Genomic DNA, 288358 nt, shown 5'->3' on the forward strand with positions numbered 1-288358 from the left:
GTTCCTGTTGAATTACAGCTGTAACACCACGGGGCTGGGCCCAACATCTGCTTTTGAGCTCTCTCTCTATATATAGCCGGCTGGCAGGGGTGTGGGGTGAACATGGCTTGCGCAGACCCTTGTGCATGTCATTTTGCAGCCTGAGTGCCTTGAAAAGGACAGAGACCTCCACCGATGGCCCAGGATTCACACATGGACCCTTGCAGAACCATAGGGTCTTGCTTCACAAGCCTGTTGGACTCAGACCCATCACCCCAACATTTATTATGAATATTATTATTCATAAATTATTTTTTTTTTCAAAAGGTTTTCTCCCCAGCATAAACGATTGACAAATTATGAAATATTAATTTTAATAATCATAAAAATATGATGTAAAAAATGTTTTTGCCCAGCATAACCGGCCAGAAAATTAAGAAATATAAATGTTTAATAATCATAACAATATGCGTATTAAAAATTAATATTTAATAATGTCCCATTTTTGATATAATTACAAATATATTTTCGATTTTTTTTTTTTTAATTATTTTTTTATTTTTTTAATTCTTACCTGTCTTATTATAAGTGTAGACACCCTGCCACCCTATACTCAAGACCCTCTTTAAAACAACCACCCCTGGTCAATGCCCAAAGCTTCAATCTTATGTATACCTTACCGCACCTGCCCGGTCGCGCTGATGCTGTTTAATCAGAGTTTCAACCCGGTCCTCAGGATTGGCTTGGACCTACAGCCAAAACACTGGTGTATATATATATACACCCTGCAAGCCACGCCCCACCCTTCAAAAACCCGCTCCACACTTCCGGTTCTTTGGGGGGCATCCGTAGGAAGTCCCCTTGGGCCCCAACCCTTGGGGGGACCTTCCCGATAACCCCCATGATATCACATCCAGTGGGACACCCCCGCTAAGGACCCAGGGCCTGTTAAACACACCTACATCACTTCCGGGACAGGATTTTGCCCAGACAGAACTTCCGGGGGAAACACGAGGGGGCCACGCCCCGGATATGACGTCATAGGGACCGGATATCCCGCCCTAAAGGCGCGTGGAAAGCTGTCAAGGCTTGTTTGATGAGGAAAGGTATCATTGTACACTACTGCTATTCATACTTAAGCATATACTGGCTGTTTCTGGGCATTTCAGCCTCTGACTGCTAACATGACAGCAGGGACTAGTAAGGGCTACACTTCTAAGGCTGCACACTGGCATGCTAAGCCAACACTGTCATTAATATATGGTTGATAACGAAATGGGTTTAAGACTGCATTGCTAAAGTTGAATTCATGTATGGTAGATGTGCAGTTGTAGATTGACTTGTCATGTCACATGATGCCAATCAGGCTAAACATCATGTGATGTCACTTCCTGTTGTGATCAGATGTGCGATGAGCTCCCATGGTGCTTTGCAGCAGAGGCTTTTCATAAATGAAAGGCTGTCATTTTCTTTTGCTCGATGCAAGTCTTTACTGCAGTAATAGGGGGGCAATGCGAAAACAAAAAAAAATCCTCAAAGCTATTTGGAGGAGTAAAATGATGCAATCGTATAAGGGTAGAGGTGTGGTAGGGGAAAGAGACCACCATGAGAGGTTGGAGGTGGTCTGGGGAGGCAGTTACAATTCCAACGTCTTGCAAGATGACTGCGGCTACAACGGAAGATGTGCTCAGAGAAGAAAATGTGTCACATGAACCAAAGAGTGATAGAGGGTAATGGGAGAGGACCTGGGGTGGGGGGGGGCAACTGAGAGGAGTGGAGGGGATCCCTGAAAGAGGAGGGGGGCACTTGGTGAGTTCCTGTGAGGACGGAGATGAGTTTATGATTGTAGAGCATCATCAGGGCAATCCTGCGGGCATGGGTAGTTCTCTGCCGTTATCAGGGGAATGTCGGAGGAATGCCGCAGGAATCAGAAAAGAGTGGGAAATAAATGTACTTTGACATCTGCATTGATCACATTTACTAGGCAGTGGGGTAATGGGTCTTTCTGCCTCTGGTCATTGCCAAAGGCCATGGCAAGCGGGCCCAAAGAAACCTACTGGTGCAACATGTAGAGTGGCCACAGCTAAAGGTCATGGCTAGTGGCCCCCAAAGAAACCTACTGGTGCAACATGTAGAGTGGCCACGGCCGAAGGTCATGGCTAGTGGCCCCCAAAGAAACCTACTGGTGCAACGTGTAGAGTGGCCACGGCCGAAGCTCATGGCTAGTGGGCTCCAAAGAAACCTACTGGTGCAACATGTAAAGTGGCCACAGCTAAAGGTCATGGCTAGTGGTTCCCAAAGAAACCTACTGGTGCAACATGTAGAGTGGCCACAGCTAAAGGTCATGGCTAGTGGTTCCCAAAGAAACCTACTGGTGCAACATGTAGAGTGGCCACAGCTAAAGGTCATGGCTAGTGGTTCCCAAAGAAACCTACTGGTGCAACATGTAAAGTGGCCACGGCCGAAGCTCATGGCTAGTGGGCTCCAAAGAAACCTACTGGTGCAACATGTAGAGTGGCCACGGCCAAAGGTCATGGCTGGTGGGCTCCAAAGAAACCTACTGGTGCAACATGTAGAGTGGCCACGGCCGAAGGTCATGGCTAGTGGCCCCCAAAGAAACCTACTGGTGCAACATGTAGAGTGGCCACGGCCGAAGGTCATGGCTAGTGGTTCCCAAAGAAACCATACATGACATCACTGTTGAGATCAGTAACTACATCATATACGTGGACCCCTTGGTCACTGTTCTTAGAGAGGCACAGCTCCACCTCACTGACAAGGACCGACTAGACCGAAACACGTGTCTGTGGTTGCTGTTGGTACTCTTGTTCAGAGGAGAATTGCTTAGCATTTCGGTGCTGGACTGCCCCATGGCAGGACAAAGACTGATCTGCAGGGATATTTCTCCTCTGTGAAAGGGACGGTGAGCTCAAGACTCGAGCGAGACTCTCCCAGGGGCCATCCACCCAAGAACAGGTCAATGGGCTGTGTTCATGCCGGTAGAGAGACTCCCAGAACCCCTCTTGTTTTATCATATATGACATTGCTGATTATAAGTAGAATATTTTGGGGGAGCTCTCTTGAGACATATTTTAGTTGAATACACTTAACAATAATAGCACCACGACATGGAACAATCCACGGCTACAGAAGTATTATGATATGATGACATGCGGCGCATTCACTTGTAAACTTATACAATTGAAAACAAAGATACGTACTATTGTACACACGGTTTAAATGTCATGTATTAGCATGCAATTACAATACAGTGCAAGGAAATGACCTGATTTAGGTAAATCTAGCGCAGGCATTCCCAACATAAGTACATGTAGTAGTAAAATCGACAGATAGAAGTAGAAAATAAATACTAAGTGATACGAAGATTGTCAGGTTTACATTTAAATGTACTTGTCTCCTTACAATAATAACTTTACATGAACACATTATTTACTAAATGACTTTTATTTAAAAAAAATACTAACATATAAAACAAAGTAACCCGTGTGCACTGCGACAGTATAGAATGTAAGAATTCAAATATTTGTAATATACTCAAAAATAATTACTTATACATACATAATTACATTGATGGAAAGGAAAAGAAGATAAATATTAATTAAAGACATAGAAATGATATCACTAATATTTGTAGTCATTTCTTTCGAAAATAAATTGATTTTTGATTCCACTATAACAGATTACCTTCCAAAGTACATGAATGATTAAATACTATTCTTCTTTGTAAGAATGTCTGTCATCAATTACATGTGTGTACCGTACACAGCAATTAAAGAAACCAGGGCAGAATAGAACGTACTGTGCATGTATGAAATATGTACATATATGTTATACAACAAAATAGAGTTGGCATCTTTCAAAATGTAATTAATCAAACCATTGATAAGTGTTGTCACTGGTGATGCCATCAGGGAAGTAATTAGTGATGTCATCATTGTGCTAGACGGTCTTGCTTGAAATGCACGTGCTCAATTTCACAGGTTTTGTTCCGTTACATCTGATCACCTTTATATTTTTACTGAATATACATGGGCTCACAGGACTCCACTACTGTGAGTCTGCCTAGATGTTGGAAACACGACTGAGCGTGAAGCAGTATTTCCCTGTACAAAACATGGCAATCTTATGACAAAGAATATTTATTGCTTAATAACTCAACTGTTCAAACAGAGAGTGGGGGGCCTGTAGAAGAGGTCACAGGCACTTTTATTTGGTTAATAACGCATACCTATCGTGCCATCTGTGCTGTTGAGGCAGTCTTTGTCCCGATGGAGAAGAGCGGTGACCCCATGCATAGAGGCAGACCTCAACTCGCAGGGACCATCCCTGGATGCTTTGATCTTGCAGGCCACCTGGTCCTCAGCCCGCTCAGTTCAATGGCCAATCCATGCCAAACATCGGTAGAAAGCGTTCATTGGGATGGGCGTTCAGTCCCATCCTTCGTGCAGAGCCATTGCCTGGACGCCACACAGTCAAGCGCGCTAAGGTGTTCAGAGTTGACATATGCACAGTCCAGGCCAGGGCCTGTGTTCTTGATCTGGATACTGCAGAGAGGGAGAGAGCAAACGCACATCAGTAAGTTATGTCCTTGCCTTAATATACAGATCGCGCATTTCCAAGTTCCAGAATAAGGAATCCAAGGTGCCATAGACAGTTGAGAAACCTGAGGGGGTTCTCCCAAGTAGACCACGGGAGTCCCTTATTCAGGTGGCCAGGGATGAGCAGGCGCTCTCAGATCCCAACCCTGGGGGTGGACGAGCGAGGGAGGATCAACTGGGTAGAGGAGCCCAGGGCTATGCTTGTGGAAATATCCAAGGTGAGACATAGCATTATGCCAAATTAAGGGGCGAGGAAGACAAGGTTCCTCAAGCTTTTATAGGTTGTGCCACCTCAACCTCCCTTCCCCCAAAGGATCTCCCTTATCCCAAGAACCTTCAGTATCTGATAGATACCTTAGGAGCCAAAACCCTGTTGCATTTAAAACCCACAACTCCCAGAATCCTTGCTCTACTGCTTCCCACTCAAATACTCCCCATCCTTCGTCTCCATGTCCTTCTGGTTATTCTTTTCCGAACACCCAGTCTACTAGGACAAAACACTACCATTCCCACAATCCTCCTAGTTTATTTCAAGATAGGAAACCCAGTCACTCCCCTCTGTCTCACAAACCTATCAGTTTCAGACTTCTAAGTTTATCAAACCCCCTGGTACAAACACTATAATTTCATATAACACCTCTTCTCCTGTCTGTCCTGCTAAATACTTGCACTCTAACCCCCTAATCCCCTTTTCTGACACGAACCACAACCGACAACAAACTGGTAATAAAAGAGTTTACCGGACATGTCCCAACACAAGGGTCAGGCAATTGAATTAAATCACACACCCGACGGCCCTTCCTTATCCCCACAGGGATAAAGGTGGAGCAAGAGAGCACCGTACGAGCAAGGCAGACCGCACAATGAGACAGCTATCCAGACCCAGCAGTTCAACAGGAGGAGAAAGGCGGCAAATATCGAAAATGCTGATATGGAGAGACACAACATTGCCCTTTTTGACAAAACCCTGCGAACCCTCCGCTGGGAGAAACTTAAGACCGAGGACAATAGCCCAAGTTTGCTGCAGCATATGTCAACGGTACACAAGCGTATCGACGCCGATAAGCCAGAGCGAGGGAGACTCCTGCTTCCATGCTACTGGCCTTGACTCGAGTAAAAAGGAAAGCCAAGCTGTTCATCACAGCCAGTGAGTCGAGGGGAGAGCCAATAAGAACCGGGCTGTGGGAAATGAAAGTCGCAAAGTGAGAAAAGTTCAAAGAACTGTAAAATTGTAAAGGGGAGACCAGCTGCAGATGGGGACCAGCACCACATGGGTGCTGGTCCAATTAACTCTGGTCGATCTCCATCTGAGTAAAACTACAGAAACCAGAAGGCCTATCGGAAAGCTGCCAAGATAGGTCAAAGTGGTCTTACAGGGGGTCAAGCGAAATCCCCATACAGTCTAAAGCCTTTCACCTACGAACTTTAAAGAAAGCAAGGGAGGTGAATCCCGCCATACAAAGAAAGCAAGGGAAGTGAATCCCGTGAACATTGAAAGTGAATGTGAAGTTGGCAAGTGTGAACCCGGCAGAGGGATGCTGACGAGAAGGGGGCAAAGTCTCAAGTCCCAAGAAACAATGTGTTGACAAGAGTGAACCCGGCCGAAGGAAGTCCACTAGAACTGTTTAAAAAGACATCAAGAGTTGTGAAGGAAGGAAAAGCCCTAGTGAACCCGGTGGATGGAGGCTAACAGTCGAGAGGGGTCCGAGCCCAAACGAGGGACATCCAGAGATGTAGCCATCACCCAAAGTCCATTAAGAGAAGTAACTGTTATTTGATTTGTGGAGTACAATTTATGAACTGTCAACGCCCGGAAGAGGGGGACCCAGGGGTGAAACAATCACCCGAGAAATACGTAGAACAGAACTTAGTGTTTGTTTATTGTTTTTCTGAATATACCCATCAGGCCCGCGGGAACAGGAAACCACAACCCCAAAGGCCTTTATATCGATAGGAACTGTTTTAGGATCCAAGCCTGGAAGAGGGAGATCAGAGAGGTGAAAACCAATCGCCCAACATCATAAGGAACAGGGGTCAGCGCACAGAAGAGGGGACCCAGGCGTTTAAAGTCCTCACACTAAGTAAAAGGGAGACAAACTTTCATTTTGTTTAAGGTACTTGTGTTTTGTTATTGAATACGTCAGGTCCTCATAAGCAAGAGACTTTCAAGAGAAACGAGACTTGGCCATTGACGGTCCTGATAGCTGCAAGTGGAACTGTTGTCTCATGCTGGGGAAGCTCGAGAGTGTACTGTGCTCCAAGATTCCACTTTACTCCGTGCTCAAAACGTGGGGGAGGGAGATCCAAGCTACCGCATCCTGATATTTTATTTGTGAACACTTCTTTCTTTTCTTGAAAACCCTCCCACATCCTTTTTGTATTAGCTGTGAGCTTTGGAAATAGGTTTCTTAGTATAGGCCCTTTTTATTTGACAAGACGCCTCTAGGACTGACTTATCATTTGTTGGTCATAGCTTGCTCCCATTTTAGATTTAGGTTTACATTAGGCGTTTTTCCAACCTTCCGATACAGTTTAATAAAGACCCTTGAACTGTAATCCCTTGTGTCTGTCTTTACTGTTGCCACCATGAGTTCCTTACACAGTATAATAGTACTGGTCCCTGCTACTATCTCTGATACTGCATTTTCTTTGGGTTTCTTTGAGGCGCATTGGATGCAATGAGACTGGCCTAACAGCTGACCACCCGTGCCAAGCGAAATCGCAGAACTGAGCTGTGGAATGCACAATGCCTCATGCTTCTGCCTGGGTTAATTCATGAGCCCCACTGAAGTACACAGCAACGACGCTGCTGGCTCAAATCCCAAGGCTGCCAGAGACTGCCTCGCAGATATGACCGTGCTTTTCACAACTGCAGGCATCCTTTCCCCCTGTTTGTTATCATACGTGCATTATATGTGCTGCTTTATGGATGGAGAATCGATTTGGCCACTTTGTTTGTATATAAGGATGAGCCAGGCCATCGAGCAGAATGCAGCCCTCCCATGCACTGGTGTGTTTCCTTTGCAACCCATTTCTCTCTACCTTTTGGGCTCCTGTGTATTATTTGTGTCCTAGTGCTGAGTGCCTGAGGTGTTGGGACGCACTGGTATCAGCAGCAGGACAAGCCTGCAACACATTGGTGCCGAAACCCGGGAGCTCCCCTTCCTGGCGTGCCTGACTGGGATTTACAAAAATACAATGGGTACAGTGTTTTCACTGGACCTGTTGCGTGCTGGACTGGGGGACTCTGCAGTCTTCAGGGACTTTAGCAATAATGCACAGACAGTGCCCCAGAGTTCTGCAGTGGTATAGTACATGGGGTTGGAAGGGCAACTACAGGACTGCAATCGGGTCAGAGCATTCTTAGGCACCTGTGATACAATCAGAGCACCTGTAGTGGAGAGAGTGTAGGGCCGACGCTGTACAGGGCACATGGTAGGAGGGTGAGGTTGGAAGCCTGAGTTAACCTGCAGTATCGCTGATACCAGTTCCAGATTAGTCAATATGGCAGATGCCGGTGCACTTACAAACAGCTGGCAGACCCGTCATATAAATTAAGGTTGAGGGCAGTGCTGGAGAGGTTGAGGAGCATGGTGGACAATTGGGATGTGACCCCCCCTAGTCAATACAAAAGAATATGGAGGTGGGGGTCACCCAGGAACAGCACTTACAAAGGGTACCACAGGGAAGGGATACTGGCGATCGTTGTGCACTACAAGCAAAGCACCAAGATTTCACGAAGGTGATGATGATAGAGAGGGATCAGAGCCCCTTGGATTTTGCAGCCATGCTTACACAAACCTTCATGAGGGTCACAATATGGCGGCTGTTGCCAGATGACATAATCAGGGTGGTGGAAGGGAAGGTGGGTGTGGAGGAAAAGTTAAGGTCCATCCAGGTGTGGGCATAAATTCTGAAAGCAGCTGATGACGCATGTTTGGCAGTGAGAAAAGCAGTGCCGGTGAAGGAGTGGGAGGAGGAAGAACACACAGAGGGGCAGGATTGTGAGGTGCTAGCACCAGAGCCGGTGCGGATTGGGGTGGGTGATGCAGAATGTTGTGGGGGTGGCTCTGTATTTCTGAGAAAGGGGAGGAAGAGAAAGAAGCAGCAGACATGGGCTGGCTGGGTACTGGGGAGGCAACTTTGAGGGGAGGGAGGACATGCTGGTAAAAAGGGGTGCAATGACAGATTTGGCAAATAGGGGCCTGCATGGTGAAAGAGGCAGGGTACAGATAGTCCCAATGGCTATGGTGACGGCCACTATTGGGAGTACCACACACATTCTGACACACAAACAGGGTACTGACAGTATGGCGGGAGACATACCGGGACAGAAGAGCAAGAAATAAACTTGATTTCGGAAGGATGGGTGACTGTGCACCTTAAACGGGACAGTGAACAAAATTCCGATGGAAGGGGTAGTGTCAGGCGAATTACATGAATGCATATCGGTGACTGTCAACACAACAGGACGTTTTTAGGGCATGTGCACCAGAGATGGATCTTAACAGGTCCACATACAAAGAAGGTTGTCAGTGGCTGCATGACTCTATAGTGTTTGGGGGAGGGGTGAGGGGGGAGAGCACAGTATGGTGAATTACAATTGGTGGGGTTGACTTCATCTGAGCGAGAGCGGCCCATGACACCTGACAATGACCTACAGCCACAGCTAATGGCATCCATAGAAGATACAGGGTGTCATGTGGTGGAGGGGCCACAGCTTGAAGTGATAAAGATTATCCCACAGAAGAGCAAGAATGGGGGGGTCAAAGGAAATGTGAGTGGCTCCTGGCATACCAGCAAGGGGAGGATGAACAAATAATGCAATATATCAATGCAGAGAAAGAGCAAGACAATGGACATCGGTGCCGGACAGAGATGACCTGGTGGCCCACTGGCAGGAGCACAGGGACATTTGTGTGCCTCATTGGAAAAAAAACTGAAAGAGGAGCCAAAGGAGGAGCAGTTCAAGCAGATGGATGTGAAAGGCAGACAGTGGAACTGGCTGTCGTTTGTTCTCCGTGGTCTACTGAGAGAGCGGTCCGCAACCAGGTATTCACCATGCAAGATGCTTTTTGGGAGAAATATGACAAGCACTGACAAGTTGTTGCTGACGCTGACTGTGGGTGCACCTAGGGACTGGGAGGTACTAGAGGCTGGCTATGGACTGGAAAGTAAGAGAAACATTGACTTTGACAGTGCACACAAACATCAGAGATGTGAGGAGAGAAGGAGAGTGTGGAGTCGAAGATGACCCTGAGGTTTTTAGCCTCACATGTGGGAGCAGGAAGAGGGCCAAGAGAGGCCGGCTAGAGAGTGGCAGGAAAGGAGGGAGCCTCAGGCTGCTGCCTGGGCTAGTTCATGAACCCCGTCTGAAGTACACAGCGATGACACTGCAGGCTCCCTTCCCCCTTTTCTCCGAAATTGACCCGTTTGTCATCATACTTGCATTATATGTGCTGTTTTATGGGTGGAGAATCGATTTAGCCACTCCGTTTGTTTACAAGGATGAGCCAGGCCTGTTAGGCAGAATCCTGTGCTGTTCCCATGGGGAACACTGCAAAAAGATTAAGACTACAGGAGTAAGCAGTAAACCCAATTGGTAGCAGTCTGTACCACCCAGATTTACCTGGTAGCTGTGGCTGAGCAGTCGGACTTCTCTCAAGAAGAGTAGGGCAGTATATAGAGTATACACAATAGGACTAAAAACACAGTAGAGCAAACAAACACTGACCAGAGCATTGTATAAAAAGTATATCATTATTTATTTAAAACACACTTTAGGCAATATACTAGCACCCTAAATCAAAAGCAAGTTAAAGCACAGTCAGGTAAAGTATACACACCTCCCTTAATAACTATTAGACAAGTCAGAATTAAAACACCACGATTTGTTAAACAGAGGTGAGCGCATAATCTGATGGCACTCCAATAGTTCAGTTAAAGGGAGAGAAAAAGGCAGAACATAGAAATAAAACAGGTCCCAACACTTAGGAGTTCTCAGCAAGGGAATAAAGGCAGTATAGACTGTAGAGCCAAAGTTCATAGGCCAGCCCACTTAAAAGGGAGCAAAGCGAAATGTGCCCAGTATCACACAGTTTAAAAATGCACTAAAAGTCTTTGCAGAATGTTCAAAAGAGGTTGGGGCGATTCAAGAGGGTAAAGTTAGGAGGTCTGGGGCCAACCCCGTTGGCAAGCCAAGGATTTAAGGGTCACCTTGGGCAAACCGAAGAAAGGGAGGCCAGGCAGGACACAGTACCTTAAACAGAGAGGAAGCTCCAGCGGTGGCAGTTGTTCCTGGCAGTGGTTGCAGTTTGTTGTTTCGACCAGGGGAAGAGATGATCTCGTCGAGGAGGAGACGTGGAGTAGTTGCACTGCACAGGGATGAAGCCAGCCACGGAGTTCGTCAATAAAAGGAGCGTTCCTTTTATTCGCGGTCAAAGTGGTGAAGCTTGGCTATCCGGCCGCCGGGGTGCTTGGCACGGGCGATTCGACCAAGAGACGTCTTTGGAAGGCAAAAAGGGCAAACTGGTTGGTCCCACTAGCTCAGAGGAAGAAGACTTGTCCAGCAGAAGATCTTCTCTTGTCGTTGGGAAAGTGGTGAGGTAGTTGCAGCATGGCTTCACCTGTGGTGTCGTCGTTGCAGATGGCTCAGCTTCTTCCCTCTTTGGATTCTTAGGTCCTGTGACGACTTCTGAAGTTCCAGTCCCAAAGGCACTGCTTTTATGCAGAAAAAACCCCATTCATCAGCCTAGCTGTCAATCACACACGCAAAGTGGTGAGCCGGGCGGCTCACCACTGGGCCAATCAGAGTAGAGTGAGACTTGGGTTGCTAAGGCAATGCAGTCCAGGGTGCCAATTCCCCTCCCCACACATCCTGTGGAACCCAGACAGAGTGGCACCATTTGAAGGGCTTCTGTGGAGAAGCCCGCCAAAATAGTTGAACAAAGGGCTTGACCTTGGTCAGAGTTACAGAGACGGACACAAATGCCATTTTAGAAAAGAGTTCTGCAAAAAGACCCAACCGGGGATTTAATATTAAATAAATAAACCAGCGGTATCTTTAACATTGGACCAAAAAGTGGTGCGTTTAAAATCAATAGGAAAATCCCATAGAGAATATTCTGGTGGAATATTTTGCGTGGTAACCACTGCCACCAGCCAGAAACTGGGCAAGGGGGGACTGGACAGTGCCCCCTTGAAAACAGACCTAGGGGCAATATAATTAACCACTTCCAGTACTTCCACAATATGATGGCGTGTACTGGTTCTGTTCACAATTTCGGACTAGTAAAGTCAATGGTGACTTTATATGCCCTGGGAGACAGTAGTCAGTCCCAGGGTATGGAGTCTATGTTTGGGGGTCACTATGACACCCTTGTGTTACTGCACTGAGGGTGCTGTGTAACACACACATAAAAAATAGATGATACCCTATGGAGTAAAAGACCCCATAGCCCAAAATCACACAAACAGTCAGTGACATACCTCAAATCATGCCTAAGAGTGGGAGGAAAAGAGTCTCACTCTTAGCAGGAGAAAAAAAACAAACCCCACAAATCCAGCAAAGCTGCTGGGGGACTCACTAGGTTTGGGAAATTAGCCTATACAGAGAATTCCCCCTAAAAAGGCTTGCGGGGATAACGGGTAGGCAGAGCAGAATACAGCCCTCCCACGCACTGGTGCGTTTGCATTATAGCCCATTTCTCTCTACCTTTGGGATCCTGTGTATTATTTGTGCCTGGTGTGCTTGAGGTGTTGGGGCGCACTGGTATGGTGGGGAGCAGAACGAGCCTGTAACGGTCCCTTACCAGCAGACGGGACTGGTGACAAAGCTAAAAGATGGACCACAAGCAGCTGCTCTATACAAACGCCAGTACCATAACTCGAGCATCGATTGCTAACATCATCCAACAGAGAATCTCATGGCAAAGAGACTAGTGGCTGGGAGGCATCCTTAAACTTTGAGGAAAACTGGAATAGAAGCGTTTGACTGCATATTTAACGATTGCTCATATCCTCCAGGGTCTTGCTCCTCTTTACATCGTTTCCTTGTGCTCCCTAATGTCTCACCTCCTGGCGATCATCAACACTCCCTCCGCAATAAGGCCAGGTGTGGAGGAACAATGTAGGATGTAACGAAGGTTTAACAGAAACTAGAATGAAATGAAATTGTAAATGAATACAAATCAGAATATGAAAGAAATCTGAACTAGGCTTTACATTCAACTCCCAAGCCTGGTGCTTTTAGAGAGACTGAATTCCATTGATGCCTGCCGTGAGAATGGGCTTCCAAACTTGGTTCACAGAAGAAAAGATTACATTCCTCTTCGTAATGTTTTTTCTGATAGATGTTCTTCCAACGATGCCTCATTTTTATATCTATCTCCCAGCGCAGCTGTGCTTCTTTTCTGCCACTAGGCGGTACGGCACGGCTCTGCCCGATGCCTCTACGAACCAGACTGACCATCGGGTCCTATATATATAATACATATAGAAGGACCACTCCAGAAATCTCTTAAAGACCACTCAACCAAAAGAAGCATTCTGTCCTGACTGAGAATCCAAGCAGTAATGCTTTTCAAACATGTATGTGCAGAGATGTCTGCGTAGCTGTCTGGCAAACGTCCAGAACGGGGACTATGTTGCAGAGCGGTGGTGGTGGCCAGTCCTCTGGTGAATGAGCGCCAAGACCATGGGGTGCATCCTTACCAGCGAGATCATAGCATTCTGAGATGCAAAGGATGATCCACCAGGACAGGGTCTGTTTGGCCAAAGCACTGCCAGGGTGGGCACCAGCATAGCCAACAAAAAGCTGCTCATCCTTCCTGGACTCCATCGTCCGAGAGATGTAGGAGCTGAAGGCATGCACCGGGTCCAGCCGATGGAATTGTTCCTACGACCTGGAAGGATGAGGCGGAATAACAAAGAACGGAAGTTAGATCTTTTGAGGGAGATGGAAATCAGAGACCACCTTCAGAAGAATGACTGCCGAATTTTCATCGTCACCTTCTCTTTGGAGAACACCAAATAGTGAGGTTTGGAGCTCACTTACCCATCTAGCGAAAGTGCAGCGACCAGGAAAACTAACTTACAGGTGTGTAATCTTAAAGAACAAGAATGAAGGGGATGATACAGCCAGAAGACGAAACTGGCCTAGAGGAAACTGCTTACACAATCCCTGCAAAAATTGCATGACCACAGGGATTGTCAAAAAATAAACCCTGCTCGGAGGTTCTCTTTAAAGCAATTGCCACGATGCCCATCTGCAGCCGGTTAAAGAAAGGAACAAGTTACTTACCTGTAACTGATGTCCTCCAGCATGAGCTGGGAATCCTCTGTAAAATAAAGCAGTTTCGCTTTAAGCTAAAAACTGCATTGCCGCTTGTATAGCCTATTGCTGTCCCTTTGGGCAACATTGCCCTAAACAATGACACTCGTACTCCTTAGCGCCACCCTTGGTGTTCATCTTCAGATTTGGTTGCGCACGTAAAGTGGCAGTCAGACCCGAGAAGAGCCGTAGAGGGGAAGGAGGGAGGGCTCACATGTGAATCCATGTAAGACCCATGCTGGAGAACAAGAGTTACATGTAAGTAACTTGTTCCTTCTCCGCATGGGGTCTTTTATGGATTCATAGGCTACGAATACGATTACACAGCAGTACATAAACACAACCACAGGAGGTGGCAAGGCTCAACTGGAGCAATAAGACTTAACCCTGGAACACACACCTCAAGAGAACAGGTTGAAAAGCACTGTTTGTCCGAAACAAGACTTGTCCCTGGAATCCCTGTCAACACTGTAGAATCTCGTGAAGGTGTGAGCAGACCTCCACGTAGCAGCCCTGCAGAAATCCAGCAGGGGAACAACAGGGAGGAATGCCATCGTAGGTGCGATTGCTCTGGTGGAATGGGCCCTCGGTCTGCCAGGCAACAGCCTGTTGACCAGCCGATGGCAATGCATGATGCAGGCGGAGCGCCAACTGGAGATGGACGCTTTAGATTGTAAATATGGAGGCTTGCAGGATAGAGCCTGTATTTCTCCAACACGCCTGACCAAGGTGATCACCACTCGGATGGTGGTCTTCCATGAGAGGAACTTCAAAGGTGACTGATGCACAGGCTCAAATGGAGCACCCATTAGTTTGAACAGGAGCATGTTCAACTCCCAAGCTGAAGCAGGAGCCTTCACTGGAGGGAATGTTCTGAAAAAGCCCTTGAGGAATTCCTGTACGAGCCTGTGAGACCACAGGGAGAGCTTGCCAGGAGCCCGGGTATACCAGGATATTGCAGTTAAGTGCACTTTGATGGAAGCATGAGCAAGGCCAGCCTTAGCCAGCGAGAGCAGGTCAGGCAGAAGTTGTGGTGCTGTAACATGCTGTGGAGAGATCTTCTGTGACTTGCACCACACTGTAAAGCGCTCCATTTGTGTTTGTAGCATGCGAGTGTAGACTGAGCCCTGGCCTTGGCTAGAATCTTCTTGCATTACAAAGACAATGAGAAATTCCCAAATGCTAAGGCTGCAGGAGCCAGGCCGACAGGCTTGGGGATGCTGGATCGTGGTCCAGGACTGCCCCTCCTTTTTATGGCTAACGGGTCCAGAAAAGCTTGATGGCCGGAACCACTGACATTTGAAGGTCCAGGTACCAGATTTGCCTGGGCCACGCACGTAGAAGCAGCGGGATTGGTGGGAATGCTTAAAGGAATAGGCCTCCCCATGGGAATGAGAAGGCCTCGCCCCAGAGGATCCTGCTACCAAAACCGCTGGTACTTGGCATTGGCTGCTGTCGCAAACAGGTCGATTTGAGGCTGGCCCCACTTGCTGAAGATCCGAGAGGCTTGAGCTTGCTGGAGCTCGCACTCGTGGCAGGACTCCAGTTCCCTGCTGAGAGAGTCTGCGATGGGGCTTTGAACGCCTGCCAGGTCAAACAGGACCAGAAACATCCGGTGAGCAATGGCACAGCACCATAAACTCTGTGACTCCAGAGAGTACGGACAACCTCCTCCTGCCCTGCTTCTTGATGTAATACATGGTGGTTTTGTTGTCCGTGAGGACCCTGACCACCTTTCCCAAGAGCTGAGGCTTGAAAGACTTGAGGGCCCAAAAAACTGCCTGTAGTTCCAGGACGTTGATATGCAACACCTCCTCAGGGAGCCATAGACCTCGGGCATATAGTTGGCCCGTGAGTGCGCCCCAACTTTCCAGTGAGGCATCGGTCGAAACCGTCTCCTGATGCGCAGGGACCCTGGAAGGAAGCTCCCTGCGAGATAAGACCACCAGTGCAAGGCTTGGCGGAAAGCTTGATTGAGGGGTATGCCAAAGCTCTGTGTTCGAGGCATGAAGCAGAGACCATCTATGGTCCAATTCTCGATTCTGTTGGGGAGTTTAGGGGTGTGCCTATTATCAGGTTTCAGGTTTATTATTATCCAAGAATTAACTGGATAGAAGTGGAAAGATGTTGCGAAGAGTTCAAGGGGTTTAATAGGCATGGGTGATAAGATGGAGCCCCGGGTGGGGTTGGAGAGGGAGTTGCAACACACAAGGGTAACATTATGGAGTTCAGAAGTCTATTTTACCCATCAAGGAGCCATTCTCAAGGTAGTTGGTGAGTCACTTACATGGAGTACCATCTATTTCCATGTGAACTCTTAATGTTTATATTGTTTGCACCCTGGCAGGGACTTGAGGGGGATTGGGGGGTGTAGGAAGGAGGGTGTCAGGCGGTTGCCCAGCCAATCAGGAAGCACAGAACTGGATTTTAACCTTCTGGGAAAGTCTCCATTGCAACCTTTTCAGAAAGAAGAGGCCAACATCTTTCCCACAGAGACAGCAGGCAGCTTAGCTTACGCTCCCCCGCATCCCGTTTGCCCACCCCACTGACCTGCAGCTTCCTTATCCCTCACTGGCGCTGGGAACACTCTGCGTTTCTCCAGTAACCCTGTCGCGGTAATGGCCACCATGAAAGGGGAGATGGGATTACGTGTAGTTCCCTTCTCTCTTGTCCATGGCAGCCATCGTGTTTTGTAGTTTTTTTCAAGTTGGAAAAGAAAACTATGATTAGCACCCCGATAAATATGCCGGGATATGAATCGCAATGAGCCCCTCTGGGGAGGTGCAGTACATAGTCAGATAAAGGTCTGGCGCTAATGTTAAGGTAATCACCCATTACCTGACCCGGTAATGCACCCACCTGTCTGGGTATATTGCTTATGTGTCTGATGGTTGACTGTATTGTAAGCAGTTGATCGCTCCGACAATTGGGTTTTTTGGTGTATTTTTCTCAAATGCATTCAGAATTTCCCCTTATGGTAATGAGACTTGTGTCCGTACTCTGCCGGTTCTCCTCACTGTGGAGACCAGTTGGGTCTGTAGTTTCTGAGTACCTCTGGCTCTCCACTCTGCGTTTTAGGAGGGGTGTTCTGGCGATACCTTTTAGCGATGCCGGGATACTGCCAGATGTTAGGGATGTGTTACACAGTTCGGTCAGTGGTTAACTCACTGTAGCTAGGGTTTCCTCTACGAGGGGAGCTGGGCATGGGTCTGACTGATACCACTAAGAAACCAAACACCTCAGCTGAACAATCGGCTCTGCAATATGCTGGTTGATTTATCCGACAGTTTCTGGTGATCACTTCTGACAATTTTATTATGAAGTTAGCTGGCCAGTTCCTCTGAGGGTTTAGGTTGATTACCAGTTTAATGTGGGGGGATTAGCACATTGTGCAATTTGAAAACTCTTCTTTGTGGATAAGAGATATGCTTTCGATAGTACAGTGTTCTTCTTACAATGGTGCTATGAATGTTGCGTGCCGCGTGTATTGAAGCGGCCGATCTCCTCAGGAGTGTTTTAGATGGCTGCCTTTCATGGCCTCCTATCATGGCCGCCTGTCATGGCCGCCTTTCATGGCTTCCTATCATGGCCGCCTGTCATGCCTGCCTATCATGGCCGCCTGTCATGGCCGCCTGTCATGGCCGCCTATCATGGCCGCCTGTCATGCCTGCCTATCATGGCCGCCTGTCATGGCCGCCTGTCATGGCCGCCTGTCATGGCCGCCTGTCATGCCTGCCTGTCATGGCCGCCTGTCATGGCTGCCTATCGTAGCCGCCTGTCCTTTCAGCGGAGGCCAGTTCATCAGTGAACCATTGGTTGTTCATATTGGTTTATACTTTTTCTTCTTTGGTGCAATAATTTCCAGTGCTGCCGATTTCCATGTTCAGTTTTTGTAGTAAGAGGGTGGGGTTGCTTACGTCATTATTGGCCTTCAGTGGTGTGAAATTTTGTTTGTTGACTTTGTTCATTTGGCAGATGAGAATATGTTCTTTTTGGTTGCCATTATGCGATGGTTGCGCATCTCTCAATCATTTAGTAGCAATTGGCGCAGGACAGATGCAGACAGACAGTGGTTCTCCCTCCCAAGTGCCAATATGGGTAGGAGGGCATTCCCTCGCTTTTGGGCACGCGTCCATCATTCACAGACATGATTCCACACAAGGCATTAATGGCAGTTCCCTTTGACAGAGTGGAATGGGAGCGTGCGCCAGATGTACTCATGCCACACAGGTTGCCCAGTGATTGCACCCTCTCCATTAAGGCTCAGTGCAACTTTGTGAATATTGCGCCCCATAACTTTACCTCAACTGTAGTGTCCTTAAAGGGCATCAGAGGTTTTTCTGGGAAATGAGAAAATCCTATTTGAACTTCTGGGAAAGAGGTTTTTTGTTTTGTTTTAAATGGGTTGGAAGGGTGGTGGGAATACTTCTCAGAAGAATCCACTTGTGGGGTACTGCAAAGCCCACGCCTCCAATGAAGCAATTCTGAAATGAACTCACTACTTCTGCACTTCATCAAAAAACCTGTCCACTAGAGGTCAATAGCTGGATGAGCCACAATCTACTGACATTTAATCTGAGTGAGAAATTCTCATGGGACCCAAGTTGGAGCTCTGAAACCCCTCTTTTTGGCCACAAGAACTCAGCGTCTGCCCCCTACTGGTGACCGGATCTTGGACAGGGAGCACTCACTGATCTGACATCACTCTCCTTACCCTGACAAGTTTTTGGCACTTGTGATCCTTAAATTTAATCTTCCTGTACTTAGACATAACCAAACCCTCTGCCCCCCCACAATCCCTGCAGTAGGTTTTGGTGCTTCGAGAATAGACTAGGCTATCAGTCTGCGCCTCAGACGTCCAGTGTACCTTGTCGCTCATCTATTAGAACTTTGAAATGTGTCCCCCTGTGTCATCGTGCTAACGAGGCACCTGCAATGACATTGCATGCACCCTTACATTGGCTCCCAGTAAATCTTCAAATTGATTTTAAATATCCTTATACTAAAACATTCCTGCTGCACATTTTCTGGCTGATAAATGAATCCATGATGTCCACACCAAATATCGGAGATCGCCTACTGTTATCTATTCAATAGGTGCGCTATACATGTACGAGATCATAGATGGTGAATGGGTGGCAGGTCCCTCAGGTTCCTAGACCGCAGAACTCTGACCCTCCGTTACAGTACATTCCACAATTTCTACACCTTATATCGAAACTAAGAGTTTGTACTTTGGTGTGTGTGTAGATTTCTGTGCAGGGCAGTCCCACCCATTTTCAGGCTTGTGTACCTATTGCCTAGAAGCTACTTGTGGCTTAGGGCACGCTGTAAAATTTGCTGCATAGCGTAACTGCAAGAGTTTAAACAAAGAAACTACTCTCTCTAAAATTCATCCAGCTTTTTCCAAAAATAGTGTGGAATTTTCCCAGGACATTTTTTCCAGTATTCACTCTAGAACATTCTACAAACATTATCGTCAATTGTGGACCCAGAATCAGATAGGGCTGTTGCTGGCAGATATGCTCCTCAATTCCTTCCCCTTCTCAAAAAGGGAGATACCCAATATTCCCCATCTTTCAGTTAGATTAGGGGTGTGAGGACCACAGGTCAAAGGTCAAGTACAACATATCGATTTCCAACATAGGCAACTTACATGTCAGATCTGAAAAGAGACCCGTCAGACCATCTCCACTCCCCTGCTTGCCGCCTAAGTCCAACCCAATAATCTTTTGTATCTTTGAAACGGGTGACGACCGCCTGCAAAAAAAAGAAAGAGAAGACGCAGTGAAAAGGATTGCATAAAAAAGAAAGTGTTCTTACATTTCCCCCTAGGACACAGAACATATGATCGGTTATGTTCAACAATCATGACAGCGGGGAGAATTATATTCAACGCTATTTAGAACACATCCGAAGGTGGCGAGTTACATGATCACTCGGATGCCAGGGGATTCTGCAACCCATTCAGAATCTTTCCGCCAAACAGGCAAATCCCTACCAGCCTCCAGGTCTGGCATCGGTGTGTGGGCTGTGAATGGTGCACCCAGAGAGTGGAGTCTGAAATCGAATCAGATTGGTGCCTCAGTCTCCACCGGGTGGACTGGAGGTACATGAGTCTCAGCCCAGCCACCTGCTCCCTGGACTATTCAGCTTTTGGTTTGCTTGGAGGATTTTCAGCAAGTCTTCACCCAGAGCACATCCTGGACATACCTTCGGACGGTAAGAGGACGGACCAGTGAAGCCTGCCCTCTGACACCAATTCCCTTGAATGGAACCCCCTCCAACATGGTCCGATCCAGCCCTAGATGACCAGGGACTAGAACATTCCAATGCGACAGAGAATATTCGACATGCACTCCAAATCTTTGATGGGCTTCAGTTTTAGAGTTACACACATAGATCACCATCAGACCTGGCTCCATGGCAAACTTCAATGAAGATGAGGACTATGTGTACACAAACTCAAGGCGTGCATTTATCTCGCATCATGGCATAGTATTAACCCTTACTTTACAAGGTTCCTGAGTTGCAATGAAAAGATGACCACTAAACTAACCTATTGCATTTGACACATAAGAGTGACACGGGCTCAGAAGGAAACTGCAACGATGACCATGTCATGCTGGTGGTGTGTGTGGCATGGCAGTCAAGCAGGTCATGTATGTGTATATGTGCAAGCCGAATAAGGCTTGAGAGCACACAAAACAAAGGAAGCAAAGGTTAAAAAAAGGCACATAGGCTGCACCCACCTATGCATCCTGGGTGTCTGCAAAAGACAGTAAGCTACCTTAAAACACTGGACTGCAAGGCGTTTGCCAGAAAGATTGGGTTTGCCCCAGCCCAGGGTCCCAGCTGACCAATCATGCCAGCAAATCGACCAGCCTGCGCAGAGCTGCCTGTCGCTAGCTGCCAACACGCCTTGCCAAAGCAAGACAACAGCGAGTTACACAACCCAGACGCTTAATTCCAGAAGTCCGGTCTCTGGCATCAAGAAAGGTAGTCACAGAGGAACACGCAAGAATACATGTTTAAATACACGCTTGTCACATCTGAATAATCCTCTTGGATCCGATGGAGCCACCACTCTGGTCTCCGTCAATGACTACAGAATCTCGGCTTCTCCATGCTGTAGGCGTGCACACTGCTTTCTGCTCATGGCTTCTGGCAAGCCTCGCAATCCATGCATTCCAGCTGAATGTTCCTTTGCCCGTCTGCACCCACTGGAGTGGAGAATCCAATACCACTCCTCCATAACCCATGATTGCCTTCTTGTATCATTTTGGTGATATATTGTCCTCATTCAAAAAAGCATTGGGTTCCTACAGGAAAGTTGTTTTTCCTCCAGGACCACTTTTGAAGCTACATCATCCTAAGAGTTTGTATTACAGCAAATAATTCCTAAACCGGTGTTCTGCCCAGGAGGACAAATAAAGGAGTAGGTGCCACTTACCGATGGCACCTACTCCTACCAATGTCTCTGCCACCATTTTTCTTGCATTTGTTGTAATTTCTGACTTTTTCTGAATGGAATCCCTTATGTAACATTATTTTGACTTAGGAGCCTCAGTCATTACTGTCCAACTGTCGTTCAAGACACATAGATCTTCTGCTGTCTGGGGCCAGCACAATCTTTGGCTTTGTCTTGTAGTTTTCACCTTTTAAATGTAACACAATGACCTTCTCTTAAGCCCGGCTTCTCACAAACAAAAGGTCTTGCTCCATACCTCCTGACCAACTTTCGGACTGTGTCGCTTCTTCCTCACTACTTTAAGGTGTTGTATTCAACTGTTATACTAACTTTGACATGCACAACCTTTGTGACCCCCTGCGAGCTGGCTTCCGCTCGTGCCACCCCCACTGAAACTGTCCACATGAATATCTCCAACTTTATTGCCACTGCTAAACATTCCAAGTGATCCACGATCCCAATCCTCATCGACTTATCTGCCGCCTTTCATACCATTCACCACTCTGATCTCCTGAATACTCTCTCTCTGCTTTGGAGTCGTGAACAAGCACTAGCCTGGATTAAGTCCTCCCTGGCACCTTGTCGTTTCTTTGTTTCCTGGAACAACAACAGCTTTCAAATCACTACTCTTACTGTTGGTGTTCTATGAGGCTGTCTTGGGTCCTCTCGGATGGAAGCTAGACACTACTGAAGGAGTGCTACACGCCGTGCATGGGCAGCACACGTACTGTGCGAGCGACTGTCAGTCTATCAACTCACACCCAGGGTGCCTTAGACTTGCCTCTGGACGTGATCATATCACATGGTTTAGAACTCTCTCCATTAAGGAACTACACATTTCCTGCCCTGAAGATGGATTCAACTGAATCCGAAACGCGTTGGCGCTCGATTACACCCAGGAGTGTTTAGGACAAAACGCACTATCATTACTTTTGAATGTGAATTATTGTGAATGTATATCATTGGATGTTACGCTACAACCCATCCACATTCTTGTATCTACATATACTGTATGTTAACTTGGAATCTAAATTACCATTTGTATTGTACATTTACATCAAAGGAAGTTTTCTTTGACATTATCAGTTATTTGCTATTTGTGAATGTTGAGTTCGACCCTTAAACCAACTGTATGTTTAGACTTGGGTTTGAACTGATTAATTATTTATTTTCATTTTTATTTTTTGTAATGCATTTTTTTTACATATACTTATAAAAACATGTTATGCTCCTGCAGTTTGAAGGTTCTTGGTGGTTCTTGAACTGACTTCACCAGGTGCACACCTTTCTTATTTAAATACATAGCCTATTCTAGTTATGAACATACACAAGTACTGAACTATCTCGCTCCTGAAGAGTTTTTTGTATACTATGGAGGGGGTGTCTCCCACGTTCTAGGAGATTCCGACTCACAATCTGTTATTCAAATTGTCAAGGGATTCTATCCCACTAAGAGTGCAATACAGGGCTATCGGTTGGCAACACCCGATGTATGTTTCTCTTCTTGGGTCCTCTCCTGTCCACACTGCACACCTCTGCTCTTGGGGCACTTATCTCCTCCATTAGGTACTTGTACTACCTCTTCACAGACAACACCAACATCGTTTCCCCCTTTCCCAGAACTCTCCACTGACCCATCTAACAGAATCTCTGACCGACTCTGCTATGAAATACTGGATGGCCTCACACTCCCTTATGTGAAACTCCTCCAAAACAGAAGTGCTTTTCTTTCCTGCCAAATCCTCTCTTCTCCTCCCCTGCCTATTGAGTTACCCCAGACACTCTTCCCTACTCCTCTACAGCTAGAAACATTGGTGTCATGTACGACCCTCCACACACGGTCTATACCATCATCTCCAAAACTGCAATGGAAGCTCGCCTCAACCTCCCAAATATCAGGAACATTCAGCACTTCCTTCCCTTGAAAACCACTAAACATCTCCTCACCACTCTTGTCTTCTCTAAACTAGACTGCTGTAGCAGTATCCTCTTTGGTCTTCCAAAATATGCATTCTGTCCCCATGACAAGATTAACTTTGCTACCAGGACTCTCTCTGAACTTCTTTGCTTCACCCCTACTTCTTCCTATCTCTAAAGGACAGGCTAACTATGCAAAACACATCCAATTTCAAATTTCTTCTACTAGTGCATAAACCCAACCACAGAAAGGTACTGCCATATCTATCCTCTTCCATCAACTCCTACAAACTCTTTTGCAGCCTTCGCTCTGCCTTCTCCACCACCCTTCTGGTACCTCGCCCACCCTCTGCTTCCCCTCGCTCCTGCTCTTTCGCTCGGCTTACTTGAAACTCCCCCAGCCCCCTGCAATTTGAAACCCAGTCTACATCGATGTATTCAAATGCCAATTGAAAGCCCACCTCCTCGTTGCGGAGATATACTCTGGACTCACCTCTCAGGTTTTACTACTGGCAGCTTCCTGCAGCCCTAACCAGACTCTCGCTCGTTTCCCCACCACACTAGCACTTAATAGTTCCAGGTACAAGCTCATGCTTAGCTGGCTAGACTGCCTACGTGTCAACACTTACTTGTCCTAAGTTTGTCCACCATATTGGTTCTGTTATCTGTCCAGCATACCTCTTCTCAAACCCGGTCATCACGCCACTCAAACTCTTCCCATTATAAGGAGGCTCAATGCCTCCAGTTAATCTTCTATATTACATTTTCTATGCTCCTTTGAACCAAAGGAGCTTGTTTCCCTGTATGTATGGAAATAAAATCTGTTGATATCGGTTTCATAGTTGTGGAAGTCACTAGTCACATATATCCTGAATACGGCCATTACAACATGGCTGACCAGCAACCACATACAGAGTTTCAACCTTAATCCTGCATCACAAGTTCAGACCTGAAGCATTTCCTGCGACCCACAAATGTTGTACTGAGCTCTCCCTAAAATAGGAGGCAGTGGAATCTGCTTTGGACTTCACCTGAAGCCAGTGTGTGCCCAAGTTAATGTCTCTCTGAATTTTATTTTGAAATTCTAAGATAATTTTTGCCAAAAGTCAGTATCCACTTCTCCCAAGTCATTCAGAAACCAATTACAGAACTGACATCAGGAAGAGTGACCAAGTGATGATTACGGCCGGGTAGCAAAGCCATAGTCTAGTTGTTGGGAAATGAGTAAGCAGTCTGGGAAATTTTTATACAGGCTGGTCGCAGCTGACTGAAAGTGGGAGAGAGGAAAGCCGCAGACGCAGAATCACCTTGAGAGCAGTAGGCTTGCAGAGGATTGAAGGCAGGGACACTGTGGCAGAAGTTGGAGAGGCAGACCCAAAGAAGGAATGGAGCAGCCAACCAGCGGGCTGTCCACAGCTAAAAGTGAGAAAGCTGTGGGAACTGCACATCCTGAAGACCGAGACCACAAAACTGCAGCGCTGGATGAAGCGCACGTGAAGGCAGTACAGCAAGGCGTAGAGGAAGGAAGAGGCTCTGCACACAGCCGGTAAGCCATGGGAAGAAAATTGGGTTGCCAGCAAATAAAGCTTTGTGTGCACCAGCAACCAAAACCAGAGCTAAACAAGCAAGTGGGTTAACGGATTGCTAAATAAAAGGAAACACTTCTGGAAAACTCCATGAGCAGGACATAGCAAAGTAATTAGAAAAGCAAGAGTGTTTATAAAGCAAGTTGCTAACGGGTTATTAAACCATAAAGTGTAAGAAAGGGTGTTTCAGATAGTAAAGTCTTGGGAAGCAAATATACCAGGTGAAGTTAAGTAATTGTGCAACAAAGTATTTAAATAATAAAGTCCTGGTAGGAGAGTATACCAGGTGAAGTTAAGTAATTATGCAACAAAGTATTTAAATAATACAGTCCTGGTAGGAGAGTATACCAGGTGAAGGTTAATGTTTAAGGAACAAAGCCCTGGTAGGAAGGTAGACTAGGTGAAGGGGAAATAATTGTGCACTGTGACCTTGCAGAAGTATGCCCAGGTGGACATAGATATTAAGACTATTTGTAGAGACCTGCAAGGAAAGGTCCTTGGTTTAATGAACGATTGGGAAACTATAATGAGAAGAGGGAAGTCCTTAGGAAAAAGACATATCCCTAAGAATTGGAATATATTAAAAGGAAGAGAAAGCTTAGGGAAGGGAGCCAATCCCCCAAAAGAAGTGAACATACCGAGGGGAGAGATAATCCCCTTGGTAGTTGATTAATCGTTTGTTGAACTGGTGAAAGTTGATCTAAGGAGCCTAGGGAAGAAAGCTAATCCTTGGGAAGAAGAGCGTTGTTCATGAGAAGAGCCTTTTTGTTAAATTGGAACTTGTGCTCAACTTGAACATTTGAGCGCTTGTTAAAGTCAGGAAACAATCCCCTTTGCACCATGAGAGTTTATTTAGAGTGCAAGGGCCAGAATATGATTACGGAAACAGGACAGATCTTTTGTTTGGACATCGAGACTGGACAGACTCAATAGTTTTGGTTTGAGGTAGGATAATCCCTCCTAGAATAGGGATAGTGAGGCATTTTCAAACCCTCATTATTTTAATACATTTTTTTAACCAAAGATATATCTCCTCTGTGTCCACGTCTCATTTCTGGCTCCTTACAGGCGGTAATCAAAATAAACACTATTATGATGATGCATGTTAGTATGTTATTCTGAGTGCTGTCACTGATAGCACAAAAACAGTCTTGAGGATAGTTCAAGGGTTTTTATTTTCATTTAAGAGTCCTAGGGCTGCCACTCTCTTCCCAGTCTGCCTACAAACCTCCTCCCAAACTCAGGTGTCCATAACGCCTGGTTAGTCCTACCAAATATCTACAATCTCTTCTACGTGAAATTTCGCTATAAGGTGGCTGCCTAGACTCCCTCAGGGACTTCCTAACTGTCTCTGCTTGAACAATAGGTTAGTGTTTGACTGGGGATTAGGTCAGCACCTTGCACTATCACATGTTTTAAGGCTAGATTAGTCATGCCCACTCACTTCACTACTCTTTCTACAGCTCCCCTTGACTCACTCCTAACAACTAGTATTTGCCCATCGAATGTTTTACTCTTTGCATCCACCCTTTGAGGTACCAACTCCCCAAATCTACCTCACTCCTCCTCCTACTACTATACTCCTCCCACTCCTACTACTACTATACTCCCCTGCTCCCACTACTACACTCCTCCCACTCAAGTCCTTTAAATTTACGACATCAAGTCCTTTATAATTTATTCATCAGTTTATCATTGTCGCTTCTCTTAAATTTACCCAGCATGCAAGCCTCTGGAGTCTGGGTGTCAAGTTCTATTCCCCCCCGAGTTGCCATCTGTACCACCTTCTTCCAGAACCCCTGCACTACTGGGCATCCCCAAAACATATGTATGAGTCCAGCGTTCTACTTATTACATCTCAGACAATTCTGTATGCCTGCCCCTTTAAATGTAGCAATGACTGGTGGCCTTAGATAGGCCGTCTGTGTAACATATAACTGTATCAATTGTAGTCTGGCATTCCTGGAGAACTTCTTATGATATCGCATAATTCCCTTCCATTCCCCCTCATCCATAGGCCTGCCCAGTTCTCCCTCCCCTTCTCCTTGCACTTCAAATCTGTTTGTGAGGCCCTTCCTATCAACACCTCATAGATCCTTGAGATGGTATGTCCACCTTCTGCCACCGTAATTAACATCTATATTTCTTTGCTCTGTTTGGTCTCCTCCGTACACTTCGGCGACCTTTCCTTCACTATCACCAATACGGCATTATGCAACAGGAACTGGTCTTTGTGTATCCCCGTGGCTTTCTGCAACTCCCCAAAGGACATCAACCCATCTTTGTTCCATAAGTCTCCAATTGTGGCTATCCCGGACCGCTCTTCTCACCATCGCCTTCCCCCCTGGCGTACCCACTAATATAGCTACAATGGGAGCCTGTGGTGATAGCGGGTCTTCCAATCCCATGTCTCTGCAGGCTCTCTTCCAAACCTCAATGCCCAGTTCCACAAGGTTGGGGCATTGTCCCAATTCTTTAGCAGGAATCCAAAGTAGATCCTGTAGGTACCTTTTTTTTAATTGCCGGCTGCAGGAGCTCTGTTTCTATTGCGGGATCATCATCAGCCATCCATTCCATCACATACTGTAGTTGGCTTGCCAAGAAGTACAGCTCGAAGTTTGGGATCCTCAAACCCCCCCTAAATCATACAGTCTCTGTAATATCGCCAGAGCTACTCTGTTTTCATACTCCCGTTTGGGGTTGTGATATATATTCACTCCCAGATACCTGAAGGAGTTCCTACTCCAAGGTAGGACTAGGACAGGAAGCTTTTCCTTGGTCGCATGGGCCATCACGGCTAGCGGGAATAGACATGACTTGCCCTTGTTTATTTTGATTCCTATCAATAAACTAGAATTATCCAACACCTCTAGGATGTATGGCAGATTCGTCTCCGGATCCCTGAGGTACAGCAGCATACCATCCACATACATGGATACCGCATGCTTGACCCCATCTATGTCTATGCCTACGTCTCGATATTCCTGCCGCAAGTATGCTGCTATCAGTTCCGCCGCTATGATATACAGCATTGGAGACAGTGGGCAGACCGTTCTTGTGCCTTTGTATAATTGCAATTTTCTGAGTATGTACTCCCAGTACGGACCCTAGCCATTGGCTCAGTATAGATCAATTGTACCCATCTTATATACTGGGTCCCAATTCCCATCCTCGCCATGGTGGTATATAACTAGTCCCAGTGAACTGAGTCGAATGCTTTAGTAGCGGCTAAGGACACCACTGCACAATCTGTTGTATATTGTTTAGAGTTATACATCACATGGTGTAACCGCCTAAGGTTCTCTGCAATGTCCCGCCCAGGTACATACCCAGTCTGATCAGGATTGATCAAAGCGTGTATCACCTTGCGGAGTCTGTTTGCTAAGATTGACGTAAGGATCTTGTTATCTTGGTTTAACAATGACAGCGGTCTATAGGAACCACAGTCGGTGCTTATTTTATTTGCTTTCAGCAGCTGGATTATCAGGGCCTCCCTCATACTCTCCGGCAGCATCTTATCAGTGTATGCCTCGTTGTTTACCTTAGCTAGTAACGGCGCTAGCGCCCCTACATGAGCTTTATAAAATGTGCTGGGGAGCCCATCTGTACCTGGGGCCTTCCCCGTAGCCAATTCTCTGGTGGTGGCGGCAACCTCTTCAGGGGTAATAACTGCCTCTGTCTGCTTGCTCTGCATCTAGACATCGTAGGGTAATAAGATCTAGGGTATCCTGTAGGCCCCTGTCTTCGTGCACCTGGGATCTGCGTATAATGCCCGATAATACTCTACGAACACCTCATTAATGCCGGCTTGTGTATTTACCTCCTCCTGTTTTCCATTTTGGATGGAGCATATAGGGGGACTAGCATCTCTATTCCTGTACAGCCAGGCTAGCATTCTCCCCGGCTTGTCACCCTGTGCATGGCTCTTTTCCAAGAATTTCACGTAGTTGAGCTTCCCCAGCCTCTCCCACTGTACCAGGCAAGTCTGCTTTAATTCAGTCACCTCCTACACATGATCCTCATCTGTTTTGGCTTTTCTCTCCAGCTCCGCCAGCTTCTCTTCCGTCCTCTGTTGCTCATTAGTGATGACTCTCTGCGCTCCCCCGGACTCAGCTATCATCTCTCCCCTGATAACCACCTTATACGCTTCCCACACTGTACCTACTTTTTGGACACTCCCCTCATTTATTGCAATATTTTTCTCTGTCTTTTTTTCTAATGTGTTCGGCGAATGCTCTGTCCTGCAGTGATTCGCTCCTTAACCTCCATGTAGTCATGGGTGGTCTTGGAGCAAACACCTGCCAGTTCGAGTTCACTATAAGGGGGCAGTGGTCCGACAGGACTCTTGCTAAATATTCCACTCCTAAGAATCTATTCACATGCTCCCCGCTGACAAACAGATAATCAATTCTCGTATACACTCTATGTGGGGGTGAGTAGCGAGAATAATCCGTGACCCCTCTGTGTTCCTCCCTCCACAGATCTAGCAGCTGGAAGTGCTGTAATAGAGAAGTCAACACTTTCGCAGGTGGGGACGGTCTTTTATGCTTATCGTCCGATCTGTCCACGGCAGGATCTAGGGTGCAATTAAAGTCCCTGCCCCATATCAGTTGCCCATCTCTATAGGGTGCCAAGCTGGTGTACAATGACATGAAGAACACTGTGGAATTGCGATTTGGTGCATAAGTGTTTACAATACATACCTCCCGGTTTTCCAACATGCCATGCAATATTACCATCCTACCCTCATTATCTGTCTTAGTGAATAGCACCCTAAACGGGATAGTCGGTGCCACCCAAATAAGGACACCTCTTGCATAGGTAGAGTACGTGGAACCTACCAGCACCCCTCCCCACGCCCTTGCCGGGGTCCCCTGTTTGGGGGCGTCCAGATGCGTTTCTTGCAACAGCGCTATCCCAACTCTGTTTCTCTTAATTTACGTGCCCACTCGTTTGCACTTTATGTAGTTATTTAACCCCCTGACATTTCACGTCATAATTCTGACCATGTTAGCCATTAGTTACCTTGACCAGGGAGGCAGCGAGGCCTCCAACCCACGGCCCGCATCAGTAAAAGTTTCATGCAGCATTTTTCTCTATGCACCAGGCTCTATACATCTACCTCCCTCACACCCTCCCAACCCCACTTCAAACCAAACTCAACAATAACCTGGCCAGCTTTGCAAGGCATGCTGGGACTACCCCGTTTCTGCTCCTTATGACCTGGTCCCATGACCAGTCGCTAGGTGCCCTGTGGGCGGGCTCTACACAGTAGCCCAAAAAACGACTTCTGAGGAGGGTAGTGGGCCGTGCTCCACGTTACCCCTACCGGGTGTCAGTGATCCACTTTTTCGCTCCTATTCTTTTAATACTCATCACATTGCTTCCATACTCCTCTCTGTTACCTATTACAATACAGCCCCAACAATTCCCACCTAGATGTCACCCCGCTCTGGGTCTACAGTTCGCTCGCAGCAGGCTCCACAGCAGTTCAGTTGGCTCGTCTAGATCTTCTGGCTATGCCCCATATCGTCCGCCACCTGGACACTGTCCATCCACTCCTGCGCCGCCATCGGCGTCTCGAAGAAAAGGTCCTTTCCATTGTATAACACTTTCAGTCTTGCCGGATAGATTAACATTTATTTCAGACCCGCCTTCCTAAGTCAGGCCTTTGCAGCTATAAACTGAGCGCTCTTCTTCTGGACCTGAAAGGTGTAGTCCGGGTATATTGATATGTTCGCGGATGACCTTCCCCGTCCAACTCTTAAGAGGCGTCTGATGTTGCATTTTCCAGAGCATTGTGGGGTATTTCCAGCCCCAGGATATAGATGAACTGCATCAGTTAGGCCCAGAAGTGCAGAAATATGTAACACTAACTCTTGGGTGGAAGACAAAAGCCCAGCGGTCGATCGGGCCAGAAGGTAGATGTTGTCAGACCCACTTCGACAAACCCCTTTGAAGCTTAGCAGAGGAAGGGGACAGAGCTTGGGCCGGGGACAGAGGTCTATGGGGGTCAAAGGGTGTCCACTGAGTAATCAAAAGTGCAACCCATGGAGCTGAACTTTCTAAAATACCCAAATTGAATTCTGTTTTGTGTAAGGTCTAGGGCCTGAAACCATTTTGACATGCAACAGAAGGACACATACTCCCAGGGGGCGGAGTTGTAGTCTCTCTGCTCAAAGAGAAAATGGAAAAACATGTTCAGGTAATTAGCCCTGGAAGAATGTAAAGAGGTTTTATTGAAAAATGTCAACAGAAGAGGAAACTGGTTCCATGTCATTTCATCATGGGATGGTTTTTTGCTGGCTTTTTTACCGCCGATTTTTTCACGAAAAAACTCATCAAATGTTTTTTTTTGTTTTTTTAGGGGAGGGATTCCACCCCCAATCCCCTTCAATTTTTTGTATATTGCCGAACACCCACACCCAATATGTATATTTTTGTAACCCCCCCAAAAAAATTAGATGAGTTTTTTCTGCAAAAAATTGCGGTAAAGAACCCAGCGAAGAAACATCCCGCAATGAAAGGACGTCGTACCGAGGAAACCAGGCCCGCTACAGGGCTTGGGAATCGAAGCTATTTTGTGTAGCTAATAGTATGCATATATAATTCAGAGGATACCATAGGTTTCTATGGGAAATCATGCTTCTCATAAGCTTGGGAACTGTGACAGATACAGAGGTAGCTCATACGTTTCTGAAAAGCACAGAAAGAGTGCGATCTGTTGATAGTACTCCCCTCTTGAAAACAGGATTAATAAGGTCAAATATGATTGCAACTCCCCAGAATAAATTACAGATAAGAGAGCCAGGTATCTGGGAGTTTATGCAATCAAATACCCGTCTGTACAATATCAGGGTCCTAACTTGAATCCTTCCTGTGGAAATGACACAAATCTGTCATTCGCGCAAGCAACCACCTGCCGACACCAAACCTAGTTCTTTGCGTCAGTATGAGGAGATAAAAGTAGAAATATACAGGTTTTGATCCTTATTCGCACATTGGAGAAGAGTACCACATTGAAGATTTTCTACTCCATATTTGAGGAGTTCAGCGCATCTAAAGTGCCATCTTAAGTGGCTGTTTGGCGAGGTGGTGAGGGGTGTGGGAGCCAGATATAACGTAAGGAGACCTAACAAAAACAAAAAGGAAAACATACATGTGCATTTAATCACCTTATGTGCTTTTGGGGGTGAATTTTACATACTGTTCTGTTTGCTCTTAAAGGGTCTCGCCGTCAGTTGCTCTTTCGAGACTTCTCTGAGTATTTCCTAACGCCACAGAGAGTTTCAGATTAGCACTGTTAGACCGCTTTTGTTTTTGTTTCCAGTGTGCTGCACTTGGCTGTGAATCTTGTTGAAACCGCATTATTGCGCACTCTTGCGTATGCGTTTGACCTACTTGGTAGGTCTTAAGCTCCTGCAATAGTTTAGCACAGCATTTTCTATCTTCTTTTATTTAGGTTGAGTGGGGCCACTTCACGCTTCCACACCTATTTCATTGCCTTTGTATAATTTTGCTAATATGGAAATTACTCTCAGGAGCGGGAAGCGTTTCCGCGACTGCTAATAGAGGCACAGGTACTCTGCACTCCACCAATAAGATGTCGTTAAGTGGCAAACGTTCGCTTCTTTCTGTATCTTTTCAGAACAGTGCCCCTTCTACATCTATTGAGATAGCTGATACTCTAGAACTGCTGCCGCAAGTAACTTCTGCAACAGCACTGGTACAGGAGGAGCGGGAGTCGCCAAAGTTAAATCTGCAGTTTTCCTTAAAAGATGCAAATGAATGTGATACACATACGTTGTCACCAGGAGCAAATTTAATAAAATCTGAGTTTGCTCAGGACATAGATCTGCAAGAGAGCGACTTTGTTCCGATTTGGGATACCTCAATGCTCGTGCATGTGGTGATGGCAGAATTGACCAGACGGGTAAGCCCCTCGCTTGATCCCTCTACCCCGTATCCAATTCAGGCATTTTGCGTGAACAAGTACATTTTCACAAAGCTGAGTCAACCACACATCCTTTTAAGTATGCATCACTGAATGTAATTCTTCCAGCTTGCTCGTTTGCGTCTTGCCGGATGTCTGCAAGTTCTCCGTCCATGGACCTAGAAGCATCTCATGATAGTCTGCATCCGGCCAGTCATGATTTCGATTCTTTTAAGAATCACCATGTTAATGATGTCTCGCCAATGGAGAATGCTACACACTCTACCCACTTTAAATGCACTAGCAGGCAACCTAGACCCCGGCACACTGGTCCAACAATATAATAAAATTATGCTGACCACACTCGACAAAATTGCCCCACTTAAACTTAGACCGAGTAAACCTAAATTCCATAGAAATTAGTGGTTTACCGCTCAGTTAAAGGACCTACATCTGCTAAAACGGAAATGTGAAACTACCTGGAGGCTACTCCCATCCAATGACAATAAATCTAAGCTAGCCAAAATTTCCTCGCAATACAAAAATGAAATTTGCCAGGCAAAACGAAACTCCTATAACGAACGCATTGCGAAAGCAAACTCTAGTAGGAAGGAACTATTCACCATTCTAAAAGAGCAAGAGTCCCCGATTCCCACACCTGACAGTTGCATCAAAAATAAGACATGGTGTTCAGAGATCCAACATGCACTATCCAACAAAATAACCACTCTCCAAAATAAAATTGCCCAAAAAAAAGACTAGCTGAATTTACCTCTACAATCAGATAATCCTACTTCTTCCAGCGTAACACCCATTGACTAGACTGCTAGATTCCACTTCTCCAAAGTATCTATATTAGAGGTAGAGTAAGTAATTTTATCACTCAAGCCATCCAATTGCAAAGGCGATCTCTGCCCTGCTCAGATTATAAAAGATGCGGCCAGAGATCTCGCACCATTCATTTCAAAACTGATTAATGCCTCCTTCGCATCTGGCACTATTCCATCTAATCTGAATGAATCCTGGGTACTCCCTCTCTTAAAGAAGCAATCTTTATACCCACTCATTCCTACTAACTACCGTCCCATCACGACGGTACCATTCTTACTCAAAATACTTGATAGGGTTGCATATACCCAGATCCAAAAATATTTAGAACTGCATAAACTCCTAGGAGTAAGACAATTTGGTTTTCACCCACTGCATGGGGCGAAAACAGCCCTCATCGACCTAATAAGACAGGTTGATGAGCTGAGACACAAAGGGAAAACTGCCCTCCTCCTACTGTTAGATCTCTCAGCTGCATTCGACTTAGTAGATCATAAGGTCCTGTGTAATCACCTGGACTCAGCAGCCCACTTTTCAGCAGATGGAGAGAATCTTTCCTGAGTGATAGAACTATGAGGGTTTACTCCCTATCGGCAGCGGTGGACCCTGCCCCTATCACGTGTGGAGTACCCCAGGGCTCTTGTGTCTTCCCCACTCTATGCAATATATTCACCAAGCATTTGTTCGATGATCTGGACCTTCTGGGTATCACCTACACTAACTATGCAGATGATACTCAGATTCTCCTCCCACTTTTGGGAGATTATGGCAAGGATGGAGCATTGGTGAATAGAGTGTATCTCGTCATCCGGGCATGGATGCCACCCACGGTCTATGCCTGAATGATGATAAAACAGAGCTTATCATCCTAGGCTCCCGCCATAACCTCACGAAATTAGGCCTTGAATACTCAGCATTCACCATTGATGGAACCACCATCAGGGTAGCCAAGGAGGTGAAAACCCTCGGTTTTCAACTTGACTCTACTATGTCCTTTGATAAACAGGTGAAATCTTTGGCCTCCACCACCTCCTACACCTGTAAGCATATCAGGGCAGGTAGACCCTTCCTCTCCAATGACAGTTGTGTAATCCTGGCCAGAGCATTAATACTCTCCAGGTTAGATTACTGTAATGCCCTCTACAGCGGTGCAAACAAGGTCACTATCCAGAGGTTACAAACACTCCAAAACAATGCCTTAAGAGCTGCGCTAGGCATGAATAAAAGAGAACATATCTCTGCAACTAGGCGCCAATACAAGTGGCTCTCCACCCACAACATAATTCTACTTAAAATGTTCTCCCTTACCCACAAAGCATTAAACAATGCTGGCCCTAGCTATCTGGCAGACAGACTACACAGAAAAACGTCCATCAGACCCACGAGAGCCAATAACACAAACTGCCTTATTGTTCCTAGATACCGACTCACCAAGATTGGCGGTAATAGCTTTCCAGTGAAAGCATCCAAACTATGGAACTCCCTGCCTCATCAGCTCAGAGTAGATTAACCATACTTACTTCTTAGATGTAATTACATCAACATGCTCAATTCTACTGACCACTAACATATCCCATTGCCCCTGCCTTACCTAGGATGCCTGAGACTAGACTTACATCACACTGCAGCTAAGACTTGCGCCCACCTACCCTCCTGCCCTAACTTGCTCTAACCTGTATATCTGTATATATGTCTTACTGTGAATATACCTGTAATTATATATACCTCACTGTAACCATACTTGTAACTATGTAAGCTTTGCATCTCCTGACTGCCGCGCCCTGTTACCTTTGGGTTTGGTGCGCATTAGAAATTAATAAACGAACAAACAAACAAACAAACAAAGAAACTGTCCTGTATCCTCTATTCTACAAGAAGAGGACACTCAACACTTATTGGAACAAGAGTTCCAAAATGTTCCTGTACTGACACAAATTCTCAATCTTTTAGATGGAGGTCACGAATACACTCACACAGCATTAAAAGAGATGAAAGAGATTGTTCTGATTAACACCGAAAAAATTATGCAAATTAGAAGGTTTCATCCTTGCCCAAGAAGCTTGCCACAAATTTCGCCTTGCATGCCTGGAAAGATCTTTTTTGCTGCTGCAGAAGGAGTTAGCTAAACAATCTCCCCAGGCTGCCGCCTCCTCCACTAGCAAACCTCAGATGATCTCCTACTAGTAAATGGAATTCCGACGACCTTTGCTCATGTTACTCATAACCTAAGCACCATGACAGAGATTTTACAGCTTTAGCAAAATTACAGCATGAGAGGTTTCTGCAGGTTGAACAAATTTTATTTAATGCAAATCTTGTTCCAAAATCTTGCTTTGCAGAATTACCTGCTATTGACGAAACTGTCCCTTATGAAAACTCTCCTGACAGTCCTTCCGCCATTACTGACATTTTGGATCAAGAACATGTAGATGACTTCTTAAGTGTGAATTTTGCTGCCAATGAAGAGTCATCACTAATCTCCTATCATGAGTCACGCAAGGCCAAAAAAAGCTCACCAAAAAGCAGTAAAAAGAAGACATCGGCCTAAAACCATTGATAAAGTGCCTGGTAAGGGTGCAAAGGGCAAACTCCCAGTACAAGCTGTAGCAGAGGTACAAATGCAGAATTTATGCATGGAAACATCTGGTAATCCTGTGCCTGAAGACCAAGCTCTTAACTTTAGTCAATTTAATGACGAGAGTAAGAAGGTTTTGCAAATTAAAGTTAAAGAAGAGCTTTCTCAACTGCTCCCTTTAATAATGCTAATACTGCTCTCCCTGCTCCACACACTAACACAATATGTCATAAGCCTTGCTCGGTAAGAGCTCAGCCTGCAAAGGCTTCAGAATTGGTATCTCCTTCACCGTGCCAAGTATCCACCTCCCTTACTGATAATTATGAAAGGGAGAGTCAAGTTGCTTTGTTCAAGCGTATATGAACACATACTTCCCTGTAATAGCCAACAAAAAAACTTCGATGATGACACAAACTGATGAATCATCTATTGTGAACATGGATCCTACTGTGGCAGGTCTGATGCACCCTCATGCTATTGCTCGTAACCAATCTGAACCCTCGGGCTCTCAATCTTCTGTTCTTCAAATTTCTGCTGCTCCTTCTCAAGTAACAATGGAACAGGAGATCAAACCGCTCTATATAGATCAACTACCTGTGTGTGAGCCTCCACGGGGCCTCGCTCTGAAGTTCCTCAAGCAGTGTCTCACTCTAAAACTGAGACTCCCTCTGGTGTCGAACCATCTCCATTTCCTCTGGGAATTTCCAATGCAATTCTTACCCCATTCTCTGATATTCCCAATGAGATGAAAACTATCCTTGGTTGGACTAGCGATCCGAATCTTAATGGTACTGCTCGCATACATTTTTCTTTTTTAATGAATGCCTTATTCAAAATTCCATCTCTACGTAACCTTGTTACCCATGATGTGGAATGGATCAGGCTCCCAAACCATAATAACAACCGGATGCTATGCAAATTTCAATCAATGATCATTGCAAAACTGCTTTGGGACCTCAAATCTGACTTCGCTCTTCTGTGTTTAGAAATGCAGGCCTTCTCCTCATTAGAGGAAGCATGGACATTTCTTGATTTCCTGCCCCCAATTAAAGATGAACCCCAGATGATTCATGACAATGTTTCTCTCAAAGGTGACAATAGTAACACTATAATGGTAAAATTGGCTTCCCTAAACACGGCTTTAAATGGTTTAACATGGCTTGAACCTTTAATAAAGGCAGCAGCTAACGCACAACCCGTAGCTTCCTCATAATTGAGTGATCTGCATATTTTTTCGTGGAACTGCTGCGGTTTAAAAAATCTTCGTAAATGGCTGTCTTCATATGCCTCTCAATATGTTCCTTCCTTTCCGCTTATTCAAGAAACTATGTGTTCAACTGACTTGCATTTTGACGGCTTCACTTCCAGTACACATCCGGCTTCGCAAATAGATGTAGGTAGGGCTGCAGGGGGTCTGGCAGTTCTACTTAACAACAATGTAAGATTCACAGTCAAACATCCCTATACCTCTGACTTGTATCTTATTATAGAATGGAGTCTTGATGTGCAGTACTGTAGTCATCTTCTACTTATGTCTCTCTACTGGAATCCTGCCTCTTGATCGATTAACCAGGCCATTCTCACTTTGAACTCTGTTCTTCTTGAGGCAACACTTTGTAGTCCCAATGCGGAAATTATAATTGGTGGCGACTTTAACGCCACACTTTATCCACCATCTTTACCAGCACATAAAAATAACATCATTACTGCTCATCATAAGCTCTCGCTTTTGCGTGGGCGCACTTGGAATCGTTTTCTGAAAGAATGGGACATTCATTTGGGGCTTCCCCAGTCCCCCTAAACTTTAGATACGTGGCAGAGAGGATCAGCAACGTCTACTATTGATGATATTGCGGCTTCAAGGAGTTTATCTGGGTTTCTACTGCCGATTGTCACTCACACCTCTCGGCTTGGTGACCATTTGTTAATATCTAGTTCTTTGAAAGTTGCGCATAAGGATTTTTCTGCATCTTCAGTCTTGTCTATCATTCAAGTGGATCGCCAAATGCTTTCCATCAATTGGAATGCAGTGACATGTAGAAGATTAATGTTTTTAGTTAATCGCGATTTATGGGCCCCTCCAAGCGATCATGCTGTTTCCAATTATTTGGGAAAAATATTGCAATGGAACATAAAAATTATAACATCTCATCTTAATGCTATTGCTCTTTCAGCTAGAGCTTCTTTGCCTTGCTCTGTATCCTCTCCTACTTTTTTTTCCCTATAGCTCGTCTTAAACAAATGAAAAATTACGAGCTCAGTACAGGTACTAGATTTAAATGCATACTGTCTTGCCAAAAAACAAATTATCACACATTATAAATCAGAGGTGAAAAGATTACACTTTCTAACATTAAGAACTCCTTGTAAATCTTCTATTTCTTCTCTCGACTCCTCTATTGATGGTCTTCCTTGGTTCACTTTTTTCAAGAACAAATACTCTCTTCCTTCATCATTCACTCCTTTTGATGCTTCTTCTGTACTTCACTATATTCCTGATCTGTGTCCTTGGTTTTATACAGACATTGGGCATCATTACACGATAGGCGGTAGAGGGATAACGGCGCCGGTAGAGCTGCCGGCCCCGTTATCCCTCTACCGCCTCATTACGAGGTCTGCTTGCGGGTCCCGCAAAGGACGTCTGGTAAAACCAGGCGTCCTTAGCGGGACCCGCTAGCAGACCGTCATGAACAGGCCCGTTGTTAGCATCCTCCCCATTCCCATTGAGTCCTATGGGGGCTCAATGGGAGTGCCGGGTCCGGGTTTCAGGAAAGGGAATTATCGGGCCCTCCAAGGTCGGAATGGCCCGGTAATTCCCTATTTCTGGAACCCAGACCCGGTATGGGGGTAGCCATGCCGCTAAAAGCAGCAGGGCTACCTCCATACTCGTAAGGAGGCTCCTTGTCCATGCAATTCATAAATTAAAACCGTCAAAATGCGCAGGACCAGATGGTCTCCCCCCTTGTGTAATTAAAGATGATTCACTGGGCAAAATCTTTTTGGAACTATTTAATTCCATCTTTAGTTCCAAAATCATTCCTACTTCGTGGCTTTCTATTATTATTCCACTACACAAAAAAGGTCCTTTAAACGACCCCAACAAATTTCGTCTGATCGCTTTAATTGATGTTGCCGCAAAAAATGTTGCCCTTTTAATCCTCAATGATGTGGAAGCCTTCATTACGGCTAATTCCATTCTTTGCAAAGCACAAGTGGGTTTCAGAAAATCTATGGGAACGCAACTGAATGCAAGCATTCTAGCTCACCTCATTTCATCTTCTCATCACTCTGCTAACGGTCCTGTGTTTATTGCTTCTTTAGATATTTTGTCAGCCTTTGAGAGTGTGTTGAGAGGTGTGCTTTGGCGGAAAATGTTTGACTATAAATTTCCGCCACATTTAGTAGCCCTCATTGTTCTTCTGCACCATAATACCAACTTTAAAGTGCGGATTACTCATGAAGGCCTGCTGACTGATCCAATTCCCACTGCGATCGGTGTCAAGCAAGGGTGCAACCTTGCTGCGGTAATGTTTAATTTGTACCTTGCTGACATCGATCGTATCTGGGACTCTTGAAAATCATTTGTGTCCCGCTTGGGTGCCTCAAATATTTCCTGGCTTGCTTACGCGGACGATGTCCTTCTTTTTGATCGCACTCAGTAGGGTCTTAAAAATAAACTAGAAAGTTTTCTTCTGTACTGCACCTAAAATAATCTGTCTGTCAATCCTTTAAAGACAAATATACTAATCGTGTCCTCTCGAAAAAAATTGCCACGTTTCAGATGGTCGATCAATCTAAAAGTAATTCATCTTGTACAAAATCTGACCTATTTGGGCTATAACCTGTCCAATAATACCCCTGTCATGAAATGGCAGGCCTCTCTTTCTGAAAATGTTTTGCCGTTAATGGGACAAATTAAAGTATGTTTTTTTTTAATATTGGTAATTTTCCTTGGTGCCACTAACTGAATTCTGCTGTAAGAAAGTAGAAGCAGTCATCCTTTATGGATTAGATGTATGCCTTGTGGAAACTGACATCTATCTAAATAAGCTCCAAGGTAAAATTTGGAAATACATGCTTGGACTGCCCAATTATCTTCCAAATGCTATAGTGGGGCATGAACTTGGGCTTAATTCTTTGGCCTCTCACTTTAACTGGAGATTGCTCACTAACTTTACTAAAATGTTATTTCCTCCTCCGAACTCCTTTTATGAGGATTATTCAAAAATATTGGCTTATTCTCTGCCTGTTTCAATTGCTCAATTTCAACAACGCATGTTAAAACTTTTAGAACAAATTAACATGTAGCCTGAGGGCCTCAAATGGCAGCCAGGCCTTGCAAAAAAAGGCACTTCTGGAACGATTGGGCTTCCACTTCTAATCTAATTTCCTCTTATGCCTCCTTTTCTGAATATGTGAAATGTAGACATATACAGTAGCCCCGTCTTTCATATCTGACCCTATTTCCTTGTAATAAGTCTTGTAACACATACATGAGGTTTCGCTTCAATTTATTTCACACAAAAATGCGGATTAAGCACTGGTATTCTAACGCGGAGTCTTTTAACGACACTACATATCGATTTTGTTGCTGCACTGACGCTATGGAAACCTTAAAACATCTCTTTCGTTTCTGCTCTATTTTTAGCAAATTAGATTGCATATATTAAAAGATTTTAAGAATGCAAACACGGCATCAGCCAGAACAATTATCTGGCTTAGATGCATGTGGGCAGGAATAATGCCATAATTCTAGCCACTGTCCGCTGTCTATGTCATATTGAATCAGAACTAGATGCAAGTAGGGCAGGAGTAATACCATAATTGTAGTAATTGCATGTGTTTATGTCATATTGAATTAGTACTATCTCAAAGTTTGATCTGAGGAATGTACTATTTGTGAATGTTTTTTCCTGTTTTTGTATGCTCACAATCTCCTTTTTTTAAATTTGTTAAGAATGTCTTATATTCTTTTGATTATGATTAACACTCTTCTGTTATTCATTTTTTCTATTTAAATAAAGTAGAAGAAAAGTTTACATTCTTTACAAGAAATTTTATTTGTTACGTGGTTTTAAATGTAATTTTGTTGTAAAGTTGTATTTTAGTTATGAAACTGCGAGAATGATTTGTAAGAATGTGTAAAGGTGCGTAAGCACTAAAAACAAATAAAAAAAATATTTCAGACGGGTGGAGTAAGAACTCCCAGAAATGGGACCTGGAGACCCGATGACCAATCATTGGGAAGATTCGAGGCCTTGAGCTGGACGAACAATAGATGTCCCATCAGACTAATTAGCCAATGAGCCAGTACACCTTGATTTAGATATTTTGGGGGCTTGAGGGGTGGCGAGGAGGTTTTATAACAGGATGCACAATTGAAAAGGTTCAGACAGAATGAGCAAACAAGAGGAACTAAAATCGGAGGAGAGGGGTGCGACTCAAATCTGGAGAGTAAAACAAGAGAAGGGCTGAGCCTGAAGTGTCATCCATCACAGACTAGGAGAGGCAGACAGGAAGGTTGATGCTGGAGTATCATCCATTACAGAGACTAGAAGAGGCAGACAGGAGGGTTGATGCTGGAGTATCATCCATTACAGAGACTAGAAGAGGCAGACAGGAGGGTTGATGCTGGAGTGTCATCCATTACAGAGACTAGGAGAGGTAGACAGGAGGGTTGATGCTGGAGTGTCATCCATTACAGAGACTAGGAGAGGCAGACAGGAGGGTTGATGCTGCAGTATCATCCATTACAGAGACCAGGAGAGGCAGACAGGAGGGTTGATGCTGCAGTATCATCCATTACAGAGACTAGAAGAGGCAGTCCAACCAGGTCCCTATGCTTCCCATGAGATGACTTCCTGATGCACCTGTGCAGAACGCAGAGAGATTCAAAGTGCGTACATTATTCCAACGAACACGCCATTGGTGGGGATCTATTGGCATTAATACCTCCCCCTATATAGACATTAATGGGGTGGGCACCCGGAAGTAGATGCCTGGCATTTCCTGATTCATTAACAATGTAATTAATTCCCACAGTGCCAAAGGGACATGCTTGTGATTTCAGGAACATTTGACATCCACAATATCTCTCCCAGTGCCGATAATGATATATGTGTTTAAAGTAATTTTGGATCACTTGTATCCCTTTTGCCAACCCCCAAAATCCACTAAAGGGGAGGGGTGCATTAAAAAAATAAAAACGAAATTCCAAAATGTTCACACCCCCCGAACCCTCCAATAAAGCAGAAGGGGTCCCAGTGGTAAACTGATTCCCTGGGTCTGTGCTGTGCAGAAAAGTGCAAGGATTGTGAAGTGAAGGGAAGATAGAAGATTTAAAAGAACACTCTCTTTAAAGGGTGAGCAAGGGATTCCAAATTGAATGAGAATGTTCTCACTGTATAGTGGCAAAGGAAAGGCCATCAGTATCTGCTGGGGGGAGTTTCTCCTTAAATGTTTGTTGTGCTAGGATATTACTAGAAAGGGAAAGTGCCACGGAGGTCAGAGTTAGTGCGCAGGTAGGTCCGCGATAAAGAGCACTGCACACGTCAATTTCTTTTGGTTCAACAGAAGGGCGTTACATTTTATACAAGTTAGGGCATAGGCCAAGTACACTAGTTAGCAAAATTGTCCAGTCACGTTTTAGGGCGGTGCATTAATTGATATGATATGGCATTTATAACACGCCTATACACAAGTGTTTCAAGGCGCGATGAGGCAAGGCGGGGGAACAGAGGGAAGACAGAGACAACGATCCTACTAGGCCAGGTGACATTGAGATTGCGCAAGTGCAGGGGAGGGGGGAAGGAGAAAAGTGCAGGGGGAGAGGGGAGGGGGCAGTGCAGTACATAGGATAGCAGTAAAATAAATAAAGACAATAAATAAAAGTGCGGCCAGCTGGTGGAATCTGCAAGGGTAAGTGCAGACATCCAGTGTCAAGTGCTAGTAGGGGCTGTAGGGATACAGAAATAGTCTCGGAGTGTAAGGGTTGCCACGGGGGCAGTTCAGGTGTTCAACTGGTGGGGAGGGGACCTGGTCCCGAGATCAGAGGGTAGCCAGGTAACCAGTGCAGTTTCAGATTAAGCTAGGAGATTCGCAGGAGAGAGGAGGAGAGAAAGAAGAACCAAAGAGGAAGGTCTTGAGGTGCTTCTGGAACCGGAGATGGTTCTCCTCAAGTTTCAGAGAGGCAGGGAGGCTGTTCCAAAGGGAGGCCCCAGCAGAAGAAAGAGATCTACCAACAACTTGCTGCTTGGAGAAGTGACTAACCCTGAGGGAGTTGGCGAAGAGCTCGAGAAGTGAGATATTTAGGAAGAGAGAGTTGAAGGTATTGAGGTCCCAGGCCCCAGAAGGCCGTGTGGACAATGCAGAGGGTTTTGAACTTTATCCTTGCTGCCACTGGGACCCAGTGCAGAGATTTCAGTCCAGCAGAGATACGATCCCTGGGCTTGAGGCCAAGGACAAGTCTTGCAGTCCTGTTTTGATTGAGTTGCATAGAGTAGAGGCAGGGAGATTTAGCAAGAGGCTTTTGCAGTAGTCCAGCCTAGAGAGAACAAGAACTCTGGAGACAGTGAGCTTCTGGGGGAAGGAGAGGAAAGGAAGAATACCTCTGAGGAGGTGTGACTTCTTAGAGACGTCAGAGATGTGAGGAGAGGAGGAAAGTGTGGAGTCGAAGATGACCCGGAGTTTTTTAGCCTCACAGGTGGGAGCAGGAAGAGGGCCAAGAGAGGCCAGGCAGAGAGTGACAGGAAAGGAGGGAGCAGGTGTGCCGATGAGGAGCATCTCGGTCTTACTGGCCTTAAGGCAGAGATCATTGATGGCACACCATTCCTGGATGGCTTAAAGACAGTCAGAGATGAGAGAAGAAGAGGTGGCTGAAGGGAGCCTGAAAATTAGCTGAGTGTCACCCGCATAGCACTGAAAGTTGGGGCAGAGAAGAGAAATGCGGTGGGCAAGAAATGCCAGGTATTGTTGAAAAGCCAGGGAGAGAGGTTAGACCCCTTGGGAACACCACAGGTAGAGATAGAGATAAAGGAGAGGAAGGACCCATGTTGGACCTGGGAGGGTCGATCGGAGAGGAAGGAGTTCAGCCAAGCCAGGGCCTGATCAGTGATACCCAGGTTATGATATGATGTGATCGTTTATTTATATAGCGCCTATACACAATGTGTTTCAAAGTGCTTCAAGGGAAGGGAGGGAACAAGGGAAAATACATCCACATTCTTACAGGCCATGAACAGTAAGGATGTGAAATTAACTATCGTACTCGGCCTAACGACAATTCAGATAGTGCAAGAGCTAAGACATAGATAAGGAAGGGAGGGGGAGAGTGGGAAGGAAATGGAAACAGACAGGCGACTACCGTACTAGGCCTGACGACATTTCTGGTAGAGCCGGAGAAAAACAAAAGGTGAGGGGGGCAGAAAGGGAGGGGAGGAACAAAACAAGCGACTATCATACTAGGCCTGACGACATTTCAGATAGTGCTGGAGGGATGGTGGGGAGGAAAAAAACAGTAATGGGAGGCTGGAGGAAACAGACGAGGTTGCTATCATATTAGGTCCAGGGACAATTCTGATAGAGTAAGTGCATAGAAGAAAGTAAGGGGAGGAGATAGGAAAAGGGAGAAGGGAAAGGAGGAGAGAAGAGAGAGTAAGCAGTCAAAAAGAGTGGAGAAGCAAGAGTGGAGAGCGAATACAATTGCAGAAGTCAGTAGTAACACATAATGTTGCAAGCCAGGATACAAGATGAAGATGGGAACAGCAAGATTCAGGGCCACCATGAGTACAAGATGCAAAGGAAGTCCAGCATGAGAGTTGAGAAAGAGTGACACACCGTGAATGAATGAAGTCCATAAAAGTCAAATCCAGCATTGGCCACAAGACAGTGATGGTGAAGGAAGGCACCAGGTGGGCGGGGCTTGCTAAGTGGTGAAAAAGAGCAACGGCAGGACGGTACCAGGTGGCCGGGGCTTAGGCAAGGTGACCTAGATCCACTTGCACCTGCTCCCCATCTGCAAAGGAAAAGAAGCTGGAGGGCTCCTTAAGTAGGGAAACAGAGCGGCAAGCAGGAAGGCACCAGGTGGGCATGGCTTGCTAAGTGGTGAAAAAGAGTGGGCAGCAGGAAGGCACCAGGTGGGCGGGGCTTGCTAAGTGGTGAAAAAGAGCAGCAAGCAGGACGGCACCAATTGGGCGGGGCTTGCTAAGTGGTGAAAAAGAGTGGCAGGCAGGAAGGCACCAGGTGGGCGGGGCTTAGGTCAGGTGACCTAGATCCACTTGCACCTGCTCCCCATCTGCAAAGGAAAAGAAGCTGGAGGGCTCCTTAAGTAGGGAAACAGAGCGGCAAGCAGGAAGGCACCAGGTGGGCGTGGCTTGCTAAGTGGTGAAAAAGAGCAGGAAGGCACCAGGTGGGCGGGGCTTGCTAAGTGGTGAAAAAGAGCGGGAAGCAGGAAGGCACCAGGTGGGCAGGGCTTGCTAAGTGGTGAAAAAGAGCGGCAAGCAAGAAGGCACCAGGTGGGCGGGGCTTGCTAAGTGGTGAAAAAGAGCGGCAGGCAGGAAGGCACCAGGTGGGCGGGGCTTGCTAAGAGGTGAAAAAGAGCGGGAAGCAGGAAGGCACCAGGTGGGTGGGGCTTGCTAAGTGGTGAAAAAGAGCGGCAGGCAGGAAGGCACCAGGTGGGCGGGGCTTGCTAAGTGGTGAAAAAGAGCGTCAGGCAGGAACCAGGTGGGTGGGGCTTAGGCCAGGTGACCTAGATCCACTTGCACCTGCTCCTCCTCTGCAGGTTATCATGGAGACAGTTGAGCAGGATGGCATGGTTGACCATGTCAAAGGGAGAAGAGAGATCAAGTAAGATGAGGACACAGGGGGTGTTGGAATCGAGGTTGGAGAGCAGGTCTTCATGGATGTACAGGAGAGCAGTCTCTGTGCTTCTGGCAGCTCTGAAGCCAGACTGATGGTCGTGGAGACAACCAACAGATTTAGAGTGAAGATTAAGCTGGGAGATGGCCAGCTTTTCCAGGAGTTTGCCCAGAAAATGAGTGATGGAGATTGGATGATAGTAGCCGGGCAGGAAGGGTCGGCAGATGGTTTCTTAAGAAGAGGGTGCACAAGGGATTGCTTCAGGGGGAGGGGAAGACTCCAGTGCGAAGGAGTGGTTGCAGAAATCAGCCAGAGCAGGAGCTAGGGTGTCAATGCAGTCCTCAATGGTTTTGGAGGAAAAGGGGTGAACCTGTTTTGACGAGACTTTCATAGATCAGACCTGTCTAGAAACCTCATCTGAGGAGAACAGGGGAAAGGCAGAGAAGAAGGGAGGAGAGGTGAAGGAGAGGTGGCCAAAGAGGTGCCTGAAGAAGGGCCAGAGGAAGAGCAGGGAGTAGAGGGAGGAGGGGGAGAGGAAGAGAGAGAGGACAGGATGTCCTGAGTTTTAGAGATGAAATGAGAAGCCAGGGTCGTGCAGAGGGCCTGGGAGAGGACAGGAGAGATAGAGACTGCAGCAGGATTGGCCAGCTCCTTGCAGATTTTAAAGAGATCGGCCTAGTTGTTAGATGCCGGAAGCACGCCATTTCCTCTCAGCTACCCTGCACTTACGTTTAAGGGTGACGAGGTCTGAGTCGTACCAAGAGTTGGACTTGGCTTTGGGCTTCAAGCGGATCCTCATGACAGGGGCAAGAACATCGAGAGTGTTGGATATAGCAGAGTGGAGCATGGAAAGGGCTGTGTCAGGGTGTGAGTCAGCCAAGTGGGGAGAAGGTGGCGGCAAAAGCCTCAACTGACACACGCTTCATGGGTCGGTTAACCGAGAAGGTAGGTGGCAGTGCCGGAGTTGGGTGCCCTGACGGGTAGAGAGGGTGAGATGGGAGGAAAGGAGAAAGTGATCACTCCTGGAGAGAGAAGTGGTGAGAGGGACCAAAAGGGGAAGGTCTGAAGAGATCAGTACATCCAGAGTGTGCCTTGCAGAGTGAGTCGGGCCAGAGGAGAGAATAGGGCATTAGAGAGAGTCGCAAAGGTCTCGAAAGAGTCCAGTGGAAGACAGGAAGCATCCAGGAGGATGTTGAAGTCTCCAAGAAGTAGGAGTTGAGTGGTTGAGACCAGGAGGGAAGAGGAGAGGTCTGCCCGCTCAGAGAGGAAGGCAGATATCTGACCAGGTGGCCGATAGATGGTAGCCACAGTAAGGGAATGGCCAGGAGAGGGCCAGAGCCTGCAGACAAGGAATTCAAAAGAGGAGTAGGCCTGTGTAGGAATGATAGAGGCAGGAATCCACTCGGGGAAGATCAGGGCTACACCCCCTCCGGAAAGGTTGGACCTGGGTGCGGAGAGGATCTTGTAGCTATCAGGGAGGAGAGTGTCAAAGCTCGTGACCCAGCTGGCCGTGAACCATGTCTCGGTGAGACCGAGGACATCGAGGTCAAGTTCCTCCAGGAGGCGGCAGATGTCAAAGGAGGGTTTGACAGCTGAGCAAGAGTTTAGAGTGGCAATATGGAGAAGGTTGCCGTCCTTGAAAGACCTCCGCGGAGGGGTACAAATCAGAGGTACGCCCTTTGCAGGTGTCGAAACAGCCTGAGGGGGGACAGAAGGGGAAGGGGCAAGGGCAAGGTAGCCAAGGAGGTGACAGCAGGGGGAGGTGAGGAAGCTGTGGAGGGAAGCGAGGGGACAGCAGGAGAAGAAAGGAAATTGATGAGGCGTGGGAAGCGTTTATCAAAGAGGAGAAGGTTGGCTTGAGGGCCTTGGACCAAGATGGTACCATTCAAGTAAACATTAATGATGACCTTCGAGGAGTGGAAGGAGGCCAGTAGGGCCTCCCACCGGGTGCCCCCATTAATTGGAGAGGAAGAGAAGGGAGGGAGCACAGAGACCATATGTAGAGTCCATAGGTGTGGCTAGGGAACGACAAAGAGGATGTTGGTGAAAGTTTGCCTGGAGGAGGCACTGGTATAGGTGTCAGTGATAAGGAAGCCTGGGTTGGAGACCAGGATGTCCAATTTTAAACTTCTTCCTACCAGATTTAGTGAGAGGAGCAGGATAGTCGATAGAGAAGCAGTTAGAAAAGATAGGAGAGAAAGTGAGCACCATGGAGTAGATAGGGAGAGGAGTGAAGAGGAAGGGGTGGGGGAGAACACTAGGGAAGGACACAGGGCAGGGTGCAAGCAGACGAGACAGAGACACAGCAAGTTGACGATTGGACAAGACGAAAGGCGCTTAGATAGTGGTAGAAAGGTTCACTAGATGAGTGCTTTGCTAGGAGGCAAAGCCACAGAATGGCCCTACTTTCACAATACCAAAACACACCTAAGTTTTGAGAGTCCTGAATAGTGGGGAAAGACCTAGGTTTCACAATGCAATTTTAAATACTTTCACAATGCAGTTTTGAAAACAGCAGAAAGCAAACCTAAATTTGAGAGTCTGCTATATGGACAGGTTTGCAGGGTAGAGTGAGGTTCTCTACCTAACCCGGGCCACTCCTACTTTCCTTAGTCGCTGCTGGTTGATGGCTGGCAACTGGCTTCCCCTGCTGAGACCTGCAGACACTACCTGGAGCCGCCTGAGAAGGAGCCGCCCTTTGCCTTGGGGCCCTTAGCCACAGGGGCTGCCGGGCAGAGGGCTGCCCTGGGACGGTCAGTAATGAACGGTGGGAAGCCAATCAGTGGCTGGCTGGGAGGCGGGAGGTGGGAGGGAATCAAGGTGGAAGCGGGACAGGGGGGGAGAGAGACACGGGGAACGTTGGGGCCTGCAGAACTTTTTTAAAAAGCAGAAAATAGGCACACACTCAGGCACGCTTCCACTCTTCTGGCCAGAAGGCACAAAGTGGAGACGCAGGGAATTGGCATCATATGAGGGATGTTTTGGCTCATGACCCATTTATTTGAGTTTTCATAGAACTGTGCTCTATCTCACATGTTACCGGGGTGGGGGCAGGATCAACTGGCACCCAACATTCACCTTAAGTTCACACCCAAAAATGGTGCGCTCAGATTCAGATACTGTGCTCTTTCTCTCCTTTACAGATTCTGTAGAGGCATTATGGCTGGGGAATAGAGACTCAAAATTGAAAACTGTACATAAGGTTGTGTTTTATATGCAAGCGACCTGTGATTTTAAAAACATAGTGTTTTCAACTTGTTGGTAGCGAGAGCATTGTCAGGAAGGAAATGTTTTGTGCTACAGAGTGAAGTGGTGTGCTTCTTGCTGATACCTTTGGTGAATAAGGGCTTTGTCTATTAATGAAAGAAAATTGAACGCATTCTTTGTGCATACCAGCCTGGTTCCTGGCTTCTATATTGCAGAAGGGGTTTGGGGTTACAGTGCTGTTCTATGCATCAAAGGCAGAGTTAGTCATGAACATGATTAGCAGGGGGCGGTGGAAAAAAACTCCCCAAGTGTATTGTCGCCCCATAAATATATCACACAATATATATGGGGTGCCTGTACATGGTGCACAGAGAAGGGCTACATCTTAACACTGACACAGAACAAGACTTGTGTTGCCTTTTCAGGTCAATATCTTGGACAGTGAAAACAAAACACCTGGGCATTAACAGCAGGAGTGACATTAACCTCTTAAAGGGTCCCATTTGTGCTTCATGGCAGAAGTGTCCTGTGCCTTCTCAAACAACCGTAGGCTGGGTGCACCAGGAAGAGGTCTTTCCATTTCATGACATTATGTAAACCACCCTAATGTTCCGCTATGCAACATGCACTTCCTTCAATTTAGACCAGTCATTCACCTTACATTTAACAAAATTCTTAGTTGGTGGTTGGACCTAGTTAATCCTCCTTCACAGAGCATTAAGTACAGAGACCGTTCAATGCATTTTTATCATCGCATCACTGCGGATTATTGTAGGTTATTGTATATTTTTATGAGGATGTGTGTACTTTCATAGACAAAATTCTTGTCCAAAATAGTGTTTCCAATAACAACAGTGATCGACAATACATCAACAAAGCACAACGTTCAGGTCAACATGCATTGAGTACACATCAGGCTTTTGTTACCTTAAACTATTTATAACTTTAGATTCCCATCAGGGTTTACAGCAGCAAAGATAAGCTACTTCCAAATGCCCAAAGTATGCCCGTCCATGCACCCCTGACCATCAAAATCGCAAACTGTGGGTTTACAAATAGGAGAGGATACCCGTTCATATCCACTGAATTGATTGACTGTGTTCTGTGTGGGTGAGCAGCTATGGCTCAGTTAGAGCTTTCCTACCTTTTCCTGTTCGGTTCCTATAATCGACAGAGATGCATTGTGTGAAGAGCAGAAGGCATGACTCGCATCCCAGGTGTTCCTCTCCTTGGAGTACTGGTAGCACTTCCCGCCATACCACATCCACTGGTCGGGGCACGGTGCGGTGGATCCTCGGAAAAAAGAACAGCCTTTATTAAAGAATCTGTGATGGTCATTTTCTTCTCAAGTGGTCTTTGTGTATATAAGCCCAGCTTTACGGAAGGCTGAAGAGCAGTGTGACAAAGAAGAGACACTCTGGGAAAGCTCCTGGACCCCCAACACTAGCCCTCCTCCACCCGCTATTGTAGAACTGAATGAGTGTGCAGTGAGGCACCGTGCCGTGAGAAATCTTTTCCACACCGCAACATCTAAACAGTAGTCTTCAGCCTCTCTTGGCTACACCCCCCTTCACGCCACACAAGGGAAGGGTTTGCCCTTTGAGTCCCTAGTCGCAGTACAAGGACTTGCGTACATTTGTCAAATGGATAACAATTAGCGCTTACTGAGAAATCAAGAGTCCAAAACACAGAATGTTGGCCACATGTGGAGAGAGCAGCCAGAGATTAAAGTGAGCCGGTCTCAGTGTGTTAATTACACAAAACCTAAAGTCTAAATTATTGGGGCAGACAACATGTTGCTCGGGCTGCCTCAAGTGCACGTAAAAAGCCAGAGTGCTAAGAAAGATCCAAACTCTTTGCCCCCTCTTCCTGAGAAAACTTCCAAACAATCCCCCTTTCTCTCCAATCGGGACTCCTGCAACACCCTCCCCAAGGACTCAAGCACTGACTTTCACCACTTCAGCTTATCCCAGAATGAGGTTGCCAGATCAAAGGTCAACCTCAGGCACCATCTTGAGCACCCTCGGTTCACCATCAAACATTGATCACTTTAATGTAACTAGTAACTGTGGTGAACATACAAGGACCACACAGTGGCAGTAAGTACACAGGCAGGTCTATTTTCTGAAACAAGGGCCCCTCTTCGGCAGCTGTCATACCAACCGCGGCTCCACTTCTCGAACCGTAAGCCTGGCTCACGAGGTGCCCTGATGGAACGAGGCAGACCAAGGCCAGCTGTGCCTTTACACACCTCACACCACACCCTGCCCCCTCCCGCCAAGGCACAGGAGAAAGGATAGATGCATAAAAAGTAAAGCCCAAACAAGCACAGAGAGAGAGAGAACAAAAGGTAAAGAAGAACAAATCAAGAAATGAAAGAACATCAATTCACGGCAAGTCATACCCCTTAAACCTAGATGGCATCATGATGTTTACTTGGTCCTGGGCAGGGAGAAGCAGTCGCGATGGGGGAAGCGCACGGTCTCTATGGGGGAAGCCTGCCTCCCCTTCAGCCACCAAGTCTCTGTACCTCATTTCCTTGCTAATCGCCAGCACAGGGAGAAGCGGTCGCTATGGGGGAAGCGCGCGGTCTCTATGGGGGAAGCCTGCCTCCCCTTCAGCCACCAAGTCTCCGTAGCTCATTTCCTTGCTAATCGCCAGCACAGGGAGAAGCGGTCGCTATGGAGGAAGCGCAAGGTCTTTATGGGGGAAGCCTGCCTCCCCTTCAGCCACCAAGTCTCTGTACCTCATTTCCTTGCTAATCGCCAGCACAGGGAGAAGCGGTCGCTATGGGGGAAGCGCGCGGTCTCTATGGGGGAAGCCTGCCTCCCCTTCAGCCACCAAGTCTCCGTAGCTCATTTCCTTGCTAATCGCCAGCACAGGGAGAAGCGGTCGCTATGGGGGAAGCGCGCAGTCTCTATGGGGGAAGCCTGCCTCCCCTTCAGCCACCAAGTCTCCGTAGCTCATTTCCTTGCTAATTGCCAGCACAGGGAGAAGCGGTCGCTATGGAGGAAGCGCGCGGTCTCTATGGGGGAAGCCTGCCTCCCCTTCAGCCACCAAGTCTCCGTAGCTCATTTCCTTGCTAATCGCCAGCACAGGGAGAAGCGGTCGCTATGGGGGAAGCGCGCAGTCTCTATGGGGGAAGCCTGCCTCCCCTTCAGCCACCAAGTCTCCGTAGCTCATTTCCTTGCAAATTGCCAGCACAGGGAGAAGCGGTCGCTATGGGGGAAGAGCGCGGTCTCTATGGGGGAAGCCTGCCTCCCCTTCAGCCACCAATTCTCCGTAGCTCATTTCGTTGCTAATTGCCAGCACAGGGAGAAGCGGTCGCTATGGGGGAAGCGCGCAGTCTCTATGGGGGAAGCCTGCCTCCCCTTCAGCCACCAAGTCTCCGTAGCTCATTTCATTGCTAATCGCCAGCACAGGGAGAAGCGGTCGCTATGGGGGAAGCGCGCGGTCTCTATGGGGGAAGCCTGCCTCCCCTTCAGCCACCAAGTCTCCGTAGCTCATTTCCTTGCTAATCGCCAGCACAGGGAGAAGCGGTCGCTATGGGGGAAGCGCGCAGTCTCTATGGGGGAAGCCTGCCTCCCCTTCAGCCACCAAGTCTCCGTAGCTCATTTCCTTGCTAATTGCCAGCACAGGGAGAAGCGGTCGCTATGGGGGAAGCGCGCGGTCTCTATGGGGGAAGCCTGCCTCCCCTTCACCCACCAAGTCTCCGTAGCTCATTTCCTTGCTAATTGCCAGCACAGGGAGAAGCGGTCGCTATGGGGGAAGCGCGCAGTCTCTATGGGGGAAGCCTGCCTCCCCTTCAGCCACCAAGTCTCCGTAGCTCATTTCCTTGCTAATCGCCAGCACAGGGAGAAGCGGTCGCTATGGGGGAAGCGCGCAGTCTCTATGGGGGAAGCCTGCCTCCCCTTCAGCCACCAAGTCTCCGTAGCTCATTTCCTTGCTAATTGCCAGCACAGGGAGAAGCGGTCGCTATGGGGGAAGCGCGCGGTCTCTATGGGGGAAGCCTGCCTCCCCTTCAGCCACCAAGTCTCCGTAGCTCATTTCCTTGCTAATTGCCAGCACAGGGAGAAGCGGTCGCTATGGGGGAAGCGCGCGGTCTCTATGGGGGAAGCCTGCCTCCCCTTCAGCCACCAAGTCTCCGTAGCTCATTTCCTTGCTAATCGCCAGCACAGGGAGAAGCGGTCGCTATGGGGGAAGCGCGTGGTCTCTATGGGGGAAGCCTGCCTCCCCTTCAGCCACCAAGTCTCCGTAGCTCATTTCCTTGCTAATTGCCAGCACAGGGAGAAGCGGTCGCTATGGGGGAAGCGTGCGGTCTCTATGGGGGAAGCCTGCCTCCCCTTCAGCCACCAAGTCTCCGTAGCTCATTTCCTTGCTAATTGCCAGCACAGGGAGAAGCGGTCGCTATGGGGGAAGCGCGCGGTCTCTATGGGGGAAGCCTGCCTCCCCTTCAGCCACCAAGTCTCCGTAGCTCATTTCCTTGCTAATCACCGGCACTTGAACCAGGACATGCTGTTCTCTTGTTCATCTCACGTCCAGGTGTGGTAGAGGATGTGCCCCTCCCCCAGGCTTCATCTGCCCGGATCCTTTCCCTTGGTCACGACCGGGGAAGAAATCTGCTTCTACCGCTAAAAATGTGTTGATCACCCTACCCAATTTATTTTAATTTTATTTATTTGTATTGCGCGCCTGTCTCAGCGGCATCTGGGCGCATTTCTTGAGGAAGTACATATTACATACAGTTGCAAAGTTTTCGAGAGAAAAAGCATTTCTTATCAGTGCATACATAAATTACAAGGTAGTCAGGTTACATATTTGCATTTCTTATGGCGGTACATGTTACAGACGTGTACAGAGTTGAGAGGGTAAAATAAGCAGTTCTTAGCAGTGAATACCTGACTGGAAGGTAGGCAGGTTACAAGATATAAACATACTGCTAAGTTTACAAAGGTACAGGATACAGTATTATTAGCCAGTGATGAGGGTGGCTAGAGGAGCCAACATTGACAATTTACCATAGGCGGTTAGGTGGATGAGGCAGTCGAGTCTTGCTCGTAAAGCCAGCGTTTCATTTTGTTCTTGAAGGAGTGAAAGGAAGGTTAAGCTCTGAATGTGGTAGGTATTGTGTTTCAGAGTTTGGCCGGAAGGACTGGGAAGCTTGAACCCCCAGCCTTCTGTAGTTTGAATCTAGGTATAGTAAGTGCGTGGACGTGTGCCGATCTCAGGGGTCTAGTGGATGTGTGCCGAGTGAAGCGGTTGGCCAAGTACACAGGGGCAAGGTTGGCCTGGGCTTTGTAAGTTAGGGCAAGGGTTTTGAGTGATATTTGGTGAGCAACTGGTAACCAGTGCAGATTATGTCGCGTGTCCGAGATGTGTAGTCTCCTCAGGATGTTAAGGGTCGCCCTAATGGCATTATTCTGTGTTACTTGTAGCTTATTGATGTTTCTTTGGCTAGTCCCTAGGTAGAGGACATTACAATAATCAATTTTAGCCATGATGAAAGTTCTAGCAAGGATAATGCAGTTATCAGCCATGAGGAAGGGTCTGCAGGCAGTGATAGGTTTACAGGTATAAGCCAATGCAGAAACAACAGCATTAGTTTTTCTAGTGAGAGACAGTGTAGAATCAAGGTAAATACCTAATCGGATGGTGCCGTTAGAAACTTTAATAATATTCCCATCAATAGAAAATGATTTATAGGCCGGACCCAATTTAGTAAGTTTGATGTGTGAGCCTAGGACGAGTAACTCTGTTTTATCAACATTAAGGCAGAGCCCATGATGTGCCATCCAGGCCTGGATGACTGTGTAGACTTCATTGAGTTCTTTAGAGTCGATTACATAGTCGCCTGTAATGGGGATGAGTGTCTGGGTGTCGTCAGCATAAATGGTGTATGAGACACCCAGATAGTCAAGTATGTCAAAGAGCGGCTTCGTAAACACATTATACAGTGTGGGGGAGACAAACGATCCTTGTGGGATCCCACATGGGACAGGAGATGGTTCGGCAGAGGGTGAGAAGACCCTCATAGTTCTGTTTGCAAAGAAGGATCTGATCCAGGAGGTGGCAGATTCTGAGAAATGCGCAGCTGTTTTGAGTTAGTGACAGAGAATTTGGTGGTCTACCAGATCGAAAGCTTCTGATAGATCAAGACGAAGTAGGAGGGCCAGTTTGCCCTTGTATTTTAAGTGCTCGATTTGTGTTTTTAAGTCAATCAAGGCAGTTTCAGTTCCGTGTCTGGGGCGGAAGCCTGATTGACGGAGACCCAAGAGTTTGTTTGTTTCAAGGTACTCCTGAATTTGTAAGTAAGCTGCACTGTCATGAATTTTTAGTAAATATGGCACTGTGGTGATCGGCCTATAGTTTGATGGGTTACTGGGGTCAAGGGTGGGTTTTCTGATTAGTGAGATAGCCCAAGCATCCTTGAGGTTGTCAGGGACAGTATCAGATTTGAAAGAGGCATTTATGAAGGTTGTGATAAATGGAACAAGATCATGGGCAGCCTCCTTGATAATGTGGGCTGGGCAGGAGTCACCCTGGCAGTTGGACGGTTTGAGCTTCTTGATAATATTTTCAAATTCCCATATAGAGAGAGGTGAAAAGCTGAAAGGTTTACAGGAGTGTTTGGGAATGGGGATGTTGTAAGAGGGGGAGTTGAGTGATGGATCTGAGAGGTTGCTTCTTTTAGCGTTGATTTTAATTTGAAGTGTAGACATTTTATCTAGGAGTGCCTTTTGTATGTTGATGCGCCAATCAGTATCAGGGATACAATTGTCCAGCGGGGCTACAGGAGACTCAAGTTCCTTGAGGATCTTAAAAGTTCTTTGGTGTTGGATTCTGCTTGCAGGATATGTTTATTGTAGGTCTCTTTTTCAAGTTTTGCCCAAGTTTCATCTAGCCCCATCTTCTAAGCTCACTGCATTAGTTTAGCCTTCAACCACCTTCTCCAGATCAGTAAACTTGGAATTCCCCTTGAAGGTGACGCAACCCTTCTTCACTCAAACCCACTCCCCAGGGACCCATTAAAGACCGAGTAGGGATTCTGTCGTGTTGGCTCTTGAACTGGACACAGCTGTTCCCCGACCTCTCACCTGAACACTCCCCAGTAGCGCATGCACCCAAGCCCGCCCCCCTGGGATGGGCACGTAGTGAAGGTCCCTTCCTCGCATGAGCTGGAATGCCTGTGGATGCATTGGGAGCCAACTATAGACTCTAAGCTAGGTCTCTGAGCACCATACGCATTCCAATTGTTCCTTAAAGCCTGCTCTACAGCCCCAACTATTACTCTATTGAACCTTAGACTTGCCCGTTGGGTTCAGGGTGGTAATTAGTTGTGAACTTGCACTTTATGCCTTTCTTCTTGACATACTGTGCTATTTCCGTTCCCTTAAACTGGGGGCCTGTAACCACTCACTGTTCGCCTTCTGAAGATCTGCTCTAGGGACAATGGAATTTCATTGTAGGCGGTCTGTTTAACCAGTTTTACTTCTGGACACTTTGACAAGAAATCAACCATCACAATTATGAATTGTGTTCCATTCACCACATGTGGTGCGGGACTAATACATACATTCCTGGACACTTCTACGCCCCGCTGGGTGGACAGCTGGGACACAGCACCCGTTTCTGCAGTTTGAGACCTTCGTCAGGATTAGTATATGTTCAGTATTCCCCTGTTACATGGTCCTCCCGAATTTCCTCCACCAAAAGGTAACCATGACAGGAAGTCTGCTACTCAGCTCTGTACTTCTGCCGTACGTTCCGAGTGGCAATCGATTACTGGAGTTTGAATCTCCAACTTGCTACTCCCTTAACTGAGCCCTTCAAGTAAGGGCTTGTGGTCTGTTTGTATGCAGAGAGACAGTGATGACTGGTGAATATTTTTAATTGGAGGGCCGTAAACCTCTCCCATGATTATGCACGAGTGACTGAGCGTAGCGACGGAGCCCGAACCAACCAAAAGTGGGCTTAGATGGGTGTGCAGGAGGCATTCTTCCGGAGAAAATTGTTTCAAATAATGGCCAAAAGAAATGTTATTTGACAAGTCACTTTTTGTGAACAATCGAGTAAAAAGCCACAAAGTTTACAATCAAGTTTGAGGGTCAGATGGGAAAGAAAATCCATTAGATGCCAAGCCAGCAAAAGTTTACAGGAGCATTTACAAGATGCAGCTGCCCAATAAATGCCAGCATCATGAAACATGTCCATGCTGGCTGTGCCCACACATGCCCATTCTGGCTGCAACAATATATGCAAGTATTGCCACATTAGAACATACTCATGCCAGTAAAGATAGTAGAAAGACCCCACCTCCACACTTACTCTCCAATATATGCCATAGCCCCCACCGATGAGCATACGCCTGTGGCTTTGCTCTCACCTGCTAGGAAGAAATGCCATGCCACAGCAAGAAAACATGTCTTTGCTGGATGCTCAAATGCCAGCCCCTCTGCTCCCCATATGTAAAAACACTCATGGTGTTGGCTTTAAACTGCCATGCCATGAGTAGCTGTACAAATGTACCCCCCGCAATGTAAGAACACCCAGACCATGCTGGCGTTGTCCTCAACACCAAAACAAAATGCTGTGCATTAGTAACAAAGCATGCATTTATTGGCTACACAAATGCCCAGCCCCACCCCACATATGTAGGAACACTATGCACGAAGGCTTTGCCCTCAACACCAGTAAAAAATGCCATGTCCTTGCTGGCTACACAAATACTTCTCATATGCAAGAACACACTGCACCACAGCAAGGTAGGTCGATATGCCAATTGATTTATTAATTATTCTTGTAAAGCACAAACCAGGCAAAGAGCATCAGAGCGCTGTACATGAATCATACATAATAAAAAAAATCACAGCAATTAAATAATAGAATAAAAACGAGATTAAGTTCAGATAAAAAAAAAATATTTCACAGCCATGTTTTAAATGCTTTCCAAAATCTCAAGCAAAGAGAAATTGCCAATATATGAATCGGCAAATAGTTCCAATGAGTACATTCAGCACCAGAAAAAGTGTTTTTTAAAGTGGAGGGAAGCAGGACTGCGAATACTCCTGGATCCCCCAGAAATCCAGGCAAGCAGGGGATTTCAAAAACATGGTGTGATGCACAATACACAGCAGTTTAAAAACAATTCTAGCATCGAGGCCACCAATGACGGGGTACTAGGACAGGAGTAATATGATCAAACATCCGGGTCCCAGAAAGCAGACACGCCGCTGCATGCACAGCTGCTCTCAGCGGGGCCCAAGAGGAAGCGGGAAGACCTATCAAAACAGAATGACCAAAGTCTATCCGAAAAAAGTCCAAGTGACTAAATCAATAAACAGAAGTGTCGAGGTTTCACAGCTCTTAGGGAAAAGAAGTGATATTACGCAGCGTTAACCAGGGAATTCATGAGGCCCTAAAGTCAGTCTTGAATCCAATGTAAAGCCTGAGCATTTGGATGTAAGTGACAACTCAGAGGATCCCAGGATCTGAGCCCCCTCTACACCAGTAAGAAAAAGTGACTAGACATCCAGATCTCAATATCTGAACATTTAATTTTCAGAGAAGATTTTCAGTAACAATTAGATATTGTCAACATATGGATGTCACAAGTCTCTCCCCTTCTCACCTGCTTTTGTTGTTTGCTTGTGACCTTCTGTGATGTCTTCTTTCTCACGGTCCAGGATTTGTACAAACCCGAGCACTGGTCCTCGGATTCCCGCGTGAGGTTCGCTATCCAACAATATTATCCAGGTATTCCCGGAGGGCCCTTTTTTCAGGTTCTGATAAAATAAACATCCTCCCGAAAGGAATCACTGCTGAAGGTTCAGTATCGATGGCGCAATCCTCTGGTCTGTGAGGAGGGAGAGCTTGAACTATAGCGGTCGAAAATACATCAGTGAAGGCCTGGTAGGCCCTGGGAATCCGGATGATGTTAGAGACGGTGACTGGATTTTGCTGACTCTCTTGCAAGTCTTCAGAAGACTTTGGTAAGGAATCTAGGGATAAGCATTGAGGCATACAGTGTTCAGAACCTAGGAACAAGGAGCCTGCTGCCCAATTGATGTAGGGGTTATGCTTTTGTAACCAGGGCATTCCTAGAACCATCGGATAATGGGCTGATTTTATAATGTCAAATTGGATCCTCTCTTGATGGTGGTTTATAGAGAGTAGGATCTCTTTAGTCTGAAGAGTTATGGGTCCTGAGGATAGAGGTCTCCCATCAATAGCCTCTACAGGTTGCATTGTTTCTCGGCTTTCATGTGGAATGTTGTGAGCAGTGACCCAATCATGATCTAGGAATACGCCCGTGGCTCCGCAATCTACTAATTCCAGGATGGGGTAAGATTCTTTCTTGGAAGGCGATAGGAATGCCTGTAGAATCACAAGGTTATTTTGTCCAGGAGAATCCAAGGAAGGAATTGATGTGGGGCAAATATCTCTCTCCTGAAACTGTGCCCCTTCTAGGATCGGGAGCTGGTGTTTCCCGAACGCCGTGGAGGAGCAACAGGGCATTCTCTCACGAGGTGTTTATCGGAGGCGCAATACATGCACAGACCAGTGTGAATCCGTCGCATCCTTTCTTGTGGGGATAATGGGTCCACGGAAGGCCCCCAGTTGCATGGGTTCTGGGTCCGGGGTTGGAGAAACTGTGGGCTCAGGTCTAGACGGGTGTTCTGTGGCGGCCTTTTGGAAAGCCGATTTAGACTTCTTTTTCTCCGCTCTTCTTTCTTGGATTCGGAAGTCTATCTGCAAGGAAAGGTCCATGAGAGCCTGGAAGGAGCTTGGGCGAGCTACCCTAGCTAACTCATCCTTTATTTCTTCATTCAGACCTCTTCGGAAGAGGGTGAAGCTGGCTTCTTGAGACCAATCTGCTTCCTTCACTAGTTGTTTAAAACGGGTCACATAAGTGAGCACATCCTGGGATCGTTGTTGAAATTCGAGTAGTCGTTCTTGAGCGCTGTAAACCTGCTCCGGGCGATCAAGCATGGCCTTTAGATCTGCCACAAACGTATCATAATCATCCAGGAGGGCGTCGCCCGAATTGACTAGGGAGGTTGCCCAGGTCAAGGTATTTCCAGTGAGGTGTGAGATCATGAACCCCACCCTTGCTCTAGGAGTGGAAAAGTAGTAGGGCTTGAAGGTGAAGTGCACTAAACATGGATCAAGGAAAGCACGGAGAGTCTTTGAAGAACCATCATATTTGTCCACTACTCCTCCCAATAACACGCTTTCCTTAGTTGCAGAATTTCGTGACAAAACTAGTTGTTTTAATGCAGCTTTCTCAGCCTCAAGGTTCTGTACCTCCGTGGTTAGTTCCTGCATTCCTCGCATGAGGTCTTGAACAGCGGCTTCCATCTCTGTATCTGTATCGTTTTTTAGGCGTCTCAATCTGTCACAAGTCTCTCCCCTTCTCACCTGCTTTTCTCTCACACGCAGCCCTTTTATTTTATGCCTCTCACGTTCTTGATATCCAACCTTTCTGAGACCCATGAGGTCTTTATTGATATTTCATTTGTTTACTGGGTACTTATAATCCGCATATAAAACAAAGGGTGTTTCAAGGTGCCACAAGGTGAGGGGGGGAAAGGTCCTACGAGGCCTTGTATCATTTGGATCGTGCAAGTGCAGTAAAAAGAAGTGCAGGCGAGTGAGGGGTGTCAATGCTAAAATGGGAAGGGAAGAGTGGAGAGCACGCGAGGAGGAGGTGGGGAAGAGGGCTCCTGGGCTAGGTGAGTGCTACAGGGAGGCCAGGTGCCAGGGGAAGGCTGGGAGTGCTTGGAATGAGGGTCCACATGATATGTGCGAGGACAGGGCTGGATCGGGCGCTGTAGGGGTTTTGGCCCCGTCAGGCTAGTACAGGGGGGGGGAGCTCAGTAGGGCAAGTGCAGGTTTGGGGGTGGGGAGGTCAGGGGAGAACAAAGTGCTGGGGCTGGACTGGGCAAGGAGTGCCTGGTGCCCTGTATGACTCAGAAGGAACCAAGCAGCCTGTCAAAATGCAGTGGAGGGGGACATTGGCGGGGTAGGAGGGGAAGAGAAAAGGAGGGTCTTGAGAAAGTTGCTGAACTTAAGGATATCCAGCAAAAGCCTGAGAGGGACAGGGAGGCCATTCCAGAGGGAGGCTCCTGCAGTGGAGAGAGATCTACCCCCTCCCCACTCTCTGCTTGGAAAAGCGTCTGGTCTGCAGAGCATTGGAGCTAGAAGACTGAAGGGCTCTAGGAGGGAGGTATTTAGGGAGAGAGTTGGATGTAGGGGGGTCCCAGGCCCCATAAAGCTTTGTGGATGATGCAACGGGTCTTGAACTTGATCCTTGCAAAATCCGGGAGCCAGTGGAGAGATTTTAGGGCTAGATAGATGCAGTCCTTGGGCTTGAGGCCAAGGATAAGTCTTGCAGTCCTGTTTTGGATTAGGTGAAGGGGGCGAAGGGAGGATTTAGGCAGAGTGAGGAAGAGGTTGTTGCAGGAATGCAGCCTTGAGAGAACCAGAGCTCTGGGGACAGTGAGCTTCTGGGGGAAGGTGAGGAAATGGAGAATGCCTCTGAGGAGGTGCAGCTGGAAGTGGGCCTTCTTGGCAAGGTCCGCGATGTGAGGAGAAGAAGGAGAGAGAGGAGTTGTAGATGACACCAAGGTTTTTGCCTCACAAGAAGGTGAGGGGAGGGAGCCCATGAAGGGCGGCCAGAGGGTAGGAGAGAGCTGGAGTCCCAATGAGAAGATCTCAGTCTTACTGGCATGAAAGCAGAGATTGTTATAGCAGTTAGACTGTCAGGAATCAGAGAGGAAGAAGAGGAGAAAGTGGATGCAAGATTGAAGAAGAGCTGCGTGTCGTCCACATAACACTGGAAGTGATGAGAGGAGGCGGAGATCAAATGGGCCAGAGGGGCAAGGTAGATGTTGAAGAGCCACCGCGAGCGGATAGAGCCTTGAGGGACGCCGCAGGTGGAGAGTGTGGTGGGGGAGAGATAAGGGTCCAGTTGAACCTGGGAAGGTTGGTCAGAGAGGAAGGAGTTCAGCCTGTCCAATACCAGGTCTGTGATGCCAAGGGTATCACAGACCAGATGTATAAGGGTGGCCTGACTAACCGTATCAGAGGCAGAGGATATGTGAAGGAGGATGAGAACGGAAGGACAGTTGAAATTGATATTTGAGAGCAGGTTTTCACAGGTGTTCAGGAGTGCAGTTTCTGTGCCTCTGGCTGCCCTGAAGCCAGACTGGTGGTCGTGGAGACAAACAACAGATTCAGTGTGGTGGGTAAACTGGGAGATGACCCGCTACTCCAGGAGTTTGTGCACGAAGGGGGTAATGGAGATAGGATAGTAGTTTGCTGCACAGGAGGGGTGGCAGAAGGCAGAGACTTTCATAGAGAGGACTTGTTCAGAGATTTCATCCGGAGGTATGGGCGAGAAAGAGGAGAGTAGGAGGAAAGGGGAGAAGGGGGCCAAAGAAGGCCTGAGAGCGAGTGAGGGAGAAGGGAGGGGTGCAGAGGAGAGTGAGGACAGGATATCCTGAGTTTTGGTTATGAAGTGAGAGGCCAGTGGAGTGCAGTTGTTCTGGGATGGCAGAGGAGAGGTGGAGACTGCAGAAGGATTTTGAACAGTTCTGCCATGTTGTTAGTGGCCCCAGAGATGCAGACTTGGATATCTTTTTTCTTCTTCAAGCAAATTTATATATTTATTCGTATTTGTATAGCGTGCAAAAGCCCAGTGGCATTGTGGCACCTGTTACAGAATTATCACGTGACACTTGTTACATAGAGTGAGCATATTTGTATAGTATAATTATACAGTTGTCATATGAATTGTTTAGAAATAAGATATATGTACACAGATTACATTACATTTATATTACAATATACAATTTTGAGGAAGAGTGGTAGTAGGGTGCTAACAGAGTTAGTTAAGAACAGTGGTTTTGAGATTTTTACGGAAAGCATAGATGGATGATTCTGCTCTAAGGAGGGCAGGGAGTGAGTTACATAGTTTAGGTGCAATGTATGAGAAGCCTAACTCTCTGGCTTGCAATGTATGAGAAGCCTAACCCTCTGGCTTTGGCTCTCTGGATGCGGGGGATGTGCAGTTGTTTGGTATACTGAGTTCTGGTTGGGTTAGCAGATACGGTTCTTGATATAGCTTCTGATATGTATGTGGGAGCTGTGCGGTGGATGCATCTATGCGTGATCGTGAGGATTTTGAGTGTGATGCGGTCTTTGACCTGGAGCCACTGCACTGCTTGTCTGGCTTGATATACATGTTCTCTTCTGGGGATGCTCATAGCAGCTTGTAGAGCTTTTTTTTGTGTGGTTTGTAGTTTGTGTAGGTTCTTGGAGGAGGTGCCAGCCAGTTGAGCATTGCAATAGTCGAGTTTGGCACATATGGATGCTTTGGCTATTGCAAGGCAATTGGGTTTGGATAGTTAGGATTTAATGGCACTGATACGTTTGGTGCTGTATGCTGACGCGGAGGCTATGGCGCTAACTTGTTTGTTCATAGATAAATTAGCATTGATGTAAACACCCAGTGTCTTGACAGGGGAAGAGACAGTGATGGTGGAATTATCTATGTTAAAGTTGGAGTATTGAGGATTTAGCTTAGCTATTGTGGCTTTACGCCCGAGGATAAGGATTTCAGTCTTATCCCCATTTAGGCACAAGCCATTGACAGCCATCCATGCTTGGATTGTAGCATAGATTTTGTGTAAGGCCGTGGCATCTTGGTGATAGGAGCCAGATAGTGGTAGGAGTACTTGAGTATCGTCCGCATAATTTGTATATGCTATCCCCATAGAGTCAAGTAGGTCAAAGAGAGGTTTAGTAAATAGGTTGTAGAGGGTAGGGGCTGTACAGGAGCTTTGGGGTACTCCGCAGTGCATGGTTGTGGGTTTGGTGTTTGCTATGTTGGAGAACACATTCATGGCCCTGCCGTCCAGGAAGGAAGGAATCCGAGAGGCTGCTTGTTTAGAGACACGGGCTGCCTGAGTGAGATGGGTAGTTAGAGTCTTGTGATCAACCAGATCAAAGGCTGCTGATAGATCAAAAAGGAGGAGGAGGGCAGGCTTACCTTTGTCCATGATCTGGGAGATTGGGTTTTTTAGGCACTTGGCTAAAGGTTAAAGGCAGCGCGGAGGTCTGTAGAGACACACTAATCCTGCCACTTTGGGGATTATACTGGTTACCCGGCACCTCAATGATCCCCGATTCCACATTGATCATTTATCAGTTACCCGTAGGTACTTACTGCTCACAATTGCAACTAAGTTCTCTCTTCCCCCACACGCATTACGCCGCGCTGTGAAAACAACAAAAACATGAATTAGGACGAGGCGCCCGGGTACCTTCCAAAATAAAGCCAACAACAGAAACTTCCCAAGCTACTCCATGATTTACTCTGCCATTTTGTACTTTAGACATATTCATACAGAAAATAAATGGTCAAGTTCAACTGTTAGGTTATCATTTTATTAAATAAATACTTTCTTAAAAATGATGTTCCTTTATTTTCTTTCAAAATGAATATATTAGTCGAAAAACAAAGTGAAAGTGTCTTCAATATAGCACCCTCTTGGGGAAACAGGTCACAGATATGTGTAATGTTTATATTTTATTAACTTGATAATACATTTAAAGCCTAGATGAGTTTGTTGAATTTCACTTGAGTTATGTAATCCCTTCATTTGGCAGATTGGGAGGGGGCATGGATTTCAGGGGGGAAAAGGCTGTTGTGCCCGAGCCCCAGAAACTGTTAAAGGAGAGTTCCGGGACTTTTTTTTTATTGTCCCTACGGGTCGGCCATGTGTTTGTAAGCATAAATCGGTAGATCGTAGGAAACTTTCCTATGGACCTTACCCGACTTTTCGCCCCTTATCGCACTCGAAATCAGCCTCCATTTTGTGATAATCCTATCATTCCGCCGCATCGACCTGGCTCACCTGCCTTTGCGGCACTAAATCAAATCCCCCGCCCCTGAAACAGACTTTATCAAAACATTCATATTCCCCGCCTCTATCCGTGACGTGACTGTGCTGCGTAGGCAAACGCGCCCAGGCGTCTTCTACGCGACTCCACACAGACCCCGGAAATCAACACAGATCAGCTCACAATACAGCGCACCACAATTCGGAATATGAAACTGTACTTTGAAATCAAACCGCAAGATTGTAAATGTGGTAAAGTACATTTATTTGACATCAAATGTTTAGAGAATATTCAGCGATTTGCATTTTTATTTGCTCATGTTCCAAAAAGTTCGTATTGAGGAACGCGATGGTCCTTTGCTGTACACAGGGTCTTAGAGCATCTCACAATACAGCACCACAATTCGGAATGTGAAACCGTGGTTTAAAAGCAAACGGCAAGATTGTACATTTGGCAAAGTACGTTTATTGGACATCAAATGTTTAGAGAATATTCAGCGATTTGCATTTTTCTTTGCTCTCGATCCAAATTAGTTCGTCTTGAGGGAAGCGATGTTCGTGTGCAGTACACAGGGTGTTGGTTTACGATAAAAATAAGCTCTTCTGTCGCACTGATAATCGCATGGCTGTTCCAACAACGAGGCGCTAGGCCACCACAATGGTAGGTATGTTGCATCTAACCGTTAGTACCGCGTAAGGGCATACTTGTACTTGGCGATCGTCCCATAAAATGGTCAGGGTGGTAACGTTGTTCACGCGGAGAAGCAACTGGCGGCTGTAGAAGCCGTCCGCCGGTGTCTGGTACTCGTGACACAGACAGTAGTGAATGATGTACCTAAAAACATAAAAAATGAAATTAGTCTCACCATCAGATCCTTATTAAAATTATTCATTTCATAGCGAGGACAGCGCTACTGGGTGTACACAAGTGTTTAAAGGCGTGGCGAGGCATGGAGGGGGGGGGGAGTGCAGGTGGAGAGTGGAAGGGCCCAGGACTGAGGTCGCAGACAGTGGACCAGTTGTAGCAGGGGAGAGGGAGAGAGAAAGCAGAAGCAAAGAGGAAGGTTTTGAGGTGCTTCAGTAAAAGCAGATGTTTCTCCTCAAGATAGTGCGCGGTAGAAAACAATATGCCACATAGAACGAACAAGTACAACTGAACCCGTCTTTAAAGCCACTGTATAGTAATGAAATTGCGGTATAAACTCATCAAAAGTTACTTACATTATATTTGCATTTTCCATTGTGTCTCTGTGTAGGGCAGACCCGAAACACCACTCCTTCTTTGCCGACGTTACTTCTTCTAATGAACGTGGCTCATCGTTTCGTTTCTGAAATTTTATTCATTATCTTTTCTTAGTCTTTCAGGATGGTCCCGGCCTGTCAAGGTCAAATCACAATAGAACCTTATACTGGGTCGTGGGCCGTTCCGCCACCCGAGCAAAACATCAAAGCAGCTGACCTTCACTTTGAGCGAGCACACATTTCTAGTTAGCTGCAGTTAGTTTTAGGGACATCTTGTCTGCGTGCCTTTTTTTTTATTGTCCCTATGGGTCGGCCATGTTTTTGCAATACGGAAACATTCTATAATTTTTGTAAAAATGATTTATATTACTGTTTGGTTTAATTGCAATGGGCCTGCAACATGAGGAGACTCGAGAGAACAGACAATCAAATTACAATCATTTAAACCGTGATGTGTATTTCTCAATGAGCTCTGCTTTAGGTGGACATGGAACAGAGGCAATGTTGGGTGGCAATGCAGTTGTCCCCTGCATAGGTTCGTTCACCACTCCATGTATGTGCCTATCGAGGACATCTACGATAAGTCTCTCAATAAACTCATATTGCATATCCTCAAACACTGGTTTGATCACCCATTGTTTACTTCTTTTAGTGAAGGCCTTATTGTAGCGAAGCGTCCCTAAAGTTCCGGTCGTCCTACTTTGTTGACGGCCAACATTATGGTTATGTGCCAAGACCGCTAAAAGAGTCCGATTTATCATGCCTTCCATGCCAAAATGCAATCTTTTGGGCCTGTACTTGAGGCACATATTGTGGAACACCTCCAAATCTCCTGTGTGGCAGAATTCCGTGAGTCCCCTCAAAGCTTTTGTTATAGTTTTATCAAATACAATCTTTTCAATGGCTTTGTGAGTGGGTGATGAAGGAATCAACCACTTCTTCTTCCGTGCCTCCTCTGTGGACAAATGGCCATGTTCACATTTGTGGAAATGCTCATTTGTCGACCATCGATGTACGTTGCTACAGTGCAACATTACTGACCGCCATTTTTCCAGTAGAATTTCCAACGACCCTTCACATGTTTTTGAGCTCCACCAAAGATGGTTGCTGATTGACTTGGACCACTGTGAAATACCTTGCAATTCTTTTTTTTTACCTGCAGCAGACAATTTTTTATTGATTGATTTTGCAAGATGCCAAACGTCAAATTGGTGATTTATATTTTTGTACTGTTCTCTCATTGTCTTGGCAATTGAAACGTGTCTGTCCGTGGCTATCAGGTCGATCACCATTCCCCGCGATTGTAGTTCTTGCAATGATGCTACAAAGCCAACTTTCTCCATGGCCACTGAGGATGTACTTTGTGACACCTGCACGACCACCGAACTCACAATTTTCTTACTTTCCATGTCCTGAAAGTGGTAGGTGCAGTACTTGGCTGAAAATCCTGGGCTGTCGCACTGTCCATCACCGGCTAGCCTGAAGCGTTTGCCCGCGAATGTACTTTCCATTGACATTTTTTCCATTCTCCAAGCTTCGCTGATGGCTGGAAATAGATAATCGGTTTGGTATTTGTAGAACTGACTTTTCGCAATGAAATGGATTCCCACAAACTGAAAGAAATACTGTAACTTTTTAAAACTTGAACCACTAAAAAGTGCGGCCGCTGCACAAAGTAGATTGCCTGCTGGCAGTTGCCCCAGCATGGGTTGTGCAGACCATGCGAACGGATGATATTGTGTACAGGTGGCATGTATTTTAAGGTTAGTGCCTCGAATTGCACGAGTCACATTAATCAATGGCTCCCCACATACTTCCCCACCAACCGAATGCCCACATTTCATCATCATAATAATATCCATCAAACAGCTATCGAATACAATGAATTTGGCCTCTTTCCTTATACTTTCACTCTGCATCCCAGCTGGTTCGGCCTGTAACGTTGAGGACATGTCACTCGCATGAAAGGTACAATCTCTGATATCGTCTTCCGCTATGCTGAGTGATATTGATGGTGTTTCATTGTCGTCCACGTCATTCTCTTCCATTGCAACATCTGTTCCTTGTCCGGAGATGGGAGAAAAAAACAATGTCTTCAACTTTCGCGCGCTCTTATTTTTTGCGGGTGTGGATTCTGTGAATTGATCTCCGACTGCATCCAAACTACCAGGAGGACATTCACTATCAATGGCTGGTGGTGGTATAGCTCCGTTGTCAATCACTTCATATTCTTCCCATTGGCACGATGCATCTCCAGTCTCAAGTCCCTGCCAAAAGGTTTGACAAGCAACATCTCTCGTTCGCTTCACTGTCTGTGTAGATTTAGTTCTTACACCCACTCGCAACTAGAGGACAGATTAGAAAAGGGATGTTCAGTTTAAACACAACTTACAGTATTGAACTATTGACAGTGAAAGACAACATAATATAGTGAACAGGACACTAACCTTCTTTTGCTTTCTTTTCTTTGAAACTTTCTTGCCTCGAACTTCAACATCTGGACGCTGTTGCTCCGACTCGTGTGTGCATGTCTCCACTTCCTCTCGCGCTGCAACGACTATATTTTCATGATAAGCACATCCATCACTCACTGAGGCTCCATCGACTCCCTGAAACATAGAACTTTCATTAGTATGTATAATAATATTGAAAACACAAAATGTACTTGGGGACCAATACCCATACGTACATCTCAATAGCAAAACACGAATGAACGCATTGTGTAGAACATTCAAACGACAATAGTTCACGCATTGTTGATCTAGTTAGATTGAACTGTCAAGATCCATACCTCGGGCTCCGCATAGACTTCCATTGATGATATTATTGAAGATGACGCTTCAGCAACTCCCTGAAACACAGTAATTGCATTAGTATGCTTTTCTATTTTGTTAAAAAGAACATAAACTTTGAGCAGGCGTCAACGGCTCATCTAAATAGACCTGCACAAATGATCAGTTGTCTAAAATAAATAATGGATATGTAAATATGATTCGATTTGCTCGATCGTTGGAAGTGTCACCACCCAGAGATCTGCATCAACTACTAGGGGTGATGTTCTTGTAGAAGAAGCTCCGTCATCTCCCTGAAACATAGTACTTGCGTTAATAAAGAAGGAAGTATAGCGGATGTAATCACGTCATATGATTTCGCTTGATCGAACTGTCAGTATCCATACCTCGAAATGCATAAGAACATCAAGGGACGATGTAACTGCGGTGCACACTTCTGCAAGCTGTTGCGCCGACCCGTAACTGCATGCTCCCCCTTCTACTTGGACTAATGCTCCATCGACTCCCTGAAACATAGGACTTTCATTAGTAATGAACACAATATTGAAAAAAGAAGACAAATAGGAGGGCGACGACAGAAGGACATATCAATGGCTAAAAACGAAAGAAACGTACCTCGAGCATCTGAGTGACATCTACGGTTGTCGTCAATGCGTTGGACTCCTCAGCATCTCCCTGAAAGACAGTACTTGCATTATTTTGGATAACAATAATTATAACTGAAAACAAAGACTAGAGGACGAGTACAAGGGTGTACCATTAGGTAAAATAATTACACGATCAATTAAAACTATTGATTTACATGCCTAAAACAAGTCAGTGTCAGAATAGCTAAGTAAGATTACCCGATAGGCGCTTGAAGTGGCTGATGACTGCAATAACGACACGGATGGAGAATCTTCCGCCTTCATATTGAGTGGATACATAAATGGGGAAATTATTGTTAGCTACTGCTACACACTACCGCAAGGCCGAGAACTAGATCCGTAAACTTGACTCACCAGTGGAGGCATGTGGACGAATAGAGTGGGAATAGCGGTTGAGAGCAATTTTCGCCTCGCTCGCGGTGTTTTCTTCTTTATTAGCAATGATGTGGAGTACATGTCTGGGCTAAAGTGCCTGCTGCAGATGCGGTATCGATCACCCCTCTTGTCCGCAAAGACTTCTAGGACTCTACTTTCTAGCTCAGAGGCTGGATATCCGCAATATCGGACCCATCCTCTTATCTGATCTATTGTCTTAGGGAAAACATGCATTATAGTACCTTCAGATTTGTTATGGGTCTTCGAAGGGCAACCGCCAATGGAACAGGCAGGCATTATGGAAAGTTCTGAAAAGTAAAGATCAACAATTCTCTATGAATACCAATGTGTTAAAACAGTAAATGACACATAAAAGGTTCAATGCAAGGTCCGTTTTGGTTCTTGGAACTATACACGTTATTCACATGCGGATAAGTATTTCAATAACTTTCAAAAAATAGAAAAAGTAATTTGACTAAACTCAGAACATGTGACTAGTTCCTTGCATGTACTGTCGTGAACGAAAAGAAAACATGGATGCAATTTGATGACTACTAGCAAATAGATATAAATTAAAAAATTGGACGCAAAATGATTATGGTACATGGACTTACCTTGACGAACAAACAGTTAGATGCAGGGATCAGAGTAGTTTCTTGTCGTAGAACAGGGAGCAGTTCACAGGTTGCAAACTGACGAGTTTGCTCAAAGTGGTCACGGAAGTTCACAGAGACGAAGAGCAGATAACCAGCACCTTCACGGGTTGACTAGCAAAGCGCAAAGAAGTTCTCATTAGAAATATGAGGTGGGTTATAAAGAATTCGAACCAGGGGTGTGTTTGTGAATGAATGACGTGTATATGTCGTGGCATTATGTGGATTGCAGGGGGCCGTCCAGCGTGAGGGGGATGCTTGGCAGGAGACACGGGGTCTGGAGGTAGACATGGGAACAACAAACCCATGCTCTATAGACCACTTTGAAGTGTACATGGTCTTTGGCACCTCTTGGCCTTTATCGCTCCCTGACAGCTCCACTTGCCAGCAGCTCAAGTACCCCGGTGCGAACTGCCTTTGATAGGGCGGGGGGTGGATCGGGGCGGTGGTCGTGCAGACAAGACACAGGAAGACTCGTGAATGGAGACACACTTATGTGGATTGCAGGGGGCCGTCCAGCGTGAGGGGGATGCTTGGCAGGAGACACGGGGTCTGGAGGTAGACATGGGAACAACAAACCCATGCTCTATAGACCACTTTGAAGTGTACATGGTCTTTGGCACCTCTTGGCCTTTATCGCTCCCTGACAGCTCCACTTGCCAGCAGCTCAAGTACCCCGGTGCGAACTGCCTTTGATAGGGCGGGGGGTGGATCGGGGCGGTGGTCGTGCAGACAAGACACAGGAAGACTCGTGAATGGAGACACACTTATGTGGATTGCAGGGGGCCGTCCAGCGTGAGGGGGATGCTTGGCAGGAGACACGGGGTCTGGAGGTAGACATGGGAACAACAAACCCATGCTCTATAGACCACTTTGAAGTGTACATGGTCTTTGGCACCTCTTGGCCTTTATCGCTCCCTGACAGCTCCACTTGCCAGCAGCTCAAGTACCCCGGTGCGAACTGCCTTTGATAGGGCGGGGGGTGGATCGGGGCGGTGGTCGTGCAGACAAGACCCGTTTGCCGCAGGGCCTCACCAAGGAGAGGCCATCTAACTGAATGTAAGAGGATGGCTGCAGGATCTACTACATGGAAGGCAGGGGGGTGAGTTTATAAATACCTCACCCTCCCAGGAGAATATACACTAGATTCATTTAAAAAATCAAAACAACCATTGTTAAAATATATGTTGGGCTTTATTTTAGATTTTAATTAAACATAAATAATAAACATTACACATTGTAAAGTTGAGGTTGCAGCACATCGAGGGAAAATCCGCGGTATTGTCCACTGTCACTGGGGAAATGTTGTCTAATGGCAAGTACCGCACAGGCAGGTATTACTCTCCGAACGCGGTGTCCGAGCCTCCCGTGAAGCCACCAAGTGAAGCAACGATAGGCCACCAGCCTGTACCACCTGTGAAAAAAAAAGATGCAAACTGTATTAAACTGACCAAACTTTCTTATCAATGTCGATTCAGGTAACACATGTCATTTTTCTTAGAAAAAAATTATATCTAGAAAATGCACTATATGGAACCAATTTACATGCGTTCCAATGATATGTAAATGTAATTTTATATGTGGGAGACGACCATGAAATAGTGGTGGCATCACTGACATCACAAACAGAGTATACTTACTCGTTACTCGGATTACGCGGACGAACAGTGCCACGAAGTTCGTGCATAAGCACCATCATCATCCTCAACACTGTCCGTGAGAGGCAGGCTTCCCTGAACTCTGGCAGCTCGGTGATGCATTGCGGACTTTGCTCGCCTTCCTGCTGACTTTGCTCGCTTTCCGAAATGTAGGCCAAGCACCCGGAATTTTCACGGCAGCAGCAGTTCTCCTCCTCAGTTGGCATTAGCTCGCACCGATTGCACGTGCACCAGGTGGAGACGCCGTCCATGCGACATGGTCCAGGCTCTTCATCCGTTGACTGGTCCTCCCAACTGCCGTCCGAATCCCCATCGTTTTCGCGTGCTTGCCTTTCCAGTAGTTCTTCCTCGGTGTACTCGGGCTCGTACATATACGGCATTATTGTGGCCATTGTGCGGTAAAGATAGTAAAATAATTTATAGCGGTGGTACTGGTATCTGTTCACACGGGCTACAAGCGGCGAAGGTAGCTGACCAGAGCACTGAAACGAGTCACAGAATACTCAAAGTAACACAGAGAGAGGAATGGAATCGAAAATCTGCTGCTGTATGTTGTGAAACGGTCTGTTTATACTTATTGGGGAAAGAGGCGTCCTGCCATTTCCATGGCAACACGTCAATAGCTGAGGCGCAGCGATTGTTGACACGAGACGTGCTTGAAATGGGCAGTACGCGTCTGCTGATGTCAGGCTCAGGGGCGGGGGATTTGATTTAGTGCCGCAAAGGCAGGTGAGCCAGGTCGATGCGGCGGAATGATAGGATTATCACAAAATGGAGGCTGATTTCGAGTGCGATAAGGGGCGAAAAGTCGGGTAAGGTCCATAGGAAAGTTTCCTACGATCTACCGATTTATGCTTACAAACACATGGCCGACCCGTAGGGACAATAAAAAAAAAGTCCCGGAACTCTCCTTTAAAATGGCCCTGCTTCCAGGTAGTTGGAAACGTGGGTGCAACTTGCACAGTTCTTTGCCTTTTTATTCCTACTATGCACTACAGTCTGTCCTCATTAATAAACAAGCATTGGCAATGCCAACAGTTTGGGCTTTTCCTAACTACCAATGAAACGGTAAACGCTGAAAAATGTTGAGTATGTGGGCACACGATAGCTGTGCCTGGCAAATGCTCCTTTAGTACCTACACATGAGGCAACATGCTGACAGTCACATAATCAATTCTCTGCGACAGGAGGATAGCTCATGGGCAACATGCTCGCTTTAGAAGCAAGATGACGCAGAGCAACACAGGTTTGATCCCGGGGTCCGCGCTTAGAAACCTCTGGGTATTAAGCACGTTATAAATAACCTATCATATCATATCGGGAGGGCTGGCATCTTCTCCTGCATATGCAAAATTAGCGTCACTGATACCGCAAGTGTATTTGTTAGCCCCCCTGCCTATAACCCTTGGTTCCCGCTTCGGAGGATAGCCCTCATTGACTTGCGACAGCAAACGGCAAATGGTAGCACAGTATGCGTCTCGGAAAACTGTATTAGAACTTGAGGATTTCAAATTCTGGATCACTCATGCGACTTCAGCTGTTCACACAAACACAGGAAGTGAACCTTGACGCCTTGAATATGCCTGACTAAGTAGGCCATTGAATCCTCTCCCAAAACATGGTCTCCTACATGGGGCTCATACCTTCCGCCAGGGGTGTTGCTAGGTCTGGAAAAGATCCAGGGCTATGCCAATGTTGGGACTGTCAGGACTGGGGGCTAGCTAGCCTTTTTGGTTATAACCCCTGAGCTTCTATCCAGGGCTACAACCAGAATACCCAGGCCTATAGCCCGCTCAGCCCCCCTAGCAACGCCTCTGCCTTTCGCACGTGATTGCATAAGGTGGGGGCTTCTCCAATCTTCTAAACAAAAGAAGTGCTCACCCGCTTAAAGAAAACACAAAATGCAGACTCTTGCAGCATTGTGAACTCAAATATCCACGTCAAACAAAGCGCCATTGTCGCAAGCAGAGCAGGGAGTTTCTTGTGCTCTCGTTACTGCTGTGGGTCATGCTTCTATGGATGGCAAGCTGCTGCACTAACCTCGATATTATACACTGTGCTAGAAAATGCAGGTGGGACCTCTAGGGGGCGACAGGATGTGTCAATTTCAAAAGTGGCTACATTTCAAATATGTTATGTAGTAAATGATCCAGAAATGCGGTTACCAAAAACATTGCGTAAAAACATGTCTCGAAAAATAAAAACTCCAATCACCACGCAAATGAGCTTAAACCATGGGCAGGCATGTAAGCCATTGCCCTGCTTTCTTCCGCAAAGCCTATATGACCAGCAGGCCTTGACATCATAAACACGCGCTCTAGAGCATTTAGCTTCATGCACAAATATTAACAGGCCCACTCCACCTCTCCCACCTTTATAAGGGCGCCCCACGCACAAAACTCACCCCTGGAACTGGGAGGCGCAATTAAATCACTAGGTGGCATTTTGTGGGCGGTTGGGATGTAAGCCTCGAAGCACGGTTACTGTCTGATTTTGTAACTCATAGTGGCCTTTTAAATCAGCACAATGTGGTTGAGCGCAGCAAGCCTTTTAGAAGCATGGATTGTTTACCTACGTGACTGGGGGCTCCTAAATGAACAAGAGGCACTCAAACACTAAGGCCTGCACAAGGGGTGGGAAAGTTGGGGGGGCTTATTTATGTCAAGAAGGGTGGGGAACGTGCCATAGGCACTCATTGTAGCACTCTCTCTCTCTCTTGCAGCATTTGAACAGCTACTATGACACATCCTATGACCACGCAATGGTCAAAACCTTACCCTAACATCCCCAATCTATCCATTACCTCTCCCGAAACCTCATTCCGGTTTCGCTACTCCCCTCCAACCCCTCATATCCAACCATCGTTACCCTAACCCTCCTTCCCTGCTGAGGTTGCGGCACCCTGTATAAGCATCAACTTGCAGCAGGTCCCAACACCGCAGTGGGGGTGGTTGGTACATGCCACTCCTGCGCATCGGAGCTGTGGACCCGGTCACAGAACTGTATGCAAAGTTATGTTATTTCATGAGCTGTGATGTAACAGACACATGAATCCTCCATAAGTAGCATTTTCTGTAAAGTCGTGAATTGACGCGATTCACGGATGATGGTTTAAGGGCCACTTTTTTTGATGCGAGGGGCCAGCCACTTTTATTTGGGTGTCCGGGCCTATTTCTTGTCCCAGTCCGACCCTGGCCTGTTGATCACCAGGGACCCAAGTACCATAAAGAGGAGTTGAGAGGGAGAGTCCCGCACAACAGTGGCAGGGATAACCCCACTAACTGAGATACAGGAGAACTTCCTTGTGGCAGTACTTGGCAGGGAAGTGAACCAAGTGGGCCAGGTCAAGGAAGTAGAGATGCCAGGGTCACAGATACTCACAACACTCAGAGTGGGTATTGTAAGTTTGAAGCCTAAGGAGAAGGAAGACCAGGCGAATGGAGTCATTCTCCTGGTAACCCGGACCGGAAGGAAGGTCCATAGGGCCTGGGGAAGGGAGCCATTCCCCTGGGCTATTGGTCAGGACAAGGGAGACATTCTCCTGCCTTACCAAGAAAGTAAGATGTGGAACTATGCTATCAGAGGAAGGGAGCCATTCCTCGACAATGTATGAGACACAAGACTATTCTAAGATTGGGGAACTGTTTGAACTAACCAGGCGCCACGGCCCAGAAGAAGGGAGCCATTCCTCCTGACAATGTCTGAGACACGAGACTATTCTAAGATTGGGGAACTGTTTGAACTAACCAGGCACCACGGCCCAGGAGAAGGGAGCCATTCCTCCTGACAATGTCTGAGACACGAGACTGTTCTAAGATTGGGGAACTGTTTGAACTAACCAGGCAACACGGCCCAGGAGAAGGGAGCCATTCCTCCTGACAATGTCTGAGACACGAGACTGTTCTAAGATTGGGGAACTGTTTCAACTAACCAGGCACCACGGCCCAGGAGAAGGGAGCCATTCCTCCTGACAATGTCTGAGACACGAGAGTGTTCTAAGATTGGGGAACTGTTTGAACTAACCAGGCACCACGGCCCAGGAGAAGGGAGCCATTCCTCCTGACAATGTCTGAGACACGAGACTGTTCTAAGATTGGGGAACTGTTTCAACTAACCAGGCACCACAGCCCATGAGAAGGGAGCCATTCCTCCTGACAATGTGTGAGACACAAGACTGTTCTAAGATTGGGGAACTGTTTCAACTAACCAGGCACCACGGCCCAGGAGAAGGGAGCCATTCCTCCTGACAATGTCTGAGACACGAGACTGTTCTAAGATTGGGGAACTGTTTCAACTAACCAGGCACCACAGCCCATGAGAAGGGAGTAATTCTCCTGGGAACAGAACTGAGCTGCCTCATTACTTCATTTCTAGTGTAAGGGGCAGAAGTAGGGTTTTCTTGACACAGAAAGGTGGACACTTTTGAATTGACAAGACACCCGGACAGACACCTTGTCTTTAGCCAAAGCAGGGCAACCTCCCCTCTCACCCCGCCGCCCTTTAGGAACAGCGATAGACAGGTTTTTTCTTGCTTTCTTCTTTAATAAAGGTCTTTAGCCACAAACATGCCACCTTTGTGTCAGACTCCTTCTTCTGCCCTCCTTTGCAATACCCAGGAGCTACTTTTGGCTCCTTACCCAATCTGAATTCTGAGCCTTGAAGAAGCTTTAGGGATTGGAAGGAGCAATAGTTAGGAGCAGGGGCTGCCCACAAAATGGTTTACACATACACATATATATAGCCAAAGGAGTTTCCTTTAAACTTCCTTTTAGATTGGGTTTTATATACCCTTTAAAGATCTTCACAATGTAGAATTTACATTTATTCTGTAGCTGTTTTAGGAGAAAAAATATTTTCTTTGTACTGAAATTTCTATCAAATCCACACTTCAGTGAATTCCCCTCTCAGGAATATGACTTTTCCCCGTCTCAGTTAAACATTCCTAATAGCAGACAGCGAACAAACAATTCTCCTCAGACGTTACGATATTAGCAATGCCAGTGCACAGGCCATGCAGGGTGCCACTTCACTATGCATCTTAAGGAGCAGAGTACCTCCATCCCTACACATGATGATGATGATGATGGCCACTGCAGAGTTTCACCACTTTATAGGTCTACGCCCCATACTCTACGATTAGAGAACCCGGTGAGGGTCAACCATTGTTCTGATAAAGAAATGTCTTAGTGCCCCCACTCCCCCCACAGGGTCTTCATAGAAGGAGGAGATACTGTACCGATTACTGCTGTGAGTGCGGAGACCACTGTAGAAACCACCAACAAGGCAGCGATCAAGACCCAGCGAGGGATGGACACGGTGACCAGCAGGCGAGAGCAGCACTCTATTGAGGGAAGAGAAGGATGAAATGGAGGAATCGCTGAATATACAGAAATCAGGGGAGGAGCCTGGGGTGACGCGCTCATGGCCTGCTGCAGTCCCAATCGTGCTCTGGGTGCAACAGATCCCTTCATATTACATTATTTTATAAAACAGATTTCTCAACAGGTTTGACATAGACAGACAACACAAGGTAACAGTAATTCGAGAATAGTGCATTGTAAAGAGTGTGAAATGAAGGTAAAGAGACTGTGGACGACAAAACACACACACACACACACACACACACACACACACACACACACACACACACACACACACACACACACACACACACACACACACACACACACACACACACACACACACACACACACACACACACACACACACACACACACACACACACACACACACACACACACACACACACACACACACACACACACACACACACACACACACACACACACACACACACACACACACACACACACACACACACACACACACACACACACACACACACACACACACACACACACACACACACACACACACACACACACACACACACACACACTCTCTCTCTCTCTCTCTCTCTCTCTCTCTCTCTCTCTCTCTCTCTCTCTCTCTCTCTCTTTACCTACCTTGTAGGGGCTATGTGTGGATACCTGCCTTGTGGGGACTAACCCTTCCCAATGTTTTAGAAATGGGCTAATAGCAGAACTATGTTCAGAAAAAATTCATAATACAGGATCCAACTTCATATTTGCAAATTTGGGATGGATTGCACCATAAGCAAATGGAAAAAAGCTTACTTTATAGTACTCAATATACATTATACAATTGTATTTGTACATGTGAGTACCTGCCTGCATTTTAGCCATCACAACAGATGGATTTTGATGGTTTAGCATTTCCCACAAGATGTTTAATTTACATGTGAAACTTAAAAAGGCACTTAGTGTCTGAATTAAACACTATTATAAACACTCAAAATGTTCCAGAAAAGTTAACTGGGACAGAGGAGATGACTTGATTGACCCAGGCTGACACACTGAGCCCAAAAAGGAATAAAGAATTCTAATTCGGATTTCATTCTTTCACAGGCATCATCTTCCCTGCTAACTCATATCTCCTCTTTAGAAATGGTGTAATGGAAATGACGTTCATTTCTCCTTTTGGAATGTGTATACTAATAGTGGAGTTAACTTTCCTCTAGGGGGCATGTTTGATTATGGAAAAGTTAACATTTTCCACAGAGATCGTGTGCGATAATCATGAAAAAGTCCCCACAGAGACAGTGTTCACTTGCAATTATATTGAGGTCCCCACAGAGATGGTGTGTGATTACAATGATGGTAAGATCCCCATGGAGATGGTGTGTGATTAGGACTATACTCAAGTACCCACAGAGACAGTGGGCCTCATCAGCCTCCATTGTTCTGTGGCATGCAGGTTATAAAGATGGTAACATGTTCATCTTCACCAGTAGCCAGTGGGGGAGCTAAAAGCCTAAATGACCACTTAAGAAAAGCTATTCAGTTTGCTTGCCAGTCGCAAAAGGGCTCACCGCCCTCCTCCTCTCTACACGTGTGTTTGTGTTTGGTGGAAGCAAGGGGTGGCATTTCAGTGGAAAGTATGTTGAAAAGCCCAATTGTGGCCCTGGGTGCCTGGTTTTATTTGTGATGATAAATCTGACAATGTATGACCTTTTAGAAAATATTTGTTAAGATTAGTTAACTCCACCTTCTATACCGCGATAACCATGATATACCGTCATTTGGCAAGAATGTTATTGTACAGTCATAAAACTAATACCGTGACACCCCTACTAGGGAGCGGGGTGGGAAGTGATGAGTAGGAAACACGGGGTACAAGTCAGTTTGAGGCTGATTCCAAATAAAGAAGGCTGTGCCTGTTCCTGTTCCCGGTGTCAACGTCGCTCTTGTGTGCGACACTGTGTGGTGGCCTAAGTCCCAGGCAGTCCCCAAGATGTCCATGACCCGGACAATCTGGATACTGGCAATGACCATGAGGGACCGGCAATGGGGTTAAAGTGGGCATGGACACCAAGGATAGGGTATGTGATAATGTTTTTTGAAATTAGAATTGGTTTGAATGGGCAAAGAAATTCTGCTCGTGGCTACAGCCTGAAGTGCTGGACAGGATTGCAGGAAACATTTGCAAAGAGCATCAGCAAGGATGGCAAAGCATGGTTTTGCAAATCTGTCCTGTGTTTTATTTATCCAAAGTGTCAAATTTAAGTACAAATAATAGTTATATAACTTTGGTGAATGGACAGTGGGCCTGGCCCTTGGCAAGGACAAATGCCTACTATGATTTACTTATTGGGGCATGCGGCATGGCCGAAGCTCTAGGTTTAAATGGGGAAAAAAATTCTGCTTGCGGTTGCAGCCCGGAAGTGCTGGACGGGATTGCAGCAAACCTGCCCACGGAGCATCAGCAAGGACCTGAAAGCATTTTTTCGAAAATTCTCTCCTGTGGTTTACTTTGAAAGTGTCAAAAGTAAGTACAAAAAATAGTGATATAACTTTGCTGCCTCGGCAGTGTCTACTCTGATTTGCCTATTGAGGAATGCAGAATGGCCAAAGCCCATGCCGCATGGATAGTGGAGACTGGCCATGGCTGAAAGCCATGAGCACTGGCTATTGGTCACATTATGAGGGTATGGACACTGACCTAGGATGCAGGGTAGTTGCAAGAGATAGTGGGGGTGGTTTGGTGGGGCTGGGGTCATAGACAAGCCTCATGACTTAGGCAATTCAACCATGACTTGCATCCCCAGCATGTGCTGCTAATGGCAAACATTAGTATGCTTTGCAAAAAATGTTTGTTAAAGGAGGTTTACAATTCTTTCATATATGTTAAAAGAGGAATCATTAATAACTGGTAAACAATGATATAACATCATGAAACATTTTCACTCATAAAATTCTATTAAATGAACAGGAAAAACGTTGTTAAAAGGACTTTATGGTTAATTTGCACTAATAAAAACCTATGAAATTGTTAAAGGGATGTTATGGCTACAAGTAAAACCGAACACTCCCAGAAATTTGCCAGTTATGGTAAGCTAAGAAACCATAAATTGCGCCACCACCGTGCACTGCCAAGACGGACATCAAAGATAACATCACAAATGTCATTGATGACATCAGTGATGACAGCACATATGAAATACATGTTGATGTAAAGTCCCTTTAAAGGGTTGTGTTTATAATGTTGGTAATGAGATGTTGGGGGTGATTGGAAGACCTGTCATGAACTACTGAATGTATTAAAGAATGTACTCCTCTAAAAACATTATATTGAACTGTTGTTGTTAATACAAGAACTTAATCATACATACACATAGACAATGGCTGCAGCATGCACCATAGAAGTGCAATATTTTTTACTCTGGTAATTTTGGCTAGTAAAACAATAAATGCTACCCTATGACAGTTTTGAGTAATGTTAAACATGGAATAAATAGCTAACAATTCAAGACTAACTACATACTTGTGTTAGTACCAACAATACAAATGAGAACCCACAATGCATAACAATCAGATGCACATGCAGTCAAATTACTGTTTATTATACAGAATATCTGATCACGCAGCTACATCAAAAACAAAGCTCCATCTGAGCCTCAAGTTAGGCATTCACGCACCACTTCGGTGGACATTAGCCGCAGACACGGCTACCCACCTGCATGCATCAGAATGAAGTGACGACCTACGACAAAAATTCAGGTCTAGCTGGACACAATGTTTTCGGCTTCATAGACCAGACTAAGATCACAAAGCACAACACCACTCTCATCAAAACGCAGTGATGACCTGTGACAATATTCGGTGTAGCTCACTCACGCACTTTCCTGACCACCTCAGTACCCATCCACATGTCTGATCTTGATGTGTAGCTTACTGCAGCTCAGCCAGCCCACCTAACTCATTATCCTGGCAAAATGCACACAAGCATTCTAATCATTCTGTCAATGTTCCCAGACCTTGGACTTTGTTCCCCCAAGGGCGTTCCCACCACAAGCGCGTTGAGGCCATATTAATGGGATAAAGGACAAACTACTACTCCAGTATTCTGAAAACTGATTTGGAATGTATTTTAAAAGTGATGTGTTAGTGCTCTTAGCAGAGCACACCAAGGTGAATGTGTATGTAAAAGTAGTGACTGTTTTAGTGTGTGACTTGCTGTGGTTTTTCTTTGCTATGAGTTTGTCTAAGGCCTAAATAAATAACTGCATTTCATTAATGTTGCCTAGTTCTGTGTCCTCTCTCATCTAAACCTTGCTATCCAGTCACAATGCACAGATAGAGTTTGGCTAGACGTCCCGCAGATTAACCACAGATTAACCACAGGATTACAAGCTGTGGTAGGGCAGAGCAGATTTTTGGAATCCGTAGGACCCTATGGGGATTTAGGCAAAATTACTGTCTGCTGTAATTTCGCCAGTGGTAATTCCGTCAGTTTTGTCATTTTCTGGTGTCAAGGTGGAGGATTTACCTACAGCATTTTGTTGGAGGAAAATCCTCCACCTTACCATCAAAGTTATACTACAGCAGTCCGGTAATGTGGTAGCTTAATTATGCCTCAATATTGCGTTTTTAGCACACCACTGTACTTGTAATGAGGCCCATTATTGTTTTTCCCTATTTAGCAGAATAGGGTGGCCTCGTAGAATCCGTTCACAGGACTGATTCTGAAAATCTATCTGAACACATACCTATTTCTGAAACACAGTGCATACTAACTTCTACATTACAGCATAGAACCACTGTTTGGACCCAGATTTTAAATACACTTATTGGTAGAAATGTATGAGATACATAATGTCCAAAGTTGAAATGCATTGCACCCCAATCCTATAATATAATACATACTTACAAGTACAATACAATCTATAACTTCTGCTGAAATCCAATGTATACCCTTTGCTGAAATACAGCACATTACACACACAGAAGCACAGTAAATGATGACTGATTAAATTCAGTACCAATTTCCAGGTGTAATAAACCTATTGAAATGCAGAATTCACACAGGAAAGGCTTATTACTGAACTGAAGCGCTGACAAACAGAGCATCCCTGCTGCTGTAGTGAGAAAGATTCCCAGTACTGAGACATAGTGCACACCCACTGCTGAAACACATCACATACCACATTCTGAAATCAAATACAAACTAGTCGCTAAAAATGAACTTGTGCCAACTGCTGAAATGCGTTTTATACCCACCACTGAGATATATCACACCATTCTGGTGCTCTATATTATAATGAAACAATCATTGGCAAGAGCCAAGGAAACATAAGAGGGCCTAACAAGTGCAAGGTGGTCATCCAGCCACCATACCATGTCAGGAAAGTCTAACACATGAGACAGAGGCAAACCTCAATGCTGAGGAGAAGCAGTGGACAGGTATTAAAGGAAAAGCAGTCAAGGCAGGGTAACGGTTGCATGACCTTTAATGGGTGGACCATGTGGTCTGACAGCTGCACCTAGACCAGGGTCCCTGAATGGAAAAGCCACTGAAAACCCCTATAAAGAAGCTTGTGTTGTGGAAAGACCTGGTTGTGATATTAAAGTCAAGTGTTTGAGAGCTGAAAGATCTGAACTCTTTTTGTTTGAAAGGTGGAAGATTTGAACTTGGGGAAGGGAACCCCTGTGTTTGATGAACCTCTTCGAACTTGGGCAAGAGAACCCCTGCATTTGATTAACTACTGTGAACTTGGGGAAGGGAACCCCTGTGTGATTACAAGCCAAAGAGCTAGTAGGAGTTCTGAACTTCACTCTGAACACTATTCCTTTTTGATGCTGATATCCCTACATGTTGCATGCAGTTATTTGTGAGGGCAAGTATAGGTTTTGGACATAGACAGAAGTTTTGCTTTGGACTTCCTGACATAGACTATCCTTATTTTTCTTTAGGTAGGGAAATCCCACCTTAGCATAGGGCAAGTTAGACATTATTCCACCCTGCATTTTAAGTTAATTAAAACTTTGTTTAGAACATTTGAAACTGTTGTGTGTATATACTCTGAATTGGTACAAATTGGGGAACCCTTATGTTGCTGTAGTACAACAACCCTCAGGGAAGAAAACGATTGTGAGATTTCAGGCGCAGCCTAAAGTGTCAACAATGAAGAGGATAATTTCCACCCAGTTGCAGATCCCGATTAAGTGTCAAGACTTTATATAGATCACACATCCTTCTTGACACTCTTCCCTTGGCCACCTATCGTTTGAAACATTGGGATAGAAGTTTTTTAAACATCAGAAAACCACAAGTGTTTATTCGACCCAGGGCATTCAGTCCTTTTAACCCTGGAAAGGGACTCTCCCCTGCCACTCCAACTCATCCTTCTCCAGAGTTGGTCCAAGGGAAAGAGGGAAAAGGTAACATGAGTTCAATCAGCCCAACCAAAATTGATTCAGGCCCTGAAACCGAAAGGGACTCTGAATTTGTTTCTATGTCCGATTATGACGAAAGTTCAAGTGAAACCACATCACCTCCAGACACCATATCATCCTTAGACGAGGTGTTATCTCAGCTGGCTGCCCATCAAATACAAGTGGAGGGGCGATTTCAAATTGGACTTGAACATGTGACTGCCGCTGAAGAAAAAACAAACATTCTACCGGGACAGGGAGTTCTACAAACCTACAAAGAAGGGGATGATTTAGGATTTTTTTTTCTTGAACTTTGAAAGGTTAGTAATCCAGTTTCGATGGGGGGATGAGTTAAAACTATGCTATCTAGGACCTTTATTAAAAGGAGAATTAAAAATGTCGTACCAGTTACTAAACCTCCCAGGAAAAGCCACTTTCACTGAAATCAAAGAAGGTCTCTTATAAGGAGTGGGACAAACCAACAATTTCTATCATCAGAATTTATGAAGTATTAAACTAAACCCCTGGGAAACACCAGTGGAATTGGGAGAGTGAGTTAAGAATATGATGTCCTTAGGGTTAGGAAAGAAAACCTTACTGGATGTATTGGAAGCCCTAAACATAGAACAATTTATCAACTCCTTACCTCCATCCCTCCTACAGGCTGGGCCGCCTTACAACTGAACAAGCCCACACTCTCTTTAGCTGTTGAAACAGCCCAAAATGTCACTGAGGCCAACAAACATTTTAATTTACTACACTCAGTAGAAGAGTGGAAAGAAAATAGGAGGACCTCCCCACCCCAACTTTCCACCAAAAGAAAAAGCTAAATCCCAAATCCAAAGAGGAAGTGAGTAGAGAAGACGGTAGACCAATACAAACCATGATCCCAATCTGTTTTACCTGCAAAGAGCCAGGATATCTAGCTCAGAATTGTCCCCATAATAAAAGAGAGGAACTCATGGAGATTGGATGTATGGTAGAAGAATGGGAGGATCCATGTTCTTATGAAAACATTGAAACACACAGCTATTTCTTTTGTGGGACATCATATAAATTCAGTCACAAATCAGTTTTTGTGAATGGGATCCCGGGACAGGCCCTAGTAGTTTCTGGAAGTAAACAGACATATGTGCGAGCTAATCTAGTACCACCTGAGCAATTAAATGGTGCACCTTTGGTGAGAATCAATGTGTCGGTGAAGATCAAGAGATCTACCCCAAAGTTGCTATACCTATACATGTGCAAGGCATAACTACAATGTTTCCTTCAGCCGTGATTCCGGATCGGGACTGACTTTGCCAGCTTTCCATCCTTGCTACATGAAGTCAGCCCAAGCCGTTCACAGTTTTCACCTTTCAAAAATTGGCAAGAAGAACCAATGGTAGCCACCACTTCTATGTGGGATTGGTCCTCAATCCAGAGAGATTCCCAGCAACCCCCCCGCCCCACCCTGAGAAATGAAACCATTACCATATATCCCTTGTGCGGGAGGCCCTATTCTTAGGGGAAGGGTATGTGAGGCACCTGAAGGCGTCCTGACTTATTTTCCACAGGGATCCTCTTTTCAGGTGGTCAGGGAAAGGCCATCGCTTTTGGATCCCGACCCTGGGGGTGGATATGCGAGGGAGGATCACCTGAGTGGAGGAGTTTTGGGGAGAGGATAGCCTTAAGTGAGACATGGTATCCCCCATTTCCCTTTCCACATGGACCCTCCATCCCTCAAGCCTTCATAAGCTTTTGTCAACCCTTTTCTTGGGCTCCCCATAAAATATTACCTAAATGGCATCAATACAGTACTGGGACAAAGAAGAGGATAACTAGACTAACTAGACTAACACATCCTCATTTTGAAAAAACAAACAACGATCAACCCCAGCCAAGTACTGGGATGAGGAGGAGGACAACAGGAGTAAAGCAGAACTACTGCTTTCCTGATGAGCGGTCTAGTTCATTGTGTAATGGAAATGGAGGTGGGAGCATTATAAACAGGAAACCTGAAACCAATGGAAGCCAAGGCAGAGAGATAGGCAGAAGCTGAGGCAGCTATGGGAGCACAGCCAGCTGTGTGCGGTGGGATCTCTCTGGTGTGGCGGTGTGGCACGAGGAGCGCTCGAGACCCATGATGCAGTGCAGAGCATATGAAGCGGGAAGCAAAGGCATACGTAGCTAGAGGCCAATGGCAAGCTGTGAGAAGGACCGAGGGAAACAGTTGTGAGTATACTGCTTTACTGAGAAAGTTCTGCTGGGTGTACCCGAGCCACAAGAAGACCGCTGGACATGCACTTTTTGCCTCTGCTTTCCTCTCCCATTGCCAAAGGAAGCAAAGCCCCAGCTGATCTCTGGTTCTGCATACTGGTAACCAGGACCTCCCGACCTAAATCGTCGAGGAGGGATGCAAGAAGTCTCAAGTTACTGCTGCTTTCCAGAACTACTAGATCTTTTGACATACTTGAACATGATGATACACTCTCCTTGTTAACAGGAGGGCATGTGCCAATACAGATATTATTTCTTTTGGCCCTCCGACCCTCGTGATAGAAAACCGGACACACTTGTGTCCAGTACAAGGGTCTGATCTGCAGATAGAGCAAAGGACAACTGTTTTTTAAACTTTAGAGAGTCACTATACATTCTGAACTTGCACCTGATGCAGGGAACATTTGATCCATCAATTTTGTTTCGCTCGAGGTGCAGGCTGGTGTGTACTCAGTGTTTTTCCATCCAGTCCCTCTTGTCCCACCATGGAACACTGAAGACCACACGCTCTCCACACCCTAACGATGAATGCCGGATGAATGCTGATAGCTCAAAGGACAGTGTCCAGCAGTCACTATCAGCAAAACAAAGTGATGTGTGTTGGGGGCTACTCATCTGAGTGCACTGCCTGCTCTTATGTATGGGGTAAGCTCAAATGTGAGCTCAAAGCAAGGGTCTAAGGGGTAAAATGCATCTAGCAACAACTAGCTGCAAACATATCAGTATTAGTATTAGCAAACTTCCAATACAAACCCTTTGCTAACTTTGCTAACTTATACAATGTTGTTCTAGCCAATTAAGTGGGGGCACACAACCTGGGAAAGCAGCTGGGAGTTACTACAGACCTTCTGTCTATCTTACCAGCTGTCTCACTAACAACTCATTGGCCAAACCCGTCTTCAGTCCACAGTGAGTCTCACCTGCTGCAGTAGTGAGCCAACACGGCGCTCACCCAGAAGATGACCTGCTAGGTATTGTTTCTTCACAGGGGCACTGCAATCTGTGCCATACACTCACTCGACACCTGCCGCTCATCTCCTCCCCCGCCGGCCCGCCCGCACCCGCACTGGGCACTAGTCTCAGGCAACGACCTGTGTAGCTGGCTGGGCCGCCTCCATGCTCACAGCTCGCAGCTCACTGTGACTAGGCTAGAACAAAGCACCTGAGGCGTCAAGCCGCACTGTGCAAAGTTCAACGGGCGAGAGTAAAGAATGGATGCTTCCAACACCAGTGGGCAATAGTAGTGGCGATTAGGCTTTGGAATGTATCCTTCTCCATAGCTATCACAGTGCAGGGGTCTATTACTCCCATGATCTGTCGCCATTGACTATGATGGCTCGGGCTGGTGGGAGTTGAAGTTCAAATCATCTGCAGAGCGAAAGATTGCAGACCACTGCCTTAGTGGGTTGTTCACTGCGTAGTAAGCACATAGGAACTGCCACATTGTCTGTTCCAGAGGCATTTTCCTGTGCTGGTGTAACTTTGTGCACTTTCACACCGCTGCAGGCTAAAGCTTCATTGTTCAATATGCCAGGTTGCTTGCCAACATGCACGGGCTGCAGTGTTGGTTTCTCTTCTTATGCTGCTGAGGAATAACCAATGAAACCGAAGGGCTAGGGAAAAGTGAATTGTTGCATGCTATCACACTGCTGAGATCTGGAACCTTATGCTCCCACTTTGTATGTGGACTGCTGTATGCTGGATAGTGCCACAATAGTGGGAGAGTACTGACTTTTCCCTGCCTGAAGCTGTCCCCAGGATCACTCAGCCTGCCCAGCAATACTCAGGTACCAGAGAGGAATCCCAACTGTCCCAATATTGGAAGAATGATGCAGAGAGCTCAGGAATATGCACACCGGTAATAAAAAAAAGTAACATTACGGTTTCATACACTTATTTTTGGTTCTGGAAAGGACTGATTTGCTCATTGCAGCAGCAACAGAGAAAAAGAGGTCATGTTGTGAGGAGGAGGGTATTTCTGTCGTTTAGTGTTCTTTCATGCTATGTTTTGGAAAGGGCAGTATTGAGAGACTGTGATGAGGAGATGGATGAGTAGGTAATAATTCACACAGGCACAAATACTTGGCAACGTTCGGTAACTCTAAAACAATTTTTGTACTTCAGGTATAGGTCAATGCCTGCAGACTACAGGCAGGGACATTCTGGGTATTATGAGACAGCTGTCCATAACCTTTTCATGACTGTCCTGTTAACTGAGACAGGCACACTGGGTGCTTCTTAGTGTATTTGGGTGGATAGGGGATACAGGCGTGTGTATGTGTGCATGTGGCTGCCTCCCTGTGCATGACTATACATATGTCAGAACAAGCGTGTATTTATTTGTTTTGGCCTATGTGCATTTGTAAGAGCTTTTAGGTTTCCCCATTTAAGCTTTAAGTGGGTGCTCCAGTCCTGGTTTTTCCTTTACATACTGAGACCTGTAGTCCTAATTTTAAAATGGGAAAAGTACTTTTTCCAGAATCCAAAGAATGAAACAAGGAATTGATCACCTACCGTGCATTGATTAGGGACATTTGCGTTTGCTGCCTTTGTGTGGGTGTGTCTTGCTATACGGTTCTGCCTCTCTGTTTTCTTGTCTCTACCTCTCTTTGCACCTACCTAACCTATTGCAATTTCAAGGCAGTTGAAATTGAATGTTTTAAGTGGGAGAGAGCCGACTGAATCAAATGTATGGAAGGGTACACAGATTTTGGTAAGCTCGAATTGAGTACAGGGCAAGTGACACCCACCAAATCTAGGTGCGTTGACTGTTAGGTTTGCCTAAGGATCTCTGTGTGTGTGTGTCAGTGTGTTATAATAACAGTGTGTGTTTACTGCTTTTTATTTGTCTATCCGTTGTATTAAATCCTTAACTTTATTTCTCATAATCATAACCGATTATGTGAAATAAAGTGACCCAGTGTACTTAAAATGCACCATTTTGGATATATTTTCCTAAAAATCTGTTGGAGCATAGCAACTACACAAAAACCTCCCAAACTATCTTTAAACCCGATTGAGCTTTGACCAACATTACTAATCAAGTTCGCTTTAAAATGCAATGTTTTTCAGCATTTCCTGAAAATGTCAAGCCATGTTAGGGCGTGCAGTGCTATAAAATTAAGCATTTAGGACAGCAGAATGAACAATGAAAAGCAGGATTGCGGTGATAAAGAGAAAGGTTTTTTTAATTAAGCCAGTACAATGTAAATTCTATTATAGTCACAGTATTACTGAGCCCCAAGCATGACTCTAAGAAAAGCACCCATTTGTAGTAGGAAAATGTAGCATTTTGCTTTCACAAAGAGAATGATTTTGAATGCCAGTTTGAAACCACTATGGCATTCCAGCCCTCTCCTGCCTTTGCTTCCTACCCCCCCTCCTCCACATTAGTGTTTGCTCTAAGCTCAAGAGTGCAAGGGAGGTGTGAAATTCCCCAGTGCAGGGCAGCTCTGCATTACAATAGCTGCGGCCTTGAAGCCAAAGCCCTTGATGAAATGCGATCCCCAGTGCGAGCCCAACCTAATGTTCATTGAGAGGCAAATACTTTAAAAGAATCCTTGCATTTAGGATGTTAAGTTTGTCAAAAGTACAGTGGTTAGTTTAATATACAAGTATTTAAAGCGCACAGTTCTTTAATGCAATTAAAAAATGTTATGGTTTCTTATTTAAAACATATTTTGTGCCCAGTTTAACGTGAATGCACGGAAAATGCTAAAACAAAACAAGTTTTTGAAAACGGAATATTTCATGATGCACACCTCGCAACACAAGAACCCAGTCTCCCTCACCACTGACAAGGCCCTGCTATGCTGAGTGAAACCAACGGCACTGTGATCAAATCTTCTCTTCCGTCATTCGCGCGTTTACAGGCGCTATTCGCCTAGCGTGTTTCTGTCTTCTGGCCTGGATGGGACACCACAGGAATCAATGGGCCATAACTATTACTTGGGTGGGGGCATCACTGTTAAAAGCAGGCTTTCTATCTGCTGGGCACACTATTGTTTTCCAAATGTGAATCTTGCACTCATAGAAACAAAAAAAAGGAATTTCCAAGCTCAGACATGCTGCTTAAACTTGCATTAACTAGTTTTCTTTGAAATGTGTTTAAATACCCTGTCATTTTTGTGCCCCTTCCTTTGTGTTTTTTTTTTTTTTTATCACAAGGCTATATTTATAAAGATGTTAATAGCTTGTCAAACTGCTTAATCACAAATAAATGTTTCTGTTGTGCTGACAGAAGCTGTTAGGAAATTAAACACTGGGATCATGGGTGTCAACCTTTGATTTTCACTACAGGGGCAGATATACCCCCACTTCCACCCAGAATATATATAAGCAAGCAACCAGCCCATCCCATCCTCTGATCAAACACATTTTAAAGCACTTGGTTTTTTTTATAAGGAATTGCAAAAAGCCTTACGATTAACAGCCAGTTTTTATATATGACGTCTCTCAACCTATTGAGCTAACCTGGTAGCTTTCTACTGTAGAGCATGTCTGTGGATCCCTTAATGGACAAAAAAATCACTGCATTACCAACAGTATTTTGAGTGCAGCACTACCATGGAAGTGATTTAAAGTGGCATCGATGTACAGTGTGGAGTTTGGAAAGAAGCAGCATGAAAGAAATTGTCCCATTTGAAAACTATTATTTTGAACATTTCCTTAGAGCGGAAGTTCAACTGCCAGCTCCATCCCCTCGGATCTCTGCCGCCACCCGTCCCTTGTGGGTACCCCCTTTACTTTTTTCCATTTCCACCACCGACCATGTGTAAGTTTGTGTGTGTCACTTCGTTTTACACTATGCACATTTTCATAATGTGGAAATACTGTCAACTGGAACCACGTTAAACTTCCCAGCAGTGGGTTTAGCAGGGAGGCATTGCAAGTCAGACCGGAGAGAAAGAACCCACACACTCTATTCTTTGGAAATATCCGGCCATGTTTAGTCTTTTAACATTATTACTGTAATCCAATCAATGCATTACTAACATAAACACAACCCTAGTAACCAACACAACATCTTACACAGCAATTTTTAACATAAATCATAACTTATATTTACAATACTTCTTCCCTGTGACAGGCAGTTCCTGGTGGCAATGTTAACTCCACCCCCTGGTGTTTGTACAGCGGTGAGGTCCCCCATACACGGTTGCAGACCTCCCCGCCATACCCTACATAAGGGGGTGATCCCAGGAGGCACCCCTCTCTTGTCCAACAGCTTTCGCCTTCTGGACCCACCGCCACTTTTCTCGTCCACTTTCCCATTGGATCCCCCTTGCCAGGCCAAAGCCACACCAGTGGGAGGCAGACCATGCCCTCACCACTACACCTAACCGGCCTCAGGGTCCCCCTGGGAGGGGCAAATCACTGACCACATGGTCTGCCACCTGCTCCTCTCCTCCTACTGCCAAAATTGGTGGGTGGGATGGAAAACTTGGCAGAGGAGTGTCGAGGAGTTCTCTCTGGTCGGCGAAGGGAGGCAAGCGCGGCAGCTGCTTCCAGGGCGAGATCCATGAGGCAGCATCAAGCAGGGTCCTGAAGGCGAGGTAGAGGATCTGCTGCTCTCTCTTCATTCGCTGATCCCTTATACCAGCGCTATATGGGACTGTTGTCGGCACCCCTGTGTCTCACCCCTTTGACTCCGCCACGGGTGTGCCCCGTCCTTGGCCAACTCCCAGCGACCGCACCTGCAGCTGCCCCCTCCTCTTCCACCTTTCCGGTGCCTCCCGTCCTGCCCACCCTGCAGCCCCTGCACTGGGGGAGGGGACCCACTCTCATGGGCTTACCAGGGAGGCATTGCCAGTCAGACCGAAGAGAAAGAACCCACATACTCTATGGAAATATCCGGCCATGTTTAATCTTTTAATCCAATCAATGCATTACTGATATAAACACAGCCCTAGTAATCAAGAACATCACAACATCTTAGATAGCAATTTATAACATAAATCATAACTCATATTTAAATACTTCTTCCCTGTGAGAGGCAGTTCCCGGTAGAACTGTTAACTCTGCCACCTGGTGTTTGTACAGCGGTGTGGTCCCCCCTGCGCCATTGCGGACCTCCCCACCATACCCTGTGTTGAGGGTTGTGATCCCAGGAGGCATCCTTCTCTTGTCCGACAGCTTTCATCTCCTGGACCCACCCCCCTTTTCTCTTCCACCTTCCCATTGGATCCCCCTTGCGGGCCGAAGCCACCCGAGTGGGGGGCAGACCGTGCCCTCACCACTGCACCTAACCAGCCTCAGGGTCCCCATGGGAGGGGCAAATCACTGACCACATGGTCCCCCACCTGCCCAGGACCTTCAACCACCCGGTCGAGGATACTCCCCCCTCGCCTGCGCCGTGTTCATTACTGCCAGAAAGTTCTCAAACAGTAAGTCAGTTGCATGGTCTGAGAAATGCACTCCATCGTGGTGCATACTGTCTGTTTCCCGCACCAAACTGTTGGCTACCACGCACAGTCAGCCTCTGGCTAGACGTGCCAGTTCATTGTTCAATTTCCTAGCGGAGGTGTTCAGTGGCCTAGTTGACCATGCCACTCCCCACCTTATCCTTGGGATGATCTGTGACCATGTGATCACTGCCTTTGGGCAGTCGTTGCCTAACCAACCGAATAGTGAAACCAGAGCCAATCTCCGCTCCTTCTGGCCCATTGGAACCAAGTAATTTCTCCCACATGGAGGATTACCAGATCTGGTTCAGGCAAGTATTGTTTTGTCTTGCATTCCATCATGAGGCTGCGCACCTGCCCCGTTCTTAGGCAACCCCTGCATATCCAGTGTATTGCAGCCTCCGTTCACACGCTCCCCTATGAGGGCTCTCTCACTCTCGTCTCCATTCGCCTTATGAACGAGTGCACGATTAGCCACACCGCAAGTGCCTTCCTCTATGGATAACAGAAGAGAAAAACATGTTATGCACTATCGACATTTGTTCCTGCTTTTGCCCCCGGTGTCGCTTTATGTTCGTATCACGCTCCCCCCTTTTGTGCCCCCTCTCCAGAGCTCCTGGTCCCCCAGTACTTTAGCAAGCCAGGTGATGCCTAATGTAACCCTTGTAGGCCCCAGATTTCCATCTCCCCAGCCTCATGATATCCTCCTTGTTCATTCCATGCCATGCCCAGCCGCGCTAGTGGCTGCCCTGATGCGGAAGGAATGAGGAGCGAACCCCAGTCCTGCCAGTCCCGCCTGACTCAGCGTGCATATGCACTTATGAAAAATTGGTCTGAGTTGAAACTTGGAGGTATAAGAACCATCCTGGTGTTTGAACAGGGGGTTTGAACAGGGGTCCCCCACTACCCCTTCAATGGGTCAAGTTTCTTAAAAGGAGAAATGATTCTTTTAGTGCCATTCTAACAACTTAGACATTGTCCTTCAATTAGTTTTGGATTTAGGATTGAGTAATAGCAAACTCCAGGTTCCCAAAGTGTTGAAAAATGTTTATTTTCCTAGGGCTCCCAAAGCCTTTTGGCCTCCAGAATTGCTCCACTGAGCAGGGTCTCTCTCAGGCGAGTGCCCATTACCAACAATTTGGTTTCTTGGACTGCCGTTACTGTTTTGGTTTCTCCAGCTTCTTGTCTCATTCCCTTTTATTAAGCCCCATTTTGCTTTCGGATCTGCTTAACTTCAGGACATAACTGTCTATCCCTCTTCCTGGCTCTCCTGGCTCATGTGGTTGTGCTACGAGGCAAGATGGTCTCCCTCCCTTATTCAGTTCGGTGTTCTCCCTTCACAACACCAGTCATCCAGCAACCTCTCTCTTGCTCTGCTCTTTCTCCACTACTCCTCGCAACTGCATGGGATTCTTGTCTTTCCGTTCCAGCTTCCTCGTCTCTTTAGTCTGCCATTTTCTCACGGGGCATGTGGATCTCCGTCGGCTGCTGACATGAGGATCCCAGCATAGACTTCAGCCAAATATCTGGGAGCAATGTTCGTATTTTGGGTATGCCAAGCCACAGAAATAATATCAGTCTTTCCCAGTTAGGCAGACACTGTGTTCTTTGTAGGGAGTTCCTGGTAGGAATGGGAGTCCTTGTCCCCTAGAGGGGAGTCACTCCCAGTGAGTTCCCACTTTCCCAGACCCCTAGGCAGGGTCTTGTTGATCCGGCTCACCTCCCTAGCCTCAAAAGAGGTCGCTCCCCCTGGGAAAAAGGGACGAATTGGCCAGATTCGTCACAGTCTCCTGTAAAGAGAATAGTAACCCAAAACTCGTACGGTAAAAATAATCCAAGAAACCAAATGAGCACTACACCATTTTGCAATGGAAAACAAGGTTCACTGCTTGCAAAAAGGTCTCAGAAGGTCCTGTAGAGCCGCAATGACACAGGGCACGTCACGCCCCAAGACTTTACAGGTTATATAGCAGAAAACTGCAAATCAGCATACATAGGTTACAATGTTATCCTACCACCCTCATTGGCTACCATCTATAGAACATGCTAATACCCTCCTATATTCCCTGGACCGATTGGCCACACCTTATGTAAACCCTATTCATGTGGCCCACTACATCATTACTCCAGGTACAGGTTCAGCTAATAAGTACATTGTTATTATAATAAACGTGACCGTCACATGATGTGCTACATCCTCTGATTGAGACACGTGCAAAATAAAACTGGTGAGGCCAACTCTGCTTTGATAAGACTGTGTGGCGCAAGCAGAGACAGCACGCGGCTGGGACCTGCAAGGTTGGCAGTTTACACCCATCCTGGGATGGAAACATTCCATTGTTATTATCTTTAATTTAGTCGTAAGACGCGAGGCTGTTCTGATTTCGTTACGTGGCCGAGCAGCCTGGAAGAAAGTTCCGCTGCGGGCACATTGTTTTTAATACCTTGTGCCTATTGTGTGTTTTCGGCTTTAAAGATAGATTTAAAGATAGAACTGAGTTTTAACTCATGTAGAGTTTTATTTGAATGGAAGCTCAAAATGACTGAACTGCTCAAGAACTACAATATTCCTGAAGATGTCCTTGGTTTTGTGTAAGGTGTTTCTCCCCTGGAGTCTGTATGAAGGTGTGGGCAGCAACCTGTAGGAGACCTGAGCCAGGATGCTTACACCTTACTGCACACATGTGCAAATGAAAACCCAGGGGGATAACGGGTGAAACATCATTTGAAGGCCTATGGCAGACTTCAGCATATGCAGGCTACACTGAGGGTGATCCTCTGGTAGGTCAGCCATGACGACTGAACATGGCGCCTAAGACCCAGGTTAAATAAACAGACACAGCCTCATTTATTTGCACGGCTGAGCAGCCGTGGTTTTATATGACTGATTGAGGATAACGGATTCTCTCTATCACCTGAGTAACGTTACTCCTCTGTGCCCCTGGAGTGGGCCATTTTCAGTTAACACATGGAGTCTATAAACACTTAAATGACATAATTTCATTACTTTAGATATGAATTAATTAAATAGCACCAATTCAGTCACCGGGGCAGAAGGGTGGTTGAATGGGTAGGTTTCACACATAACTTAAATAAGTACTATGTTTAACATGAGTTCATTGACATCTGATAATAAATAATTAAATAGCATCAATTGATACAGAAAGAATACTGGCCTCTGTTTTTCATTTGTAAACAACCTGAGCCCACACCCGCAATTCTAAAATCCTGGTAGCTGCAGACGTCCACAGTGGCTCACAACACCTTGGACGTAGACTAAACAAGCACAGTCATGACTGCACGGAAACTTACTCGTTCGCTACTCCTTGAGCAGTGAGATGTGTATCTGTCTTGACTGCGCACCCCCAGTTATGCGGAGAAACCTCCTATTTGCTGATGCCAGAATACAAGGGGGGGGAGGGGTGGAACAATGGCACCCGGCCTGCCTTAACCAAAAAAAAAATATCTAACCCAGGCAAACCCGTCCTTCTCCCTCGCTTCATCATCCCAAAGTGCAAAGCCGCCCTTCTCCCTCACTTCATCATCCCAAAGTGCAAACCCGCCCTTCTCCCTCACTTCATCATCCTAAAGTGCAAACCCGTCCTTCTCCCTCACTTCATCATCCCAAAGTGCAAACCTGCCCTTCTCCCTCACTTCATCATCCCAAAGTGCAAACCCGCCCTTCTCCCTCACTTCATCATCCCAAAGTGCAAACCCGCCCTTCTCCCTCACTTCATCATCCCAAAGTGCAAACCTGCCCTTCTCCCTCACTTCATCATCCCAAAGTGCAAACCCGCCCTTCTCCCTCACTTCATCATCCCAAAGTGCAAACCCTTCCTTCTCCCTCACTTCATCATTCTAAAGTGCAAACCCGTCCTTCTCCCTCACTTCATCATCCCAAAGTGCAAACCCGTCCTTCTCTCTAAGTGTGATGTGAACAAGTACGCAACTAGGCCGTGCAAAATAGGGGTAATGCGGACAAAACAAAATCCCGGGCCCTGGTGGCCGCCTTTCTTTTCTCCTCTCATGTTCCTCCGGACTCCTGCACAGCCAACTCTTCCCTTGGAAAGAAGGAGAAAATAAACCCACTGGGGGGGACAGATGAAAATCAAACAGGGCCCCACTGCCCTCGGGAGAAAAGAGAGAGATACCGCCCAAGGGGGTCAGACCAACCCTAGACTAACTCTAGGGCTGTACACACTGTCTCCTGAAAAGGCAACCCAACACTGAACTGGGGGGAAACACCTCGGCCGCAGCTCCGTGAGACAATCCACCCGCGCTTCCTGCAGGGGAGTTCCAGTCCGCCCTGAGGTGGAATCACCTCAGAAACACGCCCGCTCCCCCTACAGGTGGCGCGTACCATCTTCTACCAACGCGCCGCTCCGCAGGCAGCCCAGACGCATTGCAAACCAAATTGCCCGCCAAAATATACATGACACACACAGAGTCCCTGACAACACAGAAAACCCACAACAAATGCGGGTTTACATATACATGACACACACAGAGTTCCTGACAACACAGAAAACCCACAACAAATGCGGGTTTACATATATATATTTTTTTTGATTTAGTTGCATAACAACTTTTCAAATATTTTATCACCATTTAAACAATCATTTAGAAATTTCCTACATCACAAAAGTTTTCCTAATACAGCAATGACAAATGTATCCACATTGCATAAAAAGAAGAGAACACTAAAAACATATTACAACTAACAGTTTAGATCTATTCCGCTCCTTTAAACAGCAGGAATATTAAAGTCTAACCATTCCCCCTATCAAGAAATCCCATACAGGCATCCTAAAAGGAGCTGACCTCCTACTTCACTGTGAACCCTGTGACATAGGAGCCTGTGGAATCGCTATTTCTGTCTCACCCTCAGTGACTTCAACTTTCGGAAGAATCAATCTGAAGAATTGTACCACTGTCATTTGGACACGTTCTCTTGGGGAAGAGAATATTGTTTGCCATCTACACGCACTTGAAGTATAAGTGTGAAATGTGAGAATGTTCAGGAAGCATCTATTACGGGCCTCCCTTAGAGCCGGACAATCATTTAGTAGATGCTGACGGGTCTCATTTTGCGATGTGTCTAAGCAATATCTACGGTAATTCTGCGCTGCAGTGATGACTTTGCGCCTGGCCAGCACCTCACGCGTGCCCCACAAATTAAATCTGAACCTTAGGAACTCTGACCTGGCATTGGGTGATGGAAATTTCACCAGGTACGAGGCCATTCTCCCATAAGGTTTTATACCAAAAGACCAGACATTAAAGTCTTTGTAGTGATTGCAGGTGGCCAGCATCCCTGCCCAGTCCGCATAATACATCTTTCTTTTAGCGCGGTCCGGATTCAGCAGTAACAGCTCAAGTGATACCTCCGCCCTGGCCATACAATTTAAGATGCAATTAAGCCACTCTCCCGAGAATTTAATTCTGGATTTCAGCAAGGCAAAGGCTAAAACTTCTAAGATGGTACTCGTGTTTACCCCCAGTACGCACTTTCGAAGTAGCGCACATTGTCTCCAACTTGCCTGGGCATGGAGGAACAACAGGCCTAGCTCGTACCGGATCAATGCGATCGGAACTGCCTTAGGGACTGTTAAGATCTCTTTCCAATATTTGGATTCAAGCGCGTCCCATGGGTGGGATTTGTTTAACACCATTCCCTCCACCCCATACAACAAAATCGGAGACACTTTCATTTTTATAAAAGTCAAGTGCGTGTTTTAATGTGAATTTTACATATTTTTTAATTATTATTCGCGTCTGTGAGGTCAGCTGTGATAGCTTCCTCAGAGACCTTGCGCATTCGTCGCCCTTGCATTGTCTATTCATGATTAGAGTTCCCAGATATTTATACTCAGAAACTTTTTCTAGCATTATATCTTGGATCGACCATTTCTGATTGGCCCAGAACCTCTTACTAGATGCTGTTGGACTACAAGTTAATACCTGGGATTTCCCCACATTAATACTCAAGCCGTTTTTGCAGGCATAAGCCCCCAACTTCCCCAACATACGCTGTAGCCCCTGGGGAGTTTGCGATAGTAACACCAAATCATCTGCGTACAACATATACGGGATTTGATGAAGTCCCAACCTGGGGGGATCCCCATTACAATCAATAAGTTCTTTCCCAATATCGAGGATAACAAAATTAAACAGGAACGCTGCTAGCGCACAGCCTTGTTTCAGGCCACGTTGAGTTACAATTTCAGATGACAGTTTTCCATTCAGGCTAATGCGTACGCGCATAGTTGTCTTAGTATGGAACAGGATGATCAGGGACATCAGTGACGTAGGACAATCATAGGCCTTCAGTTTTCGGAACAGCAACTCACGGTCAACAGAGTCGAATGCTGCCTTAAAATCGATGAATCCCATATAAAGGGGCTGGGATCTCTCAGCTTGCTGTGCCTTAATTACCCTAAGTAGCATAATATTGGGGATTGTTCCCAACCCCTTCACAAAGCCAGCCTGTAGGGGGTCTGCCAGTTTCATTCGGCTCTCCCAAGCTTGGAGTTCCCTCAGGATTAGTCGGCAATACAGCTTTCCCGGGACATCAAGCAGTGAGATGGGTCTATAGCTGCTTGGTTCCAGCCTATCCCCTTTCTTATAGATTGGGATTGTTATCGCTTGAGTCCACGTAGAGGGTAGGCGCTGAGTTTCATTTACGGTCATAAAGATTTTATATAGAACCGCCGCCCACGCCTCAAGGAATTTTTTAAGTTCAAAGTTTGACAGCCCATCTGGGCCACAGGCTTTTGAGTTTGAGGCAGATTTAATCAGCTCCATAATGTCCACTAATTCAAAATTCAAGTGAAACTGTCCCCGGGGACAGGGCTCCACCCAGCCGCCGCTCAGGATATCTCGAGCATACAGCTGAGTGAAATGGTCAATCCATTTTTGAGTTTGCACTCCGATGACTCGAAAACTTATCTGAGAGCCTAAGGTAGTGTGATTCATAATTGACCACATTTTTGCTATGTTTTTCCCTGCTAATGCTTTCAGCATATTTGCCCCATCTTCCTGAAACATCCTTGCCCGATGCTCTCTTACCCAATTTCTGTATGTGGTTTTCAATCTAATGGCCTGGGTCTTCCTATCTGCTAGAGAACCCCTTTGGACCTCTCTGAGATCCCTACGTAATCTCGCTTTCTTCTCTTTAACTTCTTTATCAAAGACATGAAGGTGCTGAGAAGGTTTCTTATCGTAAGGACCTTGTTTCCGACAGACCTAAATTTGGTCAGGCCGTTCATGCTTATCACCTCTTAGCAATAAAGAGTAATCTGCATGACCTCTGTCTAATTCTCGATTAAGGCTAATCACCTCCTTCTCCGCCCATCATAGCTTTTTACCACCTGCATATACAGCACAAGTTACTTTTGCGTACTGCATATCCTTTAGCCCACTTAATGGAGCACACTTCCATTGGGTTTCTAAAATGTTATGATCGCTGGAGTCCACTTTTATAACATTAAAGTGGGCTACAGCTGGCCAAAGATCCACATTCACATAAATGAAATCAATGATCGACTCACTGTCCCCTTTTTGCCATGTCGGAGCTGGTGGGATATCCGTCTTAAAGGCTCCATTGAGCATGAACAACCCTCTAGCTTTTACAAGGGAGTCCCATCTTTTCCATCTCTTTTTGTTTTTACAACTTCCTTCGCTCATGCACTTTACATATACATGACACACACAGAGTCCCTGACAACACAGAAAACCCACAACAAATGCGGGTTTACATATACATGACACACACAGAGTCCCTGACAACACAGAAAACCCACAACAAATGCGGGTTTACATATACATGACACACACACAGAGTCCCTGACAACACAGAAAACCCACAACAAATGCGGGTTTACATATACATGACACACACAGAGTCCCTGACAACACAGAAAACCCACAACAAATGCGGGTTTACATATACATGACACACACACAGAGTCCCTGACAACACAGAAAACCCACAACAAATGCGGGTTTACATATACATGACACACACAGAGTCCCTGACAACACAGAAAACCCACAACAAATGCGGGTTTACATATACATGACACACACAGAGTCCCTGACAACACCGAAAACCCACAACAAATGCGGATTTACATATACATGACACACACAGAGTCCCTGACAACACCGAAAACCCACAACAAATGCGGGTTTACATATACATGACACACACAGAGTCCCTGACAACACAGAAAACCCACAACAAATGCGGGTTTACATATACATGACACACACACAGAGTCCCTGACAACACAGAAAACCCACAACAAATGCGGGTTTACATATACATGACACACACAGAGTCCCTGACAACACAGAAAACCCACAACAAATGCGGGTTTACATATACATGACACACACAGAGTCCCTGACAACACCGAAAACCCACAACAAATGCGGATTTACATATACATGACACACACAGAGTCCCTGACAACACAGAAAACCCACAACAAATGCGGGTTTACATATACATGAAACACACAGAGTCCCTGACAACACCGAAAACCCACAACAAATGCGGGTTTACATATACATGACACACACAGAGTCCCTGACAACACAGAACACCCACAACAAATGCGGGTTTACATATACATGACACACACAGAGTCCCTGACAACACAGAACACCCACAACAAATGCGGGTTTACATATACATGACACACACAGAGTCCCTGACAACACAGAAAACCCACAACAAATGCGGGTTTACATATACATGACACACACAGAGTCCCTGACAACACAGAAAACCCACAACAAATGCGGGTTTACATATACATGACACACACAGAGTCCCTGACAACACAGAACACCCACAACAAATGCGGGTTTACATATACATGACACACACAGAGTCCCTGACAACACAGAACACCCACAACAAATGCGGGTTTACATATACATGACACACACAGAGTCCCTGACAACACAGAACACCCACAACAAATGCGGGTTTACATATACATGACACACACAGAGTCCCTGACAACACAGAAAACCCACAACAAATGCGGGTTTACATATACATGACACACACAACCTGACAACACAGAAAACCCACAACAAATGCGGGTTTACATATACATGACACACACAGAGTCCCTGACAACACAGAACACCCACAACAAATGCGGGTTTACATATACATGACACACACAGAGTCCCTGACAACACAGAAAACCCACAACAAATGCGGGTTTACATATACATGACACACACAGAGTCCCTGACAACACAGAAAACCCACAACAAATGCGGGTTTACATATACATGACACACACAGAGTCCCTGACAACACAGAACACCCACAACAAATGCGGGTTTACATATACATGACACACACAGAGTCCCTGACAACACAGAACACCCACAACAAATGCGGGTTTACATATACATGACACACACAGAGTCCCTGACAACACAGAACACCCACAACAAATGCGGGTTTACATATACATGACACACACAGAGTCCCTGACAACACAGAAAACCCACAACAAATGCGGGTTTACATATACATGACACACACAACCTGACAACACAGAAAACCCACAACAAATGCGGGTTTACATATACATGACACACACAGAGTCCCTGACAACACAGAAAACCCACAACAAATGCGGGTTTACATATACATGACACACACAGAGTCCCTGACAACACAGAACACCCACAACAAATGCGGGTTTACATATACATGACACACACAGAGTCCCTGACAACACAGAAAACCCACAACAAATGCGGGTTTACATATACATGACACACACAGAGTCCCTGACAACACAGAAAACCCACAACAAATGCGGGTTTACATATACATGACACACACAGAGTCCCTGACAACACAGAAAACCCACAACAAATGCGGGTTTACATATACATGACACACACAGAGTCCCTGACAACACAGAACACCCACAACAAATGCGGGTTTACATATACATGACACACACAGAGTCCCTGACAACACAGAAAACCCACAACAAATGCGGGTTTACATATACATGACACACACAACCCTGACAACACAGAAAACCCACAACAAATGTGGGTTTACATATACATGACACACACAGAGTCCCTGACAACACAGAAAACCCACAACAAATGCGGGTTTACATATACATGACACACACAGAGTCCCTGACAACACAGAAAACCCACAACAAATGCGGGTTTACATATACATGACACACACAGAGTCCCTGACAACACCGAAAACCCACAACAAATGCGGGTTTACATATACATGACACACACAGAGTCCCTGACAACACAGAACACCCACAACAAATGCGGGTTTACATATACATGACACACACAGAGTCCCTGACAACACAGAACCCCCACAACAAATGCGGGTTTACATATACATGACACACACAGAGTCCCTGACAACACAGAAAACCCACAACAAATGCGGGTTTACATATACATGACACACACAACCTGACAACACAGAAAACCCACAACAAATGCGGGTTTACATATACATGACACACACAGAGTCCCTGACAACACAGAAAACCCACAACAAATGCGGGTTTACATATACATGACACACACAGAGTCCCTGACAACACAGAACACCCACAACAAATGCGGGTTTACATATACATGACACACACAGAGTCCCTGACAACACAGAAAACCCACAACAAATGCGGGTTTACATATACATGACACACACAGAGTCCCTGACAACACAGAAAACCCACAACAAATGCGGGTTTACATATACATGACACACACAGAGTCCCTGACAACACAGAACACCCACAACAAATGCGGGTTTACATATACATGACACACACAGAGTCCCTGACAACACAGAACACCCACAACAAATGCGGGTTTACATATACATGACACACACAGAGTCCCTGACAACACAGAAAACCCACAACAAATGCGGGTTTACATATACATGACACACACAACCTGACAACACAGAAAACCCACAACAAATGCGGGTTTACATATACATGACACACACAGAGTCCCTGACAACACAGAACACCCACAACAAATGCGGGTTTACATATACATGACACACACAGAGTCCCTGACAACACAGAAAACCCACAACAAATGCGGGTTTACATATACATGACACACACAGAGTCCCTGACAACACAGAAAACCCACAACAAATGCGGGTTTACATATACATGACACACACAGAGTCCCTGACAACACAGAACACCCACAACAAATGCGGGTTTACATATACATGACACACACAGAGTCCCTGACAACACAGAACACCCACAACAAATGCGGGTTTACATATACATGACACACACAGAGTCCCTGACAACACAGAAAACCCACAACAAATGCGGGTTTACATATACATGACACACACAACCTGACAACACAGAAAACCCACAACAAATGCGGGTTTACATATACATGACACACACAGAGTCCCTGACAACACAGAAAACCCACAACAAATGCGGGTTTACATATACATGACACACACAGAGTCCCTGACAACACAGAACACCCACAACAAATGCGGGTTTACATATACATGACACACACAGAGTCCCTGACAACACAGAAAACCCACAACAAATGCGGGTTTACATATACATGACACACACAACCCTGACAACACAGAAAACCCACAACAAATGCGGGTTTACATATACATGACACACACAGAGTCCCTGACAACACAGAAAACCCACAACAAATGCGGGTTTACATATACATGACACACACAGAGTCCCTGACAACACAGAACACCCACAACAAATGCGGGTTTACATATACATGACACACACAGAGTCCCTGACAACACAGAACACCCACAACAAATGCGGGTTTACATATACATGACACACACAGAGTCCCTGACAACACAGAAAACCCACAACAAATGCGGGTTTACATATACATGACACACACAGAGTCCCTGACAACACAGAAAACCCACAACAAATGCGGGTTTACATATACATGACACACACAACCCTGACAACACAGAAAACCCACAACAAATGCGGGTTTACATATACATGACACACACAGAGTCCCTGACAACACAGAACACCCACAACAAATGCGGGTTTACATATACATGACACACACAGAGTCCCTGACAACACAGAAAACCCACAACAAATGCGGGTTTACATATACATGACACACACAACCCTGACAACACAGAAAACCCACAACAAATGTGGGTTTACATATACATGACACACACAGAGTCCCTGACAACACAGAAAACCCACAACAAATGCGGGTTTACATATACATGACACACACAGAGTCCCTGACAACACAGAAAACCCACAACAAATGCGGGTTTACATATACATGACACACACAGAGTCCCTGACAACACAGAACACCCACAACAAATGCGGGTTTACATATACATGACACACACAGAGTCCCTGACAACACAGAAAACCCACAACAAATGCGGGTTTACATATACATGACACACACAACCCTGACAACACAGAAAACCCACAACAAATGCGGGTTTACATATACATGACACACACAGAGTCCCTGACAACACAGAACACCCACAACAAATGCGGGTTTACATATACATGACACACACAGAGTCCCTGACAACACAGAAAACCCACAACAAATGCGGGTTTACATATACATGACACACACAGAGTCCCTGACAACACAGAACACCCACAACAAATGCGGGTTTACATATACATGACACACACAGAGTCCCTGACAACACAGAACACCCACAACAAATGCGGGTTTACATATACATGACACACACAGAGTCCCTGACAACACAGAAAACCCACAACAAATGCGGGTTTACATATACATGACACACACAGAGTCCCTGACAACACAGAAAACCCACAACAAATGCGGGTTTACATATACATGACACACACAACCCTGACAACACAGAAAACCCACAACAAATGCGGGTTTACATATACATGACACACACAGAGTCCCTGACAACACAGAACACCCACAACAAATGCGGGTTTACATATACATGACACACACAGAGTCCCTGACAACACAGAAAACCCACAACAAATGCGGGTTTACATATACATGACACACACAACCCTGACAACACAGAAAACCCACAACAAATGCGGGTTTACATATACATGACACACACAACCCTGACAACACAGAAAACCCACAACAAATGCGGGTTTACATATACATGACACACACAGAGTCCCTGACAACACAGAAAACCCACAACAAATGCGGGTTTACATATACATGACACACACAGAGTCCCTGACAACACAGAACACCCACAACAAATGCGGGTTTACATATACATGACACACACAGAGTCCCTGACAACACAGAACACCCACAACAAATGCGGGTTTACATATACATGACACACACAGAGTCCCTGACAACACAGAACACCCACAACAAATGCGGGTTTACATATACATGACACACACAGAGTCCCTGACAACACAGAAAACCCACAACAAATGCGGGTTTACATATACATGACACACACAACCCTGACAACACAGAAAACCCACAACAAATGCGGGTTTACATATACATGACACACACAGAGTCCCTGACAACACAGAAAACCCACAACAAATGCGGGTTTACATATACATGACACACACAGAGTCCCTGACAACACAGAACACCCACAACAAATGCAGGTTTACATATACATGACACACACAGAGTCCCTGACAACACAGAACACCCACAACAAATGCGGGTTTACATATACATGACACACACAGAGTCCCTGACAACACAGAAAACCCACAACAAATGCGGGTTTACATATACATGACACACACAGAGTCCCTGACAACACAGAAAACCCACAACAAATGCGGGTTTACATATACATGACACACACAGAGTCCCTGACAACACAGAACACCCACAACAAATGCGGGTTTACATATACATGACACACACAGAGTCCCTGACAACACAGAACACCCACAACAAATGCGGGTTTACATATACATGACACACACAGAGTCCCTGACAACACAGAAAACCCACAACAAATGCGGGTTTACATATACATGACACACACAGAGTCCCTGACAACACAGAAAACCCACAACAAATGCGGGTTTACATATACATGACACACACAACCCTGACAACACAGAAAACCCACAACAAATGCGGGTTTACATATACATGACACACACAGAGTCCCTGACAACACAGAACACCCACAACAAATGCGGGTTTACATATACATGACACACACAGAGTCCCTGACAACACAGAAAACCCACAACAAATGCGGGTTTACATATACATGACACACACAACCCTGACAACACAGAAAACCCACAACAAATGCGGGTTTACATATACATGACACACACAACCCTGACAACACAGAAAACCCACAACAAATGCGGGTTTACATATACATGACACACACAGAGTCCCTGACAACACAGAAAACCCACAACAAATGCGGGTTTACATATACATGACACACACAGAGTCCCTGACAACACAGAACACCCACAACAAATGCGGGTTTACATATACATGACACACACAGAGTCCCTGACAACACAGAACACCCACAACAAATGCGGGTTTACATATACATGACACACACAACCCTGACAACACAGAAAACCCACAACAAATGTGGGTTTACATATACATGACACACACAGAGTCCCTGACAACACAGAAAACCCACAACAAATGCGGGTTTACATATACATGACACACACAGAGTCCCTGACAACACAGAAAACCCACAACAAATGCGGGTTTACATATACATGACACACGCAACCCTGACAACACAGAAAACCCACAACAAATGCGGGTTTATATATACATGACACACACAGAGTCCCTGACAACACAGAAAACCCACAACAAATGCGGGTTTACATATACATGACACACACAGAGTCCCTGACAACACAGAACACCCACAACAAATGCGGGTTTACATATACATGACACACACAGAGTCCCTGACAACACAGAAAACCCACAACAAATGCGGGTTTACATATACATGACACACACAACCCTGACAACACAGAAAACCCACAACAAATGTGGGTTTACATATACATGACACACACAGAGTCCCTGACAACACAGAAAACCCACAACAAATGCGGGTTTACATATATATGACACACACAGAGTCCCTGACAACACAGAAAACCCACAACAAATGCGGGTTTACATATACATGACACACGCAACCCTGACAACACAGAAAACCCACAACAAATGCGGGTTTACATATACATGACACACACAGAGTCCCTGACAACACAGAAAACCCACAACAAATGCGGGTTTACATATACATGACACACACAGAGTCCCTGACAACACAGAAAACCCACAACAAATGCGGGTTTACATATACATGACACACACAGAGTCCCTGACAACACAGAAAACCCACAACAAATGCGGGTTTACATATACATGACACACACAACCCTGACAACACAGAAAACCCACAACAAATGCGGGTTTACCATACATGACACACACAGAGTCCCTGACAACACAGAAAACTCACAACAAATGCGGGTTTACATATACATGACACACACAACCCTGACAACACAGAAAACCCACAACAAATGCGGGTTTACATATACATGACACACACAACCCTGACAACACAGAAAACCCACAACAAATGTGGGTTTACATATACATGACACACACAGAGTCCCTGACAACACAGAAAACCCACAACAAATGCGGGTTTACATATACATGACACACACACAGTCCCTGACAACACAGAAAACCCACAACAAATGCGGGTTTACATATACATGACACACACAACCCTGACAACACAGAAAACCCACAACAAATGCGGGTTTACCATACATGACACACACAGAGTCCCTGACAACACAGAAAACCCACAACAAATGCGGGTTTACATATACATGACACACACAGAGTCCCTGACAACACAGAAAACCCACAACAAATGCGGGTTTACATATACATGTCACACACACAGTCCCTGACAACACAGAAAACCCACAACAAATGCGGGTTTACATATACATGACACACACAACCCTGACAACACAGAAAACCCACAACAAATGCGGGTTTACATATACATGACACACACAGAGTCCCTGACAACACAGAAAACCCACAACAAATGCGGGTTTACATATACATGACACACACAGAGTCCCTGACAACACAGAAAACCCACAACAAATGCGGGTTTACATATACATGTCACACACACAGTCCCTGACAACACAGAAAACCCACAACAAATGCGGGTTTACATTTGCCTCGGAAGATTAAAAAGAAAAAGATATTTGAAACAGACTGGATAAAAAAACGAGCATCAACAATGCATTACCATCGTTTTTAACATCTTAGACATGAAATTAAGGCTTTGAATGCTCTTCCCACTTATTTGTCAAAACATCCTTCAAGATCTCATTGAAAAGCAAAGTTACATTTTAAATTGAATTTATCATAGCCAACAAGAGAAGTCTTGGGTGCAAGGGAAAAAATACCAACGCATTAGCGAAGGTGCAGACTCTGTGCTCAAGTAGTGGAAAAAACACTACACAATCTTTTCATTGTTTTCCCACTCCTTCAACTTGGTCGTAGTGAATTTTTTTCTCAATTTCTTTCGGAGGAGTTATTTTTAAATACAGAATTTTTTGGGTCAGGATTTGGAACATTAATGACATTTCACTGAATATTGCGATTTTTGAAATTGATTTTAGATAAGCGATCGATTGTGTTTTGTTTTATTCGAACTGTATTGTTTGTTTCCATCATTGTTGTTTTATTGCAAAGGGTTCTTTTTTGTAAACCATAAGCAATTAATAAATAAATGTAGTTTATAAGCGTTAGTAGATCAAGACGCCACCCGCCCGTTGCCCAAAACTGGGGAAGGAGTTTCCAAATAAAAAACAAAGGGGGTAATTCATAGAATTTAGCGCACAAGTGGCACACGTGGCTGGCGCACAGTGTGCGCGTGCGAATCTCTGCGGCAGCCGCGTGTGTGAAACTTCCCACGAACCCCAGTGATACACGTACCCCACTCGCACAGGCCCTTTCGCGTGTGAAACTTCCCGCGAACCCCAGTAATACACGTACCCCACTCGCACAGGCCCTTTCGCATATGAAACTTCCCGCGAACCCCAGTAATACACGTACCCTACTCGCACAGGCCCTTTCGCATATGAAAATTCCCGCGAACCCCAGTAATACACATACCCCGCTCGCACAGGCCCTTTCGCGTGTGAAACTTCCCGCGAACCCCAGTAATACACGTACCCCACTTGCACAGGGCCAATCGCGTGTGGAACTTCCCGCGAACCCCAGTGATACACGTACCCCACTCGCACAGGCCCTTTCACGTGTGAAAATTCCTGCGAACCCCAGTAATACACATACTCCACTCGCACAGGGCCAATCGCATGTGAAAATTCCCGCGAACCACAGTAATACACGTACCCCGCTTGCTCTATACTGTGTGGCGGCCATGTATACTGGTACAGGGTTAGCGCAGCCCTTTGCGCTGGATTGGGGATTTTTGATGGCTTTTCCCTACGCAAGGGGCGTTCTTGGGGGCGTAACTGGCGCTGCTGCAGGGTCGCTGCGCCACTGTGCGCCACGGCTGGATTTGGTAGCTAAAATCCATGAATATGCTGTGCGAGTGGGGTACGTGTATCACTGGGGTTTGTGGGAAGTTTCGCATGCGAGTGGGGTACAAGTATTACTGGGGTTCGCGGGAAGTTTCACACACGAAAGGGCCTGTGCGAGTGGGGTAGTGTATTACTGGGGTTCGCGGGAAGTTTCACACACGAAAGGGCCTGTGCGAGTGGGGTACGTGTATTACTGGAGTTCGCGGGAAGTTTCAAACGCGAAAGGGCCTGTGCGAGTGGGGTATGTGTATTACTGGGGTTTGCGGGAAGTTTCACACGTGAAAGGGCCTGTGCGAGTGGGGTACGTGTATTACTGGGGTTTGCGGGAAGTTTCACACGTGATTGGCCCTGTGCGAGTGGGGTACGTGTATTAATGGGATTCGCGAGAAGTTTCACACGCGATTGGCCCTGTGCGAGTGGGGTACGTGTATTACTGGGGTTCGCGGGAAGTTTCACACGCGAAAGGGCCTGTGCGAGTGGGGTACGTGTATTACTGGGGTTCGCGGGAAGTTTCACACGCGAAAGGGCCTGTGCGAGTGGGGTACGTGTATCACTGGGGTTCGCGGGAAGTTTCGCACGCGAGTGGCCCTGTGCGAGTGGGGTACATGTATTACTGGGGTTCGCAGGAAGTTTCACACGCGAAAGGGCCTGTGCGAGTGGGGTACGTGTATTACTGGGGTTCGCGGGAAGTTTCACACGCGAAAGGGCCTGTGCGAGTGGGGTACATGTATCACTGGGGTTCGCGGGAAGTTTCACACGCTAAAGGGCCTGTGCGAGTGGGGTACGTGTATTACTGGGGTTTGCGGGAAGTTTCACACGTGAAAGGGCCTGTGCGAGTGGGGTACGTGTATTACTGGGGTTTGCGGGAAGTTTCACACGCGATTGGCCCTGTGCGAGTGGGGTATGTGTATTACTGGGGTTCGCGGGAAGTTTCACACGCGAAAGGGCCTGTGCGAGTGGGGTACGTGTATTACTGGGGTTCACGGGAATTTTCACACGCGATTGGCCCTGTGCGAGTGGGGTACGTGTATTACTGGGGTTCACAGGAAGTTTCACACGCGATTGGGCCTGTGCGAGTGGGGTACGTGTATTACTGGGGTTCGTGGGAAGTTTCACACGCGAAAGGGCCTGTGCGAGTGGGATACGTCTATCACTGAGGTTCGGGGGAAGTTTCACACGCGAGTGGCCCTGTGTGCGTGGGGTACATGTATTACTGGGGTTTGCGGGAAGTTTCACACACGAAAGGGCCTGTGCGAGTGGGGTACATGTATTACTGGGGTTCGCGGGAAGTTTCACACGCGAACGGGCCTGTGCGAGTGGGGTACGTGTATCACTGGGGTTCGCGGGAAGTTTCACACGCGAAAGGGCCTGTGCGAGTGGGGTACGTGTATTACTGGGGTTCGCGGGAAGTTTCACACGCGAAAGGGCCTGTGCGAGTGGGGTACGTGTATTACTGGGGTTCGCGGGAAGTTTCACACGCGATTAGCCCTGTGCGAGTGGGGTACGTGTATTACTGGGGTTCGCGGGAAGTTTCACACGCGATTGGCCCTGTGAGAGTGGGGTACGTGTATTACTGGGGTTCGCAGGAAGTTTCACACGCGATTGGCCCTGTGCGAGTGGAATACGTGTATTACTGGGGTTCGCGGGAAGTTTCACACACGAAAGGGCCTGTGCAGTTTGGGTACGTGTATTACTGGGGTTCGCAGGAGGTTTCACATGCAAAAGGGCTTGTGCGAGTGGGGTACGTCTATCACTGAGGTTCGGGGGAAGTTTCACACGCGAGTGGCCCTGTGTGCGTGGGGTACATGTATTACTGGGGTTTGCGGGAAGTTTCACACACGAAAGGGCCTGTGCGAGTGGGGTACATGTATTACTGGGGTTCGCGGGAAGTTTCACACGCGAAAGGGCCTGTGCGAGTGGGGTACGTGTATCACTGGGGTTCGCGGGAAGTTTCACACGCGAAAGGGCCTGTGCGAGTGGGGTACGTGTATTACTGGGGTTCGCGGGAAGTTTCACACGCGAAAGGGCCTGTGCGAGTGGGGTACGTGTATTACTGGGGTTCGCGGGAAGTTTCACACGCGATTAGCCCTGTGCGAGTGGGGTACGTGTATTACTGGGGTTCGCGGGAAGTTTCACACGCGATTGGCCCTGTGCGAGTGGGGTACGTGTATTACTGGGGTTCGCAGGAAGTTTCACACGCGATTGGCCCTGTGCGAGTGGGATACGTGTATTACTGGGGTTCGCGGGAAGTTTCACACACGAAAGGGCCTGTGCGAGTTGGGTACGTGTATTACTGGGGTTTGCAGGAGGTTTCACATGCGAAAGGGCTTGTGCGAGTGGGGTATGTGTATCACTGGGGTTCGCGGGAAGTTTCACACACGAAAGGGCCTGTGCGAGTGGGGTACGTGTATTACTGGGGTTCGCGGGAAGTTTCACACGCGAAAGGGCCTGTGCGAGTGGGGTACGTGTATCACTGGGGTTCGCGGGAAGTTTCACACGCGAAAGGGCCTGTGCGAGTGGGGTACGTGTATTACTGGGGTTCGCGGGAAGTTTCACACGCGAAAGGGCCTGTGCGAGTGGGGTACGTGTATTACTGGGGTTCGCGGGAAGTTTCACACGCGATTAGCCCTGTGCGAGTGGGGTACGTGTATTAATGGGGTTTGCGGGAAGTTTCACACGTGATAGGGCCTGTGCGAGTGGGGTGCATGTATTACTGGGGTTTGCGGGCAGTTTCACACGCGATTGGCCCTGCGCGAGGTGGGTACGTGTATTACTGGGGTTCGTGGGAAGTTTCACACGCGAAAGGGCCTGTGCGAGTTGGGTACGTGTATTACTGGGGTTCGCGGGAGGTTTCACATGCGAAAGGGCTTGTGCGAGTGGGGTACGTGTATCACTGTGGTTCGTGGGAAGTTTCACACGCGATTGGCCCTGTGCGAGTGGGGTACGTGTATTACTGGGGTTTGCAGGAAGTTTCACACGCGATTGGCCCTGTGCAAGTGGGGTACGTGTATTATTGGGGTTTGTGGGAAGTTTCACACGCGATTTCGCTGTCAGAGCGGCTACGTGTATCTAGTGGGGTGCACGGGGAGTCCCACACATGAATTGGCAGTGTGGGTCCTCCCAGGTGTGCCCTCCACCCCATCCACGGCCCCTGCAGTAACCCACAACACAGGGGACTACAGTGCACCCCTGGGCATGCCCCCCAGCCAGCACACATGTCACCTTCCACTAGTGATCACTAAGTCATGTCTCCCTGCACCCCCACCCCCCAGCAGTGATAGGCACCTGCCAGCAAGCCCCCACTCATCTCCCCCTGCACCCCCACCCCCCAGCAGTGACGGGCTCCTGCCAGCAGGCCCCACTCATGTCCCCCTGCACCCCCACCCCCAGCAGTGCGGGGCACCTGCCTGCAGGCCCCCACTCATGTCCCACTCATGTCCCCCTGCACCCCCACCCCCCAGCAGTGCGGGGCACCTGCCGGCAGGCCCCCACTCATGTCCCCCTCATGTCCCTCCCACCCCCCAGCAGTGAGGGGCACCTGCCAGCAGGCCCCCACTCATGTCCCACTCATGTCCCCATGCACCCCCACCCCCCAGCAGTGAGGTGCACCTGCCAGCAGGCCCCCACTCATGTCCCACTCATGTCCCCCTGCACCCCCACCCCCCAGCAGTGAGGGGCACCTGCCAGCAGGCCCTCACACATGTCCCCCTACACAAAAAAAAGAAGCACAATCATGGGCGACTTCTACACCAAAAAACCACATCACGCCACCCCATTCTTGAGACGCAATGATTTCCCAATCCACCCCACACTGACATGCCTATCTCAAGACACAAACCTAAAGTTAACTATGTACATCAACACGTGTCCGTCACACAGATACACTGTTTGGCATTGATTGTGTAAACACACATTTTCACATGCATCAACCCAATGAGCGAATCCCACACATGGAAATAAAATATGAATATGTATTATGTACAAAAATAAATAAATGAAATGAAATCATACAAAAATAGCAAACATGAAATGAAAAGCATGTGCAAAAGATGAGTGAATGCAAATTATAACCAATCCAAAAAAATTTGAAAGAAAAACAGTCCAAACTCTCCCTCCACCAACGCAAATCCAAAGGAAAGGTAAAAAAATAAATAAATTTCTTCATGTTCATAATCAAAAAAAAAATTCAAATTATTCCATAGTCCAACTATTTACAATACATTGTTCCAAAAAAAAATCCATTACTCCATGTCCATGATGAAAAAAAATATTCTAATTAATCCATGATCAAACTATTCACAATCCATTGTCCAAAAGGAAAATCCATGAATCCATGTGCAAAATCCCCCCCAAAAAATCAAATCAATCCATTGTCCAACTATGTAAAGGGTCCATGAGCCCAACCAAACAAATGAAACCTACCTAAGAAACTACATAACAATAAAACTATATACAAATGTGTGTGGCATTGTCCATTGACCACAAATAAAAGGAAAAGGAAACCTAACTCTAAAAACTATTTACAATGGCAGCGGGCTAGTCCGACGGCTCACTCCCCGATTTCCCGGGCCAGGGCATCATCGAACTCCTGCTCGATGTCCCGGAGGCGGTCCTCTTCCATGGCCCCGAGGGTTCGCAGGGACGATGACATGTGGACCTCCAGGTCCCTGCGAATTGCCTCGAGGTACTCGGCCCGCCTCAGAGCCCTACGCATGGATTTCTCCGCCCTGACCATTGAGAGCCGTGCCTCTTCTGCCCGCTGCCGCTCTGCATCTATAGCATGGCCTAACCGCTGCCACACGGAAGACACTTCCAGTCCTGGGTCCTCCTGCCCTCTGGCCGATGCCTGCCCCTCCGATGTTGAAGGCCCCGAGCCATCATGGCTCCCACCTTGTTGCTGCTGCTGCTGTGCCTCTGCCTATGCCCTGGCTCTTGCTGCCTGCACATCCTCCTCCAGCTGGGGTGCAGTTGTTGAGGTGGCCACCCCTGCTGGACGTCCGACTCCAGACTGTGGCAGGGATGTGTCCTCCACCAGCCTGGCCGCAGGGTCAGAGGCAGCACCACAGGGTACCCAGGTGATACATGGGTGGGAAGATGGCATGGAGGACGACTGGCGCATAGGGGGTTCAGGTGAGGAGGGGGTCGGAACAAGGTCCAGCAAACGGAGGAATCCGGCCCTGGTGACCCGTCCTAGTAGGTCAACGCAGTCAACGAGGCATTCGAGATGATGTGCAGTGTCCTCACGAAAACACTGCAGGTCACCTCGCATGCCCCGTTGACGCAACGCCATCCCACTCAGGACAGGCTCAACCCGGTCCCGGATAGCCACCTCTGCAGGGAGAGGAAGGCCAGTTGTTGTAAGCGGATCCCCTCCCTGAAAACGGGTCTGGACGTAGGCATCCCTGCTGGTGCAGGATGATGCAGTCACAGGATCGGGGACAGGATTACACACAGGCACCTCCGGTGGCCTGTGCTGCCTCCTGTCCCTGCCCCTGCACTGCACCACTAGCACCAGTGGAATCACCACCTCCAGACCCCGTGTGTGTCCCTTCCGCGGCTTCCTCCTCCACCAAACCCCCCACCAACCTGGATGACTCCATGCCATCTTCCTCCGTCGGACCCTGTGGGGTCTCAGCTGCCCCTTCTGCTGCCGAGGAGTCAAACTCCGACCTCCGCCTCTTGGACCTACCCTCGGCAGCTGTGGCCTGGGACGCGGCACCGGACTCCTCACTCCCCGACGAGATGACAACCTGGAAGGGGAGCCGGGCCTTGCATCTCCGGCGGCGGGATGATCCCTGCCGCTGTGCTCCACAGCACCCTCTCCGCCCTCTTCATCAGTTGACGCTGCAGACAGGGAGAGATAGGACACAGGCATCAGGGCACTGTACAATGGACTGATACACACATGACAGTTGCACCTGAGTGGCAGTGTCAAACTTCAGACATGGCATCACAATCCCCAACACACATGTCATTTCAACTCACACACATGAGCAATTCCACAGCCATATCACAACAGCCAGCACCATCCATACACATACAACAGCATGAGCATCCAAAGGTGAGCCAGACATCACATAAAACACAGGGAGCGCAGTAGACACGCACACATGCCACCACACTTACATGCATGTCTACATCTCCTCCAACTGTTGCAGTGATGAGATCGCCATACATGTCAGATCTGCCATTCAGCCTTCTACATATCAGTGTCACATGCATCCATCTTGCATCACAGTTGCACACTTGTCAAATACACACACATGCACATGTACACAGTGCAGATACATGCATTAGGAACTACCATCCATGCCACAACCATGCCAACGTACATACACAGAAATTCAAACATGTGTGCTCCCACATCTGCATTTGTCCAGCATGCTTACCAACACACACACACCATCAATGTGTCTCACATGAGAGGACACACATGTGGCAGCCCCACGCCCATGTTCATACACATCCCTACATGGCCCTACAAAAACACATGTGCAACCTGCACACTACTGGCACACCACGACACGCACAGCGTCCAATCACCCTACACTTACCGCTCAACTCCAGACGGGTCTGCCTCTCAAGGATCTGGACGTAGAGTGCTGGGCATATGCGTTCCAGGACCCTCATTTGGTGGTCCGACAGCTGGCCCCGGCACCCCTCAGCATCCGCTGCCTTCCCGAGGCGCCGGGCCTTGTTGAGGGTCCTGGGCCTGAAGTCCTCCCAGCGCTTCTTGACATGATGTAAGTCACGGACTGCCACCCCCTCCACGTTGATGGCAGTCACGATGTCCATCCAGATCCTGGTCCGTCCTTCATTGTCGGCGCGCTAACTTCCAAAGAGGGCATCATACTGCCCCAGGACTTGCTCCACCAGGACACCAACTTCCCTGGCACTGAAGCTGGTGGACCTCTGCCTCACTGGCTGGGGGTTGCCAGTACTGCCAGATGGTGTTGTGCTGGACATGGCAACCCCAGAGGCAGGAGTGGGTGGGCAACTGGGTCCTGGGGCTGGGCTGTGGAGCGATGGAATCCCAGTCGGGAGTCTTCGGTTCCAGCTGGGGTGGTCACAGCAACTGCACCCCTGGCTGACGTGCAGGCAGCAAATGGCAGGGCACATGGGCAGCAGGCAGTCAGGCAGCAGCAGATTGCAGGTGGGAGCGTGCTCGGGGCTCTGGGGGGCAGTAATTCGGCCTTCCTGGCAGGAGCGTGGTCTTCCATGTGTTTTCACGTGGCCAGCTTGATTCGGAGTGATTTGGCACGTGAAAAAATTGCACGTCAGTGTGTAATTGGAGGAAAGGCCCTTAGCACGTAAGGGCGTCAGCACACGTATGCATTTTCATTGGACCAAAGGCCCTTAGCGCGTAAGTGCTTCTCTGCATGACGCGCGCGTTTCCCTGGTGACGTGGGCATAGTGGTTCAGTGTGCGTGAAAAAACTGCACGTCTGTGTGTGAATGCATATAATCCGAGGAAAGGGCATACACGCGTAAGTGACGTGACACGCGCAGGCATTTCCCTCAGCACGGGTTAAAGGTGAGCAGTTCGCTGTACGTGCCTTTCGTGGCGACCGACGTGTGTTGCTGCTTCGTGTTGTTTCACGCGCCATCATAACTTCACAGCTATCAAGGACGTATCTCTTCTTTTGGCGGGGGGATTGGCTATGCGTGTTTTTCTGCATCGCGCTAGTCAGACAGGGAGTCGCGCATGCTATTTTTCCCACTGCGGGTGCCCCTGTGTATCGCACCCGTTTTCGAGGTCATAGTAGCCTGCGTGTCCCACGAGTATTTCGTGTTACTGGGTGCCACCGCGTACTGCGGGAGGTTGATTCCACGCACATAGGCTGCAGGGCTGCGTGCACGGTTTTACTGCAGTTTTGGGGTGCCTGAGCGTAGCGTGACCCGTCACTACATCACCGGGGTCACATACAGCCTTGCAGGTGCAGGGGGGCTGTTAACATCTTGCATCCCACCCCCTTCACCCCAATTGCCCAGGTCAATTGTGGTGTACACCTCCCATTGGCACTTCTCCATCTGTGCCGGCACTACTACATCTGTGCCATGGTTGGGAGGCCACCAAAGGTGAGCGGCGCCTCAGCTGGGCGTACTCCTCATGGCGGGCGTGGTCGGGGACATGGCCAGGTTGACCAGGGAGTAGGGGGACTCCAGGGTGTCCAGGGTGGCCGCAGAGGGGGAAGAGGCAGGGGTGCGCCACTTGAGCACAATGTTGTGCCATGTGTCGGTGCAGTCATGCCACCACCCCCTGTGGTTCCGTGAGATGCAGCTTCTGCATCTGGCACTGGCGCCCGTGTGACCCGGCAGTCCATTTCATCGACTGCCACGGGCCCAAGGGTTGTGGTAGCTGCAGGTGCAGCTGTGGACACTGTTAGGTAGAAACCTGTGCAGTTCCCTTAGGGAACACTGCAAAAGGCTTAAGACTACAGGTGTTGGCAGTAAACCCACTTGGTAGCAGTCTGTACCACCCAGATTTACCTGGTAGCTGTGGCTGTGCAGTCAGACTTCCCTCAAGAAGAGTTAGGCAGTATGCAAAGTATACACAATAGGCACTCAGATACAATAATACAAGCAAACACTGACCAGAGCTTTGGTATCAAAGTATATAATTATTTATTTAAAAACACATGGTTTGAAACACTCCAGCACTCTTGTTGTAAAATATTCTAAACACAGTTACTATTGTAATATGTACACCCCTTTTTCCTTATCAGATAAGTCACAGTAAAACACCACTTATTTGCATACAGAGGTGAGCGCTTAACTAGATGGCACTCCAATAAGTTTGTGAGAAAGGGAGGGAAAAAGACAGAATATGGAAAGGTACACCACTCTAAGGTTCAGGAACACTGTTAGCAAGGCAGAAGAGCAAAAGTCACTGGTGAGCCAAAGTTCAAAGGCTGGGCCCACTCTTAGAGAGAGCAGAGCACAAATGCGCCCAAGATCACACAGTTACTCTAGGCTTAGAAAGTCTTGCAGAGAGTTCAAAAAGAGTTTAGAGAGGCTTAGGAAAGTTTAGCCAGGGTGTCGCAGGCTAACCCAGGTTCGAAAGCCGGGGGCTAAATCTACCCCGTACAGTCGGTAGCAAGGGAAGCCAGGCGGGACACGGTACATTAAGTGGGAAGGATCCTCCAGCGGTGGCAGTTGTTCCTGGCAGTGGGTGCAAGTTGCGTCGTCGTCCAGGGGAAGAGAAGATCTCGACTTGGAGGAAAGATGAAGGTCGTTGCACTACCAGGGAAGAAACCAGCCGCGGAGTTTTCCGGTTAAAGGTGGTACCTTTGTTTCGCGGTCGTGGTAAAACGTGGTATCCCGGTTGCCGGGGTGCTTGGCACAGGCAAGGCGGCAACGAGGTAAGTCGGGAAGGTGAAAAGACGGGGAAACTGGTTATCCCCACCAGTCAAAGGAAGAAGACTCTCCGGCAGGAGATCTCCTCTGTCGTTGGGAAAAGTGGTGAGGCGGTCCAGCAGGGCTCCACCTGTCGTGGCAGGTCAGCTCAGCTTCTCCCTCGTCAGATTCTTTTGTGCAGAAAACCCCCATTCACTCAGCCTAGCTGTCACTCAAACATGCTAAGTGGTGAGCCAGCCGGCTCACCACTTGGGCCAATCAGGACGGAGAGCGACTTGAGTTGCCTAGGCAACTCAGTCCAGGGTGCCTAAATCCCCCTCCACCCCTCCTAAGTACCCCAGACAGAGTGGCACCACTTTGGAGGGCTTCTGTGGAGAAGCCCGCCAAAAAGTGGAACAAAGGGCTCGACTTAGGTTGGAGTCACAGAAGAGAACACAAACGCCATTTTAGAATCAAGTTTTGGCAAAAAATACCAACCGGAGAATTAATATTAATTAAATAAACCGGCGGTATGTTTGAGGCTACCGTAAATAATTAAATAAAGATAGTAGCCTAAAACAATGGGAAATCCCATAGAAAAATATTCGCGGTTGAATATAAAAAGTAGTATCCACTGTCACCAGCCAAAACTCGATCAGGGGGGAAAGAGACGTGCCCCCTCGACTAACAGACCCTGGGGCAATTGAATTGCCCCAGCCAGTACGTCCACAGTATGATGGTTTGTACTGGTGCTGTTCAGAATTTAAGACTAGTAAAGTCAATGGTGACTTTACATGCCCTGGGAGACAGTAGTCAGTCCCAGGGTATGGAATCTATACTGGGGGGTCACTATGACACCCCTGTGTCACTGCACTGAGGGTGCTGTGTAACACACATCACAAAAACACATGAAGCCCTATGGAGTAAAAGACCACATAGCCCATTAAACACATCTAGATTCAAAGAAACACACTCACATCATGCCCAAGAGTGAGGGTAAAAGAGTCTCACTCTTGGCAGGAGAAAAAAATAAACCCCAAAAATCCAGCAAAGCTGCTGGGGGACTCACTAGGTTAGGAAATTCAGCCTAAACAGAGAATTCTCCCTAACAGACACCACCACCCAGGCTCAGGGTCTGCCAGCGCAGGCTGCGTTGGCACTTGAAGAGCCCTTGGAAGATTTCCAACAGGCCAGGAGGGAAACCGTAGGGGCACGCAGGGCTGCCCTGACCAAGACACGTGTCCCTGGGGCAGTTATGTCATCTGCTGCCCCGAACAGCCGGGTGTTGGCAAGTACAGGGGCAGATGCACCCAACAACACCCCGGTTGTGAGTCTGCCAACCAGGACAGTTGTGGTCAATGACCCTGCCACAGCGGATGTTGCTGCGCAGGGTCCATTAGAGGGCACCCAGCTGCCACTGACACAAGTCAGGCCTTTGGTCGTCCCTCCACCTGCCACTCCCTTGGCTCAATCCACCGAACCCACTGGCCATACTGACCAGGGCAGCATTAGCCAGCCAGGGTCTGCGCCACAATCCAAGAGGAGGAAGGTTGCACCTGCAGGACAGGCTGGGACCCCACGCACAGCCACGACCTCCTGCACGTCGAGGAAGAAGCCTTTCTGCAACCAGGAACTGGACTACCTCATGGACTACGTGCGGGACCACAGCCGTGACATGCTAGTGGGTGCTAATTGTCAGACTACGGCTGCCCACCGTGATACCCACTGGAAGCAAGTTGCGGAACATGTGAGTGCATTCGGCCATGAGGTGCGCACGGCGCAAGAGTGCAAAAAGCATTGAAATTACCTCAAAGGCAGCGCTAAGGCTAAGCGTGCCTCATATTACAACTTGACTCTGGTGACTGGCGGTGGGCATGCACCAGAGGAGGAAGACCTCACTCCGCATGAGTCACTCGTTGCGGAATTCATACCATCAGAATCGGTTGAAGGAGTGGGAGAGATGCCGTACTTTGATGCACAGTCCAGTGAGTGTTGATGCGTGTTTGTCGAGGACGTGTGTGTTTTACTTGTGTGATGTGATGTGCATGACTGCCACTACATGTCACGTGTACATGGTTATGATGTGTGAGTAATGCAATACTTCCCTGTCTACTCTGCTGGATGGTGGACATGTGGAGCAGACGGTGACTGTCCACATCACCACTTTTGTACCTTACTCACATGCTGGTTACCAGTTTGCCCCTCCGGTTCATGTTCCAGCTCACTGGCACTTCTTCATGTAGCGTGGGGTGAGCTTCCTCTCAGCCCGGGAACTATGCATAGCATGACTGACGTGCATGTGTACTCTGCCTGCAAGGGGGTACCCAATGTAGGCATGCTCCCTTGCCCCTCAACCCCCTGCTCTGCACCCCAATTCCACCTTAGCACTGGTCTGCTACAATATTGCCGTTGGGTACTTCCCTGTTCATGCCTCCTGTGTACATGCTAACATCCAGCGGCCAATCTGCCAGACATATCCTTTGTGGTACATCCTTAGTACTTGATGCACAGTGTCTCACTTGGACTGTGCAGAGGTCAGATACCCCGCAGGGACATGAGTGCCCATTCATGCTCCATGTGCATTGCACGCATGCCCCTATGTGTCCTTGATTGGATGATCACTGTAATACAAGTCCTGGGTAACATACATTGCATGGCATCTCATCAGCCTTCCCATGTCAACTGTGGCTCAGTACTGCGTTGCACACATGTTTAGGATCTGACAATCTGTGTGGCTCACAGGCCTCAGCCTGTTTAATGGCCAATGACTCTGTCCGACTGTTGTAGTGTCTTTTTCACACGTGGGCGGCCTCCAGAGTTTCATCATGTGTCCTGCTTACTGTCCCATCATCATTTGCAGTGTTGTCACTTGAATCACATTAAGCTGTTGATGCCAGTCAACACTGCCTGTCAATACACAGGTGTATGGTCAGCCTTTTGATACCATGCTAGGCATCCCTGCTTTTGCACTTGGGTGGAGGGGTGCTTTGCTTGTAGATATGCTACCCATTGAATGCACATTGCACGTGATGCCTGAAGTTGACCTTGCACTGCCTTCACATTTTCTGACACACACCATGGAGTCCTTGTACATGTAGGTAGTGAGTAACAAAGATATTTGCTGCACTGCATAGACCCACTTCAGTGCAAACTGCCACCTTTCAACAGGTCTAATCACAGAAGCAATTTCAAGTTGACCCAGCATGCATGCCAGGTTCTATTTTGTGTGTCACATGTCTGCCTGATGTGTTTGTTGTCATTGTGTGTGTGTGTGTGTGTGTGTGTGTGTGTGTGTGTGTGTGTGTTGTGTGCTTCTAACATGTGTAGTTACCTTTTTTCTCTCTATTTTTCAGATGATGACGCAATGGAGCCGGAGGATGGTGTTGTCATGCCAGGCACAGGGTTGTTATCACTACATCAACCCAGCACAAGTGGGGGTAGTGGGGTGGTAGGCCACGAAAACCCCCAAGTGCTACAGTCCATCTTGTCTCTGGCTGCCTATGAGTCCAGCCTTGAAGAGCACTCTGACGACCATGTCGAGTTGGATGAGCATCAGGTCCATATGTCAGGGGTGAGTGATTCTGATGTGGACACTCCTCTGTCCGCTACACCTGCACTGAGGGGTCAGACAGTCTTGGAACCTCCGCCCGTGGTGGATCGGGACGCAGGGTCACCCTCCACACCAGTCACTGATGTGCCTGGGACATCACGTCGACGTGGGCATGTAGTCGTGCAGCCGCGGGCGGTGCCAACACAACGAGGACACCCGGTCCTTGGGTCCCGCAGGGGTTAAGCCCAGCAACGCGGTCGCCACACGCAATCACAGTATACTGAGTCGGAGCAAGACATGACTGCCAATTCTGAATGGCAGGGGGCAGCAATGGAGAACATTGCTGAGAGCATGGAGCGTGTGGCCCAATCTGTGCTCCCCCCTGCTAGGCAGGTGCTTCTCCAGCAGCAGGCGGCACGGTCCATGGCCCGCTCGCTCAGGCTGGGCATGGCGGCCTCAGACAGGGCACGCCAGGCTGAAATGTTGTCTCTGCGTCAAGCAATTGCTGCTCACGCAGAGGCACACATGAAGTCCCTGAGGGAGGAGCATGCTTCCCTCAGATCCACTCTGGGTGTCCTTCTGATGTCCCAGAGGGAGCGGGCAGAGCAGAGGTTTGCACAGCTTGAACGTACCATCTCGGCTGAGCTACATGCTTGCCGGGAGGTGCAGCGGTTGTCAAGCCAGGCCTTGCAGGAGGAACTCCGTGTTACACGTGCTACCTTGCAAGAGGAAGCACGTGTATCACGGGAGGTTCTGCATGCAGACCTACATGTCATCACCACACAGAACCAGGCTCACCAGTCTGGCGTGGTCATGCTCCTGTGCCACGTCCTCCTTTCCAGGAAGAGCCAGACTCGGACGACAATCTATCTCCCACATAGGTCGGGCTGTGCAGGCGTTGAGCCCATGGAGGTTTTTTTTTCCTCAGCATCATCGCATGTGGGTGTTGAACAGCACCCTGTACCTCCCCCCTCCTGGGTGCCCCCCCCGAGTCGTATGTAGCCATTTTTGATTTTTCTTTTAGTTTAGTTAGTTACGTTTCTGTTTGATAGTTAGTTTAAATAGGTAAAGTAGGTTTTTCATAGTTAGTGTAATTAGTTAATATAGTTTAAAATTGCTAGTCTATTGTGCTTTTATGTGACGGTGTGGTGCTTTGTGGCTTTTGAAAGCATCACTGCCTGTTCCAGCTGGGCCCTTCAAGCTTGTCTTGTGTATGTGTTTGCTGCTTGGGGTCCTTGACTCACATATGCCACTCCTGCCTCCCTTATCCATGGGCTCGCAAGGATGGTTCGGTGTAACAGCCTATTACACAAGGGCAATGGACTGTCATATCTGTGGCATGTCTGCTGCTGTGGAACTTGTGTTAACACCCCTAGTGGGGATGACTGGGGTGTAATTGTCCACTGTTCTTCTTTTGCTAGATGGGGTGTTTAATGATTCATGTGTACATTCATTGCTATGTTTCTTATCTTTAATGAACATGTGCTTGTTGCAAATCATGCCGTAGATAGTGTGTTCCACACTGTTGCTGTGAAAGACGGACTGATGGTGTGATTTCTGATGTACGTCTCTGACATGGTCCAGTCATGTAATGCCTGAAGAGACACACACAGATGAATATTAAGCATTAATCATGTGTTTCATGCACTTTCTGCAGGGGGATGAGCCTCAAGACCACCTTTGCCAGCAGACATGGGCCATTGGACGTCTCGAATCAGGACACGTTTGGTGCTGCCGACATGCGCATGTGTGCGCAGGCAGAGGCACAGGGATTGCGATCATACATCCGAAAATCAATGACGTGTTTCAAGGGACTCCAGGCAAGGTGAGCAGCACAATGGGGTCACAACACAGCAAACCTTCCACCTGCCCAGTTGAACATGCATGCTTAGTAGCAGCACTGACTGTGAACTTGGACAAATATTGGTGTAGAAGAACAGAATACAGCTCAAATGTGTTAGTGGACTGATGGCTAGTTGATGTGAAAGTTGTCTGGGGCACCTGCAGGGGCAGTGGCACATACCCTCCGGTCCACCATGGTCCTTTGAGGCACTTGTATTAGCCATGTAGCATTCCGAGACATGGAATGAAGCAGCTCACAGGGACAGACAGCAAGGGACAGACTCGGGTGCAGTGCATTTCATTTCCAAGTAGAAAATTGATACATGCACTGGCTACTTTATTTTGGTCATGGTGGTACAGGACTTGTTCTGAAGTCAGACCTTGCTATATGCATCTGTCTGCTTACACAGGGAACATTGCATGTTGTTTGAATCGTGACACATTGGTGTTCCATTTGCCACGCACCCACCGGTGCCTGACTTACTGCATTGACTGTGTATGAACCATCAGAGGGGTAATGTTACGTATGGGTATGAAGCATCCACACAAGTTTGTCTGTTTGTAGTGTATTTTGTTACTTTGGGGCATATTTGGTAGTGTGTTTGTGCGTTTTGGGCACGCACAGATTATTAACTGTGGCTCTCTTTGCAGCATTGAAATGCTCCTGTTACCGGACCTGAGAGTGCACAGGCAGGAGGCCAGCACTCACCCCAGAGATAAGTTTCTCTTTGACTTACATTTGAGTAATTTGGTGCTATGTGCATGTGAACAAGTTTGATCTAATTGTGTATGTGTGAATGTGTGTACTACATTTTTGTGCATTCCCTACTTTCCCGTGTCAATCCTACTCCCTTCTCCTGCCCCTCATTCCAGTTATCCAGTATGCCAATGCCTGTCCCGACTGCATATCCCTGACCCTCCTTCCCCACCAGGGTCTCAGAGGCCTGTGTGAGTTAGACCTTGCAGGCACCCAGACCACGGTGCCCCTCCTGCACCTGTACACGGGAGCTGTGACAGTAGACATCCGTTTGTGATGCATCATTCTATGTTATGTGCCACACATGGTTCAGATCCTGTTGTGACATTGTTTTACTGTGCTACCTTGGTTGTTAACATCATTGTGGTAGTACTTGACCTTTGTGGCGTACTGCTACTTCAGGTCATCTACTGGAGGCTGTTCTGGTTTGTTTTACTGCCTGCAGGCTATTTGCTTGGCTTCTGTTTTGTCCTGCTTTGAGTTCTGTTGGATTTTGCGCTTTTGCAAATCTAGGTGGACTCTGAGGGTGCTGGCAACTTTTTACACACAAGGTGGGAGATGGTGACAAAGGGGAAGGGTGATCCTGTGGCCAGGTGGAATTCAAGGATGTCGGATGAATAACCCAGATGCAGTTGTTCAGTGGGTCGTGGTGATTTGTGAGGGAGGGGGGTGTTTTGTTGTTGATAGTTGCCTTGCCCTACAGTGTGATGGGCACCCTGAAATTGTAATTGTGCTTTCCTATTTACATGATGTGTTCTGCTTGCTGATCAATACCTGTTCATGTGTTGTGTTTACCTTTCAGGTGTGAGGGGATAGTTGTGGTTTGACATGCTGGGGTATACACATGGTGAATGTTCACATGTGATGTGTAGAGGACACTGATGGTCACTTGATTTCAAATGCATATGTTGAGTGCATGTCCCTACTGACCCACACACTCGCACTATGATCCACTACATGTACAACCACTCTTCCATGTCCATGTGTACACTCTGTTTGCCTTCTGGTGCCCACCGTGTCCCTGCAGCACATGTTCTATGACCATTTGTGGATCCTGTACATGCCTTTATGTAGTTTATCACTTAGATGTGATGCTCAGGGTGTGCATCACACACAATGGCTGTTCACTGTGCTGTGCGCTGAGCGGTGTGTTGCAGTGTGTTGCAGGAGGTGTACACGGCACACAGTAGCTGCAGTGTTGATTTTGCAATGCACATTGTGCATGTGGACAGGCATTCATTGTTATTTTTCAAATACGACCTTTGGAATGCATTTGGGTATGACTTGTTTTGGGTGGGAGGTTGTTGGTCAGTCATTTCATCTGATTCCATGTCAGGCATCATTGTCTGATGCCCATTTACATTTTTCACATGGCAATGTGTATCTTTTTGGTACTGTGTTGGTGTATGGCTATTGCTTGCCATGTCATGTTGTGGTTTGGGAGGGTTTGAGTGACATGCCAGTGATAGTCATGGCCTGTTTTGCAGGTCTGTGTGATTCACACCTTGCATGTGTGCCTTTTGGTCACACAGGATTGCTTGTGTTTAAGTAGCTAGGGATGCCCACAATGTGGCAATTCCATGGCAACAATCTCAGGGTGGTAAGGTTGTGACAGTTGACTGTCTCTTTGTCATCATCGATTGTCACCTGGTATGTGCTAGGCCTGTGTGCACTGCGCAGGGTTGGGAGTTTAGGTGAAAAATCTGGCCACAAGCTGGGTCTGGGCTTCCTCGCCACGTGCCCTATCCCCTCCCATGGGCAGCACCTGTGCCTGTGGTTGGGGATGTGGGGGCACCACCATGTCCACCGGTGCGCCCTGCCGTGTTGCAACATTGTGCAGGACACATGCTGCCACAATGATCCTGCACACTCCTGGGGGTGCATAAAGTAGCTGCCCGCCAGAGCGGTCAATGGAGCGGAAGCGTGACTTGAGCACTCCGAATGTGCGCTCCACTATGGCCCTGGTTGCAATATGGGCCGCGTTGTATCTTACTTGGGGTGGCGTGGTTGGGTTCCGGATTGGCGTCATCACGTGGTTGCTCAGAGGGTAGGCACTGTCCCCTGGAGAGGTGATAATGATTGTGATTATTGGGGTTTGTGTATTTGTGTGTGTGTGTGTGTGTGCACGGGCATTTGTACTCACCTAGGAGCCATGTGTCGCCATGCTGCCCAACTTCCAGGGCCCGGCTCAGGGCGGACATTCTGTATATGAAACTGTCATGGGTGGAGCCAGGGTAGTTTGCATAGACAGAGGTGATGATTCCCTTTGCATCGCATACCACCTGTACATTGATGGAATGCCAGTGCTTGCGGTTTCGGTAGATGTACTCAGTGGCCCTAGGTGGACGTAGGGCCACATGGGTGCAATCTATGGCACCGAGCACTTTGGGGAAGTGTGCCACCCTGTAAAAGTCCTGGACAACGGCCTGCCTTTCTGCGGGTGTTCTGGGCATGTATATGTGCCTGCGGACTGCGGGGCGCGCTGTCATGATTGCCAATACCTGGTGTAGGCAGCATGACTGCGTGGCCTGTGAGACCCCCCCCCACTATGGAAGTAGTCCGCTGAAAAGACCCAGTGGCCAAAAAATGCAGGACATTGAGCACCTTCTCCAAGGGGCTCAATGCTTGGGAGCAGAGGGTGGGGGATGTTAGGTCATCTTCCCACTCCCTGACCAGGTCTAGGATGATATGGGGTGGAAACCTATACCTGCCATAGACCTGGTCGTCAGGCATCCCAAAAAGGCTTGTCCGTGGTGAAAGAATGTGTGCCCTGGCTATTCTCCTCCTCCTGTGGTGTCCCACGATCAGTGCTGCGACAAATGGGGCATTCATCGTAGCTGTATATACGTGTTTGTTGTTTGTGCGCACTTTTATGCTGTGCGCGGGGACGCTTCTGCCTGCCTTCGTGAGGCGGACGTGTTGACGCCTGTGCGCGTCTTTTGCCGTGCGCGGGTTTCCCGTATTCTAATACATGAATACGGGTTGTTCGCGTGCGTGTGGGCGTTCCGTGTAGTTCCCTGCAGTACTTCCCCAGTTACGCCTTCTTTTTCACGCGTTATTCCCCATTCCACGTATTACGCCCACTGTTCCGCCCACTTTTGTTGTGTGCGCTGCGCTATGTGTGCTTTCGCTGTGTGCTTAGCGCACGCTGTTTGGAGACGTGTGTGCCAGCGTGCACCATGCACGGATTTTGCGCACAACCAGTGGGAAAGTAGCACAGCGCCTCCCTTGAATCGCACGCGTGCGCTTGCTTTCTCCCGCTTGCGCCTCTTTGCACCTGCTTGCGCTGAGATTTTCGGTGCACGTTTCTTCCATGAATCGGCCCCAAAATGTCAGGACAGGAGGACAGAGCAACCAATGCCAGGACAGTCCCGGCCAAACCCAGACATCTCGTCACCTAGCTCGAGAGAGTGGGATGGGGGTAGATAGAACGGGCGTGGGGTGGGTGTAGAAAAAGCAGCTTCAGGAAGACCCACAAATAAACAAAAATACAGATCTGCCCTGAACAGTAGCACAATTGTCCGTGCAAAATAGCCCAAAAATGAAAATATAAAGCCTGGCTCCCGACTTGTCTCTTACAAAGCTGCTTGGAGCAAACAGTGGCAGGGAACTTGTCATTAGGTAGTAGGGGGCAGTGGGGAGCTTGTGCCTTTGCCTCACTCCCTATTTTTGGTTTTGGCGTATTTGATGGTGCTTGTGGTGCCTGCCCCTTTAAGGGCACACACGCGGCAGAGTGACGCAATTCCTCAGCATGTGCTTTTAATAAACGGGACATGCCACGGCCGAAGCAGTGTGACCACAGAGCCCAGACAACAAGCACGGGTGTGTCACGGGGGCCGGATGGGTATTCCGGCGACACGCAACAGTGGCGACGAGGTTGAGGGATCGAAGTGGACCCGCTTGGCATAGGCAGTGAAAACGTGGGAGCATTTTTCTTCACATTTTCATGCAGAGGAGCCGGCAAAATCCATGCGGTCGGCCGCCATTTTGTCCACTTGGTGGTGAGGGTTGCGGCTTCTGTTAGGGGTGCTTGTGCGCCTTCCATGTGTAATTTTTGGATCCCCTTGCACAGGGGGCAGCATAGTGATGCTAATTGATCATCTTGAAGTGTTTTCAACGCTTTCCATGTGTTGAGTGTGAGGTGAGGAGAAAGGGGAGGCCTAGAGTGTTTATTTTTCTTCTCTTCCCCTGGGCCCCACCCCACTCAATTTTTAGGACTTCTAACCTCTGTGCTAGGGAGACTATCCTATTGTTCCTTGTTGTTTGCACATTGGTGGAAGGGGCTGCTAATACAGCAAGCCCTAGGGAGGAGTGGTGTAAAGTGACTGCACGCCCAATTTTTTGACATTCTGCACTGGATGTTAGGAGAAGCATTTTGTGACTGTGTGGATTTGGTGGAGAGGCAATAATCAGAACTAGCCCGAGGGGGCGTGTTGGGCCAACATCACCACGCTCAATATTTTGACGCATTCTGTCTGGAGGGGGGCCATCTGTGAGTTGCGGCCCCAGTGCTCTCCTGGTGTGCTCGTGTACTCACCACCATGAATGACCAGGATGGCGGTGCAGGAACCCAGGTAGCGAGACCAGCACGCCCAGTGGGTGCGCGTGCACCGAGATAGCAAAGGCCGCTGACCCTAATGCCAGAGTTTGATATTTCTGGGGCCCTGTCAAGCCTTGGACCAAGGTGGAGGCTTTGGATAGATCAGGACATGTACTTTCGGGCCACTGGTGAGACGGATGAGGACTGTAAAGTGGCCACACTTCTATACTCGGCAGGACCAGCGGTGCATCAAATCTTTCAGTCCCTGACACCTGTGGATGCATCATACACAGCAGCCAAGAACGCACTGCGCGAGCACTTCATTCCGCGGGCCAACGCGTACTATGAATGCTTCGTGATGTGCAGTGCCAGACAGAAGGACGATGAGTCTCTGGACACTTTCTATGGACGTCTGTGTCGGATGTCGCTCTTGTTAGAGACATGGTTCACAGCCAACTCTGTCACAAGCTTTGACACCCTCCTGCCTGATGGCTACAAGATCCTCTCCGCACCCAGATCCACCCGGATGTAGCCCCGATCTTCCCTGGGTGGATTCCTGCCTCCATCATTCATTCCCATGCAGAAATACTCCTCTTTTGAATGCCTTGTCTGCAGTCTTTCCCTCTCCCCTAGCCATTCTCTTACCGTGGCTACTATCACCCCGGCCTCCTGGTCAGATCACCTCTTTTCTCTGTGAGTGGGTGGACCTCTCCTCCTCCCTCTTGGCCTCAACTCCTTGTTCCTTCTCTGTACTCTTCCGTGACCTCTGTGACTCCCCCTCACTTTCCATCCTCCCCTCTGGCCCGACTCACCCTGCAGGGCACACACTTGATGTCTTGATCTCCTCTGACCTCCCCCTCTCCATCCCTCTGACCACTCTGATCGCTCCATCCTCTCCTCTCTCCCTCTTTTCCACCCAGGCCAAGCCTACCCCAACACTGCCACCTACCTTCTCTGACATCCGGCCCATGAAGCGTGTCACTAGAGGCTTTCGCTGCCACCTTCTTTCCCTCCCCCTCTACCACTGGCTGACTCACATCCTGACCCAGCCCTGTCTCTGCTCTACTCCTCTATTTCCGATACTCTTGATGCTCTTGCCCATTTCATGAGGATCTGTTTAAAGCCCAAAGTCAAGTGCAATTCTTGGTATGACTCTGACCTAACTACACTTAAACGTAAGTGTAGGGCGGCTGAGAGGAAATGGAGAGCTTTTTGTTCATCCTCCGATGGACTGACCTGTCACCTGCTCCAAAGGCAATACCGGCTCTCTGTCCACACTAAGAAGAGAGTCCACATTCAAGCCCGTGTCTCTGCGGCATCAAACAACTCAGCAAAACTCTTTAAAATCTGCAAGGAGCTGGCCAACCCTGCTGCAGTCTCTACCTCTCCTGTCACCTCCCAGGCCCTTTACACGGCCCTTGCCTCTCACTTCATCTCAAAAACCCAGGATATCCTGTCCATCCTCTTGTCCTCTCCTTTTGTGAACTCTGGCCCTCCTACTGCCACCCCCTACCCTCTTTCTCGGCCTTTCCTCTTTTCTTCCCTGAGAAGGTCGCTAGACAAGTCCGATCTATGAAAGTCTTGTCAAAACAGGTTCATCTGTGTTCTTCTAAAACCATCAAGGACCACATTGACACCCTCGCTCCTGCCCTGGCTGATTTCTGCAACCTCTCCTTTGCCTCTGGATCCTTCCCCTCCCCTCTGAAGCACCCTCTTGTGCATCCTCTTCTCAAGAAACCCACAGCCGATCCTTCTTGCCCGGATAACTATTGCCCAATTTCCATTAATCCCTTTCTGGGCAAACTCCTGGAAAAGCTGGCCATCTCTCAGCTTAACCTTCATTCCGATTCTGTTGGCTGTCTCCATGATCTATCCGCAGTTGATTTTCCCACGACGGAAATGTTTGCATGGGAAATGTACGCATTACAAAATGTTCGTACATTTCCCATGCAACCATTTCCATTACAAATCACGCAGATTTCCTCCCTCACACCCTCACTCACACCCCCACCACACCCTACTTACCTTTCCTTTAGATGTGCTGTGTCCCTGCAGTGCCAGTTCCCTTTCACTTCTGTGATCGGGAACCCGGCGCTGCAGGGTCCTTTATTTATTTATTTTACTTTTGCCCAGTGAGCTGCGGGGGTGTCACCCGCATCCACCGCCCACTATACTGTATAGTATAGTGAGCAGGGTGTTGCGGGGGACACGCCCGCAGCCCCCAGCTTTTTTTTTATGGAGGGGGTTGGTGGGCTGTCCCCTGCAATACCCAATCACTGTAGTGAGCAGTGTGTTGCGGGGGATACCCCCTCAGCCCCATACCGACCCCACCGAAACACCTAAACACATACCACAAAAAGTTCAAACCTTTGCTAGTTAGAACTTTTCGTGGTGTGTGTTTTAGGTCTTTTGGTGGGGTCGGCAATTTTAACTCGTACATTTTGTCCTATTCTGTCTCCATGACCATCAATCTGGCTTTAGAGCTGCCAGAAGCACGGAAACTGCTCTCCTGAACATCTGTGAAGATCTGCTCTTCAACCTTGACTCTAACATTCCCTCTGTCCTCATCCTCCTCGATCTCTCTTCTGCCTTCGACACGGTCAACCACACCATCCTGCTCAACCACCTTCGTGACAACCTGGGTATCACTGATCAGGCCCTGGCCTGGCTAACGCCTTTCTTCTTTGATCGACCCTCCCATGTCCAACTTGGGTCCTTCCTCTCCTCTATCTCCTTGTCTACCTGTGGTGTTCCCCAGGGGTCTAACCACTCACCCTGGCTCTTCAACCAATACCCGGCAACTCTTGCCCACTGAATCACCATCTTCTGCTCCCATTTCCAGTGCTATGCTGATGACACTCAACTCATTTTCAGGCTGCCCTCGGCCACCTCTTCTCCTTCTCTCATCTCTGATTGCCTGTCTGCTATTCAGGAGTGGTGCGTCACCAATGATCTCTGCCTTAAGGCCAGCAAGATGGAGATCCTCCTCATCGGCACACCTTCACCATCCTTTCCCCTCACTCTCTGGCCGGCCTCCCTTGGCCTTCCTCCTACCCCTACCTGCGTGGCTAAGAACCTCGGGGTCATCTTTGACTCCACACTTTCCTTCTCCGCCCACATCTCTGATGTCTCTAAAAAGAACAAACTTCCTACTGCACCTCCTCAGAGGTACTCTGCCTTTCCTTCCCTTCCCCCAGAAGCTCACTTTCTCCAGAGCTCTGGTTCTCTCTAGGTTGGACTATTGCAATAGCCTCTTTCTAAATCTACCTGCCTCTACTCTCCATCGTCTGCAACTAATACAGAACAGGACTGCGAGACTTGTCCTTGGCCTCAAGCCCTGGAATCCTATCTCTCCAGCTCTGAAATCTCTCCACTGGCTCCCAGTGGATGCAAGGATCAAGTTCAAAACCTTCTTCATTGTCCACAAGGCTTTCTGGGGCCTGGGTCCAAAATACCTTCAGCTATCCCTCTGCAAATACCTCCCCTCTCGAGCTCTCCGCTCCTCTACCTCCAACTCCCTCAGGGTCAGTCGTTTCTCAAAGAAACGAGCTGGGGGTAGACCTCTGTCTTCGGCTGAGGCCTCCCTCTGGAACAGCCTCCCTGCCACTCTAAAACTTGAGGAGAACCATTTCCGGTTCCAGAAGCACCTCAAGATCTTCCTCTTTTCTTCTACCTTCGCTCCCCCTCTTCCCCTGCTGATCTGTTCTCTCTTGGCACCGTGCACCTGGCCACCCTCTGTCCTTTGGGCCCAGGTACCTGCATCCTGCCACCCTCCCGCACTCCCTCCGGGCCTCCCCTTGCACTGGGGTCTGTATCTGTACCCGTACAAAAAGAGAGGAGAGAGAAAATAATACTTATAAAGGGTGCAGGAGGGGTGCTGTGCCAACCCAATCTTGCTGGTGGCATGGGGCTCTTCTGAGGCCAGCGCCAGTTGTGGCAGAGCTGTGCCCACAGACGTGGCACGGGCTACTGGATAGACACATGGATACAGAGAAGCCCAGAATAGAGGCTTTTTAGTAATCGGCCTTCACTTAATGAAGATCATTGGGAGGAAACGACTGGGCCGCAAACGTCAGTGCTCCTCTGTGCGTTCTAATGTGACGCTGTGGAGTGAATGGAAGAGGAGTGTGAGTGCATGGAAGAGGCGTGTGAGTGAATGGAGGAGGCGTGTGAGTGAATGGAAGAGGCGTGTGAGTGAATGGAAGAGGAGTGTGAGTGAATGGAAGAGGATTGTGAGTGAATGGAAGAGGATTGTGAGTGTATGGAAGATGCGTGTGAGCGCATGGAAGAGGCGTGTGAGTAAATGGAGGAGGCGTGTGAGTGAATGGAAGAGGCGTGTGAGTGAATGGAAGAGGCGTGTGAGTGCATGGAAGAGGCGTGTGAGTGAATGGAAGAGGAGTGTGAGTGAATGGAAGAGGAGTGTGAGTGCATGGAAGAGGCGTGTGAGCGCATGGAAGATGCGTGTGAGCGCATGGAAGAGGCGTGTGAGTAAATGGAGGAGGCGTGTGAGTGAATGGAGGAGGCGTGTGAGTGAATGGAAGAGGCGTGTGAGTGAATGGAAGAGGAGTGTGAGTGAATGGAAGAGGATTGTGAGTGAATGGAAGAGGATTGTGAGTGTATGGAAGATGCGTGTGAGCGCATGGAAGAGGCGTGTGAGTAAATGGAAGAGGAGTGTGAGTGAATGGAAGAGGCGTGTGAGCGCATGGAAGAGGCGTGTGAGCGCATGGAAGAGGCGTGTGAGCGCATGGAAGAGGAGTGTGAGTGAATGGAAGAGGCGTGTGAGTGCATGGAAGAGGCGTGTGAGTGAATGGAAGAGGCGTGTGAGTGAATGGAAGAGACGTGTGAGTGAATGGAAGAGGCGTGTGAGTGCATGGAAGAGGAGTGTGAGTGAATGGAAGAGGCGTGTGAGTGCATGGAACAGGCGTGTGAGTGAATGGAACAGGCGTGTGAGTGAATGGAAGAGGAGTGTGAGTGAATGGAAGAGGAGTGTGAGTGAATGGAAGAGGCGTGTGAGTGAATGGAAGAGGAGTGTGAGTGAATGGAAGAGGAGTGTGAGTGAATGGAAGAGGCGTGTGAGTGCATGGAACAGGCGTGTGAGTGCATGGAACAGGCGTGTGAGTGCATGGAAGAGGCGTGTGAGTGCATGGAAGAGACGTGTGAGTGCATGGAAGAGGAGTGTGAGTGCATGGAAGAGGCGTGTGAGTGAATGGAAGAGGCGTGTGAGTGCATGGAAGAGGCGTGTGAGTGCATGGAAGAGGAGTGTGAGTGCATGGAAGAGGAGTGTGAGTGAATGGAAGAGGCGTGTGAGTGCATGGAAGAGGCGTGTGAGTGCATGGAAGAGGAGTATGAGTGAATGGAAGAGAAGTATGAGTGCATGGAAGAGGAGTATGAATTAATGGAAGAGGAGTGCGAGTGCATGGAAGAGGAGTGTGTCTTTGTAGCCCCACTGCCAAGACGTGCAGTTGAAGTGGAAGTGGGGAAAGGGCATGCTGGGGGCAGGTAGATGGGCTTGCCATGCAAATGTTGGGAATGGCAGCTTCTATGTGTTCCACTCCTGCTCACTGTAGCAGCAGACGTCTGGAGGATTAGTGGTTAATTCGAGAGACAACGTTATCTCCATGAGTGTAAGGGACAATCGCAGTACTGCAAAAACAAGGCGTCTACTGAACAGATGCGCCAGCATCTAAGCGTGTCTACACTGCGGGCACAGAGGAGACAGCAGTGGAGACTGAGCGTATCTACACTGCAGGCACAGAGGAGACAGTGGAGACTGAGCGTGTCTACACTGTGGGCACAGAGGAGACAGCAGTGGAGACTGAGCGTGTCTACACTGCGGGCACAGAGGAGACAGTGGAGACTGAGCGTGTCTACACTGCGGACACAGAGGAGACAGCAGTTGAGACTGAGCGTGTCTACACTGCGGACACAGAGGAGACAGCAGTGGAGACTGAGCGTGTCTACACTGCGGGCACAGAGGAGACACAGAGGAGACAGTGGAGACTGAGCGTGTCTACACTGCGGGCACAGAGGAGACAGCAGTGGAGACTGAGCGTGTCTACACTGTGGGCACAGAGGAGACAGTGGGGACTGAGCGTGTCTACGCTGTGGGCATAGAGGAGACAGCAGTGGAGACTGAGCGTGTCTACACTGCGGGCACAGAGGAGACAGCAGTGGAGACTGAGCGTGTCTACACTGCGGGCACAGAGGAGACAGCAGTGGAGACTGAGCGTGTCTACACTGCAGGCACAGAGGAGACAGTGGAGACTGAGCGTGTCTACACTGCGGGCACAGAGGAGACAGCAGTGGAGACTGAGCGTGTCTACACTGCGGGCACAGAGGAGACAGTGGAGACTGAGCGTGTCTACACTGCGGACACAGAGGAGACAGCAGTGGAGACTGAGCGTGTCTACACTGCGGACACAGAGGAGACAGCAGTGAAGACTGAGCGTGTCTACACTGCGGGCACAGAGGAGACACAGAGGAGACAGTGGAGACTGAGCGTGTCTACACTGCGGGCACAGAGGAGACAGCAGTGGAGACTGAGCGTGTCTACACTGTGGGCACAGAGGAGACAGTGGGGACTGAGCGTGTCTACGCTGCGGGCATAGAGGAGACAGCAGTGGAGACTGAGCGTGTCTACACTGCGGGCACAGAGGAGACCGTGGAGACTGAGCGTGTCTACGCTGCGGGCACAGAGGAGACAGCAGTGGAGACTGAGCGTGTCTACACTGCGGGCACAGAGGAGACAGCAGTGGAGACTGAGCGTGTCTACACTGCGGGCACAGAGACAGTAGTGGAGACTGAGCGTGTCTACACTGCAGGCACAGAGGAGACTGAGCGTGTCTACACTGCGGGCACAGAGGAGACAGCAGTGGAGACTGAGCGTGTCTACACTGCGGGCACAGAGGAGACAGCAGTGGAGACTGAGCGTGTCTACACTGCGGACACAGAGGAGACAGCAGTGGAGACTGAGCGTGTCTACACTGCGGGCACAGAGGAGACACAGAGGAGACAGTGGAGACTGAGCGTGTCTACACTGCGGGCACAGAGGAGACAGTGGGGACTGAGCGTGTCTACGCTGCGGGCATAGAGGAGACAGCAGTGGAGACTGAGCGTGTCTACACTGCGGGCACAGAGGAGACAGTGAAGACTGAGCGTGTCTACGCTGCGGGCACAGAGGAGACAGCAGTGGAGACTGAGCGCGTCTACACTGCGGGCACAGAGGAGACAGCAGTGGAGACTGAGCGTGTCTACACTGCGGGCACAGAGACAGTAGTGGAGACTGAGCGTGTCTACACTGCAGGCACAGAGGAGACAGTGGAGACTGAGCGTGTCTACACTGCGGGCACAGAGGAGACAGCAGTGGAGACTGAGCGTGTCTACACTGCGGGCACAGAGACAGCAGTGGAGACTGAGCGTGTCTAAGCTGCGGGCACAGAGGAGACAGCAGTGGAGACTGAGCGTGTCTACACTGCGGGCACAGAGGAGACAGTGGAGACTGAGCGTGTCTACGCTGTGGGCACAGAGGAGACAGCAGTGGAGACTGAGCGTATCTACACTGCGGGCACAGAGGAGACACAGAGGAGACAGTGGAGACTGAGCGTGTCTACACTGCGGGCACAGAGGAGACAGTGGAGACTGAGCGTGTCTACACTGCGGGCACAGAGGAGACATCAGTGGAGACTGAGCGTGTCTACACTGCGGGCACAGAGACAGCAGTGGAGACTGAGCGTGTCTACACTGCGGGCACAGAGGAGACAGTGGAGACTGAGCGTGTCTACACTGCGGGCACAGAGGAGACAGCAGTGGAGACTGAGCGTGTCTACACTGCGGGCACAGAGACAGTAGTGGAGACTGAGCGTGTCTACACTGCGGGCACAGAGGAGACAGTGGAGACTGAGCGTGTCTACACTGCGGGCACAGAGGAGACACAGAGGAGACAGTGGAGACTGAGCGTGTCTACACTGCGGGCACAGAGACAGCAGTGGAGACTGAGCGTGTCTACACTGCGGGCACAGAGGAGACAGTGGAGACTGAGCGTGTCTACACTGCGGGCACAGAGGAGACAGTGGAGACTGAGCGTGTCTAAGCTGCGGGCACAGAGGAGACAGCAGTGGAGACTGAGCGTGTCTACACTGCGGGCACAGAGGAGACAGTGGAGACTGAGCGTGTCTACGCTGCGGGCACAGAGGAGACAGCAGTGGAGACTGAGCGTGTCTACACTGCGGGCACAGAGGAGACAGTGGAGACTGAGCGTGTCTACACTGCGGGCACAGAGGAGACATCAGTGGAGACTGAGCGTGTCTACACTGCGGGCACAGAGGAGACATCAGTGGAGACTGAGCGTGTCTACACTGCAGGCACAGAGGAGACAGTGGAGACTGAGCGTGGAGACAGTGAAAGAGAGAGGAGTGCAGAACATGAGAATGGGCGAGTGCAGCAGGGAGTGGGCTTCAGGGATCAGCAGAGTTCGTGAAGTCCTCCTTACAGCTGTGTGTGAATGCACGGGAGAGCCTTCTGTGGAAGGAGTGATGTAGAGAAAAGAAGGAGAGACCACTCTCCAGCGCGCACCTGAACATTGCAAACGCGAGACTGATATTGCAGGTAAACAGAAGCGTGCACCTACCCCAAACAACGCGAGTACAGTCAGGCAAAACATGTCTGGGGCACAGTCGGGCAGATTCACTTCAGGAGGTCACAGAACCAACAAGCATTGGCAATGCCAAGAGTCTGGGCTTTTACCTAGGCACGGGAAAGGCACAACTGGCCCGTGTTGGTAGGAGGTGCAAAATGGCGCGAGTGCCTTGGCATCTAATAGCAGTGCCTGGCGAATGCCCAATACTTACACACAAGCCCAAAAAGCCACCCTCTCTATCGCCACCCACCCACTCTCACCTTCCACACCCACACTGTACTTTCTTGGGGAGGCAGGATAGCTCAGGGGCAACGCGTTTGTCTTGGAAGCAAGACATCCCGATACCACGCTTAGAAACCCCTTGTTGGTATTAAGCGCGCTATAAATGAACAATTAAAATAAATACAATTTAAAAATACTGCCACCCACCCTAGCCCCACTCTCTCTACTATACCCCATCCTGCCCCACCCACTCGCTCGCTCTCTAAGTCACCCACCCCCACTATATCTAACACCACCTACCCACCCTAACTCTTTTTACCCCCTAAAACTCCCCATAGCCTCTAAATCCACTCTCTCTACCCAACCCCCCTCATTACCCCCACGCATTCTATCTGCACTCTTTACCTCAACCCACCCAAACCCTCTCTTTACCCCATACCCCTCTCTGTACCCCACCCGCCCCCTCTCTCTACCACCCCTGTCCTAACCCCCCCTCTCTATTCCACTCACCCTACCCCTCCAGCCTCCCACTTCTAATCCCCCGCTCACGCTGCCCCCACCTATCCTAGTGCCTCTCTGTCCATCCTACCTATCCCACTCCTCTCTTGAATACACCCACCCTACCAATTCTCTCTCTACTGCACCCACTTACCCCCTCATCCATCCTCTCACGCTCCCCCAGAATGCCTCTTGCTCATCATCCATGGCCCCCTTCTGAAGCGTGTCCTCCCTTCTCTGCACCCCTTATCACACCCTCATTTGAAACGGTGCACTCTCCTCCTTGCACCCTGGCGCCTATACATGCAAATTACAGCACTAAAACCCAAACTACCGGCTTTGCCAATGCTTGTTCTCACTGGCTCAAGCACACCGAACCCACGTGACCCCAGGAAGACAGACACTCCATTCACGGGGTAAGGAAAAGCCTATCCTGTTCTTCACTGAGCATGCGCAGTCAGCAGGTAGAGGATTTTTTTAGATATTTAAACCTGAGGTCACATCGGACACCGTCCACCCGCGCCCCCTCCTGATCAACCACCGCCCACTCCTGGGGCCTCACCGTGCGGGGGGCGGCTGCCAGGCTTCCCCGGGGGTCCATCCTCGGCCCCCTCCTGCTCCTCGTCCTCCGGGATAGGTCGGACCCCGGGGCTCATCTGGACATTCATGTGGGGCGGGCCTGGGAGCCAGGGGCCCTGAGCATCCTCCGGGGACATAGCGCCAAAGGCCAGCGCTAGGCTTCTCTGCGCTGGTCTTTGCCTCCCGTGCAGTCCGCGGACCCCCCCTGGCCGCGGGCCACTGCTCTCTGGGTGCAGGGGGTCACTAGCCAGAGGCTCAGGGGCCAGGCGCCTATCCTGTTCGTCCCCTCTCTCGGTGCCCGGCATCGCTGCTCCAGGTACAGCGCCTCGAGAGATATAGCGTCTCTAGACGATGCTGGCACTGAGTGTTTGCAAAAGCGCGCCCCTCGCGCTGATTGGCCAGGAGGCGTGCTCCCGGACAAATGGAATCTGCCACTGCACACCTTATCCGAACTTGAGCCTGGCAGCCTGCGTGCCAGCCAATCAGAGCGCTCGTGCCAGCCCTGGCTGTGGAAGTGCAGTGTGTGCCCCTGCCGGGGTGCAACGCCGCCGTACACAGATTCTGTACACTCATTTGGTGGTTTGACTTAACGGCAGCCTGGGGTCCCTGCCCACGCCCCTTCCCTTCACCCCTTTACACCAGCCCCAATGTATTTACTGTTGGGTTAAGAGCTACGTTAATGCAGGTTAGATAGCTCATAGTGCTGTGTGATTGCAGGTCCGAATCCCGACCAGGTCAACTCAGCCTTTCATCCTGCGTGGTCCCTTGTGACTCTGAGGGCAAGCACGCCACCAGTCAGGACGAGCAAGAGGAGAAGAGGAAGGTCCCGTGCAGCTTCTGGAACTTCAGGTGGCTGGCTCAAGTCTGAGAGGGGCAGGGAGGCCGTTCCAGAGGGAGGCACCTGCAGAGGCGTGAAATCTACTCTCCACTCTCTGTTTGGTGGAGCATCTGACCCATACAGAGTGTGAGGCAGCTGAGTGAAGGGCTCTTGAAGGAAGGTATTTAGGAAGAGAGTGGTAGTGCCTTGTGGACGATGCAGAGGGTCTTCAACGTGATCCTTGCGGCCACTGGGAGCCACTGCAGAGATTTCAGAGCTGGAGAGATACAATCCCAGGGCTTGAGGCCAAGGACAAGTCTCGCAGTCCTGTTTTGGATACGTTGCAGGGGGCGCAGAGTAGACGCAGGCAGATTTAGAAAGAGGCTGTTGCAGTAGTCCAGCCTAGAGAGAACCAGAGCTCTGGAGACAGTGAGCTTCTGGGGGAAGGAGAGGAAAGGGAGAATACCTCTGAGGAGGTGCAGCTGGTAGTGTGACTTCTTAGAGACGTCAGAGATGTGAGGAGAGAAGAAGAAAGTGGAGTCGAAGATGACCACAAGGTTTTTTGCCTCATAGGACGGTGCAGCGAGGGAGCCCATGGAGGGTGGGCAGAGGGAATGCAGAAAAGCTCAAGCTGGGTTCCCAATTAGAGGGATCTCTGTCTTACTGGCATTAAGGCAGAGATTATTCGAGGCGCACCATCCCTGAATAGCGGATAGACAGTCAGGAATGAGTGAGGAGGGAGAGGAGGCTTAGGGTTGCCTGAAAGAGAGCTGAGTTTTATTTGCGTTACACTGACATTAAGAGGAGAAAGTAGGGATCAGCTGGGCCAGGTAGACATTAAAGCGCCAGGGTGAGAGGATTGAGCCCTGGGGAACACCACATGTGGAGAGAGAGGTGGTGGAGAGAAAGGACCCTAGTTGCACCTGGGAGGGTCGGTCAGGGACCAAGGAGGTGAGCCATGCCAGGCCCTGATCCGTGATGCCAAGGTTCTCACAGTCGTTGGATCAGGGTGGCCTGATTGACTGTGCCAAAGGAAGAGGAAAGGTCAAGGAGGATCAGGACAGATTGATAGAGTCAAGGTTAGAGAGCAGATCTTTACGGATGTTAAGGAGAGCAGTTTCCGTGCTTATGGCTGCTCTGAAGCCAGACTGATGATCATGGAGACAACCAACAGATTCAGTGTGAAGGTTTAGCTGAGAGAGGGCCAGCTTCTCCAGGAGTTTGCTCCGGAGAGGAGTGATAGAGTGTTTGAGGAGAGAGGGGAAAGATCCAGTGGCAAAGGAGTGATTGCAGAAATCAGCTAAGGCTGGAGCGAGGGAGGCAATGTTGTCCTTAATGGTTCTGGAGGAGCAGGGGAGCACCTGTTTGGATGAAACCTTCATAGACCGGACTTGTCTGGAAACATCATCAGGTGTTATAGGAGAGAGGGAGGAGAGGAGCAGCAGTGTTGGCCAGGGGGGTTCTGATAGAGGTAGAGGGAGAAAGATGAGGAGAAGAGGCAAGGATGTCCTGGGTTTTCGTGGTGAAATGAGAAGCCAGGGCCACACAGTGGGCTGGGAGGGATAGGAGAGGTAGAGACTGCAGTCGGATTGGCCAGCAGATTTTAAAAGGTATGTCCGTGCTGTTAGGGGCCGCAGAGACACAGGCTGGATGTGGATCCTCTTCGTGGGGAAGACGGAGAGCCGGTATTGGCTTTGGAGCAGGCGGCAGGCCAGTTTGTCAGAGGATGCGCCCAATGCCCTCCACTTCCTGAAGAGTGCTTACGCTGTACAAATAACAATGCATTATCATTAGGTATTGTTTCTACGAGACCACCATATACCCCTAGCTTTTAAAACAACACCCAAAACAATCCAGACTCCCTTGAGAAGACTCTGAATCTCACCCTGGAAGCACACTCAGGGACTCCTTTACGATGCATGCAAGCTGCAGCCCTGCATGGAGCGAGGCCCTCTGCTGCAGCCCTGCATGGAGCGAGGCCCTCTGCTGCAGCCCTGCATGGAGCGAGGCCCTCTGCTGCAGCCCTGCATGGAGCGAGGCCCTCTGCTGCAGACCCTCTGCTGCAGCCCTGCATGGACCGAGGCCCTCTGCTGCAGCCCTGCATGGAGTGGGGCCCTCTGCTGCAGCCCCTCTGGTGCAGCCCTGCATGGAGCGAGGCCCTCTGCTGCAGCCACGCATGGAGCGAGGCCCTCTGCTGCAGCCCTGCATGGAGTGAGGCCCCTGCTGCAGCCCCTCAGCTGCAGCCCTGCATGGAGCGAGGCCCCTCTGCTGCAGCCCTGCATGGTGCAAGGCCCTTTGCTGCAGCCCTGCATGGAGCGAGGCCCCCTGCTGCAGCCCTGCATGGAGCGAGGCACTCTGCTGCAGCCCCTCTGCTGCAGCCCTGCATGGAGCGAGGCCCTCTGCTGCAGCCCCTCTGCTGCAGCCCTGCATGGAGCGAGGCACTCTGCTGCAGCCCCTCTGCTGCAGCCCTGCATGGAGCGAGGCACTCTGCTGCAGCCCCTCTGCTGTGCCCTGCATGGAGCGAGGCCCTCTGCTGCAGCCCCTCTGCTGCAGCCCTGCATGGAGCGAGGCACTGCTGCAGCCCCTCTGCTGCAGCCCTGCATGGAGCGAGGCCCTCTGCTGCAGCCCTGCATGGAACGAGGCCCTCTGCTGCAGCCCCTCTGCTGCGCCCTGCATGGAGCGAGGCCCTCTGCTGCAGCCCCTCTGCTGCAGCCCTGCATGGAGCGAGGCACTCTGCTGCAGCCCCTCTGCTGCAGCCCTGCATGGAGCGAGGCCCTCTGCTGCAGCCCTGCATGGAGCGAGGCCCTCTGCTGCAGCCCCTCTGCTGCGCCCTGCATGGAGCGAGGCACTCTGCTGCAGCCCCTCTGCTGCAGCCCTGCATGGAGCGAGGCCCTCTGCTGCAGCCCCTCTGCTGCGCCCTGCATGGAGCGAGGCCCTCTGCTGCATCCCCTCTGCTGCAGCCCTGCATGGAGCGAGGCACTCTGCTGCAGCCACTCTGCTGCAGCCCTGCATGGAGCAAGGCCCTCTGCTGCAGCCCTGCATGGAGCAAGGCCCTCTGCTACAGCCCCTCTGCTGCGCCCTGCATGGAGCGAGGCCCTCTGCTGCAGCCCCTCTGCTGCAGCCCTGCATGGAGCGAGGCACTCTGCTGCAGCCCCTCTGCTGGAGCCCTGCATGGAGCGAGGCCCTCTGCTGCAGCCCTGCATGGAGCGAGGCCCTCTGCTGCAGCCCCTCTGCTTCGCCCTGCATGGAGCGAGGCCCTCTGCTGCAGCCCTGCATGGAGCGAGGCCCTCTGCTGCAGCCCTGCATGGAGCGAGGCCCTCTGCTGCAGCCCTGCATGGAGCGAGGTCCTCTGCTGCAGCCCTGCATGGAGCGAGGTCCTCTGCTGCAGCCCTGCATGGAGCGAGGCCCTCTGCTGCAGCCCCTCTGCTGCAGCCCTGCATGGAGCGAGGCACTCTGCTCCAGCCCTGCATGGAGCGAGGCCCTCTGCTGCAGCCCTGCATGGAGCGAGGCCTCTGCTGCAGCCCCTCTGCTGCAGCCCTGCATGGAGCGAGGCCCTTTGCTGCAGCCCTGCATGGAGCGAGGTCCTCTGCTGCAGCCCTGCATGGAGCGAGGTCCTCTGCTGCAGCCCTGCATGGAGCAAGGCCCTCTGCTGCAGCCCTGCATGGAGCGCGGCCCTCTGCTGCAGCCCCTCTGCTGCAGCCCTGCATGGAGCGGGGCCCTCTGCTGCAGCCCTGCATGGAGCGAGGCCCTCTGCTGCAGCCCTGCATGGAGCGAGGCCCTCTGCTGCAGCCCTGCATGGAGCGAGGCCCTCTGCTGCAGCCCTGCCAGCCTGTGCACTGGTGAACCATTGCTGGATCCCTGCCCACAGCAGCCCAAGCAACACCCAATCACAGCGCAATTGGGCCTCTGAAGCGCTGTGAGCCCAGCAAGCTCAGCACCACCAAGGAGGGACCAAGAGCAAGACTGTAAAGCAGAGCCCCAGAGTTTGGCAGAGGCGGCTCCTTGCATGCATCTGCACCTGTATTTGGGGGGTGGGGGGTTGCTTAATCTTTGCTTGACCGCTGGCGATTTTCAGCACCTTTTTGACAATGGTGCCAGCCATCATGCCCTTGTTCACAGAAAGAAGAGCACAGCAGTAATTAGCCTCCATTATTAAAATTGTGAAGGGCCTGTGGTGTGGGGTATTACCCAGAAAAGGTTGTTGGTTTTTCAAATAATTGCAAACCAGAAGACTCATAATGGTCCCTTTTTTTTAAAGCAATGTTCTGTTTTTCCAGGATCAATCTGTGGTCATTTTTTTGTGTAAGCCAATCTTGTAATTCAGTTCCTAAAAATGCAAGTTGTTGCATCACAAATAACTATTTCTACAACACTGCACTGTCTCCATGTTTTTCAGTAAAGTTCAGTTTAGGATAGTGCTTCCAAATCTCAGTGGGCACTATATTGAATTGTGTACCAAAAAGGACGCGGTTTATAGTTTACTCGGCAAAACCGAACGTCACGGTGTGGATACGGACTACGAGTGGCCTAACATAAAGTGAAAACAAAGGAGTGATGGCTGGAAGGTTTAGACAAAATCTTAACCACTGGCATTGCTCCGGGCAACCCTCCAGACCATCGTTCTTCGCCTGCCAAGCCATTACAGAAGGGGAAAGACCATATGGAAATCAGGCTTGGCCCCACCCCAAAAGGGGCAGTCCAGCCTGAACTGCTAGGCCACATCCCTTCTGCACGAGACCACAAGCATCCCCAAACATGTTTCGCCCTTGTTGGGGCTCATCAGTGAGGAGTAGCTAGGGTCTCTAGGCCCAGCAGGCACGGGACCCACGTCTGGGCATACCCGTCCCACTCGGGGTGACAAAGCAAAAACAAAGGGGTGATGGCTGGAAGGTTTAGACTGAATCTTAACCACTGGCATTGCTCAGGGCAACCCTCCAGACCATTGTTCTTCGCCTGCCAAGCCATTACAGAAGGGGAAAGACCATATGGAAATCAGGCATGGCCCACCCCAAAAGTGGCAGTCCAGCCCGAACTGCTAGGTCACATCCCTTCTGCACGAGACCACAAGCATCCCCAAACAAGTTTCGCCGTTGTTGGGGCTCATCAGTGAGGAGTAGCTTGGGTCTCTAGGCCCAGCAGGCACGGGACCCACGTCTGGGCATACCCGTCCCACTCGGGGTGACAAAGCAAAAACAAAGGGGTGATGGCTGGAAGGTTTAGACTGAATCTTAACCACTGGCATTGCTCGGGCAACCCTCCAGACCAGCGTTCTTCGCCTGCCAAGCCATTACAGAAGGGGAAAGACCATATTGAAATCAGGCATGGCCCACCCCAAAAGTGGCAGTCCAGCCCGAACTGCTGGGTCACATCCCTTCTGCACGAGACCACAAGCATCCCCAAACATGTTTCGCCCTTGTTGGGGCTCATCAGTGAGGAGTAGCTTGGGTCTCTAGGCCCAGCAGGCACGGGACCCACGTCTGGGCATAACCGTCCCACTCGGGGTGACAAAGCAAAAACAAAGGGGTGATGGCTGGAAGGTTTAGACTGAATCTTAACCACTGGCATTGCTCGGGGCAACCCTCCAGACCATCGTTCTTCGCCTGCCAAGCCATTACAGAAGGGGAAAGACCATATGGAAATCAGACATGGCCCACCCCAAAAGTGGCAGTCCAGCCCGAACTGCTAGTGAGAGAGGGTATGCACAGACGTGGGTCCCTTGCTCGCTGCGCCACAGGGAACCAGGCTGCACCTCACTGAGGAGGTCCAACAAGGCCGAAACATGTCTGGGGTTGCTTGGTTTTCTGTGCAGAGGGGACCTGGCCTAGCAGTTCGGGCTGGGCTGCTACCTTCGGTGGCGGCAGCTGCTGACTGATTTGCACATGGCTGGTCCCCTTTTGCAATGGCGCAGACGGGCTAAAAAACGGTGGTGTGGAAGGTTGCCCAGAGCAATTGCCAGTGGTTTAGATTCATTCGAAACCTTCCACCCATCACTTTTGTGGTCTAACATAAAGTGTACTGATTGATTGTTCGGATCGGATGCTTACACTAAATTACACAAGTTAGTGCCTTTAAGCCGCCCGTACAATGAGGGTACAGAGTGAATCATCATCATGATTATATGGCAGTCTACAATGAAGCCACATCTACCTCCAACCGCAGAAAGAGTGAATAATTTGCTGCTTTGCGGTTGAGAAGATCAGTTGTTCTCTATCTGATGGTGAAAAGAAAAGAAAGTTTATACAACTTATGTGACCTGCTTTGTCATGTTCCCCTGATGAAGTTCTTGTTAAACGTGCATTTATATAAGCAGAACGAAACATGTTGGGTTTATTCACCACTTTAAGAAAAACAGTGAAGTAGAATTAGTACAAATGTTTGTTTAGAACCTAGTCTGTTTCACCGATAGGATTCACCCAATCAGCTCATTACAAGAATTTGGCGATTAATTTTTATTCTCAGGAGTTTTTCGCGTTTATACTAGACAGCAGTGTGTAAAAGCTTACTTGTGTTTCAGGTTGGTCTTTCGGAAGAGGGACTAATAGGTTACAAAGTTTATCTTTAATATTTGAAAAGAGAAAAATTGTTTGTGAATTGCACTTCATATCTTGCACTTTTGCACTTTCTTTATTGGTAATAATGAATGTAATGTGTATTGTTTTATATGTTTTTAAGGACAATTATGATGATTGAATAAAATTGTAATACTTTAAAAAAAAAGAAAGTTGGTTTAACTTAGTTCCACATATGTTAGAGGACTACATGTCTGATCTTTTTGGCCATAGAAATCACAACACGAAGGCCACGAGATTCCTTTAGTTTGGAAGTATAACACAGGCCTCAATATGGGGACGAATCTTGGGCCATTTAAGCTCTCCCCATTGTCTTTTCTTTGGTTGCATTGTACCAGAAGGTACATCTTATTTGACAAGCACAAATTCTCCGCTTTTGAAAATGTAGATTGTCACAAAGTCAAATCGAGAACCGAGTTCTGTAGCCTGTACGTTACGTGCAGCTGGTGCTCAACTCGTGAGCGCATTGACATTCTGTCTCATCAATCCTCATGAGCTGATCCCTAATTCATTGACATTCTGTCTCATCACTCTGTTGCATGAAACTAGGTACCCCGAAAGTGGCAAATGTCTGCAAATTACAATTTTCCACCTAGTTTGTCCCGTTCTTTACTAGAGCAAGAAGCACCCATTCTGGGGGCTTCACCAGAAGGTAACGGGCCAGGATCCCAAGTTATACGCCAGAACGTGAGCTTATTGCTACTAGCCCCAGGAGGCTAACCATCAGGATGCCAACACTAGTACATTCGTGTCAATCAATGGGTTGCGGTGAGCATGCAGCACATTGATTCATATAAATCATTCCTCACCTAACACGGCTGCCATGGAACTGGAAGTCAGGGGTCCGGTGCAGAGCCTCTCTTCCATTTCCATCGCGGCCATCCGTGGAGTTCAGTGAGGCACATCCCCAACAGGTAAGTGGTGGATGGCGGGATTGCGGTGGGGTCCGGCGGGGTCGGTGACAGGGAAATCTGCAAGGAGGCGGTCAAGATGCCCGCCGGTATCTGGGACTGTGAACAGTCCTATAGGAATGGCCACTGGGTCAGCAATATCCTCCTCGCCACTTGACAAACAGAGCTCCCCAAAGTACCTTCCTCCTCCTCACCTGAAGAAGACGAATAGTTGAGCTTCTTCCGTCTAGGGTGTCGTACTTGAGCCTTCTTTTTGGAGAGCAGATACGGTCTGCCGTGAAAGGAAGCCACCGTGACCCTTTACAGAGAAAATCACGGTGGCCCTCTCTCCGCGACAGCCAATAGAATGAGGGGAAAAAGCCACCAGGCACAAAAACCCTCGATGTCGATGAACTGGACTGTGGAAGATGGTCCGACAGTGAAGTCCAAGTTGAAAGTATAGCAGAATACCGGAGGAGGCTACAATGGAAGTGAAGGCGAACAGCACCGGAACCGATGCGGAAGGAGCGAAATTCACAGGGAGTACCAAGGAGGAACTAGCCGAAGGAAGGCAGGTAAGACGGGAAAAAAGGGAGAAAAAGGGGGGACTGAGAGGGAACAGAGAGGGGCGAACAGGTCGCAAGGAAGTAGAACTGGGAGCGCTATAGCAACACGGGAAAGCACAGTTGCAACGCGCTGAGCCGGCGAGAAGTGAATAGTGATATACTAAGGTGGAGACCATAATGGAAAAGACTAGACCACGGATCTTGTTTCCGAGAGAACGTGGCGGAACAGTCTAATGCCGTCGGAGTCTCCATCGCCGCCAAACTCGCCAGGCGCCTGTGGTCGTGACAGTCGGGTGCCTCCACTGCTTGTGTTGCTCAGGACCCAGGCTTGCCTTGTTAGATTCAGCCCGGGCTTTGAGCAACCTGATTGTTTGATGCACCCGCCATCCACTCTGCTTAGCCTCTAGCTTCATCTTTTCTCTTGCAGAATCAATACACAATGCTAAATAAATGTTTACAGAAAGTAACAATCAATAGTTTCATTCAGTCTGTACATCTACAGGCCTACTGCAAAACCATGCACTGTACTTGGTCTCGGATCCCTCTTTGCTCTTTGATTATGATTGAATTATATATTAGCACCCGGGAAATGCTCTGGTCAGTCAGGGGGCCGGCAACGTAGGCAGAATAGGTAAGTGACCCCCTGTATTCCATTTCATCCCCCTACTTCCCTCTCCTAGCTGTCATCTTAGTGCCAATGCTGCAAGAGAACGTGGCGGAACAGTCTAATGGAGTCAGAGTCTCCATCACCGCCAAACTCGCCAGACGCCTGTGGTCATGACAGTATGCCCCCCTCAAGGACCCCTTCCTCCTCATTTGCCCGGGTGAAGACTGTGATACCGGGATAGCAAACGGGGGGCATGTATTTGTGTAACTGGTTCCCAAGTATCCTCGGAAGAGGGGTAGCCCTTCCAGTGACCGGGATACTCAAGGAGCCCTCAATGATACCGAGAGTCTCGAATCTGGGAGATCTTGTATTCTTCTGAGGTAGAAGTGGGTAGGATCATCAACTTCGGTGTTACCTGTTTCCTAGCGTCAGGTACAAAAGGCCTTAGGAGTGAGGAATGGAATACCGGATGAATTCTTTTAAGGGTCTTAGGTAGTCTTAAACGGTAGGCTACTGGATTGATCTTGGACTCAATCTCATAAGGTCCAATGAATCGTGGAGAGAGTTTGGATGGACGGGCCCAACGGGGCAAAAACTTGGTAGACAACATAACCCTTGTGTCCTTCTCCCAAGTGGGTACTTGTCTCCAATGTCTATCGGCTTGCTCCTTATTCCGTCGACTGGTTTCCCTTAGACTCCTTTCCGCTGTGTCATGAGCTTCTTTGAGCCGGTTGAGGGTGGTCTCCAAAGACGGAACATTAGTCTCGTTCCAGGCTGTAGGTAGAAAGGACTGGGGATGGAATCCGTAAGTACAAAAAAAGGGGCTGATGCCAGTAGTGGAATGTACCGCATTATTGTAAGCAAACTCAGCTGTAGGAAGTAGGACCACCCAGTTGTCTTGTTGCTGATTAGTGAAGCATCTCAGATACTGTTCCAGCGTCCCATTGAGTCTTTCGGTCTGGCCGTTTGTTTGAGGGTAGTAACCCGAAGAAAGGGCTCTTTCCATGCCCAAGAGTTTACACAAGGCCGCCCAAAATCTAGAGGTATACTGGGTCCCTCGATCAGACACGATCTTCTGGGGTAATCCGTGCAAACGGAAGATATCTTTGAGAAACACTTCTGCCATCTGGGAAGCCGCCGGTAACCTGGACAGGGGAGAAAAATGAGCAAGCTTGGAGTAGGAGTCCACAGTAACCATGATGCAAGTGCAACCCTGAGAGTTTGGTAGTTCAACAATAAAATCAGTGGAGATGGACTTCCAGGGCCCTGCTGGAATGGGGTCTTGCTGTAATAACCCCAAAGGTCTCTGGGTGGAGTACTTGTTCTGTTGACACACTAGACACGACTGTACATATCTCTGTGTATCAGCCTTCATGTTTGGCCAATGAAAAGAACGCTTGAGCAGTTCCAGCGTACCCTTTATTCCCCGATGTCCAGCAGTCTTGGAATCGTGACACCACCAGAGAACCTGTTGGCAATGTTTCCGAGTAGGCAGAAACAACCTCCCATGTACGAAATATAGTCTGTCCTTAACACAGACTGGCAGCCTGTTTGCGTCCAAAGAAGACACATCCTGGGAGGCCTCTCTTGCCTCCTGCATAAAGGAGGTCACAGTTGAGATTATACGCGTATGCGGGAACATCAACTCCCTTCTGTAGGTAGGGCTCCAGTCATCCCTGCGGGACAAGGTGTCCGCAATCTGGTTCTGGGTACCCAGTATGTAGGTAATGGAGAAATGGAACTGGGCAAAGAAGTCTGCCCATCTGGCTTGTCTGGTGTTGAAGCATTCCAGCTGTTTGAGGACTTGTAGGTTCTTATGGTCGGTGCGTATCTGAAAGGGGTGAAGGCTTCCTTGAAGCAGATGTCTCCACTCGTGGCAAGCCAACTTCATGGCCAGGAGCTCCCTCTCGATGACTGAATAATTCCGTTAGCTTGTGGTTAAAGTCTTCAAATAATAAGCCACCGGGTGTTCGTGGCCTCGGTCTGATTGGAGAAGAACGACTTCTACGGCTGCTGCTGAGGCATCAGTCTCCAGGATGAACGGCCTCAGTTGATCAGGCTGCTTAAGAATGGGAGCTGAACAGAAACGTTGTTTCAGGCAAAGAAAACTGTTCTGTGCGGCACTTGACCAAACAAAGGGTTCGGAAGTTTTTTCAATAAGGAGGTGATGGGGAGAGTTAGTTGAGAAAACTCTGGAATGAACTTCCTGTAAAAGTTTGCCAGTCCCAAAAACCGTTGGGTCTTCTTGACGGAGGTGGGTGATGGCCAACCTAGGATGGCTTCAAATTTTTTGGGATCCATGGTAATCCCCTGTTCAGAGATGATAAATCCCAGGTAGGACAAAGAAGACTGGGAAAAAATACATTTCTCCGGCTTAACAAGAAGACAATGTTGTTGTAGTCTACGTAATACCTCTTCAACTTGGGAAACATGTTCCTCCTGCTTGCGGGAGTAGATCAGGATGTCATCTAAGTAGAACACAGTATTCTGACCCAACAGATCTGAAAACAAACGATCCGTGAATTGTTGGAAGATCGAAGGCGCGTTCACCAGGCCAAACGGCATTACTTGGTATTCATACAGGCCATAGGGAGTGCGAAAGGCAGTTTTCCATTCATCTCCCGTCCTTATCCGGAGTAAATGGTAGGCCTTGCGGAGATGGAGCTTGGTAAATATTACCGAGCCCTGAACAGCTTCCAGGATCTCGGAAATTATGGGCATGGGGTACTGATCCTTGATGGTAACTTTGTTTAGACCCCGATAGTCGATGCACGGTCTCAACTCCTTGCTGTCTCGCTTGGGTATGAAAAACAATGAGGCTCCGGCAGGTGACCTGGAAGAGCGGATAAGACTGTTAGCAAGATTATCGTCGAGGTAGTGCCTGAGAACAGCCTTTTCAGATAGTGAGAGACGATACATCCTTCCAAAAGGAACCAAGGCCTGGGGAACTAGGTCGATACCACAATCTTCTGGTCTATGTGGTGGGAGTTCAAGGGGGACCTGTTCCTGGAATACTTCCGAAAAGTTCGAGAAACAACTCAGAATGCAATGAATAGAGCTCTGCTCCGTGGCACTTACCGTCTTAACGGTTTTATGCTTGGGTTCTGGTAGACATTCCTTCTGGCAATATTTGGAATGAAAACTCAACAGATAGTTAGTCCAATCCACTGTTGGATTGTGCTGCCGAAGCCAACCGATACCCAAGATGACCGGAATATGTGCAGCCCGAATTATATCAAACAGGATCTCTTCCTTGTGTTGTTGTATCGACACTTGTACTGCTTCCGTGGTATGGGTGATAAGCCCGGAGCATAGGGATGTTCCATCCACCCCTTCGACCTTTTGATCCTCTTTCTTAGCGATTCGAAGTAGACCCACCTTATCGGCCCGTAAGGTGTCCAGAAAGTTACCTGCCGCGTCACAATCAAGTAAGGCTTGAGTGTCTCTGAAACAGAGTTTGACTCCTACAACCATTAGGCGCAGATCTTCAGAGGAGTTTCGGAGGTGACTGAGAGTGTAGTGTAGGAACAAGGAAGCGCCCCTCGGTAGTCCGTCCCACAAGCTACTGAGGGCGTTCGTTTCCCGACCTTCTGGGGGGCACATCAGGGCAATCCCTCAACAGGTGAGCAGCTGAACCACAATACAGACATCGATTTTCATCCCGTCTCTTCTTCTTTTCTTCAGCGGTTAAGGGGGACCTGGTGGTGCCGATTTGCATGGGTTCATCTCGGGCAGTCCGGGTTGCAGGTGAGGAGGCAGAAGTGTGAGATTCCTGGAGTGAGGTTGTGGTACAGCTTTTCTTCCTTTCATTTCTTCTCTCGGTTAAACGGAAATCAATCCGAAATACAGCTGCTAGTAGATCCGAGAAGGTGTCCGGACGAGGAATCCTGGCTAACTCGTCCTTTAATGCCTCCCGCAGACCCTTGCAGAAGATCGTGTACTGCGCTTGTTCTTGCCAACCAGCTTCCGTTGCCAATTTCTTAAATGTGGATATGTAGGAAAGCAGGTCGGAGGTACCTTGCCGCACATCCAGCAAGTCTTCACTGGCAATATAGGCACACTCAGTCCTTAGGAAGGTTTGCTTCAGGAGGTCTTTGAAGGCGGCATAGTCCCGTAGGATTGGGTCTGACTGGGATACCAACGGGGTAGCCCATGCCAAGGCATTCCCAGTTAAATGGGTGATCATGAACCCCACCTTGGCATGATCCGTGGAAAAGGCATTGGGTCTGAAGGTGAAGTGAATATTACAGGCTTCAAGGAATTCCTTTACCTTTCTCTCCGTGCCATCGAACTTCCCTGACACCAAAGGTAAGTGGGGTTAATCTGTAGATTGTTGTTCTCTAGCAGCCACTCTCTGCTGCAGTGCTGCATTGTCGGTCTCGAGTGTCTGGACCTCAACATTGAGCCTTTGGACGGCTACCACTAACTCCTGCAACTGCTGTGGCGTGGCCATAATCTCTTTCTTTTGGCGTTGCAAGCTATCAGGGACTGTGGACGGTCTTATAGGAATGGCCACTGGGTCAGAAATATCCTCCTCGCCACTTGACAAACAGAACTCCCCCAAAGTACATTCCTCCTCCTCACCTAAAGAAGACGAATAGTTGAGTTTCTTCCGTCTAGGGTGTCATAATTGAGCCTTCTTTTTGGCGAGCAGATACCGTCTGCCGCGAAAGGAGGCCACCGTGACCCTTTACAGGGAAAATCACGGTGGCCCTCTCTCCGCGACAGCCAATAGAATGAGGGGAAAAAGCCACCAGGCACAAAAACCCTCGATGTCGATGAACTGGACTGTGGAAGATGGTCCGACAGTGAAGTCCAAGTTGGAAGTATAGCAGAATACCGGAGGAGGCTACAATGGAAGTGAAGGCGAACAGCACCGGAACCGATGCGGAAGGAGCGAAATTCACAGGGAGTACCAAGGAGGAACCAGCTGAAGGAAGGCAGATAAGACGGGAAACAAGGGAGGAAAAGGGGGGACTGAGAGGGAACAGAGAGGGGTGAACAGGTCGCAAGGAAGTAGAACTGGGAGCGCTATAGCAACACAGGAAAGCACAGTTGCAACACACTGAGCCGGCGAAAAGTGAATAGTGATATACTAAGGCGGCGGCCATAATGGAAAAGACTAGACCGCGGATCTCGTTTCCGAGAGAACGTGGCAGAACAGTCTAATGCCATCGGAGTCCCCATCGCTGCCAAACTCGCCAGGCGCCTGTGGTCGTGACAGTCGGGTGCCTCCACTGCTCGTGTTGCTCAGGACCCAGGCTTGCCTCGTTAGATTCAGCCCGGGCTTTGAGCAACCTGATTGTTTGATGCACCCGCCGAGGGTGCTAATACTTCTTCTGCAATGCCACCCACTCTGCTTAGCCTCTAGCTTCATCTTTTCTCTTGCAGAATCAATACACAATGCTAAATAAATGTTTACAGAAAGTAACAATCAATAGTTTCATTCAGTCTGTACGTCTACAGGCCTACCGCAAAACCATGCACTGTACTTGGTCTCAGAACCCTCTTTGCTCTTTGATTATGATTGAATTATATATTAGCACCCGGGAAATGCTCTGGTCAGTCAGGGGGCCGGCAACGTAGGCAGAATAGGTAAGTGACCCTCTGCATTCCGTTTCATCCCCCTACTTCCCTCCCCTAGCTGTCATCTTAGTGCCAATGCTGTAAGTAGAGCCTCCACTGACATCCCTCATCTGGACCACCAACTGGTGTCTCCTTCCCCCGCTTACCTCTGCACCTCCTAGACCACCAACGGCTGCCCCCTTCCCCCACTTACCTGTGAGTGCACCTCCTAGACCACGAACTGGTGTCCCCTTCCCCCGCTTACATGTGAGTGCACCTCCTAGACCACCAACTGGTGTCCCTTTGCCCCGCTTACCTCTGCACCTCCTAGACCACCAACGGCTGCCCCCTTCCCCCGCTTACCTGTCAGTGCACCTCCTAGACCACGAACTGGTGTCCCCTTCCCCCGCTTACCTGTGAGTGCACCTCCTAGACCACCAACTAGTGTCCCCTTCCCCTGCTTACCTGTGAGTGCACCTCCTAGACCACCAACTGGTGTCCCTTTGCCCCGCTTACCTGTGAGTGCACCTTCTAGACCACCAACTGGTGTCCCCTTCCCCCACTTACCTATGAACCTCCTAGACCACCAACTGGTGTCCCCTTTCCCGCTTACCTGTGAGTGCACCTCCTAGACCACCAACTGGTGTCCCTTTGTCCTGCTTACCTGTGAGTGCACCTCCTAGACCAACAACTGGTGTCCCTTTGTCCCGCTTACCTGTGAGTGCACCTTCTAGACCACCAACTGGTGTCCCCTTCCCCCGCTTACCTTGAGTGCACCTCCTAGACCACCAGCTGGTGTCCCTTTGCCCCGCTTACCTGTGAGTGCACCTCCTAGACCACCAACTGGTGTCCCTTTGCCCCCCTTACCTGTGAGTGCACCTCCTAGACCACCAACTGGTGTCCCTTTCCCCCGCTTACCTGTGAGTGCACCTCCTAGACCACCAACTGGTGTCCCTTTGCCCCGCTTGCCTGTGAGTGCACCTCGTAGACCACCATCTGGTGTCCCTTTCCCCGCTTACCTGTGAGTGCACATCCTAGACCACCAACTGGTGTCCCCTTGCCCCACTTACCTGTGCACCTCCTAGACCACCAACTGGTGTCCCCTTTCCCTGCTTACCTGTGAGTGCACCTCCTAGACCACCAACTGGTGTCCTGTATCCCCGCTTACCTGTGAGTGCGCCTCCTAGACCACCAACTGGTGTCCCCTAGCCCCGCTTACCTGTGAGTGCACCTCCTAGACCACCCACTGGTGTCCCCTTCCCGCTTACCTGTGAGTGCACCTCCTAGACCACCAACTGGTGTCCCTTTGCCTCGCTTACCTGTAAGTGCACCTCCTAGACCACCAACTGGTGTCCCCTTCCCCCGCTTACCTGTGAGTGCACCTCCTAGACCACCAACTGGTGTCCCTTTGCCCCGCTTACCTGTGAGTGCACCTCCTAGACCACCCACTGGTGTCCCCTTCCCCCGCTTACCTGTGAGTGCACCTCCTAAACCACCAACTGGTGTCCCTTTGCCCCGCTTACCTGTGAGTGCACCTTCTAAACCACCAACTGGTGTCCCCTTCCCCCGCTTACCTGTGAGTGCACCTCCTAGACCACCAACTGGTGTCCCCTTCCCCCGCTTACCTGTGAGTGCACCTCCTAGACCACCAACTGGTGTCCCTTGGCCCCGCTTACCTGTGAGTGCACCTCCTAGACCACCAACTGGTGTCTCCTTCCCCCGCTTACCTGTGAGTGCACCTCCTAGACCACCAACTGGTGTCCCCTTCCCCCGCTTACCTGTGAGTGCACCTCCTAGACCACCAACTGGTGCCCCTTTGCCCCGCTTACCTGTGAGTGCACCTCCTAGACCACCAACTCATGTCCCTTTGCCCAGCTTACCTGTGAGTGCACCTTCTAGACCACCAACTGGTGTGCCCTTCCCCCGCTTACCTCTGCACCTCCTAGACCACCAACGGCTGCCCCCTTCCCCCGCTTACCTGTGAGTGCACCTCCTAGACCATGAACTGGTGTCCCCTTCCCCCGCTTACATGTGAGTGCACCTCCTAGACCACCAACTGGTGTCCCCTTCCTCTGCTTACCTGTGAGTGCACCTCCTAGACCACCAACTGGTGTCCCTTTGCCCCGCTTACCTCTGCACCTCCTAGACCACCAACGGCTGCCCCCTTCCCCCGCTTACCTGTCAGTGCACCTCCTAGACCACGAACTGGTGTCCCCTTCCCCCACTTACCTGTGAGTGCACCTCCTAGACCACCAACTAGTGTCCCCTTCCCCACTTACCTGTGAGTGCACCTCCTAGACCGCCAACTGGTGTCCCCTTCCCCTGCTTACCTGTGAGTGCACCTCCTAGACCACCAACTGGTGTCCCTTTGCCCCGCTTACCTGTGAGTGCACCTTCTAGACCACCAACTGGTGTCCCCTTCCCCCACTTACCTATGAACCTCCTAGACCACCAACTGGTGTCCCCTTTCCCGCTTACCTGTGAGTGCACCTCCTAGACCACCAACTGGTGTCCCTTTGTCCTGCTTACCTGTGAGTGCACCTCCTAGACCACCAACTGGTGTCCCTTGGCCCCACTTACCTGTGAGTGCACCTCCTAGACCACCAACTGGTGTCCCCTTCCCCCGCTTACCTGTGAGTGCACCTCCTAGACCACCAACTGGTGTCCCCTTCCCCCGCTTACCTGTGAGTGCACCTCCTAGACCACCAACTGGTGTCCCTTTGCCCCGCTTACCTGTGAGTGCACCTCCTAGACCACCAACTCATGTCCCTTTGCCCAGCTTACCTGTGAGTGCACCTTCTAGACCACCAACTGGTGTCCCCTTCCCCCGCTTACCTGTGAGTGCACCTCCTAGACCACCAACTGGTGTGCCCTTCCCCCGCTTACCTCTGCACCTCCTAGACCACCAACGGCTTCCCCCTTCCCCCGCTTACCTGTGAGTGCACCTCCTAGACCACGAACTGGTGTCCCCTTCTCCCGCTTACATGTGAGTGCACCTCCTAGACCACCAACTGGTGTCCCCTTCCTCTGTTTACCTGTGAGTGCACCTCCTAGACCACCAACTGGTGTCCCTTTGCCCCGCTTACCTCTGCACCTCCTAGACCACCAACTGGTGTCCCCTTCCCCCGCTTACCTGTCAGTGCACCTCCTAGACCACGAACTGGTGTCCCCTTCCCCCGCTTACCTGTGAGTGCACCTCCTAGACCACCAACTAGTGTCCCCTTCCCCACTTACCTGTGAGTGCACCTCCTAGACCACCAACTGGTGTCCCCTTCCCCTGCTTACCTGTGAGTGCACCTCCTAGACCACCAACTGGTGTCCCTTTGCCCCGCTTACCTGTGAGTGCACCTTCTAGACCACCAACTGGTGTCCCCTTCCCCCACTTACCTATGAACCTCCTAGACCACCAACTGGTGTCCCCTTTCCCGCTTACCTGTGAGTGCACCTCCTAGACCACCAACTGGTGTCCCTTTGTCCTGCTTACCTGTGAGTGCACCTCCTAGACCAACAACTGGTGTCCCTTTGTCCCGCTTACCTGTGAGTGCACCTTCTAGACCACCAACTGGTGTCCCCTTCCCCCACTTACCTATGAGTGCACCTCCTAGACACCAACTGGTGTCCCTTTGCCCCGCTTACCTGTGAGTGCACCTCCTAGACCACCAACTGGTGTCCCTTTGCCCCCCTTACCTGTGAGTGCACCTCCTAGACCACCAACTGGTGTCCCTTTCCCCCGCTTACCTGTGAGTGCACCTCCTAGACCACCAACTGGTGTCCCTTTGCCCCGCTTACCTGTGAGTGCACCTCCTAGACCACCAACTGGTGTCCCTTTGCCCCGCTTACCTGTGAGTGCACCTCCTAGACCATCAACTGGTGTCCCCTTTCCCTGCTTACCTGTGAGTGCACCTCCTAGACCACCAACTGGTGTCCCGTATCCCCGCTTACCTGTGAGTGCGCCTCCTAGACCACCAACTGGTGTCCCCTAGCCCCGCTTACCTGTGAGTGCACCTCCTAGACCACCCACTGGTGTCCCCTTCCCGTTTACCTGTGAGTGCACCTCCTAGACCACCAACTGGTGTCCCTTTGCCCCGCTTACCTGTGAGTGCACCTCCTAGACCACCAACTGCTGTCCCCTTCCCCCGCTTACCTGTGAGTGCACCTCCTAGACCACCAACTGGTGTCCCTTTGCCCCGCTTACCTGTGAGTGCACCTCCTAGACCACCCACTGGTGTCCCCTTCCCCCGCTTACCTGTGAGTGCACCTCCTAAACCACCAACTGGTGTCCCTTTGCCCCGCTTACCTGTGAGTGCACCTTCTAGACCACCAACTGGTGTCCCCTTCCCCCGCTTACCTGTGAGTGCACCTCCTAGACCACCAACTGGTGTCCCCTTCCCCCGCTTACCTGTGAGTGCACCTCCTAGACCACCAACTGGTGTCCCCTTCCCCCGCTTACCTGTGAGTGCACCTCCTAGACCACCAACTGGTGTCCCTTGGCCCCGCTTACCTGTGAGTGCATCTCCTAGACCACCAACTGGTGTCCCCTTCCCCCGCTTACCTGTGAGTGCACCTCCTAGACCACCAACTGGTGTCCCCTTGCCCCGCTTACCTGTGCACCTCCTAGACCACCAACTGGTGTCCCCTTCCCCTGCTTACCTGTGAGTGCACCTCCTAGACCACCAACTGGTGTCCCCTAACCCCGCTTACCTGTCAGTGCACCTCCTAGACCACCAACTGGTGTCCCCTAGCCCCGCTTACCTGTGAGTGCACCTCCTAGACCACCCACTGGTGTCCCCTTCCCCGCTTACCTGTGAGTGCACCTCCTAGGCCACCAACTGGTGTCCCCTTCCCCCGCTTACCTGTGAGTGCACCTCCTAGACCACCAACTGGTGTCCCTTTCCCCCGCTTACCTGTGAGTGCACCTCCTAGACCACCAACTGGTGTCCCCTTCCCCCGCTTACCTGTGAGTGCACCTCCTAGACCACCAACTGGTGTCCCCTTCCCCCGCTTACCTGTGAGTGCACCTCCTAGACCACCCACTGGTGTCCCCTTCCCCCGCTTACCTGTGAGTGCACCTCCTAGACCACCAACTGGTGTCCCTTTGCCCCGCTTACCTGTGAGTGCACCTCCTAGACCACCAACCGGTGTCCCTTTGCCCCGCTTACCTGTGAGTGCACCCCCTAGACCACCCACTGGTGTCCCCTTCCCCCGCTTACCTGTGAGTGCACCTTCTAGACCACCAACTGGTGTCCCCTTCCCCCGCTTACCTGTGAGTGCACCTCCTAGACCACCAACTGGTGTCCCCTTCCCCCGCTTACCTGTGAGTGCACCTCCTAGACCACCAACTGGTGTCCCTTGGCCCCGCTTACCTGTGAGTGCACCTCCTAGACCACCAACTGGTGTCTCCTTCCCCCGCTTACCTGTGAGTGCACCTCCTAGACCACCAACTGGTGTCCCTTTGCCCCGCTTACCTGTGAGTGCACCTCCTAGACCACCAACTGGTGTCCCCTTCCCCTGCTTACCTGTGAGTGCACCTCCTAGACCACCAACTGGTGTCCCTTTGCCCCGCTTACCTCTGCACCTCCTAGACCACCAACTGGTGTCCCCTTCCCCCGCTTACCTGTGAGTGCACCTCCTAGACCCCCAACTGGTGTCCCTTTGCCCCGCTTACCTGTGAGTGCACCTTCTAAACCACCAACTGGTGTCCCCTTCCCCCGCTTACCTGTGAGTGCACCTCCTAGACCACCAACTGGTGTCCCCTTCCCCCGCTTACCTGTGAGTGCACCTCCTAGACCACCAACTGGTGTCCCTTGGCCCCGCTTACCTGTGAGTGCACCTCCTAGACCACCAACTGGTGTCTCCTTCCCCCGCTTACCTGTGAGTGCACCTCCTAGACCACCAACTGGTGTCCCCTTCCCCCGCTTACCTGTGAGTGCACCTCCTAGACCACCAACTGGTGCCCCTTTGCCCCGCTTACCTGTGAGTGCACCTCCTAGACCACCAACTCATGTCCCTTTGCCCAGCTTACCTGTGAGTGCACCTTCTAGACCACCAACTGGTGTGCCCTTCCCCCGCTTACCTCTGCACCTCCTAGACCACCAACGGCTGCCCCCTTCCCCCGCTTACCTGTGAGTGCACCTCCTAGACCATGAACTGGTGTCCCCTTCCCCCGCTTACATATGAGTGCACCTCCTAGACCACCAACTGGTGTCCCCTTCCTCTGCTTACCTGTGAGTGCACCTCCTAGACCACCAACTGGTGTCCCTTTGCCCCGCTTACCTCTGCACCTCCTAGACCACCAACGGCTGCCCCCTTCCCCCGCTTACCTGTCAGTGCACCTCCTAGACCACGAACTGGTGTCCCCTTCCCCCACTTACCTGTGAGTGCACCTCCTAGACCACCAACTAGTGTCCCCTTCCCCACTTACCTGTGAGTGCACCTCCTAGACCGCCAACTGGTGTCCCCTTCCCCTGCTTACCTGTGAGTGCACCTCCTAGACCACCAACTGGTGTCCCTTTGCCCCGCTTACCTGTGAGTGCACCTTCTAGACCACCAACTGGTGTCCCCTTCCCCCACTTACCTATGAACCTCCTAGACCACCAACTGGTGTCCCCTTTCCCGCTTACCTGTGAGTGCACCTCCTAGACCACCAACTGGTGTCCCTTTGTCCTGCTTACCTGTGAGTGCACCTCCTAGACCACCAACTGGTGTCCCTTGGCCCCACTTACCTGTGAGTGCACCTCCTAGACCACCAACTGGTGTCCCCTTCCCCCGCTTACCTGTGAGTGCACCTCCTAGACCACCAACTGGTGTCCCCTTCCCCCGCTTACCTGTGAGTGCACCTCCTAGACCACCAACTGGTGTCCCTTTGCCCCGCTTACCTGTGAGTGCTCCTCCTAGACCACCAACTCATGTCCCTTTGCCCAGCTTACCTGTGAGTGCACCTTCTAGACCACCAACTGGTGTCCCCTTCCCCCGCTTACCTGTGAGTGCACCTCCTAGACCACCAACTGGTGTGCCCTTCCCCCGCTTACCTCTGCACCTCCTAGACCACCAACGGCTGCCCCCTTCCCCCGCTTACCTGTGAGTGCACCTCCTAGACCACGAACTGGTGTCCCCTTCTCCCGCTTACATGTGAGTGCACCTCCTAGACCACCAACTGGTGTCCCCTTCCTCTGTTTACCTGTGAGTGCACCTCCTAGACCACCAACTGGTGTCCCTTTGCCCCGCTTACCTCTGCACCTCCTAGACCACCAACGGCTGCCCCCTTCCCCCGCTTACCTGTCAGTGCACCTCCTAGACCACGAACTGGTGTCCCCTTCCCCCGCTTACCTGTGAGTGCACCTCCTAGACCACCAACTAGTGTCCCCTTCCCCACTTACCTGTGAGTGCACCTCCTAGACCACCAACTGGTGTCCCCTTCCCCTGCTTACCTGTGAGTGCACCTCCTAGACCACCAACTGGTGTCCCTTTGCCCCGCTTACCTGTGAGTGCACCTTCTAGACCACCAACTGGTGTCCCCTTCCCCCACTTACCTATGAACCTCATAGACCACCAACTGGTGTCCCCTTTCCCGCTTACCTGTGAGTGCACCTCCTAGACCACCAACTGGTGTCCCTTTGTCCTGCTTACCTGTGAGTGCACCTCCTAGACCAACAACTGGTGTCCCTTTGTCCCGCTTACCTGTGAGTGCACCTTCTAGACCACCAACTGGTGTCCCCTTCCCCCGCTTACCTATGAGTGCACCTCCTAGACCACCAACTGGTGTCCCTTTGCCCCGCTTACCTGTGAGTGCACCTCCTAGACCACCAACTGGTGTCCCTTTGCCCCCCTTACCTGTGAGTGCACCTCCTAGACCACCAACTGGTGTCCCTTTCCCCCGCTTACCTGTGAGTGCACCTCCTAGACCACCAACTGGTGTCCCTTTGCCCCGCTTACCTGTGAGTGCACCTCCTAGACCACCAACTGGTGTCCCTTTGCCCCGCTTACCTGTGAGTGCACCTCCTAGACCACCAACTGGTGTCCCCTTTCCCTGCTTACCTGTGAGTGCACCTCCTAGACCACCAACTGGTGTCCCGTATCCCCGCTTACCTGTGAGTGCGCCTCCTAGACCACCAACTGGTGTCCCCTAGCCCCGCTTACCTGTGAGTGCACCTCCTAGACCACCCACTGGTGTCCCCTTCCCGTTTACCTGTGAGTGCACCTCCTAGACCACCAACTGGTGTCCCTTTGCCCCGCTTACCTGTGAGTGCACCTCCTAGACCACCAACTGGTGTCCCCTTCCCCCGCTTACCTGTGAGTGCACCTCCTAGACCACCAACTGGTGTCCCTTTGCCCCGCTTACCTGTGAGTGCACCTCCTAGACCACCCACTGGTGTCCCCTTCCCCCGCTTACCTGTGAGTGCACCTCCTAAACCACCAACTGGTGTCCCTTTGCCCCGCTTACCTGTGAGTGCACCTTCTAGACCACCAACTGGTGTCCCCTTCCCCCGCTTACCTGTGAGTGCACCTCCTAGACCACCAACTGGTGTCCCCTTCCCCCGCTTACCTGTGAGTGCACCTCCTAGACCACCAACTGGTGTCCCCTTCCCCCGCTTACCTGTGAGTGCACCTCCTAGACCACCAACTGGTGTCCCTTGGCCCCACTTACCTGTGAGTGCACCTCCTAGACCACCAACTGGTGTCCCCTTCCCCCGCTTACCTGTGAGTGCACCTCCTAGACCACCAACTGGTGTCCCCTTGCCCCGCTTACCTGTGCACCTCCTAGACCACCAACTGGTGTCCCCTTCCCCTGCTTACCTGTGAGTGCACCTCCTAGACCACCAACTGGTGTCCCCTAACCCCGCTTACCTGTGAGTGCACCTCCTGACCACCAACTGGTGTCCCCTAGCCCCGCTTACCTGTGAGTGCACCTCCTAGACCACCCACTGGTGTCCCCTTCCCCGCTTACCTGTGAGTGCACCTCCTAGGCCACCAACTGGTGTCCCCTTCCCCCGCTTACCTGTGAGTGCACCTCCTAGACCACCAACTGGTGTCCCTTTGCCCCGCTTACCTGTGAGTGCACCTCCTAGACCACCAACTGGTGTCCCCTTCCCCCGCTTACCTGTGAGTGCACCTCCTAGACCACCAACTGGTGTCCCCTTCCCCCGCTTACCTGTGAGTGCACCTCCTAGACCACCCACTGGTGTCCCCTTCCCCCGCTTACCTGTGAGTGCACCTCCTAGACCACCAACTGGTGTCCCTTTGCCCCGCTTACCTGTGAGTGCACCTCCTAGACCACCAACCGGTGTCCCTTTGCCCCGCCTACCTGTGAGTGCGCCCCCTAGACCACCCACTGGTGTCCCCTTCCCCCGCTTACCTGTGAGTGCACCTTCTAGACCACCAACTGGTGTCCCCTTCCCCCGCTTACCTGTGAGTGCACCTCCTAGACCACCAACTGGTGTCCCTTTGCCCCGCTTACCTGTGAGTGCACCTCCTAGACCCCCAACTGGTGTCCCTTTGCCCCGCTTACCTGTGAGTGCACCTCCTAGACCACCAACTGGTGCCCCCTTCCCCCGCTTACCTGTGAGTGCACCTCCTAGACCACCAACTGGTGTCCCTTTGCCCCGCTTACCTGTGAGTGCACCTCCTAGACCACCAACTGGTGTCCCCTTCCCCTGCTTACCTGTGAGTGCACCTCCTAGACCACCAACTGGTGTCCCCTTCCCCCCGCTTACCTGTGAGTGCACCTCCTAGACCCCCAACTGGTGTCCCTTTGCCCCGCTTACCTGTGAGTGCACCTCCTAGACCACCAACTGGTGTCCCTTTGCCCCGCTTACCTGTGAGAGCACTTCCTAGACCACCAACTGGTGTCCCCTTCCCCTGCTTACCTGTGAGTGCACCTCCTAGACCACCAACTGGTGTCCCCTTCCCCCGCTTACCTGTGAGTGCACCTCCTAGACCCCCAACTGGTGTCCCTTTGCCCCGCTTACCTGTGAGTGCACCTCCTAGACCACCAACTGGTGTCCCCTTCCCCCGCTTACCTGTGAGTGCACCTCCTAGACCCCCAACTGGTGTCCCTTTGCCCCGCTTACCTGTGAGTGCACCTCCTAGACCCCCAACTGGTGTCCCTTTGCCCCGCTTACCTGTGAGTGCACCTCCTAGACCACCAACTGGTGCCCCCTTCCCCCGCTTACCTGTGAGTGCACCTCCTAGACCACCAACTGGTGTCCCTTTGCCCCGCTTACCTGTGAGTGCACCTCCTAGACCACCAACTGGTGTCCCCTTCCCCCGCTTACCTGTGAGTGCACCTCCTAGACCACCAACTGGTGTCCCCTTCCCCCACTTACCTGTGAGTGCACCTCCTAGACCCCCAACTGGTGTCCCTTTGCCCCGCTTACCTGTGAGTGCACCTCCTAGACCACCAACTGGTGTCCCCTTCCCCCGCTTACCTGTGAGTGCACCTCCTAGACCCCCAACTGGTCCTTTGCCCCGCTTACCTGTGAGTGCACTTCCTAGACCACCAACTGGTGTCCCCTTCCCCTGCTTACCTGTGAGTGCACCTCCTAGACCACCAACTGGTGTCCCCTTCCCCCGCTTACCTGTGAGTGCACCTCCTAGACCCCCAACTGGTGTCCCTTTGCCCCGCTTACCTGTGAGTGCACCTCCTAGACCACCAACTGGTGTCCCCTTCCCCCGCTTACCTGTGAGTGCACCTCCTAGACCCCCAACTGGTGTCCCTTTGCCCCGCTTACCTGTGAGTGCACCTCCTAGACCACCAACTGGTGTCCCCTTCCCCCGCTTACCTGTGAGTGCACCTCCTAGACCACCAACTGGTGTCCCCTTGCCCGCTTACCTGTGAGTGCACCTCCTAGACCACCAACTGGTGTCCCCTTCCCCTGCTTACCTGTGAGTGCACCTCCTAGACCACCAACTGGTGTCCCTTTGCCCCGCTTACCTGTGAGTGCACCTCCTAGATCACCAACTGGTGTCCCCTTCCCCTGCTTACCTGTGCACCTCCTAGACCACCAACTGGTGTCCCCTTCCCTGCTTACCTGTGAGTGCACCTCCTAGACCACCAACTGGTGTCCCCTTCCGCTGCTTACCTGTGAGTGCACCTCTTAGACCACCAACTGGTGTCCCCTTCCCCGCTTACCTGTGAGTGCACCTCCTAGGCCCCCAACTGGTGTCCCTTTCCCCCGCTTACCTGTGAGTGCACCTCCTAGACCCCCAACTGGTGTCCCTTTGCCCCGCTTACCTGTGAGTGCACCTCCTAGACCACCAACTGGTGTCCCCTTCCCCCGCTTACCTGTGAGTGCACCTCCTAGACCCCCAACTGGTGTCCCTTTGCCCCGCTTACCTGTGAGTGCACTTCCTAGACCACCAACTGGTGTCCCCTTCCCCTGCTTACCTGTGAGTGCACCTCCTAGACCACCAACTGGTGTCCCCTTCCCCCGCTTACCTGTGAGTGCACCTCCTAGACCCCCAACTGGTGTCCCTTTGCCCCGCTTACCTGTGAGTGCACCTCCTAGACCACCAACTGGTGTCCCCTTCCCCCGCTTACCTGTGAGTGCACCTCCTAGACCCCCAACTGGTGTCCCTTTGCCCCGCTTACCTGTGAGTGCACCTCCTAGACCACCAACTGGTGTCCCCTTCCCCCGCTTACCTGTGAGTGCACCTCCTACACCACCAACTGGTGTCCCCTTCCCCCGCTTACCTGTGAGTGCACCTCCTAGACCACCAACTGGTGTCCCCTTCCCCTGCTTACCTGTGAGTGCACCTCTTAGACCACCAACTGGTGTCCCCTTCCCTGCTTACCTGTGAGTGCACCTCCTAGACCACCAACTGGTGTCCCCTTCCCCTGCTTACCTGTGAGTGCACCTCTTAGACCACCAACTGGTGTCCCCTTCCCCGCTTACCTGTGAGTGCACCTCCTAGGCCCCCAACTGGTGTCCCTTTCCCCCGCTTACCTGTGAGTGCACCTCCTAGACCCCCAACTGGTGTCCCTTTGCCCCGCTTACCTGTGAGTGCACCTCCTAGACCACCAACTGGTGTCCCCTTCCCCCGCTTACCTGTGAGTGCACCTCCTAGACCCCCAAATGGTGTCCCTTTGCCCCGCTTACCCGTGAGTGCACTTCCTAGACCACCAACTGGTGTCCCCTTCCCCTGCTTACCTGTGAGTGCACCTCCTAGACCACCAACTGGTGTCCCCTTCCCCCGCTTACCTGTGAGTGCACCTCCTAGACCCCCAACTGGTGTCCCTTTGCCCCGCTTACCTGTGAGTGCACCTCCTAGACCACCAACTGGTGTCCCCTTCCCCCGCTTACCTGTGAGTGCACCTCCTAGACCCCCAACTGGTGTCCCTTTGCCCCGCTTACCTGTGAGTGCACCTCCTAGACCACCAACTGGTGTCCCCTTCCCCCGCTTACCTGTGAGTGCACCTCCTACACCACCAACTGGTGTCCCCTTCCCCCGCTTACCTGTGAGTGCACCTCCTAGACCACCAACTGGTGTCCCCTTCCCCTGCTTACCTGTGAGTGCACCTCCTAGACCACCAACTGGTGTCCCTTTGCCCCGCTTACCTGTGAGTGCACCTCCTAGATCACCAACTGGTGTCCCCTTCCCCTGCTTACCTGTGCACCTCCTAGACCACCAACTGGTGTCCCCTTCCCTGCTTACCTGTGAGTGCACCTCCTAGACCCCCAACTGGTGTCCCTTTGCCACGCTTACCTGTGAGTGCACCTCCTAGACCACCAACTGGTGCCCCCTTCCCCCGCTTACCTGTGAGTGCACCTCCTAGACCACCAACTGGTGTCCCTTTGCCCCGCTTACCTGTGAGTGCACCTCCTAGACCACCAACTGGTGTCCCCTTCCCCTGCTTACCTGTGGGTGCACCTCCTAGACCACCAACTGGTGTCCCTTTGCCCCGCTTACCTGTGCACCTCCTAGACCACCAACTGGTGTCCCTTTGCCCCGCTTACCTGTGAGTGCACCTCCTAGACCACCAACCGGTGTCCCTTTGCCCCACTTACCTGTGAGTGCACCTCCTAGACCACCCACTGGTGTCCCCTTCCCCCGCTTACCTGTGAGTGCACCTCCTAGACCCCAACTGGTGTCCCTTTGCCCCGCTTACCTGTGAGTGCACCTCCTAGACCACCAACTGGTGCCCCCTTCCCCCGCTTACCTGTGAGTGCACCTCCTAGACCACCAACTGGTGTCCCTTTGCCCCGCTTACCTGTGGGTGCACCTCCTAGACCACCAACTGGTGTCCCCTTCCCCTGCTTACCTGTGAGTGCACCTCCTAGACCACCAACTGGTGTCCCCTTCCCCCCGCTTACCTGTGAGTGCACCTCCTAGACCACCAACTGGTGTCCCTTTGCCCCGCTTACCTGTGAGTGCACCTCCTAGACCCCCAACTAGTGTCCCTTTGCCCCGCTTACCTGTGAGTGCACCTCCTAGACCACCAACCGGTGTCCCCTTCCCCTGCTTACCTGTGAGTGCACCTCCTAGACCACCAACTGGTGTCCCCTTCCCCCGCTTACCTGTGAGTGCACCTCCTAGACCCCCAACTGGTGTCCCTTTGCCCCGCTTACCTGTGAGTGCACCTCCTAGACCACCAACTGGTGTCCCCTTCCCCCGCTTACCTGTGAGTGCACCTCCTAGACCCCCAACTGGTGTCCCTTTGCCCCGCTTACCTGTGAGTGCACCTCCTAGACCCCCAACTGGTGTCCCTTTGCCCCGCTTACCTGTGAGTGCACCTCCTAGACCACCAACTGGTGCCCCTTCCCCCGCTTACCTGTGAGTGCACCTCCTAGACCACCAACTGGTGTCCCTTTGCCCCGCTTACCTGTGAGTGCACCTCCTAGACCACCAACTGGTGTCCCCTTCCCCCGCTTACCTGTGAATGCACCTCCTAGACCACCAACTGGTGTCCCCTTCCCCCGCTTACCTGTGAGTGCACCTCCTAGACCCCCAACTGGTGTCCCTTTGCCCCGCTTACCTGTGAGTGCACCTCCTAGACCACCAACTGGTGTCCCCTTCCCCCGCTTACCTGTGAGTGCACCTCCTAGACCCCCAACTGGTGTCCCTTTGCCCCGCTTACCTGTGAGTGCACTTCCTAGACCACCAACTGGTGTCCCCTTCCCCTGCTTACCTGTGAGTGCACCTCCTAGACCACCAACTGGTGTCCCCTTCCCCCGCTTACCTGTGAGTGCACCTCCTAGACCCCCAACTGGTGTCCCTTTGCCCCGCTTACCTGTGAGTGCACCTCCTAGACCACCAACTGGTGTCCCCTTCCCCCGCTTACCTGTGAGTGCACCTCCTAGACCCCCAACTGGTGTCCCTTTGCCCCGCTTACCTGTGAGTGCACCTCCTAGACCACCAACTGGTGTCCCCTTCCCCCGCTTACCTGTGAGTGCACCTCCTAGACCACCAACTGGTGTCCCCTTCCCCCGCTTACCTGTGAGTGCACCTCCTAGACCACCAACTGGTGTCCCCTTGCCCGCTTACCTGTGAGTGCACCTCCTAGACCACCAACTGGTGTCCCCTTCCCCTGCTTACCTGTGAGTGCACCTCCTAGACCACCAACTGGTGTCCCTTTGCCCCGCTTACCTGTGAGTGCACCTCCTAGATCACCAACTGGTGTCCCCTTCCCCTGCTTACCTGTGCACCTCCTAGACCACCAACTGGTGTCCCCTTCCCTGCTTACCTGTGAGTGCACCTCCTAGACCACCAACTGGTGTCCCCTTCCCCTGCTTACCTGTGAGTGCACCTCTTAGACCACCAACTGGTGTCCCCTTCCCCGCTTACCTGTGAGTGCACCTCCTAGGCCCCCAACTGGTGTCCCCTTCCCCCGCTTACCTGTGAGTGCACCTCCTAGACCCCCAACTGGTGTCCCTTTGCCCCGCTTACCTGTGAGTGCACCTCCTAGACCACCAACTGGTGTCCCCTTCCCCCGCTTACCTGTGAGTGCACCTCCTAGACCCCCAACTGGTGTCCCTTTGCCCCGCTTACCTGTGAGTGCACCTCCTAGACCACCAACTGGTGTCCCCTTCCCCCGCTTATGATATGATATGATATGATATGGTATTTGTAACGCGCATATACACAAGTGTTTCAAGGCGCGACGAGGCAGGGAGGGAGGGAAACAAGGGGTAGACAGACAAACGATCCTACTAGGCCAGGTGTCATTCAGATCGGGCAAGTGCAGAGGTAAGGGGAAAAGGAGAAAGTGCAGGGGGAGGAGGAGGGGGGGAAAGTGCAGTACACGGTAAGTAGCGTAATAAAATAATAAATAATAAATAAAAGGGCCAGCTGGTGGCAAGTGCGAGGTAAGTGCAGAGCAAGTGCTAGGGAGGGGGCTGTAGGGATACAGTGACAGTCCCACAGTGCAGGGGGAGCAAGGGAGGCAGTGCAAGTGGAGAGTGGCTGGGCCCTGGACCGAGGTCGCTGAGAGTGGCCAAGATGCAGGTTTAGTGCAGAATTTCAGTGGGGAGTTAAGCAGGTTTAGCAGGGGAGAGGGAGAGAGAAGGCAGAAGCGAAGAGGAAGGTTTTGAGGTGCTTCCGGAACCGGAGATGGTTCTCCTCAAGTTTCAGGGAGGCAGGAAGGCTGTTCCAGAGGGAGGCCCCTGCTGCGGAGAGAGATCTACCCCCAGCTCGTTTCTTCGAGAAGCGGCTGACCATGAGGGAGTTGGAGACGGATGAGCGAAGGGCTCGTGAAGGAAGATATTTAGGAAGAGAGAGTTGAAGGTATTTAGGCCCCAGGCCCCAGAAGGCCTTGTGGACAATGCAGAGGGTTTTGAACTTAATCCTCGCAGCCACTGGGAGCCAGTGAAGAGATTTCAGTCCTGGAGAGATACGGTCCCTGGGCTTGAGGCCGAGGACAAGTCTCGCAGTTCTGTTCTGGATAAGTTGCAGAGGGCGGAGAGTGGAGGCAGGCAGATTAAGATAGAGGCTGTTACAGTAATCCAGCCTTGAGAGAACCAGGGCTCGGGAGACAGTGAGCTTCTGGGGGAAGGAGAGGAAGGGAAGAATACCTCTGAGGAGGTGCAGCTGGTAGTGTGACTTCTTAGAGACGTCAGATATATGAGGAGAGAAGGAGAGTGTGGAGTCGAAGATGACCCCAAGGTTTTTAGCCTTGCAAGTAGGGGCAGGAAGGGGGCCAAGGGAGGCCGGCCAGAGGGCTGCAGGGAAGGAGGGAGTGGGTGTGCCGATGAGTAGAATCTCAGTCTTGCTGGCGTTAAGGCAGAGGTCATTGGCGGCACACCATTCCTGGATAGCAGACAGACAGTCGGAGATGAGGGAAGAAGAGGAGGAGGCCGAGGGTAGCCTGAAAATGAGCTGGGTATCGTCCGCATAGCACTGGAAGTGGGGGCAGAGAGCGGCGATGCGGTGGGCAAGGAGTGCCAGATACTGGTTGAAAAGCCAGGGAGAGAGGTTGGATCCCTGGGGGACACCACAGGTGGAGAAAAAGATGTCGGAGAGGAAGGAGCCCATTTGGACCTGGGAGGGTCGACTGGAAAGGAAAGAGGTCAGCCATGCCAGAGCCTGACCAGTGATACCCAGGTTATCACGGAGACGGTTGAGCAGGATGGAATGGTTGACAGTGTCAAAGGCAGAGGAGAGATCGAGCAGAATGAGAACACAGGGAGTGTTGGAATCGAGGTTCAGGAGCAGGTCCTCACGGATGTTCAGGAGAGCAGTTTCCGTGCTTCTGGCCGCTCTGAAGCCGGATTGATGGTCATGAAGGTTGCCAACATATTCAGCATGGAGGTTAAGCTGGGAGATGGCCAGTTTCTCCAGGAGCTTGCCCAGGAAGGGAGTAATGGAGATTGGGCGATAGTTGGCCGGGCAGGAGGGGTCGGAAGAGGGTTTCTTGAGGAGGGGGTGCACAAGGGAGTGCTTGAGGGGGGATGGGAAGACTCCAGAGGCGAATGAGTGGTTGCAAAAGTCAGCCAGGGCAGGAGCCAGGGAGTCGATGTGGTCCTTGATGGTTTTGGAGGAACAGGGGTGAACCTGTTTAGACGAGGCTTTCATAGATCGGACTTGTCTGGAAACCTCATCAGCAGAAAAAGGTGGAAAAGCAGAGAAGGAGGGCGGAGGGGCAGCTGCAAGAGAGCAAGAGGAAGAGCCGGGAAGAGAGGGAGGGAGGTGAGAGGAGGAGAGCGAGGACAGGATGTCCTGAGTTTTTGAGATGAAGTGCGAGGCCAGTGCAGTGCAAAGGGCCTGGGAGGGGACAGGAGAGGTAGAGACTGCAGCAGGGTTGGCCAGCTCCTTGCAGATTTTAAAGAGTTCGGCCGAGTTGTTAGATGCCTCAGAGATGCGGGCTTGGATAAGGGCTCTCTTCTTGGTGAGAACGGAGAGCCGGTATTGCCTTTGGAGCAGGCGGCAGGCCAGTTTGTCAGAGGATGAACATGAAGCACGCCATTTCCTCTCTGCCACCCTGCACTTGCGTTTTAGGGTGACGAGATCCGAGTCATACCAGGAGTTACATTTGGCTTTGGGCTTCAGGCGGATTCTCATGACGGGGGCAAGGATATCGAGAGTATCAGATATAGAGGAATAGAGCATGGAGAGGGCTGTGTCAGGGTGGGAGTCAGCCGAGGGGGGAGAAGGGGGCGAGAAGGTAGCAGCGAAAGCCTCAACTGACACGCGCTTCATGGGTCGGATGACCGAGAAGGTGGGAGGCAGTGAAGAGGGTGGCTTTGCCTGTGGGTTGGGGAGGGAGAGGTAGGAGGATAGGAGAAAGTGATCGCTCCAGGAGAGAGGAGTGGAGAGAGGGAGGGAGAGGGGAAGGTCAGAAGAGATCAGAGCATCAAGGGTGTGCCCTGCAGAGTGAGTAGGCCCAGACGGGAGAATAGAGAGTGAGAGAGAGTTGCAGAGTTCGCGAAAGAGACCAGTAGGGGGACAGGAGGCATCGAGGTGGATGTTGAAGTCACCGAGAAAGAGGAGTTGGGTGGTTGAGGACAGGAGTGAGGAGGAGAGGTCAGCCCACTCAGAGAGGAAGGAGGAAATTTGACCAGGTGGCCGATAGATAGTGGCCACGGTAAGGGAATGGCTAGGAGAGAGAGAGAGTCGGCAGACAAGACATTCAAAAGAGGAGTAGGTCTGCGTAGGAGTGACAGTGGCAGGAATCCACTCAGGGAAGATAAGGGCAACACCACCCCCTGAACGGTTAGGCCTGGGCACAGAGAGGATCTTGTAGCCGTCAGGTAGGAGTGTGTCGAAGCTGGTGGCAGAGCTGGCAGTGAACCAGGTCTCAGTGAGACCGAGGACGTCGAGGTCCAGTTCCTCAAGAAGGCGACAGATATCAGAGGAGTGCTTGATGGCAGAGCGAGAATTTAGAGTGGCAATGTGGAGAAGGTTGCCACCCTTGAAAAACTTCCGGGGAGGGGTACAGATCAGAGGTACGCCCTGCGGAGGTGTTGGAGAAGGAGTTGAAGAGGGAGCAAGAGAAGGGGCAGGGAGGGAGGGGAGAGGCAAGGTAGCCGAGGACAGAGGAGGGGGGACAGCGGGAGCGGAGAGGAAGTTGATGAGGCATGGGAAGCGTCTATCAAAGAGGTGAAGGTTGGCCTGAGGGCCTTGGACCAAGACGGTCCCGTTAGCATAGACATTAATGATGGCTTTAGAGGAGTGGAAAGGGGCCAAGAGGACATCCCAACGGGTGCCACCATTAATGGGAGAGGTGGAGAAAGGAGAGAGCACAGCGACCATGTGAAGGGTCCATAGTTCAGGTGAAGGCACGAAAAAGAGAATGTCAGTGAGAGTTTCCTTGGAGCAGGCGCTCGTGTAGGTGTCGGCGATAGGGAGGCCTGGGTTGGAGACCAGGATGTCCTTTTTAAACTTTTTCCTACCGGATTTAGTGAGTAGACCAGGATAGTCAATGGAGAAGCAGTTAGAGTAGATAGGCGAGATGGAGAGCACCATGGAGTAAGAGGGGAGGTGGACGACACGAGTATGCAGACAGGAAGTGAGTGGAGGGCACTAGTTGAACACAATGCAGAGCAAAACAGTAATGCTTAGTAGGTCAGGGCCACCTAAGTTTGAGAATCCTGCGAGGGGAGAAAAAGCACCCTAGTTGAACACAATGCAGAGCAAAACAGTAATGCTTAGTAGGTAAGGGCCACCTAAGTTTGAGAATCCTGCGGGGGGAGAAAAAAAAAAGCACCCTAGTTGAACACAATGCAGAGCAGAACAGTAATGCTTAGTAGGTCAGGGCCACCTAAGTTTGAGAATCCTGCGAGGGGAGAAAAAGCACCCTAGTTGAACACAATGCAGAGCAGAACAGTAATGCTTAGTAGGTCAGGGCCACCTAAGTTTGAGAATCCTGCGAGGGGAGAAAAAGCACCCTAGTTGAACACAATGCAGAGCAAAACAGTAATGCTTAGTAGGTAAGGGCCACCTAAGTTTGAGAATCCTGCGGGGGGAGAAAAAAAAGCACCCTAGTTGAACACAATGCAGAGCAGAACAGTAATGCTTAGTAGGTCAGGGCCACCTAAGTTTGAGAATCCTGCGAGGGGAGAAAAAAAGCACCATAGTTTACCAAAACAATTGGAATAAGGGGGTGAGGCATCATGTGAGTGCACCTCCTAGACCCCCAACTGGTGTCCCTTTGCCCCGCTTACCTGTGAGTGCACCTCCTAGACCACCAACTGGTGTCCACTTCCCCCGCTTACCTGTGAGTGCACCTCCTAGACCCCCAACTGGTGTCCCTTTGCCCCGCTTACCTGTGAGTGCACCTCCTAGACCACCAACTGGTGCCCCCTTCCCCCGCTTACCTGTGAGTGCACCTCCTAGACCACCAACTGGTGTCCCTTTGCCCCGCTTACCTGTGGGTGCACCTCCTAGACCACCAACTGGTGTCCCCTTCCCCTGCTTACCTGTGAGTGCACCTCCTAGACCACCAACTGGTGTCCCCTTCCCCCCGCTTACCTGTGAGTGCACCTCCTAGACCACCAACTGGTGTCCCTTTGCCCCGCTTACCTGTGAGTGCACCTCCTAGACCCCCAACTGGTGTCCCTTTGCCCCGCTTACCTGTGAGTGCACCTCCTAGACCCCCAACTGGTGTCCCTTTGCCCCGCTTACCTGTGAGTGCACCTCCTAGACCACCAACTGGTGCCCCCTTCCCCCGCTTACCAGTGAGTGCACCTCCTAGACCACCAACTGGTGTCCCTTTGCCCCGCTTACCTGTGAGAGCACTTCCTAGACCACCAACCGGTGTCCCCTTCCCCTGCTTACCTGTGAGTGCACCTCCTAGACCACCAACTGGTGTCCCCTTCCCCGCTTACCTGTGAGTGCACCTCCTAGACCCCCAACTGGTGTCCCTTTGCCCCGCTTACCTGTGAGTGCACCTCCTAGACCACCAACTGGTGTCCCCTTCCCCCGCTTACCTGTGAGTGCACCTCCTAGACCCCCAACTGGTGTCCCTTTGCCCCGCTTACCTGTGAGTGCACCTCCTAGACCCCCAACTGGTGTCCCTTTGCCCCGCTTACCTGTGAGTGCACCTCCTAGACCACCAACTGGTGCCCCCTTCCCCCGCTTACCTGTGAGTGCACCTCCTAGACCACCAACTGGTGTCCCTTTGCCCCGCTTACCTGTGAGTGCACCTCCTAGACCACCAACTGGTGTCCCCTTCCCCCGCTTACCTGTGAGTGCACCTCCTAGACCACCAACTGGTGTCCCCTTCCCCCGCTTACCTGTGAGTGCACCTCCTAGACCCCCAACTGGTGTCCCTTTGCCCCGCTTACCTGTGAGTGCACCTCCTAGACCACCAACTGGTGTCCCCTTCCCCCGCTTACCTGTGAGTGCACCTCCTAGACCCCCAACTGGTGTCCCTTTGCCCCGCTTACCTGCGAGTGCACTTCCTAGACCACCAACTGGTGTCCCCTTCCCCTGCTTACCTGTGAGTGCACCTCCTAGACCACCAACTGGTGTCCCCTTCCCCCGCTTACCTGTGAGTGCACCTCCTAGACCCCCAACTGGTGTCCCTTTGCCCCGCTTACCTGTGAGTGCACCTCCTAGACCACCAACTGGTGTCCCCTTCCCCCGCTTACCTGTGAGTGCACCTCCTAGACCCCCAACTGGTGTCCCTTTGCCCCGCTTACCTGTGAGTGCACCTCCTAGACCACCAACTGGTGTCCCCTTCCCCCGCTTACCTGTGAGTGCACCTCCTAGACCACCAACTGGTGTCCCCTTCCCCCGCTTACCTGTGAGTGCACCTCCTAGACCACCAACTGGTGTCCCCTTGCCCGCTTACCTGTGAGTGCACCTCCTAGACCACCAACTGGTGTCCCCTTCCCCTGCTTACCTGTGAGTGCACCTCCTAGACCACCAACTGGTGTCCCTTTGCCCCGCTTACCTGTGAGTGCACCTCCTAGATCACCAACTGGTGTCCCCTTCCCCTGCTTACCTGTGCACCTCCTAGACCACCAACTGGTGTCCCCTTCCCTGCTTACCTGTGAGTGCACCTCCTAGACCACCAACTGGTGTCCCCTTCCCCTGCTTACCTGTGAGTGCACCTCTTAGACCACCAACTGGTGTCCCCTTCCCCGCTTACCTGTGAGTGCACCTCCTAGGCCCCCAACTGGTGTCCCCTTCCCCCGCTTACCTGTGAGTGCACCTCCTAGACCCCCAACTGGTGTCCCTTTGCCCCGCTTACCTGTGAGTGCACCTCCTAGACCACCAACTGGTGTCCCCTTCCCCCGCTTACCTGTGAGTGCACCTCCTAGACCCCCAACTGGTGTCCCTTTGCCCCGCTTACCTGTGAGTGCACTTCCTAGACCACCAACTGGTGTCCCCTTCCCCTGCTTACCTGTGAGTGCACCTCCTAGACCACCAACTGGTGTCCCCTTCCCCCGCTTACCTGTGAGTGCACCTCCTAGACCCCCAACTGGTGTCCCTTTGCCCCGCTTACCTGTGAGTGCACCTCCTAGACCACCAACTGGTGTCCCCTTCCCCCGCTTATGATATGATATGATATGGTATTTGTAACGCGCATATACACAAGTGTTTCAAGGCGCGACGAGGCAGGGAGGGAGGGAAACAAGGGGTAGACAGACAAACGATCCTACTAGGCCAGGTGTCATTCAGATCGGGCAAGTGCAGAGGTAAGGGGAAAAGGAGAAAGTGCAGGGGGAGGAGGAGGGGGGGAAAGTGCAGTACACGGTAAGTAGCGTAATAAAATAATAAATAATAAATAAAAGGGCCAGCTGGTGGCAAGTGCGAGGTAAGTGCAGAGCAAGTGCTAGGGAGGGGGCTGTAGGGATACAGTGACAGTCCCACAGTGCAGGGGGAGCAAGGGAGGCAGTGCAAGTGGAGAGTGGCTGGGCCCTGGACCGAGGTCGCTGAGAGTGGCCAAGATGCAGGTTTAGTGCAGAATTTCAGTGGGGAGTTAAGCAGGTTTAGCAGGGGAGAGGGAGAGAGAAGGCAGAAGCGAAGAGGAAGGTTTTGAGGTGCTTCCGGAACCGGAGATGGTTCTCCTCAAGTTTCAGGGAGGCAGGAAGGCTGTTCCAGAGGGAGGCCCCTGCTGCGGAGAGAGATCTACCCCCAGCTCGTTTCTTCGAGAAGCGGCTGACCATGAGGGAGTTGGAGACGGATGAGCGAAGGGCTCGTGAAGGAAGATATTTAGGAAGAGAGAGTTGAAGGTATTTAGGCCCCAGGCCCCAGAAGGCCTTGTGGACAATGCAGAGGGTTTTGAACTTAATCCTCGCAGCCACTGGGAGCCAGTGAAGAGATTTCAGTCCTGGAGAGATACGGTCCCTGGGCTTGAGGCCGAGGACAAGTCTCGCAGTTCTGTTCTGGATAAGTTGCAGAGGGCGGAGAGTGGAGGCAGGCAGATTAAGATAGAGGCTGTTACAGTAATCCAGCCTTGAGAGAACCAGGGCTCGGGAGACAGTGAGCTTCTGGGGGAAGGAGAGGAAGGGAAGAATACCTCTGAGGAGGTGCAGCTGGTAGTGTGACTTCTTAGAGACGTCAGATATATGAGGAGAGAAGGAGAGTGTGGAGTCGAAGATGACCCCAAGGTTTTTAGCCTTGCAAGTAGGGGCAGGAAGGGGGCCAAGGGAGGCCGGCCAGAGGGCTGCAGGGAAGGAGGGAGTGGGTGTGCCGATGAGTAGAATCTCAGTCTTGCTGGCGTTAAGGCAGAGGTCATTGGCGGCACACCATTCCTGGATAGCAGACAGACAGTCGGAGATGAGGGAAGAAGAGGAGGAGGCCGAGGGTAGCCTGAAAATGAGCTGGGTATCGTCCGCATAGCACTGGAAGTGGGGGCAGAGAGCGGCGATGCGGTGGGCAAGGAGTGCCAGATACTGGTTGAAAAGCCAGGGAGAGAGGTTGGATCCCTGGGGGACACCACAGGTGGAGAAAAAGATGTCGGAGAGGAAGGAGCCCATTTGGACCTGGGAGGGTCGACTGGAAAGGAAAGAGGTCAGCCATGCCAGAGCCTGACCAGTGATACCCAGGTTATCACGGAGACGGTTGAGCAGGATGGAATGGTTGACAGTGTCAAAGGCAGAGGAGAGATCGAGCAGAATGAGAACACAGGGAGTGTTGGAATCGAGGTTCAGGAGCAGGTCCTCACGGATGTTCAGGAGAGCAGTTTCCGTGCTTCTGGCCGCTCTGAAGCCGGATTGATGGTCATGAAGGTTGCCAACATATTCAGCATGGAGGTTAAGCTGGGAGATGGCCAGTTTCTCCAGGAGCTTGCCCAGGAAGGGAGTAATGGAGATTGGGCGATAGTTGGCCGGGCAGGAGGGGTCGGAAGAGGGTTTCTTGAGGAGGGGGTGCACAAGGGAGTGCTTGAGGGGGGATGGGAAGACTCCAGAGGCGAATGAGTGGTTGCAAAAGTCAGCCAGGGCAGGAGCCAGGGAGTCGATGTGGTCCTTGATGGTTTTGGAGGAACAGGGGTGAACCTGTTTAGACGAGGCTTTCATAGATCAGACTTGTCTGGAAACCTCATCAGCAGAAAAAGGTGGAAAAGCAGAGAAGGAGGGCGGAGGGGCAGCTGCAAGAGAGCAAGAGGAAGAGCCGGGATGAGAGGGAGGGAGGTGAGAGGAGGAGAGCGAGGACAGGATGTCCTGAGTTTTTGAGATGAAGTGCGAGGCCAGTGCAGTGCAAAGGGCCTGGGAGGGGACAGGAGAGGTAGAGACTGCAGCAGGGTTGGCCAGCTCCTTGCAGATTTTAAAGAGTTCGGCCGAGTTGTTAGATGCCTCAGAGATGCGGGCTTGGATAAGGGCTCTCTTCTTGGTGAGAACGGAGAGCCGGTATTGCCTTTGGAGCAGGCGGCAGGCCAGTTTGTCAGAGGATGAACATGAAGCACGCCATTTCCTCTCTGCCACCCTGCACTTGCGTTTTAGGGTGACGAGATCCGAGTCATACCAGGAGTTACATTTGGCTTTGGGCTTCAGGCGGATTCTCATGACGGGGGCAAGGATATCGAGAGTATCAGATATAGAGGAATAGAGCATGGAGAGGGCTGTGTCAGGGTGGGAGTCAGCCGAGGGGGGAGAAGGGGGCGAGAAGGTAGCAGCGAAAGCCTCAACTGACACGCGCTTCATGGGTCGGATGACCGAGAAGGTGGGAGGCAGTGAAGAGGGTGGCTTTGCCTGTGGGTTGGGGAGGGAGAGGTAGGAGGATAGGAGAAAGTGATCGCTCCAGGAGAGAGGAGTGGAGAGAGGGAGGGAGAGGGGAAGGTCAGAAGAGATCAGAGCATCAAGGGTGTGCCCTGCAGAGTGAGTAGGCCCAGACGGGAGAATAGAGAGTGAGAGAGAGTTGCAGAGTTCGCGAAAGAGACCAGTAGGGGGACAGGAGGCATCGAGGTGGATGTTGAAGTCACCGAGAAAGAGGAGTTGGGTGGTTGAGGACAGGAGTGAGGAGGAGAGGTCAGCCCACTCAGAGAGGAAGGAGGAAATTTGACCAGGTGGCCGATAGATAGTGGCCACGGTAAGGGAATGGCTAGGAGAGAGAGAGAGTCGGCAGACAAGACATTCAAAAGAGGAGTAGGTCTGCGTAGGAGTGACAGTGGCAGGAATCCACTCAGGGAAGATAAGGGCAACACCACCCCCTGAACGGTTAGGCCTGGGCACAGAGAGGATCTTGTAGCCGTCAGGTAGGAGTGTGTCGAAGCTGGTGGCAGAGCTGGCAGTGAACCAGGTCTCAGTGAGACCGAGGACGTCGAGGTCCAGTTCCTCAAGAAGGCGACAGATATCAGAGGAGTGCTTGATGGCAGAGCGAGAATTTAGAGTGGCAATGTGGAGAAGGTTGCCACCCTTGAAAAACTTCCGGGGAGGGGTACAGATCAGAGGTACGCCCTGCGGAGGTGTTGGAGAAGGAGTTGAAGAGGGAGCAAGAGAAGGGGCAGGGAGGGAGGGGAGAGGCAAGGTAGCCGAGGACAGAGGAGGGGGGACAGCGGGAGCGGAGAGGAAGTTGATGAGGCATGGGAAGCGTCTATCAAAGAGGTGAAGGTTGGCCTGAGGGCCTTGGACCAAGACGGTCCCGTTAGCATAGACATTAATGATGGCTTTAGAGGAGTGGAAAGGGGCCAAGAGGACATCCCAACGGGTGCCACCATTAATGGGAGAGGTGGAGAAAGGAGAGAGCACAGCGACCATGTGAAGGGTCCATAGTTCAGGTGAAGGCACGAAAAAGAGAATGTCAGTGAGAGTTTCCTTGGAGCAGGCGCTCGTGTAGGTGTCGGCGATAGGGAGGCCTGGGTTGGAGACCAGGATGTCCTTTTTAAACTTTTTCCTACCGGATTTAGTGAGTAGACCAGGATAGTCAATGGAAAAGCAGTTAGAGTAGATAGGCGAGATGGAGAGCACCATGGAGTAAGAGGGGAGGTGGACGACACGAGTATGCAGACAGGAAGTGAGTGGAGGGCACTAGTTGAACACAATGCAGAGCAAAACAGTAATGCTTAGTAGGTCAGGGCCACCTAAGTTTGAGAATCCTGCGAGGGGAGAAAAAGCACCCTAGTTGAACACAATGCAGAGCAAAACAGTAATGCTTAGTAGGTAAGGGCCACCTAAGTTTGAGAATCCTGCGGGGGAGAAAAAAAAAGCACCCTAGTTGAACACAATGCAGAGCAGAACAGTAATGCTTAGTAGGTCAGGGCCACCTAAGTTTGAGAATCCTGCGAGGGGAGAAAAAGCACCCTAGTTGAACACAATGCAGAGCAGAACAGTAATGCTTAGTAGGTCAGGGCCACCTAAGTTTGAGAATCCTGCGAGGGGAGAAAAAGCACCCTAGTTGAACACAATGCAGAGCAAAACAGTAATGCTTAGTAGGTAAGGGCCACCTAAGTTTGAGAATCCTGCGGGGGGAGAAAAAAAAGCACCCTAGTTGAACACAATGCAGAGCAGAACAGTAATGCTTAGTAGGTCAGGGCCACCTAAGTTTGAGAATCCTGCGAGGGGAGAAAAAAAGCACCATAGTTTACCAAAACAATTGGAATAAGGGGGTGAGGCATCATGTGAGTGCACCTCCTAGACCCCCAACTGGTGTCCCTTTGCCCCGCTTACCTGTGAGTGCACCTCCTAGACCCCCAACTGGTGTCCCTTTGCCCCGCTTACCTGTGAGTGCACCTCCTAGACCACCAACTGGTGCCCCCTTCCCCCGCTTACCTGTGAGTGCACCTCCTAGACCACCAACTGGTGTCCCTTTGCCCCGCTTACCTGTGGGTGCACCTCCTAGACCACCAACTGGTGTCCCCTTCCCCTGCTTACCTGTGAGTGCACCTCCTAGACCACCAACTGGTGTCCCCTTCCCCCCGCTTACCTGTGAGTGCACCTCCTAGACCACCAACTGGTGTCCCTTTGCCCCGCTTACCTGTGAGTGCACCTCCTAGACCCCCAACTGGTGTCCCTTTGCCCCGCTTACCTGTGAGTGCACCTCCTAGACCCCCAACTGGTGTCCCTTTGCCCCGCTTACCTGTGAGTGCACCTCCTAGACCACCAACTGGTGCCCCCTTCCCCCGCTTACCAGTGAGTGCACCTCCTAGACCACCAACTGGTGTCCCTTTGCCCCGCTTACCTGTGAGAGCACTTCCTAGACCACCAACCGGTGTCCCCTTCCCCTGCTTACCTGTGAGTGCACCTCCTAGACCACCAACTGGTGTCCCCTTCCCCCGCTTACCTGTGAGTGCACCTCCTAGACCCCCAACTGGTGTCCCTTTGCCCCGCTTACCTGTGAGTGCACCTCCTAGACCACCAACTGGTGTCCCCTTCCCCCGCTTACCTGTGAGTGCACCTCCTAGACCCCCAACTGGTGTCCCTTTGCCCCGCTTACCTGTGAGTGCACCTCCTAGACCCCCAACTGGTGTCCCTTTGCCCCGCTTACCTGTGAGTGCACCTCCTAGACCACCAACTGGTGCCCCCTTCCCCCGCTTACCTGTGAGTGCACCTCCTAGACCACCAACTGGTGTCCCTTTGCCCCGCTTACCTGTGAGTGCACCTCCTAGACCACCAACTGGTGTCCCCTTCCCCCGCTTACCTGTGAGTGCACCTCCTAGACCACCAACTGGTGTCCCCTTCCCCCGCTTACCTGTGAGTGCACCTCCTAGACCCCCAACTGGTGTCCCTTTGCCCCGCTTACCTGTGAGTGCACCTCCTAGACCACCAACTGGTGTCCCCTTCCCCCGCTTACCTGTGAGTGCACCTCCTAGACCCCCAACTGGTGTCCCTTTGCCCCGCTTACCTGTGAGTGCACTTCCTAGACCACCAACTGGTGTCCCCTTCCCCTGCTTACCTGTGAGTGCACCTCCTAGACCACCAACTGGTGTCCCCTTCCCCCGCTTACCTGTGAGTGCACCTCCTAGACCCCCAACTGGTGTCCCTTTGCTCCGCTTACCTGTGAGTGCACCTCCTAGACCACCAACTGGTGTCCCCTTCCCCCGCTTACCTGTGAGTGCACCTCCTAGACCCCCAACTGGTGTCCCTTTGCCCCGCTTACCTGTGAGTGCACCTCCTAGACCACCAACTGGTGTCCCCTTCCCCCGCTTACCTGTGAGTGCACCTCCTAGACCACCAACTGGTGTCCCCTTCCCCCGCTTACCTGTGAGTGCACCTCCTAGACCACCAACTGGTGTCCCCTTGCCCGCTTACCTGTGAGTGCACCTCCTAGACCACCAACTGGTGTCCCCTTCCCCTGCTTACCTGTGAGTGCACCTCCTAGACCACCAACTGGTGTCCCTTTGCCCCGCTTACCTGTGAGTGCACCTCCTAGATCACCAACTGGTGTCCCCTTCCCCTGCTTACCTGTGCACCTCCTAGACCACCAACTGGTGTCCCCTTCCCTGCTTACCTGTGAGTGCACCTCCTAGACCACCAACTGGTGTCCCCTTCCCCTGCTTACCTGTGAGTGCACCTCTTAGACCACCAACTGGTGTCTCCTTCCCCGCTTACCTGTGAGTGCACCTCCTAGGCCCCCAACTGGTGTCCCCTTCCCCCGCTTACCTGTGAGTGCACCTCCTAGACCCCCAACTGGTGTCCCTTTGCCCCGCTTACCTGTGAGTGCACCTCCTAGACCACCAACTGGTGTCCCCTTCCCCCGCTTACCTGTGAGTGCACCTCCTAGACCCCCAACTGGTGTCCCTTTGCCCCGCTTACCTGTGAGTGCACTTCCTAGACCACCAACTGGTGTCCCCTTCCCCTGCTTACCTGTGAGTGCACCTCCTAGACCACCAACTGGTGTCCCCTTCCCCCGCTTACCTGTGAGTGCACCTCCTAGACCCCCAACTGGTGTCCCTTTGCCCCGCTTACCTGTGAGTGCACCTCCTAGACCACCAACTGGTGTCCCCTTCCCCCGCTTATGATATGATATGATATGGTATTTGTAACGCGCATATACACAAGTGTTTCAAGGCGCGACGAGGCAGGGAGGGAGGGAAACAAGGGGTAGACAGACAAACGATCCTACTAGGCCAGGTGTCATTCAGATCGGGCAAGTGCAGAGGTAAGGGGAAAAGGAGAAAGTGCAGGGGGAGGAGGAGGGGGGGAAAGTGCAGTACACGGTAAGTAGCGTAATAAAATAATAAATAATAAATAAAAGGGCCAGCTGGTGGCAAGTGCGAGGTAAGTGCAGAGCAAGTGCTAGGGAGGGGGCTGTAGGGATACAGTGACAGTCCCACAGTGCAGGGGGAGCAAGGGAGGCAGTGCAAGTGGAGAGTGGCTGGGCCCTGGACCGAGGTCGCTGAGAGTGGCCAAGATGCAGGTTTAGTGCAGAATTTCAGTGGGGAGTTAAGCAGGTTTAGCAGGGGAGAGGGAGAGAGAAGGCAGAAGCGAAGAGGAAGGTTTTGAGGTGCTTCCGGAACCGGAGATGGTTCTCCTCAAGTTTCAGGGAGGCAGGAAGGCTGTTCCAGAGGGAGGCCCCTGCTGCGGAGAGAGATCTACCCCCAGCTCGTTTCTTCGAGAAGCGGCTGACCATGAGGGAGTTGGAGACGGATGAGCGAAGGGCTCGTGAAGGAAGATATTTAGGAAGAGAGAGTTGAAGGTATTTAGGCCCCAGGCCCCAGAAGGCCTTGTGGACAATGCAGAGGGTTTTGAACTTAATCCTCGCAGCCACTGGGAGCCAGTGAAGAGATTTCAGTCCTGGAGAGATACGGTCCCTGGGCTTGAGGCCGAGGACAAGTCTCGCAGTTCTGTTCTGGATAAGTTGCAGAGGGCGGAGAGTGGAGGCAGGCAGATTAAGATAGAGGCTGTTACAGTAATCCAGCCTTGAGAGAACCAGGGCTCGGGAGACAGTGAGCTTCTGGGGGAAGGAGAGGAAGGGAAGAATACCTCTGAGGAGGTGCAGCTGGTAGTGTGACTTCTTAGAGACGTCAGATATATGAGGAGAGAAGGAGAGTGTGGAGTCGAAGATGACCCCAAGGTTTTTAGCCTTGCAAGTAGGGGCAGGAAGGGGGCCAAGGGAGGCCGGCCAGAGGGCTGCAGGGAAGGAGGGAGTGGGTGTGCCGATGAGTAGAATCTCAGTCTTGCTGGCGTTAAGGCAGAGGTCATTGGCGGCACACCATTCCTGGATAGCAGACAGACAGTCGGAGATGAGGGAAGAAGAGGAGGAGGCCGAGGGTAGCCTGAAAATGAGCTGGGTATCGTCCGCATAGCACTGGAAGTGGGGGCAGAGAGCGGCGATGCGGTGGGCAAGGAGTGCCAGATACTGGTTGAAAAGCCAGGGAGAGAGGTTGGATCCCTGGGGGACACCACAGGTGGAGAAAAAGATGTCGGAGAGGAAGGAGCCCATTTGGACCTGGGAGGGTCGACTGGAAAGGAAAGAGGTCAGCCATGCCAGAGCCTGACCAGTGATACCCAGGTTATCACGGAGACGGTTGAGCAGGATGGAATGGTTGACAGTGTCAAAGGCAGAGGAGAGATCGAGCAGAATGAGAACACAGGGAGTGTTGGAATCGAGGTTCAGGAGCAGGTCCTCACGGATGTTCAGGAGAGCAGTTTCCGTGCTTCTGGCCGCTCTGAAGCCGGATTGATGGTCATGAAGGTTGCCAACATATTCAGCATGGAGGTTAAGCTGGGAGATGGCCAGTTTCTCCAGGAGCTTGCCCAGGAAGGGAGTAATGGAGATTGGGCGATAGTTGGCCGGGCAGGAGGGGTCGGAAGAGGGTTTCTTGAGGAGGGGGTGCACAAGGGAGTGCTTGAGGGGGGATGGGAAGACTCCAGAGGCGAATGAGTGGTTGCAAAAGTCAGCCAGGGCAGGAGCCAGGGAGTCGATGTGGTCCTTGATGGTTTTGGAGGAACAGGGGTGAACCTGTTTAGACGAGGCTTTCATAGATCGGACTTGTCTGGAAACCTCATCAGCAGAAAAAGGTGGAAAAGCAGAGAAGGAGGGCAGAGGGGCAGCTGCAAGAGAGCAAGAGGAAGAGCCGGGAAGAGAGGGAGGGAGGTGAGAGGAGGAGAGCGAGGACAGGATGTCCTGAGTTTTTGAGATGAAGTGCGAGGCCAGTGCAGTGCAAAGGGCCTGGGAGGGGACAGGAGAGGTAGAGACTGCAGCAGGGTTGGCCAGCTCCTTGCAGATTTTAAAGAGTTCGGCCGAGTTGTTAGATGCCTCAGAGATGCGGGCTTGGATAAGGGCTCTCTTCTTGGTGAGAACGGAGAGCCGGTATTGCCTTTGGAGCAGGCGGCAGGCCAGTTTGTCAGAGGATGAACATGAAGCACGCCATTTCCTCTCTGCCACCCTGCACTTGCGTTTTAGGGTGACGAGATCCGAGTCATACCAGGAGTTACATTTGGCTTTGGGCTTCAGGCGGATTCTCATGACGGGGGCAAGGATATCGAGAGTATCAGATATAGAGGAATAGAGCATGGAGAGGGCTGTGTCAGGGTGGGAGTCAGCCGAGGGGGGAGAAGGGGGCGAGAAGGTAGCAGCGAAAGCCTCAACTGACACGCGCTTCATGGGTCGGATGACCGAGAAGGTGGGAGGCAGTGAAGAGGGTGGCTTTGCCTGTGGGTTGGGGAGGGAGAGGTAGGAGGATAGGAGAAAGTGATCGCTCCAGGAGAGAGGAGTGGAGAGAGGGAGGGAGAGGGGAAGGTCAGAAGAGATCAGAGCATCAAGGGTGTGCCCTGCAGAGTGAGTAGGCCCAGACGGGAGAATAGAGAGTGAGAGAGAGTTGCAGAGTTCGCGAAAGAGACCAGTAGGGGGACAGGAGGCATCGAGGTGGATGTTGAAGTCACCGAGAAAGAGGAGTTGGGTGGTTGAGGACAGGAGTGAGGAGGAGAGGTCAGCCCACTCAGAGAGGAAGGAGGAAATTTGACCAGGTGGCCGATAGATAGTGGCCACGGTAAGGGAATGGCTAGGAGAGAGAGAGAGTCGGCAGACAAGACATTCAAAAGAGGAGTAGGTCTGCGTAGGAGTGACAGTGGCAGGAATCCACTCAGGGAAGATAAGGGCAACACCACCCCCTGAACGGTTAGGCCTGGGCACAGAGAGGATCTTGTAGCCGTCAGGTAGGAGTGTGTTGAAGCTGGTGGCAGAGCTGGCAGTGAACCAGGTCTCAGTGAGACCGAGGACGTCGAGGTCCAGTTCCTCAAGAAGGCGACAGATGTCAGAGGAGTGCTTGATGGCAGAGCGAGAATTTAGAGTGGCAATGTGGAGAAGGTTGCCACCCTTGAAAAACTTCCGGGGAGGGGTACAGATCAGAGGTACGCCCTGCGGAGGTGTTGGAGAAGGAGTTGAAGAGGGAGCAAGAGAAGGGGCAGGGAGGGAGGGGAGAGGCAAGGTAGCCGAGGACAGAGGAGGGGGGACAGCGGGAGCGGAGAGGAAGTTGATGAGGCATGGGAAGCGTCTATCAAAGAGGTGAAGGTTGGCCTGAGGGCCTTGGACCAAGACGGTCCCGTTAGCATAGACATTAATGATGGCTTTAGAGGAGTGGAAAGGGGCCAAGAGGACATCCCAACGGGTGCCACCATTAATGGGAGAGGTGGAGAAAGGAGAGAGCACAGCGACCATGTGAAGGGTCCATAGTTCAGGTGAAGGCACGAAAAAGAGAATGTCAGTGAGAGTTTCCTTGGAGCAGGCGCTCGTGTAGGTGTCGGCGATAGGGAGGCCTGGGTTGGAGACCAGGATGTCCTTTTTAAACTTTTTCCTACCGGATTTAGTGAGTAGACCAGGATAGTCAATGGAAAAGCAGTTAGAGTAGATAGGCGAGATGGAGAGCACCATGGAGTAAGAGGGGAGGTGGACGACACGAGTATGCAGACAGGAAGTGAGTGGAGGGCACTAGTTGAACACAATGCAGAGCAAAACAGTAATGCTTAGTAGGTCAGGGCCACCTAAGTTTGAGAATCCTGCGAGGGGAGAAAAAGCACCCTAGTTGAACACAATGCAGAGCAAAACAGTAATGCTTAGTAGGTAAGGGCCACCTAAGTTTGAGAATCCTGCGGGGGGAGAAAAAAAAAAGCACCCTAGTTGAACACAATGCAGAGCAGAACAGTAATGCTTAGTAGGTCAGGGCCACCTAAGTTTGAGAATCCTGCGAGGGGAGAAAAAGCACCCTAGTTGAACACAATGCAGAGCAGAACAGTAATGCTTAGTAGGTCAGGGCCACCTAAGTTTGAGAATCCTGCGAGGGGAGAAAAAGCACCCTAGTTGAACACAATGCAGAGCAGAACAGTAATGCTTAGTAGGTCAGGGCCACCTAAGTTTGAGAATCCTGCGAGGGGAGAAAAAAAGCACCATAGTTTACCAAAACAATTGGAATAAGGGGGTGAGGCATCATGTGAGTGCACCTCCTAGACCCCCAACTGGTGTCCCTTTGCCCCGCTTACCTGTGAGTGCACCTCCTAGACCACCAACTGGTGTCCCCTTCCCCCGCTTACCTGTGAGTGCACCTCCTAGACCCCCAACTGGTGTCCCTTTGCCCCGCTTACCTGTGAGTGCACCTCCTAGACCACCAACTGGTGCCCCCTTCCCCCGCTTACCTGTGAGTGCACCTCCTAGACCACCAACTGGTGTCCCTTTGCCCCGCTTACCTGTGGGTGCACCTCCTAGACCACCAACTGGTGTCCCCTTCCCCTGCTTACCTGTGAGTGCACCTCCTAGACCACCAACTGGTGTCCCCTTCCCCCCGCTTACCTGTGAGTGCACCTCCTAGACCACCAACTGGTGTCCCTTTGCCCCGCTTACCTGTGAGTGCACCTCCTAGACCCCCAACTGGTGTCCCTTTGCCCCGCTTACCTGTGAGTGCACCTCCTAGACCCCCAACTGGTGTCCCTTTGCCCCGCTTACCTGTGAGTGCACCTCCTAGACCACCAACTGGTGCCCCCTTCCCCCGCTTACCAGTGAGTGCACCTCCTAGACCACCAACTGGTGTCCCTTTGCCCCGCTTACCTGTGAGAGCACTTCCTAGACCACCAACCGGTGTCCCCTTCCCCTGCTTACCTGTGAGTGCACCTCCTAGACCACCAACTGGTGTCCCCTTCCCCCGCTTACCTGTGAGTGCACCTCCTAGACCCCCAACTGGTGTCCCTTTGCCCCGCTTACCTGTGAGTGCACCTCCTAGACCACCAACTGGTGTCCCCTTCCCCCGCTTACCTGTGAGTGCACCTCCTAGACCACCAACTGGTGTCCCCTTCCCCCGCTTACCTGTGAGTGCACCTCCTAGACCACCAACTGGTGTCCCCTTGCCCGCTTACCTGTGAGTGCACCTCCTAGACCACCAACTGGTGTCGCCTTCCCCTGCTTACCTGTGAGTGCACCTCCTAGACCACCAACTGGTGTCCCTTTGCCCCGCTTACCTGTGAGTGCACCTCCTAGATCACCAACTGGTGTCCCCTTCCCCTGCTTACCTGTGCACCTCCTAGACCACCAACTGGTGTCCCCTTCCCTGCTTACCTGTGAGTGCACCTCCTAGACCACCAACTGGTGTCCCCTTCCCCTGCTTACCTGTGAGTGCACCTCTTAGACCACCAACTGGTGTCCCCTTCCCCGCTTACCTGTGAGTGCACCTCCTAGGCCCCCAACTGGTGTCCCCTTCCCCCGCTTACCTGTGAGTGTACCTCCTAGACCAGCAACTGGTGTCCCCTTCCCCTGCTTACCTGTGCACCTCTTAGACCACCAACTGGTGCCCCCTTCCCCCGCTTACCTGTGAGTGCACCTCCTAGACCACCAACTGGTGTCCCTTTGCCCCGCTTACCTGTGAGTGCACCTCCTAGACCACCAACGGGTGTCCCCTTCCCCCGCTTACCTGTGAGTGCACCTCCTAGACCCCCAACTGGTGTCCCTTTGCCCCGCTTACCTGTGAGTGCACCTCCTAGACCACCAACTGGTGTCCCCTTCCCCCGCTTACCTGTGAGTGCACCTCCTAGACCACCAACTGGTGTCCCCTTCCCCCGCTTACCTGTGAGTGCACCTCCTAGACCACCAACTGGTGTCCCCTTGCCCGCTTACCTGTGAGTGCACCTCCTAGACCACCAACTGGTGTCCACTTCCCCTGCTTACCTGTGAGTGCACCTCCTAGACCACCAACTGGTGTCCCTTTGCCCCGCTTACCTGTGAGTGCACCTCCTAGATCACCAACTGGTGTCCCCTTCCCCTGCTTACCTGTGCACCTCCTAGACCACCAACTGGTGTCCCCTTCCCTGCTTACCTGTGAGTGCACCTCCTAGACCACCAACTGGTGTCCCCTTCCCCTGCTTACCTGTGAGTGCACCTCTTAGACCACCAACTGGTGTCCCCTTCCCCGCTTACCTGTGAGTGCACCTCCTAGGCCCCCAACTGGTGTCCCCTTCCCCCGCTTACCTGTGAGTGCACCTCCTAGACCCCCAACTGGTGTCCCTTTGCCCCGCTTACCTGTGAGTGCACCTCCTAGACCACCAACTGGTGTCCCCTTCCCCCGCTTACCTGTGAGTGCACCTCCTAGGCCCCCAACTGGTGTCCCTTTGCCCCGCTTACCTGTGAGTGCACTTCCTAGACCACCAACTGGTGTCCCCTTCCCCTGCTTACCTGTGAGTGCACCTCCTAGACCACCAACTGGTGTCCCCTTCCCCCGCTTACCTGTGAGTGCACCTCCTAGACCCCCAACTGGTGTCCCTTTGCCCCGCTTACCTGTGAGTGCACCTCCTAGACCACCAACTGGTGTCCCCTTCCCCCGCTTACCTGTGAGTGCACCTCCTAGACCCCCAACTGGTGTCCCTTTGCCCCGCTTACCTGTGAGTGCACCTCCTAGACCACCAACTGGTGTCCCCTTCCCCCGCTTACCTGTGAGTGCACCTCCTAGACCACCAACTGGTGTCCCCTTCCCCCGCTTACCTGTGAGTGCACCTCCTAGACCACCAACTGGTGTCCCCTTGCCCGCTTACCTGTGAGTGCACCTCCTAGACCACCAACTGGTGTCCCCTTCCCCTGTTTACCTGTGGGTGCACCTCCTAGACCACCCACTGGTGTCCCTTTGCCCCGCTTACCTGTGAGTGCACCTCCTAGATCACCAACTGGTGTCCCCTTCCCCTGCTTACCTGTGCACCTCCTAGACCACCAACTGGTGTCCCCTTCCCTGCTTACCTGTGAGTGCACCTCCTAGACCACCAACTGGTGTCCCCTTCCCCTGCTTACCTGTGAGTGCACCTCTTAGACCACCAACTGGTGTCCCCTTCCCCGCTTACCTGTGAGTGCACCTCCTAGGCCCCCAACTGGTGTCCCCTTCCCCCGCTTACCTGTGAGTGTACCTCCTAGACCAGCAACTGGTGTCCCCTTCCCCTGCTTACCTGTGCACCTCTTAGACCACCAACTGGTGCCCCCTTCCCCCGCTTACCTGTGAGTGCACCTCCTAGACCACCAACTGGTGTCCCTTTGCCCCGCTTACCTGTGAGTGCACCTCCTAGACCACCAACTGGTGTCCCCTTGCCCCGTTTACCTGTCCACCTCTTAGACCACCAACTGGTGCCCACTTCCCCCGCTTACCTGTGAATGCACCTCCTAGACCACCAACTGGTGTCCCTTTGCCCTGCTTACCTGTGAGTGCACCGCCTAGACCTCCAACTGGTGTCCCCTTCCCCCGCTTACTTGTGAGTGCACCTCCTAGGCCACCAACTGGTGTCCCTTTGCCCCGCTTACCTGTGAGTGCACCTCCTAGACCACCAACTGGTGTCCCCTTGCCCCGCTTACCTGTGCAACTCTTAGACCACCAACTGGTGCCCCCTTCCCTGCTTACCTGTGAGTGCACCTCCTAGACCACCAACTGGTGTCCCTTTGCCCCGCTTACCTGTGAGTGCACCGCCTAGACCACCAACTGGTGTCCCTTTGCCCCGCTTACCTGTGAGTGCACCTCCTAGACCACCAACTGGTGTCCCCTTGCCACGCTTACCTGTGCACCCTCCTGGACCCCCAACTGACCCTTGAAAAAGTTAGTGCTAAATGTTGACATATTTCTTTGGGTTTGTTTGTAAGGAAAGTAGGCATGTGTGAATCACGCATAGCCGGCTTCTCCAGCATTGGATCTTTCATAGATTTATGTGATGTTTGAAGATTGCCCGTTTTCAGGCTGGAAATCCTTGATAACATTAACTCAGTTTACCTTTACATTTTAAAACAGCTTGTCACTTTAGGGATCGGGGTTGGAAGCCAGCGGCTGTAATGTTCGAGGGAGAAAAGACTGAAAGTAATTTTTCTGGTCTTCTCTCCCCTGAACATTTCAGCCTTTGCCCTTGCCTCCACCCCACTCCCCTAGTTACCTTGCGGTAGCACACTTCGCTGTGTGCGGCCGACTCTCTGTGTCCCTGTGTCCCTGCAACGCCTGTTTCCTTTCACTTCGTGATCGGGAACTGGCGCTGCAGGGTCCTTTCCTTTAAAAAAAACATTTAATGGGACTGGCTGCAGGGTACACCCTCGCAACCCCCACTCACAATATAGTGATCAAGGGTGTGGGGGACACCCCTGGTGCCCTTGCCACCGAACGGGGGATTTGATCAAACTTTTCGGGCGTTCGGAATCTTCAGAACTCTCCCATTCTGTCTTTTTTTGGGGACTTTTTGGACGTTTCCTCACTTTAGTACTCTATTAGAGTCATTTTTGGGTCATGCTGCCCACAGCCAATTAAACAGGTTCCCTTTGCTCGAGGGAGCATTCTTTGTGCCCATCAGGAATGCTCGAGGAATGAGCATGTCTCTTCTGCTGATGTGCAGAGGGCATACTTTGTGCCCATCATGAATGCTCCACGAATGAGCATGTCTCTTCTGCTGATGTGAAGAGGGCATACTTTGTGCCCACCATGAATGCACTGGGAATGAGCATGTCTCTTCCACGGCTGTCTCTTCCCCTGATGTTCAGAGGGCATACTTTGTGCCCATCATGAATGCTCCAGGAATGAGCATGTCTCTTCTGCTGATGTGCGGAGGGCATACTTTGTGCCTACCATGAATGCTTCAGGAATGAGCATGTCTCTTACCCTAATATGCAAAGGGCATACTTTGTGCCATCTTGAAGACTTCAGGAATGAGCAGGTCTCTTCCACTGATGTGCAGAGGGCATACTTTGTGCCCATCATGAATGCTCCGGGAATGAGCATGTCTCTTCTGCTGATGTGCAGAGGGCGTACTTTGTGCCAACCATGAATGCTCCAGGAATGAGCATGTCTCTTCCCCGGCTGTCTCTTCCCCTGATGCTCAGAGGGCATACTTTGTGCCCATTATGAATGCTCCAGGAATTATGTCTCTTCTGCTGATGTGCAGAGGGCATACTTTGTGTCCACCATGAATTTTCCGGGAATGAGCATGTCTCTTACCAAAGGAAATACTGACTCTCTGTCCTCACCAAGAAGAGAGTCCACATTCAAGCTCGTGTCTCTGCGGCATCTAACAACTCGGCCGAACTCTTTAAAATCTGCAAGGAGTTGGCCAACCCTGTTGCAGTCCCTACCCCTCCTGTAGCCTCCCAGGCTCTTTGCAATGCCCTTGCCTCTCACTTCATTTAAAAAATCCAGGACATCCTGTCCACCCTCTCCACCCACACCCCTCCATTTCCCTCTCCATCTGTGCTTGCTGAACCTCCTTTAGCCACCCTCCCACTATCCTTCTCGTCCTTTCCTCTTTTCACCCTTGACGAGGTTGCTAGACAAGTCCGATCTATGAAAGCCTCTTCAAAACAGGTTCATCCCTGTTCCTCTAAAACCATCAAGGACCACATTGACACCCTTGCTCCGGCCCTTGCTGATTTATGCAACCACTCCTTTGCCTCTGGATCATTCCCCTCCCCTCTGAAGCACTCCTTTGTGCATCCTTTTCTCAAGAAACCCACAGCTGATCGATCCTTCTTGTCCAGCAAACTATTGCCCAATTTCCATTACTCCCTTTCTTGGCAAACTCCTGGAAAAGTTGGCCATCTCTCAGCTTAACCTTCATTCCAATTCTGTTGGCTGTCTCCATGACCACCAGTCTGGCTTCAGAGCTGCCAGAAGCACGGAAACTGCTCTCCTGAACATCCGTGAAGATCTGCTCTCCAACCTTGACTCTAACATTCCCTCTGTCCTCATCCTCCTCGATCTCTCTTCTGCCTTTGACACGGTCAACCATACCATCCTGCTCAACCATCTCTGTGAAAACCTGGGTATCACTGATCAGGCTCTGGCCTGGCTGACCTCTTTCATCTCAGATCGACCCTCCCAGGTCCAACCTGGGTCCTTCCTTTCATCTGTCTTCCTCTCTACCTGTAGTGTTCCCCAGGGGACTAACCTCTCACCCTGGCTTTTCAATCAATACCTGGCAACTCTCGCTCACTGCATTGCCATTTTCTGCTCAAATTTCCAGTGCTACGCTGACGACACTCAACTCATTTTCAGGCTGCCCTCTGACACCTCCTCTCCCTCTCTCATCTCTGATTGCCTAACTGCCATTCAAGATTGGTGTGCCACCAATGATCTTTGTCTGAATGCCAGCAAGACGGAGATCCTCCTCATCGGCACACCTTCACCATCCTTACCCCTCACTCTCTGGCCGGACTCCCTTGGCCCTACTCCTACCCTCACCTTCGAGGCTAAGAACCTCAGGGTCATCTTTGACTCCTCCCTTACCTTCTCTGCCCACATTTCTGAGGTCTCTAAAAAGTCAAATTTCCGACTGCACCTCCTCAGAGGTACTCTGCCTTTCCTCTCCTTCCCCCAGAAGCTCATGGTATCCAAGCTCCGGTTCTCTCTAGCTTGGACTATTGTAACAGCCTCTTTCTAAATCTACCTGCCTCTACTCTCTGCCCTCTGCAACTAATCCAGAACAGGACTGCAAGACTTGTCCTTTGTCTCAAGCCCTGGGATCGTATCTCTCCAGCTCTGGAATCTCTCCACTGGCTCCCAGTGGATGCAAGGATTAAATTCAAAACCCTCTGCATTGTCCACAAGGCTTTTTGGGGCCTGGGTCCAAAATACCTTCAGCTATCCCTCCGCATATACCTCCCCCCTCAAGCTCTTTGCTCCTCTACCTCCAACTCCCTCAGGGCCAGTCGTTTTTCTAAGAAACGAGCTGGGGGTAGATCTCTGTCTTCGGCTGGGGCCTCCCTCTGGAACAGCCTCCCTGCCACTCTAAAACTTGAGGAGAACCATCTCCGGTTCCGGAAGCACCTCAAGACCTTCCTCTTTTCTTCTGCCTTCGCTCCCCCTCTCCCCTGCTGATCTGTTCTCTCTTGGCACCATGCACCTGGCCACCCTGTGTCCTTTGGGCCTAGATACCTGCTCATCTTGCCACCCTCCCGCACTGCCTCCGGGCCACCCCTTGCACTGGGGTCTGTATCTGTAACCATACAGCCCCCCTTTTTCTTCCTGCACTTATCAGACCTACCCTGTCAGCTGCCCTAAACCTAGCACTTGCAAATTGCTGGCTGCATTACCACTGTTTGTTGCCTTTATTATTTATTTATTGTTATTTATTTGTTTCTCCTCTGCTTCGCACTTTCCACCTCTCCCCCTTCCATGCACTTTTCCCCTCCCCCCTCTCCCATGCACTTGCGCATTCTCAATGTCACTGGGCCTAGTAAGATCGCTGATTTGTTCTCCCCTGTTCCCCTCCCTTGCCTTGTCGCGCTCTGAAACACTTGTGTACAAGCGCAATAGAAATAAAATATCAATCAATCAATCAATTCCCCAGCTGTCTCTTCCCCTGATGTTCAGCGGGCATACTTTGTGCCCATCATGAATGCTTCAGAAATGAGCATGTCTCTTCCCTTCATATGCAGAGGGCATACTTTGTGCTATCCTGAAGACTTCAGGAATGAACATGTCTCTTCCGCTGATGTGCAGTGGGCATACTTTGTGGCCATCATGAATGCTCCAGGAATGATCATGTCTCTTTCGCTGATGTGCAGAGGGCATACTTTGTGCCACCTTGAAGACTTCAGGAATTAGCATGCCTCTTCTGCTGATTTGCAGAGAGCATGCTTTTTGCCCATCAGGACTGTTCCAGGAATGAGCATGTCTCTTCCACTGATTGTGGCCATCATGAATGCTCCAGGAATGAGCATGTCTCTTCCGCTGATGTGCAGTGGGCATACATTGTGCCCATCATGAATGCTCCGGGAATGAGCATGTCTCTTCCGCTGATGTGCACAGGGCATACTTTGTGCCTACGATGAATACTTCAGGAATGAGCATGTCTCTTCCCCTAATATGCAGAGGGCATACTTTGTGCCACCTTGAAGACTTGAGGAATGAGCATGTCTCCTCCGCTGATGTGTAGAGGGCATGCTTTGTGCCCATAAGGAATGCTCCAGGAATGAGCATGTCTCTTTCGCTGATGTGCAGTGGGCATACTTTGTGCTCACCATGAATGCTGCGGGAATGAGCATGTCTCTTCCTCGGCTGTCTTTTAAAGTTTTTTTTATTTATTTATATTTATAAAGCGCACTACAGCCCTCAGGCATCGGGGCGCTGTGAACAGACATGGATGAAGGCATGATTTAGGGTTACAAGAATGCTGCCCCACAAAAGTACTTAGTGCATATTCATCAATTACATAGTGATCAGTTACATTAAAAATTACAAGGAAGCATACAGTGTGTGCAACCGCTTAGGGCTGTGCGCAAGAAGACATGTCATACAAAGAGCCTAGTCTTGATAGCTTTCCTGAAGGCTGTGTTAGAGTCAATCTGACGGAGTTCCGGTGGGAGAGAGTTCCACTAGGTGGCAGCCATGTTAGGGAAGCTTGTGCAGCCCAGCCGCACTTTGTGTGTGATGGGTGCCGTTATTCTGTTGCCGTAGGCAGCTCTCGACAGTCTGGAAGTGGTGTGGGGGTCAATTCTGTGGGCTAGGTAAGGTGGTGCCAACCCGTGAAGGCATTTATGGGTCAAGGCCAGTGTTTTGAAAACAATCCTTTCCTTGACGAGAAGCCAATGGACCTTTCTCCTGATTTCCGAGATGTGGTCATTTCTTGATATGCCTGTTGCGGCTCTCAGGGCCTTGTTTTGAGCTAGTTGGAGTTTGGCCAGGTTTTTGCGAGAGGTCCCTACAAAGAGCACATTGCAGTAGTCACTCCTGGAGCCAATGATCGCCCTAGCAATAGTGAGGCAGTTCTCTTGGGTGAGGAAGGGTCTGGCTGCATTAAGAAGTTTGGAGTGGTATGCTGATGCAGAGGCGACAGCATTGACTTGCCTATTCATGGTTAGGTCAGGTTCGATGTATACACCCAGAGTCTTGATGACTTTGGAGACCGCAATAGGGATGTTGTCAACAGTAAAGGAAGAGTATTGCTTGCCCAATTTTGCCAGGGTACATGAGGATCCGATTAACAGAAGTTCGGTCTTCTCACTATTGAGACATAGCCAGTTCTCTGCCATCCAGGATTGGATTGTAGAGTAGATGGCATTGAGGATGTCAAGGTCGGCCAGATGGTCACCTGAGAGGGGGATCAGCACTTGGGTATCATCCGCATAGTTGGTGTATGAAATGCCCAGTGAGTCCAGGATTTTGAATAGTGGCCTTGTGAAAAGGTTGTAGAGTGTAGGGGCAATGCAGGAGCCCTGCGGGACTCCACATTTGATGAGACTCGGGTTGGCACAAGAAGATTCCGAGAAAGCCTTCATGACTCTGTCCTGTAGAAAGGAGGTTATCCAGGTACAGGCGCTCAGGGAGAAGTTTGGCCTCGGTGGAGAGGTGGTGACATAAGGTGTGATGATCCACCGGATCGAAAGCAGCGGATAGGTCCAGTAAGAGAAGGAGCGCGGGTTTGCCGACGTCTGAGATCGTCCATTTGATTTTTAAGTCGAGCAAGGCAGTTTCTGTGCCATGCCTAGGTCGGAATCCGGATTGCGGCAGACCGAGGAGGTGGTTGTTCTCGATGAATTCTTGGACTTCCAGATAGGCTGCTTTGTCCAGAATTTTTAGTAAGAATGGCACAGTGGTGATAGGCCTGTAGCTCCCTGGGACAAGTGGGTCGAGGGGCGGTTTTTTCAAGAGCGGGTGGACCCACGCTTCTTTGTGTGTCGTAGGGATGCGGCCTGTCTGGAAGGAGGAGTTGATAAAAGCAGTGATGAATGGGGTGAGGGCAGATGCACAGTCTTTAATGACCTGAGCTGGACAGGCGTCACCTTTACAGTTAGAGGCCTTGATGGAATTGAGGAGAGCATTGACCTCAGATTCACTCATATCCCTGAAGTTAAGCACTGGAGTGGGGTTCTCTGGGTAGTCAGAGGTGCCGTCTCGTGAGGTTTGGGTAGTAGGTCGGAAAGGGCTTTTTGGTGGTTTAGGATTTTGCTATGCAATGTTTCAAGTTTGTCCAGCATGGCTGTTTGAATCTTATTGCACCATGTTGTATCTTTTAGCATGGTGGGTGGGGGGTGGAGCAGGAAACTCGAGGTCCCTGAAAATGGAGAAGATTGCTTTGGTCACTGATTTTGCGTTTGCAATTCTGGTATTAAAGGAGGACGCCTTGGCCTGAATGACGGTAGTTTTGTAGTTTCTTGAGATGGCTTTGAAGGCTGCTTTGGAAGCATCCGTGGGGTGTTTTTTTCCAGGTGGCGAGCGCCGCCCTCTTTTTGGCACGAAATTCCATTAGTTCTTGGGTGAACCATGCATTGGCGTGCTTGGTTTTATGGTTTTTTTTTTAAGGTAAGAGGGGCGAATTTATCAACAGCTTGGGTGATGGCTACATTAAAGACTGAGGCAAGGAGTTCAGGGTCATTGGAGAAGGGAGGCAGGAGGGCTGGTACTGCGAGAAGGGGCCTGATGTTCTCCATAGTGAGTTTGCGGGAACTTCACGAGAGAGCAGCAGGAAGAGGAGTAGTTGCTTTTGGGCCCCCTTAGGGGTTGTGATGCTGAATTTAATGCAGTGGTGATCAGACCAGGGAATGGGAGCGATCTCTGAAACCAGGAGTGAGCAATTGTGAGAGGACACCCAGTCAAGCGTGCAAACCTTCTCGTGAGTGGGCTGCGAGATGGCTTGGGAGAATCCTAGGGTGGAAAGGGCTTTCTTGAGGGTGGCAGAGTTCAGGTCAGTAGGGTCATTGACACCTTTTCCCCTAATGTGCAGAGGGCATACTGTGTGCCCATCATGAATACTCCAGGAATGATGTATTTTCTGCTGATGTGCAGAGGACATACTTTGTGCCTGCCAAGAATGCTCCGGGAATGAGCATGTCTCGTCCCCGGCTGTCTCTTCCCCTGATGTTCAGAGGGCATACTTTGTGGCCATCATGAATGCTCCAGGAATGAGCATGTCTCTTCCGCTGATGTGCAGAGGGCATACTTTGTGCCTACCATGAATGCTTCAGGAATGAGCATGTCTCTTCCCCTAATATGCAGAGGGCATACTTTGTGCCATCTTGAAGACTCCAGGAATGAGCATGTCTCTTCCGCTGATGTGCAGAGGGCATACTTTGTGCCTACCATGAATGCTTCTGGAATGCGCATGTCTCTTCCCCTAATATGCAGAGGGCATAAATTGTGCCATCTTGAAGACTTCAGGAATGAGCATGTCTCTTCCACTGATGTGCAGAGGGCATGCTTTGTGCCCATCATAAATGCTCCAGAAATGAGCATGTCTCTTCCGCTGATGTGCAGAGGGCATGCTTTGTGCCCATCAAGAATGCTCCAGAAATGAGCATGTCTCTTCCTCTGATTTGCAGTGGGCATACTTTGTGCCTACCATGAATGCTTCAGGAATGAGCATGTCTCGTCCCCTAATATGCCGAGGGCATACTTTGTGCCATCTTGAAGACTTCAGGAATAAGCATGTCTCTTCCAATGATGTGCAAAGTGCATGCTTTGTGCCCATCATGAATGCTCCTGGAATGAGCATGTCTCTTCCACTGATGTGCAGAGGGCATACTTTGTGCCATGTTGAAGACTTCAAGAATGAGCATGTTACTTCACCTGAAGCTGGCCCCTTCTCAAGGCCCCCACTTAAGGCCCATGATGCCTGTTTGGGCATCCACTGTGACAACAACTGAGACCCTGCAAACCTTACCTGCTCCCCATGCAGGCACTGCATCTCCTGGGGCTCTGACATCATGGAAAGCCCAATTGGGGCTGCCCGATGCCGCATCGGAAGACCTGCTGCAATGTAAGAGGGCCGCATCATCAACTGATCCCGCACTCACCGCATGGTGCTGCAGCTCTCCAGCTTTCCATGTAGCTGACTCCACTGACCAGTTGAACCAGGCCCCAAACCTATGTCAGCAGGAGATGCCAACCCCTCCTCAAGGCCCTCTTTTAAGGCCAAGTATGCTTGTCTGGGCCTGCCACCCAAATCATCTCGACCCCCCCACTCCAATTCGACCACTTTTCTGGGAAACCCAGACCCGCCCTCCAACCCCAACAACACTACTGATCTCCATCTGCCTGACCCTCACATGCTGTACAACAATACATAAGATAAGCAGATTATTACCTCTACAGGCCGCACTCGGTTCTCCGATCGCTTCACCAATCTACACTCTAGACCCCACCCCTCCTCCCACCGCTTTCCTCCCACCTCTAAATCACTCTCACACCACTTGATGCCCTACCCACCAGTGGATCTGCCCACACCACAATGATCCTTTCAGACCTTCCGCATGCAGAGCCCTCATACTGCACGTAAGCCAACCATATCCTCCCAACCCAACCCAACCACCCACCACTGTTTGTCAATTCACCTCCATGTACCTCACCTGCCATTCCCAACTCCTACATACCAACGCTTCCCAGAACTACTTACTTCCCTTCTTCTCTCCAGCTCACCCTGCTTCCCTACAATCATGGCATCCCGCAACAATGCCCTACTCTCAGCTTCCTCTGCTCTTGCACTGGAATATGACGGCTATCCAAGCTATGCTCTGGCTCCATAGGTACAGCCCTTCCACCTACCTGCAGCTCCTTACCTATTGTAGGCAACACTAGACTCCTCAGGTTCTCCTCTCAAACTACCCCATTTCTCCCCCTCACCCACCCACCTCTCCCCTTCACACCACTAATTCTCCCCCTAACTTCCCCACCTACACATTGATTATGCTGAAAGCGAACCACACCATCAATTGTGCATTGATAAACGCACGCTCGCTTGGTGCTCAGTGGCGTATTTAGGCTTGTAACGGTTTATCTAGAGGTCACCTTCAGCACAGGGAGTTTCTTCCCTCCCCAAGCTAAGTGTCACACAATAAACAGTTAATGTCAGCTCTTTTTTTCAGCCCTATCTCAGCCTCATATCATACCCCTTGGATTCCCTCCTCGTGAGCTACCAATGAGCCAAGAACAATTGCACTGTATGGGATATCCATTTATATTTATTTGAATTAGATGTTAAGAAAATCACACTAAAATGTGAAACACCACTTTATCCGTGGCCCAGCAAAATAAACTTCTCTCAACATAAATGAATCACACACGTGGGCTGGGAAGAACACAAACACAATTCTTCACTCTTTTAAAAAATGTTGTTTTGATATTCTTTACTTTCTACAGATTTCATTTCAAGAAATGGTCAAACAGGTCAATAAAAAAAAAACAATTACATGTGCAATGCAGTGCAATTTCTATATTCCTGTGTGCTTAACAGTCTAGCAGTAAATAAACACAAAGTTATTTAGTAGTGGGTTATTCAGACCCCCCTTACTTTGTTCTTTGTTGGGGAAGTCAGATAGAAACATTGGGATGATTCAAGATTTTGGGATTTCAGACTCCCCTCCACTTAAAGGCCTGTGTTGGGGAAGCTGGGTGGTAAAAATTGGGATGATTTGAGAATTTTGGATTTCAGACCCCCCCTCCACTTAAAGGCCTTTTTTGGGGAACCTGAAAAGAAAGACTGCCCAATTAAATTACAGGCTATAGTATTCAGTGCACTTTGGGAATGAGCTTTGTTCATTTATAATTTTAACAAAAATCATCCTGTGGTGTTTTGCCAAATGGGGAATTCATTACATTCATATTTTTTAGATAAATAGGCTAATGATCTACACCGTTTTGCCCCCCTCTAACCTCCAATATAAAGGGAAAGGATTTAAGGCAAGCAGAATCTCCCACTGTTTGGTTTCAAACGGTGCAATTCTATTTACATTTAGAACCTCTGTTTAAAGTTCATGAAAGCCAGCTGAATTTTAGGACCCGCTAGGAGGACAGAGCAGAGGTCTGGTCACTCTACTCTTAGGGATTGGTCCCCCGTTCTTCACCAGAGGACCCAGTTAGCATTTAGGCCTTCCCAGCAAAAAACAGCTCCACCAAGATGCAATCTCAGCCAAATCTCGTTTTGATGTTTCCTTGTGGCTGCCAGATTGTACGTTTTAGCAGCACTTTTGATTGTAATTTCAGCAGCACCCTCCCTTCTCCCATAGTGCATACACCTTATATAGCAGTGACAACACCATCAAGATTTCAATTTTGGGCAGTTACCCTTCTCCCCACCCCCAAGTCCAGCTTCTCATCAAGGATTTGTTTAGGAGTCAGGAGCGGTCATATGGGAACTTCAATTTGAAATCCCCTTTTGTTCCCATGTCAACTTGTTGGCAAAAATCTAGTAATGTGCCAAAAACTTTGTGATTTACTAGTAACTGCCATAATGTATATATTTTCAGATGCAGCTAATCATGGGGAATTTAATAAAATTACAGCCAGGTCCACACCATATTGCACGGCTGTGTGGCAATTTTCTGTAATTTTTACAAAAAGCATAATAGTTAGGAACATGTCATTTATTAACCACATTCCTAATGTTACCCACCACAAGTTTGCCAACTATCCCATTCGGAACATGTTCAGAGCAGCCAGGAACACCTTTTAGCAGATTATTACAATTCCCTAGGTCGCAGGTGGAGGAATTTGATATTGCCAAAATTGCCTGCAAATTATCTAAAAAATAAAACATACATAACTGCTGTGATGTATAGTTCCTGAGGAAAAGGAAAAATTGTGACAGTCCTTTTAAACTAAGGGCAATCTTCCCATGTGAAAATATTAATTTCCCGTCCTCCCTGCTATTTGCCACCCTTAACCAGCCTGTGGCCACAGTTTCTTTCCTTGTATTATCCTCTTTGTTGTTTGAAGTTGGTAGGTGCAGATCGTAAATGGGGGATGCATTTGCTACACAGAGAGATCTCCCACTGCAGATAATGAGCTGGACTGGCCCTGTGATGTCACGAGGCCTGTCCTCTTAGCTGAAGGGAGCCATCATTCCGATCTGAAAGGCTTATATTTTCAGATTCCCTTGATTGTTGCCCCTGTTCTATCACCTCCCACTTACAATCTGGTCATGCACCAGCCACAGCCAATTGCCCTGCAAATACAGCAAGTCTAGAAAAAGTTTGTTTTCCAACACCTCTTAGCAGCCACCCTTTATTGCTTGGATGCACAAAACAGGCTGGCAGTGGGGATGGCACTTGAGAGTTTTCCCCATTGTCTTTGGCTGAAATGAACTTACATAATGCATTTTCTAACATCAGACTTTATTCTTTGACACACAGTGTGTTTCACTGATCAGCGTTCATTTTGCTTTTACGCTGAAAGTGCAGGGCTGTTCCTTTCATTCACCCCCTTTGATAGGTGACAGTTTCAGTGAAAGAAATGGCTGCATTTATTTCTCAGCCCGCAATGTGATGTGCTTTTCCAATCTGCACTCGGATTACATTTTTGTTGTAGCCTTCTTTGGATTTCTCCCTTGCAGAAAGACACCCGCATAGTCTACCTAAATTTCACCTGTTAGGTTTCTCAATGCTGGCAGGTCAGTTTCCCAGTGAGCCCTTCAGTTCCATTGGTTTGGGGCCTTTGATTACACTCTACATATACGCCCCCCCCTGTTCTTCTAGGATTCTTTGGTGGGGAAGAGTGGGCTAGAGTGGGGTTTCATCTGAAATACTCTTTTCTTTTTCTTACATTTTTGTTTTCGTGGGAGCCTGTCCGGATCAATTTTCTTCATGAGGCAGTGGGCACTCCAGTTTCCTCTTCTGTCTTTGGGTTGGGGTGTAACACAGCACCCCCTTTCTTCCTTCATAGAGGAGTGGACACTCCAGCCTCCCCTTCCATCTTTGGGTTGGAGGTGTAGCAGGGCACCCCCTTTATTAATTCCTTCCGGGGTCCCGAGGGTCCTTTCCGGACTCCCCTCTTGCCTCCAGGCTGGAAGTTAAGGAAGTTACTTATCTAACAATAGAACGAAAAATAGGTTCAGTACTTTTTACCCACCACTTTCCTCAGAAGATGGATATGGCATTCGAGAGAAAATATTTACATATAAATAGACATCAATTTTAAGACTTCCATTCAGAAGAGGAAAACATTACCTAAAGCTATACACAATATTTTAGAACATCAATTTTGCAAATTTCATTATTTTTGTAGTTGTTGTTTTCATTACATTTCCAAAGACTATTAATTAAAATACTCACCAATTTTCATTCTCCATCTGGCATTTTCACATCTTGGATGTTTCCTCTGCTCGACTTTCATTTGGCTCCTCAATCAGTCATAAAGCGTGTCTGGGATAACAGACTTTCAACTGACTGATGTAGACCCATTTTTCTTTGGTCTGTTCTCCTTTTGACATGCGGATATTGTAGGCAACAGGTGATATTTTATCTAAAATTTCAAAGGAACCACCCCAAGATTGAATACATTTCCACTCCTTGGCCTGATTCCTTTAAAAATTGTACAGGTAAACCGTGTCACCTACTTCATATTCTTTCTTGGTGGTCTTTAGATTACAATAGATCTTCAGTCCTTCAGCCAACTTTTCTAAATTGCGCTGAGCATACTCAAAAGCGTCCTAGAGGTGCTTCCTTACATTTTCAATTTACTCATGAGAAGTGGACGCATTTAGCAGGGGTTTCTCCTGAGTTCTGTAGAGCAGATCCTGAGGTGACACCATTTTCCATCCAGTCATGGGCTCAAATGGAGACATCTTTGTTGCAGAAGATGATGTAGACCTAATTGCCATCTGTACAAGTGGTAATGGGATGTCCCAACTGGATCCAGAGTCTGCCACAAACTTCTTTAAGATACTCACAATTTTTAAATTAAATTAAAACGCATTTGGTTTATTTCCTAAACCTTACATTTATACATGTATACATTAGAGTGCACTCTTTTGCTTGGATTAAGTGTAGGATTTTTCCATAGTGCATTTGAGTGCAAAGTCCTCAGAGGTGATATCCTGCCAAAAATGAACAATTGTAGTCACCATTTTCCTATTGTTGCCCATTAAAATATCGGTCCAGCGCTCTTCAGTTTGAAGTTCATTTGGGGCAGATCCATATCATTATTACATGGCGGATAGTTTCTATCTGTCCACTGATTTTACAGAATTGGCAGTCGGTGCTGATGTTTTTATTTTGTTTCCATTTTCTCAATATTTGACGGGTGGGAAGAATGTTCAGTCTGAGTCTAAGGAATGTGTCTCGAATTTGGCGATCAGGAAATAAATTGAGGTAATGTGACAAATGGTTCAATGCTCTTGATTCTCCTTCACATTTCAGGTTTAACTTGTATTGATCTTTTTTATTTTGGGTCTCAATCCAGTCCATTCTTGCTAATTGTTTTTTTGCATGTTGTGGCCTTTTTATCAGCATGTCAAGCGGACTGTCCTTTTCTAAGCATATGTTCTCTACTGGTTCTCTCCATTTTGTCAGAGTTGCGTTAATGGACTTCAGCTCTGAAGTTCTTATAATGTCTATTGCTGGAATGTTATCTTCACTGTGCAATTCAGGGCTAGAAGACATTCTACCCACTTTGTGAACAAGCATGTCACAGTCAACATGTACCCATTTCCTCTAGAGGAGCAAATCACTGGCACGATGAAATCGACTTGAAAATCTGACCAGGGCAGTGTCATTCCCCTTTTTCATAGGGGAGCCCTGTGTGTGAGTGAACTGGGTTGAATTTGAGCACAGACACGACACCCCTTTAGGTAAGTGTTGAGGTCCTGGCCCATGTGTGGCCAGTAGGCAACCTTTTATAAGCTTTCTAATGTCGTGTGAAACCCCCTATGACTGTCGGAGGCGGCATAATGGGCCTGGCTCAACATTATGCTTCGGAATGAGGTAGGCACCACCCACTGGTCACAGCCAGATAGGGCCCTCCTTACCAACAAACCATCTTGGATCTGGAACAACTTGGAAAATCAACACCCGGAGATCCTCTTTACCTGTATAATCCGACACTGTTAGAGGAAAACTTGCAGAGGCTTCAATGTGTTGATAGTATATTCCTATGATCGGGTCCTCTTTCTGTGCAGTGATCACATCTGCATTTGGGGTATCTTTACTCCAATGGCCGTCGAGAGTTCGATTTTCGCACAAGTTTGTGACCTGGTGACAACAGCAACTTGTATTTCCCCCAGCAGTGATTCTGTTTCTTTAAAATCCCCCTGCAGGGCTTTGGTTTTATCCAGCTGGTCAGCCAGGTCATTCCCAGTCTTATCTGGCACTGCTATTTTAGAATGACCTCTTATCTTCTTCCAATAGATGGTTATCTCATTGGAGGTGACCAGATCGTCGATTAACTGGATCAGTTTGGTATGCTTTAAGGGTTTATTGGTTTATAGTTGCACAGAGCATGCCTTGATTCTTCCAGTTGACCAGGTGCTCCACTAACCCATTGCTGCCATAATCAGAGTCAGTGATTATGACCAGTTCACTGAGTTGGCGGTGCACTGCAGCGAGGAAGGCTTGATGAACGGCCATCAACTCTGCAACCTCACTACTTCAGGGTCCTGTTTTGTACCCAGCAGAGGGCTCTGGGGTATCATTCACCCAGGCATTCCCAATGCCAGGCACCAGTTATTGTTCCCCGTTGCTATCATCATGGTAGGAGCACCCATCCACATAAACTGTGGGTATCCCCAGACATGTGTCTTCTTCATAGACCATGTAAGGGTTAAGTAAGCCTCCATGTTGTTGGTCATTAGACATTTGTCCTCAAGCCAATTTTCTTGAACGAAATCATGCAAGTCCACCAACCCTTGCGCTAGGGGACTCTTCTTATTTTGGCCATATCTGACCTCCACAGGAAAGCCTTGCATGGACAGAATCCTGGAAGTAATTCTGGAATTACTAACGTTCCCCACCCATATTCTGTCACTTTGGAGATATTGCAAAGGTTGGTGAGGAGTCTCGACAATGATGTGCTCCGCTGGATGAATTGGCAGTAATTTTTCAATGTCCACACCGTTGCCAGGAGTGCCTTCTCGCAGTCACTGAATTTTTCCTCCACAGAGGACAAAGTCTTGCTCGCATACGAGATTACTTTGTTGGCCTTGTATTGCTTTTGATTCAACACCGCTGTTAGGCAAGTATCTGAGAACCCTGTCTCCAAGAAGAAATCCTTGTTCTTTATTGTGTTAGCCAAACATGGAGCCTGGGAAAGGCTTTTTTCAGTTGTTTAACTGCCTCAGCCTGTCCCATCCCTCACTGGCACTTGACTCAGGCCTTTAATAAATGGACCAAGGGTCGAGTGACCTCTGCGTAGTCTTTAATGAACTTCCAACTATAATTAGTGAATCCAAGAAGGCTTCTTAATTCTCGCAGAGTAGATGGGTGTTTTTCAATTTCAATAAGACTTCCACCTTATTTTCCTGGGTATTAAGACCCTCAGGAGTGATCTCGTGCCCTAAGAAGTTCACTTCGGTTTTACACCACTGTGCCTTCTGAAAGGACAGTTTTGATCTGGCTTTCTACAACTGGGTTAATAATAGCGTATTTCAGCTATATGTTCCTCCACACTTGAGCTCTTGATCAGAACATCATCTACATAGGCCAGGTTTCTACTTTCGCCCAAGTCGGGCATGGTCTTATGTAGAAAGATGTTAACCTCATTGCCGCAGTTGAAGTAGCCAAAGAGGTTTCGGGTCCACATGCATTGCTGGCTCACAAAGCTAAAGGCAAGCTTGTACTGGTCTTCCCTACTCATGGGTACTGTCCAGTAGCCGTTGGTCAGGTCAATGGTGGTGTACACCTTTGACCCTTGGATCTGGGGCAGTCCCTCATCAATGTAGGAAAGGGGCCATTTTAACATGTAAACTTGTTTGTTCAACTCCCTCAGGTCTGAAAATAGTGTCAATTGGCCATTTGGTTTGAGTATCCCCAGTACCGGGTTGTAGATGGTACTGTGGATTGGACACTTTATTCCATGGGATTCTGATTTCTTAATAATCTCTTTGAGTGACTCCATGGATGGGAGAGGTAACCCATAGTGTTTCATAAATACTGGAGCCATCTCAGGGTCTGTGAGTATGGTGGTTGAATGAATGGATGTGCGTCCACAGTCATATGAGTCCACTGAAAAGATATCTTGGAATTCCAGGAAGTGGTCCTTTACTCTGAACACTACCTCCTCCCTCGTAATGTCAAACGTTACCTCTTCCACCCCAAAGGGGCAGGAAGAGTAAACCATGACATTACCCCCCATGCCTGCTAAAAATCTTTTCTGAAGGAATACCGTCACCGATGTCTAAACAGTTGTTTGGGATTGGTCCCATGATTCCATTACCTAAATCAATACAATAATGTTGGGCATCAACCGCGATTCCAATAAAGGTGTCTGCGCCCAAAGTGATACTTTGAAGATCGCTGTTATCCACCAATATTCAAATGGTGTTGTGTTCTAGGTCTACTAGAAGTGTCGGATTTAAATACAAACCTTGGTGTTGGAGATGGGAATAAAAATTTATATAGGTGTTCTGATGTTTGAGGCTCTCTTTATGAATTGTCGCCCCTTTCCTGGCGATGGTGACCTCTTCTCGCACTTCAACTTCAATGGTATTAGACAGCAATTGTGCTTACCAAAAAGCTTTTTTCGTGTTATCAAAGTCCATGTTGTGACCGGGATTTATTATTAGATCGATTGACATTGATTGTGAATCGATTTAGAATGTCAGTGACTAAATAAAAGCCAGAAGGGAAATCTTTCACGACCGAACAATTATGTTCTATGCTTTTGTTGGCAATGGACATTTTTAGCATGCACCTGTTAGACAGGAGATGCTTGGAATTTGGGATTTCCAGACCTATTTCCCATTTGTCAATCAATTTAAATGTGGGAATGGTCTGATCTTTTAGCAGTTTCCTGAATAATTCTTTGCTGATGACGCTCCTTCCATTATTCAAGCATGCTCTGGTGAGCACCGGCTACTCCCCTCATTTAACTGAATCAGGAAAAACAACTGCTCGCCCTTTTTCTGAATGTGCGTCAGACTTTGAGCGGATACTTCCTTGTCTGGTTTCACAGGACTCAAGGTTCCTTCTGATTTTGGACTGGTGTAACATTTTAGGGTGTTCCCTTCCATTGTGGATTGCCACTGAAAACTGGGAGGAAGTTTGATTTTCAAGAATGGTGTATCATCTTGGCTCACACGATTTGTCCCAGTGGTAAAGTTGTTTAAATTAGTTCAGTGACCTGAAGAAGTGCCTAACTGGGTGGTTAAACTTCCCTCCAGTCTATATTTTTTGTTTAAGAGAAGGGTTCCCCCTACAGAGATGACAGTGATGTCTGGGACTTGGTTGTTCTTGAAATGGAATTCTACTTTCTCAGCAAGTCAATCAATTCAATGACAGATACAGTTCAAGCTTACATAACTGGCACTCAATTGTAATTATATGGGCCGGTTAGTCCAGAGGACCTTGTTTACACAGTCAGATCATTGCCCAGTAAACAAGGTGTGCCCTCTGGAGTCACAACTATCACCGGATGTTTCAGTTGATGCCGCGCAATTTTTATTTCCAGATCCGCAGTCTCTTCAACAGAAATGTAATTTCTGTCAAAATTCTGGAGTTGTCCGGGAAGTGGTGTGAGGGGAATCTAGTGGCCATCGCCCGTCCTGAGTTTAGTTGGTCAAAGGCCTTTTTGGACAGGAGGGTGGCTTGGGACCAGTATCCACCAGAGCTGATAATTCACACTCACCTTGCACCATTACCAGTGCCTAGAAATGGGTTCCTTTTTCCTCCAAGGTGCATATGCAAAGAATGTGTGAGTTTTTTGACAGCCCGGTGGTCATTTTCTTGTTCCTGAACTCTGACATTGTGTGATCTGGGGTATTTTTCTCTGTTGGAGATTGGGAATCTGTAAATAACATTTTGCAAATAACAATGGGTGGATTTGGGGAATTCTCTTTCTCTACCGATTCTTTGCTGTCCCCCTTTACCTGGAGGTAGTTCTCAGAACCTGTTTGTGGTAGGACACCCCCTCAGTTTCAATTCTGTTTGGCTCGCCTTTTTAGGGTTGAATAGTTTCTGGTTCTGGGTCGGTCTCCATACTTACCCTGTCCCACTCAGACTCTTCTCTTTCAAAGTGTATAATCTTAAGCTCGTCCACAAAATGGGTTCCTGTTTGGCCTCTCCTACTTACCCTTTGCTCTTCCGGTTCTAACATTTCGGGTTTAGAAGAGTCACTTTCTGGCTCAGAGGTTTTTACTGGTTCTGTTTGGGTGAGAAAGGAAGCTTCCTCCAGAGCTTGGCATCTCCCTTCCGCCCGGCCACCCCCCATCAGGAACCTGTGGTTTGTCGGACATTTCCTCCTTTCATTTCCCCCCTGGGACATCAGACCTGGTTGTTAGGGAATGCTGGGAAGTATGGTTAGGTTGAGGACTGAGTCCTCAGCATGTGCCTCAGATCATCAGTCCGTTGCTGGACCTGTTGCTCCAGCTGAAAGACCTTTTATGGGTGGTAGGGAGGTCTTGAAAATGGGTAACTGTCCCTTCTCCCGGAGTAGCTCAGATACTGGCAATGTCCTCCATAATTTTCCATCCTGAATCTCCCTTATCTTGGGTCCAGGGGTCTATTCTCCTGGAACCGGGGAGAGAGAGGAGGATGTTTTTGTAAGTTCTGGTTCGGGTGATATGTGGGGAAAAAGTTCATATTGTGAGGTGGAGTGATACTTCTCTCCTGAGGGAAGTTTGGAGGGAAGTTACCCGGGGCAGTACTTACCTGATTGGTCCCCCCCAGGGTGAGAGAGTGTATACATATACCAGGATTGGTTTGGTAACCTTGTATCTAGGGCATACATAGGTGGTATGGTCTGAGGGATCATTGTTCTGGACGCCTGCCTGACTACCATTCGATTGGGCCGGGTTGGTGGGTCCCTTCTGCCTTCCATCCTGCTTGTTTGGCAGCAGGGTTACTTTTAGGCCCCTGTCATGATCGCATGCTTGAGGGCCCCTTCCTGGGCTTGTCATACACAGGCCCTGTGCACACACACCATTGCTACCAAAATCAGTAAGGAAAGGGAGGGCTGGACAACCCTACTGCGCAGTTGGCGCCTGCACAACAACAGATCACTCATGCTGGCAAAAGCCACCAAGGACTTTCCAAGATGGCCACTGCATTCGGACAACGACCAAAACCCAAAATGGCTGCCACAGAGACCCACTGAGGAGAAACAAGGGATATGCGCTAGACCTTCATAGCAGCTCCCTATCACACGCCAGAGCTCGTACTTCGCTTTGCATTTCATCTGCGCACGCAGCTTGCAGCTAACCGCTTACCGCGAGCTCCAGTTATCATCCATCTGTAAAGGAAAGAAGGCCTGTTAGAGAAGCCATTGCAGCAAAGCAAGACAAGAAAAGTGAGAGGTTACTTACTGGACCTCTCATACAGCAAGCACATGTCTGGGTCTCTCTGCAACCCGACCATCCTACGACTCCATGGCAGACCCGCTGCACTAGAGGACATCTTGTGCAAATCGTGTCTAAATTCCTTAGCCTCCTTGCAGTCCACCTCATCTGGGAACCTCACGTACATGTGTACGTGAGAAAGAAAACCAACATTGGTAACAAGGCAAACCGGCAAGAGACATAGTAAACCGCAACAAGGACAGAACAGAGCAATCCAGTCTCAAGGAATTAGGAAAAAGACACTGCCCGCCTTAAGCTACCACAAGTCTAAGCAACCAAGGACATTGCTACAGTGAACTCCTTTTGGACAATAGAGACATTGGGAACGCAACGAAGCACAGAAAGCAGTGCCGCCTGGAGAGCATTACCCTCAGCACCTGGCAAGCTGCAGCTGGCATGGGCAAGCGGAAGCCAGTGAAGTAACTGGCATTGGGTGCAAGAAGCTACCAGCGTATTCCTCCTCCCATAACCTGAAGGTGAGTCCAGCCTTCTCGGGGAGAGCTCTAGAGGCGAAACACAAGGGCTTGGAGACACCTGTGATATCTTTGGTTGTAGGGCGTCCACTCCACACATCGAAGGTTCCGCACATCAAACCTCCTCTACACCCCGGGATGTCATCTCAATCAACATTCCCATCCCTTTCCTCCCAAGCCCAGTGGTGAATCAAAGCATTAGCGCTGCACGAGCTAAGGGTGGTAAGTGGTGAGGTTGCTCAGCAGAGAACCCAGGTAAGTGTTACAGAAGCGTTACAGAATGCGAAGCCCACGACTCATACTCTGTTCAAGCGGCATGGGTTCCTCTGAGATAGACCAGCTAGCGCAATTACTAGGGGATCCCAGTTCAGAATACATGCCACCCAGTCCGAAACCAATGCCCAAAGGCTGGAACTGGTGGTGAACAGGGACTGTACAGATGAGTTAGCTAGACAGCCACTGCAGTCACAAACAGGGCAGACCCGTTACCAGTTCTACGCCCCCACTATGGTTCCCTTGGCCCCACATGAGCGGTTCATGGGTGACCCCCACAAGTTCGCAGCATTCATGAATAAATGCAGGCTCCATTTCCTCTGAAAACCTGGGGTCTTCCCCGATAACCAGACCAAAGTGGCCTTTGTCCTATCATATCTAGGGGGTCACGCGGCCAACTGCTTGATCCCATTAGTTAACCGACACAACCCCATTATGCGTGACTTCCCCGGCTTTCAACAAGAGCTAGAGAAGCTTTTTGCCCACAAGACCCACGGACAGGCCCTTGACAAAAAACTACTGTCTCCATGACAAGGTACACAGGATCTCCTGGCCTATATCGCCAGCTTCAATAGGTTAGTGGCAGAGTTAAACTGGGCTGAAGACAAAAGGACTACACTGTTTCACTGGGTACTCCTGGGGGGGGGGAGCTCAAGCATGTGCTCGCTCAGGTGGTGAACCCCCCCTCCTGGCTTCTCAGAATACATAGATTTGGTTCTTCAACTGGACCACCGCCTGGAAGACCGAAGGGCTGACGGTTCCCATTTAGAGGTATGCCCGAGGTAGAACCCTACCCGCCATGTAGAGAACACGCAAGAAGCTATGTAACTGGGCGGCGTTCGAGGACCACAGACTAGGGAAGAGCGAGAGAGGCTTAGACAGCAGCAGTTATGCTTGTATTGTGGCAAGTCAGGTCACTTCCTATGAGACTGCCCCGTAAAGCCAGCCAAGAAAACAGTAGGGGCAGTAGACACTATGGTTCCCAATGAAAGTCTGTCAGAAAACTGCCAGGCCTGCCAAGAATAGAGGCCCACTTGTCGAGCAAAGAAAAGGCATCTTTAGCCTCGCACCTTGCTATAACACTGGTGCTCACCAGTCCTCAGCAATCCCAAAGGATGCATGCTCTAGAAGCTTACATGGTTTGCAGAGCTGTGGGCAATTATATGGATTACACAATGACCCATCAGATTGGAGGTCCGCTACAGCAGAAACCTACAGCAGACAATGTAGTGGCCGTGAATGGCACGCAATTGGTGTCAGGCCCAGTGACCAGGTGCACAGAAAAGGTTGTGTTACTTTGTCAGGACAGACATCGAGAGACTATCACTTTTGATCTCATCAGCTCTCCGCACTTTCAGGTAATTCTGGGAATACCCTTGCCAGAGTCCCACAACCTCAGCATTAATTGACAAGCAAGAACCTTAACTTTTTCTAACACCTGTGGCACTATGTGTTATTTGAAAGCACCCTGTGATAACTGACCAGCCCCGAAGACACTGGCACTAACCATAGTCTGGTTTTGGGTATCATTGGGACTCTGCCGTCTGAGTACACAGACTACCAAGACGTCTTTCACAAGAAACAGGCTAACACACTGCCCCAGCACAGCCCCTTTAAATTTCAAATTGATCTAATTCCAGGATCAAGGATACCCTGCAGTCGCATCTATATCTATACCTTAACGGAACAGGAACATGCACACCTCAGTACCTAACTTGATCTGTACCTAAAAAACAGTTTTATATGCCCGCCCAAGTTGCCTGCTGCATCGCCCCTCTTCTTTGTTCCTCAGAAGGAGGGGGATCGGCATACCTGTATAGATTACAGAGCCCTGAATCTGATCTCAGTAAAGAACAGGTATATGCTCCCCCTGATACCGGTGCTTTTGGACCAAGTGAGGGACACAAACATATACACCAAATTGGACCTCAGGGGAGCGTATCATTTAGTCCATTTTAAGAGTGGCGATTAATGGAAGACCACCTTCCACACCAAATTCGGACAATATGATTATCAAGTGATATCTTTCTGCCTGTGTAATGCCCTAGTGGCCTTCCAAATCTTCATGATTACGAGAGTTCCTGGACATTTGTGCAATTGTCTACGTAGAAGACATTTTGATCTACTCTGCTACACCCACTGATCACATTCGCCATGTCAGGGCAGTGCTGGAAAAGCTGTGCCAACACAACCTGTATGTAAAATTGGAAAAATGTGTCTTTCATGTAAAAAGTGGAATTCCTGGGCTTTATCCTAACTCCCAAGGGGCCCGTATGGACAGCTGCAAGGTTGAAGCAATCCTCCAGTGGCCCTCGCCAACATCAATCAAGACAGTTCAAAGCTTTTTAGGATTTGCAAATTTCTAATAGCGATTCATACCTCCCACCTTGTGCACCCCATCACATCGTTGCTCTGTGAGAACAAAACGTTTGCCTGGACCCCAGAAGCTGAACAAGCGTTCCTCGCCTTGAAAAGTTGTTTCACCACAGCACCAATTTTGCAACACCCTAGACTGCGTCTCCCTTATGTGGTCATAATTGCCTCCTCCAATGTAGCTATGGGTTCCGTATTGTCCCAATGAAACCCGATTACAGGACAACTCCACCCAGTTGCGTTTTGGTCAAAAAAATTCACCCCAGAAGAACACAATTATGCTATTACCGATAGAGTTGTTGGCAATAAAAGCCACCTTCAAGGAATGGAGGTACTGCCTTTTAAGGGCAAGACATGCTATAATAGTAATGACTAACCATTGGAACCTTAAATACCTCCAAACAGCTAAAGCTCAATTGTCGCAACAGCTACGGTGGGCTTTATTTTCTGCTGAGTACAACTTTGTTATCACAAACCGACCCGGAGCACGAAATGGGAACTCTGATGCACTATTTAGAATTGGGTGCAGCGAAGAAGGGGATGGCGTCTATGCAGCTCCGAAACCCATAGTGATCATTCCAAAGAGCAAGTTACTAGGCGCTATCGACATTCAGCCTCCCACATTAGAACAACTGCAGGACATAGTCAAGCAAATGTTTACGTTGAAAGAATTACAAATATGGGTTGCAGAAGATCCACAGTGTGAAGATGGGTGAGGTCCTCTTTACCACTGCAACCAGTTGTATCTAACCAACACGACTCAGCAAACACTAGTCTTGGACAGTTATCACAACTCTCTGATTGAAGGCCATCCTGGAATCACCAAAACTCTTGCCAAAATACAACAGCATTACTGGTGGCCTACATGGCATAAAGACATCAAACTGTATGTCCAAACGTGCAACGTGTGTGCTCAACAGAAGCCGCTGAAGAAAAAAACCACAGGTGCTTCACCCATTGTCTGTGCCCCAGCCTCATGGCGTATGGTCTCACTTGATTATGTCATGGATCTCCCGCCGTACAACTGATTTAATACCATCTTGGTAGTGGTTGACAACCTATCGAAAATGGCCCACTTTATAGCACTCAAAGGGCTCCCAAACGCCAGTACCCTCGCCCAGACACTCCTGAAGCACGTAGTCAAGCTGCATGGATTCCCAACTATCGTAGTCTTAGACCGTTGAAGCCGGTTTATATCTCAGTTCTGGAGAAGGCGTTGCGCCAGCGCCCAGATAGAAACACGCCTATCGACCAGTCACCATCCCGAAACAGACGGGCAAACTGAGAGAACAAATCAGACTCATGAACAGTATATACGCTGCATGCTTTAACACACTGACAGGAATTGGGTGGACCTACTATGGATGGCGGAATACGCCTACAACAATACCCTGCACAGTTCCACAGGCTTTACCCCATTCTTTTTGCTACACGGCAGACACCCATGAACGTCAGCCTATGACCCTCCGGAAGCCTTAGAGATGCCAGCAATTACAACACTGCACCATACAATCTACCAGGTCCTAAGACAGGCCTCTATAAATCAACAAAAGGCCAAAGAAGCCTATAAGAGATTTGCAGACAGAAAGAGAGGGGAAGCTCCCACATATCAGGTTGTTGATCAAGTGTGGTTGGCCACTAAGCCCATCCAGTTAAAGGGGCTTGAAGGTTTCATCCACGGTACATAGGTCCCTATTCCATCACTGCACTGATTATTCTGTAGCTGTTAAACTGGCCCTTCCTCTATTGTTACGCATTCACCCAGTATTCCTTGGGCCTCATTACAAGTATGGAGGTAGCCATGCCGCTTTTAGCCGCATGGCTATCCCCATACCGGGTACCGGGTCTGGGTTCCTGGAATGGGGAAATACTGGGCTATTCTGACCTCGGAGGGCCCGGTAATTCCCTTTACCAGGAACCTGGACCCGGTACATCCCCGTTTCATTTGAGCCCCCATAGGGCTCAATGGTAATGGGGAGGATGCTAACAATGGGCCCATTAATGAATGGCCCGTTGTTAGCATCCTGGTCCTTAGCGGGACCCACGAGCAGACCTCATAATGAGGCGGTAGAGGGTTAACGGCACCGGCAGCTCTACTGGCACTGTTAACCCTCTACCGCCTTCCTCGTAATGAGGCCCCTTGTCTCTCTGCTAAAACCAGTACAACCAGGAACCCGTAGTTCCTTGAAACCACTACCCCCAGTACAGACCAGGAACAATGACCCTGAGTACGAAGTTCTTGACATCTTAGACTCCAAACAGGAACGGCACATACTGTACTACCTCATTGACTGGAAAGGGTACGGGGCATTAGGTAGAACCTGGGAACCAGCTGTGAATGTGCACACACCCCGATTGGTATCCAGATTCCATCAGAACCACCCGACAAAGCCGGGACCCCATAGCACCACCTTGGGGGGATCTTGAGGGGGAGTGCTGTCATGATCACAGGCTTCAGGGCCCCTCTCATACACTCTTCATTGCCACCAACATCAGCAAGGAAAAGGAGGGCTGGACAACTTTTCCAAGGTGGCCGGTGCATTCAAACAACGACCAAAATCTAAGATGGCCACCACAGAGAACCACTGAGGAGAAACAAGGGACACGTGCTAGACCTTCAAAGCAGCTCCCTTTACAAAGCACACCTCGGAGCCATACCTTGCTTCGGGTTTGATCTGCTCCGGCAGCTTACCACTTACTGCGAGCTCCAGTTATCATCCACCTGTACAGGACAGAAGGACCCATTAGAGAACCCATTGCGGCAAAGCAAGACAAGAAAAGTGAGAGGTTACTTACCGGACTCCTCCTACAGCAAGCACACACCGGGTCTCTCTGAATCCCGACCCTCCTACGACTCCATGGCACACTCGCTACACTAGAGAACATCCCGTGCGAACGCCGTCTGAGTTCCTCAGCTTCTTTGCAGTCCGCCTCATCTGGGAACCTCATGTACATGTGCACCTGAGAACATTGGTAACAAGGCAACAGCAAACCGGCAAGAAACATTGTAAACCGCAACAAGGACACAACAGAGCAAGTCAAGGAATTAGGAGAAAGACACTGCCGGCCTTAAGCTACCACAAGGCTAAGCAAGTAAGGACACTGCTACATTGAACTCCTTTTGGACAATAGAGACATTGGGAGCACAAGGAAGCACGGAGAGCAGTGCCGCCTGGAGAGCATTACCCTTAGCATCTGGCAAGCCGCAGCTGGCCTGGGCAAGTGAAAGCCAGTGCAGTAACTGGCATTGGGTGCAGGAAGCTACCAGCGTATTCCTCCTCTAGAGGGGAAACACAGGGGTTTGGGGACATCTGTGATATCTGTGTTTATTGGTTTTACAGTGTCCACTCCACACATCGAAGGTTCCACACATCAAACTCACTCTCCACTCCGGGGTTTTGTCTCAATCGACATCCCCATCTTTTTCCTCCCAAGCCCGACAGAGAATCAAAGTATTAGAGCTGCACAAGCTTGGGGTGGTAACTGGTGGGGTTGCTCAGCGGATAACCCAGGCACTGCCGCAGAGGCCCAGGTAAGCATTACAGCCCCTCTGTCTCCAGATTCAATGAAGGGGTCATTTTTACCTCGCAGCAGCACGGATGTTAGATGGTTTGGGGTTATTGGAGGTGTTTTTACTCTCAGTGGGCTTATGGACCTCATAGATCCTGGTGGCTTGTTCAGGTACCCACTCCAGGGTCCTGTGCTTGTCATAATCACACACCAGTTGAGTCATTAATTATTTGGGGAGCAGATGGAAATATGTAGCCATTAATTACTTGGGGAGCACATGGAAATGTGTAGTTATGAACGCCCTGCTTTTTGTGTTCACCCGCCGGGAAGCCTGACCAAATTCGCGGTTTAGCTTCTGCACAAACTCTCTAGGCATCTGATCCTCCCCACATTGCAAATTACATGCAGCCTCATGGGCTTCATGCAGGTTGCTGTGTGAGTAGAAATGTTTTTAAATGGCTGCCTTGTAGGCAGACCATTTATAATGATCCTGGTCCTCCAGTCCTGCAAAGAAACTGGAGTACTCAGGTGAGAAAGTCAGTTTAGCAAATGCTATACAATCCACATCCTTTCTGATCTGGAATGATGCCATAATCTGCTTATAGAAATTCTAGGTGCTCCCGTCCGTACAGAATACTTGGCATTCTTGTGGTACGGAGTCAGGAAGCTCTTTAAGGCCTTGATTTGTCTTATTGGGTCTTTCACAAAACCCTTGCTTTGTTTCCGTGTCTTTTTCTTTTTCTGCACCGCAGTCCCATCTCTGTCTTCTAGGTGCTTACTATCTCTATGAGACTGGGAATATCTCCCAGAACCACAGGGTCTGTACTCCTCTTGCCTGTGCTGCTGTGATTTCTCATGGTCATTTCTCCGGTAGTCACCTTTCGGCACAGGATAATTCTCAGTCTCTTGCTCAGCCTCATTCTACTGTGTTGTCTCCCCTTTAAGACAGTCTGGGGAAGTTCACCCCTTCCCCTGAATGTAAGGAGGTTTTTAATATTCCCCTCCTGGGCTGGAGCTTTGAATGTTCTTCTCCAGTGAAGCGAGCTAGGTGGTCTCTCTGCAATCTCCAACTCCCTCATTTTCTCATCGAGAGAGTTTTCCTGGTCTGAAGTACCCACTGGATTATTCTTCACTTGCCAGGATACACTGGTCTGGCCACTTTCCCTTCTGTTTGGTAGAGGTAAGTACTCCTCAATCTCAGATATGGACTGGTCCTCTGGCTAGGCCTGGGTAAGTCTAGGTGCCTCATGTTTCCTTGAGCTTGTTAGGTGGAAAGAATGAGGTCAATCGCAATCAGCTCATAGGAAGTTTTGGTTAATTGGCTTGAGGTTCCTGATGGCAAGGGCATCACCCCTGGATCAGAGGGCCCGTTCCTATATCCTGATTGGTCAGGGTACCTCAATGCCTGTTTGTGTTTTTCAATTTCATGTGCCAAACTCATGTGCCAAACTCTCACACCTGCCTCTCTCTGTCCTCATTTCCTTATGGTGTTCAGAGAGCTGACTTTTAACTCTGAGACAAGGGCCCGATTGGCCTCGAGCACTTTACTCTGAGCCATTAATGGGTCTTTCAATTCCCTGATTTCGTTCCAACTTGACTCATTTCCATTTTCTGCGGCCTGCATTGTGCATGCATATTCAGAGCGTTTGGCTTTCAAAACACCAATCTCTCTCTCTTGCATATTTTTACACTGTGCTGTCTGTAACAGGTCAGCTTTCGCTTGCCTCACTTGCTCCATGAGTTCTACACTTTCTTGCCTATCTCCACCCAGTGGCTGAGAACCTGACTTTCTGTATCCATTTTGAATTGACGCACCTCCTGTGCAAGGACACGATTTTCCTGGTTCAAGAGGTCTTTTTTGCTACAACAGTTGAATTTTCTTTTGTTATAAAGTATGTACCTACTGATATATGTAATCGAAGTCATTTTGGGAATCAACACCTTTTATAATGAACTGACTGTCTTCATTTTTCAACTCCTTTATTTTTTTAATTTTTTTTAATTTAAAATGCATTTAGTTTACATCTTAAACCTTACATTTATCATTCACATTCAGTTTACATTATTCTCCTTATAAAAAATTTCAAAAACAAACACCAGACATCATTTATCTTTTATCCTTCTTCCTTATTGTTACTATTGTCCAGCGTAATGTTTTCCCAGAAGTGAACTATGGTTGCAACCATCTTTCTATTATTTCCTATTAAGATGTGACTCCATCTTTCTTCTTTTTCCATTTCTACTGTGGCACTAACGTATTTGGCGCTAAAGAGCAGTCTCTTTTGGTTTAGTGCCTCGCATTCCATAGTTACGTGATAGAGCGTTTCAGTTTTTCCTCTTGTTTGACAGAATCTGCAGTCGCTATTTGCACTTTTATTTTGGCTCCATTTCCCCTGCACTTCTCTTGTTGGCAGTAGGTTCAGTCTGAATCTTAGGAACATGTCTCTAATTCTTCGATCCAGATATAATTTTAAGTAATTTGGAAGTTGATTAAGTGCTCTTTCTTCTCCCTCGCATTCGAGTGTCATTTTATATTGATCTTTCTGCACTTGAGTTTCAATCCAATCGGTTCTACTCAGCATCTTTTTTGCAATTTGAGGCATTTTCGTCAACGTCTCCAGTGTGATTCCTTTTTTGTTACATATACACATGGCTGCTTCTTTCCATTTGTCCAGTGTAACATCGTTGACGTGTACTTTTGAAGTTCTTAGGATTTCCAATGCCGGTATCTTTTCTTCGCTGTTCATTTTTCTGTAGAAGTCTATTATTTTCCATTCGATTATTGATTCTAATGATTGGGGCCCAATTCATAGCGTATCCTTATCATAGGCATGTTCTGGGGTAGACTTAGTACTTTTCACCAATAAATCGCTTCCAGTTTCTTCCATATGTTTCTATCATGGTTAATCATGGTTTCTGCACCGTATGCAAGGATCGCTGTCACTTTTTGCTTATGAAAGGTTACCGCTGATTTAAGCGAAAATTTTCCGAATTTCTTATGTATTGATAGGCCTTGTCTGGCTAACATTCTAGTTTTTGCTTTTAGCTGTTCTGCCCATGGCGCTTCTGTCAGAGATTGGTTGTTCCATATCCCTAGATATTTATAAGCTGTGACCTGGATCAGTTTCTCTTCCTGGAGGTAATATTGGAATGTTTTTTTCCCATTTGAAGTCTTCTTTGTTAGGTGCATGATTCTTGTTTTCTTAGTGTTTATTGTCAGTTCATTTTGTTCCATGTATTCATAGGTTTTGTTAAGAGCTTTTTGTAATCCGCACGGTGTTTTTGCTAATAAGATGATATCATCTGCATAGATCAAACAAGGTACGGCAGTCGCATTTAATTTTGGTGGATTGATGGTTGGTGTATTTATAGCCTCTTCAAAATCCGACTTAAACAAACTGAACAATGCGGCTGCTAGCGGACACCCTTGCTTTAGGCCATGCCAGGTGTTTATTTGCTTTGTTATTATTCCATTCGCTGTCATTCTTACTTGTATTTTTGTGTTGGAATACAAAAGTTTAATTGGTTCTAGGATGTCACTAGGGCATCTCCATTGTTTCTAGTTTCTCCCACAGCAGGTCTCTATTGATTTTATCATAGGCAAGGCTCAAGTCGACATACGCTACTATTGTATTTGTTTTTGTTCTTTCTGCTTCTTGTTTCAATTCTTACCTGGGCAAGCAGCGAGTCCTGGCAGCACCCTGCGCTTCTCTTACCTCTCACATCTCTGGGTTTCACCGCAACCTGCAAGGGAGAAGGAGAAGGTCAGCATTAACAAAGCACTTACCTGGGCAAGCAGCGCTTCGATCGCTCATCACTCCGGAACATCATCGCACCCTGTACAAAGAAGAGAAGAGAACACAGGTTAGTAATTAACACCAAGAAACAGCGCAGTGCTCCGCGCATCAATAACTCACCGTGGTCTTCGCCATCGGCACGGCAACTCCGAGATCGCAACCATCCCTGTGAAAAAAAAAGAGACATTGTTAGGGAACAGCATAGTGGAGCAAGACGCTGAGGAGACAGAGAAAACGGAGGGAAAGAAAGAGACAGAATGAAGACGGAAAAGACATTATAACTCACCTGGAAGAAAGCAAGCAGAGTCGGAGTCACAGCCGGTCTGGACCCAACATAAGGGCACATGGACCAGTGAAGCAACTAGGTCCACGGAACACCCGCACCAACCACGTGTCCATGCACAGAGACGCAGGAGGGACAAAAACCTAAGGTGAGCAATAACCCCAAGGGAGGGGATTTTGGACCAGAGGGAGGTGGGGGTCCACCCATCACAGAACCAGTATCTTAACCCTCCATTCTCCTGTTATAGTCGCTACCCAACGTCTGGCACATAACCAAGCAGAGAGGGGTCCGGGATAGCGCTTAGACCTCCATCCAGTATCGTGTGGCGCCCCCTTGGATACCAGGTGAATTTCCTTTGTGCACTGGCAAAAATTACACTGTTCCTGCTTAATTTCCACTCGCAATGCCTAATCCAAATCAATTCTTACTCATTCTTAATTGATCACCTATACACCTCCCTGGCACTCAGGGTTCAAGTCTTCATGGCTCTGTAACAAAACAAAGATGACTTTCCCTCCACCTTAATGCACTTACATCAAAATGAATGGTCACAATGCACTTGTAGTGAGTCAGAAATAGCCAGCCAAACCTGGCCCTGAGCCCCCAATTTGTAATGGTTTATTGAGAGGCCACCCTCAACACAGGGAGTTTCTTCCATCCCCAAGCTAAGTGTTGCACAATAAACGGTTAATGTGAGTTATTTTTATTTAGCCCTATCCCAGCCTCATATCCTGCCCCTTGGATCCCTCCCCCTGAGCTACCAATGTGCTAAGAACCAGGCTTGTGTACAGGACATATATTGGTATTTCTTTGAATTAAAGTTAATAGAAATCACACTAAACTGCACACACCGCCTTGTTTGTGGCTCACAATTAGTTTCTTGTTACACAAATAATTCACACCAATGGGTTGGGAAAACACAAATCACAATTCTTTGCTTAACAGGCTAGCAGTAAATAAACACAGGGTGATTTAGCAGTGGGGTTTTCAGACACCCCAACCCCTACTTTGGCCTGTGTTGTTTGAACAGAAAATTTGGGATGATTTAAGAATTTGGGATTTCAGACCCAGTGTAGGAAAGCCCATAGATGCTCTCAACAGACAAAAATACAACCCACAAGGGAAAACGGCCCAATAAACCTCTTGCAAGGATAGCAAGTTTATTTGCACACAAAAATGGAAGGCGCCAACAAAGAACTCTGCTGCTGCCAAACGTTCTGCCAAAATGTGCATGGGCAACACTTTAAGAAGGTACATCGTGTCATCAGTGCCGTCATCACATACAGTAAAACCCACGCGGCTAGTTGGTGAGACCCTACACATCGGCGGCCCGCTCCATAGGGCACGCCAGGCCATTGGTCCCATCTCCTCCTGCCCATCTTCTGCCCAAGTGGGTGAGGCTGCAGTCGTCATCGGTCATGAGGTGGCGGCTAATTGGCAATTAGGTGGAAAATAAACAATACATCTCTATCTATGAAGCAACACACCTGGTACAAGCAGACACAGGGGTCTGGGGGAACATCTGAAGTCATACTAACACACCTCACTTGCTCCCAGACTGGTACGCACTTCTCCAAGGTCTCCCATCCTCATTCTGGGCTATCGTTTCATCCCTCCCTGCACCTTGCTGCACAAATCATGTGACCCAGAAGTGAAGGCAAGAAAGCCCTGCTTTCCGATCTTTCTTGATCGATCAGGGGTATAACAGGTTTATGATCAGTGGTCTGGGGCTGGCTGGTATCTTGGAGTTTTAGGGGTCCTAAGGCTAGAACATTTGGGTGATATAACTTAGAATTTGGATGGGTAGGGGTCGGTGGCTCGTGCCCTCCTTCTTGTGGGATTGTATTGTACAAAGACACTCAGCTCTCCTCCTATGGCCTTGCAGGGCACATTTTTCCCATAGCACGAAGATTGGCAACTTTTAGAATGGATTTCTGTGGCTCTGGCCTTTCTCATCCGTGTCCAGGATACAACTCATTCCTTTCCTCATGTTTGCAACCTAGCCCTGAAATGCTGGCTGCCATGCTGCGTTTAAGCCTTTTTTTTTTAAGTATGGCATCTAATACCTAAGATGGTGTTTGTTCCCGCGTGTGCCCTACATCTATGAAGCATGCAATAATGTGATTGTGTGAAGGACTGTAAGAGCACACCCTCCCCCCTGTTCTCTTACATTACATTTCACAGCCTTTGCCAACCGCTTGGGGTTGCTGATGGTCATCTCCACTTCCCAACACTCCTCCACTTAAAAGCCTACATTGGGGAAGCTGGATGGTAAACATTGGGATGATTTAAGAATTTGGGATTTCAGACCCCCCCTCCATTTAAAAGCCTGTGCTTGGGAAGCTGGATGGTAAAAATGTGGATGATTCAAGAATTTTGGATTTCAGAACCCCCTCCACTTAAAGGCCTGTGTTGAGGAAGCTGAACAGAAACATTGCCCAATTAAATGACAGGCTATAGTTTTCTGCACACATTGGGAATGAGCTTTGTTAATTTCGATATTATAACAAAAATCAGCCTGTGTTGTTCCCTCAAATGGGGAATTAATTAAATTAATATTTTTAGTTAAATACGCAAGGATCTACATCGTTTCTCCGAACCCCCACCCACTATAAAGGGAAAGGATTTAAGGCAAGCAGACTCCCCCAGCATTTGGTTTCAAATGGGGCAATTCTACTTACATTTAAAACCTCTGTTTAAAGTTCGGGAAAACAAGATGCATTACAGAGGTCTGCTCACTCCACTCTCAGGTATGGTCCCCAGCTCTTCGCCATAGGACCCAGACAGCTTTTAGGCCTTCCCAGCAAAAGACAGCTCCACCCAGATGCAATGTCAGCCAAATCTCCTTTTAGTGTTTCTGTAACGCTCACCTGGTATCCACGGGGACCTCACTCAGCCTGTTCTGACCTCTTACGGCCTCAAACACTTCCCTGGAGGCTATTCGACTGGAGACTGGGCCTGAAACACAGGATTGGTAGAGTTTAACTCCCTATTGTTTCTGTGTGCTTGAACCCCTTCTTCCCTGGGGTCCAACCCTTCCCTTTGATCCACAGCTCACCTTGTTTTCTTGGATAATGTGCTCTCCATCCTGCTTTCAGCGCAGGGGCGCGTTGATTGATGCAGGCTCGTTGCTGCTTAGTTACTTCACTGGCAAGAGTCCGACAGGTAAGTATAATGAGTCTTTTGAACAGTTCTCTACCTTCGTTCCTTTCCTTCCTTAGATGACTGGCATCTGTGGATGGCGGCGTGCTGCTGAGATGAGTAGCGCTGAAGGTGAGTGAGAGCGCGATGCGCGATGCACCCCTTTCGTATTTGCATTGAACTGAGTTCTTTTTCTGTGTCTTTTAGGTGCCGCGACATTTTCAACGTGCATGCCGGTTATGAAGAATAAATGCTGTGGGTAAGTGCGGTATGTGGCGCCTCTAGATGTTTCCACAAACCTGGAGTGTCTTTTCCCTCTTGCAGATGGATAAGAAGTTCCAGAGACAGAGTTCCCCCAGAGCGGCTGGGATTCAGGTAAGCGTTTGAAGCTTGTACAGTATTTAAAAATAAGCGAAAATTTGCAGGATGCTTACTAATGCCTTTTTTCTGTTCTTTTCCCTTTTCCTTAGGAAGCGGCGTGCCGGGATGGGAATGACACCGCCGAAGATGCCCACAGAACAGAAGGAGCGATGAATGATGGGCAGAAGCGCCGCAAGGTAAGGCTGTTCCTAACAGTGTTCTTGTTCTTGCAGGAGCGAGCGCAGAAGAAAGATGCAGGCCTACTGGAGACCGATCCGAACACGGTGAGCGTCACGCTGCAGGTGCAGAAAACGCAAAACATGTTTCTCAGCCTGGGTGTGTCTTAAATAGTCTCTGGGTATCCCAGGTGTCTCTGGGCTGAACCACACCCAAAAGACCAGACCGCAAATGCAGTTCTGGGAACCAAAATATGTGGGGGCATCCAGCTTGTCCCCATCAATGCACTACAAGTCCAATCCCCAATATTATCCTATGGGAGTGAGTGAGTCTGGTGCCACAAGCGCCAAGTCTGACTCCAAGTGGGTCTTTGGAGGGGTGGAGAGGCCCTTGAGGGCCATGTAGGTGATCGTGGCCTGGCTCCAGCCTGACATCTTGGAGGGCTGGGGACATGAGGGGCAGGAATCATGACAGTTCATTGTGGCTGACAGATAGTAAGTTGTACCAGCTCTCTTGATGGTAATTTAAGTAGAACCCTCCCTTCTCCCATAGTGAATCTACTTCCCACAACCAGGATTGAACAGTTACCGTTCTCTACACCCCAAGTTGTACCTTTCTCTAAGGATTGGTCTAGAAGTATGGAGCAGACATATGGCAGCTTCCATTTGAAATCCCCTTTTGTTTTAATGTCAACATTTTGGCAAAAATCTAGTTGTGTCAAAAACATTGTGATTTACTAGTAACTGCCATAATGTATATATTTTCTGATTCAGCTGATCATGGTTAATTTAATAAAGCGACAGCCGGGTCCATACCATGTTGCACGGCTGTTGCAATTTTCTGCCATTTTTACAAAAAGCATTAACATTCCTAATTTTACCCTCCACCAATTTGCCAACTCTTAAATTCAGAGCATGTTCAGAGCAGCCAGGAACACTGTTTAGCTGGTCATTACAATTCCCCAAGTCGCAGGTGGAGGAACTTTCTATCACCAAATTCGCCTGGAAATTATCTAAAAAATAAAACATACATGTGTACAGTGTGATTTGTAGTTTCTGAGGAAAAGCAACAATTGTGATAGTCCATTCAAACTAAGGGTAATCTTCATATGTGCACATATGAGCTTCCCTTCCTCTGTGCCATTTTCCACCCTTGGCCAACCTGTGACTAGGTTTTTTTTCTATTATTATCCTCTTTGTTGTTTGAAGTTGGTAACTGCAGATCGTAAATGGGGGATGGATTTGCTACACAGAGATCTCCCACTGCAGATAATGAGCTGGCCCGGCTTGTCCTCTTATCTGAAGGGAACCATCATTCCGATCTAAAAGGCTTCCATTTCTTGTATTTCAGCTTCCCTTGATTGTAGCCCCAGTTTTCACACCTTCCCCCTACGTTCCGGACATACACCAGCCAGGGCCAATCGTCCTACAGAGGCAGCAAGTCTAGAGAATGCTTGTTTTCCAGCACCTCTTAGCAGCCACCCTTTAGTGCAGTTGTAAACAGCTGGAATGCACAAACCAGGCTGGCAGTGGGGAAGCCACTTGTGAATTTTGCCCATTGTCCTTGACTGAAATGAACTCACATACTGCATTTTCTAACATCAGCCTTTATTCTTTGACACACAGTGTGTTTTACTGATCAGAGTTCACGTTGCTTTTTCGCTGAAAGTGCAGTGCTGTTTCTTTCAGCGAAAAACATTAACAAAATACACTTTTAATTACTTGCTGTTGGTTTTTCTGCTGAAAAGTGGATCTGAACTGTCACAGGGAACCCCCTTTCGATTGGTGACAGTTTCAGTGAAAAAATGGCTGCATTTATTTCTCAGCCCGCAATGTGATGTGCTTTTCCAATCTGCACTTGGATTACATTTTTGTTTTAGCCTTCTCTGGATTCCCACTGCGAAAGACACCCACATAGTCTACCTAAATAGGTGAACCTTTCAGTTCTGTTTGTTTGGGGCCTCCGATTACACTCCACAGTCTTTCTGCTGTCCTAGGCCCAAATTAGTGCATGCAGCCCCCAACTTTCCTCTGCCTAACGCTACACCTTCACCAGATTGTGCCCCTTCAACAAGCTCTGTCTGTGTTGTCCAAACTATGCCCCTTCACCCCCATTTTGCCTCCCATTTTGTGTCCATAACATTATAAGGACTTTTATTATGGTTGCATGGATTAGAAAGTTATTGCTTCCTCTATATTAATTCAAGCCTGTGATCTTCTATGTTATGTTAGTTGAAAGAGTATTTTCAGATCTCTGCTGCCCAAGCTTTGGAGAAGGCAGAGTGTTCGACAGTTGCGTGCACTAGAAGTACTTGTTAAGGCCAATTGCCTACTTTGTGTTAGGTCCGAAAATAATCTTTTTACGGGATGCGATAAGAACATAAGCTGTCTGCCAACTGGACACAAGTGAGAGAAGAATGGAATGATGAATTTTGGTTTCAATGCTAACATCTGGTTTCTCTCACAAATCGCCTGCTGTCACTCTGAGAAGCACCTAGACTGGTATGTAATATTAATGCAAGATAACAACAATTCTAGAACCTGTCTTGTCAAATGGTAAAGTTTACATATGAAATATATGCAAGTAGTACAGGGACATCTTATAAAAATGTTGAATAAAAATAACTCAACCCCCTTCTCATGGTTTCAGCTCAGGTGTTAGCAGGGGGAAACATGGAAATAAGGCAAGTTACCTGGTGCAGCTGATGTACCTCCAATACCTCCAATCCCTTGGGCTGAAACAGCATTAAAATATGGCAAAATCACAAGTGAAATTTGTAAACTCTGCCTAGACATAAACACTGCAGTGGAGTAAAGCAGTTGGAGAAGGTTCTTGGAATCTTTTGCTGTGCGTTCTCACGGTGGAGTAAGGGATACGGGTGACCCTGACATTCATGTGTGGGAAGCAACAGCATTCCTCGTAGCTGCACAATGCCGGCACCTTTTATAACAAATGAAGTGGTACATACTGTTTACATCATTGCTGTTAGTGCAATTGCTCAAAATATCCAACCCTCCAAGATTAAACTTCAGCAATGGATCGGGCGTTCCAGCACAGTATCACCTTTGTGGCTGTGGTTTAGGCTATGGGTCTTGACAGCTTACTTTTAAGGTAATTCAAAATGTTTGTTAACTCTGTAGAGTTGGTTGGACCGTACAATACATAGGAACATTTTGAGATGTGTGGGTTTAGATATAGATGCCCTGCTGTCGTTTGAAGTACTGTTTCATAGTAAACATCCTACCTTGTATTTAAAATATAATTAATGTAAAGATTACTTATATGCATCACAGTTGTGCACTGTGTGACATACTTTGCAGCTGGTTCTCCTAGTAGTACTGAGCGTGCAGCAGAATGTCATCAAAGACACATGATAAACCCAGCACGGATGCCATTTGCATGCTTAACACTGAACAGCTTCTGTAAAGATGGCTGAATCGATATCTTTACGGGACACCTTTACAGCTGTGAAAGAGAGCGTACCTTTGGTACACAGTTTTCCTTCTCACCCGTCTATAGCTTTCACAGGGTTCTTGATGCACTTGCACATTTAGATTTACTCTTCCCCATTTTACCTTCACTATGATCTATTTCATGCGGGCACCTTTTGGGCGGCCACAGACCTCTGAAATGTGGGGTGTGGAGGGAAATTAGTGCTTGCTTCCGAACATCATTTTAGTGCCACATGTGGAAACTCTGTGCTTGACTTGTTTAATCTTTACTTTTCTGAAGGAAAAACCCTAATTTCTGCAATCTTTATATATAAAGCTGAATGTATGTATGTGCGTATGTTTGTCCGGCTATACAAATCCACACCGTTGAACCCACATCTACCACATTATGCATGGATTCCTCTTTTGTCTGGGGCAAGATTGTAGTGTGTGTTTGGATGCAAACAATTCACTCCGTAGGCACCTTCATTTACTGATGCTCACCCCGCTTCACTACAGTAGGTACTAGAAGGAGGCACAATTTGGAAAAGTGTCTGAAGCAAAGCCAAGTGTTTCAGACGGTCAAGTGGCACAGCGAGTAGAGCATCCCGGCAGTGCCAAACTCAGCCTTTCATCCTTCCAAGGTCGACAAATGAGCACCACACACCGTGGGTAATAATAAGCAGTGCTCAGATACCTGAGGGTTCGTAGCACTATATAAATGTGAAATTATTATTATTAAAGTGTTCGATGTGTTGGTTATTCCTTTGAAATGTTTTACTACTGTATACAGTTCAAAAGTGTTTGTTAAAGCATTTTTAAAGGGAATAAAAGAAAGGATGTTATCACACCACTCCAAATATGGGAAATGGCAAGGTTACAGTTTACTTAAGTTCATTCACCAATAACACCAATACGTTTTTGACTGTTTTGCATATTAAATAGCATTTTTGGAAGATAACAATAATCAAAGAGCTTTATATCTGTCATATATGTCTGTGAGAGTTGTATGACTGAATCACTAAATACCTAAAGTACGTTGGGCTTTGTACGTGTTTCCTTCTTATTTATTTGTTTGTAAACAAAAGTCACCCTAACAATAAAGCTTTTGAAAATATCAAGCATATATACAAGTTTGGTCATCTAATACTCTAGCTGCCAGAATGTAATGACTGCTAACAGCTAAAAATTACCCACAGTGCTGGGGATCAACCAGAACTGGAGAAACAAAATTGGCTTCATATTTAAAAAATGACAACCAATAAATAGAAAATAAACAATGCAGCTCCCCTAGTTGGCCTTGTTGTAAATACATCAATGTTGGTGCCTATGCTATCCATGTACACAACCTCATCACTGACCACCATCTAGACCGCCTTGCTGTCACTGAATTCTGGCTCCACAGTGCCTCAGGACCCCTACTCTCTCTAGCCATCCCATGTAGATACTCTATCCTTAGAGCAGACCGCACTGAGCCATCATTGCCAAATCATCCCAGCAAAGCAGACAGAGACAGAGTGCCATTCCCCTTGTACCAGGGTATGAAATACTGCTCACCAAACTGACCCTCAATTCACAAACCACCATCCACCTGCTACTCCTCTATTGACAACCTGACTCACAGAATTCCCCTGAGTCAGACATTCCGCTTCTGCGCACGCCTATTATCAAACCAGCCACTAAGTTCAACCTTAGCTTCAATGATCCTGCGGACACTAGAGCCTCCACCCTCATTCACTTTCACCCTGCCAGTCGCCACTCCCTCTCACTCTAAAGGGTGAATCCTTGACTGGATCCTCACAGTGAATGCCTCCATCGACATCTCATCTACTAGCCTGCTACCCTGGTCTGACCACTCCTCACTGAATAAACTCTTGCGCCCGCTCTACGGACTCTACTTAACCCCAATGTCCCCATTAGTAAGGACGCACAGGCAGTGTCTTACCTCTACAATCATAGCCGCCATAGCACTATGGACCGACACGCCCCTTTCAGCCCCAAAATACTGAAACCATTCAAGCCAGCTAACATCTGGTTCTGTGAAGACCGTATTACTCTCTGCAAAGACAAAGGAGCACCAGAGCACTTATGGAGGGAATATACTACCCTGACGAATCTCAAAGCCTTCTCAAGCGCAGCCACATCGCACAAACACACTCTACCCGCATCCAAAGCCCACTCCTACAATACCAGAATCTACAATGGCAGCTCCAATTCTAAAGAACTCTTCTCCATACTTAAAGAGCTAGAAAACCCTGCCCCACCACCTCCCAAGGGTGCACAGACAAAGTTTGGTCTACCACTGTCCAAACCACCCTTGCTCACGAAATTGTCAAACTGACAGATATAATCATTGCAAAAAAAGCCCAACTCGTAGTGAAACCTCCTCCGACAAATGCCTGGATGCCCTCCACAAAACTTAAACAACCCTCCCCCTTTTTAGCTTCTCCCCAGCTTCTCAGGCAGATGTACTCACACCATGCAAGGGAGATACCTGCCCAGCCCACATCGTTAAACTATGAGCCAATACACTGATCTCTACCATCACTGACTTCATCAACACATCCTTCTACTCCAACTCTTCCCTACCTGCCTCAAAGCAGCCTGGGTAACCACATTCCTAAAAAAGCCCTCCCTTGACCCTTCCCTCTCCACCAACTACCGCCCCATCACCACTGTGCCTGCAAAGCTTACCGACTCTAGGGAGGGATTCTCAGGCAAGTTGGCAACAATCCTTTAACCTAATATCCCTGTCGAGACCTTTAATATAAGCCTCAAAGGAATGATTGAGCAAAAGGTCAGGGAAGGTGCACAGCACCTTCTTACAGGGGCTGTAATGATACAAAGGACACAATTAGCCCCAGAATAAGCTGATACAAGCCTAGTACCCCCGCAATGTGTTATTGTGTACCTGAATGAGTTCCAAAAGAGGTCTTGAAAAATACAGGGAGGACTGGAACACCCGAAGGGGGACAGGTCAATTCCTCAAACAATAACTAAGGCCATCCCCCTCCCTTCTCTTCCTTTCCTCTGTTCTCCCCTGATGAGGTTTCAGGACAAGTCTGATCTTTGAAAGTCTAGTCAAAACAGGTTCTTCCCTGTTCCTCAAAAACCATTAAGGACCACATTGACACCTTCACTCCTGCCCTGGCTGACTTCTGCAACCTTCCCTTCCCACCTGAAGTACTCTCTTGTGCACCCTCTTCTCAAGAAACCCTCTGCCGACCCCTCCTGCCTGGCTAACTATCACCCTATCTCCATCACTCCTTTTCTGGGTAAACTCCTGGAAAAGATGGCCATCTCCCAGCTTAACCTTCACACTAAATCTGTTGGCTGTCTCCATGACCATCAGTCTGGCTTCAGAGCAGTCGGAAACTGCTTTCCTGCACATCTGTGAAGACCTCCTCTCTAACCTTGATTCTAATCTCCCTTCTATCCTCATCTTACTCAATCTCTCTTCTGCTTTTTTCTTTAAAATATAATTTTAATTGGCATTTTTTAGGTTATTACAACAAACATATCATTTCAATTTGATTCCATTCCCAGAAAAAACGTTCAGTCAATAACCCTTCCCCCCTCACCTCCCATCGCCAGTGAACAGGTATCGATTTCAAACTTGTCTTGCAGGGTCGCATTGTACACTTTTAAGTTCGGACTGTCGAATAGTCTGGTGCACACATAGTCTAGGGCTCAACTTAGTGGCACCCCATGAGGGGGCGCGTGCCTCGTACAACAGGTACCTATAAAGTCCCCAAACTCCTCCTGGCCTGGGACCTGGACAGGTCAGCGGGTCAAGGGCTCACCCTTCAGGTCGGCCGTTCGTATTTTTCAAAGAAGGGGAGCCAGAGTTCCTCAATGTTAGATCTGGATTCATCCAGGACATGGGTTAGGAACTTCATGTCGTATATCGCCCAAACCTTTGCATCCCATTCCTTCTCCTCGGGCATGTGCAGGTTCCTCCATTTCTGGGCCAAGCAGCTCCTGGCCGCCACAGGCCAAAGAGAAGCAACCACGGCCACAGGGGTCTAGTAACTCCATCCACCCCCTTGATCCAGGACAAGACCTCTCCCCAATATGACTGCACCCTTGGGCAAGACCACCACATGTGCATGTAGAACCCTTTTTCCTTTCGACATTTCCAACAGTGAGGGTCGTAACCCAGGCTCATTCTGGCTATCAACTGTGGAGGGTTGTGCCATCTGTGTAAAACCTTTAGAGCTTGGTGTCTGTACTGGGGGAGGTCGTTGAGCGGTGGGCCCAGATGCACATTTTAGTCCACCTTTTGTCATCTATTGCCATGCCCAGGTCTTTTTCCCATGGTGTCCGTGCTGGCGGAGGATCCCTCGGTATCGAGAGCAAGAGGAGCTTGTACAAACGGGATATGACCCCCCTGGAGCCTCGAGTGGAGATGATCATTTTCTCGAAGTCCGTGAGGTCCCTCCTGAGGGTGTCTCCCCATGAGGGTTCGGAGAGAACTCCCTTCAGTTGAAGGTAGCGGAAAGGTGATAGCTTGCCCAGCCCCAGGGCTTCCTCAGGATCCAGAAGGGGCATGAAGGACCCATCCACCCACAAGTGGCAAGCCCTAACAAGGCCCGCCTCGTACCACCTCTGATATGCGGCAGGCTCCGCTACTTTGGCCAGGAATGGTGGCGCCCAAATACAACTCAAAGGAGAGGGCCAGGTTGTGAGCCATCTGTAGTAGCTCCCTTCCTTCCAGACGGATCATAGAACACCCAGTACCGGGTGGTCCAGAACCCGCCTGGGGATATGTGCTCTAGGGACCCATAACCACTCGTCGAGCTTGACCGGGGCGAGTAGCCTATTATCCAGTGCCACCTATTGCTTTTTTGACCCAGGGTTGAAGTGGTCAACCAGAATCCTCAACTGGGAAGCCCTGTATTATGTATCAAGATCTGGGAATCCCACCTCTCTATCTTCCTTGGGCCTCGTTAGGACATTGTAGGAGATCCTATGTTTCTTTCCTGCCCAGAGGAGCCTGAGCAGGGTGAGTTTCATTGAATGTAGGAATGTGGTAGGCACCTGAGTGGGGAGCATTTGGAAGAGGAACAGAAATCTGGGAAGTACCACCATTTTGATCAGGTTGAGTCGTGCCATCCATGAGAACCCTGAGACCGCCCACCTCTCTATATCTCTCTTGACCTCTGTCCACAAAGGGGTGAAGTTGCTCGGGAAGAGGTCCGTTGGGTTTGGTGTGATTTGGATTCCCAGGTGTCGGAACTCCTCTCTCTGCAATTGGAAGGGGAGACCCTCCACATACTCCTTCTCGGTTTCCGGCAGCCGACCCCCATGAAAGCCACCGATTTGCCCAGGTTAACCTTGTATCCCGAGAGGTCCCCATAGCGCTCCAATGCCCGCAACACATGGGGGATTGTCTGTGACTGTTTAGTGACATAGAGGAGAGCGTCATCGGCGAACAAGCTGATCTTACAGTGGGAACTGCCCATCTGAACTCCAGTGATAGCCTCATTATTGCACACCGAGATCGCCCAGGGTTCCATGACGAGGGCATATATCAGGGGGGAAAGTGGACAACCCTGACTCGTTCCTCGCCCCAAGGGGAAGGCCTCTGATTCCATCCCATTGGCAGCCACCCTGGCCATGGGGGCGGAGTATAGTGCCACCATCCATCCCAACCACCTCTGGCCCATCCCTATTGCCGAGAGAACCTCCCCCATGAAAGCCCAACTCACCCTGTCAAAGGCCTTTTCTGCGTCCAGGGACAGCAGCAGGACCCCCTCGTCCCGGGTTTCCCTTGAATGTAGCACATGGAGGGTTTTGCGCATGCTGTCCGAGGCTTGTCTATTTATTATGAAGCCCGTCTGATTTGGGTGAACCAGGCGGGGCAAGCATTTCTCCAGGCGAGTGGCCAGGATCCTGGCAAAGATTTTAGCATTGAGGTTCAAGAGGGAGATGGATCTATAGGAGCCGCACTCTGTCAGATCTTTTCCTGGCTTGGGATTACCGTGATGAGGGCCTGTAGGAATGTGGGGGGGGGAATCGTCTCTTTGTTTCGGATTTGGTTGAACAGTTGGCCAAGGGTTCCATCAATATGGGCTGGAATTGTTTGTAGAAATCGGCCGTATACTCATCTTCCCCCGGGGCCTTCCTTGCTTTAAGTCTCTTGATGCCTGCCTCCACCTGCTCCACCACTATATCCCCCTCAAGGCCCTGCAATTCAGCCTCCATTAAGCGGGGCAGCCGGTGTTCTTCCAGATATGCCCGGATCTCTCCCAACGATTCCCCCCCTTGTTTTGCGTACAGGTCCCTATAAAAGTTTGCAAAGGAGCCCACTATCTCTGCCTTTTTTATTGAGGACCTTACCCTCCCCGTCTTTAATAGGTCCGACCCTCCTCTCCAGTCTACAACCCCTGGCTCTATGTGCCAGTAAGGTCCCCACCCTGTCCCCCTTTTCGTAGTACCTCTGTCGCGTGTATCTCAGTTTCTTGACCACCTCCCCTATGAGGACCGTATGTAGGGCCTGGCGCTTCTCTCGCATTTCCGATAGGAGGGACTCCCTGTCAGCCCCCTCCTGGGTAAGCCTGCCCCGCAGGCTCTTAAGTTCCGCCCGTATCCTGGCCTCAATGAGCCCTCTTTCCCGCTTGCGCCTGGAACCCTCAGCTTTGAGGAGACTACGAAAGGTGGCCTTCGCCGCCTCCCACACTGTCACCATGTCTGTCTCCCCATTGTCATTCGTCTCAGAGTATGCCTCCATTTCGCCTCTCAGGAAGTCCCTAAAGACCGGATCCCTCAGAAGCGTGTCGTTACACCACCACCGGGCTGATCTGGGGGACAGGGGGAGCGACCAGACCGCCACAAGAAGCTCATGGTCGGACCACGTTATTGCCTCGACCCTTGGGGCTGTAGCTACCCCACTCCCCTCTTTAGAAGTTAAAAGGAAGTTGATTCTGGTGTAGGTGTGGTGTGGGGGGGAGAAGAATGTCTATCCCCCCGGGCTCCGGGTGTGCCACTCGCCAGACGTCCTCCCAGTAATGTTCCCTCAGAAGGGTCTGCAACGTTAGGTTATCTTTAGTTGTCCCTTTCAGTTCAGTCGCTCTTGCCGTCCACCAGTCCAGCCTGGGGTCTATTATAAGATTGAAGTCGCCCCCCAGTATCATGGCCCCTTCAGCCAACTTGTCCATTACCCCAGGATTTGGGTCAAGAAACCTATCTGACCTGAGTTGGGAGCATAGAGGGTGGCCAGGGTTATGCGTTCCCCTTCATAGGTACCCTTAATCCCCAGGAACCTCCCCCCAAAGCCTCTTTTGGTTTCAATGTTAGTGAGGTGGAATGTTTTGCTCAAGAGGATGCCCACCCCTTCCTTCTTCAAACTTCTGTGGGAGGCCCAAAAATTGGCTCCAATTTCCCTCCCCCTGATGGCTGATTCCCTGCCCTGTCTGTAGTGGGCTTCCTGGAGGAACAGCACCATTAGCTGTTGTTTGCAGAACATATTACTGGTCAATGACCTCTTGTTTTGAGAGTTGCGGCCCTTGACATTGAGTGTGCCTATCTTGCCTTCAACCATTTTCGTCTAGGTAGTCCATCTCTATCTTCACCGTAATGTAATGCTTATGTGCGGCCTGCTGTAAAATAGGAGGTTCTTGTTCGATCTGGCTAATCCCCCCACCCCCCCGTAGACCCCTCTAGGTGTTACCATTTTTGACCTTAGTGGTGGTCCTTCTCCCCCCTCACCCCCTGTCCCTTTCCCCCTCCCCTCTCCCCTCCATCGTGAGGCGTTCGTCCATGTCTCCCGATATCTTTCGGGGACGATCAACGAACCACCAAGGACTCTACCCCAGCCCCGGGTAGTGTAAATGTGTGGATAACCCATGCCCTTCAATTCAGAATGTACGTGCATGAACCTTTAAACAAATATGTGGGGCGTGACCTTGCATTCGAGGTCCCCCACCTCCCCCTGTGTCCCCAGGCATGGACCCCATGTGCGGGTCCATCGAATAAGTCAATAAACATTGTGAAAGAACAGTAACCAGACCCAAAACCCTGCGGGCCCAACTTGGCGCCAACGTGGCGCTTCTCCATGTGACCCCCGGTCACCGGCCCTAGAGAGCCATCGGCGTAACACCCAGAGACCGTGGTCACTGGGAAATCTCATGAGAAGTGATGAAGTGATGTTTCTGTCATTTCAGGTGGTCCTCAGAGGCCGATGATAGGTGCCTGGTTTTTTGGAACTTGCGCGCCCCCTTGACCCTGGTCTTGCCACTGGGTTGCCCCAGTCTGTCGGGGCCCCATGGGAGGTTCCTGGTCTCTCCCGCTGATCCGCCGGACAGGCCGGCACGGGCGCCCACCAGGTCACCAGTGGCCCGCAGAATGTCCTCTTCCATCACCAGGTGGTGTCTTTCCCCCGACCACTCGAATGCCAAGTAGAAAGGGTGCCCCCAGCGATACCTGACCCCCTTACCCTGCAACCATCTTGTAAGGGCACCGCATTTCATTCTCATTGCAAGGGTGAGGGCTGAGAGGTCCTGATAGATTGCCACCTTAGAGTCTCCATATTGGATATCACCAAAGTTCCTCGCTTTCTCCAGGATCCTGGCTTTGTCCTTGTAGTAATGCAGTCGGGCCAGCACCGACCTCGGGCCCCTGCCTCCTCCATCATCATGGTGCACCCTGTTGAGCTTAATCTTGGTGTTGGCCTCTGCCCCATGACGATTCTTATAATATCGTGAACCTTGCCTTCCAGTCCCTGTGGGGTCTCCCCTTCCGATTCCATTAGGCCAAAAATACGCAAATTGTTCCTCCTTTCCCTGTTTTTCATGTCATCCACCTTGAACCGTAATTCCTCCTCCCTACGATGTACCTCTTGAAACCTGGCCTCCATTTGCATCTCCAGGATCGCCGTAGAGAGCTGGTTGTTCTCGACTCCCTCCATGCGGTCTTCCAGGGTGTTGACTTTAGTGCCAAGGTCGGCCAGCTTAGCTCCCATGTCGGTCCGAATCCCACATATCTCCTCCAAGATCATCTGGATATTATTTTGGATGGCTCCCAGGTCGGGAGGCGGCACTGATGGGCACCCGGCAGCCATTTTGTCCCCTCCGGCCGCAAACTGGTACTTGGAAAGGGCCTCCTTCCAACTGATGGGGTGCTGGTTGCGGCAGAGTGTGACAACTGTCCACCGTGGGGCCCACGGCCGCGGTAGGACTCGTGTAGGAGGGGAATCCGGAGCTATCCACGGTGGGGAGGTGCCTTCGGAGTGACTGTCTTTGGATGTGCCGGCCGAGTAACTCTAGGGCTTCAGCGCCAGTGGGAGAGCGGGTTTACCCCCCCGTGGTTAGGGAAACCACTGGATGGCTGGTCGTGGTCGGTGGGGTCCTCTATGGCGGGGTATGGGGGGACCCTTTAGTCAAGCGGCGCTCATGGGGGCTAGTTCATAAAGTCCTGGCCCAAGGGCCTCTCACCTGGAACGTACCGTCTCCAATGCCCCCCAGTCGGATATAGTGTGGGCGCGCTCCCGTGACAGCCGGGGTGCTTCGATTCTCGCTGGGGCGATGTGGGTCCGTCCAGTGTCGGGCGTGTCCTCACGTCGGCCCCGCACCGCTTCACTGTGCCTGGGAGCGGAGAGCCAGAGGCCTCGGGGCACGGGAGGACTGCTCTGGTGGATTCCGACAGGGGGGGGCCCCGGGCCGCCAGGCACTCCTCAGCATGGCTCGGCAGAACCTCCAGGGTCCTCTGCCCCCGGCTTCTCCTCGCTCCAGGTGGCTACACCCCCCGCAGGCGGCCACAGTGTTTCCCCAATCCTGCTTTTAAGTTCGGACTGTCGAATAGTCTGGTGCACACATAGTCTAGGGCTCAACTTAGTGGCACCCCATGAGGGGGCGCGTGCCTCGTACAACAGGTACCTATAAAGTCCCCAAACTCCTCCTGGCCTGGGACCTGGACAGGTCAGCGGGTCAAGGGCTCACCCTTCAGGTCGGCCGTTCGTATTTTTCAAAGAAGGGGAGCCAGAGTTCCTCAATGTTAGATCTGGATTCATCCAGGACATGGGTTAGGAACTTCATGTCGTATATCGCCCAAACCTTTGCATCCCATTCCTTCTCCTCGGGCATGTGCAGGTTCCTCCATTTCTGGGCCAAGCAGCTCCTGGCCGCCACAGGCCAAAGAGAAGCAACCAGGGCCACAGGGGTCTAGTAACTCCATCCACCCCCTTGATCCAGGACAAGACCTCTCCCCAATATGACTGCACCCTTGGGCAAGACCACCACATGTGCATGTAGAACCCTTTTTCCTTTCGACATTTCCAACAGTGAGGGTCGTAACCCAGGCTCATTCTGGCTATCAACTGTGGAGGGTTGTGCCATCTGTGTAAAACCTTTAGAGCTTGGTGTCTGTACTGGGGGAGGTCGTTGAGCGGTGGGCCCAGATGCACATTTTAGTCCACCTTTTGTCATCTATTGCCATGCCCAGGTCTTTTTCCCATGGTGTCCGTGCTGGCGGAGGATCCCTCGGTATCGAGAGCAAGAGGAGCTTGTACAAACGGGATATGACCCCCCTGGAGCCTCGAGTGGAGATGATCATTTTCTCGAAGTCCGTGAGGTCCCTCCTGAGGGTGTCTCCCCATGAGGGTTCGGAGAGAACTCCCTTCAGTTGAAGGTAGCGGAAAGGTGATAGCTTGCCCAGCCCCAGGGCTTCCTCAAGATCCAGAAGGGGCATGAAGGACCCATCCACCCACAAGTGGCAAGCCCTAACAAGGCCCGCCTCGCACCACCTCTGATATGCGGCAGGCTCCGCTACTTTGGCCAGGAATGGTGGCGCCCAAATACAACTCAAAGGAGAGGGCCAGGTTGTGAGCCATCTGTAGTAGCTCCCTTCCTTCCAGACGGATCATAGAACACCCAGTACCGGGTGGTCCAGAACCCGCCTGGGGATATGTGCTCTAGGGACCCATAACCACTCGTCGAGCTTGACCGGGGCGAGTAGCCTATTATCCAGTGCCACCTATTGCTTTTTTGACCCAGGGTTGAAGTGGTCAACCAGAATCCTCAACTGGGAAGCCCTGTATTATGTATCAAGATCTGGGAATCCCACCTCTCTATCTTCCTTGGGCCTCGTTAGGACATTGTAGGAGATCCTATGTTTCTTTCCTGCCCAGAGGAGCCTGAGCAGGGTGAGTTTCATTGAATGTAGGAATGTGGTAGGCACCTGAGTGGGGAGCATTTGGAAGAGGAACAGAAATCTGGGAAGTACCACCATTTTGATCAGGTTGAGTCGTGCCATCCATGAGAACCCTGAGACCGCCCACCTCTCTATATCTCTCTTGACCTCTGTCCACAAAGGGGTGAAGTTGCTCGGGAAGAGGTCCGTTGGGTTTGGTGTGATTTGGATTCCCAGGTGTCGGAACTCCTCTCTCTGCAATTGGAAGGGGAGACCCTCCACATACTCCTTCTCGGTTTCCGGCAGCCGACCCCCATGAAAGCCACCGATTTGCCCAGGTTAACCTTGTATCCCGAGAGGTCCCCATAGCGCTCCAATGCCCGCAACACATGGGGGATTGTCTGTGACTGTTTAGTGACATAGAGGAGAGCGTCATCGGCGAACAAGCTGATCTTACAGTGGGAACTGCCCATCTGAACTCCAGTGATAGCCTCATTATTGCACACCGAGATCGCCCAGGGTTCCATGACGAGGGCATATATCAGGGGGGAAAGTGGACAACCCTGACTCGTTCCTCGCCCCAAGGGGAAGGCCTCTGATTCCATCCCATTGGCAGCCACCCTGGCCATGGGGGCGGAGTATAGTGCCACCATCCATCCCAACCACCTCTGGCCCATCCCTATTGCCGAGAGAACCTCCCCCATGAAAGCCCAACTCACCCTGTCAAAGGCCTTTTCTGCGTCCAGGGACAGCAGCAGGACCCCCTCGTCCCGGGTTTCCCTTGAATGTAGCACATGGAGGGTTTTGCGCATGCTGTCCGAGGCTTGTCTATTTATTATGAAGCCCGTCTGATTTGGGTGAACCAGGCGGGGCAAGCATTTCTCCAGGCGAGTGGCCAGGATCCTGGCAAAGATTTTAGCATTGAGGTTCAAGAGGGAGATGGATCTATAGGAGCCGCACTCTGTCAGATCTTTTCCTGGCTTGGGATTACCGTGATGAGGGCCTGTAGGAATGTGGGGGGGGGAATCGTCTCTTTGTTTCGGATTTGGTTGAACAGTTGGCCAAGGGTTCCATCAATATGGGCTGGAATTGTTTGTAGAAATCGGCCGTATACTCATCTTCCCCCGGGGCCTTCCTTGCTTTAAGTCTCTTGATGCCTGCCTCCACCTGCTCCACCGCTATATCCCCCTCAAGGCCCTGCAATTCAGCCTCCATTAAGCGGGGCAGCCGGTGTTCTTCCAGATATGCCCGGATCTCTCCCAACGATTCCCCCCCTTGTTTTGCGTACAGGTCCTTATAAAAGTTTGCAAAGGAGCCCACTATCTCTGCCTTTTTTATTGAGGACCTTACCCTCCCCGTCTTTAATAGGTCCGACCCTCCTCTCCAGTCTACAACCCCTGGCTCTATGTGCCAGTAAGGTCCCCACCCTGTCCCCCTTTTCGTAGCACCTCTGTCGCGTGTATCTCAGTTTCTTGACCACCTCCCCTATGAGGACCGTATGTAGGGCCTGGCGCTTCTCTCGCATTTCCGATAGGAGGGACTCCCTGTCAGCCCCCTCCTGGGTAAGCCTGCCCCGCAGGCTCTTAAGTTCCGCCCGTATCCTGGCCTCAATGAGCCCTCTTTCCCGCTTGCGCCTGGAACCCTCAGCTATGAGGAGACTACGAAAGGTGGCCTTCGCCGCCTCCCACACTGTCACCATGTCTGTCTCCCCATTGTCATTCGTCTCAGAGTATGCCTCCATTTCGCCTCTCAGGAAGTCCCTAAAGACCGGATCCCTCAGAAGCGTGTCGTTACACCACCACCGGGCTGATCTGGGGGACAGGGGGAGCGACCAGTCCGCCACAAGAAGCTCATGGTCGGACCACGTTATTGCCTCGACCCTTGGGGCTGTAGCTACCCCACTCCCCTCTTTAGAAGTTAAAAGGAAGTTGATTCTGGTGTAGGTGTGGTGTGGGGGGGAGAAGAATGTCTATCCCCCCGGGCTCCGGGTGTGCCACTCGCCAGACGTCCTCCCAGTAATGTTCCCTCAGAAGGGTCTGCAACGTTAGGTTATCTTTAGTTGTCCCTTTCAGTTCAGTCGCTCTTGCCGTCCACCAGTCCAGCCTGGGGTCTATTATAAGATTGAAGTCGCCCCCCAGTATCATGGCCCCTTCAGCCAACTTGTCCATTACCCCAGGATTTGGGTCAAGAAACCTATCTGACCTGAGTTGGGAGCATAGAGGGTGGCCAGGGTTATGCGTTCCCCTTCATAGGTACCCTTAATCCCCAGGAACCTCCCCCCAAAGCCTCTTTTGGTTTCAATGTTAGTGAGGTGGAATGTTTTGCTCAAGAGGATGCCCACCCCTTCCTTCTTCAAACTTCTGTGGGAGGCCCAAAAATTGGCTCCAATTTCCCTCCCCCTGATGGCTGCTTCCCTGCCCTGTCTGTAGTGGGCTTCCTGGAGGAACAGCACCATTAGCTGTTGTTTGCAGAACATATTACTGGTCAATGACCTCTTGTTTTGAGAGTTGCGGCCCTTGACATTGAGTGTGCCTATCTTGCCTTCAACCATTTTCGTCTAGGTAGTCCATCTCTATCTTCACCGTAATGTAATGCTTATGTGCGGCCTGCTGTAAAATAGGAGGTTCTTGTTCGATCTGGCTAATCCCCCCACCCCCCCGTAGACCCCTCTAGGTGTTACCATTTTTGACCTTAGTGGTGGTCCTTCTCCCCCCTCACCCCCTGTCCCTTTCCCCCTCCCCTCTCCCCTCCATCGTGAGGCGTTCGTCCATGTCTCCCGATATCTTTCGGGGACGATCAACGAACCACCAAGGACTCTACCCCAGCCCCGGGTAGTGTAAATGTGTGGATAACCCATGCCCTTCAATTCAGAATGTACGTGCATGAACCTTTAAACAAATATGTGGGGCGTGACCTTGCATTCGAGGTCCCCCACCTCCCCCTGTGTCCCCAGGCATGGACCCCATGTGCGGGTCCATCGAATAAGTCAATAAACATTGTGAAAGAACAGTAACCAGACCCAAAACCCTGCGGGCCCAACTTGGCGCCAACGTGGCGCTTCTCCATGTGACCCCCGGTCACCGGCCCTAGAGAGCCATCGGCGTAACACCCAGAGACCGTGGTCACTGGGAAATCTCATGAGAAGTGATGAAGTGATGTTTCTGTCATTTCAGGTGGTCCTCAGAGGCCGATGATAGGTGCCTGGTTTTTTGGAACTTGCGCGCCCCCTTGACCCTGGTCTTGCCACTGGGTTGCCCCAGTCTGTCGGGGCCCCATGGGAGGTTCCTGGTCTCTCCCGCTGATCCGCCGGACAGGACGGCACGGGCGCCCACCAGGTCACCAGTGGCCCGCAGAATGTCCTCTTCCATCACCAGGTGGTGTCTTTCCCCCGACCACTCGAATGCCAAGTAGAAAGGGTGCCCCCAGCGATACCTGACCCCCTTACCCTGCAACCATCTTGTAAGGGCACCGCATTTCATTCTCATTGCAAGGGTGAGGGCTGAGAGGTCCTGATAGATTGCCACCTTAGAGTCTCCATATTGGATATCACCAAAGTTCCTCGCTTTCTCCAGGATCCTGGCTTTGTCCTTGTAGTAATGCAGTCGGGCCAGCACCGACCTCGGGCCCCTGCCTCCTCCATCATCATGGTGCACCCTGTTGAGCTTAATCTTGGTGTTGGCCTCTGCCCCATGACGATTCTTATAATATCGTGAACCTTGCCTTCCAGTCCCTGTGGGGTCTCCCCTTCCGATTCCATTAGGCCAAAAATACGCAAATTGTTCCTCCTTTCCCTGTTTTTCATGTCATCCACCTTGAACCGTAATTCCTCCTCCCTACGATGTACCTCTTGAAACCTGGCCTCCATTTGCATCTCCAGGATCGCCGTAGAGAGCTGGTTGTTCTCGACTCCCTCCATGCGGTCTTCCAGGGTGTTGACTTTAGTGCCAAGGTCGGCCAGCTTAGCTCCCATGTCGGTCCGAATCCCACATATCTCCTCCAAGATCATCTGGATATTATTTTGGATGGCTCCCAGGTCGGGAGGCGGCACTGATGGGCACCCGGCAGCCATTTTGTCCCCTCCGGCCGCAAACTGGTACTTGGAAAGGGCCTCCTTCCAACTGATGGGGTGCTGGTTGCGGCAGAGTGTGACAACTGTCCACCGTGGGGCCCACGGCCGCGGTAGGACTCGTGTAGGAGGGGAATCCGGAGCTATCCACGGTGGGGAGGTGCCTTCGGAGTGACTGTCTTTGGATGTGCCGGCCGAGTAACTCTAGGGCTTCAGCGCCAGTGGGAGAGCGGGTTTACCCCCCCGTGGTTAGGGAAACCACTGGATGGCTGGTCGTGGTCGGTGGGGTCCTCTATGGCGGGGTATGGGGGGACCCTTTAGTCAAGCGGCGCTCATGGGGGCTAGTTCATAAAGTCCTGGCCCAAGGGCCTCTCACCTGGAACGTACCGTCTCCAATGCCCCCCAGTCGGATATAGTGTGGGCGCGCTCCCGTGACAGCCGGGGTGCTTCGATTCTCGCTGGGGCGATGTGGGTCCGTCCAGTGTCGGGCGTGTCCTCACGTCGGCCCCGCACCGCTTCACTGTGCCTGGGAGCGGAGAGCCAGAGGCCTCGGGGCACGGGAGGACTGCTCTGGTGGATTCCGACAGGGGGGGGCCCCGGGGCGCCAGGCACTCCTCAGCATGGCTCGGCAGAACCTCCAGGGTCCTCTGCCCCCGGCTTCTCCTCGCTCCAGGTGGCTACACCCCCCGCAGGCGGCCACAGTGTTTCCCCAATCCTGCTCTCTGCTGCGGCCTTGGCGTGCCGTGGTGTGCGCCGCCTGCGTGTTGCTCGGGACCGTGGGGGGAGGGGCCACAGGGACTTCAGGCGGCTGAACTCGGCCCGTGGGTGTCGTAGAGACGCCTGGTGTGGACCCCCTGGGGGGGGGGAAGGTTCCCACAGCCTTTTTTAAGGGGCTTGTGAGTGATGGGCTCCTTCTTCCTGCTCAACTCCGCAAGTTTCCCGGGGCTGGGTGCGGAGCTATCGGCTCAGGCGGCCATCTTGCCTGCGCCCCCTGTTGGCCTCTCTCTTCTGCTTTTGACAGGGTGAACCATGCCATCCTGCTCAATCATCTCTGTGACAACCTGGGTATCACCGATCAGGCCCTTGCCTGGCTGACCTCTTTCCTCTCTAATCGACCCTCCCAGGTCCAACTTGGGTCCTTCCTTTCCTCTATTTCACTCTCTACCTGTGGTGTTCCCAAGGGGTCTAACCTCTCGCCCTGGCTGTTCAACCCATACCTGGCACCTCTTGGCCACCGCATCGCCGCTCTGTCCCAACTTTCAGTGCTATGCGGATGATACTCAGCTCATCTTCAGGCTCCCCTCTGCCACCTCCTCTCCTTCTCTCATTTCTGACTGCCTGTCTGCAATCCAGGAGTGGTGTGCCACCAACAATCTCTGCCTTAATGAGTGATTCTCCTCATTGGCAACACCTGCACCCTCCTTTCCTGTCACTCTCTGGCTGGCCTCCCTTGACCCTCTTCCATCTCCTACATGTGAGGCTAAAAACCTGTGGGTCATCTTCAACTCCACACTCTCCTTTTCTCCTCACATCTCTGACATCTCTAAGAAGTCAAACTACCAACTGCACCTCATCAGAGGTATTCTTCCCTTCCTCTCCTTCCCCAAGAATCTCACTGTCTCCAGAGCCCTGGTTCTCTCTTGGTTGGATTATTGCAACAACCTCTTTCTAAATCTGCTTGCCTCTACTCCCCGCACTCTGCAACTCATCCAGAACAGGACTGCGAGACTTGTCCTTGGCCTCAAGCCCAGGGATTGTATCTCCCCAGCACTGAAATCTCTGCACTTGCTCCCAGTAGCTGCAAGGATTAAGTTCAAGACCCTCTGCATTGTCCACAAGACCTACTGGGGCCTGGGTCCTCAATACCTCCAACTTTCTCTTCATAAATACCTTCCTACTCGAGCTCTTCGCTTCTCCACCTCCAACTCTCTTCAGGTCAGTCGCTTCCCCAAGCAACGATTTGGTGGTAGATCTCTTTCTACGGCCGAGGCCTCCCTCTGGAACAGCCTCCCTGCCTCTGTCAAACTTGAGCATAACCATCTCCCGGTTCCGGAAATTTTTCTCTTTGCCTCTGCCTTCTCTCTTCCTAGCTGATCTCCCATCTGTCACTGCACTGGTTACCTGGCTACCCTCTGAACCTCGGCCTAGGTCCCGGAGCCCGTACCCCCCAGTTGTACATCTGCACTTCCGCTTGGGAACCCTGCACATAGGGCTGTATCTGTAGCCCTACAGTTCCCCCTACCCACACTCCCATTCACCTGCTGCCTGCACTTAACCAGTTAATGGCCACACTTCCTTTCTTGCTTTGTTTGTGTTTCGTTGTTCCTGTGTCTAGCACTTCTCCCCCTCCCCTTCCCCTGGCACTTCTCCCCCTTTCCTCTCCCTGCACGTGCGCAATCTCAATGTCACTGGGCCTAGTAAGATTGCTGTCTTGTTCCCCCCTGTTCCCTTCCGTTGCCTCGTTGCGCCTTGAAACACATGTGTATAGGCACGCTATAAATAAAATATCATATCATATCTTAGGGCAGAACTTGCATGGGGGCTGTCTCAAACGGCATGAGGGTCACCTAAGGGACTTGCAATATCCAAAATAAGATGGAAAACGCAATCCAGGAAGAGTCACATAAACGCCATAATCCAGGTCCCAGAGTAAAGGAAGTCTGTGGGGGTCATTCCGAGTTTGGAGGTAAGTAACAGTCCTTGCCGGCATGGAGCAAATAGCATGTCCGTGTAGTCACAAGCCCGCTAATAGGGGGCTATTACGACTTTGCGGGCACGAGCTTTGCGCCATGATGGTAAGGACATCACTGCCATGCCGTAAAAGGCCCGAAAAAGGCCCTTAGCGGAATCATGTATAGCGAAGATTGCACTACCGGCATGAACCAATGCAGCATTAGCGGTCACCGCTAATAGCGGTGACTGCTAATAACCGTGACTGTAAATAAGCAGAACTGAAAGTAGCGTCATCGCACTGGAACGGGAAGGAGCACGGCGGCCATCTTTAAAAACACAGTCCATTGCCACCCTCAGCAGCCAGGATCTGTTGAATACTGCTGTTCGTGAAAACTCATCCTCTAACATACCACAATGCCCAAGGCCGTGAAGAAGGGCGCCTCCCGCCAGCGCAAGGAGCGCTTCAATGAAGATGAGCTGACCATGCTAGCTAACACCCTGCAAGAACATGCAGACGTTGTGTTTGCCCAGAGCATGAAGAGGGAGGCCAAAATACGACAAAAGGAGATCTGGACACTTGTGGCGCAGAAAGTAAGCACGGTCGGCAACACCCCCCACAATATCAAGGACTGCAGGAAGCAGTGGGATGAATTGCGGCTGCGAGTCTGCAACATACTCTCTGCCAACAGGAGCCAGGCAATGTCAACTGGCGGAGCAGCAAGCTCCCCCATAAAGCTGTCCCGATGGGAGGACATCTGTGCTAGCCTGATCGGCATGGAGGGCATACAAGGTGTCAGAGACATGGAGTGTGGCGCCACAACATCGGCGGATGGAGGTGAGTGTCCTAAGAAAACACTGTAATGCAGAGTCTGATGAAAGTCCACCAATATGTCTGTCCAAAGAGGCAAGCCATGGCCCAACACACACACATTCCCAGCAAAGTTGTCGGACGCAGCACAGACACATGCAGTTGCCTGCAGCAAGGCAATCCCGTACCTGACACATACCACACAAAGATGTAAATGCCATAAGTCACACGGCATGCAGGCCCCAAAAAATATGCATGTCACATACCATACGTCTGCCCAAACATGAGTGACCCCGACGTATGCCTGCATCACCCACCCTTGTAGCAAGCAACATGTTCATCCAAACTCAAATGCCTATTACCCTTGATTGTGTAGATGATCAATTGTACTAATGTATGCATGATGCCTATCAAACCATCACTCATGCCGTCCCTCTCTTCGACTCCCACAGGCTCAGACCATTTACATTTTTTATTTTTATTTTATTTATTTATTTGTAATGCGCTGGTAACTTGCGAGTTTCGGGGCGCAGAGACATGGACACAGAGACAAACAAAAATGTGACGGGACAATTCCTAATGAAATCACGGGGTTAGTGGATCAGGGGTGGCAGAGTCAATTAAAGAGATGCGTTTTCACTAGCTTACGAAAGCGTAAGTAGTTGGGTTCTTTCCTTATGTGGACTGGCAAGTTGTTCCAGATACCTGCTGTAATGACTGGGAAAGATTTTCCCAGTCCAGGCATGCATTTGTGTGACATCACTGCGATCCTGTTTTGATCCATGGATCTTAAGGCGCGGCTTGGAATATAAGGACGTACTTTGGAATTTAGGTAGCCTGGTGCCTTCCCATGGATGCATCTGTGGGCTATTGTAAGCGCCTTGAAGTGGGTTCTACTCTCCACTTCGAGCCAATGTAATTCCTTCCTAGAGTTACTGATGTGGTCTGATTTAAATTTGCCTTTCATTATCCTAACTGCGTTGTTTTGGATAATCTGGTACGCCTTTAAGCTTTTTTTGTTGGATCCTAGCATAAGTGCGTTCCCATAATCTAATCAAGAAAGGATGGTTGCTCTGGCCACTGTGGCACAGTTATTCTCTGAGAGGTACCGTCTAATGGCTCTGAGGAGTCTCAGGTAATAGTTGCATGTTTTCTTTAGGTACTGAGTCTGGGCTTCTGCTCCTAGGGATGCTTCCATCATCATGCCCAGGGTTTTTACCTTCTCAAGTACTTTGATGTTGGCGTCTTTGATCTTAAAGTTTGCATAGTCGTGGGGCAGTGAGTTTCTGGCTTGGGTGGATCCAAAAACCATCAACTCGGTTTTGCTGCCGTTCAGGCACATCCAGTTGGAATACATCCGTTGTTCTATGATGTTATATATTCTGAGGAGGTTGTCGTTGTCAGTTTTATGGTCCCCTCTAAGTTCCAGTACCAGCTGCGTGTCATCCGCATAGTTGGTGAAGAATACATCTGCATGATCTAGAATGCAGCATAAGTATCTAATGTGGAGGCTGAACAGCAGTGGAGACATGCTGGCTCCCTGGGGGACCCCACAGAGGATCTCACTTTCCATGGAGAATGTTTCTCCCCAGTGGACTCCAGAGGTCCTGTTTTTAGAAAAGACATTATCCACGTTTTTGCCGCTTGTGAGCAGTTTGCCGTTTTGCCTAGACCTACTTCGAGCAGGTTATGATCCAGAAGGTCAAAGGCAGCACTGAGGTCTGACAGGGTGAGAAGTCCTGTTTTTCCCTTGTCTAAGATGCTGAGCATCTTTGTCTGTAAGTCCAGCATTGCTGATTCTGTGCTGTGTGATGGTCTGAACCCAGATTGTTGCGGGTGGAGTGCATCGGAGGCCTCAATGTGTGCCTGTAATTGTGCGGTGGCTACTTTGTCCATGATCTTAAGCAGGAAGTTAGAGTTAGTTATTGGCCTAAGGTTGCTTGGATCTCTTGGATCCAAGCCTGTTTTTTTTTATTAATGGAGTAACTGTGACTTTTTTTATGGCCTGAGGGACTAGTTGGTCTTTGAAGGAAGTGTTGACAATTTTATCCAGTGTAGGGGCGAAGATGTCTGGGTTTTCCAGAATTATTTTAGCGGGTAGGATGTTTTCCGCGCAAGTTGTAGGTTTCATAGAGACAAGTATTTTTCTCATCTCTTCTGTGGTGATATGCGAGAAATTAAAAGGTTCTATGTTCTTGAGAGGGTTTTCTGCTGGCATTTTAATTGTATTAGGTTTGTTTAGTTGGGCTCTTGTGATTTTGTCTCTAGCCTTTTCTAGTTTCTCCAAAAAAGCTTTTTGGGTGTTGTCGCATTGCTGTTGTTAGCGTGAGAAAGGTGGCGAGATGGTAAGGGGTTTGTCTATGGACTTCAAGATGTTAAAAAGTTTACTTGAGGCTTTTTCTGCTGCCATGATTTGTTTATTAAAGTACTGTTTCTTAGCCGCTATTATTTCTTTCTTGTATTTTGTTTCAATGGTTTTCCATTTGTCCCTATTTTCAGCTGTAGGGTCTTTTTTCCAGGTGTTTTCCAGTTTTCTTTTGGCTCCCTTAAGCTCGATTAGTTCTTTAGAGAACCATTCTTGTACTTTGCTTTTAGTTCTAAATGTTTTGGCCTGTAAGGGTGAGTTTTGATCTACTAGCTTTTTGAGATGGTCTAGGAGGGTAGACATCATGATGTCACAGGAGTCCTCTTCTTTAATACTGGTGGTAAAGTCTTTTATGCAGGATTCAAGTTGTTCTTACTTGATGTTTTTAAAATTCCTTTGCAAATGTTTTTGGGGGGATTGGGATTTTTCTCTTTAGGCGAGGGGATAGAGACCTGAAATGTGACACTGTAGTGGTCTGACCAAATACAGGGTTTGGTTAGGTAGTCGTGTGTTTCGAGGTTATTGGTAATTATCCAATCCAATTGATGACCGCTTTTCATGGTTGGCATCTTTATCTGCCTGATTGCCGTACCATCTATTGAGATCTCCGACTGCTAATGTGGTGCAGTTTGGGCCTTTCAGGAGGTTTAGGAGGTGGGTAAAGTTGTCATTGAACTCCGGGGTGGGAAAGGGTGGTCTATAGGCTACTATTAGGTTGAGGCAGTTGTTTTCAGTGGGCAGGTGCTTGAGGTGAATCATTTCACATCCACCGCATGACGATTTGCCTTGGAAGAGTGCAATAGAGCTTCTAGCAATTACTGCAACTCCTCCTCCTTTTCCGGTTTCCCTGTTGGTGTAGTAAATTACGTACCCATCTGGGACAGCGATGTCGCAGGTAGGACCTATAGGTTCAGTGAGCCAGGTTTCTGTGATACAAAAGATGTCGATATTCTCCTCAATGATCCTATCGTGGATACATTGTGCGTGTTTATTGAGTGATCGTGTATTGAGTAGACACATTTTTATATCAGTGATACTTTTTGTTGTGGTAGGTGTAGCTGGCAGCTGGGTGGCTAAAGGTTGATTTTTTTTGTGTTGTCTTTTGGTTGCAAGTTCCTCTTTGTTATTGTTTTGGTTTTTGTCCTGGATTAGCCGGGTGGCTATCTTGGCTTTGTTTAAGCTGTAAAGTTTTTGTTGCTCAAGGAGCAGAGTGTTTAGAGGAAAGAGGCCCATTTGGGCCTAGGTTTAATGAGATTAAATAAATATGTCAGTGTTTCCTGGCAGCGTTTTCTGCGCCAGACGCCGTGGACGGCGAGGACCGGTGCAAGACCGGCTTGGCCCAGAAGCGCCGGCGCTGAAGCGCCTGATGTTCCCCTAAGAGGGGCGCTGGTGCTTCTGGGGATTGTAGTCCCTGTATGCCTGCTAGCGAATAGCAGTGGCTGATGCAGGAGTCAATGGCGTGTTCACTTTCAAATGTGAAAGTCTCTGCGCACCGCGAAGCGGCTGCGGTTACAAGTGGTTACACAGGGTCTCGGGGACACGGAGTACCTGGGCGTCCTGCCGTGCCTGAGAACCTGCTGGTAAGTACTTTTCAAAGCATGCAATTATAGTTAATCTACTCGCGCTTTTTACCCTTAAAGCTGTCTCTTGGAGCGTGATAGCAGCACAAAGGTGTTGTTTAGAAAAGCGGCTAACTGGCAATTTTAGCTACAATTTATAATCACGCATTCGTTGCTTCATTCATTCCATTCCATTCCATTCATTTGTAAAAGGCAGACTGCGAGTTAATGCTCGTAGAATCACGTAAGAATTAACCCTTAAGTAGGCAGAGCGCCAACCTCCCACCAAGTTACCTAGTTACCATGACAGCAATGCACAGGACTCACCCCCACAGCAAACACACCCTGGAAGAGGGCCCGGGATGAGGCCAACAGGCCTTCCACCTCAAAGGGCCAACCCAAGGGCCACCATGCACCACCAAGAAAACCTCATAAAGTTGCCATGGCACCGGTGCTGCCAAGGGCCGTCCAGACGGAAGCGCCAATACCTGTCACACTGCCACAGGACACAGCTGGGGCTCCACACTCAGCAGAGTCCAGTTCAGTCGGGGAGGTGGCAGCCACAGGACCCAAGGGTGAGGAGGAGGCACAGGAAGAGGTGTGGGTGCCCGTGGAGGACGATTCCTCCGAACTGTCCCACACACCCAGTCCACTACCACCCCCCCAGGTCCCATCTTTGGAGTCTGACCACGGCACCACCCCGGAGCAGTCTGGGGGGGGAGTTAAATCAAGGGGCCATGAGTCCCATAGTGGAGCGCATTGAAGCCGAACATGACACACAAGCGCCGTCCACCTCCACAGGTGCACCGGCGGGGCGACAGCGGCAAGAGGAGCTGATTGCCCTAGTGCGTCAGTTTGTGGATGACAATGCCCAATCAAGGCTTGAGTGGCGTGAAAACACTGCCTCCCTTGGCAAGATTATTGCCGACAACACCGCCTCCCTGGGCAAGATTATTGCAGACAACACCGCCTCCCTGGGCAAGATTATTGCAGACAATACAGGCCGACTGTGTGAGGAGGTATCCGCCCTGCGGCAGGTCCTCAGCCGCATCGCCGATGCTATGGAAGCAGAACATCCGGCACCCCAGATGGAGCAGGCGGCACACCATCGTCCTCCAGCTCAACCCAGACCAGCCCACTCTGCAGGTCGTCGCGCACCCTGCGCCGGCCGGATGTGCCACCACCAGGTCCTGGGAGTGCCAATAAGTAGACTGGCCAGTCCGATGAAGGCATTAGACACTTGTTGGGACATGTGTGGGGGAGTTGTGGGGGGGTGAGGGTGTGTGGGGCAGTTGTGGGGGGAGGCGGTGGGGGTGAGGGTGTGTGGGGGAGTTGTGGGGGGAGGTGGAGGGGGTGAGGGTGTGTGGGGGAGTTGTGGGGAGAGGGGGAGGGGATGAGGGTGTGTGCGGGAGTTGTGGGGGGCGGGGGGGAGGAGGGGGGTGAGGGTGTGTGGGGGAGTAGTGGGGGGAGAGGGAGGAGTGGGAGGGGGTGAGGGTGGTGAGTGTTAGTGCACTTTCATTTTCATTGTAAATTTCAATGCACCCATTGTGTTAAAAGAAAGACTTGAGTGGACATTCATCATTGTGCATGTGTCATTTTTTCATATACAGTGCATAGTGTACGTGTTTCCCCTACACCCAGTGCCCTCTGTCCAACTATCATGTCACCCTCTGCAGCCATGTGTGTCAGTAATATTGTGCAATCACTGACTGACGCACAGCACGTCCCTCCTGTGCATCGGCAGCACAATGATGTGCAGCCACTTCTTCTTCATCCCCTTCATCATCACCAGGTGGTTGCAGTTCAATGTCAGGGGGCAGGGGCACGTTGCGTCGGATACACATGTTGTGCAGCATGACACATGCCATGATGATCTTGGCCACCTTCTCATGCCTGTAGAGGAGTGCCCCTCCCGACAGGCTGAGGCAGCTAAACCGTGCCTTCAACAGGCCAAAGGTCTGCTCAATGACCACACGGGTACGGGTGTGGGATCGATAGAAGTCCTCCTCGTGCCTGTTCTGTGGGTTATCGGACAGGGGTGAGGAGCCACGTCATCAAGGGATAGCCACTGTCGCCTGCATGGGAGGCATGTAAAGCTATATGTCAGTCGATTGATGATGGACAGCTGTGCTAGTCACACATGGTCACATGCACATGTCCCTGGTTGTATGCACGCCATTTTTAGGCCCTCAATGTGTCCTGTGCCATGGAATGATGGTGTGGGTTGCATCTTCAGGATGATACACGGTGTGCTCTGCCGCCTTGTAGCTCATGCATTGTGCACGCATACAGCTGTGTCTGTGTCCATTTAGTGATGTGTTGTGTTCTGTAGGATTTTCTGATTGGGAGCGTTGGTGGTTAGCTCTGCAATATTTGGGCATTCAGCGCTGATTTTTCCCATGGTGACATGCAGCATTCCTGTGGTTGATCCGGGATATCGGGCACAACAATGTGTGATGATCTTGCTGTCGTCGCGTACCATCTGCACTTTGATGGAGTGGTATTGCTTGCGGTTATGGTACACCACCTCCATGGCATGTGGGACCACCAACTCTACGTGGGTGCAGTCAAGGGCACATATACAATTTGGCATGCCTGCCAGTGCATGGAAGCCAACTTTTGTATCAAAAATCTCCTTGGTAGTCCGTGGTGGGGATATGTAGTCCCTTGTGTGCTTGAGGAGGGCATCCAGCACTTGCTTCAGAATGCGAGAAAATAAGGGTGGTGATATGCCATGCATGTACCCCACTGTGTGCTGGTTAGTGCCTGTGGCAAGGAAGTGGAGCACCGACGCTACCTTCAGTAGAAGGGGGATGGTGGTGCGTATTTCAATGAGGCTGACAATGTCGTCGTGCATCATGTCCACGATGGTGGTGATGGTGCCCCGGTCCAGACGGTACAGGGTGTGGATCTGCTCAGGGGTTAGGTTGAAAGGACTGGCTCTGATGCGAGGGATTGGGGGCTGGCTGTGTGGTTTCACTGGTTGCACTGGTGGGGCATGCTGGGCCGGTGGAAAATGCTGGGCCTGTCTCACCCTCTTTCTCCTGCTGCGTCTCCTCTGTGGTGACTGCTGTTGCTGTTGTTGTTGTTGCTGGTGTTGCAATGCAAGCATGTCCTCCAGCTCCAGTATTGCTACTACTATTGGAATCATCTTGGTGTGGGAAGGGGTGTGTTGTGTGGGTGTGCTCCTTTTGTGCTGGCCCAGACTCCATTGCCTCCACCTTGCTGATAGTGTGCACCTGTGGCAGTTGGGAACACTGCACATAGCATTTTACGGTTGGTTGTCAATGTCGGTATTTACGGCATGCGGTATCCACTATTTGCGCCTTCATGATGCCGTTATTTGGTTGTCTGCCTGACTTGTGATGTACTCCCTTGTGTGGCATGCCGCTATTGCCGGTATGATGGGCCGCATGCCTGCGCCTATGCCGCTATTAGAGGCACCGTTATTTACGGTGCCACTAATAGCGGATTGGCAGGTTGGAACAGCCCGGAGCGGTAAGTGATGCCGGTAATCTTTTACCGGCATCTTTTTTCCCTTACTTCCAACCTCGGATTGACCCCCTGTATCTCACCTAGCAGGGAAACAGGGCTGAAGAAATCCAGGCAAACAAATCCAATTCGAAATCCAGCTGCAAGGTCAAAAAACCATCCAACAGGTCAAAACAGGTAGTTCAGAACAAACGGAGAAGGTATCCAAAGGCAGCACAATGGTAAACAAAGCAGCTGTGAAGCACCGGATAATGCGTACAGCAGCTCTTTTTAGTCAAGGAAACGCAACAGGCTGTTTACTGAGAGCGCTGCGTACCGTGATAGAACGTACATGAGAGCGTACAATGGGATGCAGAGTACAGCGCGCTAAGGTCTCTGAGGACTGTAGTCCCCTATAGGCTGATCGCCGCTTCAACAGGCAGTTTCCGATTGCCACAGGTGGCAGTGTTCCTTGTAACTGTGCCTTTCCTCCCCACAATTCTGGATCATGTAGCTTACTCTCAAATCCAGCTGTTCTTAGAACAACACCATTTGTTGGGAGCAAAACAATCCAGCTTTTGTCCTAAAGACAGCATTAAAACATCTCTCCTAGATCTTAAAATCCAATTAGACAATAACCATGACACAGGCAATCTTGCTATGTTCCTTCTTCTTGGCCTCTCTGCAGCATTCAACCTTGTCCACCACGATATACTTTGGCAACATCTTTCCACTAATTTCCACTTCTCCAGCGAGGCTGCCACCTGGATTAAATTCTTCCTGAGTGAACGCGCATCCAAAGTCTTCATCTGAGACTCAGCGGCAGATCCATCGCTGTCCCTCTTGGAGTCCCTCAAGGTTCCTGCATTTCACTGGCTCTTTACAATACTTACACTAAGCCCTTGCTCGACCATCTAGACACCCTTGGCATCCCCTACACCAATTTTGCAGATGACACCCAGACCCCTCCAATCACAGGAAACTATTCCCATGATGCAGGCTCTATTAACAAGATCTATAGCATCATTCAGAACCGGATGACCACCCATTATCTCTGTGTCAACAACGACAAAAGCGAGCTGTTCCTCGTTGGCTCCCATCAAACCAGTCTCGAAACATGTCAAGAACCTCAAAGACTACCTGGACGCGGGACTCACCACGACCATGACGATCGTCAATGCCCTGTCGTCTTCTACAGCTTATAGTTCCAAACTCATCTCTCTGAGCAGACAATTCCTCACTCTGAATAATTGCTTGACTCCTGTTGGAGCCATCATCAACAGCAGGTGGATTACTGCATGGGAACCTCTGCAGAAAACCTCACCAGGCTCCAGCTTTTGCAAAACAAAGCCCTCAGAGCATCCTTGGGTCTAGGACTCTCAGACGTGCACTGGCTCCCCATCAAAGCCTGCATCGAATTTAAAACATTGGCTATCACGCACTGCTGTGTCTACAAACTGAAGGCATTTCTTAGGAAACCAAAACTGCTGTTTGAATGTCCCGATTGCATTACAGATGATGCCTTGTGCTCATTTTTCATATAATTGTGTCTTGCCATCAATGTCCATTTTCCCATCATGCTATATTCACATTACTCTGGCAAGGGAAATTTTGACTCCATGTGTTCATTATTTTAGGCTGCAAATGCACATGGTAACTGTTTTTATTTTTGCGAAGTTACCTTTTAGGCCTCAGTCACATGCAATGAAAGGTACTTCCATGGCGTTGAATTACACATGCAAAGCACATTTAATTTGTAATCTTCCTGTTTCTGCCAAACTGTTGATATATTTGGCAGTGTGCTTTCCAATGACAAGAAGAGATTTCTGCTTTTTTAGGCCCATTTAGTTTTATTTCTCTGGAACAGCATTTTGATGCAGCAGTTAGACATGAATACCACCTTTCCGTCTGTCGGCTCACAGTAAGTCTTCCAGGTACTACACCTTCCAGGCCTCTATCAGCCAAATGAAGTTTCCTTTGTCTTGGGCAGAAAATACTGCACACAGCATGAATGTGTCAGGTATGAGCATGTCTCTTCCTGTGATGTGCAGAGAACATGCTTTTTGGCCAATCCTGAGGGCTGTTGAAATTGACAAGTCTCTACCCCTGATGCCCTGTACACAATTGTCCCACCGAGCTGGCTTTGACATTCTCAAAATACGTTTCTGAACTAACTTGATGCTGTTTTATCCCTGTGTCACAATCTGCTTTCATGCTGGGCTCACGTGGCCCGGTGTCTGCGCTCCAGTTCTGAGAGATATATCGGGCAGGAGGGGAAAGGATTTCAAGGTGTTAAATAACAGCATGACATTTGCCATTAGGAGGGTGACATTTAGCTCAAGACCAGCCATTTGACACGTTCTTCCCCCAGTTCTCTCCCACAGCGAAACCATGAAAGACCCCTCAAACTGCAAAGAAGACACTGGGTAAGAAGATGGGAGACTAGGCAGAGGGATCACACACTGACAATTTACCACCACGGCTACCCTGCGAAAGGTGAACTATAAGGAGGCTAATCTAATAGATTAGTCAGTTCCTTGGACAGGCAATCAGACCACGCAAACTACTGGGACTCCATGAATGGTCTTGACCAATGTGCCCCAAAGGCCTGTGGCAGCCCTGGATGAGACAGAATTACTGTTACCGCCGTGGTATCAGTATTACAACTTGACAGGAGCGCACACTCACCATTGGCGGTAGCGGTAGTTCAGCCTGGTGGAATTACTGCCGCAACTGAGCACACAATGGAAAATTCTTCCTTATTTGGCGTAATTACGTTCCTGCTGTACATTCGCTGCTAATTCCGCTGCTGAAAATAGCGTAATCGGCGGAACAGTAAGCATGGCTGCGGCCATCTTGAAAAACTCAATCCGATCTTGATCCAACACTTTTTGTAGCCACCCAAACCAACAGGACAGTGGAATCATGTCTCAGGAGCAATCCCTGGGGAAGGTGCCAGAACACAGGCTGAAAAAGCAAAAATCAGTGAAAGACAGCTACAGATCTTCACTGATGAGCTATATGACTCCTGCCACAGAAAACATCGGGGCAGCAAAATACAGCCATCTGGACGGCCATCAGCGAGAAGGGGACACTGTTGGCACAACTTGACAGGATAGGGAGGACAGCAGGAAGTGCTGGAATGACCTCAAGTTCGTGGTCTGCAGCCTCCTCTCAAAACACTGTCAGGGGTCATTGGCGACAGGAGCCGGCACCATGGACTGCCTTGTCCTGACACAGTGGGAAGAGAAGGCCAGCTCCATCCTCCACATGGAGGGCATCGAGGGAGTTGGGGGTGCTGAGGCTGGAGCCAACAGCCACGGCCAAAACCCCTGACAATGCATTGGGCAATTGACCATCCCAAGTATGTCTCCGTCAGCATAGATGGGCCCAATGGACATGGTAAGAGGCTATCACATGGCAATGCTCTCAAAGGAAACACCACCCAATGTGTATCCACGCAGAGCCGAGTTCAGGCATGGGGGATCCAGCCAGTCACCTGGGGCGCCACATCAGCCCCCCCTGACACCCAGTTTGGAGTAGTCCAACAAGGGAACCCCCTTGCTGGCGTGTAGAAGGCTTTCTATTGTGATGGAAAGCACCCAGCTCCCATGCTGGAGCGGGGAGTCAATGATTTCAACAGAGCAGCACTGCCATTCCAGCATGGGGCAGCATTCATAAAGATGCCCCATGCTGGCATAGCAGCGGTGCTCAGTTGAAATCATCAACTCCCCACTCCAGCACCAGAGCTGGGTGCTTTCCATCGCAATACGGCACCACAGCTACACCAGCATGGGTCTGCAAGACTGCCCCATGCAGTTGTGGCACATGAACCACAAATATAGTGCCACCTCCCACCCCTGGGGGGGTGGGTGCGCAAATATGTTTGTCCCTTGTGCGCTGCCAGGGCCAATTCCAGCACTGCATGCAGGGGTAGGTGGGAAACTGTGCACTTAAGCTTGCACAGCAGTATGAATGTTCATGGAGCACATGCAATTATGTGCATAACCCATGTGTGCTGAGAAAGGGCAAGTGCCAAAGTGGACGCCCTGGAATCAAAGGCAAACCCTTCAATCCACATGTGTAGGATCTCGTCCTTCCGCCAGGTAGCATGTCTGACTAGCAAGCCCATGTACAGGTTTGCATGATGACTAACAGCATGTCTTTTTTCACCCAACAGGTTCACAGGCGACTCAGGAAGAGGAAGAGGAGGATAGTCAATCACGTCCCATGGACAGGCCGCCAGGGCTACACCATCAGCCACCACCTCTGCACCGCGTGGCGGTGGGAAGTGAAGGCATGTGACACCAGGGCCCAGCAGCACCACACCTGCCAGTTCCAGCAAAGCACCTGTTGGCAGTGACGGAAACACAGCCACAGGGACTGCACCCCTGGCACCTACAACCTCCCCCCAACAACCAGCCAATGTGGAAGTGACAGGGGGGCAGCTGCTGGCAGGTGAGCAGGAGGCCCTGCGCATCCACCCACCCAACGGGCCCATCAAACCCCCTTGACACCTGAGCGGGACAGCCAGCTTCATGGGCGAGGGTGTTGGGGATAGTGTTGTGTGGAGCGGGGAGGTGGGGGGGTTTGAACATGTTAACATTAAATATTAGTTCACTTGAAGCAATGCTCGGGCATTTCATTTGTGTACTTTTGTTTTATTCTTGACTTGACACTATTTGCAGTGGTGCATAGCATGTGGATATTAATGTGCTAAAAAGAATTGTCCATGAGTTCATTGCCGAGCCATACGTCCATCCCGGCCTTCTTCCCGTCCACTGCGTGGTAGTGTATCACCCACAGGCAGTATGCCCTCGTCTTCAGGGGGTGGCATGTCCACATCAGGAGGTAGAGGGACGTATGTTGTGCTGCATGGCACAGACAATCACAACATTTCCAAGCTTTTCAGGCCTGCACATCAATGTCTCCTCCAGTGCAGTGTAGGCTCCGGAAACGAGCCTTTAAGAGACCGAAGGTCCGCTCAATACAGAGCCTGGTCTGTACATGTGCTTCATTGTAGGCCACCTCTTCTGGTGTCTGTGGATCCCACACAGGTGCCACATACTTGCCTACCCTACTGATTTAGGTAGTAGGCTATTGCTTTTTAATTAGTCCTACCACCTACAGATTTGGGTGACAGATCCTACTGCTTTTTACAGTGGCAGGTAATTTATGTGACTCTAAGGCAATTAATCTGTCTGTACAGTGGACTGGTAAGTGATACATTTGAGTGATGGGCTCAGATCAATCCACTGACCTGACAGCTACATGACTCTGCCCTGCACTCTTGCCCGGACAGACCTTAGGTGAACCACTGGTGAAGGCAAGTGGCAGAGCGTACCACCATCACACAGCATTTGCCTATCAGACTGAGGAGGGTATCAGTCTCCATGTTGTTCACTGTTCAACCTGCACTGCAAGAATACATATGTACTGCCTGGGCTGCTGCTGCAGAGCAGTGGCAAACCTTGCCTACAAGCCCTGTGTGATTAATTTCTGTGAAGTTAGGTATTGAATTTGGTGTTAACTTACCATTCACAATTATACATTTTAAACATTTGAGCATCTTTCCATGTTGTGCTGTTTGATGGGTTGTGCATTTTAGAATGCTCCAGTGGTGTCTGCCTTTCATAGCCAGCTTGTTCAAAACACGTGCGCTCAGAGCGTTGCCCACCGTAATGCTCTGTTATGCTACCGCACCCTGCTACATATGACCCCACCCCCTTACAGCCAGCCGCCCAGCCTCGCAACATGGAATGCACGCGTGGCATGAGATTCTTCCACAGCCGCCGCTTCCGCCCACATGTGCCTGCTCAGAACTCCAGCAGGCCTCGACTGACAAAGACCATTAGGTCAATCACTGCACTCTCACACAAATGTACTCTAAATCACCTGTTACCCACCTCGCCTGCAGTCATTAGGCTGGGCCCTGCTGCCCCTATTGCCATAATTGCTATGCCCATTGTTCATGATGCCACTGTTGCCACAATTGCTATGCCCATTGTTGATGATGCCACTGTTGCCACAATTGCTATGCCCATTGTTGATGATGCTAATACTATGTCTGGCCCTGATCCCCCTGCTACCACTACTGCCATGCCCACTAATGCTGTTAACAATAGGGCTGACCCAACTGCTACCTCTAACCCACGCCCCACCAGCCCCTCCCTGACAAGCCTTAACTGTGCCCTAGTCAATGCACGTTCCATCCCTGCACACACGCTCGATGTGCATGACCTTATCACCAGGGACAAGCTTGACCTGCTCTTTGTTTGCGAGTCATGGCTACAAGACACCTCCGGACCGGCCCTCTCACTGGCCATTCCTGATGGTTATACTATCTACAGACAAGATAGGACAGGACAGAGGGGCGGAGGTGTGGCCATCATAGCCAAAGACTCCCTTGATATCAGAAGAAAACAGGCAGAAATAGGCCTCAATGCAGACTACCTACCCATCAAACTCACAGTATCCCACAACACTACTATTGCATTCCACCTGGTATATCGCACCCCAGGACCCTGCAATGACTTCCCGGAAGCCCTTATCCACTCTATCTCAGACAACCTCAAAAAAACATCCAAAGTCGTGCTGCTGGGCGACATGAACCTAGGGCTCAACGACACCAAGGACCACAACGCCCAATCCTTACAAAAGGCGCTCGCCTCGCTAGGATTCATCCAAGCTCTCACTCAACCCACACACATCAAAGGACGCACACTAGATTGGGTGACACAACATAACTGCCCCATCCTCCTCAAAGACATAGCCCCCATCCCATGGTCTGACCACCACTGCATCAACTTTCACGTCGACACCTCACCTGAACCTGCAAGGCCCTCCATCCTTCTGCCGGCAGGGCTCTCAAGGAGCTCTAAAAAACTAACGTAGGATTCGTTCCTTCCACATCTGCTCACACCAGCTCTTCAATCCCCCTTCCCGAACGATCCCACCATCCTAGCCAGCACATTCAGCCAAGCGATAACCACAGCGGTAGATGCCATTGCACCTCTCACCGCTAAAAAAGCTAAAAAAACTAAACATTCCAACGTTTGGTTCACACAAGAACTTGCGGATCTCCGTACAAAGAGGAGAGCGCTACTGACCACCTGGAAAAAGCACCCCTCTGAGACAAACAAAACTGCCTTCAAGTCTACTTCCAGAGACTACAAAATAGCCACTACACAGGCTAAGGCAGACTCCTATAACACCAGTATTAGCAACGCCAATTCTGATACTAAGGAAATCTTCGCTATATTCAGGGAATTGGAATCCCCATCCGTACCACCCTCTACTATCACCAAAGATGAAACCTGGTGCAACCAAATTCAAGCAGCCATGCTACACAAGCTAGACACCCTACACTCCAAAATCCTAGCGCACCAAAAAGCACTATCCGCTCTACTTGATCGCACTAAAGCTCCTCCAGCCCAATCGCCAGACGCTCCCAGTCAAATACCTAAATTTGAATTCTCGAACATGACTGAACCTGAGGTCATTGCACTCATTAAATCTATTAAGCACTCTAACTGCAAGGGAGATACCTGCCCCTCCCACATTATCAAAGACTGCGCTCCAGCCCTGGCTCCTATCATCACTGCTTTCATCAACGCCTCTTTCCAATCATCCCATGTACCGACTTCTCTAAAAGAAGCTTGGGTCAAACCTCTCCTAAAAAAACCCTCTCTCGACCCCTCCATCCCAGGGAACTACCGTCCCATCACAACTGTCCCTTTTCTGTTAAAGATCTTGGACAAAGCAGCCTACCTGCAGGTTCAAAAGTTTATTGAAGACAACCACCTCCTCGGCCTACGCCAGTCGGGCTTCCGCCCTCGACATGGTACCGAGACGGCACTACTTGACCTAAAAAATCAAATAGACGACCTAAGAGATGCGGGCAAACCAGCTCTCCTCCTGCTCCTTGACCTCTCTGCGGCCTTCGATCTGGTCGAACACAAAACGCTATGCCACCATCTCACAAACTCAGCCCACTTCTCGGCCAAAGCATGCAACTGGATCTCCTCGTTCCTTCAAGAGAGGGTAATGAAGGTCTTCTCTGACTCCGCCAACGCTACGCCCAACTCCATCAAATGCGGAGTCCCACAGGGCTCCTGCATAGCCCCCACACTCTACAATCTCTTCACAAGGCCTCTCTTCAAGATTCTGGACTCCTTGGGCATCTCATATACAAACTATGCAGATGACACACAGTTCCTCATCCCCCTGTCAGCTGACTACACCTCAGACCTGGACACACTCAATAGGATCTATGCCACCATCCAATCATGGATGGCGGAGAACTGGCTCTGTCTAAACAGTGATAAGACCGAACTACTGCTTGTTGGCTCCCCATCTACACTGGGCAAACTTGACGCCAAATATCAATCCTTCACCGTAGATAATATTCCCATCAGAATCTCCCAAACCATCAAAACACTGGGTGTATATCTAGAACCCAGCCTCACCATGGACAGACAGGTCAATGCCGTCGCCTCTTCCGCAGCATATCACTCCAAACTCATCAATGCCATCAGGCCCTTCCTATCTCAGCAAAACTGCATCTCAATTGCCAGAGCCATCATCGGCTCCAGACTTGACTACTGCAATGCGCTGTTCATTGGAACTTCCCAAAAAAACCTCACCAAACTCCAGATTGCACAAAATAATGCCTTAAGAGCTGCTAATGGCACCTCTCGCAAGGAACACATCTCAGGGATCAGGAGGCAGGTACACTGGCTCCCCATCAAGGAAAGGGTGGTCTTCAAAACCTTGGCCCTTACACATAAATGTCTGCACGATCAGGCCCCCCCTTATCTGACACAGAGGATTACCAGACAAACAATCAACAGACCGTCTAGAGTAGCCTATGCTAATCGCATCACTGTCCCGCACACGCGCAGAGTGCGGGCAGGAGGCACTAGCTTCCCCTCTATGGCGGCGACCCTATGGAACAACCTCCCAGCTCAGATTAGATCAATTGAGTCCCACACAGCCTTCCGCAAGGCCTTAAAAACCCAGCTCTTTGTATAAAAGAGCCCCTCAGTCTAGGTCTACACCTCCACTATATCACCTAGCACACGCTCTGTTATGCCTCGTGCTACCTAGGAAAGTATATGAGTAACCAACTGTCCCCTTCACTGTATACCCGCTGCAACTATGTAATAGGACTGTATATCGTCTGTAACCCTGAATCTACCTAAGTATACCATATGGGGCCGCTTATTGTAACCCTCAAGCAAGCCTTCTTTAAATCTCCTTATAGCGCCTCGTTGCCTCCGGGCTGTAGTGCGCTCTACAAATACTAAAATAAATAAATAAATAAGTATGTTTTGTAATTTCCTGTGATGTCATTGTTATGCTAAGTATAATTTTTGAAACTTGAAAAATTTGACATCTTTTTGGTCACAGAATGTTGGCAAGTGTGGTGTCATAAGCCGTGGTAGCTGGTGGTATCCAGAGTCACCTGCAAGGGCAAAGGTGTAAGGTGTCAGTCACAAAGCATTGTGGATGTGTTGCTTTTTTCAACAGCATGCTGATGGTAATTCTGGGCATGCATTCTACGAGTATTATCGCACAGCATGTCTATCACAACACTCGCATGTGGAATCATTCAGTATTTGCATTGTCGTGTTACACCGGGCACCCAGCTCACTGCCAGCAGTTGTCACTTTCAGGGTCTGTATTTGTCCTGGCAGGATGCCATGGTACCTGTTGTTGGTCTGTGCACTTCTCTCATGCATGTGCCTTGATGGTTGCTTAGTTGCACCGCAGCAGGTTTCTGTTGTCTGCGTCTGTTCCATTATTATTATGCGGTCATTTACCTGATTACATGGCATCACTACTGCCAGTGTTACATTTTTGTGGTGCAGTGTTGTACCTTGTGGTTCAATGAATAGGGATATACAATATTGCGTTGTGGTACCTGTCAGTGTGTTGGCACGACATACATTTGCAAATTCATACAGCATTGTCTATCATGTCCAAGTATGGTGGGTTGTAGGTTGTTATTTGTGCAGTGAGAGGGCAGGTTCCTGCGGGTCCAGGGCCTCACCAAGGCATGCATTTTCAGTTGTGGCTATGCACCCCCCTTTCACATTGCTTTTCTGTAGGGCTGCAAGATACATGTGTGTGATGGCACTTGTCCTCACCCACTATGCACGTCCCTTGGCTTCGGTGCCTTTCCATGTATCCAGGCAGTGTTTTGTTGCGCAGGACCATGGCACAGTGGGTGGAACCAGGGAAGCGGCCACAGCAGTGGGTGATAAAGAGGTCAGGATCGAAGTTGACCTGGACATTTAGGGAGTGAAACGGCTTACTGTTGGCTCTTCACATTCCTGGGGGGGCCACCAATGCCACAGGGATACAGTCCATGGCAGCAAAGACGTTGGACATGTGGGCCACTGCATAAAACCGTGCCTTCATGGCATGCTTCTGTGTAGGGGTGGTGGGCAGGGAGATGCACTGGGACACATGACGCAGGCCAGCACCTGCATGAGCACGTAGGAAAATGTGGGCAGCATGTCCAGAGAGTGCTGGAAGGTGCCAGTTGCTGGGAATTGCAGGACAGACACAAGCTTCAGCAGCGGGGGTACATATGTTTGGCCTGCTCACTAGGTCATCCTGGATTAAGCTGACCAGCTCAGCTATAGTCTCCCTATCCAGCCGTTGCAGGGTGACCAGCTGGTTGTCAGTCAAGGTTCAGGGTGCGGTCCTGACCAGGGGTGTGGGCGCTCTCCTTACATGGCGTCTCCTGCTCCTCCTCTCTGCTCCCTGTGCCTTTTGCTGATTTTCCTGCCTCTTAAGGTCAATGCGAGGTGTGACCTTCTTGAGTAGATTGGGTGTACCTGTGGCTTCCTTTCTGGCACCTGTCTGCATGTACCTCCACCTGGAAGGGGAAGGAAACTGCACTGTGTTTTTGGCAGAATTAATGGCCATTTTTGGCAGTATTTCTGCAGTATTTCTACTTGTAACACGGTAGAAATACTGTTTTAGGTTTGGGCAGAAAATTCCACCAGCGGAAATAGCCTCAGCACTGATTCCGCCACATGTTGGCAGTAATTCCGCAGGGGCTAATTCCACCAGCGCGATTAGCGCCGACTCCTTATTTGGAGGTATGGTAAAAGTGGCGGTAATTACGTTACCGCCACTTTTACCACATACCACCAAACTCATTATTAGCCCGTTTATATTTAGGTGCATTTACTATCAAGAAATACCAGCCACATTATGATGGCAGTTTAAGACTGGACGTGCCCTTAGAGGGGAGACAGTGAATGTGGCGGTCTTTAGTTGCTTGCTGTAACTTAATGTAAACCTTTATTAAGAAGGAGACATGCACACATGTGTGCTGTCATCGAAAATGTTCAGTGTTGTAAATTCAGACAATGGAACATAGGCATTGCAGACACACAGGGTTAGAGGAAGAAACATACTCATAGGATTAAAGGGTGAGAGATACTAATAGAAAGTACCTAATAGCCTGCTGTCCCGAAGGAAAGAGCAAGGGGGTGTGCATGGCCGGCTGGTGGTTCTCCATCTGCTCTGCCCGCAGGAATAATAATGTATTTCTCTAATTCAAGCATTCTGTGCTTACACTGCTTGCGAAAGTGTTTTTGTTTAAAACCCAAGGATACATACAACCTATTTCTTTGGTTTACATTTGAAAGAGAAAATACATAAAATGGCCACGCGATGGCAGCAAAGCATAGTGAACTCGCCTTCGGGATTTCAAATTACAGACGTGGACATTTTGAAATGGCAAGAGCGCGGGAACTTTCCAAGTCTCGCGGCGGGAGGTCAGATTTTGGCAGCAAAAGAGTAAAACTCATGTCTCCCTGAACCGCCCCTGAATATAAAGGAGCCGATTCACCGTAAAAATCTGGTGTAAATTAAGACCAGTGGAGCTTGAATGCGGTGTTGGAAAATGCCTTCCATGCACTTTTAAAAGCATGTGATCCTGTGCTGTATGGGAGACAAGTTTTCCAAATATATAATCAATGTATGATATGCCTGGGGTTGGAGAGCAGGCTCCCCACTAAAAGTGGCTCTCAAGTGCTCCTTTGGGTTCCCATAAAATGACTATGGTGAAGAACGGACCGCGACAGCGCCGGATTGCCTGCGCTTTCTGATCCATCACCAGGCAGGCAGGAGACAGATCAGTAATTCACTTCATGAATGCAAAAACTATTTATTTATTGATTCGCATAGCACGACTATGACCCAAGGCTATCTTGGCGCTAAGGAAACTGATCTCCCCCAGGGGAAAGGCAGTCAAGGTGAACTAAGAAAACAAGATTTATAACCCACTTAAATAAAAAAGGTTTGTAAGTCTTTTTTAAATGCAAAACGGCCCTCGATAGCCTGTAGCGAGAAAGGGAGTGAATTCCACAACATTGTGGCTGCCATTGAGAAGGCGCTCCCGCCCATAGTAAATGGAAAATCGAGCGACCGTCAGCTATAGTAGGTTAGTCAATGTAAATTCCTGGACCGGATGTACTTAGCAAATTTGTCAGGGAGGTAGGATCCACCACCCCCATAGCAAGCCCGGTGGACAATACAGAGGGGCTGAACTTAATTCTAGCCTCCACTCAATGCCGCTGGAGGCTCCCAAGCGCCGGTGATACAGGGGAGAATTTGGAAAGACCAGTGGCCAAGCGTGCTGCTGAGTTCTGCAGTACTTCCAGGAGCTGGATGAAGAATGTGGGTTTGGAAAGCAGAGTTGACTTGCAGTAGTCTAGAGTCCCTGAGGTGGAAGCCGAGGCATCGCGACCACGCACATAAATTGACTGATTTTCCCCAGGATCTTTAATTTAAGATGGCCTGAACTCCCCCTAGTGCCAACCTGCGGCGCGGCCAAAAAAGAAGATGAGGTCTACCGACACCGGCACAGGCGAAGGGCCAAGTGAAAAGGGCCAGGAGTCGTTAGTCCACATTGCGTGGTCAGCCGGTGATCGCCCGAGGACCATGACTTTGGTCTTTCCGGCGCTGACCTTGAACCATCTGGCATTCATCCAACTGCCTATTTCATCCAAATTTCCTCTGCCTCAAAGCCGGAAAGTCCCACCCACAGTGGATTCTCAGAATCAGCCGTGTGTAATCGGCAAAGGCGTAAAGGTGACAACCATGTGAATGAATACGTGTGGCAAGAGAAAGGACGTACATATTGAAAAGCAGGGGAGAAATAGCAGACCCCTCGGGGACTCCACACGTTAGGCAGGATGGGGCAGAAACAAAAGGAGGGAAAGGAAGTACTTGTGTCCGTTGGGCAAGAAAAGCTTTAAACCAGGAAAGAGCAGACCCTCCAATACCAATCTCCTCCAGGCGGCCGCACAGAATAAGATGGTAAGTCCCGTTGAACGCCGCAGAGAGATCTAGCAGGACAAGCAGACCAACTATACAGTGGCGTAACACACAATTGGGGTGGCCCGCTGCGAGCCATGCTGAGCCCCCCCCCCCAACTTGACAACAAATCATGGGTCGCGCCACACTCTAGGCTGACCTAGATTACCACACTTGCATAATACGCACAAACGTGCTGCTGCAGGGGTACACCTCACACTGCACCAGGAGAAAGATATAAATATGTGTTTTAATACATTATGCAGCACACTTTCTGAGAAAAATTGGCTAAAAAGCCAGAGCGTTTGCAAATGTTTTGTAGGGTAACACCAATCCGAAAATCCAATACATGCAAGTTACCAACAGTGCACAGGAACATTCATGCTTTAATTAATATAATGCTTTGCTATTAAAAATGCCATGCCACAATCAAAACATGTCCAACTGGCTGCACAATATAGACCATTCTAGACACACAATAACATATTACAATAAAGCATGGCAGGCCACATTTAGACATACCTAGACTGGATGCACCAAAACGCCAGTCAAAGCAATAACACTTATCATGGTTATTTCATCACAGATGCCCAGAAAAATAAACAACGCCGCAGTAAGAAACGACTAGACTGGCAGCACCCAAATGCCAGTCTAGTCAGGTAATTACACTTAGCAGGACTGCTTTATCAGAGATGCCCAGTTAAAAAAAGGTGGCTGCACCAAAATGCCTCTCTATGCACTAGTAGCACATATCATGCCTGTTTAGCCCGGACATGGATAACCATTATGATTTATTGCAGAATCTCCGTCCCACCCCACCATCCCACACATCCCCTCTCCCTCCCACCCCCTGCCTCAACCCCCAAAATCAGCTTCTCGGCCCAGAATTACCTCGACTTCCCTCTTCCTTGTCCCATTGCTTACGAATGAGGCTCCTTGCCTTATAGGTACTGGGATGAGGAAGAGTGGGACTAAGAGTGATGAAGATTACAGGTAACTAAGCCAGACATTAGCTCCATGTCCCTCTACCTCATCCCAGTACTTGTGTATGAGTCAAAGTTTCTCATACACAAGTACTGGGATGAGGAAGAATAGTGCTATGAGTAATGAAGATTACAATAAGTAACCAAGGGATTAAACAAAAGTAGTGGCGCAACACCATTAAGTTGACTGGGCTTCAGCTCTTCCTCTACCCCCTGCTTGAAATTTAGGGCTATGTTGACTCGACCTGGCTGACCTACAGAGCCGTTGCCGGATAGAACACGACACAGATGTGAAACGTCACCTGGGTTTCGCTGTTAGCAAGGGCTCAACAATTACTAACGTAAAGCATTTGACTGTTAGTACCTGCATTCAAATGCATAATTCTTTAGGCAATGGAAATCGTGATGTGGGTTTAATACGTGCATGCCAAGGGAGTGATTAGAAGTGTAGAGAGGGGACAGGAGACCGCTCATCGTCACAGCAGTCCATAAGTGGGTGCTTTCACACTCAAAGAAGAGAGTTAACTGCTTGTAACATTGAAGCTGCACTAGAATAGTCTCATTAGAATGCATAAAGAAGTTAGATGCCCCACACAAATACGCTTGCCCCTCCCCCACCGCCCGTGAAGTTAGCACCTCCCCCAGTATTTGAAGGGTTAGCACCCCCACCCCCAAAATGTAGGTTTGTTTTGAACACAAGCACACACACCATTCATCATCCACACACATGCACACCCAGCCACCCATACATTTAAGTGTGCACCCTTTCACCATACAGGCACACCCAGGCAGCCACCCATACATTTAAGTGTGCACCCTTTCACCATACAGGCACACCCAGGCAGCCACCCATACATTTAAGTGTGCACCCTTTCACCATACAGGCACACCCAGGCAGCTCCCCATACATTTATATGTGCACTCATTCACCATCCACTCGACACGCACACCCAACCACCCATGCATTTATATGTGCACCCTTTCACCATACACTCACACAGCCAGCCACCTATACATTTAAGTGTGCCCCCTTTCACCATACACTCGACACGCACACCCAACCACCCATGCATTTAAGTGTGCACCCTTTCACCATACACTCACACAGCCAGCCACCTATACATTTAAGTGTGCACCCTTTCACCATACACTCGACACGCACACCCATGCATTTAATTGTGCACCCTTTCACCATACACTCACACAGCCAGCCACCTATACATTTAAGTGTGCACCCTTTCACCATACACTCACACAGCCAACCACCTATACATTTAAGTGTGCACCCTTTCACCATACACTAACACAGCCAACCACCTATACATTTAAGTGTGCACCCTTTCACCATAAACTCACACAGCCAGCCACCTATAGATTTAAGTGTGCACCCTTTCACCATACACTAACACAGCCAACCACCTATGCATTTAATTGTGCACCCTTTCACCATACACTCACACAGCCAGCCACCTATACATTTAAGTGTGCACCCCTTCACCATACACTCACACAGCCAGCCACCTATATATTTAATTGTGCACCCTTTCACCATACACTCACACAGGTAGCCATCTATACATTTAAGTGTGCACCCTTTCACCATACAGGCACACCCAGGCAGCCATCCATACATTTAACACTCGACATGCACACCCAGCCACCCATACATTTAAATTTGCACTCTTTCACCATGCACTCACATACATGCGCGTGATGGTTTCTTTCTGAAGTCACTCTGACTTCATAAAGAAACTATTTCCGTTAAGGACCAAACCATAATGGAAACATTTTCTTTATGAAGGCAGAGTGACTAAAAAAAATACGGATTGTTTTTTCTTTTTTAGTCCAAGGTGGCCCCCCTTTCAGGACATGTGGTGGCGGGGCCCCTGCACTGTGGGAGCGGGGGGGGGTGGGCATTACGCCAGTGCAACTGCTCCCTGATCCAAGATCATGGTAAGATCATCGATGATGGAAACAAGCACTGGTCTGAAGCCATATTGAAATGGACCAGGAACATCATGATGGTCAGGAAAGTCTCTAGGTTCGGGGGGAGTCACTGTTGCTTCCAATGCTTCAGTCAGAACCTCAGGAGAGAGATTGGTCAGACGTTGGCCAGATCCGCTGGGTCCAGCATTGTTTCTTTTCAGAATGGGGAACACTACTGCCTGTTTAAGGGGTGCTGGGGTTGCGCCAGTCTTTAGCAGAATTAATCTGGATGCAAATCGGCCAAAGTACTCACTCGATTGGTTGCTTGAATATCCGTGGGGCCATCCACATGAACGTTCAAATCTCCAAATATGAATAGGGGGGAGTATTTTAACTTCAAAGAGGTAACTGGGAAAGAGGAGTCATAAGCGGGGCGACAGAGGCCTAATACACAGGCTTTAAGAACAAACATTAGTGGAACCATAGGATAGGGAATGTAACATCTTACACATTTATCTTTTTAAATATATCAATAAATGTCACACTTTAAATTCAAATGAATTTTATTGTCATACACAAATATATAATATAAATTCATAAAACCAATATCAAAACAATTTATTTAAAATTCAACTCACATACACTCAATCCTACCATCCATTCAATGTCACTTTCTTAGAAAACGTACATATCACACCTATCTCTCTGACCACTTGGTCAACAATATATATTTTTCACTGTGAAATGCCCTCCACCTGACTCTCAGATGGTTCTATTTGTGTGTAATCAATTGCACAGATATAGTTGGCTACACGTGTTTCGGTTGTGTGTTTGGACTTCAACACATTCGTCCACTTGATAATGCAACCTTCATCAGGACCACAATGGGGAATACAGTTGTTCCCATTTAACAGAGTAGGGCGAGTTACATCACTCAAAAACGTATATTACAGCGTTTTGATGTTGCCTTCAGATAATTTGGACGTATCCTTAGTTAGTGAAAAAGGATTCATTGTTCCCCAATGATTTTTCTGCACTTTTTCGTCAATCCTATAGTACATCATCTGGTCATGTACTAGTGAACATCCTCCATCTCAAATCCTCAAAGATACATATTCATGATCTTGTTATGGTGAGACTCCAAGATTTGGTATTGTGTATCAAAGCTTTTCTTCAATATAGCTATGCCACCATGTTCTCCTTTCAATGCGCAGAGACCCTGTTCTCAATTTTCTGCCTCTTCAAAGGTCGAGTCTTTCTCTGTAACCGTCGCACAAGAATTGCAATGGGTCCACTATTGTTTTTCTTAAGGTATTTAGCCTGAGGACCAGGGATTTGTACTAGGCACCCCTTTGTTTACTTATACAGAGGCTGCCATAGTTGGTGAACGGGAGAGCCGAACCAGCAGAGACTCCATCGATGCCGCTGTGACCGCCCGGTGGAAGGCCTCACGATCAGCTCACAAACTCGAGGAAGATGTTGGCACGGCATGGTTTAAGTTAGGAGCTGAGGTGTCCGTTAGCCGGGTTTCCGTGACACAGAGACAGTTGCGTTCCTGAGTAGAAAGTATAACAACCATATGACGCACCAGAGAAGGGGCGTTGCACAGAAGTTCAAAAAAGGGAGGCCTAACCGGGCAAGATGCAAGCCAAGATGTCGGTCGATCGTGTGTCCAGCTCACGGGCCAGTGCACTCTGTCAGGTGCAAAGGCACAGCGAGCCGTTTTTGAATGTGTGCATGCACACACTACACAACACACTACATGTGTGCATGCACACACTACACAACACACTACATGTGTGCATGCACACACTACACAACACACTACATGTGTGCATGCACACACTACACAACACACTACATGTGTGCATGCACAGAGTGGACATCTGCAACCCTCTGGCACTATTTTCCCTATCTAAGTGCATAGATGTCACATGGATTTTGCTGGCCCAGAAAGCCTGGATGCATGCATTTGCAGAGAGGATGCATATCGCATGCGATTCAGAAGTCTGCGCCTGATCATATTGCAAGCGACACGGTGCCATGCTCTCCGTATTAAAGGAAACCGATGAATGTTGCAAAGAATGGATGAAAAGTGTTTCATTCTTTGAGGTCAAAGTTAATGCAACAAAGCAGAGAGTTAAGGGCTCTCTTTGTGCACAATTGTCTTAAATAAATGTCATCCCTTATAAATGGTGCATATGCCCAGTGGCTAATGCACGAAATTGAATTGCAGTTAAACCTGTGTTCAGCCATTAAGTGCCGCTGGTGAACGGTCTAGTCTCAGTATTATGCAATACAATCAGACTCATTATGAGTTTGGCGGTGCCGAAAGAAAGTGCAGGTAATACCGTTTACCTTAATTTTTCCTGCACTGCCAAACTACAGGTTTGCCAGTATTACCTCCGGCGGTATTACCGGATGGTAATGCTGGTGATTTTTGGAGGTAAAGCACCTTCAAAGTCACTAGTTTTACCATGCGGTAATACCGCCGGAGGGATTTACAGCGGCAAACCACCACATGTAATACCACCAGCGGTAACACTGCCTGACCAAGTGAAGGTATTGGTAATTCTGCTTGCCGGTTTCCCAGCCGATTTACCGCCAGAATACTGGCAAACTCGTAATGAGTCTTGTAAGTGTAGACCCTTGGCACGTGATACTAAACGGAAAGCAACCTGGAATGGTTCTGCAGCACGGTGGGAGAAGCAGACGTTTCTCTCTCAGCATCAAACCAAAAACGACAACTCAATTCTGCAGAAATAGAAGGTATATTGCAGACAGCAAAGTCAGCATCAGCCATATGACAGGTGTGGCAGATGTTGTGTTCACCCTACCAGCCCAGGAGCATCAGACGGAGCTCCTATGTCATGAATGTTAAAAACTTGGACTTTATGTGTATAGTAAAAAAAGACAAAGTGCCGGTGATGCACTATTAAAAGTAAAGTAGCTCTTCCATGAAGGCCCGCCACATTAAATGGTCCATGAAATGTGTACCAGCCACAATGAGAAGTCCTCCTGTCCTTCTGGAGATTAAGAGCTATTTGATGAATGGAGAACTGTCCTAAACAAAAGTGCAGCCGCTGTGCTCAAATACGCTGATCTGCCCTAGAGGAAGGGGCGGGACACCTCTATTCCATGTAGTGCAGTGGAACGGTGCATTAGGGGCACTCTGACACTCTTGGGGATTCCAAATCCAGGCGGTCCCTCAAAATTGCACATAGCAACCCAAGTGTTCCTGACAGCATGGGATGTACAACCCTAATGCCCTGCTCTCCATTCTGGAACAGGGGACGCGGGGGATGCAGAGTGTTATGTTCTGATATCGTGGGATGTACAACCCTAATGCCCTGCTTTGCATTCTGGAACAGGGGACACGGGGGATGCAGAGTGTTATGTTATGACATCATGGGATGTACAACCCTAATGCCCTGCTCTCCATTCTGGAACAGGGAACAGGGGGGACGCGAGTGTTATGTTCTGACATCATGGGATGTACAACCATAATGCCCTGCTTTGCATTCTGGAACAGGGGACACGGGGGATGCAGAGTGTTATGTTATGACATCATGGGATGTACAACCCTAATGCCCTGCTCTCCATTCTGGAACAGGGGACACGGGGGATGCAGAGTGTTATGTTATGACATCATGGGATGTACAACCCTAATGCCCTGCTCTCCATTCTGGAACAGGGGACACGGGGGATGCAGAGTGTTATGTTCTGATATCGTGGGATGTGCAACCCTAATGCCCTGCTCTCCATTCTGGAACAGGGTACACGGGGGACGCGAGTGTTATGTTCTGACATCATGGGATGTACAACCCTAATGCCCTGCTCTCCATTCTGGAACAGGGGACACGGGGGATGCAGAGTGTATTGTTCTGATAGCGTGGGATGTACAACCCTAATGCCCTTCTTTGCATTCTGGAACAGGGGACACGGGGGATGCAGAGTGTTATGTTCTGATATCGTGGGATGTGCAACCCTAATGCCCTGCTCTCCATTCTGGAACAGGGGACACGGGGGATGCAGAGTGTTATGTTCTGATATCGTGGGATGTGCAACCCTAATGCCCTGCTCTCCATTCTGGAACAGGGTACACGGGGGACGCGAGTGTTATGTTCTGACATCATGGGATGTACAACCGTAATGCCCTGCTCTCCATTCTGGAACAGGGTACACGGGGGACGAGAGTGTTATGTTCTGACATCATGGGATGTACAACCCTAATGCCCTGCTCTCCATTCTGGAACAGGGGACGCGGGGGATGCAGAGTGTTATGTTCTGACAGCATGGGATGTACAACCCTAATGCCCTGCTCTCCATTCTGGAGCAAGGGACACAGGGGACCCGAGTGTTATGTTCTGACATTGTTGGATGTACAACCCTAATGCCCTGCTTTGCATTCTGGAACAGGGGACGCGGGGGATGCAGAGTGTTATGTTCTGACAGCATGGGATGTACAACCCTAATGCCCTGCTTTGCATTCTGGAACAGGGGACGCAGGGGATGCAGAGTGTTATGTTCTGACAGCATGGGATGTACAACACTAATGTCCTGCTTTGCATTCTGGAACAGGGGACGCAGGGGATGCAGAGTGTTATGTTCTGAGAGCGTGGGATGTACAACCCTAATGCCCTGCTCTCCATTCTGGAACAGGGGACGCAGGGGATGCAGAGTGTTATGTTCTGAGAGCGTGGGATGTACAACCCTAATGCCCTGCTCTGCATTCTGGAACAGGGGACGCAGGGGAGGCAGAGTGTTATGTTCTGACAGCATGGGATTTACAACCCTAATGCCCTGCTTTGCATTCTGGAACAGGGTACACGGGGGACGCGAATGTTATGTTATGACATCATGGGATGTACAACCCTAATGCCCTGCTCTCCATTCTGGAACAGGGGACACGGGGGATGCAGAGTGTTATGTTCTGACAGCGTGGGATGTACAACCCTAATGCCCTGCTCTCCATTCTGGAACAGGGTACACGGGGGACGCGAGTGTTATGTTCTGACATCATGGGATGTACAACCCTAATGCCCTGCTTTGCATTCTAGAACAGGGGACGCGGAGGATGCAGAGTGTTATGTTCTGACAGCATGGGATGTACAACCCTAATGCCCTGCTCTCCATTCTGGAACAGGGGACGCAGGGGATGCAGAGTGTTATGTTCTGACAGCGTGGGATGTACAACCCTAATGCCCTGCTTTGCATTCTGGAACAGGGGACGCAGGGGATGCAGAGTGTTCTGTTCTGACAGCGTGGGATGTACAACTCTAATGCCCTGCTCTCCATTCTGGAACAGGGGACACAGGGGATTGTTAGGGAGAATTCTCTTATAAGGCTAATTTCCCAAACCTAGTGAGTCCCCCAGCAGCTTTGCTGGATTTTTGGGGTTTGTTTTTTTCTCCTGCTAAGAGTGAGACTCTTTTCCTCCCACTCTTAGGCATGATTTGAGGTATGTCTTTGACTTATTGCCCTCATTAAGACCCAGGCGTTAAGAGGTTTACGGCGCCGTAAACGGCGCCGACCCTTAACGCCTGATTCCAAGGTCCCTTTGCGGGATGGTGATTTTAACGCCTGCTTTTTGCAGGCGTTAAAACCCATGCCGCAAAGGGACCTTGGTGCTAATTACGCCACCGTAATTTACGCTGGCGTAATTAGCGCCTTTCCCCATTCCCATTATGCCCTATGGGGCAAAAATGGGAATGGGGAAGCGTAAAATGGGAAATGGGGATTTACCGCCCTACTCACCTTGGAATGGGGCGGTAAATCCGCCATCCACCATGGTGTAAACATAGTTTACACCATGGTGGTAAGGGTACGACCCAGGCGGTAACTTACCGCCTGGGTCGTAATGAGGCCCATTGTGTGCTTAGGGGCTATGGGGTCTTTTACTCCATAGGGTATCATCTGTTTTAGTGTAGGTATTACACAGCACCATCAGTGCAGTAACACAGGGGTGTCACATTGACCCCCAAACATAGACTCCATACCCTGGGACTGACTACTGTCTCCCAGGGCATGTAAAGTCACCATTGGCTTTACTAGTCCAAAGTTGTGAACAGAACCAGTGCAAACCATCATATTGTGGAAGTACTGGAAGGGGTTAATTCGATTGCCCCTGGGTCTGTTTCCAAGGGGGCACTGTCAAGTCCCCCCTTGTCGAGTTTCTGGCTGGTAGCAGTGGTTACCACGCAAAGTATTCCACTGGAATATTTCCTATGGGATTTTCCCATTGGTTTTAAACGCACCACTTTTTGGTGCAATGTTAAACATACCGCTGGTTTATTTATTTAATATAAAATCACCGGTTGGGTCTTTTCACCAGAACTCTTTTCTATAATGGCGTTTGTGTCCGTCTCTGTAACTCCAACCAAGGTCGGGCCCTTTGTTCCACTTTTTAGCGGGTTTCTACACAGAAGCCCTCCAACTGGTGCCACTCTGTCTGGGTACCACAGGATGTGTGGGTGGGGGAATTGGCACCCTGGACTGCGTTGCCTGTCATGCTTTCATCTTGTTGTAACTAAGTTAAGCGCCCGGTTGCCCCTGGGCCTGGTGCGCTATAGAAATAAATAAAATACAAATACAAAATACAAATACAACCCAAGTCACACTCTGTTCTGATTGGCCCAGTGGTGAGCCGCCCGGCTCACCACTTAGCATGTATGAGTGACAGCTAGGTTGTTGAATGGGGGTTTTTCTGCATAAAAGCCGGGCTTTGGGGACTGGAACTTTGGAAGTCGCCACAGGACCTAAGAAATCTGAAAAGGGGAGAAGCTGAGCCATCTGCAACGACGACACCACAGGTGGAGCCCTGCTGCAACGACCTCACCACTTTCCCGACAACAAGAGAAGATCTGCTGTAAGAGTCGTCTCCCTTTGAGCTGATGGGGACAACCAGTTCGCCATTCGCCTTCCAGGATGTCCCTTGGTCTTATCGCCCGTGCCAAGCACCCCGGTGGCCGGATAGCCAAGCTTCACCACTGTGACCGTGAATAAAAGGAACACACCTTTTAACCGATGAACTCTGCGGCTGGTCTCTTCCCTGGGCAGTGCAACGACTCCAAGTTTCCTCCTCGACGAGATCTTTTCTTCCCCTGGTCGAAACCTTGAACTACACCGGATGCCAGGAACAACTCCCACCACTGGAGCTTCCTCACTCTTTAAGGTACTGTGTTCCGCCTGGCCTCCCTTTCTGAGGATTGCTAAAGGTGACCCTTACATCCTTGGCTTTCCAACTGGGTTGGCCCCAGACCTTCTAACTTTACCTTTCACATCAAACCAACCTCCTTTGAACATTTCTACAAAGACTTGAGTGCTTTTTAAACTGTGTGATCTTGGGCACATTTCGCCTTGCTCCATTTAAAGTGGGCCTGGCCTATGAACTTTGGCTCTACAGTAGACTCTGCATTCACTAACTTGCCGTGGTCGTAGAAAAGTGTTGGGAACTGTTTTATTTTCGTGACCTACCTTTTTCTCTCCCTTTAACTTAATTATTGGAGTGCCATCTAAGTTACGCGCACACATCTGTTTTTACAAATAGTGGTGTTTTGACCTAGACTTGTCTAATAATTATTAAGGGAGGTGTGTATACTTGATCTGACTGTGTTTGAACTTGCTTTGATTTAGAGTGCTTAGTGTATTGCCTAAAGTCTTTCTTTTACATAAATAATTATATACTTTTGATACCATGCTCTGGTCAGTGTTTGCTTGTTCTACTGTGTTTTTAGCCCTATTATGTATCCTCTGTATACTGCTCTACTCATCTTGAGGGAAGTCTGACTGCTCAGCCACAGCTACCAGGTAAATCTGGGTGGTGCAGATTGCTACCAATTGGGTTTACTGCTTACTCCTGTAGTCTTAATCTTCTTGCAGTGTTCCCCAAGCACAGGATTCTGCCTAAGAGGGATGAAGAGTGTTATGTTCTAACAGCGTAGGATGTACACCCTAATGCCCTGCTTTCCATTCTGGAACAGGGGCCCCAGGGGATGCAGAGTGTTATGTTCTGACAGCGTGGGATGTACAACCCTAGTGTCCTGTAAAAGGCATGGCAGCCAGGCCAATAAGGATAGCCATTTTGATAAGCCATACCGAGTGTTAGGGAGAATTCTCAGAATGTGCTAATTTCCCTTACCTTTTGAACCCCCAGCAACTTTGCAGGATTTCTTTTTTTTTTTACCTGGGAAGAGTGTGAGCCTTTTTTTCCCACTCTTCCATGTATTTTGATGTGTGCTTTACTTTTGTGTTCTTTGGTTATGGAGTTTTAAAACAACTCCATAGGCATCATCTTTTTCTGTGTGTCACAGGGATGTCTTTCAGACTCCCAAGGTTTAAATACCTTCTCTGGGACTGACTACTGTCTCCCAGAGCATGTAAAGTTAAATTGACTCTACTAGTCTCTTTAAATGTATAGACCCAGCACACACTATCTTCCTATAGCATGCTGGAGGGGTTGCCTAGCTTCTCCTGAGTCAAAACACTCATGTAACAGTCAAATATTACCCTTTCCTACTTTAAATGGCTGGTGGCAGTGGTTTAGATCAAACTACCATGATTTTTCCCGACCGCGAACAACGGTAGCAAAAATCGGGCCAGCCATGTTTTTCAATATGGCGCCCAAGACCTAGCTGTAAAAACAGACGCCGGTCATCTTTTTTCGCCATTTCTTTTAGGAAAGGTCCTTCTTGTGTTTGTCTCTGCGCGCCAAACCAGGTTTGGTCCCTTTGTTCATTGGACTTTGGCGGGCTTCAGTGCTGAAGCCCTCCTCTGGCGCCTGAGTGTCTGGAGTCGACAGGATGTGAGGGAGGTGCCCGAAACTCCCTGTGCTTAGTCTCCTAGGAGAACTGAATGCACTCTGGAGTGATTGGCCAGCTGGCTTTCCAGCAAGGACAGCCACCCTGCTGTGTGATTGACAGCCAGGCTGGAATGAATGGGGGAAAACTGTTTAAAGCATGTCTCTGGGACTTGGAAAGCAGAGTCGACCACTAGAACAAAAGAACCGAAGACGAGCTGAAGGAAGAGGACTGCTGCAACTCCTGGATGGCCGGTGAGGCCCTGCTGCAGGTCTGAATTGCCTGAAACTCCGACGACAGAGAAGCCCTTCAAGGTTAACTTCTTTCCTTGAGTTTAGTGGGAACAACCAACTCGCAACTCGCAAGCCACCTGGACACCGTCCCCATCTGGTCAAATTTTCATCAGAGTGCTGTTAAAAATACCGGATAGCCAGAGGGAAGGAAACCAGTTTGTGGTCTTTAAGGCACTCACACCTTGAACCAATGTCTTTCTAAGCTTTTGGCCTCATCCCTGTACAGTGAAGGTACCTCCCGACGTCCTCCTTCGTGTCTCCACGACTGAAGGTCAGGAACAGCGAGATCTGCTCGAACTGCCAGGAACTACAGCTCTTCTTCACTTTAAAGGTACGGTCCGGAAATCTTTTCGGCCATCGTGAAAGTGCGTGGAGCTTTACCAACTTCAAAGCGTTGTCCATCCCTAAACATTCGTCAAACTTTTCGCCTAGCCAAATTCTTCTAAAATCTTTGGCAAAGACTTAACCCTTTACTACCAGAACCGTGCTATCCTATACAAAGACTCTGAACCATTGACTTTGGCCCAGGCCTATGAAATGAACTGCTGGTTGTAGTTTACTGAAACCCTTTGCCCTGCCTATTAACGTATTTGGGCTGTCTATTCTTACAACCTTGTCTTTTTACCCCTTTCTAAAGTATCTGAAGTGCCATTTTGCTCCCACTTCATGGGAGCTGAACTTGTTCAGAAACTGATTGTGTATTGTAGTGTATTAGATTGTGATATTGGGCTGCTCTTGCTAGTGTAATGTTTTCGAACAGACTGAGTAAATAAATGTTTATTCTTTTACCAAGAAACCTTGAGTCAGTGTTTGTTTGAATCATAGTAATTGCTGTCCTTTGTGTAACTATTTGTACTGCTCACTTTACTCTTGAGATAAGTCTGTCTGCTCAGCCATTGCTACCACTTTACTGTGTAGTACAGGCTTGCACCAAAGGTGAATTTGTACTGACACTTGTAGTCTTAATTGCATGTAGTCTTCCCAAAGGGTACTGCATGTGATTCGGTCTAACACCTTGCAATCCCTTTTAAACGTTTAGTACTACTGAATACAAGTGCAATGCTGTTCCATAACTGCCCCATTACAGATCTAGCAGTTCAGGTGATAAATCGAAGGTTAAAAAAATTCAGCTTTGTTCCCAACCCATGGCCTGCATTTTAAACGCATATTTGTGCAGTAGACACATTACCTCCCCCCCCCCAAAGCAAACTGGCCAGGATTCCTATAAGGGAGAAGCCTGGATCTCTTGCACCAGGCTGGTGGCTGAAGAACCTAGGCAGTGTTAGTAACGGGTAACACTTGCCTAGCTTGTGACTGGCACTGCTTGAGCCCTGCAAGATAATGAAAGGTCGGTCCTCTTTGCAAATAAGGAGACCTTCAAGTAGGTGAGTGCCTTTGCTTTGAGAGGCTGGTAGGTCTGGCACACCTTTTGTTGCATTTCAGTCTTGGGGGGTGGAGAGGCCATGGAAGGTGCCGGTTTGAATGCATAATTGCCCCAGAAGGGGGAAGTGTGAGTTCAAGCATTGCTTCTATTCTTTGACGCTCTTCTGAGACAGCCAGCACGTTAGAGCTGTTAACAGCGTAGCAGCACCTCTGAAAAGTGCATGTACTGGCTCAATGAAAAGGTGTATAAGTCCTACTGAGAAATGTTGGATTTTTCCCTTTAAAATTATATATATTTTTTATTTTTTTTATTTGTATCTAATCAAAAAGATTTTTACAAAAATAGACTTTTTGTCATGCTCTTGTGCTGAAGAGAGAGAAGAAGAAAACATAACTTGACTCTCTAAAAATGTGCCTATCTGGGCAAATTTACGGCTTCCAGTATTTTATATGTAGCTATTTGCCATTGCGTTTTCTCTCCTCCAATCAAACGAAACCAACATATTTCTTCGTCCGAGAAGATTGACCTTAGGTATTGTTCTCTTATATGTTGGTTTGCGGCACATTTTAGGAGTAAGTGAGGGATTGTTTCCTTTTCTTGTGTTTTGCAGAAACGGCAAAAGTTGGTTTCCGACTTGCCTCTAATGGCCAAGATCTCATTGGTCGGCAGTAAGTTTAAGCGGGCACATAGCAGCATGTATCTCTCCTTCCTTGATGGGAACTTCTTAATGTATTCTTGGAGTCCGTTTATTTTCTTCGTATTAGGTGGCAAGTGTGTAGTTAGTTTGTTCTTTCCTGCTGTTTCCAAGGTAGATATGCAGTCGAGCTCTCTAATTTTTGTAAGTATTTTCTTTGGGTTCTTTATTAGTAAATCTTCATCTGCTTGTATCTGTTCCAACACTCTGATGTTTTCTTCTTTCCAGTTTACAAGCCGTTTACTTGTGTTTCTTTATATTTCCTGATTGACGAGGTTGTATATTGACAAAGGCTCTGCCATCTGGAATTTCCTGTACAACATTAGTGTTGATTTTGTCACTGTACTTTTGAGGGACGGTAAGCTGAGCTCTTGACGGATCGCTGCGATTGTGGAATTTGGTAGCGTTAGAACTTTCCTCCAAAATTTTGCCTCCATTTTTGCCCAGATGTTTGGTGGCAGGTTGATCATTGCGTCTCCGCCATATGTAAGCGTTGGCATCACCTTTTTCTTATAAAATTCTAGTACTGGGATTAGCGAGTATCTGCCAAACATTTTGTCTATGGCCCTGGCTTGGGCTGCCATTTTGTTAACTTTGGTCTTTAGAGCTAGTTGCATCGCTTTATCCTGTTTTGAAGAGTCCAAGATCACCCCTAGATATTTGAAATCAGATACTCTTTCAATTGGTGTTCCTTCCAGATTTAGCCTCGATTTTTCTTTTTTCCTGATGGATGTTTTTAATATCAGGAATTGCGTTTTCTTTACATTTATTTCCAATTTGTTTTTTTGCATGTATTTTTGTAGCTTTGTTAGTTGCGGATGCGCATGCTGGTGTCGGTGTACAGGGCCTTGATCGGATTCAGTAAGGCTGATGGGCAGTCCCAGGCTTCCAGTTTTGACCAAAGGCTAGATCTGTCTATGCGATCAAAGGCCTGAGTAAGGTCAATGAAAGCAACAAAGATTCTTGTACCCCCTTCCAATACTCTGTTTTTCAGCACGTTTAGCATCAAGATGTTTGCCGCCATGCCCATGTTTTTCTTGAATCCCGTTTGGAAGGGGTTGTTGCTAGTTGAATTTTCCGCCCAGATCTTAAAGCGGTCGAGGAGCATTGAACCAAACACTTCCCCCATTACATCGAGGAGAGCAATTGGTCTATAATTTACTGGGTCCTTTTTGTCTCTTTTCTTGAAAATAGGTACCACCGTAGATGATTTCCAAGAGAACGGTATCATTTTCAGGTTCGAACATCTTTCAAAGATTTTACTCGGTAGGCTAGCCCACTCCTTTAGGTTTGTTTTTAAATCCACATTCGTAATCCCGTTGGGGCTTGGGGCTCGTGAGTTTTTTAAGCCCGAGATCTTTAATCGAATTTCCTCTGGGTCGTGCACTCTTACCCATGGCTCCAGGATATGCTCTATAGATGCCCCTGTTTGAGTTGTTGGCGCCTGGTACATAGTTGTAAATTGTTTTGTCCATGTTGCCTCTCCAATCTCGCTTATTATGGATTTTTCTTGCACGTCGTAGGTGGATCTCAATGTGCTCCAAAATTCTTTTGTGTTTCTTCCGCTTATGGTTTTTAGAATATTTTCGGCATCTTGCTGGTAAAGAATAAATCTATATCCTTTTACCCATGACTTGTAGAGTCTTGTTGCCACTTCCGCTTCTTTTACTGCTACTAGTGTTCCTGTAAGTTTCGCTCTGCGCTGGGTTTTTCGAAGATCACGGCGTTTCTCCGCAAATGTTTTATCAAACACATGTCTTGGAGGATTTCCACCTTTCTTTATTGAAGTTGACGTCTTTTTGTACTTCGTCAAAAGGGGGATATAATCCGTTTTGTTTGCGCCCATTTTCTTTGACATAGTATTGAATCTGTTTTCTATGTCAGCAATGGACTCTTTTGACAGTTTCAATCAATTTCCCTGCGCGTTTGTAGGCACGTTGAATTCAATGTAGTCGTTCTGGTGGCTTGTTGACTCCTAGATGGTTGACAGGGGATTGTGATCACTGGCTTTTACTCTTGTTATTTCGAAGGATTTGGTTATTACCAGGATGGGTTCAGTGACGAAGATATAATCTATTGTTGCCGTAGATTCGTTTCTTTCCCACGATGGCGGACGGTTTGGATCTGGGAAAGCTTCGTGCAAGTTATGTAGGTTTCTTGATTCCATCAGTTTGGTCCATAGTTTGCGTTGTTGTTTACCTGTCGAGCATTGGCCTTGGTTCTCTCCGGTTTCTGCCACGCCCGCACAGGTAGCGTTCAGGTCGCCGCAAATCAGGAAGTATTTTACCAGGTAGTCTGCCAGAGCCTCGTCTATTGCGGCCTCTACGTTTTCTAAGTAGACGGATGTCTCCGTGCTAGCTGGGTTCCAATAGGTGTTAGCTATTATTAGAGTGGATTTTTCGTATCCAGCTTTATTTGTTTTCTGGCGGGTCCATGATGCCTTGACCATCAATATCGTTTGATTGCTAATCAGGGTTTCTTCCAGTTTGATCCCACAGTCGTTTTTGCAGGGGATCAGTAGGCCGAAGAAGGTCTTCCTAGACGCCCTTGTTTGGCCGGTGCCAGTATCAGTGCACAACCCCTCATTGAGGGTGATTCAGTCAGCCAAATCTCTTGGAGGCATATTAAGTCGTAAGCCCCCAAGTCCATGTCGCTAGTAGTCAGTAAGTGGTTGTGACCTCTCGTGTTCCACGAGCACATTTTTATCATCTGCTTTTGGTGAGTCAAACAAGGTCTTTCCTGAGAAATGTGCTCGTCTCTGCTGCATTGCTATATTTGCTTTTTATCCCTCAATGCATTTGGCAGCCAGGACCATAACCCTTTCATTGGTTCACATTTTTTTTGAAGTCCGCGTTCAGTTTGTCGATTTTGATCTGATTTTAGGGAGGTTGTCCTGGCTCTGTTGGTCTTTCTTATATCTTTTGTCTTTGTTGGATCATCATAGTTCTTATTTTCTTTAAGGGCTGGCTGATTTCCCCCTGATCTCTTTTCGGGCTCCCGTTCTTTAGCTCTTTCCTTAGTATTTGTAGAATTTTTCTTCGTTGGAGTTGTTAATATATCATGTTTGTGATTTTTCGCTGCTTGTTTTTTTTCCCAGAACGTACTGTATTCTTTGCTTTCTGCATCCCTTTTGTTATTTTCTGTACTTGTTGCGGCTTGCACTTTTAGCTCAAATCCCATATCTTCTAGGTCCGTTTTGCTGTTAAAGAAAAGGTTTTTTAGCGTATTTGATGCTATTATATGACCTCTAGAGTGTTCTGAGGGTCATATTTGGTTAAATCACTAATGCACCCCATCTTTTTGCAGTGGAGCACACGTTATAATTAATTTAATTTCATACCAATTAATGGGTAAGTGTGCTCATTTGTTTTTCTGTTTACACTTCACCTAGATCCAAGGTGCTTCTGGCCTAATTGGTGCTTTCCTAATGTCTTTCCTTTGCATTTTACCCAAACTTAAGCGGTCCTTGCCTAATTGATGTTTTCCAATTATAATGTCTTCCCTTCAGTGATCAATAAGGAATTTCCAGTTTCCAGGTACCATTTAATGACACTCATCTTGACTAACTGCATGGCCAACATTGCCCTAAATCCTAATTAAGTTTTTATTTTTGTTTCTCCCATGATTTCCCCTCTCAACCTCTGGCAATGTCGGAATTGGATAAACCTACAACGTATGGCTCGTATAACTTTTGTTTCTAAAACTTGCTTCTTTTGTCAAAATGTACTTATTTGCATTATCCTGTTGACAACTTATGATTTGAATTATTATTTGTTATGGTCGGGTTTGACCTCTCAACTGCTCTGTTCTGGGTTTGGGTCTGTTATATGTATCATGTATATATCATTTGTACTTTCCGACTCGATCGTACATTCAGTATGCAGCCTGAGTAGAAGAGCCAGTTCCTCGAGGCTGCATCACCTTCCGATTAAATTCGAAATCAATTGATCCTTACATCGTTTGTGTGCACAGTGTGTTTGCAAAACAACCCTTCTTTGCATCATTTACTTGGTGGACAACTTGGCATGTTTCCACTACTGCACTCGCCTGCAGCCCTTTCAAACCACTAAAATGCGCTTGGTCCTTGCGCTGAAGCCCACTGTCCTTTTCTTCCAACTTTCTGCTTTCTAATTCATATGGGCACTTCCGCCCATTACCTGCCCATCCCTACCCTAAACACATCCCCCTGAGATCTATTTGAGCTATCGCTATCAAACTGTAACATCAAACTTGGGCCTGCCAATATTGTTTCGAATCTGTCTGCTGAGACTTAATGGCTTATTGCAGCTGTAAAGTGTGCTGTTGGTGGAATAAAATGTCTAACCCACGTGTGCCCCGGTGCCCTTGAATGTATCCCTGTTCCATGCACTAATGTCCTGCTAAACACAGGCACTGATGAAGCCAACAGTTTTGTCTGACTTTCTCATGCTACTCACTCCTGACATGGGGAATTGCGGGAGCTGTAAAGTCATGTGATTTATTTGACTTTTAATTAATAAGCCATATACTATGAAATATTAAAATGTCTTATTCACGTCTGACCTTCGTTACCTGAATATCTTTGGTAATTATTGGTCCAAACCTTTAGTGGACAATGGGTAAGAACAGCCACAATACTGATTTTCGAAGGAGAATTATTAATTGGTGCGCGGTGTTGGTTCTCTGCTGACAAGGACATTTACACAGTGGCACTTACAAAAGGTAAACACTTCTGCATCCTTGATTATTTCATAGTTTAATGCAAATGTGTTGTCTGTGTGTCGTGCAATCCATTCCTAGTTTGTCTCAGCCTACGCCCACCTTTCATTCTCTGCCCCTTCGTTTTGAGTGGTCACATGTCACACCCGTGCATCTCCCAGACGCTTACCTGAAGTATTTAGAGCAACTCTTTTTATTTTCATCTTGCCTG

At 49.3% G+C, this 288358-nt stretch overlaps 1 protein-coding gene across 2 annotated transcripts; it reads right to left on the reverse strand.

Moving 5' to 3' along the window:
• Positions 1-3236: 3236 nt before the first annotated feature.
• LOC138580089 (C-type lectin domain family 2 member B-like) lies at positions 3237-141155 on the reverse strand. Of its 2 annotated transcripts, XM_069650363.1 has the most exons (6): positions 140672-141151; positions 77810-77914; positions 64531-64581; positions 50446-50594; positions 19586-19689; positions 3239-4544 (listed from the first exon to the last, which is right to left on the reverse strand). In XM_069650363.1, exons 1-6 carry the CDS (start codon positions 140991-140993, stop codon positions 4412-4414), a joined length of 864 nt encoding a protein of 287 aa, XP_069506464.1. In that variant the 5' UTR covers positions 140994-141151; the 3' UTR covers positions 3239-4411. The 2 variants fall into 2 exon arrangements, with proteins under 2 accessions (XP_069506465.1, XP_069506464.1); XM_069650364.1 differs by lacking the exon at positions 64531-64581 and having other exon boundaries at positions 3237-4544; positions 140672-141155.
• Between the last annotated feature and the right edge of the window lie 147203 nt (positions 141156-288358).

The sequence above is a fragment of the Ambystoma mexicanum genome, chromosome 3p (assembly GCF_040938575.1).
Source record: "Ambystoma mexicanum isolate Mex_15411 chromosome 3p, UKY_AmexF1_1, whole genome shotgun sequence".
Taxonomy (NCBI): domain Eukaryota; kingdom Metazoa; phylum Chordata; class Amphibia; order Caudata; family Ambystomatidae; genus Ambystoma; species Ambystoma mexicanum.

What these genes read in the sequence shown, in the direction of transcription:
- LOC138580089 (XM_069650363.1), bottom strand. Translation starts at nt 140,993, where the DNA reads ATGCCGGGCACCGAGAGAGGGGACGAACAGGATAGGCGCCTGGCCCCT. An exon ending in CTTAGTTGCAATTGTGAGCA is followed by an intron (nt 50,595 to 64,530) that starts GTAAGTACCTAC and finishes CTTTTTTCCGAG; the next exon opens with GATCCACCGCACCGTGCCCC. An exon ending in TAGGAACCGAACAGGAAAAG is followed by an intron (nt 19,690 to 50,445) that starts GTAGGAAAGCTC and finishes TTTTTTTTGCAG; the next exon opens with GCGGTCGTCACCCGTTTCAA.